The sequence below is a fragment of the Pagrus pagrus genome (genome assembly GCF_965226575.1).
Source record: "Pagrus pagrus genome assembly, chromosome: 11".
Taxonomy (NCBI): Eukaryota; Metazoa; Chordata; class Actinopteri; order Spariformes; family Sparidae; genus Pagrus; species Pagrus pagrus.
Genome location: NC_140195.1, coordinates 18,901,070 through 19,177,501, shown reverse-complemented (window position 1 = coordinate 19,177,501; position 276,432 = coordinate 18,901,070). Strand labels below are relative to the sequence as shown.

The 276,432-nt window shown below is 40.8% G+C and overlaps 4 protein-coding genes across 22 annotated transcripts; 2 read left to right on the top strand and 2 right to left on the bottom strand.

Annotated features, from left to right (window-relative positions):
• Positions 1 to 11,426: 11,426 nt before the first annotated feature.
• Positions 11,427 to 16,400, top strand: masp2 (MBL associated serine protease 2; the record flags this gene model as incomplete). Its single annotated transcript, XM_084365860.1, has 6 exons — positions 11,427 to 11,434; positions 11,556 to 11,730; positions 11,818 to 11,995; positions 14,293 to 14,424; positions 15,810 to 16,006; positions 16,222 to 16,400. The coding sequence occupies 6 exons, from the start codon at positions 11,427 to 11,429 to the stop codon at positions 16,393 to 16,395; spliced, it is 864 nt and encodes a 287-aa protein (XP_084221986.1). The 3' UTR covers positions 16,396 to 16,400.
• A 2,314-nt stretch (positions 16,401 to 18,714) lies between these two features.
• Positions 18,715 to 26,341, bottom strand: dffa (DNA fragmentation factor, alpha polypeptide). The gene is made up of 6 exons (XM_084367149.1): positions 26,131 to 26,341; positions 24,759 to 24,917; positions 24,505 to 24,659; positions 23,733 to 23,937; positions 22,521 to 22,648; positions 18,715 to 21,846 (listed from the first exon to the last, which is right to left on the bottom strand). Exons 1-6 carry the CDS (start codon positions 26,222 to 26,224, stop codon positions 21,619 to 21,621), a joined length of 969 nt encoding a protein of 322 aa, XP_084223275.1. The 5' UTR covers positions 26,225 to 26,341; the 3' UTR covers positions 18,715 to 21,618.
• A 3,640-nt stretch (positions 26,342 to 29,981) lies between these two features.
• Positions 29,982 to 83,266, top strand: pex14 (peroxisomal biogenesis factor 14). 2 transcript variants are annotated; one of them, XM_084365583.1, is made up of 10 exons: positions 29,982 to 30,061; positions 31,726 to 31,770; positions 51,999 to 52,083; positions 60,006 to 60,131; positions 63,517 to 63,602; positions 65,569 to 65,671; positions 70,074 to 70,171; positions 77,826 to 77,917; positions 81,042 to 81,418; positions 82,871 to 83,266. In XM_084365583.1, exons 1-10 carry the CDS (start codon positions 30,026 to 30,028, stop codon positions 82,888 to 82,890), a joined length of 1,068 nt encoding a protein of 355 aa, XP_084221709.1. In that variant the 5' UTR covers positions 29,982 to 30,025; the 3' UTR covers positions 82,891 to 83,266. The 2 variants fall into 2 exon arrangements, with proteins under 2 accessions (XP_084221709.1, XP_084221708.1); XM_084365582.1 differs by having other exon boundaries at positions 81,042 to 81,489.
• Positions 83,267 to 100,618: 17,352 nt separating this feature from the next.
• On the bottom strand, positions 100,619 to 269,378 carry casz1 (castor zinc finger 1). 18 transcript variants are annotated; one of them, XM_084366700.1, is made up of 24 exons: positions 268,573 to 269,378; positions 266,877 to 266,933; positions 235,898 to 235,983; positions 208,856 to 208,917; positions 204,428 to 204,522; positions 193,589 to 193,636; positions 132,848 to 133,399; positions 126,270 to 127,170; positions 124,112 to 124,177; positions 121,395 to 121,491; positions 118,676 to 118,840; positions 116,877 to 117,049; positions 115,516 to 116,378; positions 111,505 to 111,637; positions 111,023 to 111,086; positions 109,893 to 110,056; positions 109,494 to 109,616; positions 109,090 to 109,410; positions 108,783 to 108,981; positions 107,795 to 107,966; positions 106,101 to 106,249; positions 104,843 to 105,074; positions 103,685 to 104,035; positions 100,619 to 102,928 (listed from the first exon to the last, which is right to left on the bottom strand). In XM_084366700.1, exons 7-24 carry the CDS (start codon positions 133,353 to 133,355, stop codon positions 101,655 to 101,657), a joined length of 5,955 nt encoding a protein of 1,984 aa, XP_084222826.1. In that variant the 5' UTR covers positions 133,356 to 133,399; positions 193,589 to 193,636; positions 204,428 to 204,522; positions 208,856 to 208,917; positions 235,898 to 235,983; positions 266,877 to 266,933; positions 268,573 to 269,378; the 3' UTR covers positions 100,619 to 101,654. The 18 variants fall into 18 exon arrangements, with proteins under 18 accessions (XP_084222826.1, XP_084222825.1, XP_084222827.1 ...); XM_084366699.1 differs by lacking the exon at positions 204,428 to 204,522; XM_084366701.1 differs by lacking the exon at positions 208,856 to 208,917.
• Between the last annotated feature and the right edge of the window lie 7,054 nt (positions 269,379 to 276,432).

Here is a 276,432-nt window from a genome sequence, read left to right as displayed (position 1 = left end):
GCGACTCTGGACACAGCGCCTGCAGCAGCCTTATTCATCTCTGTCAGCCGGGCTCAATTTGTTTAGTGGTGACATTTTAGATGGGCTGTATCCACAGCACTGAACAAATGCAGCATGGTTGACTAGCTGAGGCATTTTGAAGTAAAATAAATATAAAAATAACCATTTTAAAAAATGGTCCAGGGAAAGCGCACACCCAGTAGGAGTAATAGACCTGTCTCTGTGAGTATCCAGTAGGTTTGCATCACTCTGTTCAGACATCATTAGTGCCCTTTCAGAAGTGGCTCTCCTCTCCTCAATTGAAAATATTTTTATGAATTCACGTCTACCCGCTGCTTATCAGTCGCTGCCTCATATTTATTAGAACAGATATTTTTGCATAAAGAGTTGTGGGTGTTGACAGTTAAACCCACAACCATGTTTCCGATTCAATAAATTCTGCTTTTAAAAAGTTTCATAAAGAGCTTCATCATCAGGAATTGGGAGTCTCTGACTGTGAATGATGCCGGCTGCAACTGAGAACAGCATTGTAGCACACACAACACACAGGTTCAAGTATCTCTGATGTGTTTCTCTCAAAGAGTTCTCCTGTTTGGGAGCACCGATGGGAATGGAGAGATTGTTTTCCCCAGCAGGGCCTAATGATGCCTGATGGCTTATTCAGCTGCCCAGTGCCAGCGCTAAAAGCTGATCATTATAGGGCCCTCTGCTCTTTCAGTGCTAAAGCCGTGGCTCTGAAAATGAGCTGTCACCAGAATGAGGAAGGGATGCAACACGCCGGTCACTATAGTGACCCTGTTCACTTGCATGCCACTACTTTGGGAGGCTGGGCAGGTCTGCGGTGTGAAAGCAAAACACAGGGTTTCGAGGATTTAGTTAATGATGACCTTAAAGTGTCGTAGAAAGCAAACCGCAGGTTACATTTATCGTAGTGAAGAGTAGAAATCCTATCAGTTTAATGTGAGATGTCTTAAACTAGGGCTCATTAGTGTGCTTGCACTACCTCTCGAGAGTTTTAGTCTTCACGGTTTAATTAGAAATGGAGAAAAATAAAAGGCTACAAAAGTTTTGACTCAATTATCCCCAATGACTATGTCGAAACATGAGGAAGAGTCTGCCATGCTAGCAGCTCTGTGAAGTTCTACTGGGCACAGTGGCCCGTTGAGCTAAAAGCTAACATCAGCATGCACTCACATTGACAATGCTAATATGTTGATGCGAAGGTACAATGCTTACTGTTGTCTCCATCTTAAATTTGAGTTTTGGCATACTAACATTTGCTAATTTGATTGAATTGAATGATTTGTGGGGTAAGCGACCAATTACAGGTCGCTCTTTATGTCAGCCACTGGTTAGCTGAAGTTTGTTTGCAAGCCACAATAACATTAACCAGTGTTTGCAGAAGCATATGCAGCAATGTAGAGTTCATTAGCTGGCAAGGTGACGGAGCTCCTCCCTCGAAACTGCTCTTGAGAAAATGTAATGTTTATTTAGTCCACTCCTCAGTTGCTATCAGATTTTAGCCCCTGAATGATTAAAACTTTACGGCTACCCGTCCGATAGCCGATAGCTGCTAGCCGCTAGCGTGGCTAACAGGAAATTAAGTTGAAGATGTTGTGGCATTATTTGAAAAATGACAACCCTATTAAAAAAGACTGGCCCAAAGATCTGTTATTTTGGCATTTTTGCTTTAAGGCAATCAACAAGCAGACAGGAAATGTGAGGGGGGAAAGAGGGAGATGATGTGTCACAGAGATTAAAGCAGGGACAGCAGGTACGACTATGACACCATGACACTCTGGCCTAAGATTATCTTTTTTCTCCAAAGGGACCCAGTCTTATCTTTCCTGTTGACCAAAATACAAGCTTCTCATCTGAAACTGCAAATGAACCTGAAATTGCTCAGAAAGTTATGTTCAGATATTTCAGGTAAAGGAAAGGTGGATGTATCCCTTGTTGTTGTTGTTGTTGTGGGGTTGCAGGGTTGGTTGGCAGCTAACTGAACCACTGTGAGGCATATTAAGGCGGGACCCAACCAAACTTACAAACACATTGTTTTGTGTCTTTAAAGGTGCAATGTGTAAGAATTTTATTTATCTACAGTATGTGAAGTAATATAAATGTTTTGACGTTATTACATCTATGTGTTGTGTTGCAGAAATATCTACTAAGGTTAGCATGCTAACCAACTAGCCCTGGTCTGTTTCTGTCCAAAGCTACTGTGCTAGCGATGTAAACACCAACAATACCCTGGTTCCAGAGCTCATAGCATTTTATTTTATTTACCTCAGTATTTTATTTTATTTTATTTTACTTTATAACTACTTAAGCATTTGATAGTACTTTATTGTTTCTTATTGTATTTGCCCTTGTATTTTGATTGTATTTGTACTTGAATGTACCCGCTGCTATGATAACCTAATTTCCCCTCTGGGATTTATAAAGTTATCTATCTATCTATAGTCCACACCACTAGCTGCACAGCTAACTGAGCTAACTAGCTAACAGCATTTAGCGGCTACTCTAAAGATATAGTTTCCCCTCTCTGTTTTGGTTATTAATTCACCAATAAGCCTATTTTTACAAATTGTTTTCACATTATTATATTATATAAAATTATATGTTTACAATGATATAAGCTAATGAAGGGGACAACTCCCATCATTTCTGCATATGGGAGGGCCATTTAACATTTGCAAAACCGACAAAAACAATTGGATCGGTTCATATCCTTCATTGCATTCGAACACTGTATCTCTGCAGTTTGTACAGTGTCAGACATTAAATGTTACCTGAAAAAGTTACATATAAAATACATATTCTCCTCTAAATGTTTTAACCACAACAACTGGATTATAATTTAGTTAAGCAGTGGAGCAGAGGCATTGCAGTATGGAGGTGGTCGTACTATTGGTGACAATATAAAACATGCAAAGAATAATTGTTTTGTGCTTCAGTGACCTCACGAACGACTCAGAACTGACAACTAATCTCATCGCTTTATCTGTTCTGTCCTGAATGTGATGTCAAAGCAAATTGTTGTTGTCTATATGCCTTGAGAAGACCTCAAGTCTAAAGACTAAATTCCACTGGGGTTATTACTGCCCCAGAAAAGTACTTTTCATCATATGATTTATGTTCTGCAGTATAATGAGAGAAGCTTATTGGAAGATGGAAATTAATGAAGCGTCTGTCTATAGCTTTTTGTCGCACAGCTGTTTCTGTATAACTTCTGTCGCCTCTATCAGTGATCTATTGTGATCCATTGTGATCAAGTGGTGAGAGTTACGTCACAGGTCATTAGTTTAGTTTTTACGCTGAGGGTCAGACTCATGACCTGGACCCACTTGTGGTGATAGTGTCATTAGAAGAATAGGGCAGCAGGGAGGGAAGAAAGCAGCACAAGATGATATCGACTGTCTTGTTCAAACACTGTAGAGTCCTGTGCGATGTGAACAATATAGGTCTCTAATCACAAGGATGACACTCCTGTGATTATCTACCAGAACTGTCCTTGTTTGGCTCAGCCTTTGCACCCATAATAGATTTGTTGCCACAGCAGCAGATGAGGATCTCGAGTAATGTTATTTTCTCCCAGTATGTAGTGCTTCTTATGACTATTTTCGGGACAATTGGGCCCTTGTGGAATGGCAATACAGCTGATTGCAGTTGCTCTAACAACACGAAATCCCCTTATGTCAAATGGCCTGGGTGCGATGCAGATACAAAGAAGAGAAAGAAAAAAAGTGATCTGAACCATTGAGATCCTAAATGTTACCACAGCATTATGGGCGACAGTGACGATTTTCATTTATTAATGGCATGTAAAGTTCCTCGCTGCTGCCGACGAGAGAGTCGTGCCATTACTCATATTGGAAATCCATGTTTAATGTTCAGGCTGACCATCATTTTTCATAAGCCCAACAGACCCGAAAATGTTTAATCAATTATACATGAAACAACCCCTCAATTAATATCCCTACTGGAGTTTTTGAGTCATGGCCTGTCAGCACTATTATATCATTTCATACCAGTGATGTGGGTATGTTCATGATGAGTCCATATATTATGATACTGATCACTTGCAGGTTTACTAAGAACTACTAAGAAAGAAATAATTTTTTTCTTGGAGGCATTTTCTGACGTATAAAAGTCATGTTGAGTGTTTTGTAATTCAGTAGTTTTGTAAAAGAGAGCTATTTGAAATGTAATAAAGGATAAAGCGCGGCGGCATTGAGGCACCATAATGAAGGAAGGGATTCAGGGACGAGGGCAGCACCTGTGTGCCATTTCTCATCATTGCTCGTTCCCACCGATGTCACTGGATGCTTTACTGCCTCATGGCAGTCCGCTGAATTGCTAACGCTGGGGCCTGTTTGAATTAGCAAGGAAATGACTGCATTTGTTATCTGTGAAAAAGAGCCATGCCGGACCAAATTGGAAGAGTAATGGGTGTGACGTCAGGAGTGAAATCCAGCACAAAAAGGCTCAACATCAATTCATCAGGAGCCATTCTTGATCATTAGCATCGGGGGAGGCTGGGAACAATGAATTATATACTGAACATGTGGGCTTGGTGTTAGGGACACTTGTAATGTTCCTTAAGTGAAACAAATAAACCTTTTTTATTTTTACATTTTTGTTTAAAATTTCAAAAATATCTTCTCCCCAGTATATCTATTTTTATTTCAGGTGTATTAGGGCAGGATTTCTGTGATTTCTGGTTGATTAATGAACAAAAAGGCAATTTAACTTGCAAAAAGTAAGCCTGATATATTCAAGTATGACATATTTTCCAGGCAGTGACATTAAATGTCGTTAGCGCTGGGATGGCTGATATGCACTGATGCTTTCTACAGTAGATGTGGTATAGGCATTGTTCGATCGACATGTTGTTGCAGCAGTGGCTGTGATGCGTGTATTGTGTATTGGCCACAGCTTTGCCCTTTTGATGATCCGTTATGCCTTAATTATCAACTATTCAACTTTACATAGCCTAAAATCTTATATGTGATATGACTGTCTCTTTTCAACACTAAATAAGGCCTTTGATTAATAGAAGTGTTGGTTGGTCTGTCTTGGTTTGCATGCGACTGATACAAGCAGAACAACTTCAAACCGGCCCCATTTCCTTGTGTATTCTCTTTGAACAGCACCTATACAGTAGCATTTATTCCTGCCATTAATTTACATGTACATACATTCTTAAATTCCCACTTTTACTTGACGTACTTCTACATGCCATTTTCTCTGAAGCAACCCCTAAAGGAAGCTCGTGGTGGATGACGAACATGCAGGAAATTTAAGCCGGTGTTTTGCAAGAAATCACTTGGAGACATTTCCAGGTGTATTTTTGTTTCATGCAATTTAATGCATTCTCTGTGCCCACGCGCAATGTGCGGAAACAATGGCAATGTTAATGGAAACATTAAACTGAGCCTGCTGCTCCCCGCAGAACAAAGAAAAATGTTAATATATATTGACGGCATTCAATCAATTCTGTTTCTTTCTCATGAACATCTGGCCTCGAGCCTCGAGTCAGAGTGAGTCCACAGAACAGCCAGAAGCAACAATATGTGAAACAGCTTCCTCTGTTCTGTGGATTAAATGCGGATGTTCCTGCCAGTAACATTTGAAAGCCGTACATCTAATCAGACACTGACGAATCAGTGAATGAGTATTTCACACTAAGAGACAGCATGGCCTTTTAAACCATCTGTTATTTGCAGCAGGTAGTGAGCTGTGGAAGCCTAAACTCTATCGTTCCTGCAACACTACAGCAGACGAGCAAATTACAGTGGGTAAACTCCACATTGTTCCTCTGTGTTCAGCTCAAGTGACACATCCCCACTTATTCAAGTCCTTAATTACAGTTTACAGCATGTGGGTGGTTGAGACGACTGAGGCTGCAGCCGGTGGAAAGGAGAAAGAGGATGACAGTGAGGATGAAGACGCAGAGGGATGTCATAGTGAGGGTAAATACACTTACAAAGTGTTCAAGCGTGGCTGGGAGTATAATTTGTTTTCAGGCACAAGATGTTCAGAAAGATACAGCAGAGAGATGAGTAAATAGTGCAAAACGAGGAAAAGAAGGAACCTTCACCTCTGTGCCTGCTTCCAGCAACTGATATGATCCGAAGATCTCTTTTTCTGCATCTCCATCTCTGCCTTTTGTTGACTCTGCGGACACAGTCACCGTTCCTTCGTCTTTTTCGATTGATCTCAGGTGGCCTCTCTTTTATTTAATGACTGGCTGACTTCCTATGAGGAAGCACTTCATTACTGCACGGTACAGCAAGCAAGTGAAACAGCGCTGCGAGGACAGCATCTGTCTTGCGCACATGGACTTTCAAGATTTGATCACGCTGAAATCAAAATGGCCTGTGCCTTGTGTCGCCGCACGTTTCAAGCGCATGTTCAGCTCCGTGTGTGTGAGCAAATTATCCACGGTACATGCACAGACTGAGCTTAGCCAATGTCTTGCAAATGTGCTTTGCTGATGACGCACGTGTGCAATACTTGACCTAATATTCATATGCATCCTGAAACCTTTGTAATGGATGCTTGTGCTTAGACGATGGCTTGATTTGAGTCACATATAAGCTTTTCAGGTCACTTGGAAAACGTCTTCATGAAGCTTGTCATGTTGCGAGGCTTATCTGCTCAGGTTAAAACTAACAAACTGCAGTCAAGGATCTTTTAGTGCATTCCAGATTTAGTCCTCATCATTTTTTATGTGCCCAGCACTTCTTTTTCCATTGCCGTAGAAAAATCTAATGGTTGATGTTATTGTCATAGTCAGTGAGGGGTGTTAGCTCTAATGATTATTTTGAGACTATAGTTTTGTTCATTTTCTAACTGAATTGGATGTAACCCGTCTGAAACAGCATTGTTTTCAGTGGAATGTGACAAAATAAATTAACCTTTTTTTTAATGAATCTAAATATAAGATTATCTCAGTTAGATTTAAGCGCTTGAGATTAGATGGTTTTGTCTTAATATACTAGTGCTTAAAATAAGTCTTCCAGCCTCTGGAAGACAGACGTGTCCCTTGTATCGAGTTCAGAATAACTCAAATGAAGAAACAATTGCTTATCAAGACAAGGCAAGTGACATTTACGTGAATTAGGTCAAAGGATCTTCCCTTGAAAGCACTAGCTGATCTATTTAAACTTAAAGGAGCAATACGTAAGAATTTGTCACCTTGAATTCATACTCACAACAAATAGCATATAGTGGTGGTGGCTTTGTTCCAATATTTGATATCATTTTCTTTTTGTTTTAAAATGATTTGGTTGCGTCGGATTGTTTAGTGTCAGTCCTGAAGCCTGAAGATGTCTACAAATTAAAATAAAAAAACGAAACTCGAAATCGTCTCTTGAATTGATGGCATCACCGGGTCACGACTTTTAGAGTCAGTTCTTTCACAGTGAATTACTGAACAGATTATTTAAATGAAGGCCGTTCAGCTGTGAATCAGGCAAAGTCCATTATTCACCGTGTAAAGAGCAGCTGCAGGTTTCATCCTCAGATGACATCATCACTTCAGTCGGCCTGTCTCTCTGACGCTCGGCCTAAAGAGAGAATCAGAACTAAAATGCACAATATTACAGAAAAATTATTATTCTATTCTTGCGTTATAACGTTTTTTTTTTTAATATGGATTATTACAAGTACCTCAAACATTTCACTTCTGCTGTGCATTCAGACTTTACATTTAACCTTTCATGTGTTAATTGTGCTATCCTCACTTTGGTTTCCATCTGCATTATTGAATTCTGCCCCCAGTTCACGGCTATTATCAATAAAAGGAAAGGTTTTTCACACCCTAAGGTATGACCTTACAGTGTGAACAGTAGGAGCCGAAGGTGCGAGAGGTATGACCTTAGGGTGTGAAAAGGTTGGCCGCTACAGAGAGCATCCAATGGAAAAGCAGCTGTTGTGAGTAGCTGTAGGCCTTTTAGAGGGACGCAGGGTTTGTTTTTTTTAGAGCATGCAGTCATTCACACTCCAAAAAAATCTTTTGTGTCTACTCAATAAAACAAACAAGCAGTAGATTATGAAGGATCGGCTGTCTTGCAGTTTCTAATAAGTACAGCTGTGGCATTTCACCGCCAGTCTCTGCAATGACATTTAGAAAGTAAAGTTACGGTCAACCTTATCAGATCACTTTAAGGGAAATCCAGCTTTTGCAGTGAATGCATTTAATGCACCATTCAGTCTTTTTGTGACAAACTATATTTTGTGTAGCCAGAAAGCCTTTAACAAATTGTCTTCTTGAAAATGGGATTGATGGACCATTTGTGATCCATCATACCTCAAAACAAAGATTAATTTTGTTACAACAACAGTTTAACATTCTTCTACAAAACGTGTAAATCTTCACATGTGAAGCCATGAGTGACAACCAATCAGGTTGGACCTTTTTCATGACTCTTATGCTGTGTTCCAATCAAATTCAGAGGTCAGATTTTCCTAGACAAAACTTCCAATTTTCTAACTCAAATCGTTCCATTGGACTACACCAAAACTTCATGAAAGACTTGGCTTACCGTGACAAAATGATGTCTTTTTTGCAAGCGTACGCAAAATTGTGTGACGTCAGACAACTGCTCCCTTCCATTGTACTTTTTCGAGTAGGAGTTGGAAAATTTTTGATTTCTGATTTGTTCGGAGCGCAGCTTAGTATTTCTGCGTTTTATTATCTGGTTTTGGAAGGCTAACAATGTCTAGTATGCTGTTCCACCCAGTTTGGTATAGTGGTATAATGATAAGAGTTAAGCGATAGAAGCTGTCATGCATTTTAACGTGCCATTCGATGTTGCCAACTAATTTTCTACAGATTAGGAAAATGGAGATTTCCTTATCATTAGGGTTTATTTACTTGAGGCTCAATATGCTTGGTTTAAAGTTTTGCTTAGGACTAGTTGATTGTGTTTACTGGTGGTAACAGTATTCAATATATCTCAGAGAAAACAATTTAATGCTTCATCCCCGGCTAGATGTCATCGGCTATTCAACATACTAAGCCAGAAAATGTAAAGGTTATAAAGAATCAGTTCCTTAGACTTCCTTCAGATGGTCCTTCAAGCCAGATATTGAGGGTTGCCAAAGTGAAGATGTTGTCTTGCGATCAGCATAATCAAAATAACGATCCGTCCGAGAAGCACAGTCTAAGTTTGGGGCAGTGATCACACACTCCCCATTATGACACCAGTGAATCAGATGATGAGGGCCCTTCAGTTTCCAGAGCACCCATGAGCCAGTGTTGCGAGATCTCCTGAGGGAAACAAGCAACCATCTCTACGATACACTGTTATACAGCAGGAGTGTAATGCTGCTTTTCAGAACCTGGTGCCGACATTACCCACCGTGCAACTTCGCCACTGAGTGACATCACTGAAGGCAATTTATCAGATTGAAAGCAGCTTCCTCTTGAGTCACAAAAGGCTTTATACTACTTTTTTTTAACCCCAAGACCTGTAAAAACACTTTAATGTGCAAAATTTAACTGCGCTAATAAGTAATGCATTATTTTAAAAAGCATATCAGTAATAAAATACAAAGATGACGAAAGGTACTTATGAAACAATAAGACATCAATAAGTATAATACAACATACAAATGTAGTTGTATATGTAAGGAGCATGTTATTGCATTTGATTTCACCTTAAATAAAAGATAACACATGAACATCTAAAGAACCATTTGTGGCCCCTGGTTAAAGAAACAGGGCTAAAAGGTGAGAACAGACTGTGATTCCCTTTGTCTATATTCTTTCATGAGGGACTTGTTACAAAGAGTAACATTGCTCTTGAAACCACAAAGAAAGAGTTTGTCAGGAAGTCACCGGGGGGGTGATGCAGCTTCTTGTAGGGTAAGCCAAGGTGGAAAAATGTTAGGATCCTTCTCTATTTCCGCCTGTAAGATCCCACTGAGTTCTCTGTAAATAAATGCCCAGAAGCTTGAAATAAATTTAGACTGCCATACGCAACAGAAATGAGACGCTGGGTCTGAATGACGAACAGGGCATAAGTGCCCCTTTAAGTATTAATTGTTTATTTATGATGAAGTTACATTTTGCAGGAATGCTTTGTTTAGTGTCGACGGGTATTATTTCTGTCGGTGCGTCAAAGCCTGAGTGGCACCTGGATGATAACCAGGAGGAGAACATCTGCCAGTACTCTCCACTGTGGCTCAACATCCCATCAGCTTACAATCAGGAGACAAGGAAAAGGTCATGGCACCATTTAAAAAGAGCACCATCACAGAGTTCATCTGGAATGGGAAATAAACGTTGATGTTTATGTGGATAATTATTATAATTCACTTCAAATACTAGCCATTAGTGCTTTAGCGTGAGGGAAAATGGGGGTTGGCTATACAAGCTTACATAACTGATGCCGACTGAAAGCCTCCATCACTTCTGAATAACATCAATATCTACACAGGCAGCATGAATACAAGTCCTGTATTCTAAAAGCATTAACAATCAAGTCAGGCTTTAAAGCATCTGGCACAGTGCAGACATGTAAAAATAAAAAATGAAAAAACATGACGCAGTCTGGTTTCACTCACTGGGAAACTGTTGTTAATGTACCACTGACTGTTTTTGTCCCTAATACAGTAATTATGGTAAATGGACTGCACTTACATGGTGCTTTTCTCCCTGACAAAGCGCTTAACAATTTGTCTCTCATTCACACAACTATGGCAACGGAGCTGCCATTCAGTTTTTAAGTGTCCTGCCCACGGATACTTCGACATGCTGACAGGAGGAGCCAGGGATCGAACCGTGATTAGTGGACTTTTGTTGAGGCGCAAACAAAAAGCCTGGGCTGGTAAATGTTGTAGATATAGTGTATTCAGGCTTTCATTTGACAGCTTTACTGCTCAGAATTCATGAAAGTGTGACGCAGGTGATAGGTGATCTCCATTTTTAGAAATATATTTTAGTGTAACATTAATTTTTATATTATTATAATGTTTAGAATTCTTTAAATCAATACATCTTACCAATCAAAGGTGGCAAAAACTACAGATAATTGTTCTAAATGTAGTTATTGGGCAACCCAGTAATGTACTGTGTGTCCTTCTTCCTGTGTTCCTGTGTTTTGGGGTCAATTTTATGCAAGTAGTAGTAGTAAACTATCATTTCCCACTTGTAAAAGCGGATTTGAGGAGAAAAAGCAAAAGGAAAATTAGTTTAACAGAGTAAGAATGAGTATAAATTATTCTGACATGCATCAGTCTGATAGATTTCTGTGACCGAGGGAGGTGGGGAATGATGACAAACGGATCATGTGCCTGTCTCACTTTGTTTACCTAAATGTCGACCAGCCGGCCATCCGGGTTCATTTACCCTCAGATCACCGAGAGTGAATCGTTCCAAAACACGCCAAATATCCGGGGACTGTTAAGCCAACATGAGCAGGTGAGTGTCAGTTAGCATTTATTTCTGCTAAATAATCCTTGAAACTGCTGCCATGACACCTCATTTTGCCCAGTGGGTGCTGTGTGTTTGTCCTGTTTTCTCTCCTCCATGTCTCGCTGAGTGTGGAAATGACAGGACTCTATGGCAGCTTCACCTCCCCCAACTTCCCCCAGCCATACTCTGACAACCAGCACATAGCGTGGAACATCAGTGTCCCAGATGGCCACAGGGTCAAACTCTACTTCAGCCACTTCAGCATGGAGCCCTCAAACCAGTGTGAATATGATTACATCCAGGTACATGCTGGAGAAACTCCAACTCCCATGATCTGCACTTGAGTCTGTAGCTTGCTCACTAAAAAGCATCTGACCTTGTCAAACCAGGTTTTTGCAGAGGGGAATGAAACCTTGCGGTTCTGCGGCCAGGAAGAGAAGAACCATGAAAGCACCCCGAGGAACACGGTCATCCTGTCAGCTGGGAACCTCATGTCAGTGGTCTTTAGGAGTGACTACTCTAACGAGGGCCGATTCACAGGCTTCCAAGCATTTTACACCTCAGAAGGTGATGCAGAATAGTGACATTCGCTGCCAGAAGGCAGATACATTTTTTGGTGGATGTAATTACACAGTGCAATGTGTCACGGAGTTTCTAGAGAATAATAGCAGAATTATATTATTGCAGACAAAAATACAGTGACAAAAACAATGGCACAAATTGGAAAGTGCAACAAAGGCTACTAGACACTAAATGCACATAAAACAGCCTCTCTGAATGTAATAACACAATCTGCAGTTTAAATAGTAGCTTGACAGATGCTTTTTTTCATTTTCCTCACCAGAATGTGGTTTAATTACAAACCCTCTTGTTTTATCTTGCTGTCACCTCTGGGATTCAAGTGTTGACTCTAAAGTTGAAAAACAGACTGTCTGCAATTTTAGTTTTTAAGCAATTAATACTTTTCCCATTTAACTCCATGTTTTAAAGCTCCCATATGGGGCATCTGCTAGAAAATGTTACAATGTTCAAAAACACATTATTTGTCTCATATTTTCCATTGCTGCAGCTCTTCTATTCACCCTCTGTCTGAACGGTCCGTTTGAGTGCCTGTCTCTGTAGGGGCCTGCCCCAAAAAAGGCCAGTCTGCTCTGATTGGTCAGCTCCCACAGACCTGAGCAAGCACCCCGCACCGTGTTTCCGCATCAGGTCTGCTGGTGTTTTTGCAACCTGGGCTGCACCGGAGGCATTACTGAGGGGGATGACTGTACAGTTGTGACATCACAACGTTACAGAAGTTCTGATGGCTCGTTTAAAGGCTCAGTTTCTGAATATGAGCTGTGTGCAGTTCTCTGTTACTTAAGCATTTTAATAGTAGCCCTGTTCAAACAGGGACTTCGCATTATGTCCACAGCGAAGGCTCGCCAAGTCTCCGCCTTTGTTTGTACACACAGAACCAAGCAGCTCTGGCGTAAAACCGCACCAGTGTGTCAATTCTTACAGCACGCCGGCGATGCGGATCCAAAAGAGGCGTGACGGTACACGTCATGATGATGATGTCTGTGTGGTCCACCTGTTAATCTAAACACGTACCCGCTGACTGTTTATAATCAAATGGATGCAGGTATAATGTGTTGTGATTTAGATCCTGACCCACCATGCATCCTGGAAAGTTACGTTTTCTGCTCTAAATTACATCATTATATAATCACCATGAGTAAACAGGACGCTGTCTGACTCAGGAGGGCTGACTGTTGCGGTGATTTTTTTTCAGTAACTACAACAACACAATAGTGGAAGGAGACAAACACATTGTGAGTTAAAGTTTTTTGCCGGGGACAGACGCTGTTTTTCAGGCAGAAATGTGACAAAGAGTCGGTAGGACAGACAGGATGACAGACACTTATTCACATATAACTGCTGTATTTTTTTCCTCATGTAAGTTTCCAATGACACTACCAGTTACCACATTACTGTTATTTGGTCCTGTAACGTTGCTTTGCGGGTCATTTCTCTTTTATTTGATGAGTGAAGGATCTGTTTAGTTGTCAGACTGTGAACACAGATGACAGCTCGCCTCTGCTGCGGCTCTGATACTACCTCCGGAGGCACATCAGAGCCGCAGCGAAACTTTCTCCTCTCTCCTCATCTGAAAGTTTCACACAGAGGACAATGCGGAGAATCAGCGCATGATTCCCGCACTCAAAGGGCAGTGTGAATGGGGCTACTGGCACAGTCATATAACACCATGCTAATTGGACATAACGATCACACCTCAGAGCCGGCTCCAGCAGCTGTTCTTTCCACACCTATTAATTGTTTATCTTCTACCAACTGATGTCATTGGCAGCATTTTTGTGTGAGCAAGGGTTAAAGGCAGAATGAAGGCCACTAGAAGTGTGTGGAGATGTCTGCATCTGCAGAGACCCTGCCCTCTGCCTGTATATTCTTATTTTGCTGTGTCTGAGACGTTTCTGGGCATCAACCTTTGGGCAGTGGGTGCAGCCGCCAGCAAAGGGTGTGAGGAAGGGATAAAAATGAAATGGTGCCGGATCATAAGCACGCATCTGTTGGTGTCTCTGAGCCTGGGAGGAGGGGCCAACTGTGAAAGTTGTGTTTACAAACCGCAACTGACAAATCCCACTAATGCTGCCTTGAAGGTGCACCAGACTAAGCTAGTGTCTGTGCTGACATCATCGTATATGGGTGACATACACGCTCCAGAAAGATGCAAAAAATAAAAATAACCAAACATTATCTGACATTTAGGAAGACGTTCGTACAAAGATTAGCACTCACTTTCCCATTTAACGTATGTTCATGTATGGAAAAATACATTTTTTTTGTTTTTCTCTCTTCAATAGACATCAACGAGTGTCAGTCCAAGTTAGACGGAGAGAGAGCGTGTGATCATTTTTGCCACAATTACATCGGTGGATATTACTGCACGTGCAGACAAGGATACCTTCTCCATGACAACAACAGATCCTGCACAGGTAAGAGCCGAGAGGCATGTTCATCTGAGCTCAAGTAAAGTGAGTCCAAAGCTGGATAGGGATGTGAGGTGCAGTGTTAAGAGCTTGGCAGAGAGCGCTTAACTGTATATTGATCTCTGTAAATAAGGTATATGGTGTTTCTCAGGCTAAATACTCTGTTGGTCAGCTCTTTATAGACAGACACTGCAGATATTGATGGCAGTAAAGCAAATCAATTTTCATTAGTGCTCACTGACTTCTGTTTGATGTATTCAATGTATTGTAATTCCACAGCATCAAATCACGGCCAAATCTTTCAGTTCAATTCGTCAAAGCAGCTAATTTTTTGATGAAAATCAGCTCAGTTTGCTGCATTGTAAACTTGTAACTACACCCAGTTACTGGAAGAGGGGAAAAAAAGCCATTTGTGTTCCAACATGTTCTCAATATTTCACAGGGGCGCAGAACAAATCTTCAAAAAACTATTTTCTGACATTTCACACAGGGCACACAGTTGATATTTTTCGAGATTGGATTTTTTTTCCATCACAGCTCCCTCTGCTACCTAATTCAAGATCTAAAAGGCACACTGATGCATAAAGTAGTTGATCTCTGCCGGCTGGAGTAAGGCTGGGTTAATTACAGTAGATTCCTAAGGGAAATGCAACTTCAAAATGACATTAAAAATTGATACCTGTGAGCAGCACTAATAGTGTACTGACACTGCGTAATTAATCACAATTACCAGTTGATGTGCCTCGAATTATTATTCCTTGCCAGAGGAAAAAAGGGTGACAAAACAAATCATGCAATGAATAGGCCAAAATGATTATCTGCCTACAGATTGTACTAATTATATGAATTACAGCAACTCAGCCTCTTTTGTGAAATTCATTTGTTTTTGTCTGCAACATCTGCCGGGGCAGTAATGCAAACTTAAATGAATCCCATCATTTATGATGCCGGGAAATGTCTCAGTTGACGTGAAAAATGTTTTCTATTGATCAAACACCTTTTCATTCAGCTTAGAGACAAACTGGACAACATATCTTAAAAAACACCCGTGTTTAAAGGTGCACTTTGTAGTTTTGGGGAAAAAATTTAAATCAGAAGAGAAAGATCTTCATTGACTGGTATTTATGCCGAAACAAACTAAATAACCCTCTTTGTTTTCATGACTGAATAAACAAACCTTTCTAGCTTCAAACAGGGTTCTGGGGACCTTATTTTCCTCTGAGAACAACTTGTTTACTCAGTTATGGAAAAGATAAATAGTTTTGAGTTTGCATTATTACCTCATTAATGATATAAATATTATTAGATATTCATATTCATATCCTGAGTTTGCATTTCTTCTCCCAAACTACAGAGTGCCCCTTTAATGAGTGTGTGAGTCTTGCCTACAGTGCCATGCATCAGCCAGGTGTTAACGTCCCTGTCGGGGAATCTGACCAGTCCGGACTACCCGAATCCCTACCCACCCATGAGTCAGTGTGAGCACACCATCCGTCTGCCGGAGGGATCCAGAATAATCCTGGAGTTCCAGGAACCCTTCGACATAGAGGGGCACCCAGAAGTGCCGTGTCCGTACGACATGTTGAAGGTTAGTCACGTGACTGACACACACAGGAAGGTGAATAAGCAATGTATTCATCCTCATGCTTGTGGAGGCAGTGTGTTTACTGACTTGTCCTCCTTGGGTGATATACTGTATGGCCATGCCGTTTCCTGCACATTTAAGTTTGTCTGGACGTAAATCAGTCAGGCGTTTAATGAATCAACATCTCTGTTTCTTAATTGATGTTTCCCTTTTACAAGATTTCAACAGCTGGACAAGAGTACGGACCCTACTGCGGATCGATACCACCAGGCAGCATTGACACAGGAAGTTACCAAGTGCATGTCACGTTCCGATCTGATGCTAGTGGGAAAAACAAGGGATGGAAGATCAACTACACCAGTACCAAGGCTGAATCCCTCACTTTGAGTTAAAGCAACATGATGTAGAAATTGGCATTTTGTGCAATTTTGTGCAACACCACTGTCGTAAATACAAATCCTAGGTCTGTAACAATTTGTCAGAAGTAATGTAGGTGCTAACTACAAACAAAACTCATTATGTCATAACAGTGTTGTGTATGTACAGTGTATGTAACGCTGTGATCCTACCCTCTCACTGAAGTTACATAGTGCAGTAATAAGTGATGGGGGGCAGAGTGGCTGAGACAGAGACACCATTCACCCTGTTACAAGACACTGAACCATCAACATGATTTTGAAGCTGTTATTTTAAGGTAAAAAACTTACATAATGTTGCTTTAAGACTGATGGCCTGTTGACATAAACAATGTAGTTGTAATCATAGACTGAATATTTTACACAGTTTTACATTGTGGCAAGTTAAAGGTGCACTATGTAGTTTGGGGGGGACTGAATAAACTGAATAAACAAAATGACCTTAAAGGAACAACAACATTGCATACTGTTTTACTTTGTTTATATTTGGCGGACCCTGCCACCTTTTTAGCTTCAAACAGTGTTCTGGGGACTTTATTTTCCAGTTCGTTTATTCAGTTTTGGAAAAAATAAATATTTCTGAGTTTTAATTACTTCTCCAAAACTACATAGTGCCCCTTTAACACAACCTTATTTTTTGTGACACAAGTGCCAGAAAGATACTCTCAATGTTATTGATTAATTTCTAATTTAATAATCATTGTTTTATTTCTTTGCTGTTAGCGAGATGCTACTATGATCTGACCAGCCTAATCCTCTTTTAACAACTCTTGTATTGGGTGTTTTACTGTTTTGTTACTTGTGCAAATAAATGAAGACTAAAAGACCCTTTTCCATTTTGAGTTTTTTTTTTTAAATTCATTATACTGTAAATATTCTGTGACCATAACATACAACCTGAAGCCATATGTGAAGCATTTTAATTAAAAAAGAAATCTTCAAAGAACTGTAACTGAATGCAAACCGTTCTTCTCTTTTCTCGTTAAAGACAGAAACACATTTAAATGTTCTGGGAGAAATAAATTAATTCCATAAAGTACTCTGGAAGTCAGTCAGTCTGGCCTAAGAAGCGGTGAATGCTAGTCGTTTAACCTTCATACATAATGCAGCTTGTTCTCAGCAATCCCAGCTCCACTACTCTATCAAAACAGTCATTACAGGGTTCTTCAGTCCCATGAAATTGCCTCTCATTTGACACGTTTGCATTCACTCGCTAGCGTTTCCCCCATCATTGCTGCACAAGTGGGGTAAAAGAGCACGCCTGACTGTGTGGATGTGAGCAAGAAGCACACTTGTGTTGATTTATTTTAACTTTTTTTTTCTTTCTTCTTTTTTCTATAACGTCATTATGTTAACTTTAACTGAACCGCTATGCTGCTACGTACTATATACTCTGAAGGCCACTACAACTACAAGCAAGGCAAGATATTGTAGGTACTGACCCGTACATCACCTTGGCATTTGCAACCCAACAGCGTCAGAAGGTCTTTGGTGATATTCCCAGCATGAAATGCCCAGACAGTCCTCAGGGCAGCTGGGTGCTTACAGAGCAGACCTGCAGTTGTTACCTGTAGTGCTGGTAACTCATAATCCAATCCACCAAGACAGTGTCACACATGATTGCACAATTGATTGCTCCTCTATACCTCACTCACTTCTCACTGTTCAGCCTAGTTGGAGCTAATTCCACAGGAATTACGCACACCATGAAACCCATTAACCAACAGTTGGAAAATATCTGACAGCAGCATGCAGCCAATAGGCTTACAGCTGATATACCCATCACTATTTTGTTGCTAACCCTGCATCCCGTGCATGAACCCGTGCAGGTGTAGAGAGAGAGATATAAAGGAGGTTCACTGTGTCAGAAAATGTTTCGTTATTGTTAATAGTAATAAAACTACTGAATGGATTTTGGTTTCAGGTGCAGATCCTGATATGGGGACGGATCCAGGATTTTCTTCTCACTTACTTTAACATTGTGACATTTTTATTAATTTCTCAGGAAATAAATCATGGACCTTGATAATAAAAATGTCTTCTTTTTTGGTGGCTGGTATCTATGAATGAGTACAAAAGGAGACTGTCGGGCCTTGGTGGAGGTATGCACTCTTTTTTAGGGATATTTACATTTTATCAGAAATAAAGTCTTGTCTCGACACAAAACACTCAGCTTTCGATGCAGTCTTCAGATCAAGTAAGAATACAAATTGTGTCGCTGAGTCATATTTGTCAGTACATAATTATGAATACACTAAATCTTCATTGATAGAAAGCAGTGGAGCAACAGCTCTGTCAAAGGTTTGAGGGTTAGTTTATTATTATTTTCTTTTAAATCCCTCGTACCACCATTCAACAGGTTTAGAAAATGCACCTTAAAACACAAACAGTACAGTCATATAAAACTTTGTAAAAAAAAACCTTTGTAACATTTGTTATTTAAATGAAAAAGGTGCAACATGCAAGGCTTTTAGTGGAGAGAAAGTTTAAAAATTAACAAACTATTAACAGGATGTGATTAACATTTGTCTGTGTTTTGTGTTGCAGAGAAGTTAGCATGCTAACCAGCTAACTCTGTCCCATTCCGATCCAAAGCTCCTTTGCTAGCAGTGTAAACACCAACACTTCCCAAGCTCCCAGCCCGGACCGTTAGCTGCATGGCTAACAGAGCTTACGAGCAGTTAAAGGTTACCCTGCCCCACATTGTTGTCAACTATGAATTCGACAGGTTTGACTGGTTCAATTCTTAAATATTGCACCTTTAAATATAAAATGTGAATGTGTTGGGAAACTCACAACAATTCTTAGAGGGTTATAAAACAGCAGTGACAGCTTACTTTGAGTGAAACCATGTGACGTGCTGAGGCTCAAGCTCTGTGACGGACACAGAGACAATACTGAGTATAGCAGATCTTGAAGACCACTTTCTCTCTCTCTGTATCTGATACTTAAGTACAACAATACAAAAAGATGATCCTTCTGAAAATTCAAATCCACCATCATTTGTGTTCATTGTTCGAGAGAGAGATGAGCTGACAGGCATGATGAAAGCTCTCTTCCAACTGACCTATGAGTCACACAGACCTGCACACATCGTCTTACATCACACAGCCACCCCACTGATACATAATTTCAATAATAGTGTATAAAAGATGGTTTTAAAGAAGCTCTTATTCAGAAATTCTACGCAACTTACGGACAAAGCTATGTCATTCTCAGCCATATGGTCGTCCATAATGTGTTCAGTGAGGCAGTGATCTTGTCTTATCTTGTATCTTATCTGACTGACGGACTGAGCGATCTGTCTGACTTTTTATTAGAATGATAAATTAGTCCATATATGCCATTCAAACAGATTTACTCATGCAAACTTAGCTTTTACACAAATCTATTTGGTCAATGTCAGCATTTCCATATATTTCAGAAAGACTTCTATCTGCACTAAATGTCACTCTGATCTAGTGCTGTACAAGTTACTTTGGCATTGTGGCTTAAGTGGACATTCTCATCATATTTACATTGTTTTTACAAAGTCTATTTTTCCCTGTATTTATTCCCTAAATGATCACTCACCAATCAATGATGACATTTCACACCAAGGTGCACATACATGAAGACGGGGGTACAAAATATACAAGAAAATGCCACATTAAGGCAAGTGCATATCTATAAAAATGTTCATGTTCACTATAGGGAAACCTGTTCGCTAGATATTTATGTGTTTTCATCCCAAGTTAGAAGACACAAGACATTAAGAGACAACTAATGGACCGTAAAAAGGTAAAAATGTCACATGAAATTCAAGATATAAAAGAAAATGCTGAGATGTTTATTTACTAAATGATGGAATGTATGAATTGTACAGTATAAATAAAATAAAAAAATGTAAAAAAAAAATAAAAAAATATGGCACTGTAGTGGCTACGTGACATTTTTGAATGCTTTTTGCAAGAGTTGCGAAGATAACAGGCAAGAGGAGGTTTGGAGTCAGAACATCAACCTGTTTGCCAGCTGGCTGAAATAAAATAAACTCATAAAAAGATCCCCCATACTCAAAATGTAAACGTAATTTTAGTGACAGCACATGTAAATTATTTTCAACCAACACAGGATAATGTTTTTTGTCACTCACCACAGGCTGGAGGTCCACAGTGTTTCTGTGGCTCGTCCACATTTGTTACCTACATTTATAAAACACACATCTTCTGTCTTAATTTGCAGTGTTTAAGGGGGAGCAGAATGTAAACAATAAGACTGGGAAGATGATTCAACAGTAACAGTTTATAAAAAAAAAAAAACCTAAAGCAATAATTACAGATTTGGGGAAATATGATTATTTGCCTCCTTGACAAGCATATCAGAGACGATTGTTACCGCTCTTAAATCTGTCCACTAAATATGAAGCTGAACCCAGCAGTGCAGTGCAGTTCCAAAGACTGGAAACAGGTGGAAACGACTCGCCTGGCTCCGTCCAAAGGTAACAAAACCTGCCTACTAGCACCCCTAAAGCCCATTAGTTCATATGTTAGTTAACAAACATCGCATTTGTTTGATAATCCATAAAATAACGTTTAAAAATGACATGATGCTGTTTTACTGGGGGGCTTTCTTTTGGTCGGGTACAGTGACTTCCTCGAGTCTTGTGATCACAATGAGGTTGCCAGGCAACCAGTAGAGATTACAGGAAGATATGAGGTGTTAATTAGTGAGTTAACGAGATTTTGGAGGATGGAATTCGTAACCTCCAGACAGAGCCAGGGGAACCATTTACATCTGTGTCCAGTTTTTATGCAAAGCTAAGCTAGCGTGCTCCAGCCTTTTATTCACGCAACTAAAGGCGAGAAAGTCAATAAAAACATTTTCAAAAATATTGAACTGTTGCTTTAAGCTTCACCTGAATGTTGTTTTCACAGCACAGCACTCATCAAAATAGGGAGCCAATAAAAACTTGATGCCAGTGGTTAATGCAAACATGTCTTTGATAAACATGACTTGTGCAAATCACTCTGCTTCCTCTGGAGGCAAAAGCATTCAAGTGGTTTGCAACTTTTACAAAATGCTGCGACCGTCAACATCATTAACATTCATGGATTCCGGCATTGTGGATATTATCCGTACCACAGGATAAATCCCACGCGGACTGACCCTGAGGCAGGTAGTGTGAATTCTTATCAGTCTCTGCTCAGGTGAAGCCTCGGCCTAGTTGCTGCCTTGGGCTGGTGTTTCTACACCTTGCTCCTCCGCGTTCTTCTCACTGGACTGCTGGCTGCTGTCCAGCTCTGTGTTGCTCCTGATGGACTGCAAGGCCTGAACCAGCTGGATACGTCTGGTCAGCTCGGCTTCGCAGGCCTGCAGCAGCGCCGACGTCCTCGTTGTGTCCCAGCCAAGCACCTGCTCCATAGTCTCCAGCCCTCTGCTCACTACCAACTAAACAAACACGGGAAGTCATATGTGAAACTTGTGAGACTATCCTTAGTCAAGTTTATATAATAAGCTAATAATTACTTTATTACATAGACAAGTGCCTCTAATATTTTCATCTCCTTGTTAATAGAAGTAAGAGTAAACAAAATCTTACACTTGCATTCTAGTCAGTGCCCTTTGGATTATATAACAGAACTGTGTCACTAATAAGTGGATGTGTTGTTCTGGGACTTGCAATTTTGTGTAATTGCTTCATCAATTTTACAGCTGCTTATTAGGCTTGATAGCGTATGTTGCAGCACAAGCCTTGAGTTAGAAGGAACAACATAAGAATATAATGAGATATTTCAAGGTGCATTTAGGTGTCACATTTTTGTGACATTTGAATGCAAGTTGGTTTTTCAATCTACTGTATAAATCTGTTAGGACTGAATCCTCTGAGGCATTCAAATATAAAAGTCAAATTTGAGGAATTTTTAGGGCTGAAACGAACAAACTTTTTTCATTGTGGATTAATCGCTCAAAATTCTTCATGATTACGTAGTTGTTTAGTCTTAAAAAAAGTCAACGAATTGTGAAAGATGCTCATTACTATTTTCCAGAGCTCAAAGTGACATCTTCAAATTGCATCTTTTTTCATCTGTGGAAGTTTTGAATCAGCGGTGTATGTGAACTACCTGCAGATCCTCAGTGGACAGTCTGGTCTCTGGGCTTGATTTGCCTTTCAGGACCATCAGCGTCCTAGACATGAATCCAGATGCAGAGTCCTCTTCTATCCCGTCAGGCACGTCCATGTCTCCGGCCCCTGATGCATTAAAACAGGATCTCTTTCAGGATCATTTGTTGTGTAAGGTTATATTTCTAATAAATCACTACAAGAGGGATTATTCAGCAGAGACAATGGTTCCACCTAGTGACCAAAAGGCACAAGCACAGCTCTCTCTCTATAAACACTTTGTAGCAAAAGAAGGAATAGATGGACTACTTGTGTGTTGGCACTGATATGCTTAAAAACAATAACATGTTAAGAAAAAATCTATTATTGTGTTCATCGAGTGCATTTTTTTTTTATTTAAAAAGCTTTTTTTTCAGGTTGAATTATTCCTGTTTGATGTGGATATGAACTAAAAGATACGGACATGGATTTATTGAAATATTGATCTATTGAATACAAACTTAAAGACAAATACAGTACAGTATATAAAGACATTCATCAAGAAATGTTTTCAGATTTCTTCCTTCCTGTATGGCTACACAGTCACACGATTATAGTCATTATTTTGATGGATGTTGTATCCTTATTGATCACAGCTATTTATGAAATTGTATGTAGGATAGAGGAAGATATATGAGCGCCTTTGGCATTTTAAGAGTTATAGATAAATATTATAATTATTATTAAATAACAGCAAACATTCTACATAAAAAATACACTTTACATTATAATTAAAACATAATTTCAGTCTTAAAAAACCTAAACAATACAATCAAGTCAAAGAAAAGTGGTTATCACAAAAAAACAGACCATCGCAGCAAAAGTCATGAGCCAGATACCAATGCCAGATATTACATAGCATTTTTTATGTTATAAAACAGGCTCTTGAGGGCTGCTTGAGACTTTCTAATGAACACACTGTTTGCTCTTCACAGAACGCTGTAATAGATTTTACTAAAGAACTAATATTGCTGTGAAATACAGTTTCTGTAGAGTTTATTTAAACCAACGGAAACACACAAATGAAAAGGTAGCAAATTATCACATAGTTTCTATTGTGTTAGGAAGCCGCAGAATAGACCATGAAACCAAACTATGAAAGGGTAAGCTATGAATGAGACGTCCTACATCTTTATTTAGGATAACTGTTTTTCAAATTGACACACAGTCCTACCTCCCTGGCTGGGCTGGCTTGGCTCTTCCTGCTGTCCGTCTTCTTTCTCCACAGCTTTGAGGTAGAGCTGGAGCAGCTCCTTGGACTGCCTCTCCTCCTCTCGTCGGTCCAAAACCCTCTGCAGTGTCTCCTGGAGGTCCACTGCCTTCTTCTCTTGGAAGCCCAGTGCAAAGGCCAGCTCAAGACACGGTGCATCCACTAAGTCCTGGAGTAGGTGACACAAATCAGACTGAAGCAATAATATAATATAACTGAGTAGAGTAACAAGATTGATGTGGTGCTTTTACGTCACAGCAAAGACACATAATGAAATAAAAGAAGGAAGGAATGAGGCTGAGAGACTCAAACAGTGAGGCTAAAAGTAGAGCAAATAAGACCTGTTCAAAAACACTGTTTTTACTGACTGATTCACGTTTTGCTTTTTATGGTCTATGGTGGCCTCAAACACAAAAAATAAAATAAATTAGGTTTTTAAAGTGCACAAGTCATGCAGATGAGTGACATATACTACACTGTGAACCTCACCAACTAAAGGGGGAAAGATAAGAGGAAGTTACATATTTTAAGGACAAGGCTGGTGTTACTCTCTCAGTACATTCTGACCTCCATACCCTGTCTGTGAGACTATGACCCAACCCCATTTGTTCTTACTGATGACGTCCTTCAACAGGACAAAACAGAACGGAAACTGTTTTTTAAGTAAGAAGTACAATTTCCTTCTCATCAGTGTATGACAGCAAACACTGTTGGTATAGAAGAATATTCCTGGTACCTGTAAATCTGCCTCAGACATGAGGATGATGCTGGCAAGGTCCTGCTTCAGCTGCTGAGCCAGGTCCACCCAGGGTGGTTCAGCACCGGAAGCGTCAACAGAATCAGTCTCAAGCATCACTGAATCCCGGGCCATCCAGGCTGTGCCACCATCCACTACAATGAAAAGTATATAAGTACCGAAACACGCGGCTGTGCACTTTATGAATCAGTCTGGACTGTCGATAAATCTGAGACGGAAGTAAACATGCTTACTCCTGCGAAGTGGAGACCATGCCTCTTTTTCATGCAACAGCATGAACTTTGTGTTTAAGGGTAAACACAAAAAGTAGGCCTGATCCTCGACTATCGTCCCATCATCCTCAAGGACCACTGTGACAGGCTCACTGGGGCTGAACCCGAGAAACTCACATCCTGTGGGGCAAACAGAGAAACAACAGACTTAACAGATCTTATGTAAATATCCTTAAATAAGAATGCCACAGACAACTTTGATACTCTAAAGTATTTTTACTATATACTTAATAGCAAAACAATCAGAAAAACAAGTCCGGAGATAGCAAACAAGCAAAATACTTCAGGCAGAAATAACTCACACAGAACCGGATCTTCAGCCGATTCAAGCAAATACCAATGACTCCTGAACACACAAGCCAATCCATTTAAACTGTCACCTCCTCTTCCATCACAGCTGCTCACATTTGTCACACAGTACACTGCTGTTGAGTGATTGTGCTGCTTACTCCCTCAGCCAGCCTAACCTTAGGCTTTCCTTTTAAAATAAAGTGTGTTTTAAGTCAATGATAGATCTACATTTCCGTGATGTGTCAGGTGGACTTGCCTCTGGTGGGTCTGGATGCAGTCCTCACTGAATGCAACGATATTTTATTTATTTTATTTTGTGAATTCAAAATGTGAAGCATCCTGCCGAGCAGATCCATACATGCCAAATACAAATGAAAGACCAAGTGCAATGCATTACTCAACATCATTCGATGCCAGTGCGGCACACTTTGTTGTAATTTATAACTTTATATAAGGGTCAGAATGGCAGTTTTTCAAATGTTACCTGCAGTTACAGGACTTTATCATCATCAAAAATATATCTATATTTCCGAGATGTAGAAAAACACAAGCACATCTCATCGACAGAGACCCTGGAGAGTAAAATGATCTTGGGCAACGCCTGCTGACTAGCATCCCAGGAATGAGCAGCAGCACTGGTGGGCTGACTTTTCATGTTCAGCTCCTGCAAGTTTGAACACGATGATGACAGACAGAGGTGCTGCAGATAGCTCAGTGGTGATCATGACAGATAAGTTAGCTAAAAACCATGCAGCATATTCATATAGCATATAATGTGATGTTAGAGGCTGACAAGAGTGCTGATGATCCAATACCATAACTTTGTGTTTCACTTTCACATTACAAAGCAACATTGGCGCATTAATAAACACAGACCAATGTAAACTAAAGTTAGAGGGACTAAGACCACACACGACTAGGTTGTGTGATACTATTGTATACTATTGTATCATACGCAGTGTTTATTAGACTATGAGCCTTACATGTATACAGTCGCGTCTCTGACAGGTTCACAAGTTAAAGTCAAACTCTGACAACTCACCTTTTACCTTCAGCTCATCTAAGGAGGGAACAACCACCCCGTATGACTTCTGTCGTGTGAAGTTGCACACCTTACACGGTTTACGATCTGTCATTCTAGTCTTTATGTGGAGAAAACAACTGTTCTTTCTTCTTTTATCTTAAAACTACTAAGTACTGACAGTAGTGCTCGCCTCTTATCTCGTCTTCAGCAGTTTCCAACACGGAAACAACCGCCGAGGCTTCTTCTTCGTCTGTTTTGAGGTGTTAACGGCAGCGGGCTTCGTTAATGTCGCAACACCGCCATCTTGTGGATCTACTTAACTCCTACAGCTTCCGGTTCTTAATTCTAGCTTTAATCAATTTAGCATTAAATAAAATTGTATGGCTGTCATGGACATAAGGGATGTTATTATTTTATGTCTTATCATTAATGTTATTATTATTTTATTTATTTATTCAAAAAGAACAGTGACAGACTCAAAGCTTTACCATTTTACTTACTTGTACAAAATAAAAACCCACCTTTACACAAAGCATATCAAGTGCTTATGAAATGGAAATGCAGTAATAATGAATTTGAATTTGAATTCTGTGGCAAGGAAGTACAACTGTAGAAGCAGTGATATATGTTACATGTTCAGTAAAACCCTGCATAGCCAGTATTTACTCCCTTATTACTCTAAAAATGTGCACTTTTATATCCTGCCTTGATTTGAAGAAATCTGCCAACCACACAGGGATTACAGGCTGCATCACAGTTGGACTAACCTCCTTTTGTGCACGTCCTACAAGTTGAGACAGGAGAAATGCCACGTTTATACAGAACACTGCTCCGAGTCAACTACTGGAAGAATTGGAGATTTCATGGAGGAAAAAATTCAAGTTTTCAGGAGGTGCAGCAACAAGAGACTTGCAAGTAATTGACCTAGGCCTAGATTACAGCTCATCCGCCAAGTATGGTTTTGGATGCAAATCCATGAATTAATCTCCCACAGTGTCTCATACATAATGTCAGCCCCCCAGTCAAACCCCAAAAGTCATCTCTTCACATTTATAACGTTTTTACACTTATCTAAAATATCTTAAATGGTGTTTTTTCTATGATAATATACTCATAAGAGCCAAAATGTCTCACTAAATGATGTCCACACAGTTGTAAATGAGTATTTTCTCTAATCTTCTCTAATCGATTATTATTGATTGTTTTTAATGGAGTTAAGTAAGTTTCATTTACACATAAGTTTCATGTACCATTCATTTCATCTGTTTACATACAGCATGTGTTCATATGTGTTAATGTTAATAAAGGCAATCCATATGTCTATATTTGATGGTTTAATGTATCTATCTCAGGTTTCCTTATAGGAACAATAACCGCCTCTTTTCAACCTTGTGGTATTCTTCCTCCTCCCACACTTTATTATGCAGTACTAATAATTCATTCAATCCATGTGCACTTAAATGTTTTAGCATTACATGGCATATTTCATCCCTACTTCTTATGCTCTCCTGGGGTCCTGTTCCACAATACTTGTATAATGTGCCTTTTCCTAATTGTCTTCCTCACTATTACCTGAGCTTTTGTTCTGTGTCACATATTGAAAATGATTCATTCTTTTCATTAGTTTAAATTTCTGTTTCTCACAGCTTCTTTACACTCACTGCCCCATCATGATCTTGCCTTTCCTCTTTATTTTGCTTTTATTCTCAGGCTGAGGGTTTTAGTGATGGTCCTCAGTGCAGCTGTTCTAAAACCGTCTTATTTAATTATCAAGGGTTTCTGTGGTCATATTACCATTAATCTGCTTCAGACATTTATCACTCTCTTCTTTAAACTTCTCCCAGTTAACTTTCCGAAACACTTATTTTCGACCTCTGCCCACTCCAGTCACAGTCCTGTTACATACCGGATCAGTAATGATGTTGTTTCCTGTATTAACATCTATCATTGTGTTATTACCATCCATAAGTACCATAAGTACACTAAATTCCTCTCATTTCAGCAATCTATTACCTGATCATTGCATCAGTTTTCTCACTCAACCACAATGTGTTTTGTGCACTGAAGTCCTGACATCACACAATGTTTGCCCTACTTTGAACCTCGATTTCTTTGTAGCTTTCTACAAAGGTGAGAATAATTCACAACCACTAATTCCTTCCTTTCAACACACACTTCCTAAAGCGGCCTAAAGGTTAGAGAAGTGAGCTTGTGAGCGGTATGTTGCCAGTTCAAATCCCGGACTGGCAGGAGAAATCTGGGTGGGACAGCACTTGCCCTTCTCTCTTTACCACCACTGATGCCCCTGAGCAAGGCCCTTAACCCCGACTGCTCCAGTGGAGCTGCTCAGTGGTGAGCTTCCAGGTGTGTGTGTGTGTGTAACTGTGTGAATGAAAGAGAGAACACTGCTCCCAGTGAGCCCTCCCTGAATAAATAAAGGTAAAAAACAAACAAAACAAAACCCAATACACTGAATTCACCCTCCTACTGCCTATAAATTGTTTAAAATCTGGTCCATCGGCTATGAAAGCTATTGCATTCTGTGGAAGTACTGCAGTATGAAGATTGTATCTAAAATCAACCAACATATAAGATTGAATCTTACTTCCTGCCATTTTAAACCCATCATAACAAGATCAAGAAAAGATGTTATTTTTACCCTTTGAAAGCTAAAAGGTGCCACTGCCGAGCTAAAAAGCATCCTGTCTAAAGTCATGACTGCACATAAAGGCTGCATATAAGGTCTTTTCAAATCAATTTGGGATCTTGGGGCTGCCAGAGACTTTTAACATTTTAAAATAAGTTCCCATCTTCAAAACTTCCCCCACGTTTCCATCAGCATGAGGGTGAGTAGATGACTGAGTTTTCATTTGTCCTTTAAGTCCTATTACATCTCTCAGAAAGTCCACCTCTTTAAATGTGTCACTTGGTGGCAGTAATGAAAGTAAATGTTCCTTTAAAAGTCACTGCAGTTTATATTGGGATACAGTATATCAGTCATGCTGGCCTTGACTGACAGATTTGTCTTGGCGCAGTCAGACTGTGAGACCACGCTGGATTATCAAATGGATTATTGTCTCCAGGGCCCGATAATCTTCAGGGCTCCCGAACAATCCACTGACAACTGATAGCCCCAGTTTATTCTGTTGTTTTGATTAATTACAAATTTGAGGAGGAAAATGCACCACAAAACACATTCAAATAAAAATAATAAATGAAAAGGCTTATTATTATTATTTTATGTTTTGTTAATTGTCTTCATATTTCGACATTTATATATTATTCTATTTATTTATCTTTTTATCTCCACTTTTTTATTAATTTGCTTGTTTTTTTAATCATAAAGACTTTTTATCAAACCACTTGTTAATGTACTTTCATGTTTCTTGTACACACTAGGGGCTCTAAGCAAAATCTAATCAAACTCTGCTGTGTTAACTGTACTTAAAGGTGCACTACGCAGCTTTGGGGAATACATTTTAATTGTAAGAGAAAGATCAACATTGGCTGTTTTTTTTTTTATCCATTAAGAAACTAAATAACAAACTCTTCGTTTTCATGACTGAATGAACTGAATAAACAAACTCCTAGCACAATTTCATACAGTTGTACTTTGTTCACATGTGGCGGACCCTGCCACCTTTCAAGCTTCAAACAGTGTTCTGGGGACCTTATTTGCTGCTGAGAGCAGCTTTTTTATTCAGTTATGGAAAAAGTAAATATTTCTGAGTTTGTATCACTCCCTCATTAATACTGTAAATATTAATTCCGAGTCTGAATTTCTTCTCCAAAAGGACAAAGTCCCCTTTAATGAGTCAAACTGTCCCCTCCTGTGGCACTGTTCCTGTCCCTCAGGAAAAGTAATCGAGCGCTGCTCAGTCGAGCAGCCTCTTAGCAAACAAGGGATAGGAAGATGGCATCCACCGACCAACCTGATCCACCGACACAGGTCTACATTTATGCAACTGAGACATTTACCTCCCGGTGTCCACATGCGACAGCGAACTCGTACGACGTGCTTAGATGTCGTGACCCTTGAATGCCATCATTTTCGTTAGTTACTTTTTAAAAAAAAAAGCTTAGCTAGCGAGGGTTAGCATGCTTGCTAGTTAGCATGCTAGCTAGCTCGTTTCAGAAGTTGCCTCTCGGACATACTTGTGTTGACAAGTGGGACGCGAGAGGACAAGCTGATGTTCTTGTGCTTCTCACTGTTGACAAAACTTATGTGGCTTTCTTACCGAGTCGGCTAAAGTTAGCTTTTTGTTTTTTTTTAACTTCAAGCAAATGTGCGCCCTTCTGTCTGACAGTGTAGCCTTGTAATGTGCAGTAAGAGATAAAATGTGAAAGGTCACTGTTAGCCAAACAAGCCTGGTGGTGTGTACTCGGCTCTTTGCTAACAGTCTTTGCTCGTCACTGTCAAGCATGAATCATTTCGAGAAAACACATGTTAAAGAAAGTTGTGGCTCATACATCTCGCAGGGGATAGATTTGCACTTTGCTGCTACATTTGCAATACTTTTAATTTCGTTATCAGCAAGCATACAAACCATTATGTTATCCAGGACTGAATTGTTGATAACTGAATCCTTCAAAGGTTGACTTAATGTTGACTAAACCCAAGCAGAAAAGAAAATTAAGTAAGGAACTGGATTCATGCTTGTCATGCATGCTAACACTTACAAAACAGTACTTAGTAATACTAGTAGTACTTCCTTAATAATGAATCAACAAGTGCATGAGCTACAGATATCCATCCAAAATATCTAGATCCTTTAATGCACATGTATTCAGATTATGTATTGCTGTTTCCTTAACTACTCACCAGCATTCAACTAAGCAGAAGAGGGCTAAACAAATGCAATGCAAATGGATGATTTTTAATTGTTTTCTCCCACTTGCACGACCAGATTTTAGGTGCAATCATAAAATTATCAATTACTTTTTAACATTATTCGAATGACAGAGATGTTATTGTCCAGACTGACAATTTTGAAGGTTTGAGGCTTTAAGAGCTGCAACGACTAATCAATTAATCGATTGATCGACTATTTTGATAATCCATTAATCGGTTCAGTAATTTGTCCAGTAAAATGTCCATTATTCCAGCATTTTTCACAATTTTCTGGTATTTTATATAAAAAATTAAACAATTAATTGTGAAAATAATCAGCGGATTGATTGATATTAAAAAAATAATCCCTAGTTGCAGCCCTTTCGAGTAAATATAATAATAATAGCAGCTCCCATGCTCAGATGAGGGCTTGAAAACTGTCTCTATTGTTTTCTTTTCTACTTAATCGATGGTGATATGTTGTGTTTTCTTTCTTGTGACAAATATACTTATTGTAAGTCGCTTTGGACAAAAGCGTCTGCTAAATGCCCTAAATGTAAATGTAAATATGATGGAAAAATGTCTATGTTTTAAACTTATTTCACTCGTTCTTTGCTTATTCCAGTAGCATTAGCATGTGAGATTGATAGATAGAAATACATTTATAAAGATAGATGTGCTGATTTGCTCACTGTAACTTTCTTAACAGTGCTGTATTACAGCCACAAACCTGTGTCCTCCACTAGATGGCGCTCTAACACAAGTGTTGTTTATCTTCCCAGCCTGGACCTGGAGATGATCCAGTAGCTCCCCCCAGAGAAGCACTGGTAAGGATTCAGTATTTAACACAAATTACATGACTGATGAGGTAATATGGACTAGAATAAAAACATGAATATGAGTAATGCCTGTTTGATGTAAGTGCATTTTAGATAGATGTAGCAGGTTTGATTAAATGATAGTCAATTTTAATTTTATCTTTTATAACATGATAATTTTTAATTATTGATAAATGCCACATGGCATGATTCTCAGCCGTGTACTATTAATGCCATAGAATATGTAAGTTTAAGCACTTAAGCCGCTGTTTCACAGGTCAGTCCCTCTGACTGTGTGCTAACCACTGAAATCAGCTGCATAGTTGAGAAACATTAAGCGCGTGTTTTTTTATGATGTGATGACTTAAAGAAATTTGTTTTCATCCTTCCGTCAACAAACTACTTTTCCGTGGCTAATCAGATGATATTACACATTCCCCAGCAAGATCAAGTGTTAAAGGCTTCCAATTAGCAGCCAGTCACTTTAGCGCCACACTGATGTCTGAGTCCATAATGAGAGTGTACTTTATGTTCCCTTTCTTTGGAGAGTAAAAAGCATGTAGAAAGGGCTATTTTTGCAGTCACAATGGTGCTTTAATCATGTTTAGCATGAAACGTTTGACACGTACTTTTGTGGTCTTAAGTTTATCCCATTGTTTTTCAGTCTGGGTTGTGTCACACAACTGGGTCAAGGAAGATTTGAGCTGGTTTGCCAATAATAAGTCGTCAGCAATAGAAAATAAGAATATACTGTTTAAACAGACTTTTGCCAACTATTGACTATGTCTAAGTACAAAGACATGCCTGCAATCCTCCCTGTGGCCATAAAAAGCAAACAAATGTTTCTTTATTCATTTTTGAAGATGTAGTTGAAAGTAAATTCCCCTTCAACTCAGTGTTTGTAGAATAGAGTTGTCCGGAAAAATGGCTCAGAGAAAAGTTGAAAAACAATGTTTTCTTGGGAACAATATTGGCATGAGTGTAAACTGAAATATTAGCTTCGGCCCAAAAGGAAGGTTTCTGCCAACAGACGCCAAGGCGATGCTTTAATTATGCACACGCAACGCAAAGCAATGAATTAGTAGTTTTCTTATTTTGTCCATTGAATGTGTATATTTTGATGAACAATTTATGTCTGCATGTGCAAGTGGTCCATCACGATAAGAGCAGGCGTAATACTAGATGAAAAGCAACAAACATTCTTGCATATTGAAAATGTTAAATCCTGTTTCCAGGATAGTTGAAATGTCTGCTTGTGCTTCAGCTCATAAACGTCTTCACCCGCAGCCATTTTCTTGTGAGAGCCTGATCAGTAATGCGTTTGTACAACTCTCAACAGAGATGATCCTTAGCTACTTCCATCATCAACTTCGGCAAAAAACAATTTGTTTGCTTCTTTTTTTACCACTTGCCTAAACGGGCTAGATTTACTAGCCCGATGTGGCATTTTGCTCGTCCCTGGTCCTCGGGCAATCCTTATTGTTTAGCCCTGAGTGTGCCATGCAACCCATAATCCTCATAAGTTGTCCGAGTTATGAATACATGCAAGGCCAGCAACATTTAATGACAATAAACATCAGCTGTTTTTCAATAATGTGTGAAGGATGCTCGGCCCAAGTGATGACAGCGATTATAGCCCGGACTGTCTTATCGCTAAGTGGGATGGAATACATCACAGGTACATTCGCTGTCCTTGTATGGACCCAGCATCCAGGTTGGAGAAGTGCTGTATTGTTCAGTCTACATGTCTCAATGTCATTCACCACCATTCACTCTTCATCCTCCCCCCATCATCCCTTCATGCCAAGGCTAATTTAATCCTGGGGTTATTGATTGTGGGAGCATTCTCCCAGGCTTTCTTTCAATTTACTTCAATTTCATCATCCCAGTGCGCTTCAAGACTGCCTCCTCAAAAAGGGAAGAAATTCTTGTTATGAGGGTCCTGATTCGAGACTGGTTGACAAGTCTCCCCCACCACCTCCACCCTCACTTCCAACCCCTTTTCTCCGTTCTCTTTTTGATGAGCTGCTCTTTCCCAGTTAAGTGGATTATTACAGTAGGGATAATTCTTGTCACATGGCATTATTTGGATGAGGTGAATAATTGAAATTTGTGTCTGAAAGGATTTTATCTGGATGAGAGGAAAGGGAGTGCTGGCAGGGTTGGGAGGGGAGAGAGAGAGAGAGAGCGCACACGTTTGTATAACATTTATGTGCACATGTGCATGTCAGACAAGCTAGTGTGTCAGGCCGGGGACACCAGTCATGTTAACAGGTTCTGACTCACCTCGCCCAGATCAGCAGGCCCTGGCACACTGCACGGCGTGGGCTCTCCTCTGTGGCAAGAGGGCCCAGCTCAGGGGCCAGAGCCACAGCCTCTGCCACAATCCAGGCCAGAGGGGCAGGTCTGGACCTGCAGAGAGAGAGAGAGAAGGGTGGGAGAGACTGTGTGAGTGTGTGTTCCATAGTTCACTGGTATACCAGTCGCTGCCAGCCGCTGCTGTTGCCTCTGGCACTGCTCTTTGCTCGCTCTCACCCCGTCTCCATCTATAGCCCACACCCCCTCCTCTCCCACCTACCACTCATCGCTGCCATGGCCATTACCCCTGCCAGCCTCTTGCCGGTGTCTCCCTGGTCTTTGTGCTCTCTCCCTGCCGTCACACTCTGTGCTCACCGCCCGTCTCCTCCAATCACTCCGTCCTCATTGCCTTCAAATCCACCCAAACACTTCACAACAGTAATTACATGTGTGCAAACCACTTTGATCACATGATAAGAGAATAGGGTCAGATGGACATAGATATGATGTTATATGATAAGTCATTTATATTATATATTATATTTTTATTATTGGACTGTTTGTCCACAATATCTATATATAAAGAAACATCATAAATAAAAAATCTAATATTTTATATGTGTATATATATATCGCTAAATTATATTCTCATCAACTTTATTTTGGATTAAAAAAGATATGAAATAACAATCACTCATAACAAAGTATCTTTACATTGTCCAAATGGAAATTAAGGCTGCAACTAAGAATTATTTTAATTATTGATGAATCTGTTGGTTATTTTCTTGAGTAACAGATAAATTATGTCAGACAAGAATTTAAAATGTCTGGAGTCTTCAAATTCCTCGTTGTATCCAAATACGTTATTTTTACTATCATATATGAATAATTGAATATTAAAATAGTTGCAAATTATTTTTAGCTACTAGCCAAACCCCAGATAAATTAATTAGCTGTTGCAGCTCTAGTGGATAACCGTTGGGATTTTTTTTTTTTCCCCACAATTTGCAAAATCAAAATGCTGATATCTTAACTTATCTGTTGCCTGGAGTCAGTTAGTCCTTGATTGTGTTTTTAAACATCCAGCACAGAAAAGAGCTAGCTGCAAGGGTTAGGCCAACAGAAATCAACCATTGAACCCCTCCACCATCTGAACTTTGTCAGGTTGTCGAGGGGTCAACATCGACATCAACATTAAAACTTTAGAATTATTGTTAAATCTACCTGTTGTGAGCCTGGTTTAGTAAATTAGGGGGTGAGTTTTTATTTGTATTGCTTAAATGAGGATCAAGACGTACCCTCACAGCTAACTCTCCCGTTCTCTCCTAGAAACCTAATTTTCAAAAAGGTAGCCCTACAATGAATGTGATGCAAGGTGTTTTACCGTCATCACTTATCAGTATCCGCTCACATGCACTGGGCTGCCTGCCTCTTTTTTAAAAATCCACTAGTGTATTCTGCAGTTACATCACTATGACTAGTTATTAAAATGTTTTTTTATAATCAGATGATCTGCCTAATGAGGTGGTTTAAGCACAGGGAGGAAAAGTAATCAGAGACTGGGTGAGAAGGTGAGAGGGATGGGCTGTGAATAGACTCAAATGTGCAAAAATTAGAAATAGTAAATTATGTTATCCAACGCTAATAAATGCTGCCACTCACTGCAAAACTTTTAGTTGCGACTGTAGGGATTTATGGCGATTTTCATGCTGAATTTCCATTATCGGGATCATCGTGAATCGGAATAATCGGGAATATCCTCACATTAGTGACTTGAATAAGCTTTATTTTTAGTTGCCTCAGGGGGGAAGCCCGCATCTTTCTGGTCATTCCAAAATCCTAAAAATACCCCAAATCTACCATGTATTTATCCTTTACATATGCAGGGAGACTTTATGATTTATGATCATCTTTTAAATAGTTTTTCACTTAAAAGGATGTTCACTAAAAAAAGATGCTGCAAGGTTAAGTGATTCCAGTATGTTTTAGTTCTGATTGTCTGAGTAATACTGTAAATTGCAGTTACTTTAGCCAGGATAATAGTTGATAATGAGATGTTCATATCATCCCATGGCTTGTTGCAGTGTGTGTATATGAAGGGTGGTGTGGGCGTGCAGCGGGTCTACAGGAGAGTTGACCCCTTCGTTAAATAGGATTCTTATTCTTATGGGTTTCCCTGGTAGAATTAGGCCTAGCCCTTTACTCTCAGATGAAAAAGCATGTGTTTGTGTGTGGGGATGCAACATACAGCACGCCGTGTTCACCGAGTGTGTGTGTATGTGTTTAGGTTTGGGGGTTTTAGTACAGCAGAGGGAGGGTGGTAATGGGAGGGGAAAAAGAATTGTAAGAAGAACATCCCCGGTCTCACAGCAACTTCAAAAGCTCCCCTTCCCCAGGATATTAAGCGACTGTGATGAAAAATTTAGCAAGCGTTAAATAAGCCGCTTTGAAGTGATCTGTTTTGGCTCAGCAGTCTCCAAATTTCCGTAGCCCCTCTGCAATAGCCATCATACTATAGAGAGGGGGGGGGGCAGAGTGTAAAGTGTAGGAGTTGTGGGGGACCTGGCAGGTTGGCAGAGGATGAGGTGCCAACAGTAATCGGTCCAGCCACCGACATGAAGGCACTACCGCTGCTGCTACTGTCCTCTTTTGTCTTTCTCAGGCTCTTTTTCTCCTCGTTTCACCTCTCACTCCCTGCCGGATCTTCTGCTGAGCCCCGCGAGTCTCAGGCAGACAGATGTTCCTCATATGTTCTCTCTAAAAAGAGATTTTTTTTTTTCACTTATGCGTGGGAGTAACGCAAATGTAACACAGTGGTGATACCAGGAAGTCAGAGGTTACTCTCGGGTCTTGACTCAGTTATTTTTTGTCCTTTATGACTTTCCATATGGGACATGTGTTTGTGGAAAGATATGTCCTTTTAACACCGGTCTATCCTCTATGTGCGAGTCTTCACTGGATTATATGACTTGCACAATTTTCAATAAAAGAATCAGAGGCTACAATAGATTTTAAGTGATTTGAACCTTTTTACATCTCCCCCACCATAAAGCAAAAATAACAAGAAGCTAATCTCTTATCTGATAATTCATATTTCAATTCATTTCACATTCATCACTTTTAAAACCATTATTTTAATTTTTGAGGACTTCAGGTTTCAACATGCTCCAAATTAATTATTGGGGCAGAATAAGAAATGGGAGCCGGTAATGAGTCTGGTATGGTAACTCCATTCTGTCAAGAAACTAGGCTACCATTTAGTTAGTCAGGGGAACCTTCTCTGAGATTTTCCTTTTTTCCTCTTTGCTCATTACTTTAATTGTAATTGTAATCCTTTATTGGAGCTGTCTGCAGTAAAGGAGAGTTATGGTCCGAGTGGGGGCGCGAGCCATGGAGATATTTCATGATTATTGGAGAAGACGGTCACTAGGTGGCAGCCACTAGTTCGGCCTCGCTGTAATTACTGGGTGGGAAGTGATGGGGAGAAACTGTACGTGTGTGTGTGCGCGCATGCAAGGGTGTGTGAAGAGAGATTTCTCAGATTCTAACACGCTCCTTGAAAGAGAAAAGTCGAATAAATCTGATCACCTGCCATTTCACAGTCAATAGATTCAGCATCCTGTCACGTTGACTGTAAACATGCTGCATGCTCGACAGAAGCACAGAACAAAGGCATGAGTGTAAGGCATCTGTCTTCATACTTTCATGTTTGATTTCAAATAAGTAAACTTGTTTTTTTTAATGTTACCTGAGAACTATACTTCACAATGTGAGCTAATGCAGAGTGGTGACTTGTGTTCAGTTTCCTATGGCCATAGTTTGAGATGCAAAACATGTACACACCAGTTTGTTTCAGTGGTCGTGGTGAAGTTTTCTCTTTGAATAGCATAAAATCTCAATTCTCTGTTTCTCAGCACAACACTCATTGTGCATCATGCGCTGTTTGTTTCGGTGGTTAATGATACAGGAAGGGCCCTCCGTTTTATTGTTGCTGTGTTGCACTTTTTCCCCTCCTCGCCCAACCCCGGCAGCGAGCCTCCTTAGAGGACTCTGTATGAATTCTCACTGTCATGTCCAAGGACGAGTGGCGCAGGGTCAGCTAATTGCTTTTATGATTATGATTTCACGTCAGATTTATCGTGCATGCTCGGAGCACATCTTCCAGGTCCTGCCGACGTTGCTGGCTCAGATGGGGAAAATGAGTTTACAGCTTCTGGCTGTGACTTCTTGTTTAAGTGCAGGTCACACTTTTTGACTCATTAGAGTTGAACGCAGGGGGGTGAATCACACAGGCTTTTCCTGTAAAAGCCTCTGTTTTCTATGTCAGTAAGCCTGCTTGTTTTTCTCGTGTTTGGCCACAAAAGAGCATTTCTTTACTTTGTCTTCCACATGTGCGGAAGTTTGGAGGTCATGAGTGAGGAATGACACAGACAAGGATTTTTGGTTTTTCTGTCGTTTGAACTTTTTACGAGCCATAAATCTCTCGTCTTCGTTTCTGTTCACAGATGAAATCATTACGCTTATTCCCCTCATAGGATGCCAGAATTATCAGTCGACAGCTTTTTGATGTTGGTGACTTTTTTTTCTGACGGTTCCTCCCTCCTCTTTGAAAATGATGAGCACAGATGAGTCCAACCCATTTTATAAATTTTATTTATTTTGTGGTTTCTGCCTCATGTGCGGAGCCGGACCAGATCTTCACTGCCAACCCCGACAATGGCGCTTTTATCTTGGATTTTGATGAGCTCATTGAAGATCCTTTAATTCACTGTAAAGTTCAGAGTAAATGAAGAAGAAGCTGCTGTCTCTTTATGTCAATAATACACATATTTTATGTAGATAGAGTTTCATGTCGTGACCCATGGCTCTTGATTTGTTGCAGTAATTTGACCTGGCTCTGACCTTCCTGGCTGGGCCGCAGTGTGACTAGTGACAGATGCAGCCTGGGAATATGGTTTGGATAGTTTTCCAATGCTCAGAGGAATGTTAAAGCTAGTTTTACGCAAAGTTCATTTTGGAGACACATGTAAAGTCTGTGATTAAGCCAAAATCAATAAACTTTAATGAATACTTAGGACTAAACTTGTAGGGTTTTTCGTCTCAGCGAGTATATTAATGTAAACAGCATGGTAACAGAGCTGTAATTTCCTATTCTCCCACAATTTAGTGAACTGTCACAATATGTTTACTTAAGAAATGATAGAAATACGACACCAGTTTAATTACAGCGTAGTCATTTTGCCTCAATATACTTGGGAAAGTGGGCTTATTGAGCTGAGCTTCCTTTATCCTCTCTATTCTGCTTTGTAATTACTTCAGCTTGATTTATCGTCTTTTCTTTGTGTTTATGGTTGTAAACTGCTCGAGTGAGTAACTTGGTCTGAGAGTGGCTTGTCTCCTCGCAGCGAGGCTGGAAATCTCCCGATGAATCTGAGATGTCTCCGCTGTCAAGACTGCTCACATCGCTCTCAGCCTCCAATGTCACTTTCAAGGCATAATTACACAAGTTGTGTTGATTAGTATGAGAAGCAATTACGCCGGCTTTCCGCCGCAAATGGAGAATGTGATGGCTCTTGATTGACAGGAAGCATCCTGGCTTTAATAAGTAAATGACTATGGTAATTCAGGTACTGAGACCCTTTGATTTGTCAGCATCTTTCTCATTTTTGTGATGTCCTCTGATTTTAATGAACATGAATTTGATTGAATCCCCCTTCATTTCTCCCTGTCCCTGCTTCCATCTGTCCGTCTGTCTCCTCTCTGACCAGCAAGTGCTCTCACGAGGGAGCCATATGCTTTCAGAGCTATCCTCAGCAATCTTGCTGCCGATGCTGAATTATTTCTCTCTGAATGAATCCAGTGTGTAAAAATGAAAAAAAAGACAGAGAGAAATGAACAACATGCAATTTTGGCACACTGTTCAAAATGCTTTTCAGCACATAGTGCCTTCACAAGTGTGGAAATCAGAGGAAAAATTATTTGTAATTGACACTTTGGGGAACATTTTTTTCTCTTTTTATCTGGCTTCCCAGTAAGTTATTAGCTGTTAATTTGTCGGCAAGCTCCCCTACAGCGCCAGATATTTGTTCAAATGCAGGGATCCCCTCAGTGCATTTGTAACTACACTTCTGAAAATGCTGCCCTGTCTAATTATGTAATATAATACTGCCTTTTAGGCAAGTTTCTTTTAATTGAATAATATTAGCTGTAGCTAAGTGTAAGCTATTGGAACAGCAGTGCTTAAAATAGCCCTCTATATTGTATTAGACACACAGTGGTCTTCTGTACAATGCAGCTAAGATAGGGTCTGCAGTTTGCACATTTTATGAATACACCGGTCTTATAGCTCTAAAGCTTTTACACTAAGTTCTGTGTATTTTTAGATATTTGAATTAGAGCCAAACATTTAAATAATGCTGAAATTTGATTGGCCCAGCCCACAGTCTCATATTTCTTTTCTTTGTTAACCACACTTGGCCTAATCAAGTAATTCCCTGTTTGTCTTAGTAACCCCCTATAGAGTCATACATGCATAAATATAATAAAATAATTTGCTCTTGCACTCCCTAGCCCGGCTGTAATTTATATGGATTGAATGAGTGCTGCATTGTGGAAAAGCACGAGTGGACCAAATGCTCGTTTGTCACCTCTAATAAATGTTGGAATGTAAATTATGAAGTTATGCTTCAGATGTAAATGCACTTTATTCCAGTCCTTTAATGTAAACAGCCCACTCCAATACATTACGGGTGGGGGTGGGAGGGCAGAGGGGGATTTGACTTGGAATTTTGACTGTTTTCACAATCAATAATAAACACAAAAGAGCCGAGATGGGGAACATTATAACATATCTGAAGTCGGGTTCATAAATTATTGCATGAAAGCAGGCTTGTACACCAAAAATGTAAATACATTAATGTTATTAATAATGTAGTGACTAATAGTTCTATCAAGACTGTAATAGCAGTTTAATGGAATATGACAGCAAGAATGTATTACACTTCTTACATTTAGACGGGACCTCACATGACATTTATCAGGGATTTTCTGAAACAATTTTTTTGATTATTTTGTTAAGTTAATTGCTTCATTCTCCCCCCCCCCCAACGTCTTCTCTGGGAGAGGGGCAAAAAAAAAACTGGTAATGGATATTAATTAATATGTGTCAGTTTTCGGGGTTTGATTAAAAATAATGAAAGCAAAATGCTAATGGGATTTCAGAGTTTCTCTGTGTGTGGCGCCCTGAGATTGTGGCTTTATCAGGGGAATCTGAAAAACAGATAGTGGGCTACTCTCTAGACTAAAATGAAAGTGGCAGAATACAGAAAATGAGATAAATTATCTTAAAACCCTGCAAAAATAGAGCACTTAAGTGAGAATATTGCACTCCAATTAGCCTAACTTTAGATGTGTGATACAGTGGTTCGCTGACAGTAAAGTTTCCAATGCGTTATTATGAAAAGTTGAGCCCGGCTTACAATTCATCTGTTCTTCTCAGAATGACGTTATCCTCACCTGCAGCTGAAGAGTTTGATTTCTGAGCGAAACAAACACTTGAATCATTTCTGACAAGTTGCTGTCTTGGCAAGTTGTTTTTTCGGGCTGCTGTGATGTGTTTCTAATATATGGTTGTTTGCCAGAAAGAGGATATATGGTCTTGTTTCTCAGAAAGGTTACACAGCCTGTAGGTGTTTTTTCAGGTGTTTTTTTGGCCTTTCATTTAAATTAGATGTTCCTCATGCCTCTTTTAAAATTGAGCTTCACTTCACTTGGCACTGATTACAGCGGGGATGTCAATGCTTCATCTATAGTCCACTACAGTCAGCATGGAGAAACCTCTGCCAAGACTTCTTTGTGTCTGCATGCAGTCTTCAGCAGAAAGAGGACTTTTAAAAGCTATCATTAAGGTGGGGCACAAGTGTAGACCAGCAGTGAAACAGAGCCTGGCACAGTAAAAAAGCAACCGTAGCCACTGGCACAACTGACAATTATCCAACACCTGGACTGGCTCTCCTCCCTGGTATGTGCGTCAAGGCTGTCTACTTTGTGTTAATGCAGTGATTAACAGGAAGATTGCGTTTGTTTTCCTGTGCAGCTCTCTTGGCACCCAGTCTTTGCTTTCTGTTTGATTAAAACAGTAGATGGATGGATGCATTGTGGCTCTGTCGTGAACTTTAAAAGAAAGGGTGAGAATGAGATGATCGAAACAGAATAAACTGAGGAGGAGTCCAGGCCTTTTTATTGTGGAATCTGGGATTTTAAGCGAGGTATTGGTGGCCTGCAGTCCTGTGGAAAGAGCCAACCCTCTTTGGTTGCCCCCAAATATGACTCTGTGTCAGATTAGTGTGTCTCCCCTTATAACTCCCTGTTCTTTCCCTGTTATTTACTGTCACTACGTGACTCGCCTTCTGTCCGTCCCTCCTCACATCTACAGGACTACGTCATGGTTTTCTCCCCCTCCGTACTGCGTGGAAAGTAGTTTTAGGTATCATGGGGACGAGAAAAGGGGAAGTGAAGGGGCTTCGTCAAACAGCCCGTACTTCTGAAATGCAGAGAGTGGCATTGTCATGTGTTTTCTGTGTCAAGGTCGACAGAAAATGTCAGAACAGGTGCGCGTCTGCTGCTGAGCTGCTTGCCAACTCAGCCCCTTTGCTGTAACACGCCACCCCGTGTGACATTATAGTGGTTCACTGTGGGTTGTCTCCTCTCCTCTCTCTTTCGGTTGAGCGGGGTAAAACATGTATTTTTCCCCGTCACAATGTGAGTTCATGTAGATTTCACTTGGGTGTCGACGCCTAAACTTTGACCACTGGCTGCTGCTGTGTAGGAGTGTTGTGCAACGTTTTCTTTTTCCTTTTTGTTGTTCGATCTAAAGACATAACCTTGATCAGGAGGAAGTCTGTTTCTTTAGATCAATTATTGGTCATGGCCTTCTTGGAAGCCCTGTATAAAAGGGACATCAAATACATTTTTATAAACTTAAATGTACGAACTTTGTACGTGTTTTAAGGCACATGGAAGGGACAGGTGTGCTGATTTACATCACTGTCACCTCAGTCTTTTACAGTCAGGCAAACATGTTGCAAAACCTGAAAATTCTTTCTTCTTCTCAGAAGAGGTGGATTATGTTTAGGTGTGGCATTTATAAACTAAATGTCACACATGCTTTTGTCTTTTTATGACATTATAACCGATGAAATCTCCAGTGTGTAGCCTCACTGGTTCAGAAAGGTTGAAACGAAGAATTATTATCCGATCTGACCAGCTGTCGTGTTTGTATCCTCTCTGGCAGCGGACTAAATGAGAAGAAAGAGAACTGCTACTTCTGTGACCCTGATGAGTGTTGTTTTCTGACGCTGTCAGCACCACACTCTTTTTCTGCTTATCCTGCGCTCGAGGTTAAATTCTTACTGGCAGTTAGAAGCCTCCAGAAATGGAGAATTAGCCAACATTTTTCTTTGTCACTTAGTGTGATCAGGAACAGACTCTGCCTGCTCTCTTTCACAAAACCAAAAACGGAGGTCTGCTGCCTTAAGTTTCCTCCCTCATTTGATGGTGATTTCTGTCCGACTTATCTGCCGCGGTGGATGTGTGGCCCATTGTCTTGGCAAGTGTGTCTAAATGTTTCTGACAGGTCTCAGTGAAAGACAGGCCGCAAGGGTAAACTGCCAGGCTTTTCCTCCCCCCCTTTTGACTCCACTTGTACCTCGCCTGGCCAGTAGATGGCGATGTTAATCTTCTCTGGCTCCGTTCCTGTCCGGCCGCGTCTCCCTCAATACCATCCTCTCTTCTCCTCCTCTCTGTGGCACTCGCTGAGGAAAAGAGGGGTCTCACCCCGTGTGGAGGGTCATGCCACCAATTCCTGGCCCCCTTTGAAGACCATGAAATTGCTGATCCAAGACGCACGATTAGTGCATTCAGCCTATTGACTGGAGAAGGGTTGACGCGCGATTATAATGTCACTGGAATGTCACAATCTGTCTGGTTGTCTTTGTGAGCATACTCTCATCCAGCGGCACAGTGTACCCAAGAAGGAATAATTTGATCAATAAAAGGACACCTCTCTCTCTATTGTCGCTGGCCTCTCTATTCTAGTTTTATTAGTCAATTTGGCAGGCCGGCAGCAGGACTGCACACAAAACCGATGCCAACTCGCTGCATCCTCACCCTGGCTCAGTGCTTTATTTGCCTATCGCAGTGGTTCACTTCAAGTTACTTTGCTGTGTGTGTATTGTAGGGTGTGTGTGTGTTTGGGTGGTTGCTGCCTCAGTGAGAGGAGCAGTTTGGATCAACAGAGGAGGATAGGCTTGTCACTGTAAGTTGCTCGTGACGGAGGGCGGCTCTTCTCCTGACACCACAACACAACTTCTGTGGTGTGTCGCTTGGACACAAGCTTCACGTTGTTTGCTGCTGGTGCCGCTCGCGTTTTGCCTCAATCAACTAATTGAATGTGAAAGGCTTGCGGGCCTTGATGATATGAAGGACAACACACACACACAGCAGTGGCAGTTTTAAGAAAAGCCTTTGTGTTTTGTTTGTGTGACTGCAGCTGGTTGCTTCTGCCATTTCTGTTCACAGAAGAAATTTGATTCATGCAGATCGGTTTATTGTGTCTAAAAACTTTTATTTTAAAATGTAAATTTGTGACAAGTTTTCATTGACCTCAGCACAGATTTTGATCCTTCGATCCTTTGTATTCAATAATCTTATATGATAAAATGATATCAAATGTCCAAACAATGATGGATTAAGTTTTTTCACATATTTTATGTCTCTATTTTGAACAAAACTTTAGGTGACACGTGTATAAAACACTTTATAATCTCATTTTTAGGAGATGTTCTCACTTACTAATTGTAGCTGCTTGCCTCAAAAAGCTGTCACACTCACCTCATTGCAGTTTTTGTTCAATTCAGATATATACATATGCCATTTTTATGTCAAGAAAATTAAAGTCAGCAAGTAAAGATCAGTGACCAAAGTTTATATACAGTTTTATATTTTTGTAAATCTATAAATATTTTTGATGTCCAATTTTCCACAAAACCTTTCATATGTAGCCGAATTACAGCCACATTTTTGTAGCACATTCCTCTGGTCTAAAGTTGCACTGTGAGCACTCTTGGTTTAAGTAACGCTCACTGAAGAGCACATGGAGCCGCTTGTCACAGAATGTCATCACTGACTGTAAAAGAAAGGAAAAAAAGAAAAAGAAAAAAGCTTCGAATTACAGGAAAGAGGCACTGCATTAAAGAACAAAGGAGATCGATGGCAGTACATTAAATTTTATGCGAATGAAAAAAAAATCAACTAATTAAAATTGATTACTCCTGCTTTGTAAATGTGTTTCTGAATTAAATTATTGTATGAAAACATTTTGACCAATCGAGGAGCTGAGGAAGTATCCATTACTGGATTGCAGCTGAGAAGGGGCTGGACTGTTTTGTGGTGGCTAAGTAGTTTGTTGTGCTTCGCTGCGACTCCCCCTCTTGCACCCCCCACTGCTAAAGTGCCATGGGTTAATCTGTGATGACCCTCATCTCTCAGAGCAGCTCCGGACTCATGGTTTGGGCCTTTTACCTGAATTAAAAGGAATTTGCGGGCTATATAAGTATTTTTGTCCAAAGTGGGTGAAAGTGAGGTGTCACTGACGGAGTCGCCGCTCTTTAGTCATCGGGGGCTCTCGGGGCTCTCAGGGCCCCGCTGGGGACGCCCTTATCTAAACAGTCATCTGTCTCGCTAGTTAAGCAAGGGCAACCCCAGGCAGCACGACTGACAGTTACACATTAAGAAATGTCAGACTTGGCTTTAAACCGTATCTCTCAAGCTAGTTTTGAATTGGCTGCATGCCACATGTTTCTCTTCAGGTTTAGATCTCGCAAGAATAAAAGAAATACTTCACTTTGTTGTTGCTTAGTCTTATTTTTAAAACTCTCTGCTGCTCCACTGTTTCTTCATGCTTCACTAAAGAGTCTTTGTTATTGTTTTTTTTAATCCCGTTTATACAGATCATGAAAGAGGTCTGAGGATGATTTTTTTTTTTTAACTGCAACCTGTAAAATCACACTTGTTGTTCCTGTTTTTAATTTTCATACCATAACTTAAATTTACAATATGAAGGGCATGGAGAATATTGGATCATAAAATATGCGGCCACAGTTTTGAAACATAAATTTACACCATAGTAAAAATCACTTTCTGTATCTCCAGAAGAGAATGAGGGAATGAAAAGGGCAACTTTCTTTTTCCTTGATGGCCTTAGTGTAACTCCCAAGGCTGCATTATCTGTATTTATCTGTACTCTGCACAGTTTTTACAGTTTGATTGTGTCCGCTCTGCATCAAATGTGCCTCAGCCGCTCGTGTTTCTTACCGCTGAACCGACTCAACTTTTCCATGTTTGTGATGACAGAGCTCTGATAGGGAAATGCTGCTGAATGGAAAGTTTGGGTTGTACATGCAGTGGTCTTGAAAAAAAAGCTCGATTTCCGTCCAACAACACCACCCCACCCCCCACCCCCCCTTTACAAAACTTGCATAATGCGCTTTTGATGTCATGATTGTAGCCTTGCCCATGGCTCTGAAACTGACACTGATACAGTGCTGTGTGTTATTTTTAAACCTTTGCAAAGAAAATGTCAATGAAGTTTTCCATGACCCCCTTTTCATCTATTGAAATGTTGACTCTGACCTTTAAATTTCGAAAGTTACGATCATTCGATAAAGATTGACCGTATTTAGAGAGAATAAGACAGAAAACAAACACGCTGTGTTTACTCTTAGATGCTGTAAAAGTAGGTTTAAACAAGCTCATAGTTTGACAGGAGAAGAAGAAAAAAGCCATTTCACCAGTACCCTATCAGATTTTACTGCTGCTGAAGTTTCGGTAGTGGTTGTTCATTGAATTTTCTCACTTTGTCGCTTCTCTGAAAAGCACTGCCCTAAAGAGAAGAAGGCAACACACAAAAACGTTCTTTTGGTACAGTCACTGTCAGAACAGTTCAGCTCCAGCAGTGCGAGTGTGGACGTGGAGGTTAGCTAAATGATCGGGTCTGCACTTCACTTCCTGATGTCTCTCAGGGTCAATAATTCCCCATAGGTCCTCCCATGAGACCCTGCTTCCTCCACTAAAGGTCACATTAAGGTGGGAAAGATGTCACAATTAGAAGGGCATTTAAAGCTGCTCTTTTAAAAAGATTAAAAAGCACATCAAGCAGGCAGGCAACTAAAGGCACCACAATAATTGCATTAAAACTTCATTCCTTTCTGGCAAGGGGCTCTGGTATCAGAAAGGTATTGGGTTAAGTCATTTAAGACAGCCGCCCCTGATAGCAAAGCATCCATGAAAGCACCAAATTAATATAGAGCTTCATTTTTCGCCGTCTCTCACTTTCTCTCGCTTTTGGCCCTCCAAACGTGTGTTTGGGGGGGAAATTTGAGACTGGCTTAACACAATTTTTGTTCATGTCTATCAGTCTGTTATTATATCAGGGGCACTTCTCCACAAATGTACAGGCCGGGGCAATTTGGAATGAATTGATTCACACTGAGACTGAATCCTATACTTGCTAATGATTTCCTTTTAGCCCCTCCATTGCAACCCCCCCACCCAAGTTGTAGTTCCATCATGCCCTCTGAATGTCTTCATTGTTGCAGACAAAAAACATATACCTTTTTCTGGATTAAAGGAAAGAAATTGATAAGCGCATGGCAATTTATTTTCTGTTAATTAATTGAAAAGTGATGTGACTTCTACTTTTGAATTATCTTTTTAGACAGAGTTTTGACCTTAAAATTAAGTTGAGGTAAAGCCTGGGCTGGTAAGATGTGAAGTATTTTAATCAAAATATCTCAGTAGATCAGTAGATTCGGAAGTTCTCAGAGATAAACAACATGCAACAAACATTTAACACGGGGAAGCCACAGCTGCAAACAACGCATTTTTACCTAACAGTTTCGGTTCAGAGTAATTGTTACTAAAGTGGTGGTTTGGGTTGGCCCAAATAATTAAAACTGAAAACAAGTGCCTTGAATCATGATATCTTTTCATCTGTTGTGGTTTAAATGTTGTTCTCTAATGCATTTCAAATACTGAAACTTACTGTTACTTCAAAAACTGAAACCAGCACAGGGAAACGATTATAAGCCATATAGTGCGTTGACATTTCTGTACAGTGAGTCGGTATAGAATTTCCCAACCGCACGAGTCCTGGAACCCCATAATGCACCTGCAAAATATCTATAGGTCTTACCGTATATTATAGTTAAGTGTTGTTACTAGTTTGAGCAAAAATATACAACTGGTTACATGGATTGCTTCAGGCGTCCAACCATGCGGTTCGAACGTAATTGGATTTCGTCCTCATTTCTCACAATTCAAGGTATCACAGTTGTAATTTTTCGACAAGTGCAGTGCAAAGTCTTGTCCAATTCAAACTCAATAACACTGCTGTAATCTTGTCCGTTCATCAACTTCACTCTCTTTAAGTGTGTTGGTTAATGTCATCTCTTCCTATGATTGAGTTTTCGCCTCTTTTTCGGCTTTACCTGACACTCTATTGGTTATCTGGTTTGTAAAGATTATTGCTCTTAACATGGAGCACTTTGGTGCATTAGCAGTCAAAGCTTTACTTGAGCTTTACATTAGAGTCTAATTGTTGTTTTAACCAAAAATGATTCACTAGTTTGCCAAAAGGAAGGAAATTCACCTCATTTCTTTTTTAAGTTATTTATGCTGCCAACCCAAATGTGCCTCTTACTGTTATCCATCTTTACCCCCTTAAAAGCCCGGTTGTGTGCTACCCAACACTATAACTGGGATGATCCATAAGTCAATAACAAGACAAGACTGAAACCTGCACAATGTGGTTATAATTGATTGAGATGTCTGGGTGGAACTTGTGCAAAGCATCTATGTCATCTGCTAAGAAGTGCACTTTTCCTCTCCCTGAAGATCTACCACTACAGTTTTAACCAAATGGACATTTGCCTCATTAGTGTGCCGCTGAGCTAGCTGCGGTCCTTCCTAAGATGTCATACTTAGGCCTATTAACATTGACACAATTTCCTCGTCCATGTTGTGCTATTGAAATTTTGAGGCAATGTAAACAAGGTTTGCTTGTTCAGCATATTCTCCCTTCTATTAGATCATTACCTCTCACAGGGCCAACATCACTCTGTTATTTACTGGAATAAATATTTGAATATTAGATTTTAGTGTGTTTATTATCTCTGGTTGCTGCTTTTACCACAAGTAGTTTTGTTGGCTTACTTGAACGGTAAGAGGTTTGCCAAGAGCAGGATGATTTTGTCTTGTTATCAAAGGGGTATTTTCTGTGTGTTTTGACTGTATCTTTTGGCCCAGAACATCAGTTGGGGGTTCACCATGCAAATGGTTTAATCTGCTTGTCACAATGAAGGTTCCGGGTGACTGACTTTAATAAGCCCTCAGCATATAGAGATACAGGCAATTCCATACCCCTTGCATAACCCGTATGTACATCAAGGTCATGGTAGTTCACAGTGCAACCGTAGATTAGTGTCTAAATAAATTGTGGCAGCATCTCTTGGGATGAATCTGGCACATTTTGATAAAATTCACTATTGAGGTTTCAATATTGCATTCATTGTATAATTCTGCAGCAAGTCTTTGGATGCTGCATGAATTTTTATATGTGTACTTGATTTAATAAGAGAGTTATTAAAGCTACTACAAGGAACTTTGATTTTTTTTGTTGATTCTGGGGATTTGAACTATGAGAACGGGGAAACAAACTTAACTTTGTTTTAGTGCTGCACTGTACCACCAGACTATAGAGCAGCTTCTCCCCAGGCTGTGAGATGCTTCAGTTCATCCTCAGCACTCCACCATTAAAAGTAGTTTTCATTTTATGACTTATCCAACATGGATAAGTCTGATTCTGACCTGGTAATAGGCATTCATAATAACTATGATAATTATACAGAAATAGAGAGCCAAAGTCACGACCCTTCCGGTGGACCACCATGGGATCTTATTTTGGAAAAAATATGTATGGTAGTGAATGAAGAGGGACAAATAATTTTTGGATCCCACTTGAATTGTGCCTTGAACTACACAAATAATGTCATTTTTCAAGAAAGTCGTAGTTTGTCATAATACAAGATTAGAAAGACTACCGAGCCAGCAGACTTGTTTGTTAAGTTGTCTTGTTGAACGCTCACCAAAACCGATAAGTGAAACCTTGTAGAGCCGATCCTGTATATTAGCTTGCTCACAAAACTGACAAATTCTCCTTTTCACATAACTGCAGTTGTCAATATAGCCAGATTTATTGTGATTTTCATCTTTTAGTACCTTTTCTGTGCCAAGGTGACAGCCATGTTGGTGACATATGTTGAGCGAGTTGATATAGTTCACTGAGCAGTTTAACACAAAACTGACTGGAAACTTTCTTGGTTGGAAAATATTTGAAATAGGCAAACTTCATATGTGGTGTTTTTTAAGCAAAAAATCAAAATACTAATGTGTATAATAATAACACTAATACAAACTAAATAACTCCTCTGTGACAATAAACTGAATATGTTTGGGTTGTGGACAAAACAAGACTTTGGAAGTCATCTTGTGCTTTGGGAAACACTGATTGACATTTTTCACCATTTTCTGACGTTTTACAGACCAAACAATCAATTAATCGATAAGATAATGGAGTAATCAATAGTGAAAATAAGTATTAGTTGCAGCTGTAATTCTAACATTATTTTCAGTAAAAAGGAAAATTGTGATAAATAATTATCATTCCTACTAACGATTATATGGCAATTGTAATACCTGTCTAATCACAATGTGGGTTTTTTTGACTGTGTGAAGACCTCAAAAAGTTCCTTAAAGTTGCCTGTGCCATGATTCTCTACTGTACTGTGTGTTTGTCACAGAAATCTAGCTCTTCACACAGCTTCCCTGCCACACCTACCCCTTGGACAAGTTTAAACTGCAATTCTTTTGGATTGAAACGGGTTCATAGTATATGCAATGCATTACCCAAAACGAATTACCACTGGCAGGGCGCTCAATCACTTTGTATCTTTCAACACTAAGAGAAAAGAAGAGTAATCAAAACCTTTCAACCTATTAGAGGGATGACTTTTACAATTGAATCACGGGGACCACAGGTGCGATAATAAGTCATCTAAACCTCCCCTCCAGTGTGTTTCCCCTTTCTCTGTGTTCTTACATATTTATCTATTTTAGGAGGCGCCACTTCACGGCGCCCACTTTGAATTTATGTTTTAATGCCATTTGAGGAAGATTTTTTTTCTCCCACCGATTCTTGGAAATGCATACTGGGGTGGAAAATTAAGGTGCATCTCGAAGGAAAACATAATAGAATCGATGAACGCTGTGCACTTAAAACTACTGATGTTCTGATGCTATTTAACGTTCTAGTGCATTAACGTTTCAAGTCATTACAACATTCAGGCTGGGTGATTTGATCATGGCAGGTTTTTAACTGGAAGAATTACAGAAGTTTTCAGCCTAGGATTCTCAAGTTATTAGATACAAATGATCACCTCTGCATTAAGTATAGATTTTCTTCCACTGCGCACTTAAGAATGGAAGTTTGTCTTTAAGAGGGTAATAGCAAATTAAGCTCCATACTCCATTTGTCCAGCACTCTTGATGGGCTAATTTTATAACTGCTGATTTGGTCATTCCCCACATTTAGCTGGAAAGTGGTCAGGTGGTCTTTCCTTTTCACTGCTGGGTGTGGGGGCTTAGAAGCAACTATCAAATGGAATCCGTTTATCTTTTTTTCTTATTTATAACGAACCTTTTTTCTAAAAGAAGGTCTAGACTGTTGTTTGTACTGTTGAAAGCATCGCTATCCTGCAGACCTTATCTTCTTCCTCTCACATTATCTCATTGTGAGGAATTAAACCACATTTGTCTCTTCCCAGATTACCACTGCTGTAAAATTTCTCCAGAACCCAAAAGTGCGTCAGAGTCCATTGGCCACCAGAAAAGCCTTCTTGAAGAAAAAAGGTGAGAGATATTCGATTTGCTCTTGATTTATGTTGAATACAGTGCAGGAAGCCTTGAAAAATACAATATGTATCTGTCAGAAAATCGTATTAACATCATAATCCATATGTGTTTATTTACAAAATGTTGTTGGCCAGAGATGCACCCGCTGTCTTTCTTTTTTTTAATTTATTTATTTTTTTATAAGATTGGTCTATTAAGGTCAAAGGTCGTGGCTGTAGCTCTTTGCCCTGGGGGGGTCTAACAGGGGTCGATTTAGCTTCAGAGTGCATGATTCAGGCCCTGTGAATAAATGACACACCAGTTGGGATGCTCCTTTGGGTTCAGGAAAATTAATATTGACAAACTCCCTCTGCATTTTCAATGGAATTATCAATATTGCCTTCCAGCATTTTAACCCTTTTACTTAATTTAACTGTTATCGTAAATTTGAGGCATGACACGGGGAGGCTTTCGAAAGCAGGGACGGTGTAAATGTTTGCTGGCTCTTCAGTTTCTTTGCAATTCATTGAGATTATTTCTGACACATGGTAGAATATTGTTTGTGCAATAAAACTTGCAAAAAGCTTTATTACTCTGAACTCATTTAAGTCGGTTCAATATAATGCGGCGGTGGAAATGTGCAGTGTTACGCCATGTGTTTCTTAGAGTCGGACTAAGCAATGGCAATATGCACAGAGAGAGAAAGTATGTAGCTTTACCTCAGATAAAATCTTTGTGGTGAATATTTTTATTTTAGTTCTTGGAAAAAACAGTTTTATACTTCGGGGACTGTACCTCTGCATTGCTGGGGGACTTTGCCTGCAGCATTAGAGTAGCCAAAGAGTGAAAAGTGAGCCTAAAAGCTCCATGACAGGGGAAGGTAACCTGAAACCAAATCCATGGTTGCCGGCTGCTACTACACACATCTCATGTGGCTCTAATGACTCTTGATATATTTTGAAATTTCTTTCTCATTGTGTCTCATTATTGACAACTAAGGCATGTTTATAATCTACTGTTGGTTCTCTCAAATGTAATCAGGCCTCATCAATACCAAAATGATGTCATACTACGCCACAGTTTCTTCTTACTTTCTGCTTCGTTGTAAACTCCGCAGCTCCGCTATCCAAAATGGTTTTGCTCTTACTGCACTTTAAGTCCATGAAATATGTATGACGCTTTAATGCAGATTTATTTTGGAAAGTCAGTTCCACTGTAGATCTAAACAAGAATCCTCGATTTGCATAAGGGCATTGATCTCAGGGAGAGAGAGGGTAAAGATGAGAGAAAATAGAGCAATGAAACACTAAGCACAAAGTATGTTTGAGTAGCACTCTGAAGTACTCATAGGGTAGCTCTTGACTTGTATTGTATAGTCATACAACAGTGAACCTGAGATCCTTTAAATTTATACTCAAGCTTTCATTTTCATGTGTTGTTTCAGGTAAGTGCTTTACTATAACCCTGTACTTTTTCTTTCTTTTTCACGTCAACACACTAATTTCAATCCTAGAGCAGCAGCATTTGTACATTTTGATGTTACAGGAAATTGTGTCAAGAAAAGGTTTAATAGTAATTATCTAACCTAGTGTCATTTAGAAACTAAACTAAGTTGAAAAGCAGGAATATAAATCAAATTTCTTGAAAAGATAAGTTATGAGTCACATTCGTATCTTTATATCAGTGTTTCTTATATAACTAAGCCTTTTCTTTTAAATGACAAGTACATTTAAATCAATTTTCCCAGCCCTTATTTGTGGCGTTGCAATGCAGGACATTATGAGTTTTACTTTTCCGCTACTTGCCTTCAGAGTAAAATCTACAAATGAAGCATCATTACAAAATCCTGATTCATGTTCTCAAAGATATACATTAAACATAATTGTGTTTTCTATGTTGACATGAGTTTCACTTTGAAGTGACCACTTTTTGACTCATTTTATATTGTATTTAGAAAAAGTGAATTTCCCATTCATTCACTCCATTACTGTTTCAGAAATTCCTCATAGAAAGAGTTTTTAGCCTGGAAACAAGTCAGATAACTACAAGATGAATTCAAAATTCAAAGCAAAAAAGACATTTAAAAGAAAGAAAAAATAATAAAAAATTGGAAAATGGAAGAAAAAATTTACATAATTATTTAAAGGGTGGATGACTTCCAATTGAGTGATTTCAAATTTTACAAACCGGTTTGATATACAGTTAGGCCTAAAACCTGACCGGATCATAAATACCAAATTTCACAGCTAGATGTTGTACAAGACTCAGCCGCTCTGAAGTGGAACATTATTAGAGCCCCTGAATGAGAGTGTAGCAGCACTGCAGTCCATCAGGGCAACTGCAACACATTGTGTTTTCCTACCCAACCCTACTTACAACTCACAAACGCTAGTACATGGCCCGACTTGTAGTGATTCTAACCCCTTTGGGCACTTTTCCTCATCTCCAAAAAAAACGCAGCATGTCAGAACAGTTTCTCGTTGGTAAACATAACGTAAACGATCCAATCATAGTGTTCCAGCGTTAGTAGTAAATCACTAGCGAATATGACTTTCATGGGTGCGGTAAATATTGCCATTCAGAGATGTTGCTGTTACTCTTTAGGTTTGGGGGCAGTGTGGTACTTCTCCATGACATTGGATATAAAACATGTTTTTCTAAAAAACAAGATTGATATCATACTCTTTTGTGGCTTTGACTAGTGTTGTCACGATACTGGAATTTCTAACTTTGATACAATACCTTGAAAAATATTGACATTCAATACCATGTTTGATAACACGGGGAAAAATTCATATAATATTGAGAGCATAAAATCTTAGATTTTTATTGAAACATAGAACAAAGCTTGGGTTCTGTGTTCAGCACAACAGCATTTAAGGTAGTATACTTCTGACCACAGTCATAAGAGGGAGAGGAGGCAGGCCTATGTGGACACTGCAGTGCTGTGGGTGTCGACTTGCTATCAAAGAGGATACGGAGTGAGAAAGTGCATCTGGTATCAGTATCAATACTGTGGAAAATAAGTTGTGAAACCGTTTCAAATATTCAGCATCAATTTTTCGATATTTCAATATTTTTTCATTAAAAAAAAAGTTATGATGCAGCAATAATCAGCATTGTAGCCATCTGAATCGCAATTGAATTGTGAGGGGCCTTATTACTGCTGATTGGTTGCTTGTTTTTCTGTCCTGAGCCATAGTAGATGTTTGAATAAACATAGCAGTGGGCTAAAACTCACTGCTCCCCTGTTTCTGTACTCTGCATGTATTGTCCTCTCAACCTTTTGACCTAGAAACTCAATCATCCTTCTCCTCCCACAGTCACCACAGCAAATGTGCCAGTCTTAATTTCTAATACAGTTTAATGTCATATTTATGTAAATACTTCTGGATTTTACTCTATATTAACAGCCAGAAATGTCAAAGCACACATAAAATGAAACAATACCATCTCCCGGTAGAGTGGAATTTAAATTGGATTCCTCTTGCTGCCAGTACTTACGCCGGACAGCTGATGAAGGGGAAAATAGGACCCACTTTGATTGCATGTTGCGGAATCTTTACACAATAATCTCGCTCGTGCATATTATTTCCCTGCACATTTGTGCCCTAATCTGTGCTGAAGGATGTCTCTCTGGGAACATCTCCTTTTTTCCAAAGAGATCCTAATAGTGTGGTTTATTTCAATATTCATTGAAAAATATAATTTTCTGTTTTCCTTCAACTGTCAATTTCAGGGTATGAATTGGCAATTATGTAGTCCAATACTTCTAGCTGCCCCTCTTGAGTCCTTGTTGAATAAACTGACTGAAATATTGAAACTTTGTCACTTAAATGTAGTATAAATCTAGATTTAAACCCAGGGATGGTTTTATTTTTTGTTTCTTCTGCAGGGTAGTGGGAAAATGAATTGCATTTAAAGCCATCTTGAAGCAATTTTGCTTGACTTGTTCCTTGCCAAGATCAAGTAAATTTTATTGTGTTTGACTGAAATATAATGTGCTCATCTAGTGAATTGTGCCATCTATGTCCTCTACAATTAACAGATGTAACGACTAAAAAGTGTTGGGCCCCATTTTGGCGCCGCCATTTAGCCCAGACAATTAGCAGTTACACACATAATTACCAAAAAAAAAAATCAAATTCTCAGGACAAAGTCAACAACATTTTCCAGCTTTCAACATGTCACTTTGACCGTGGCCCCTAAACTGACATCACTCAAGCGCTGTTGGATTACCAGACTAAGTGCAGTTTGTCTGGGAATGTAAAACCCAGAGCGAACACATACACTGTGGCATCACAGGTAAATACAGCACGTGAAACAGGCACAGTACATTCTCTGTCAGTGAGACATAAATGATGGCTTGACTTATTTCTTTTTTATACCGTCCCAGTTGTTATTGAGTTGAATAAATAATGCTAATAGATTTCACCCTGAGTGGAGGGCCAGTGATCGAGGGTCACAGGGAACACAGGTAGGCTGTTGGTCTATTACCATACCTGCTATGAAGGTAAGGGTAAGGTTCATCATCCCAGATATTAATAGGATGCTGTTTGTAAGTGGGGTTATGTGGCTCACCTCTCGGACAAAAATGACAATGACCAAGGCCTGCATAGAAGGTAAAGGGATTGATGTGGTTATAAATTACTCCACGGCGCCACCTAGCCTAGGCCTTGCCTACTTTGTCATCAGTACAAGGCGATAAAGCAGGGAAATGAGAGCAGAGTCCCCCTTTTTAATACATAAATGAATACTCTATGAGAGTGGTCATTATTTAGGGCATGCTATTTTCAAGCAGTTACACCGGACCAAATGACATGTAGAATCTCCCTCCACCGACGCAGCATGAAAAGCAGGTTGAAGTTGCACCCGACTTCTTAATAACCCATTGACCCCCATCTATTTATGACCCCTGTCATGCATTTCTTTTTTCTAAATATCATATTCAAAATGTAAGTAACTTTCACTCAAGGGCAGCTTCATAATTCAGGCCTTGGGAGGACGGTGAAAAAGGCATTCACCTTTTACCACCCAAAATATTTTAGTAAGCAATATTTATAATTGGCTGTCCGGCCTAGGTGCTGACCCATAAAGTCCAGAAGTGCCAGAATTGGAGAAATGGATTTAATGTAAGAGCCTTGCTGCCTCTTTGCCCTTAAAAAATACCCAGAGAATATGAGCCAGTGAAAATAGAGCTGTAAATAACCTGACGAGCAATGGGTTTTCCTTTAAATAAATACCGATCAGGTTTATGTTGAAAGACAATAGAAAACGTAGCCCAGATATGCAGTTTACAGTATTTATAGCTGTAATATCGAGGTGCCAGCACCGTAATTTCATGCCCCAATGAGAATGGCAAGGTCAAAGCAAATGCTTTGGCTGAGCATCTGCTAATACGGTGACTCATAAACAGGCACTGCGTGTATCAGGTGCACCAAATAATACAGTATAATGAAATACAGAATAGCTTTCCATTATTGTTCTTTTTTATGGTGTCGTCATTAGGTGTAATTTATGTCTTAAAAAATTCATCTCCCCACAGGTCGATCTGAAATGGAGGTCCAGGGGTCATTCCACAGGTTTTGGAACCCGTAATAAATTTCACAATCCCTTTTTTGTCTTTTCCTTTTATATGTAAAACTCACTTTCACCTTGTTCCCTTTTCTTTTGGATCTAAGGGCTCTTTCATTTGCTGTTGTCTTCACCTCGACAATAAACAGATCAGAGCGTACAACACAACTTAGTAAGCTCTAATTTGACTAGAAAACAGCTTTATGAATCTATTTTATTTTGACGCAGGGTAAAAAACCTTTCATTTGCTGCATAAACAACATCAAAGACGAGAACAGCCATTAAGATGTACATACATTAAGCTCCATAGCAGCCTAAATGTGGATTATTTAAAAAGACTTTTCAAGGTGAAAGGAGAAAACCTGAAGCATTTTTATTTCTTCTCATTCGGTGAAACTGAGATCCTAGCATGTCTCACTCAATAGTCTGCCACCATGTAGTCTGCTGTGGTCAGATGAATCAGGAGTCCAGGGACACATTATTGCTTATTTGACAGTGTAGTCTGACTGCACAAACTCAGCACATGGCGCTCACCACTTCCTGGCACTCAGGACCTGCTGTAGACTACTGGCCGGCCAATATTTGCCTTCAATTATTCAACAATTTTCATGGCCATTTGAAGTCCCCAGAGCATTTAAATAGGTGACGGAAGGGACCTCCTCTTGGCGTTAGCTGTGTGGTAGATTATCAACGAATTGCTTTATGCTTTAAGGCGGCTGATACAGGGATAGGTTAAAGTGGGATTTCTGAAGGTTCAACCTGCTATTCAGATCTGACTCACAATTAAGCAGCTTAAACAGATATTAAGAGGGAGAAAACATTGATTTAAAGTTTTTCTTAACACCTTAAGAGATGAAAATGTCTGGATTCCACATGGATTCTTTTCTTGTGAAGACCTCTCTGGAGGTCAGGATCAGAGATATTAGGATCTGGCTCTGTAGAGTTGCTATCAGGGCGGCAATGAACAGGTACTTTATCCATTAAACTGTACTTTTTTTTTTCTCAATTAATAGATTAGTTATTTGGTCTATAAAATGTCAGAAAATGTTGATCAGTGTTTCCCAGAGCCCCAATAAGATGTCCTAAGATGTCTTGTTTTGTCCACAACCCAAAAATATTAAGTTTACTGTCATAGGGGAGAAAAGAAACAAGAACAAAAAAAGAGAATTTTGCCCCATTTTTTCCCCCTTAAAAATGACTCGGACCACTTAATCAAAATAGTTGGCGTTTAATTTGATAGTTAAAAACTAAGCGATCAATCGTAGCAGCTCTAGTTACTATTAATGAAAACGTAGAAGCATCTCCTGAAAGACTGCAACTGAAGCCTTTCCAATTGCTCGATTTCTCTAAAAGGATGGAGGAAGCTTATTCTGAGCTTGTGTAAATTCTCTAAATCCTGAGGGAACAATGCATGTAAAAGGTTCTCTTACAGAGGGAATTTTCTGTCAGTGAGCGAGGGAAATGGCTCAAAGACATAATGGTAAAACGTTAGCGAGGGACACCCTGTTAGGCTACACTGAGCAATACTAATATGTACTTTCTCAAACATAAGGTAAAAGATGCTCATCAACACATAAGAACTAGTGTACAAACCAGTTTTAATTTTTTATCTTCAGCTTTCTCCTAATTGATTTTGTTTAATGTTTTTTTTTTTTTCTAAATGTAGCTCATTGAAAGTTGTAATTATTTTCCTTTGTTTAGACTAAGATGCTCATTAAAAGATGAGACCCACAGCAATGGCAGCATATGGCGCCTGAAATAAAATCCTTTCTTGCCACAAAAGGAGATGTTCATATTAGATTTTTTTTTCTCCTCCCTTCTGATTCTCCATCAGGGAGCCCTTTGCAATTTAATCATCACTAAAATCATTAAAAAGATCTGAAGATTAAATTATATTGGCATTTGCAAAATTATGTAATACATTTACATTACAATGAAGAAATTAAAATAATGCATTTTCGCTGTCTGGGGTGTATGAAATCTCCACATGGGAAATATAACCGGAGAAGTGGACAGACTCTTATTTTCTTTGCCTTTGGTGGCAGTTAATAGGCTCGCAGAGTTTCAGATTTCATTGTGTGAACCTTTTCACACCATCTTCCTGTGATGGATATCCCTGAAAAGAAAAACTCTCAGCGGAATTTTCTGAATTATGAAATGAAAATGCATTTTTGAGAAGAGGGGTAGGTAAAATTGAATGAAGATTTGACATACCTTCTCTAAATTGTAGTTACAGGATTTATGGGGAGCTTGGGAAGTATTTAAGCATATATTATGATAGCCAAGGAGCCATTTGGCGTTTCCCATTAATGCGCAGTCACTAAACCCCCTCCGAATGTCTTAAAAGGTGTGTGTCTTGATTGCAGGGCTGACGGACGAGGAGGTAGAATTGGCCATCCAGCGCTCTGGCAGCACAGAAGAAGTCCTGCCTCTGAGCCCTGTGGGGCCTCCACATCCACTCCATGCAACTCAGCTGGTTCCTGCACCACACAGTGAGTGCACATCTCCTTTGATACCTGCTGCATATACATGATATTAATATTTATGTGCACCGTCTCACCTGAAAAGTCAAGTCTAATTTAAAACTTTAGATCCTTGTCCGAGGTCCTCCCTCTTGTTTTTATTCATTTAAACCCACTAAACAGGATTAAATCACCAAACACAGTGATATTTACAAGTATGACAGACATGTACGCCAAACAACATTTGCCATGATTGTGAATTCAGATACAGAGAATATGACATTGCACAGCACAAGCTCATGAAGCTGATCTGTTTCAAGGGGTTCCACCCTGGCAAGACCCCACACCGCAACCTGTATCTTTATTACCTCAGGAGGTTATGAGTGCTGTCCACTGATTTACCAATGCAGAATGAAGTCCGCGTAATGCTTAACCCATATGACAATGATTCCAGATGTATTCCACCCTCATTTATTACCACACTGTCCTTGACTCCCCTGGCATCTCATGTTTTGTAATGAAAGTGATGTTGATGGGATGGCCATGTAGTTAGGGAGACTCGCGGCTCTCCGTCCATAGTGGGGGGTTTTATATCAAAACGGCTATAAGGGAGCTGCATAATGAGGTGAGAGCGGGGAGTCTTGTATGGGGGGTCATGCTGAAAAGAGGGGGCTACCTCCCTTTGATGTCCTTGTTATGGGGACGGTGCACGGGGACCCGCATCCATCTCTGTCGAAGTAATGGATACTCTGATCTCTATTTCCACGCGGTAGAAGGACAGGAAGGCCTCCACTGAACCCAATAAATTTGAGAGGAGATTGGAAAAACGGGGGATGGAGACCACAGTTCCACAGCTTAAGTGACCAAATAAAAAAAGGAAGATGGCAGAGTGGAAGTGGTGGAAGGAAAAAGGGAGAGACAGAGGAAGAATGAAAGGTCCTAACGGGGGGGAAAGGAGCACATGAAGACCCCTGGTGATGCAGTGAGGCTTGTTCAGGGTCAACCACCTATCCCAAGGACTCCCAGGCCTTTCAGAAGCACGGTATTCTGGGATAGGTGACAGTCTATCGCAGCTATAATGTTGATGAAGACCCAAATTTATGTGGTTACCATATGGATGCTGGAGGATGATTCAAAATTTTTCAATACAAAAGGTTACAGGTTCATCCCCGAATGCTGCACCAGCGATGAAACGTGCCCTTGAGTGAGGAGAATAAAACAAAATTCACCTTGAAAATATACCATATAGTCCAACATGACAGCGGGTCTCTCATTTTATTTGCATGTCAAATCACACAAGCGGTAAAGCACAAGATCAATCTGTTTTACTTACTTCAAGCCAGTAAACATGTACCACATAAGCCATTAGGTGAAATCAGACCTGTAATAGAATATCAATGGTGTACTTTAGCGGCCTAGCCTCTAATAATTTCCTATTCATTTGGGCCGCATCAGAGGAAATAAAAGAAAAACTCATACAGTGTATTTCCTCCAGAGCTGTTTGTTGTTTAGTGACATTTTCAGTTGAATGCCTCTCTTATGTGGGGAATTTCCACTTTGACAGACAGTTGGCCTACCCAGATGACAGCTTGCACAATGACACACTTTCACATTATCTGTCACTCAGCAAGACAGTCAACTTCTAGACACACACACACACACACACAAACACACACACACACACACACACACACACACACACACACACACACACTCTTGCCTTTTCAGTTGTATAAAGGTTTATACACACACTGTATTAGGCCCCACCCCAAAATAAATGGAAGACAATAGTGTGTTTTCTGGAAGAGCAGGATAGAGACAAAGCTCTTTTGCTATGTAGACTTTATAGACCTTTTGCGTCAGCAGATGAAGAAATAGATTAAATGCTTATAACGTGTACATTATACACATGAGGTAATGCAGTGCTGAGTTTTTGATGTGTTTTGTATGTCTATGAATCTGGACATCAAATGAATTTCAGTGTAAACTGACTTTAAAGTCATATTGTATTATCCCTATCTGCATTTAAATTATTCAACCATGCAACAAGTATTTAACACTGACAAAGAAATCTTTGATTGGGCTACACGACACACACAAGTTTCAATTAGGGTCGGGCAATCTGATGAAAATGCCGACCATCTACTTTTCAGGCGCATCATAGAGATTGCAGTATTTGATTTCATCTTATTTCACTTTCTATATTTTGCATAACATCATTGACCCCATTCACAGGGCAGTTCATTTTCCGCTGACATCAGCGGGAAGCTTGGTTGCTGGGATAATATTATGCATGTCGTATAAACGTAGGGAATCTGAGAAGTTGTTGTCATTTCATCACTTACCAGTTGAGTAGAAACCAATCAAATCCAATGTTATTGGACAATGGAAATCTGGAGGGAAATTGGGCCATATTTGATAGCCCATTTGCTATAGTTAGCATTCAACAACTTCCGAGCTAACATTGCCATTTGATTACTTTCACTTCCAGGCTTAAATAAATGTGTCCAATATATGGGTTCATATTTTAGAACTAATTTATGTCTTTCCTAGCTTATTGCATAACACTATCAAACAGTATTGTTAGCTAGGAAGTGGTTGAATGCTAATGTTAGCTGTTGTTTCATTCATTCATTCATTCATTCATTCATTCAGTCTTTTCAGTCGCTGACCAATCTGAAAGCAGTGAAATTACAGAGATTTGTCAGATTCCCTACATTTCTACAACTTGCAATCTGGAACTCAGCAGTACCACAGCTGAGCCTCCCATCCCTGAGCGTGATTTCAGAGGAAAATGGCCGCTGTGTGAATATTGTCAATTGACTAACAGATCAGCCTTTTTTGAACATACAAATAATATGATGTTGCTAATAAGATAGCTATGCTGATGGGATGAATTATTTTATATGGCTATTCCTTGGGTGCCACATTGTAAATAATGCAACGTAAGTTATAGGTAGCCGCTTGGCAGATGAGGAGCAATCTTTAATGCAATATTGTGCTTTAATGGTGCAAATTTATAAAAAAAAACAAAAAAACTCAAAGTCTATTTAAAGACTGGCTATACAGGGCATTTCAGAATAAATCGCAATTTCGATCTTGGATTGTAATTGCGTTTAAATAGATTTTTATATTTTTTGGCCAGATCGCCCACCCCTAGTTTCAAGACCCAGTTCATTTATTCCCATGAATTTATCTAATGAATGGAAAACAATGGCTGCCTGGCTTGGTAGGAAAAGTTCTATGAGACACTGGTAAATTTTTTTAAGTTTCATGTCACAGTTTATTCACATATACTTAGTATGCCAGTGCTAGAGGCAGCATCTTGAGAAAGCTTCTGAGCCACATTAAACTTTGAGTGAAACAGTCTTCAAATGTGTTGTACTATGTTTAAGCAATGTGTCTCCCTCTCCAGGTCCAACGGGCTACAGATGGAGAGACTACGGTGCCCTCACCATCATTATGGTGGGCATCGCCTTTGGCTTTCATCAACTTTACAAAGTAAGTCACACCCCGTTTCACCTGCCGTCGTGACCATGTTTCCTCACCGACTTTGTTTTCACAGTTAATGCTTCTCTAAAATTAGTTATATATACTATACTTTGCATCCTAAGGTCTGTCTGTACTGCCTCTCCCTGATATTACATTTAAATTGGTGGGCTTAGCAAGTACATCAGTTTATGATGAATTACGGTGCTAGAATAGAAGGCGCCTCTGCAGTATGTAACATCACTCTGGTCTTGTTATTAAACCTACCCTGCTTTACGTCAAAGCATGATCTCATTTGAACCCCTTCTTTTTAACTTTCCCTTCCCTCCTCCTCTCAGATATATATTTTTTGCCTTTAAAAAATATAGTTGCTAACACAGCACACAACCATTTTTTTGATGTCCCACCTTCTAAAAATAATCACCCTGGTTTTTATCGGGCTTAGCAGCCCTTGAACATGAGCTCATGAGGCCCCTTGTCCCCGGTGACATTAATCCCATAGTGGTTGTTAGTAGTAGTCTGAGTGGCATGTGGAAGCCATTACTCTCGTTTTAGAGGAGGACAGGAGCTCGAGCAGTAGCTCTTGGCCTAGATGACAGGCTGTTCTCCTCTGTGTGTCCACGAGAGAGAAAGGGTACATATCATGTACATGCATATGCCTACCTGACTCTGTCCGCCTTACGTAATGCTGCACATGCACATTCAGGGTCTTCTGTCCCTTATTCCTCTGTCCCTGCGCTCCTCCACTTACCACAACACACACTGTACCAGTCCACTGTTTCCTCCATGCAGCAGGGTTTGCCAGCCACTGGTCGTCTGGGAGGTGGGATTCCCTGGCGGGACGGCACAGGTTGCTGTCATGTCACTGGAGCGTAGCGCCAGTCGCACCATATGTCCAGGCTTCTGCCCATACTTTATTTATGTTATGGTGCACCTTGTAAACACCACACTCCCAGCAACCCACTTATTAATTACCACGTGTTGACACTCATTTAATCTTTTTCTCTAAAAAGTGTTTATTACTTGCGCTGGTGTGGCGGCCTGCCACCTGAGCTGGAGAGAAAACCCGGCTCAGGCAGCAGAGAGCTGCAAACCGGCTGCGAGCGATTAAGTGATCTTTATTCAGTCTTAAAATAAAAAAAAATAAAACATTTATGATTTTGAATGCAGTTCAGTGGGGCCCTCCAGGGTCACACAGACATTGATTTTATTTGGAGAGCTTGGCTCTACACACATATGTAAAGGATCCAGAGAGACGCTTAGCAAGCTGAACAGCTGCTCATCTGGTTAACACTCACGCTAAAGAACAAACATCCTCATTTGGCTGTCAGACATACATATCATTTTGGTAGAGTTCTGTTTATTCAGTGGCAGAGAAACGATAAACAACATGACAGACATTGTTTTTGGTTTTTTGGAAGACTATTTTCAGTGTTCACCACCATGTTTTTCTCTAGGCCTGTCTCTTACTTTTACTGTCTCTTTCTGGGTTTCATTCATTTATATTGTTGGTAATGTGTTTTTAAGCATGTGGATTGTAGAAACTTTCATAAAAGAGCAGTCTGATTTTTTAAGTTTTACAAATGACTTGTTTAGTGTATAAATTGTCAGAAAATTGTGAAGAAATTCTCATAACCGAAGGTTATATATTAAATATTTAATTTACAATGTTGTAAAAGGGAGAAAAGCTGCAAATCTAGAACCATATTTGACATTCATGCTTTAAAAATGACTAATTGATTATCAGACATATTGATTAATTTTCTACTCTATATGTATGCACATACCTGTTTCAGTTGTATGGACGCTGCAGAATTACATGCACGTAATCATGCCGTTTAGACAATGAGGCACTTGTCCAATAAAACAATGCTTTTGACCCTCCAATGCCAAGTCTAGGTGGCCCTGTCTCTTCCTCATCTTTCTGCCCCTTCCCACCAGAGAGAAGTGTAATATTGTGCCATGCTTTTAATTGCAGAAATACATCCTTCCCCTCATTATGGGCAGCCGAGAGGACAAGAAGCATCTGCAGAGGATGGAGAGCAACATTGCGGCAATGAGTGGCACGCTGACACAGACAGGTGAAGATTAATATCTTCATCACTTTCTCCCTCCTTAACATTTTCCCTCATTTATCTGTCGCCAAAATCGGGGGGCCCCGCACGTTTTTAACAAATGACGCCGCTGTCATTTCGCTTTAATTTGAAATTGCTTGTTTACTGTCAGGCTCGGGCTCAATTAATTACGTTTCGCTGAAAAGCTCTTAACCTCGGAATATTAATGAGGAGTTGGGAAATGACAACTTTTCTTCCCCCCGCCCATCCTCTCTCACTCCCCCCCCCCTTCCATCCGTCTCTCCCCCTGCACCAACCTCACCCCCATCCAAACCTCCACCGCCATCATCATCATCCACCCTCTTCCCCGTAGGTGGCGAGAAAGTTCATTTTAATTTTCTGTGCGTGTATGTGTATTTGCGCGCGTGAGCCTGCAGGATGTGCGTGCGGCATGGCACTGTGTGGCGTCTGGGCTCAGCACTGGCCCTAGTGTGATTAAGTGCACGGTGACAGGTGCGGCTCCCATGTTGGACAGGTGAGGAATCTCAACCTGGCTGTCAGGCATGGAGAGAGAGAGAGAAGCAAGGAGAGAGATGCTTTCCTAGCTCTTTGTCAGTATAATTAAAAATCCAGGGAGGCGTAAATGAGAGAGGCAGTCTGAGAAAGTTTGGTCTCGTTAGCAGTAGTGTTGAACTGGAGTGTGTTTTCACCTGAAAGGTACCAATCCCTATTAGAGATACGAGGCTTGGCAGAAATGTGCGTGGAAGATACTCAAAAATGCCTCAAAATTATGATTATGATAAATTATGATCTGCATTTAATGTCTAAAATCTTGACTAGACCTTTTTTATATATTTTGTTCTTATGTTTTCTACCAATGTTAAATATTATATATGTTTTATTCAAGGTAACGGTGCGTTTCACTTGGTCGCCTGTCAGAGAGAGTCAGTGAGGAAGGAAGTCTGCGAACGGGACTAAATCTTCCAACATAACCTCGTCTTTGAACATTTCTTCCCGAGTCACGTAGCTAGATTTCCATCAGCAAGGGTTGTTGTTTAACATTGGAGAGAACATCTCCCATGATCCCGCGCTACTTGCAAGTTTTTTTGTTTTGGTTGAGAGGCCTCTAGTGGCAGAAAAATACTGCCTGTGTGTTTAATTAATTAATCGCAGTTTGGTTAAGTTTAGGCACTAAAACTACTCAGTTAAGTTTAAGAAAAGATCGTGGTTTTGGCTAAAGTAAGTATGTTAATTACATAAGTAATTAAGTTGGGTGGTGGATATGTGGGTGAGGCACCAGACTCACACAAGAAGCTGTGGTTCGGTTCCTGTGTGGAGCCAAGTTTTGTTTTTTTTAACCCAAACCATCATTTCTTTGTCCCATGATTGTCACAGGAAATGGAAATACCAGAACCTGCATTGCGATCATTTGCATACTAATTAGGTGGAGCTAATGTGTCATGGCCACAACCATAGCTCCAACTTTGATGAAATTGTAGAGCTTTAGTGGCCAGTTTTAACAATTTTCTTTTAAATAGGAATTTTTGAATCAAAATGTGTATTTTAATCAAATGAACTTCCCTGTGTGCACTGTAAAAAACACCAGGAGTTCTTTATGCTGAAATAGTGTGTAACTTAAGCCAGTAGCTCTTTTCTGTATGCAAAAATGAGTTTGTGTAATTTCCAGGTTAGCTAAAAAAAAACTGAATGAGTAACCCTATCGGTGTCATATCAGGCTTTTGAGCTGTAAATAGAGAAAGAGACGCCCAAACAAATGTTTCCTTCTCAGGCTTCGTTCTAACTTGCGTCATGAATTCGACAGTGTCAGTTTAAATACAAGCATCCTTTTGTTGGATTGTCCCTTCATCACCAAATGAAAACAAATTAAGTGTTGAATTTACAGCGGCTGACACAGAGTAGATGAAAATACGGTTGTTATCATTCAATCCAGTCACACCCATTGCTATTGTTTTCTGGCAGGGTAAGGTAGGTGGAGGGCAGCTACTGTGTCAGATCGCGTGCGAGGTGTGCCACCCTCAATCTGATTAACAAATATATGCTCTTTTATGGTCATTTTTCTCCCAACTATGCAAACACATTTCCTCTGGCTATTTCACTGCCCATTCTTGCTCTACTTATCGCTTTTTGGAGATTTGCCAACTCCCAAGCCCTGCTTTGTTTGTCGGTGAGGACAGGGTTTCACAGTAAGAGTCCTCCTGTGTTTTTCTGCGACTAGGTGAGACTACAGTGGAAAAAAAAAAACATGGGTCTTTTCTTCAGCCAGTGTGGGGAACTAATTTGCTATGACTGCAGTAGCCAAGCTGCTATTGTAGTTAATGACTGTTGTAGTTAACAGTTGGGGAGAGGGGTTGCAATTACACTGAGAGTTTTCTCCCTCTGCTTTCCCTTTTGTCTTCCTCTCCCTCTCGCTCCCTCTCTTCTCGCTGCACTGAGTAATAGCGACCGACTGCCTCGCCGCTGCCAATTGCTTGAACCCCCTTTTGTTAAAGTTCATGTATTTCTCTAGTGCCGGGCGCAATGAGGTGATGTATCCTTTTGAATGGGGACCACATTAGTCTCTCTCACCAGCCCCAGCTCGAGAGTAGGGGCCTTGACTCCCATTATGATTTGCCTACAACTTCACACAGACAATTAATGAATGGATCTTGGAACTACTTCAGCGCGCCCAGGCTGTAATGGAATTGTGCGGCTGTTTGGGCACTCTTTGTCGGTGGGAGCCATATTGGTGACCAGCTGGCCATTAAAGACAGAGACAGGCTTGGACATATGTAGTGTACATTATATCGAGGTATTTACTGAATAATTTACTGAATACACAATGTGCACCCTCCTCACAGCAGCTGCAAGCCTCACACATCTTTTCTCTGACACACACACACACACACACACACACACACACACACACACACACACACACACACACACACAGCCTCCTTCTGATTCATGCCTGGCCAAAGTCATTGACTTCATTATTCTTGGCTTCATATCTGTGATAACTGGGGATATGAAGTTATGCATTTTTGTCAAGTGTCTGAACCGTACAAAGGAGTCAACTTTGTGGAGAGACATGAAAAGAAGTGGACCGTTTGGCTGAAGTAGCCGAAAAAGCGGTGCCAGTGGTAATTCAGGAGGCACAGCATTACCGGCTGGCAGACTGACCCACACATCTGGATAAGCTGTTTTGTGGCGAGGTGGAATCAGAGACTAATAGGGCAGCTCTTGGTTTAGCGTGCACACCCTGTCACAGTAACACCTTTTTTTAAGCAGCGATGGCCGCTGTATTTTAGTTTTATTGCCGTCTTCAGAAAGCCTGGTCATACTCTGGAGCACAAATTCAAACTGTTTGCACAATGGTCTTTGGCCTCAACTGACGATCCTGCTCAAACTCGCATCCCGTAGGATTCTGCAAGCATGAAAAGATCAGACGTTTCAGCACCCCACCCATATTGATACAACTCCACCCATTTAAACACAGGTGTCGCTACAAGATATTAGCTTCTTTGAAAGATCAAATATTGTGTCTGTGTTGGTTTTTCAAAAGAAACGCAGCCTCCGAGCCGGGCTCTGTCTTTTGTCCCGGCCTGGGTTAATGTGAGAGGAGCGTTCTTTACATCCCGTCCAGCCGGCTGCAGCTCAGGCTTTTAACCATTGGCCTGACAACCTCAGCAGTGGACCGCCACAATATCTGTTGATGTTAATCCTATTAGGCTTGATTTAACACTTTACACGCCCATGATTTATATGAATGTTTATTGGTTTTCTGTAATATAATCAGCTCGGGGAAACTTAATGCATTGTTTGGTAATACACGCGTGACTGGAAGCAGGGGGCAACAAACTGTGCCCGGTGTTATTTGAAATCATACACCCTCGTCCAACACCAACACTTGAACTAATTCAATCTTCAAAGTCAATGGAAAAAGAACAATATTTATTAGGATTAGGGGGGACATTTTGTCTGGCAGCCTCCTCCCAAATGAGAGCCTTGTTTTTTCCTTTGTTGATCGTTTGAGGATTTAAGATGCATTAGAAGGCAGTGTCTGGGTGGATAATGGAAGGTTAGAGACTGTTATTTGATTTAAGTTCAGGCACTAGAGATTAATATCTCCATCCTATGTGCGCACCCCTCCCTCCCCTTCGCACCCTCTACCCCCAGCGCCTCGGACCAAAAAGCTGCGACTAAAGTTACCGGGTATTAGCTTTGATTACAATTCTTAGAGGACGGCTTTGATCAGTGACACAAGTTGAGTCTCATCAGTTCTCTCATCGTCGCTGGAAAGAAAATGTTCAGTTTTGAGGCACCAAAACAACCTTATCACACAATCTGACTTCCCTCTTCCTTTCTCTCTTTTTTTTTGGTTTGAAGTGTGCTACAATTTTACCGTCTGTTATTCTGCTTGTTTCCACAGTCAGCCAGCTGCAGCAGACCCTGGTCTCCGTCCAGGAGCTCCTGATCCAGCAGCAGCAGAGGATCCAGGAACTCTCTCAGGAACTGGCTACAGCAGAGGTAGATACAACCTCATCAACAGCTCAGCACCCTTCACTTACGAACGCAAACAGTTCTTAGTTTGCAGGAGTATAAGTGATGACAGTTTAACATCTGAGATTCCACTCGTAGACCTGTCATGATAATTACGATATTGATTTATCATAAACATCTTATCTTACTTATCCTATAGACTTTTTAAAAAACTATTTTTGTTTTTTGTGCCTTTTATTATGTGAAAGGACAGTTTAAGATTATGACAGGGAAGGGCGGAGAGATAGGGGATGACATGCAGCAAAGGGCTGCAGGCTGGAATCGAACCCAGGCCACTGCTAAGGACTATCAATATATGTACATCATCACGATCAATTTTGCTGACCTCGATAGTGGCCGTTGTGTTTTCACATGCAGGTTTTTTTAGCAGCGCCACAGAGTCCGTTTTATTTATTGTTTTGGTAGTGTGGCTTTATTTTATTAATGTTTTTTTGTATTTAGGTCATTTTATTCAGTGTATTTATTTATTCGGTGACATAAAATGGTCTTAATATGACAGCACTTATATTTATGACATTTTATTGACCAAACTAATCGATTTATCGAGAAAATGATCAACAGATTAATTGACAGTCAAAATAAGTGATATAAAAAAAACCAAGATATAATAATAAAAGCTCAGATGACAAAGGTCCATTGCAGTTACAGTGTTATAAGCACGGTACAAACAGGGGTAGCCACTGTGACATTGGAAAAGTGTAGATATGGAGTCCATATCTTGATGAACGGTCCCTTTTTAAGTGTGAAGCAGAGAGGTCAAGTATACCAAAGTAAAACACTTTGTTTATCTTATGCCAGTTTGCTTTGGTGGTCGGTTCGTCATTTATCCAAGACATAAAGATTTTCTTCCTCGCAGCATATGCAAGGATATCGTAGTCTGCCAGAGCTAGCACCAACAATTGCATCTTGACTGGGATGATTGATGTTTCTGAGGAAAGCTAGACAGGTAGTAACTCTGAAATTAAACATAAAGATGCGGGTTGAAATCTCCAGATTGATGAGGACAGAGAAAAGGCTTATCGAGGCCTCTGTGTGCTAAAATCTCTGAGTCATAACTAGCTAAGACGGACAGTCTTATTATACTGTATATCATCAGAACACAAGCTGCAAAAAAGTATGGTGCATCTCATCATGGGACCATAATCTTTAACCATATTGTCGTTCCTCCTCGCCTTGATTTTTATAGACAGTGTTCATAATCTACTCAGAATTGTAAGTGTTTAGGTGAATCCGACTGAGGGATTGTTCTAAAAACTTATGTGCGGGGATGAAATGTTGCTTGCTTTTTATAACGGCACTCGTAAATCGCTTTATGATCTCTGGGCTCTAAAAAAGTGCCTTGGAAGAGACAATCTTAGACAATGTTTTATGTCCACAGCTTGTTAAGCACATGGGTGTTTCACTGTAGCATCTGGATATCGCAGGAAAACATATGCGGACACAGCTGCTTCGGCACAAACGAGGAAGAAAAATATGAATCTCTTCCCTGGACGAGGTTCATCAAAAACTCACGAGTCATAGCTCTTTCTGTGCCGTTTCAAGTTCTCAGCCACACAGTCTCTGTGAGCGATGTCGAAAGCAAATCAGCATGAGTACATCGGAGAAGTGATCTGATGCGACCCCATGCTGGTCTGAAACAGAACTATCTAAAGTTTTCTGTCATGCAAGCTTTGTAGGCTCACTTTATACAATAAGTTCTCTTCCATATAGAAGGACAAGGGATGTTTTTTTCTTTTCATTCGTCATCTCCAAATCACAGATTGGATTAAAAAGTGTCTGCTTCATTTGCTATGAGTGCCTTGTTGGACAGCGGTAGTGTATAAAAAGTATAATTCACATCAAAACACCCATTAAACAAATCATAAACTCTGCTTTATAGCTATAGTGTTGATCTTAAATTTTCCCTGCGAGGCGGCACAAGGCCTTCTGTTGTCTCAGGCCATGGGGGAAATTGGGAAATTGTTTTCAGGTCCGGGATGTTTGATGAGAAACACATGTTGGTGCTGGCGAGCTACTTATCATTCACCGTTTGCGGCTTTCGGGGGTTTGCCTCACCACGGCGCTCAACGTGCGCCACGCTTAGCAATTATACCTCTCAACGCGGAAATGTGCCTTTAACCCGAAACACATGGAGACTTCTGTTTCCTCAGCTGCTAAGTAAACATTTCTCGTAGTTTGGAAACCGCTCAATTGCGGAGTGCGCTTGTGTCCCTAAACTGGGGACCTCATTATGGAAGTGAGTTTAGACGAACTGACTCATGTCCCCGCACGCACGCACGCACGCACGCACGCACGCACACAGACACACACCCACGCACGCATACACATACGCACACTCACACGCAGAGCACACGCTGATGCTGCACATTTCCAGACTTCAGAGCCTGAGACAGTTCCTCTCTTTTTCACTGTTTTTTCAGTTACCATCACTCTTAAAAGATGTGTTTTATATGTCATGGCTGTATTCTACCACCAGTGTTAAAGATAGATTTGCCTCAGGATGATTCACCCCTGACGTTGAACAGCCAAGTCTATTTCTGCTCCATTATCATTACAAATCTGCCTGTTAACTGTGTTTGTCCTGCTGTCTCAACTCACTGATCGTTCTCTTTATTAGTGGATACTACATAGAAGATTAGACACCGCCTCCTTGCATGCTTGCGAGACGAACCGCCAGTGGGAAAGTGCATAAATAGAGTGAAATCAATTGCACTGTAGCAGTGTTTCCACTCAAAAACACTCCTCTGGGGACTTCCTTTTGAAACTAATTCCATCATAAATATACATGTGTTACAAGAAAACACACTGTCTGCTGGCGGAGTAACTGTGAATTAATTTGCCTTCAGACACTCTTAAACAAGGCTTGTTAAAGATCTTATCTTGTTGCTAATGGTCCACAGGCATTTATCTTCATTTAGCCAGATGCGTTGCCGTCCTTGGGTGCTGCTAGAGTTGATAGTCTTTTTTTTCTTTCCTTGTAATATATATTTCTCTTTTTTTCTTGAAGCACTTGGTTAACCAGCAGAAAAAGGCCGACCCCTATGGCACCCAGGCACCCACCCGAGACATATTAGTTACAAGGCTTTTAAACCAGTTAGAGGGAATTTTTATATGTACAGTATTTACACAGTAAGAGGCATATCCAGCCAGCACAGTTGTGGTTGATAATGTAATAGTTGGCTTCTCTCTCTCTTGAGTTGAGTTATTTTGGTTTTGGTTGGTTGGCTCACTTTGTTTGTTGGTTGTTTGTTCATGCATGATGCTTTTTGCAATGTGCAATGCCAAATTGAGAATTATGGTCTCCACTGTTGAGGCCACACAGAGCCCTTAGAGCTCTGCACCTGCACACCAGGAAGTGTGATAGAAGTCAAACAGCAGACGAAAGAGCAGAGAGATGCACACTCAAGTCTGTGATTCACTTTTGCACTTGCACTGCTTTCTTCAGGGTAAAATTGTCAGCATGTAGTTTGTAGGTGAAACATAGAATAATAAATAGTTTGTAAAGAGGTCATACACGTACATTGCCTCTTAACATGTCTATGTCGACATCCCTGGAAACAGCAAATACAAAATGGATGCATACATTTATATTAAGTCTATTAGAGAATACAAAATGCATTCTAGTCACATATGCAGGTGCAATATTTAAAGGAACAGTCCACCCTAAAATCAGAAATTCACATTTTATCTCTTACCTGCTGTTCATTCATCTTGATTGATTATTGGAGATATTGGTCTTCTCTCAAATATAAATGTGCCAAAAAAGTACATTTGAAAAACACCCCTTTTCTTCCTTCCATGGTTGGTGGGTGTAGTTCAGTAGAAAGAAAATAGTTCCTTCATGAAACTGCTTATAGCAAGGTTCTTTGGATTATCTGGACTAAGCAAGATTTTTAAATGCAAGCACTACATATAAGAGAAAAATATGTATTTTTGATTTTGGGTTGAACTGTCCCTTTAAGGTTCAGAAAAAAATAAAAGATTTTTGTTAGGAATATTCAGTAAGTGTTAGATTAAGTTGTAAATATAAAGAATAACACAATAGACATTTGCTTGCAAGCAAAAACAAAATGGTAAGTATAAAATAATAGTAAGAACTAGAATGGCACTGCCTACTAATGACATACCTCCGCCAAGGCCCAACAGACCCCTTTAATTCAGTCAAGCTTAATTCACTATCAGATTCGATAGCCCTGCATCAGTCTTTATTTTAAACCACCCAAAACTCCTTAACCATAATCTAAGATCACCATACCTAGGAACCCACATCACATTGTACTCGCTCATAGACACCAGCCACCAAAATATGGCTGAGTTTTTTCCATCAAGATTCATGTGTTATTCCCTGAGAAATTCATGAAAATGTAAAAAAAAACAAAAACGGCCCATTTCTCAATGTTACAGAAAGTGAGAAAAATTTATCTTTTATCTGGATCAGCACCAAAGTTAATGAGGTCTATTCTGGGCCGAGACCCAACCACCAACGGACACAGGTGAAAACATAACGACCTTGGCTGAGGTAATAATATAAATAATATCAAATTCTGCAAGTCAAACATAAAGTGACTCTGCACTGTCGAGCTACAGTAAATATCCACAGACCTGGAAGTATCTTCAGGATAATGCTTTTGTAATCAAAGCTACTAAATCATCACAGAAGTTAAATATTTTGATCAGCAGTTTGGTAAAACATCACATCGTACACACTCATGCGGTCTATTGGATATGTGTCAGCACTTCAGGTGGGGCTTTTAAAGTCAGCGGTGTTTCTTTCAATCTCTCCGGTCACTGATACCCCTCCACTCAGCCTCCGCCCTGGCAGCTAGTGCACTTAACACAAGATTCTTACACACTGTGTGTGTACACACACTCACATAATGTATCTCAAAGCTGAAATTCAGTCCTGGCCCAACATTTAATTAGGTTTCTTCAGACTTAATAAGACATATGTCAGTGGTAGTGTTGTGTGACAAGTCTTGATGTGAGATATTATACGGCGCTGCTCTGTAGCTAATGCACATAATGTATGTAGCTGCTGGTTAACAATTCTGCTCTAAAGCTTTTATTTCTCCTGTTAAGTGATAGAAGTGTATCGGAAACGTCACATTTCAGTTATTTGGAGCAATTTGCATTTCTGAAGTTAATTCTGTGCTTGGAAGTCTTTTAGCTCAGCCCATGCAGCAATTAATTTTTTTCAGTGTAAAATGAGAGAGAAGCAGAATCCAGCCTTATTATACGGGTGCCTTGGGGAGGCGAGGGATTAAGATGGTTCTAATGAGGTGACGGCTGTAATAAGAGTGTCTTCAGCCGGCCTCCAATGCACCACCTCTAAAACACGGCTCCTTATCAGAGAGGTTTAGGAGTCGATAAGTGCCAAAAAAGAAAAAAACCTCCTTCCCCTCCTCGCCTCCTTTTCTGTCTCCCTTCACTTCTCCTCCTCTGCCTCCCTCCTTCCACTGTAAATGAGTCTGATCCCTTTCAGATGTGATTCAATTAATTTCTCTTAGATTTAATTACAAGCGAAAGAGTCCAAGTTATCCCTCTCCCCTCGATAGGGGGTCCACGTTTTCTAACAAGCTTCCTCTGGTGAGTCAGGAGAGTCTTAATTACGGTTTTTACTTTTCTTTTATCCCACTTTTTTCCCTTGTCTTCTCTCTCTCCTCCCTCTGGTCTCATCAGTCTATCCTCCTGTTTCTCGCCCATGTTTGTGCTTCTTATTCAGGAATGGACTGTGAATGGGGAGCAATTAGGTACATCACTGGTTTCCCACCTTTCCTTAAAGCTAACCAATGCCTTCCCATGATGCCTCGTCACAGGTTGGATTTGTCTATGGGGAGTTTAGCCAATGATCTTATCATTTGAATTACTCTGAATGCCCTGAGGAGGAGCAACTCCCCAGTATTTTATGATTTCAGAAAAGCCATAAAAATAAATATCATTCTGTGTAGCATAAATGTTTTTTCTTCCTCTTTCCTATCTTGTTAATCATATCACAACCATTCAGATGTCCATGTTAGTCGTATACCATCTCAAATATCATGTTTTCTTTAGTCTGACTCATCTTATGTTGACTGTGTTGGTATAAGCCTGCCATTTTCCAGCGTTTTCAGTGGGCATTCTCATCCCTTTCGCTATTTGCATGCTCCTGTTTTTAAAATGTCAGATCTGAGCTAACAACCTGCATGCTGAAAATGGCTAGTTACCCCAACCTGGTCACTACTGTGAATAAAACTAATACGTAAAGTTGTAAAAGAAGTGGATAATCTCATCTTTTGCCTGGCTGACATATTGTTTTGACGAGTGACAAGTGTATGGGTACAGTCACACATGTGATGTTTTCTCTTGGAGTTCAACTTTGCTGAGCTTGTATGCAAATTTGACATCAGCAGGAGATGGTCACACCTGAATTCGAGCATGTGTGACCGTACTCACTGGTTACAGTGGATGCCTTCACAGCCAATAGGAGTGTCTGATACAGAAGCTTGGCTTTGAGCTTTTCTCTGCACCCAAATGAGAGCCACGCATTACTTTTAAAGCTCAAAGCAGAGAAGAGAAGTTGGTTAAAGTTTTTTGTCGTGGCAGAAAAAAATATAAAGATATGAGGAGAATGAAAAATAATACAGCTGACGGTCTATTTGAGGTTTCTTTATGATTCAGGACAGGAACTGTCATCGTGCTTATCACGTTTGGCAAAAAAAACAATATTATGGTTTTTAATAAAATAAGTAAAAGTTCAAGTTCTGTTTTTTCTTGTTTTATTGGCTTATATCCCCCATTATAGTGTAGAGAAGTCTTTATTGAGTGATATACACATTTAGCTGAGGTTGTGCTGATTCTGGGGATGTATAAAACGCAATGCTACTGTAAAATATTCCCAACAAGCTCCCAATGTGTGTCTAAGGTTTTCATTCATTTTGCAGAGACAGTTTACAGTTGAGTTTTATCATTACATTTGACTGTTGCCATGCAATGTTTTTTCTCTCTGTGCCTTTATCAAAACTCATCATTTTATAGCTCCCTCTGTCAAAGTCCTGCCTATCCCTAAAAAAGTGCTGCACGGACAGATTTTTGGCATCAATTTGCCATTCAAATACCAGTGTGTGCGATAACACACGCCTTTGATAAAAGACAAAAAGAACAAAACAAACTGCTAAGCTATGGTCTGCCTTCATGAATGTGGCCATTGTTCAAGATAAAGTCATTATCCAAAACACTGGACACTGGCCTAATCTGTTCTAGATAGTATGGAAAATTATGTAAAAACAGCATGATTCCCACTCACGGGCTTTCTGAGCACTCGAGGCCATAAAGGTGACTGTAGTGGGGATTGTTTGTCCTCCTTTCTGTCATCACCAGCAGCAGGCAGTTGTGAGGTTGTTATGGTGACAGATGACCTGACTACATAAAAACGTGTGGCTTTGAGCATTTGCATTTGCCATATTTGTTTATCTTGTAAGCTGTGTCTAAAACAAGGCTTTTTTTTCATTTCATATTGTTGAGACAGAGTTGTAGAAAGGTATACATTGACTTTGTGCTGCGACCCTGCATGTGACCTGAACGGTGCCTCTCTGTGTGCATGTCTGCAACAGTTATGTGTGTCTCACTTGTGGTTTTCCTATAGGCTTCGTCTTCAACCAGCCGCATCCTGGACAACCAAACAGTCGGAGAGCTGAAGGCTGAGATCGTCTCTTTGAAGGGCTTACTGCTCAGCAGGTAACAAAGTCACCAGACCCCCGTCACATGAAACAGGGCAGGTGTGTGTGCGTGCTTGTGTGTGTGTGTGTGTGTGTTTAATGGCAGACCACTCACTGCTTTCATGCACTTTCCTGGATGCAGTCCATTTAAACCATTTGGAAGTGTTTAACAGGAAAGTGCCACCAAATTGATAGTTAATTTACCTGTCTGCATATTTCACAACGAAAATAAAAACATTGTTTTGACAGTTTGAGACACAAATAAAGATTTGTATCATAATAATAAATGTCTCAAAAGAACAAAACAAGACAAGCTGCCAGTAGCCTTTGTATCTTATCATGTATATTGAGCGTAAAGGTTGATTTCTGACATTGGAAACAGTCATTTGACAAATCTTACAGGAGAGCTACAGGTGTAATGCCTTTTTGTTTTCTCCTTTCCTTCAGTGTTTTATAGACAGTATGTTCTTGTGCATGTAAAAGATCTCGAAAGTTAAAAAGGTTAAAGTCCGCACCAACAGAAGCTCCTCTCTCCCACAGAAAACACTGCTCCTGAAACGCCTCGTCAGCAGTCCAGCCTTTAATCCTGTGACTTTGTGACATCACACTACGTCACCATGTCACGTATTTGTATAATTTATGCCTAGTGGCTAGTTTGGCACATAAGAATTGATTTAGCTCAGCTGCTCTGTTGTTGTTAGCGGTGTTGGCTCAGGCATGTGTTAGCCGACCAATCAGAGCAGACTGGGTATTCAGGAGCCGGGCCTTAAAGAGACAGGAGCTTAAATAGTGTTTCAGACAGAGGGGGAGTACAGCACTGGAAAATATATGAGAAAACTGAAACCTTTTCTTGTAGTTACCCAGAATAAAATGATCAACCTGAAAATGAGCATAACATGTCCCCTTTATCTCCTGACACCTGCTCAAAGACAAAAAAAATACATATATAGTTGAAAAATGTAAGCCTTTTGGCAAAATTGACTTTTTTGCATGAAAAATGGCACATGGGAAGAGTTCTCTTTTTTAATTTTGTGGACGGGGGATACACATGGGCAGAAACATTGCACTTCAGATAAGGTCCTGCTTGACCTCATGTTTGTAATGAAACTGTTTTTCAGCTGCTGTAACTTCAAATCAGGCCCAGACTGGCTGTTAGGGGGCCTGGAAAGCTGATTGGCCTAGAGCGTCAGGCCAGTGTTAAAAATACTAAAGAAAATGTGTTGATCAAAGCGAAAACAACAGCTATAGTCATTCAGAAACCCCCACCTGCTTCAAACCTGATGCAATGATCTATGCCTGTTGCATACACATCAACATACACATCCACACTGCATGGAGTGCAAATGGTCGAGCAGTAGGGAAAAAAATCTGGACAGCGCAAGAAAAAAGAAAAAAAGGAAAGGTGGAGCTGGGATAGATTGCATTAAAAGGAGAAAAGCCCTGAAGCAAAGTGCATCTAAATGCTCCAAAATGACAAATGTTCAGAAGCAAGGGACATGGGGAAACAAAACATATTAGCAGGGTCTCTCTCAGCACGCCGTAATATCACAACTGCCCTTCCCGAGTTGATTCTGTGTTTAAAAGAATTAATAATCATACAGAAAGCAGAGAAATACATATTTATATGCTCTTTATTTTGTCACATGGAAGGGATCCAGTTACTCAGAGCTTCATGATGATCAGTAGAGGTCCGGTCAGAGCTCTGAGGAAATGCCAGCTGCAAAACAAACACTCCACAAGTGGACAAAAATAATATATATATATATTCTTGAAGCAAAGTGAGCGTAACTACTTTTGCTTCGTCTGGCCCAGCAGCTGCCGCGACACACTGACAGCGGTTCGGCCTAGTTCGCAGAGTTTGCAGGCCTTGAATATAACCGAGTGAACTCCCATCTGCTCAGAAAGACTGTGAGATGTGGTTAACAGCTCTGAGAAAAGCTACAAAGTTGACCTTGAGTTAAGATTTATTATTTAAGTACATAAATGGTTTCTGGAGTTCTGAGTTTAGATCTCAGAAACAACAACCAGAATACGTATTCTTTGCATACCCACTTCTATAGTGCAGCACTGATGGCCCGAACGTTTGTTTGTGGATGAATAAATAAAATAAAAGAACATATATTGTCACATTTCTCATCCAAACTAGCACACTTACAGCATCATTATTGATCTTAAATATGTTTATTCTCACAGCCACTACAAGTTGTCATACAATCCCAATTACTTTCAATCACTTTATGAGAAACAAATACACAAGAATATAGAAACACATACCAGAGAAATCAGCTGTTTCCTGGTCAATCATAGATGCTTTTGTCAATCATTTTATTTGTTGTCGGGGTAAAATCTGATGTTAATACTGCTGTCATGTACTGCTAGACGTTCCCTTCATTTCTCTCCAGCTTTGTTCCTCAATCTAGTCAGGCACAGCCCAGCTCAGTCAGGCCCATTAGCATGCATGATTATGTATCAGTGTCTATAATGAAGCCTGAAGTAAGAGTGTACATCAGAAAAGCGGGCGAGGAGGAAAATTGCCTCAGAACTGTGTAGTTGAGCATGTTTTGTTCCTCTCGTACATTCTAATCAGTAATAATCCCTTTGTCATTTGCTTTCTTGACTCCTTCCTGACTCTCACAATGAGTTTTCTGGCAAAGGCTTGAATCACAAAATAAAGACTCTGAATCACCATCTGTCTCCAAACGTGCTCTCTTCCTGTTCAAATGATCCAAATCATCTCCAAACTGTTCTCTTTTTTTTAACCACCAAGAAGTGCTGATCCCATTACGATTCAACGTTGTCTTTTTGATCTTAAAAGCTGCAGTGGATGTAATTAAAAAAATCTTAGAGCTGCTTTACCAGGTGTGATGAACATCTGGCTGTTTGGGGGGGAAAAAGCCATTTTCTCTGTTGTAATTATGAGGATTACGTAGCATGCTTTGTGTGCGGCTGCATGCTAAAAAAGAAACCAGTGTTGAGGACGTGTTCTCATTCAGCACCTGACTTGGAAAGCTATGTATAGGTTTGTGGTTGCAGTATGTCCAATTATGGCTGATTACATCGTGGGAAAGCTCTTTTCACACGTTTTGATCACAGTGAGGTTGATGATGAGATTGTGATCAGGCCTCATTTTCTCTCCCCCACAGGAAACAATTCCCCTCCACTCCCACGATTCCTAAGATCCCCTCGTGGCAGATTCCCCTGAAGCCGCCATCGGCACCCAGCTCGCCGTCCATCAACAGCAGCAGCGACATCTCTCCTGTCAGTAACGAGTCAGTCAACTCCTCCCCTGTTAAAGATGGACACCACAGCCCCCAGGATGCTCTGGGAGGGCCTGATGGAGCTCATGGTATCAACGGCGACGCCAGCCCTGTGGACCTCGTCACAACGCTGCCCCTGAAGGATCAGGTCCGCATGGAGGTGCAGGGGGAGGAGGAGAAAAAGGAGGAAGAAGAGGATGATGTCAGTCACGAAGAGGAGGAGGAGGAGGATGGGCTAAGCATGCAGACAGAGGATCGGCGAGGTGGGGATGGACAGATTAACGAACAGGTGGACAAACTGAGGCGGCCCGAGGGTGCCAGCAATGAGAGCGAGGTGGATTAGACGACAGTAGACAGCACAAAAACACTCTCCAAACACAGCTTCTCATCTCTGCTGACGGCTTTGTTTCATTCTGCTCCTCTCTGCTCGCTCTCACTCTGTTTGTTATGTTTTTAAAATCCGTCCTCACTGTCTCTTTCCACTTGTTTATGTAACATGTTAATCTTGAGCAAAATGAGGAGTAGGCGTGGGCGTGAGAAGACGCAAAACTGACAGATATTGGAGTGTGTAGTTGACACACAGCTTACCTCGATCCACTAGTCATCATGCAAACTAAATGACTGCACGGCGAGCCGAGTACCATGTTGTGACGTTTCTTTGAAAGGAGAAGTGACGTGCAGGAGTCAAATCAGAATGACTTTAAAAGGCTTTCTGCAGTACTAACCGTATGTGACTTACTGCTTTTAATTTTCATGATTTGATCAGATAATTCACAGCTTTGCCTTGGTGCCCTTGTAACTGTACTAAAGCTCTCACGCAGACCAAAGAGGCAGTGCTGCACACACTATCTCTCCTGTATAGTGCAGCTGTAGGTCAGGAGTCATATGTTGCTGCTTCAGTCTCAAAGTTACCGTGAGCTTCCAGAGAAGCATTAGCAGAGTTTGTCTCCCTGTTGATGGCAATAGGAGAGGACAAGCTCTTCCAGGGCCGGAGCTTTTAGCCTCTTTTATGTGTCCTTTCGCATTGGTGTCAGTCTGTCAATAATTCACAAGGCCAGCAGGGTGGCATTTGGGTGAAATAAAAGCCCTGAAATTCGAGATTAGAATGTGATGACGGGCTTTGTTCCGCGCCGGTGTCAGAGTGCTCATACGCTCAAAGGAGGGGGAAGATAAATGTTTTTTACCCCCTTTTTCACTGAGGGCTGAATTGTGCATCTTTTTTTTTTTTGGGAGTGTGTTTGTGCGTGGCAGGCGAGGAAAAAAAAAACCAGGCTGTCTGCTGAGCTGTATCTGTGTCTCCAGCAGGGCAGCTGATTTGGTTTGTGAAGTATGTTAATAATCAAATGATCAACAAATAACAGATGTATTAGTTCATGCAGCTTGAAATGTCAAGGAGGCTAAAAGCGGAAATCTAATACAGAAAGCCCAGTTGCATTGTATTATTTTCCGTGACAAACCCTCCGGTCCAAATTATGTAGGGCCTCCTAGAGTGAGTAATCTTTACAGAAAACGGCGCCAATATTTTGTAATTAAGCTGCAGTAAGACAACGAGGGCTGCCACAGATGGAAGTTGCAGAACTCGTATCGCTTTCTTTTTTCTCTCTTCTCAGTGTGGAGGTGGATTGGGGGAAGTTAAGAAAAAAAATTGCCCCATGATTGAAAAGGAAAGTAATAAATGAATACCTGACTTATTGAATTACTCACTCTGTCTCCAGCTAACAAGAAGAGTCCATGAGTGAGAAGAAGGGATATCAGCTGTCGTGCCGTTTCCACCTCCATCACATGGCCTTCATTAGGAACACAGAGAAGGTAGAGGCACATTTCTGTGTGACGCCGGTCCTAACCTGCAGATTATGTTTAGTTATTTGAGTTGGTGTTAAAAGTGTTGAATGATGAGGAAGTAACATTGCAGTATGCTGTAAAAATATATATTTTTTTGATTGATTGGAAATGAATTTGTATGGATGAATGAGATTGTTTAAAGGAGTACAGAATCAAGAGGTGTAACTTCTGCTTCTTAGCCACTGTAGTCTCAGTGATTGGTCCGCTCTGTAACCTGCTGATTACTGTCCAAAAGTGTACATAAGTGTAATAAATTTGGTTTATCTCAAGTAGAATCTCTGTTATATTCATTTAAAACCAACAGGACACAAAAGACTACTGTATGCCACTATCAAAGGACAGAAATAGTATGACCGGGATCTCCATGTTTAGAGTTTACATTTCTTGTATTCAGTTGCTGTTTTACATCAGTGCAACATTTATTTAAATGTTTTTTTTTCCCTTTATATATATTTTTAACATGCTTGACTCTAAATCATACTTGAGTTAAATTGTGTTTCCATCCATCCTCTTAACATTAAAAGAAAGACAAGTGCACAAACAAAAAATCAAAACACACAGAAGTTGTCCTCTGAGTGCAGTGTGCAGTTTTTGTCTTCGTTTTTAATCCCTTTGATATGTTTGTGTGAATGCGGTTGTGTGCCTGTAACACTCATATCTAGTAACATTTTATTTTGTCTGTTTGGTAATAATAAAATCAAACTATGGGAACTTTTGTTGTAACATCAGTGCTGTTTTACCACCCGAAGGCCTGTGAATTCTTCATTTAAAAGTCAAAGTGTCTGATTAATCATTGTGGTTCCTGAGCCTTCCGTTTTTTTAATGCCACATCTCTAAACCAGCTGCAAAGTACCTGTAAGACCAGCTACACATGAGAATACTACAGTTCTTGTGTGTATACTGTGTGTAGAATCATGAATCATCCTTTACTGAGTTTTCAGAAAGCATGATGGGGCAGGGACTTTCAGCTTTTCTCCAGCTTTCTCTCTGGAAATGAGTAAGTGACATAGTTTTACATTGTATGTGTGAAGATTTGTTTATTTCTGTAGGCGGATTGTCAATCTTCTGGTTTCTGTCGTGGGAGTGTTTCCTTTTAAAACAGGGTTTCCTATTCGATGTAGACACTGATCGATACACTGAAGGTGTTGCCATGTTATGCTTACATTATTTTTTTTAAAGCTTCATTTTTTTCTGCCTCGGTGCAGAAAAACTAAGGCAGAGTGAGACAGACAGAGAGAATGTACAATAGTTGCAGAGACCAGAGGTAAGCTACGATTGTCACCACAGTGTTTCTACTTCCTGTGAGGTTGTAATGCTCTAACCAAAATACAGATTTGCTAAATAGATGCAAAATGTAGAAAGTGCTTTGCTAAGCTTAAATTTTGTCCCCAGTAGTAGGGCAGACAGTGTCACAGTTGGCCTGAGGTGGTGCTAGAGAACCTCAGGCCTAAATCTGAGGTTGCTTAAATCAGTGTTGATTTTAAGGACGTCTCTGAGTCACTTTGTCAGGCTGATCTTTACATCGTCACACTTTCAGAAGTCGAAGCTATTTTTTGTCATTCTCGGAAGACATGCTAAACATACTTAAAGCAAAAAGCTTTACGTGTAGGTGAGTTATAGCAGCGCTGCAAATGGTTCAGTGTAGTAACGTATCAAAGTGGCTAACTTTTATAAGATGTAACTTTTACAGACATTACATAAATATATAGCTATAGCCATGATGGTAGGGAGGCATGATTGTACAATTCTGGGCCGATACAGATAATTTGTTTAATATAATGATCTGGCCGATAGCCGATGCCAATATTTTTATTTTGTTTTTGTTGTTATTTATTCCCCGTTTTGTGTCAGGGAAACAAAGAAATCTTTATTATAAAAAATGACTTAACAGTTTTAAAGTAAATCTTCCTTACATTGTCTTTTTATGAGCACAAATTTAATCATGAAACAACCTTTAATCATTTGCCAATAGGCCAATAGCAAGGTACATATTGTCTGATACGGCCTTAAAATAATATCACAATATTTTTAGGCCATATCACAATATACAATATATACCACAATATTTTAAAATCTTCTCAGAAACACTTAAATGCTGGGTGACAAAATCAAATGTAACTATAATATTTTGACCAAGAAGGCTGACCTTCAATATCGATAGTGCAACCAATTTGTCAGAATGACTTTTGGTACTTTCACAAAATACTAACACAATGAGATTTTTGATGAATACACATCAGTAATGTGGATATAATAACTAAGCGAGTAAATGACATCACTTTACTGTAATGCCGCCTTTAAAACCAGGAAAAGACAACAATTACGCCCTATCACGATATAAAAGATATTCATAATCTAAGACCGTATATCGGCTCATATCACTATAACAAATTTTTTTTTCACTCTTTCACTTTACTTGTCAAAACGGTACCTTCATTACCCAGAATGCAACTCAACTGCTGATCGTTCAGCTGGAGATTCAAGTGTGTTAAGCAAGAATGTTTGTTGAGCTCAGTCTTCTCTTACATGAGCTATATTCTGATTGGTTGCTGCTTAAGATTTAGTCATGATGCTACATGCAGGGAGTGCACTCTATGAGATATTAGTTCATGAGGATCCCCATTAGCCGTGACGTCAGCTGGTCTTCCTGCAGTCTGAAATGTAGAGATCCATACCAGATACAATCACAGCTGTGGACAGTTTGTCTCCTCTTTTATAAAGTGAATATGTCCGACCTCATGTTCCATATTTAGTGGCAAAATGTGAAGCGAAGAAACCATCCGCAGAATCTCAGCTTTTTTTATTGTAATTAAAATCTGAACATAAATCGGTGGCTGCTGCTCGCACTGGTTGGGTTGCTGATAACTCCACAAGGTCCCCGGCATTGACAGCACAGCTCAAATCACACTCCCACAATTTGTTCCCTTAATATGCAATTCTCTAGCATCTTGTCAATACGGGGGCCCTCCATAGATCCTCAACCTAAAAAAAAAAAAGCTGGACTGAAAAGGCCCATTTTTCCTCATCCGGGGCATTCTGAATATTGCCGTGCATTATCAAGTGTATGAATTTAATTTATCAAGGTCTAAATGATCAATAGCGTTTCACATATTGATGAGGTGTATAAACTTCTCTGAGGTTCGATACCACATCCCTTTGTAATCCATTAACCTCTCCCTGGAGTTCAGGCCAACCTTAGATTTATAGGGACCCACTATAATAAATCCACTTGTACATCATTTAGTGTCTTGGGGGATTTGCAGTGCATTCCTGTCCAGAAAGCACCATCTATCCTACCCTCATATTCTCATCTACATTTTAAAAGTCCTAACAACATCCTCCACAGTCTGCATACCCTTTCGGAAACCTTGTGCCCTGCGTAAGCACACTTCCAGGGGTAAAGCTGGTGTGTTAGCCAGTAACCAGCGCCTCTCAGTGTGGTAGTGCAGTGAGGGATTGTTTGTCCAAAGCAACACCTTGGTTTTGACACCATTTGGCTCCCCGGTTGGGAGCCTTAACCTCATCAATCTTGCTGCTAAACGGAGAGCACTCAATAGGGTGGTGTATCGACGCGCTCTGAACTCCATTGTTCACTGGAACTGAGCACTCAGCAGGTTAGAGGGCTGAGTGTCTCCTTGGATCAATGCAAGGGTTGTTAGCCCATCGCAGCCAGTCAGAGGGCTAACATGACTCTGTCTGCACCGTACACACATCATCTCTACTCATTTAAAACTCCTTCTTGAGTCCTTGAGAGTTGATCCCAGTCCAGCTTTTGCTTGCAGGATAGTTCAACATCCTAGCAGCAGCATTTGTCCAGTTCTTGAAGCATGACGCTCCACCCAACATGGCAGCCAGTCATCTCTCTCCAGGGGGAAGTGTCCTGTAAAAAAATTTGCATAGGAAAGGTCGCGGACAATGCAGGAAGAGGAGGCCTGAGGAAGAAATGCGTCTCCTTCCTCTTCCCTGTGAGATAAGATACATGTGGCATGCAGCTGGGAGCAATCTGATGTAATACTTGATGTGTGACAAGGCCTGTGGAAGTCCACCGGTTGCTTTGCCCCTCTGGAAATATCCTTTTACTCCTCGGGATTCCACGTTTGGACTGATGCTATCACCATCTGCTGTGAAAATCTGTTAACCTTCTTTCAAGATGCTCTCCTACCATTTAAATTCTCCTGTATTTTCTGTACTTTTGGTCTTGAGCGTGGCTGCGAGGAACAAAATCCTCAGTTGGTCCATCACTTTGGTTTCCGACTGATTTATCTCTACAACTATTGGATGGATTGACATTAAATGTTGTACAGACATTCTTGGTGCCCCGAGGATGAATTTCAGACTTTATACCTAGTGTCACTATCAAGTAAACATCTTTCATCTATTAGAGAAATATCTCAATACCTAATGGATGTTGTCCCATGGTTCCTAGATGATGTATCCTTGTCACTTTGGTGATCTCCCGACTTTTCCTCCTGCGCCACCATGAGGTCGACATTCATGGTCTTGAGTGAAATGTCTTGACAACTATTAAGATTAGATTTGGTACAAACATTCATAGCCCCCTTGGGATGAACATCTCATCTAGCTCAAAATGCCAATGACGAAGCCAACTTCAGGTAAGCTTTTGTGTTAGGTGCGAATTAGCAAATGAATTAGCATGCTAACACACAAAACCAAGGTGGTGACCACAGTAAACATTCAGCTAAATAGCAGCATTTAAATGTTGACATTGTCATTTTGAGCATGTTAGCCTGCTGTTACCATTAAGCTCAAACCACCAATGTCACCACAGATTTGCTTGCAGGTAGGCTAGTTAGCATGTAGGCTAGTGAAGACTCTCATGCTAGCAGGTAAGCTAGTAAAGACGTATGCTAACAGGTAGGTTACACTGTAGACATGTAAATGTTCACACTACGACTGACAAACTTACAAAATGGCCACGTGTGGTGAGCCACATTGTCATCAAGTCGCTGTTGAAAGTTGCGGCGGTCATGTGCGTCATGCAGCAACAAGTGTTCAGCACAAGTTTGTAGCCTCCTATCGCCGGCTTCCTTTAAGAATGACTTATGGCCTGAAGCTTTGTCACTGGTAGTTTGAACACACCGTCAGTCTTGAGGAAAATATTCATATTTTTATTCTACGTAGGCTTGTACTTCAGTGGGTTAGCAGGGCTAACCTTTTTCTGACTGATGCTTTTCCTCAAGAGCTTTCAGCAGTGAAAGTAAGGAAGCACGGGTCACCTCCAAAAGCTCTCAGCTGCTGTCTCTCTAAAAGCAGCTTACCAGTTCTGAGCAGCCGCTGAACACTGGCTCCTTCCTGGTGAAAATGAGAACATTTGACAAGCCAAGGTCACCAGGGGGCTTTGCCTGTATAAGGCTTCAATCGCAGGGCCCAGCGAACACTGCAAAGTCATAAAGCACTTTGTCATCACTCGCTATATAAACTCTCAACAATCAAGTGGGATCACATTCCCTCCCTCCCACCCTCCCACTCTGTGTGGCCTGTGTCACTTGATTTTCTCCTGGCGCTGTTTCAAATCCAAATGGAGTGTGTGGATACTGGAGGGCTGTCATGTGGAAGGCTGTGGGGCCTCTTTTGAACCTGAAGGAAAGCTCTACTCACCTTGTTGGCAGGTAAAGGAAGGCACTGGTGAGGAGCAGTGAAGGGAAGGGAAGGCAGCGGCACGCTGTAAAAAACAGAGAGGTGGGTTCTGGCTGGCAGTATTTATGAATGGTCCAATAATGAGCCATCAGTTGCGTGGTGGCCATGAGAACACGAAGGGAGACAAAAGGCAGAAAAAAAACGAATGCCCTTGTCCTGTGCTGGTGGAGAGCAGCGACGCCGTTGCGAAGAGATTGGATTATTCAAGGGAAGGCCTGTCAGCCTGCTGAGGCACTGCGGCTGCAGGCAGCGCAGGGGCAACAGGTGCGGCGCTCGCCAGCGTTTGTGCAAATTAGACTAATCACAGGGCCTGACTGTGGAACACCTGAAGCATGCTCATGACCAGGCGGGCAGGAGAGGGGGGTAACGGGGAAGAAAAGAAGAAGAAAATAAAGGAGTACAGAGGGTCCAACAGCTGTCTTCTTCATGGCTTTTTGTATCCACGACGGGCCTCACGTTCTGTACGCATAGCTTTTCACCTCGGGACAACATTTCTCATAGAATGTGTACATAAACAAGTCCACAGGCATGTTAGCGACTGTGAGACTGCACAGAGACGCAGATTACAAGGGCAAACATGTAAAAAAAAATCATCACCAGCATGTAAATAAATACCAGTTTTCATGTTATGAGCATTAATATCTACCAGAATTAGCATGCTATCTAGCTAGTCCCAGCCCGGTCCTGGTCCAAAGCCCTTGGTTCTCAGCTCCCAGTGTAAACAATAATATACTCTTTGTCCTTGAGCTCCCAGTCTGCTAATACCGCTAACTGAGCTAACCAGCTAATGGCAGCTACAGTTAGCAGCAGTTAGCTGTTGAGTATGAATTTGACAGGTGGCTAATGCTAATGCCAGTTTTTATGAATCCAGCTGCCTCGCAAGTAAAGGAGCTAACATGTCGTACAAGATCGAATTCCACAAAACCGATTAAATTCGCAAAGTTTCATAACTAAAAGCAGCAAAAATGGTAATCGGTTTCGAATAGTCTTACAGCAGTGCAGCTAGCCTAGTTTCCCCCACCATAAGCACACGTCTGTGGAGAAGGGGAAGGCCGTACATTCACCGACCTTGTCCTCCAAAATTGGCATGGATTGTCACAGCGAAATACAAGCCACATTTTCATGCCCTTAGTGAGGAGGAGAGCGAGTGAAAAAAAATAATCCCAAAATCCCTCAGTGGACACCCAATGTCTTGTTTTGGAGGGTCTGCGGCACTCACAGGATTCTTCTGGTAACAGAAGCTCACAGTGAATGATGGACGTTTTCTAATATTAGCATCAGCAGAATCTTCCCAACCTTTGCTTCTTCCATGCTACAAATATCACATTGCTGATGTATTCCATATTAAATTACTGAGTTTTAACTGAGCGGGGCTGTGCAGTGTCTGTTATCAACAACCATAATGTGGAAGATTAGCACACACATGATGCCCACCTGTTGCTCAGCTCTGTTTTACGAAGGTCACAGCTGTGATACTGAAACCGGTCTTTTTAAAGGCGCTCGTGATGTTCATGAGGGCGTGGGGCTGGTGTTGTTCAGGAGTCATTCAACAGAAATAACGCTGATTGTAACGCTTTAATTTTAAATGTAAACTGTGTGACCAACCAGAGGCCATACTCAAAACTTTAACCTACTTAAGGGCTTCACCACATGCTTGTCTTTCAAATGCCACAGTTGTCACATTTCTGTTCAGCCCACGCAATGTCAAGTTTATCTTTCTTCCCACCCAGCCTCTGCCGACCGCGTCAGGGCAGTGACATTAATATCTTTTGCTTTATATTCATATCAAAACTAGCTTAAGAATCCTTTTTAAGGTCACAGGACATTTTTTACTTGGATTCTCTTTAAAATCAGTATGAGTAAGATATTATTGTTTGACCAAAGCTAACTAGACCAACGTGGGTTTTGGGAATGATTCACCTCCTGCACAGTTAAAGCTGAATTAGTGTCTGCAAAACTCAGCATGGAACAAAAATGACTGAAAACTTGAGGTGGTCTTTTTCCTGAGTTTGAGAATGATGTGTTGATTTTTTTTTTTTTAAGCATTCAGGATGAAATTTTATGAAATTTAAAGTAAAAACTATCCAGTGCAAGGCAAGTGTGTTGATATAATGGACAGAAGTACATAAAAAACAGTCCGTGCATGCAGTTAATTTATAGATGCTGAGAATATCAGGAAGTGAATTAAAGGAAAAGTTCCCCCAAAAAATGCAAATTTAGACTCACCTGATTCTGATCATGTGAGATGTGAAGTTTCACAGTCCACAAAACATTTCTGGAGCTTTACAGCGAAACAGTGTTGCATTATTCTCCTAAACAACTGACGTAGATGGGGACTTGTTTTAAACATAAAAAAAACAACTGAAAGACAAAAAAAAATGGCTCCATACAGCTCACCTGATGTAATCCAAGTCTCTGGAAGCCTAGAGATCCCAAATTGATTTGAAAAGACATCATTTACACCTTTTATACGTCAAAGTCTTCCCTGTAGCTGCTAAGCTAAAAGCGTTAGCTTGCAACCTGTCTGAAGTGGGTGCATGGCCTCGAATTCAAACAGCTTTTCATATCAATTTTGGATCTCAGGGCTTCCGTAGTATTTTTTTGGTACTTTTTTTTTAAAGTCCCCATCTGCCTCAGTTGTTCAGGAGAATAATGCAGCGTTGTTTCGCTGTAAAGCTCCAGAAATATTTTGTGAAACTTCACCCGACTTTCCATCAGCATGAGGGTGAGCAGATAATGACTGTGTTTCCATTTTTGGATGAACTTATCCTATGAGGCTGCCAAATATCTTGACCACAAGTCAACAACAACAAGCTGAATTATGATTTGTACAGCTGAGCTGATTATGTTTGATTTGAAAACTTAAACCTTTTCTTCTTTAAGTCAGTAGCTGTTCTGCTCTCTGATGAGTCAGCATAACAGCTCTGACCTGTTCCCACGTGTAAAAAAGAAACTTTTCTGTTTTGGTTCCACATTTGTGACCAAAACTTCATCTTTTTTTTTTTATGTGACCTGTAACTGTTCCTCGTCGAAAGTCATAAATTAACCGAGTGACATTTCCTGCATCCTGCGGCCGTTTCTTCATGTAAATGAGATCAGATGTGTGCATGAGGAATTTATTAAAGCAGATTACTAACAGGTGTGTGTGTGTGTGTGTGTGTGTGTGTTTGTGTTTGTGTTTGTGTTTGTGTGTGTGCGAGAGAGAGAGAGAGAGTCGAGCAGTAAATACCAACTTCCCTGTATGTGTAAACAGGCAAAACCCCTTTAACGTGCTTCGGGAGGAAATCATCGTTTTCTTTCACAGAAATTACAGCTGAAAGCCTCCCGCAGCATTAACATAAGAGTGAGTCATACAGCGCCGCTGCCAGAGTCAAACGGTTTTACAGCTCTGTCAAACGCTGTCCGTTGTGTGTTCCAGCCATCATCGCAGAGCAGAAACACCATGTTGGACCATTCCAGCTTATTGTCAGCCAATATGCCAGGCTTTTTCCCTGAAAGAAAACGATCCCATTCCCCTCGGACTCACGTCAAATTAAGCAAATTTACAGCTTAGCACTTAAGAATTCTCCGTTTGCCAAGAAAGCAGCAGCGGGCCTCACTTGCCAGTTTAGCGGCGCTGCACTGTGGCAATTGAAGTGGAATGAGAATTACTTCTGAGAGAGCGCCGGGCCATTAGATTTTTCTTCTTTCTTTTTTTTTTTTTGCTCCGAGCTCTCTCCTTTTGGATAAGACTTATAAAGTGATGAAACACTCCCACTCAACTCCGGAGACCTCCGGTCCAATTCTGAAACGAAGGGTAATGGCAGCGTGGCGACGAGCCAGCCCGGATCAACCGTTTTATGCACTTGTTTCTGGTCGCTGTCTGCTACTAGTTGTTTGTTCTGCTGGCAAAGTCGTGTTTAACTCTGGGGATGAGTAATCTGTGGCAATGGGCAAACTTGAGGCAAAGTAAAACAAATAGAACACAATGTTTGGTATTTCTTCGTAAACATTTATGTAACAGGGCTGACAGGAGGCTCATTTTTCACAAGCTGTTTAAAGGGCCTCAACGCTAATCTTTCCACTGGATTCTGTTTGTGTTTGTAAGACGACAACTGTGTGTTTACCAAATAACATCTCCCGTGTAACATTACACTCACTGCCCGCCTCCCCCCCCTGTGAAAATGTGTTCACCTCAAACACAGCTCACAGAAATACAGGAACTGTTTCTTTCACACTCAGCACAGTAATCACTCACTTTTTGACTCAACAACTTCCCATTCAGAATCAAACATCCATCAACATTTTAAAAAAAGGTGTTAAGTACCTGATGTATTGTCTCATCTAGAGGACTTCTAGTCAAGTGTGTTGAAATAATGAATTTTCATTTTCAGGAAACTTCATCTAAAGGTCAAACTCATAATCTGAAGTGCTGAAGTGTCTCTCAAGAAAAGCCTCGGCCTCGGGGAAACCTACGACAGCTTCACGTCTGTGATAACATCTCTTAAAATAAATATTAGTTTTTACTGGTTTCTCATGAACCACGATGAGCATCGCTGACCTCAAAACACACCCCGACCTCTGCCGAGATGAAAACAGAAACAATACGAAGAATGACGCTTTATCAAAGAAAAAAAATATGATGTGGGTCATAACCATAAAGATCTGATCAGCAGTTTCCGGACGTTCGCTCGACTTCTTCCCTGTGTGAACTGGCCGCAGTCGAATCCAGTTTTTCAGGTTTTTGAAGTTAATAACCACACCGCCACCGCTGCCGCCGCTTGTTTGTTTTCACCAACTGAATGTTCCAGCAAAACTGTGAGAAGAATGCTTTTGTTATCTTAATGTCGTAAGCGAAAGAAAATGTGTTGAAAGACAAAGATTTGCAGATACACCACCCGCTAAAGAATGTGAGGTGTGTTTATGGAAAAAAGGAGAGAGAGCGAGAGAAAAAAAAAAAAGAAGTAACCCAGCCAGAAAACGAAGCATACAGGTGTTGCACAAGAGAGGAATATATGATTGAAAACCTGCTGAGCGTATACAGAAGTCGGTCTGCGCTTTATGAGGCACAGGATCTTTAAAAGATAATTATATATTTGTGTATTCGGAGGGAGGATGAAGTCAATACTCGTCTGACCAGGCGCTGGTTGCTATGTTGAAAAGCTTGACAACAACCTAGTTCTCCGAGTGTGGTTGGATTTAAATGTGGAAAATATAAAACGGATGGAAATCTCTTGTTTTTTGCAGATCTTTGTAGACCAGCTCTGGTGTTTGATGTTTGAAACTATCTCATGTTACAACTCAGACTTTCCTAGAAACAGTTTTAATAGACGTGGAAATTCTTATTTGGTTACTGTAACTGTTTAATGTTCTCAAAGTTACACTCTTTCCTGCGTTGTTGCTGAGGATAAATCCTTCTTGTAATAATTGCTTTGTTATTTGGTAACCACATGAAGCAACACAGGGCACCTTGCCTGAAGCTGAATGTCTGCTAAGAGTCCTGAGATCACTACGTACACCGCACTTTGAAAGATGCCAACACCGTCGCAGACCGCAGTCACACACGTTGGGGAAGAACAGCAGCATATCTAAACAGAGCCACATAAGGCAAAGCCGCATGTTCCTATGGCCCTGCATCCAATAAGGTCTTGTTAATGGTAAATTGGATGAGTGTGTGTCCAATTCTCCATTTCCTCTGAGGTGTCTCAGCAGCAACAGCTGCTACCAATGGCAAAGCAGCTTTTTTCACACAGCCCCCTTTTCTGCCGTGTGACCGAGGTCTTTCCAAAATAAGCCCATACACATGCAAAAATAGATAAATGAACATCTATTGCAAAGGGCACGGGATTTAAAGAGAGGGGCAACTGTGGCAGAGTGCTGAGAGAGACGAGGGAAACATCTCATCCAAAAATGTAAACTATAAATGGGCCAATGAAGCAGTAAAATGAGCAATGCGGCCATGTCATATCCTCGTGATACATGATATACTGTGTACCTGTGGGGCCTATCAGCACCCAGCCAGACTGTGTCTGATGATAAAGATGTGATACGCGAGACGGCAGGTCATTCATTTTATGTAAAAGGCTTTTCTACTTGTGGCCACAGCCTCATTTTCTGCGGTGTTGAGCTGGGCAGCTTCAGGGTTTCGTTATAAAAACTTCTCTCTCCACATTTGGGGTAAAAATAATCTCACTGGATGAGTAAAACATCAACTGGTGGAGCCAATAAGAGCTCTGACTTACTGACTGCAGAAGTGCCACAGTTCTGAGAGTATTTCATGATTTTACATAATTTCTCATTACTTTGTTCATCGTGCAAGTCAAGAAATGTGATTGCAGACGTGGTTGTGTAAGGATTTAAAATACATAAATGTAACCTGATAATAGAGCCGAGCACCTAGCCTTAATTTAGGCCTAAATACCTTGAAGAGTGGACTGGCTGACAAAAGCTGTCTTTATTTAGCTGTTAGTTGTTTTTACAGGTCGAAAACAGTTTCTACAGTAACTGATTTGACATTAGCTTCTGTTAGCTCTGGTTTTCTCATAATCCGGCTTTCTAAAAAGCTGAAACATGGGTTTTGTGGAAACAGGCCAAATGTGAGTCCGCTTTTGAAAAACAGTAACGATTATGTTTTAACCTCTCAACAATTATTTTCCAGTTCTTATGATGATTTAGGCAATGTTGTTGAACGCTAACAAATGATTTTTGTCTTACCTTTTCTTTTGTCAAAGAAGACAGATGAAAGCTATCGTGTTACAAACACTGGCTAGCAGGTTCAGCTAGCCACATTAGCTGGAAGCAGCACCAGCTATGGTAAGCTAGGCAGTGAGTGTGCTAACCATAGATTTTTAATAGAACTTGATACTGGACCCAAAGATTGGGCCTATTCAGTCCAATGAGGACTGACCAAGTTACTGTTGCTAGGTTGGACAAGCTTGACAACAAGAAACATGGCAACCTGACTATTGCTGGTGACATTAGGCTAAATCCTCAATCGCGTTAGCTAACCGTTATACCTTAGCTAGCGTTTTGCTTACATTAGCTAACCTGAGATGCGACTATATACAATATGATGTGTCCATGAAGATCGTAGCATCAACATAATATGTCACATTGTAATGTTACCTTTGAACAAACGTAGATGTCTTTGGTGATAGCATTGATGTTACTGATGGTGACTTTTCACTCCAATCCACTCTTTTTCTTTTCAGCATAGATGAATGTCGCACAACACGTAAGTTCAACACAAACAGGAAAATCTTTGGCTGCAATACCACATATGGCCACTGGACAAATTAGAAGCTAGGCTGAGTGGTGCCTCCGTGTGCAGGTGCAAATGATATATTCAAGGTGCTCGCTAGCTGAAAAAATTCATTCTGTTGTCATTCATTTTTTAAAAAGGTTTATTTGTTGGCCACTTGGGGGAGAAGAATCAAGTTACACTAACACATTATCACCTTTTAAGTTGATACAGAAGACTTGTTATCAAACTCTTTCCTATTTACACAGAAGACACAGAGCAACATTAGCTTTTATTAGAGTAAGTCCAATATTCACTTTTTTTTTTGGCACTCTTATCGTCTTCAACTCAAAATATCTGTCTCTTTAGCTGCTAAATGCTCCACTGTGTTCACCAGCTAGTTGCTAACTCATGTGTATCTGTTGTTTGTACAGTGAGTCTGCCTGCTAGTTCCACATATTTCTTTTAATTACATTCACATTTTCCACTCAGGTCTGACAAACTCCACCCAGTTATTACTGAAAACTCTGCTACAATCTATCATCCCTCCTATAAAATGCTAAAATCATGTGTCAGGATGCATCTACAGGACTGAGGGGGAGACAGGCAGTTTGACAAACTGGTGAACAGTCTGTTTTATTGAGAGGTGTGTGCCTGGAGGCAGTTTTTGCAGCACGTCTTGGACTAAACTGAACTGTGTTATCAACATCACATCTGACTGAAGTATCTGTGTCTCAGGCCTGAACAAAGACGCTGAAGATGCTCCGTCATGTTGGCAGCCATCACACTGTAAAGTACATACAGTCCAAACACACTCAGCCAATCAGAGCCCGTGTCCCCGGCTGACTGTTCTGATCATCGGGAGCAGCTTTGTTTGTTTTCTGCCGATATCACACCTCAAATCACAATATAGTGATAATGACCGCACACATTATTACCTTTTTCTGTTGGCCTCATGTACAGCCCACTGCTCCTGAAAAGCGGATGTAATCTTCATCCATCTTTGGTTGAATATCCACTATTTATGTAAACACTTTATTACAGTGCTCGTCTTAATGTCTCCACACTCTTTAAAGCCCAGTTCTGTTTATGTGATTGATGTTTTTGCCCATTATATATCGTCATGTTTTTAGTTTTTCTCATCTCATCTGATATATTTTTCATTTGGTATTATATTGTGAGTGTACTGATATTTTTGAAATATGCAAATGCTCGTTATCTTAAAAATGTAAATTGCCTTTTTTTAGCGTTCATCGATGCTTCAGTTCCATTATAGTGTGTGAATGTCGTTCAATTTGTCTTTATTCCTGTGGATCCTTGTACTCTTTGTTGTAGCAGTGACCGACTGTACACACAGGTATTATTATAGTTTCATCTCATCTTATGTGATCACACTCTCTGGCACATTTTTCTCCCGGAGCCTTTCCAGCTCTCCCTCTCTGGCTATTACTGCAGGATTCGGGAAGAGGCAGGCGGCGAGTCCTGGGCAGGCAAATCTTCATAAATCCTTCCACAGTGGCTACCCTCTTCAGACTCCACTGTACAATATCTGTCTTCATCTAGGAGTGCACAGGCCCAGCCACCTGCTTTTCCTCTGTTCACCCCCTCCCTCCACGCTTTGTGAACTTAATAAAAGCTGCCATTAAGCAGCGCTTCATCTGTTTGGGCCCTAATCTGCCTTATAGGCATCATGTGACCACATATGCAGTGCACACCTGTCGTGTGTGTTCCCAGCCTCGACTGTCGCCTCTCCACACTCTCACTCAACCTGTTCCTGGCACATCAACCGACAGTTGTCAGTGATGCATGCATACCCACCACCCTCATAAAATACGCACCACTCGGAGGTGTTTTGTGAAAAGGTGGAAGGAAGTGTCGCACTCTTCTTTGACATTGAAAAAGACATCTGAAAACAGGCCTAAAGTCGTTCAGTACGTTTTTATTTCACTGAGTGAAAAGCTCAATCTTTGCATAAGACATGCAGAAACAGAAGAAAAACATAAATATAGCACAATGAAGATGAACAGCACTGTATCCAAGTGGAAATAAGCAATACGACAAGAATGAATAGTAGTGCTGAGGGCAACAAATTCAAGTAGAGACTTTTTAAAAAATTGCTTCATTGTCTACTTTCATATAAAATGTCTCATGAATCTCGCCAAATTGAACGCTAACGGGAGATGGCTTTTAGTCCAAAAGTGCAATATATTTTACAAAGTCTAAAATGTTGCTCTGTGTATCCACTACGCTGCAGTAAGCAGGCGGCTTTCATATTACATTTTTCCAGCAGTGGAAATACATCTCAGTTTATTTCCCCACCACTTTTTTATACCATCCTTTTTACTCTGTTAATTAAAACAGTAAAATGATCTGTCGTTTCGGCAGCAGCCTATGCAGGATTTGGAGGTCGTTTCCGTCTGGTTTTTGTGTAATATAATTTTCATGTTTATTCTTTTTTTTCTGCTAGATTATATACAGGATGCCAGCTGGCTGACAGATGGTGATGCCTTTACCCGTGTTTTTTTTTTTCTTCTTTTTTTTTTTTTTATTAAAAAAAAAAAAAAAACATCACAAGGAAGAGAAGGAGGAAGGACAGGAACAGCTGTAGACGAGGGGACAGACAGAACCAGCGCACTGGCCACTGGGTGACATGAGGGAGTGGGAGGAGAACCCAGCACATGGCTCAAGGCAAAAAAAAAAAAAAGGGAAAACTGAACTAAAAAAAAATAAATGTGCCCTGCTAACACTGAACAAGACACAGAGAGCCATCTTGTTAGCAGTAGCAGGCCTCTAAATCTCCCTAATGGTCCTCGGCTCTGATCTTGTTCTCGCACCAGAATGTCAAAGCATGAACAACGGGCGACCCCAGCAACAAATATTGTTGATTCCTCTACCTGCATGAATGCAGATGTTTTTTGTTTTTTTTTTGTTGTTGTTTTCTTCAAATTCTGTGACAAAAAAGTGCCCCAGTTGGATATATAGCGGAACAAAGCAGGGAAAAGACGCACAAGGTCATGAAATATGAATCGAAGCTCTGAGCAGCTGGGACGGAGCCACAGGTCTGTGTTCTTACAGCCGTGGCCTATCTGTCTCTCTCAGGGGGAGACACGCACACACACACTCACACACACACTCATTCACACACACACACTTCAGTAGTGTCACTGACAGATACAAAAAGAGACAGAGAGGTCGCTGCTGTGACCTTTTGCCCTGCTGTCCTCCAGCAGCACCTTTCCCCTCCACACGGGACCGCAGGCTGAAGCACTATCAAGCACTACATGTGTATTGTTATAATAATTATAGTTTCTTTATTTTCAACTTTTTACAAATCCTCCTATTTTACACCCTCTGTCACACACACACACACACACACACACACACACACACACACACACACACACACACACACACACATAAACTGAATTCAAGTGCACAACGTCTCCCAGCCCCTACAGTTATCTCAGCAAATGATGGGAAAACAAAACAAATGTCGCCTCTGCGTTGTCCCGGGAGACAGTTCAGTCTGAGAACGAGGCAGGCCCACAGCAAAGCAAATATAAACCAAGAATCTCGATTAATGAGGAAACAAAAATAAAATAAAACACCAAAGCACACACATAGAAAAATGACAATGAATAAAACGAGTTGTTAAATAAAACAGAAACATTGATGAATGAATTCAAATCAGTGTATTTTAGTTTGAGCTTCTGACATAGTTTGGAAAAAGAAATAAAATATACTGCATCATATCGTATCATAACGGAATCTGCCAATGCTACAGTATGAACAACTTTTTCCAAAAGATCTGGGGTAATTAAAAAAGGTCACGCACACAAGCAAACTATGATGAGGCTATTTGAATTTTTAACTTTTTATTATTCATTTCTCCTTTTAACGGTTTTCTTTTTAAAGGAAGCTGTTCATCAAAGAGCATTTTGTTCATATATAGTTATTTTTTTACAGAGGAAAATACTGTACAACCTTTTTTTTTCTTCTCAAAACAATATCTGGAGGAATATCATCTACACACATTATTTTCCCTATATTGTGATCATTTATTTCCAATGCCAAGCTCAGGAGATAACTCATGATCAGTGTGTCAACTTCTTGGTCGTACATATTCGCTCAATATAAACCAGAGGGTGGCTTTGACAGATTTATAATTTAGTACTACAGTAAGTGAGCATTGCCATGAACTTCTTCAGAATTAATTTAAAAAAAAATCACAGTCCGTATTAGTGTTTCTTATCAGGGCACCAGTTTTTTCTGGTGCGCCCATTTGCTTTTTTTTTTCAAACTGTCCAATCACAGAAGCAAAATAAAAACCAGTCTTTAAATAAATCACAGAACGACAGTTCTTTGTCACACTAACATCTATTTGTGCATTAAAGCAAAAGTGAACTAAAACAACATCTTTAAAGCAAATTCCCTGTTAAAAGATATATATCATTTTTTTTTCAGACGGTAAAAATGAACCTAAAAAGTGCAATAACACCCTAAAAATTTCTCATTGGAAGGTCACATAAATATTAAATAAAAACCGTTACAACAGGAGCTCAACCACAGCCATAGTGAATGGAAAACAAAATGCCGTTGAGACATTTTCGGTCTGTATATTTTCAACATAAAACACACTCCCTGACGCTTCCTCTGTCATCCCCCCTCGCTGCATCTGAGTGACTCATCGTTTCCTCTGGTCAGTCTGACCCCCCCTCCCCCCCCCACACACACACACCTCCCGCTCCTCCTCCTCAACCGGACTCGTCGGCCGTTAATCACGACCTCGCCTTGCTTACAGATCGATATGCTTCTGACTAACAACACAACAAAACGACATTGTAATGCAAAGATGCAAATGGTAACAAAAATATCTTTAAATATGCTTATGAGTTATCTATCATCATCATCATCATCGTTTATCATCATGGTCAGCTAATATAAAAGTGCACTATCCACACACAAACTTGATTCCTCCGCAGGGGGGGTTAAATTACAAGGGCTGAGCTTGGTTTTTGGTGCTAGTCGAACATTTTCTAGCAGAATGTCAGAGAGAACTGTTGAGACTGCAGCTGAGGCTGACCGCACGTTTACTGGTCAGTTCCACATGTTGTTGAGAACAAAGAAAAACATCTGAGAGAGGTGGAACGAGCACAATGTAGCTCCCCTGTCTCTCAGTGTCTAGTAATAATATTAATTAATAATAATAATATTAATACAGAAAAAAAGATCAAATGTTTGAACACATCCTGTTTCCCCTTAGTGATTCACATCCCTTTTTTTTCTGTGTCTCCTCGGCCCTGCAGTTCATGTTGCCTGAGCCGGCAATTTCCTTTTTGTATATCATCGTTCACACACACACTTACATATATAGTTATATAGAGAGATTTGTTTTTGTTTTTCTGACGTTTTGTTTTTTTATCCACACACAAAAAAGTGAAAAAAATAAAAATAAATTAAAGTCAAACATGCACGCACACACAAAAAGACTGATGTGTAGTAAAATGCTTTACATTGCTGCCCCGCGTGTAAAACAGGGCCTAATTCTGTGTGTCTCCGTTCATATTTTCTTAATGCATAATTGAATTAATAATGTTGGTCATCTTGTAAACATCATAATAAATCATTTTGGGCCGTCATTTTCTCCACGCTGTTGTTGTTTTTTTGTTGTCATCTGAAGTCTCTAAACATGATAAATGACGCCCCTTTTCATTTTTGTTTGTTCAAAGTACACAGAGTTTTTCTTCAGTTCCTACAGTCACTCGCAGTTCTCTTTCTTTTCATGGGTCAACGTCTTGCTTTTCCAGTTGGGAAGTATCAGTGTGGTTAACGGAAGCATCAAAACTCTCGCCATTGTCCTTTTCCCCGTATGGCTCCGCCGTTGAATCATCATTCGAGTCAGTGTTGAGATCCTCCTCTGCCTCCTCCTCTTCCTCCTCCTCCTCTTCTTCCTCCTCCTCAGCGTGCGCCTCCTCCTCTGGCGACAGGTCGTCTTCGGCCTCTCCGGATGTTCCCGTGGTGTCGTCCTGAGGTGCCTGCAGACCCAGCGGGGGCGTGGCGTTGTGGCCAGGCCGCGCTGCCTCGTGGTGCATCTTCTTGCTGAGGTCCAGTGAGTCGCTGAGACCCAGACCGGCTGCGTTCTTCAGGAAGAACAGGGAGCTGCTGGTGTCGGTGCTCAGGTTGAGGGAGCTGTCCAGGCTGAGGGAGGATGGCGGGTACGGGTGGTTGTACTCAGATGCGATGTGGCCTGTTGCGTAGAGCAAAGAGCGAGCGCTGCTGTTGATGGTGTGGGACAACCCGTGGAGGACTCCAGGTGAGGAAGTAGAAAGACTCATGGAGACTGGAGGGATTGCAGACACACTTCCTCCCAGGTGGTGCACTGCTTCTTGTTGGGGCGACACAGACGGCAGCTCGCCACGCTCCTGCTTCTCATGCTTTCTCTTGTGGGAGTCCATCTGGGACATGCCCACCACCGTGTGCTTGCACTCAGGGAAGGTGCAGTGGAAGTGCGAGCACTTGAGCTTATATTTGCAGTCGGGAACCTCACAATCGACACTGGAGCTGAACTGGCAGAAGCCGGCGGCACTGATCACATCTTGCTTGCCGTGGTGCTTGCGGTGGGCCGTCACCTTGGTGCTGTCGGTGCAGCGGAAGCCGCAGCGCAGACAGTGGAAGTGGGTGCTGTTGCCTGAAAACTGGCAGTCAGTGAAGTTGCAGCTGAGGGAGGATTTGAAGCGCTTGAAGTCGTCCAGGACCAGGTTGTCCACGCGGTCGTGGTGCTGCGCATGCTTGTACATGTGGGTGCGGCCGCAGAACTTGTAGCCGCAGTTCTCACGTGTGCAGTGGTAGTGGGTCACCTTCAGAGAAAACTGGCAGCCCGAGTCCTTGCAGTTCTCGTAGAGGTCGTAGCGGCGGAAGCCCTCCAGCATCATGCCCTCATCCAGCATCTTACGTGATGAGGCGGTCTTGCGGCGCTTGCCGTACGGTGACATGTCCTCGATGATCCAGAAGCGCTTCTTTGAACCCGTGGCTGTGGGAATGGAGATGGTGTTTCCTGAAAGAAAGGAAGGAAGCACATTAAAGAACAATCAGTCGATTCACAAAGTAAAACCCACAAACTACAAGCAAATTACACTGCGCGACCGCCTTACTTTAAACTCTAATGTGCAACCTTACTCAGCCAAAAGTGGTTCACAGCTGAGTAAGCATAGAGAGCCACACAGTTTTTTATTCCTAATTCCCAGAATGATTAAAGGAGGGGGAAAATGATAGATTGACTTTGGAACATGACACTTTTACAGGGTGTCTCCAGCCTCCAAACAGAGGCGGAGCTGTGGGTCTTAACCGACCCTCTTATCTCCATGTTGTTTTATGAGGGGCACCCACCTTTTGCAACACCCTGGGGTCACTGCTAATGATGTGATCCCTGTTCTGCAAGACAGGAAGCAGTGGGCCTCGATAAAACTTGAGGCGTGATTAAAATAAGAGGCTGCTGATGCAGCCTTGTTAATGGAAGCTAAACAAGGCCCAGGCTTCATACTACAGGTGCCAAATTTACTGCTCTATCTCTAAATCCTCGCGATGCTAAAAGTGAACTCACACGCAATGGTGTAAGAGATTAATACACATTTGTTCTGTCACTGTACCCAGTCAGTAAAGTAAGCATGCACATTTCATCAGTTTTAAACAAATGTTGCATGCTGGAAAGCCACTTTTATTTTCTTCTACAGAGAAAGTTGAATCACACAGTTCAGTTAAATCCTACACAGGACTGACAGCTGCAGTGTTGGTTTGCGCCGGGGATAAGTACCTGCAGCATCCTGAACTATAGGGACGTCATTTTTAACCGGAGACGGAGTGGCAATGATGGGGCTGAAAGCTGGTGTGTTGGTTGGCATGACAACACTCCGAGTGGCTCCCAGAGAGGCGCTGAGCAGAGAGTATGACAGACAGGATGGAGAGAGGAGGTATGGGAGTGAGGGGAGAGGAGGTCGAAGGAGAGCAGGAGAAAGGGATGGGGCCTGGGACTGGAGGCCAGGCTGAGGAGCGGAGGGAGGAGGTGGTGGTGGAGGAGGAGGAGGGGAAGAAGGAGGTGCATATTGGGTAGCGCTAGTGTCAGCAGGGGTGGTAGGAGCAGAAGTGGTGGCGGGGTAGCCTTGTCCTGGAGAGACAGGTTGACCAGAGAGGGTGAAGGACAGACAAGAGGGGAAGAAACACACAGACCGGCACACACACACACAAAAACAAGGGCCAAATCACACGCGCACACACACACACACACACACACACACACACGCACACACAGAGGGATGGGAGGTAAAAAGGGAAAGATAAAAGATAAGAGAATGATACAAAATGAGGCCCATTCAAGACAAGTAACCCAAACACCAGCCAAAAACAACAATGATGAGAGTAGTGGATAATACTGGCAACACGTGGAGAAATGTGAAAATCACAGGCAGGCTCAGATTTAGAAAAAAGCAGGAGGAGAACCCATTTATTCAGTAAGTTTGAGGGGAAAGAGGCTGCTTCTCCTTTCCTGTCCTATCCACCCCACTAAAAGTGCTAAAGTAGACATAAAGCCACAGGGATGATCTCTGGCCAAAGGAAAATGTAATAAGCTACACACAGTGCAATAACTCAAACTACTGATGTACAAAATGGATGTTTTATGAGGATGACCAGGCAAACTGCAAAAGATCTTGTCCTCGACTCAGAACATAAGAATACAGCATTGTCATCAGCCTCGTATAATATGACTGATGTCTCATTGTTCTATTGATCAAACTACTAAATCATGAAATACATGATTGAAGAATGTATGAAATGACAAGTTGCTGGTTTTCTGAGTAAGGTAGATGAGTGACGCATGATGAACGATGCTGAATGTCACTTGTATTGCACTATTCACCTGTTAGACTGAACTGTATTAAAAGCTCTTCATGCTGTCACTTTGTCTTATTCTCACCTGCTGGAGAGCCATCGTTGCCTACAGGTGTGCTGGTGCAGCTCCGGTCCTGGTTGGAGGACTCAGAGGAGAGGCCCAGGGGGCTGCCCCCTCCTCCCATGTAGTCCATGTAATCATCAGTCTCCTCCATCATGCTGGAGGAGAAGCTGGAGTTGATACCAGCCTGGTTGGCTAAAGGCCCAGACATCATACCCTGCTGCATCTCATCTGCCCTCTGACCGAGTGGCATCCCCTGGGAAACACAACAATCATCATTGTAAAGGGACATAGAAACAAACCAACATCCGTTGATATAGCGTGTCATTAATGCAGGTGTTGTCACTTGGCGTTTGACCAAGAATTTCTCAAAACCTCTGAAGTATTTTGAAAGAATGAAACCCGCACGTCATAATGCGAAGCAAAAAAAGAACAAACAGAACTAGAAAATCCACATGTTGAAATTCATGTTCAGTACAGGACGTACTTTGGAGGTTAAGGTGGGAAACGGAAAACACCCCAGAGTGAAAAATCCATCCAAAGAATGTCATGAGTGATTTGTCATTGACTGGTATGACAGGATATGAACGGTACTGTTTTTTTTACACAACACCGAATGAACTCATTACTCTTTTACTTGAATATGACTCACAGAGCACGTAGCACGATTTAAAGAAACACCCAAACTACTGTAGGTACATAGTGTAAGTCACAATTACTTTGCATTTTAACATTTAATAAGTAGGCCTCAGAATTTATAATAAAAAACTTAAAATGAAAGTAAATATCTGTTCTCAAAAATACATTGTGCAGTGAAAGACTTAGGGTTAGTAGCGTCTTTTTTATCTTCTCATTTTTTAATTTCACTTTCTATAACCAGAAGATTTCCTCCGCAGTGCTTCTTGGAAGACAACCTTTTTTTAAATCATCTTTTTGCAGCAGAAACCACACTACAATGATCTATGTCGGTGAAAACATAACATTTGGGTGAAAATCCATTTAAATATTTCTGTTTCTTTTTAAACATTTGGGTATTTTTCTGGCAAGAACTGACAAAAACAAAATCACTGAGCCTTAAAAATAGAAAATTAGAGTCAAACATCTACGCTGCATAAATAGCCTGTTTTATCTCTCAGTAAAACGGTGTGCAGCTTTGCCGGAATATGTTTCATTAAAACATTCAACACCTGTTTTACCTCACTGCGGTGTTCCGCACGTATTTTCACATAATTACCCTTTCCATAATGACACGTGTTAGATGTCACCATTTGTGTGTTTGTACCTGCGATGGGACTCTGTCAAAGTTCTTCCCCAGCATCCGCCTCATGTGTTTGCGTGCATGTGAGGTCATCTGGTGCTTGAGCAGGAAGGAGAACTGGCAACCCGCGCGGATGCAGTGGAAGTGGCTGTTGACTTGGTTATACTTACAACCTGCGAAAAGAAACCAGTAACAGTTGTAAACTCTCCGTTCGCAGATTAATTTGCCTCTGAGAGCAGCGACTGCAATGAACGCAATATCATCAGTGAGACGGTGTTGTGATTAGATCAAACACAAAGTGAAATATTTTTAGGTTTTTTTAATTTCATGATATAGCTCTGACAAAAGAGAGATCGGGTTTCAAAGTGTTTCAGAGTGTACATGTAGGAGGAATATTAGATCACTTCAGTGTCACACTGAGCAAGTCAAGGCTTCTGTGCACCGAACCTGTGGAGCTCTTTTATTACACTGACATGCTTTATTCAATTAGGAATTTACATAAATAAATTCTCATTTTCTGTGGGCCAATAATGCACACACCCCTGCAAACCAAAGTAAATATACAATTATTACCATATTAAATTCATTTTTCAAAGTATCTCCATTGTCATTTTTTCCTTTTGTTCTCCATTGTACTGCTGTCTGCTTCATATTCTTCTGTTCTTTTCTCCTGTTTTAACCAGTCTGCCTCTAATTGCTTTATGATTTCAAATTAAATGAATGTTCCGTTTTGTGTCTGTTAATCAAATACCATTATATAAAAGCAGGCAGAAATAATTGAAAGAGTAACATGCTGGGCAGGTGCTTGCATGTCAGTAACCATGGCACCCAGTTTAAGAGCACAACACGTCTGTGTCATCAAATAGCTTTTGCACACACAACGTTTTAAACACGCAAAGTTGAGCAAATAACAGTAACCCCGTGACACGGAGGGCCCTTTGTGAGACAGAAACCAGGTAACATCATCAGCGGTGTTCAGTTTAATGTCGCTGCCATGGATACTGGCAACCCATCAATTCTTTATGACTCGAGAGCTACCGATGGTAATCCTTTCTGTTCCCCCCCCCCCAGCCCGAACAATACAGTTGGCAGATCAGGCTGGGGACAAAAAACAGCTGTTTAGGGCCTGTTTTTGTTTGCTTTGTTTCTGCGTTCTGAAAAGCTTGTGTAACCGCCTGAAAAAAACAGATCACTTTTAATTCATTTCTGTGTGATGGCAGCGGTGGCTGTGAGGCGCAGCTTCAGAACACAAACAGGCTAAACCAGACAAGCCGGATAATTAACAAACACAAACCTAATTGCTCATTTCTGACAGGGGCAAAAGGAAGAAGAAAACAACCTGGATGTGATTGCCCCCTTTGACGTTATTGCTCATATAGTACAGGCAAGACTACCTTTGGGACTTGAGGTGCCATTGTGAATATGCAAAACACAGCAACAAAACCTATGAGGCAGACTTGTTTCATGCCTCTTAAACAACTCAAACGGCACGACAGTGTGTTTGCCAACACTGGTCTCTCTCCCTTTGTAAACACGGAGAATATCCTCTTGCAACAGCAACTGAAAATCAATCCACATCTTTCTCAATTTAACACCTTTAATCCACACTTCTCTCCTCGTAAAATATCAAAAGCTGAGTGTTAAGACGTGTGGGATGATGAAGAGGCAAAGACAAAAAGGTAAAAAACTTAGACAGGATCAGAAGTATTTTTCCTTACCCAGCCTTCCACACTCCTCCCTCTTGGTGAAATATTTGAAGCCGTTGGCGGCACGGCGCTCCGCCTTCTCGTGCTTCTTGACGTGCCACGGCAGCTTAGTGGTGATGTTGGTGACAAAGTAGCAGCCGGGCCGCAGACAGTGATAGTGGCCCCTCATTCTGAACTCGCAGTGCTGCAAGAGAGGCACATAATTTCCAATTTCATGAGTCAAACGTGGTGAATGTTTGAAAGCCAAAGGAGCTGATTAACAATATTTGATGTTTCTTTGTGAGCAAAGTTAAAGTGAACGCTAAACAAAAACATAATCAACACCTCACAGTGTTTTCCTTTCTGGTCATTTGGAACATCCCACATTTCTAAGTATGATAGCTTTTTTTTCTGAGGCTTCCCACAAACACCCCTCCTTTCTAACATGTCTGTACACCACCATCTGTTTGTGATGCTCAGATCCCAAAGGACTGGGCCAAATAAGATCTGCTCAGTTCAGGAGATGGAGACTAAAGGGAGGAGGGGAGGAGGTGGAGGGAGGAGGAGGGAGACGGGGGGACTTTTTGTGAGAGGGGTGATTTTCGACACATTAATGAATTCATTTAAACGGTTTTCCAAATACGGGCTCATGAGAGCAGGCAGGGGCTGCCATTTAGGTTTCATTTGCGAAGCATTCCCCTGATTTTTGCCCTATTCCAGACAGCCTTGTTTACTGTGCAAGTGACAATGATTTATTGGGTAATATCAGCTAAATTGGCCTTTTCTGAGAGGAGAATGCGGCAGTCAAAATGACATCATTGACATATAAACAGGCATTACTGGGGTGAGTCGACTGTCTTTTTCAGCAGAGATGGAAGACGGGGAGCAGCGGTTGTGAAAGCCTTGAGTCAAATAACCTCAAACACTGGTCTAATAGATAGCATACTTCATGCTTAGAAAACTCTGGGGGATGACAGTAGGTGATTCAGCTCCTGGCTGAGTTGTCAAGCTGCACACTCACCTGGTTGGGACAGAGACACTGGAGAGAGTAGTAGGAGAACTGGTCACGGATGTTGACCAGGTTGTTGCTGGGGTTGATGTGGTCCAAACAGTGGGACTCTGCCTTGCCAGACGTCTTGCACACATACTTGCAATTCCCAAACAAGCAGTGGAAGTGGAACTTGTTTGAGTACTTACAGTCAGTAGCCAAACAGGGATCACTGGATGAATAAAAATGGAAAACACAGTTTAATAAAAACTTGGTCCAAAGAGGAAAATAAAAACATTCTAATGTGATGTAATAAGACACAAATAAATGTCTCTCTTACTTTTCCTGGAACTGCAGGAAACCAGGTTTGACTTGTGGCTTAGCGTTCTCCAGAGAGGTGGTGGCCAGAGGGGAGTTGGCCGGCAGGTTGGGCATCGAGGCCGACATCTGAGGGATGCTGCCAGTCAGCTGCTTCCAGGCCAGCAGGGAGGGAGGAGGGGAGCTGTAGCCACCGGAGGAGGTGAGGTGTGCCACATCCATAGAGGGATTGTTGGCCATAGAGACGGGGGCAGCAGGCTGCAGCGGGTTCCCCTCACCAGAGTCCTTGCCCTCACCAAACTGAGGCTCCGACTTCACTTTCATGGTGGCTCGCAGGTGGAAGCTGAAAAACAAGATGGAAGCTCATTTTTAGAGAAACCAAACAATTTTTTTTTATTTTTGATAATGATCCAGTTTTACACTCACTTTGCATGTTTTATGGCCCCATCCACAGTGCTGAAGAGTGCACCACAGTCCTCTACCAGGCAGTGAAAGTGCACTTTCTGAAGGAAGTCACACTGTGCCTCACAGAAGTCATCCGTGTCAAACCTTAACATAGATAACAAAAGCGGTTCTCAGATAAACAACACATGCTAAGAGGACAACCGGTTTAACTGACGGTAAACGTTGTACATCCGCTGTACTGTAAGTCATCACAAATTCCTGCATGACCAGATTCTTTATGTTTCAGGGGGTTTCCAGTCATACAGTATGTGAGGAATTGGATTTACAGAGAAAGGCCTTCCATTTACAGTACATTTAAACTCTCTGACTGTTTTCTCACTATCAAAATGAAATGAGTCAAGTGTGCTGCGTGTTTCATACCTGCGGAGGTATGTCCTCCAGATCTCAGTGGGTTTTTCTGGCGTGGGCCTCTTCAGGACTCGGTTCAGATACTGTGCTGCCTCTGCAGCGTTGCTGCCCTGGCCTGCCTCCAGCTCTGTCTTCAGGTTCATGGCGTTGAACAGGGCAGGGTTCACCTGTGACATCTACAAAACACATAGCACGTAAACAACCAGCTGCTTGGTTAGCTGAGCATACGTAAGTTGGGCACTTGCATATGTTAGTGAGAGTGTGAGAGTTAACACACACACACACAAATGTTTTGGCGAGGCTAAAAAGCGCAGCCAGATTTACAAACATCCAGGCTTTTGCTTGAGTGCAGGCCAAGCGCGTTTGCCAAGCGCCCTCTGGGAGTAACTGTTAACCCTTTTATGTGATGTGGTGGCTTGAATCAAACCCCCAAAAGCTGACATGACACGAGGAGCTGTTGGACAACAGGTCTTAGAGCTCCTCCACTGTCTGGGTTTAATGACTGCTTTGAGGAGAACAACTCTGAAGTTAAGCTCTCCTGTGGAGAGGTTAAAAAAGACAACACGTGTCGAGGGAGGGAGGAGGTTTTGATCAGTTGGCGAGGGTAGAAAAAATGGAGGCTGATCTGTCATTACACCATCAATGTGATGGAAACCACCTAGCACATTTTTATCAATCAGATAAGATGTATGATTAAGACAATGTCCATTTTAATCTTCACAAAAAATACCGCACGTTTAAATTTCCATACACTAACATTTAGCGTGGTAAAAAATGAGCGCGAGCGCCTTCGTGCTTTTTTTCTCCTCTGACTTTTTAATCAAATAATTTACCAACTCTATAAATAAATGTAGAGAGGCGGGGGAAGAAAAAGTATAAAGGAGGAGAAAAAATGGACGGTGAGTTCAAAACAGCTCATCAAAAAACAAACATCTCTATATATCTGGCATGGCACCCAGCTACTGCTTCATTATATTAATTTGTGAGAGGTGCAGTGAAAATTACACTGTATGAAAAATGGCTGGAAAATTTAAATGATACAAACTCATCTTATTAGCGGTGAAACATTAAAAAACAAACAGGCCCCTCCGTGTCCCGCTAATTTGTCTTTGGATGAAAGGCGTTTGATGGATGGATCTTACCTTATTCATAAGCGAGGATAAAAGAGATGTATTCCCTGGTACAGGGTGTCCGTTTGATTCATTACTGGAACAAGGAAAATGAACAATGTTTAGTCAAGATTTGCATGAGAACAGTAAATATTACTATTTATCACACAAGGTGTGCCTGTATAATGAAGAAGAAAAATGCTGTCTTCTTAAGAAATAAGATCTACAGTGAGTTGGAGGGAAAATTGGAGCTGAAGGTTTATATAAACATCCCTCTCTCAAAAAACAGGGAGTAATATGTTGTGGATTTTATAATTGTATGCACATGTAATGAGATATTTTTGATAAATAATTGTGAATATAACCCTGGCTGCCAAGAATGTAGAAATCATCAATCAATCTGAGAAACCTTATTTATGTGTTGATTTATTTTGTGAATACATTATGTGAATTTACTACAAGAACCAACATTTTCCATATAGAATTAACCCTCTGTGCTCCATGCAGCTGTGTACCTGTGGTCTTTTTTGCTCAGGTCCAGGCTGTGTTCCTGCGTGGAGTCTTGGGAGGCCCCAGAAGTGGCATCCACTGGCTCCTGCTTCACTTGAACCAGATTGAACTGGCTGGCTGAAGCCGGCTGCCCGTTCCCTGAGGATGAAGACAGAGACGCAGAGGAGAGAAGAGACAACAAAGTTATTGTTGGTCAGCATTATTATCCTATGACGAGATCCAATCTGACTTCTGTCCTGGCCCGAAAAGAATACTCCGAGTGATAATTATTGCGAAATTATGTCAGGCCGTCAAGCCTTTTAAATGGTGATTGAGAGGCGGGAGATATGAGGGAAAAAGACTCCTTTTTCTGCAGCACTTGTCACAACTCATTTGCCAGGCTGCCTCTTAACTGGTCATTAAGTGAGATGCTAATGCTGAGGGAAAGTGGCAGTCTCAGATTGGCCACCCCTCCCCCCTCCCCCCTACTCCCTTCCCACCTTCCCAGGCTCATCGTTGGCCTGACAACGGACGGCAGCCAATGCCACTGAGCATACCCACAAGGAACAGGGGTGCTATGTCGGTCAGATTGGAGCTGACAGCCAATCAGATTGGTTCAAATAGCATGACCTCTCGATCACATTCTCCTCCAAATAGGTATTCAGTGGATGCTGTGAGCGAGGACAGGAGCGCTTAAATGAAATAAATAAAGACGAGGGGATGACGTGGGGGAAAAATGCTGACAGGAAGGTGAATTCTGCCCTGCTCCCCCATCCCCAAGGGATTGAAATATTAATTTGTCCTGGGGCTACAGAGAGAAAGCAGGGCTTTTGGTAGACAATAAGTGGTGTTTTATTTTTAAAAAAATATGTGAGTGGGAGGGGTGACCCCTGTGTACCCTCTCAGACACTGTAAGACTGGAGAGCACCAGCGGCCATGATTGGTTTGGTGAGGAATCTGTTGTTTAGAAATAGAGACTGGTGCTGAGGGATAGTGACAGGCAAGGTCATGGGCAACCAAGTGTGTGCCCTTGGCCCTCAGCCTGGTGAGGCCCCTCTCCTTTTTCTTGCTGGGGAGAAAACAAGACGAGCCTACGTAAGGGGGAAACCGAGCAGAGTTCCCCCTGCTACAAGATGACCCAGAGACATATCAGGCAGAATAGGAGTGGAAAAGCCAGTCTTGGGCCTTGTCAGCTGAAAGCTAGGAGATGAGGAAGTGTCAGTGTCAGTTCAGTTTGACAATGGCTGAGGTTGGAGGGGCTGGAGGTGGGGTGGGGCTAAAGGAAAACAGCAGTCAAACAATTTTGCGTCTGGTTTGAGGTCGCTGAATGCTAACCAAGTCTCTGTCTTCCCCTCCCCCCCGACTTGATAAGAGTACACCCAAAATTAACTAGCCAGACACATCCTGCCTTGTCATTGACAATTAAATCAACACTCAGACCAAATGAGAGCACATTATATCAAGAGCATCCACTCATATATGTACATCTACATATGATCATCAGGCAGATTAAAGCATTCCTTTACTATATCAGAGGATAAATTGACGGTTTAAGGTGGATTATACAGCTAAAGTCTCTTATTCTGCTGCACATCATGCAGTTATAATTTTCTATCTACTTCCCAAAGAAGGAGAACAAATGAGTTTGACTCAAAGCAGCTTCTTTCTGGAAATTATCCAGGAATAATGTAGCACCATGTAATTACTCCGGATAAGATACAGAGCTTGTGAAAGATCATTTGTACTGTGTGTCTAATTAGTAAACCCTTCAGATGCTCGAATCTCTGGGAAAAAACACTTAGGGGTAAATTAGAGCGGAACATTAATAAAAAAAAAAAAGAAAGAATACTGAGAAAATGCTGAAAGCAGAAACAGGAAAAAAGCACAATTCACCACAACAGAGGTGCAGTTTCACAACCCCAATGAAAAAATAAACACTGCGAAAAATAGCCACAAACACTGTGACTTTTTTCACACCTTTTCGACAGAGAAGCACAAACCACTTCCTCCTCTTTTTAGCCCCAAATGTCCTGTTCACACATTTTATGAAGCAAATATGAGAAACAAAACTGCAGCTACCCCTCCATCCTGTATGTGCACAGAACTTTTGACGATAAAGTGTGGGCTTGAGATCGGGGAGCTTTGTTATCCGGCAGAGAGATCTGAGATGCAGCCTCTCAGTGAGACAAACCAGAGGGGTGGTGAAGGCACCATCTGTGGAGGCCCCACCCTCAGTGGGGGCCTTCCCAGTGTGTAGACTACCTGCTGGAAGCCCAGAGGTGGAGCTCAGCCTGACAGCCTGGGCTCAGCTCGGCTCCCCGGAGCAGCTGCCCCAGCTCTCTCCCAGGGCCTGTCCTGCTCCGGGAACACCACCAGGAATTGTAATCCTTCCCAGTCCCAACATCCGGAGATGCTCCCCCTAGCAGCCCCATTTACAATCCGCACCCCACCTGCTCAGGCTCAGCACAGGAGGCCCCGCTGCTACTGAATGCAAGACTGTGCTCTGCAGTGCATTATCAATTTAATGCTTTAACTTCATTTTCATTTTTCAGAAGCTTTGTTTAGAGCAATATGATAAACAAAGACAAGGCAATTACCTCCAAAATTTATGTGAATTGTGTTTATGCTAAACAGATATTGACATGTTTTCGTGGGAACAGAAGGTTTCTAGAAATTCAAAAAGTGTGTCTTTGTTGATGCATGCAAGTGTGTCGGAGTTCTTGTATCAGCGAAAAAAAAAAGCCTCTTTCTCAGCTCTGGTGCATTGAGTCATTTCTGCCTGAGTGATTTCTGTTTTTTATCAGTTTGCATAGAGGATACGGAAAAAGAAAAAAAAACAACATTTTTTGTTCTCGCAATTTCTGAACTTAATTTCATTCCACCTCCATTTGCTTGGAACGGGCGCAGACATAGATAAGAGACCAATGATGAGGAAACATGTTCGACACAAGCCCCAGGAGCCCCCACTCTGAACATCATAAGAGACTTTTACAGGCTCTACTCTCCCCTGTCAGCGCATTTATCTCCAAATGGATTGTGGGTATCTAACAAACGATCAACACAATAACAAGCCCAGAGCAGAGGACTATGCCTCCGGTATGTCCCTTTAAGCCTGAAAGCAGCAGTTTTTCTGCCTTTTCTCTCCACTGTGGGATAGTGATAGAAATGACCTTTGAGTGCACTTTCTCTTCTCTGGCAGTAGTGGAGTGTCCACGCACAGAAAAGAGGATGTGGCTTTTACTATACATGCAGTATATTCTCTTTGGACTCTGACTTAGCTCAAAGGTTATTGTTTGTCATATATTTCAATACTTCTGTCTCTAAACAGAGTAGCAAGCAAAGTTAACCTTTACAGTTGATTATTACCAATTTATTATTGTTTGTAACTTGCAATAATTTAAAATAAAGTGTGTTAAACTGGTTCAGTTATAGCATTAATCAAGAGGGAAGGGAATTATTAAGACAGGGTTTCTGCAGGTTCATTTCAATAGGCTTCAACTAGGCACTACATGTGCTGTTCAAGCCAGTTCTTGCTGAACTTCCACCTACCCATATGAAATGAAAGTAACACAAACAGAATCGCATTTAATTTATCATACACACACATTGACTGATTAGTGGTTATTGGTTTCATGTTGGTTTGGTTTTGTAGTTTTGTTACAGGGTGATCAATGCACATTTTTCCCAAAACACATCTAAATGTTAGACTGAAGTTAATGCAACTTTATAAAAGTAACTTCATAATACAATCAATCTAAAGACCTGTCAAAATTGCATTTAAGGTATTTTAAGGCCTAAAATTCTGATAAAATTCGGACATTAAATCCTTTTTAACGACCCACGTAAACCCTGTAACAGGCCTGTCTTATTAATGTTTTCTTTTTAGTTACTTTTAGATTAATAGACATCAAAATGCTTGTTTTATCTGACCACCAGTGCAACACATAAACGTATTAAATGGAGGTTTTAGTTTTACCCTTTGCCCTTTGTATCCACACAAATAATGCACTTTGAAGACAATTTGTGAAGTGACTGACCTATATCTGGGTTGTTGGAAGGCTTCAGGGCAGCAGCTGCCAGTCTGGCCATCATGGGTGATATCAGACCTTTGCTTGCCGAGATCTTCTCCATGATGGAGGAGGTGGCAAAGGAGGTTGGGGTGGACGCCATGGCTCCGTCTGCCCCTGCTGTGGAGCAACCTTGGGTCAGTGAGTCGGTGGGCATGGAGTGGGCCCCAGAAGATACGGCTGATATCAGGCTAGCGGCTGGCGGAGGTGGATGTAGAGGCAGCCTAGGCATGAGGGGGAAGAATGGGTTGGAAGCGAGAGCGCTGTTGGAAAGAGCCAGGGCCACCGGCATGTTGCTGGGCAGGGCCTGGGACAGCAGGCTGGACATACGCTGGCCTGCACTGGACAGTGAGGGTGCAGATTTGAGGGTGTGGCCTGATGGAGAAGAGGAGACAGCTGTGGTGGGCGTGGCCAACAGGTGCGGTACAGTGTTGGACTGCTGGGTTGTCGGCGAGGCACTCAGGCTGGAGTTCTTGCTGCTGATGGTCGAGAAGTCCATCAGGTCATCATTGCTCGATTCCTCTGGCTCATCCTTCGGCGCCAGGAAAGCGGAGGAGAGGCCCATGACACCGGAGGAGCGGATGTGCCGGCGCTCGTGTTTGCGCTTGTGGGAGGTCATCTGGCTGGTGGAGGTAAAGGTGAAGCCGCAGCCTGAGCGGATGCAGTGGAAGTGATTGGTGGCTTTGCTGTACACGCAGCCCTCGTACTTGCACTCCTCATATTTATAGAACTTCTTGAAGCCATCTTTGGCATAGGCATCATCCTTGATGTGGTAGCTCTTGTGCTTCTCAATGTCACACTTGTTCTTGAAGGTGAATGTGCAGCCTGGGCGCCTGGAAAAACAATGGAAAATAAAGGGGAAACATGATTAGCTACGATGTTCTGTTACAAAGCTGCTGGGAGTCATTGAGAGGGTCCACATGATTCAAATACTTCACAATGGAGGAATGATAACTGAGGCGGTTCAGTAACACAGCAGCAGCTCATTGACACGTTGCCACCTGCAACCTTTGCCAGAGGGATACATTCCAGGGAGGGAGTCTGAATCAACTGAGTGATTCTCTATACCCATTGATAATAGTCGGGGTGCATGCTCTTCAAAATAAGAGCGTGATGCAAACTTATTAAACAAAATGCTCTTCAATAAAAGTGTTTTTTAAATATTCTACTTAATTTTATAAACTTATTTTTTCTTTCTTTTTCTATTTTCTTCTAAATGTGATTGTAAAATAAAATACCAATGTTGCAGCCCAAGAAATGGGGGAGTTGTGATGTCACACTGTTTATACATGTAAAAAAAACATTAAAAACACTACATTAAGCGTGTTCACCTGCAGTGGAAGTGTGTAGTCTTCTGCCCGTAGAACTGACAACCGACTGTGCCACAGTCCTCAGTTGCACGAAATCTCTGGAAGCCATCGTTGATCAGCTGGGCGTTCTTTTTATGGAAGTTTTCATGGGTCATGACATCTGAGGTGCTGGTGTACACCTTGCTGCAGCCCACCTGCAAAGCAGAGGCGAAGCATGGCAATCAAAAAACAAGATCCGGGCCCACAGCAGACACAAGAGTTTCAGTTTGCAAGAATGGTTTGAAAAAAGCTAAAACACCGTGCTTTAAAAAGATGTGATACTATACAAGCTGTACAGACAACAGCTCAGTGTGGTTAAGAAGATGCTAGTGGCCTAGAAATGAGTGGAAGAATGTTGTTTTCACACGTTCACAATTTAATTTGTGGTGATGCGCACCAGAGCGACACAAGTTTCAAGTCAAACGCTCGAATTGGAAACAATCATGTCATTGCGACGAATGGAAAATAAGAAAAAAAGTGAGTGAAAGAGGCAGTGGTCACAGCAGGCAGCTGAAACTAGAGTACCTTCCTGGCAAAGCTGCCTTTTAGAAAATGAAAATCATATTTGAAGGGTGACGATGCAGTCACCACAAACTTACTGTAACTCTGAGAACAAATTTTAAAGTTGGAGGGGGCAGAGGAAAGCAGACAGGAGAAAGATGACTGTCTTGGTCTTTAGTTTAAAACGTTCTGGTACTCAGGAGTCCTCAGAGCCAACAGAGGGGGAAAAAACAGGTAATGTTTGAATTAAAAGCAGCAATTGTATATCATCGCTGGCACTTTTCACCCGTACAAACCGGGCAACTTCTCCATATTGAGTCAAACAATGAAAAAAATGCCACTCTGTTTTTTTCCCCCCTAAATCAAGAGAGCCCATGCCAACATCTGCAGGTTCTCAGGGACTGTTAAAACAAGGGCTGAAATGTCCTAATAACAATTACGCCGTTAGAGGGGTTTAAAAAAGAATATATCTCAAGCCATCCTCCGCTGTGCTGCTGCCCTGCTGGCGAGAAAGCTCTCAGCACAATGACATGTTGAAAATAAGCAGATGTAAAAAAATTAAACAAATCCAGAAGGGGGAATTATCTTCAACTGGCTGCTTGGTACTAAAAGATGAAAAATGTGTAGTTTATATAAACACCTTACTGAATTTTATCCATGCCAATTAAGGAGCGAGAGAGTGAAGAGGTGGGGAAAAGCACCAGCAACCTCACGTGTATTTGCCCTTTTACAATTTTCTTTTATTTACTTTAAGACACATAGCAAACTGCTCTGTAAAGACACTTGGTGCAAATGAAAAGATAGTCTCTGATTCCAGGCCACAGATGTAGTCGTGTATGTCCTGAAGTCGTGTATGTCTTATAAGTGGCCTGATCTGTACATTATCTCTATCACAATGCAAATTTTTTTACCTGCTATATGTTGTTTAATACTGTCCTGAAATGATGCCATTGCTACAAAAAGTTGTTTAAGGCTCTTATTGGACACAGAACCAGGCTTTAGGCTCCATATGGACTGTGTGTGATCCAATTTACTGACAATTGTTTTGTGGCCCTGGAAAGTAAATTGAATGATGAATTATGCATTTATCTCAAACATTATTATTTTTTATCAGCATTAGTGAGTGTGTGTTATTTGTACTGTATGTGATAAACACATGTGGCTGTATTTGCTGATATGTTTTCTGTTATCGTGTGTGTGCATGTCTACTGTACACCTTTGTGGGTTTATTGTGGGTACGTGTGTAGGCAGAGGAAGAGGTGTGAGTCTGCGTAGTGTACCTGCATGCAGTGGTAATGGGTGCTTTTTCCATTGAGGTGGCAGCCATGGTAGTAGACACTGCAGTCGTCCAGAGGGCTGAAGCGCATGAAGCCATGCTGCAGGGAGTTGTCCCTCTTCTTGTGCATGTTGTAGTGCCTGATTACATCCTGCTTACTGGTAAACCTCTGCAAAAAGGGGAGGGGGAAAAATAAACGGCAACAGGTTGGTGTTTATTTAAACCAGTCACAGAATCTGCAACAAGTCACTTTATCTCTGTGGAAGCAGCAGCTGCAACATGCAGGAGCCAATTGGCAGTTGAGCAAGGCTGTGCACACTGCAATAGAGAGGGCCAGGATGCCTTTAAAGATGACGAGTTCTGTGGTTATTGATTTACTTTGCATATCTCAAATTTGTGTCCTATCCAAATGCAGCACCAAAGGCTCTGGGACTTTCTGAGCTCAGGAGAAGCTTCCACATGGAATGTGAAGTATGTTCCCCATACACCGACTGTCTCTGCATTATGTTTTCTCTTCCACCAAAATGTATTTTTTTAATTAAGATAAATCAATTGACATGCAAGATCACAGTTCTGATGTTTCTTGCTCTGGAAAAATTATGTTCCATGCAGATGGTTTCTCAGACGTGCACAGGGGAAAACAGAAGACAACAGAAACAAACAAACAAACAAGCCAACCAAAAAACGTTTTCCCTTTCAATTCGCTGAGATATGATTCCAGTTTTAATTAAAGCATTAACACTCGCTTTTGGTGAAGGCTGCGCCTGTAACGATGAGTGAATATGCTAAGAGAACCGCCTTCTAAAATTACAAAATAATTAAATAAATAAATAAAATCCCTCCCACTCCGAGGAATAGGGAAGGGGAAACAGAAAAGTCACTCCACAGAGACCTGCAGCAACCAAATCTGCTGTAATTGGGCTTAAGCTGATGTTACAGAAACTGTAACGGGAGAAGCGCAAATCAATGAGACAGTTCTGTCTTCAATCCATATTTATCTCCAGTTGAGGGAAAAACATCAGAAAGGACTATTCTAAAAAGCAACTAATTGCTGTACAAAGTAGGGTAATTGCTTTGTGTCATGTGTTCCACTTGCGCACAAGTAAAAATCTAAGATCTCACGCAGCTGTTCATTCCCTTGCTCTTGGCCTGTTTCCCAATGCATATTTCTGAGATGTTTGACTCCTGTAGGAGCAAACACTTCATTGGGATTTTTAATCTAATTGATGGCGGATTAGAATTCATCATTTTTTGAATCATTTTCCGGAAAAATCTGGAGCTCAGATCTGGGGTTTCTGGTATCCAATGGTTAATTACGACCGAAAGATAAGTTGAACTGCGGTCATGGTACATTCGATCCATCAAGCTGTCCAAAATAGGCCACGGAGAGAGCTGACTGGGAAAAAGATCTCATTTTCAGTTGAGTGGTGATGAAGGTTGGAAGCCACTTGCTACATTTATTTTAGGATTCCCACTAGTGTGGCAAGATGCACACTCTCCCTCATGTACAAGCCCATGAAAGGAGAATGTTAAGACTCAGCCAATCGCCCAGAGGCTGGCAGTGGGATAATATTCCAGGAGAGTGTGTCATGTAACATTTCATGAGTTATCGCTTCGAAAGGGGCTGCTCATCACTGCCTGCTTGTTTTTTTCAGGGTATTGACATCCCCGAGAGCTGGCTTCCAGAGCATATCTGTGTTTCCATGCAACGCAAAAGCAACAGAGAAATGTGGACCTGACCATGGAAATTGCCATGATAACCTGAACTAACACTCTAAATAATGACATGAAATGATTTTCCTTTGTATTCCTCCAAGAATGTGTCCCATCAGACTGTGAAGTGGGATTCAGGCAGAAAATGAAAGCTTGGATCTGTAAATGCTTTTCACCACATAAACAATATTTATCGAGCGGTAATCTCTCTTGATCAGGAGCAGACAAAGGAGATTACAGCTGAAGATGGCTTAATTCAGAAAATTGTTAGCAAAAGGAAGGAAAACACACAGAGCTCTAGCTGCGCATGGATTTTTGACATCTTTGACAAATCTTCCTGTGTTTGTCTAACTCTCTCAGGCCATATGCTACAGCAAACACAAGGCCTGTCTTATGATCTGCTCTGTGTTTTTTCTTCCTGTGCCATACATGACAACTCCTGGGACCAGGACAAGATTAATAACGTGAAGGGGGATTAAAGGCAGGCCCCCAGTCACTGGCAGATGTCTTTAGAAAAAGAGAACACATAAATAAAAAAGAGGCATATTTCAAGCATATTTACAATTAACCCTTGTGATAAAAGGCCAACTGTCAAAGACCAACTGTGCCGGGAAGACGCCTGCAAACTGAACGGATGTAAACACCCATAGCCTGTTCTGGAAACCAAAGGCCAACAAACTTTTCATCTAAGTACACTTTGGCAGGGTGTGACTACAAAAAGACAACACAATACACTGTTTGTCTTTCCTAGGATCGCCTCTTTGTTGTGTCCTGACGAAAAAGATGCTCAGCTTTAGTAACCTAACCTAACCTTAAAGAAACAATAACACTTAAGTGCTGACAAGTTTAACAAGTGAAGGTGGCACTTGAAAATTACCTTTGTCTTAATTTTCTTATTGTGCGAGAATATGACCTGTGAGGCACCTCGGTTTTACTAAAGTTTGCAGGAAACAGGAGAAAATGTAGAATTTGTATTTGGATGGTGCTCAAAAAAGTGATAAAATACTCACGCTCACCTGGTAGTTACACTCAGGGTCCATGCAGTGGTAATGCTCTCTGTACTGGTAGGCACAGTGCACGTGTCCACAGTGTTGACTTCCAGAGAACCTGAAAACCCAGTTGGTAGGAAACATTTCAACAGAGCGGTGAATTAAAACGACATGGGAACACATCAGAGCTTATCGCATACAGAACAGTCACAGGGATGAAAAAGCTGAATGATAAGAAGCTGGGAAAGATAACATTATCAACAGCAAATCAAGAATGATTAGTGAAGAAATTATTTGGAATACCACGAACGGCACAAAATGAAGGTGCTTTCAAAGGCATTATGCTCATCTCACCTTCAAAGTAACGCAGCTCACACCCTCAGACTGACTTCTGCTTTCCACACTGCTGCAACAATTTACCCGTCTGTCACACCAATTTCAGCCAAATTAGCTCCATTTATTTCCAAAGCAGCCGTAAGAGACACTTATTACACTGAAACCCTTTCCCTCGACACGCATACACACACCCACTCAAGGATCGGGAACCCCGTGACTGCTATATTTCTTGACGCTGTGAAAACCCTTGTCAAATCAATGCACAGTTCTTTCAGGTTAACCACAGTTTTCCTCCGTGAGGAAAAGGGTCAAGTATCTTGAGATGTAGGAACAACTCTGTCTACTTTTCCTCCCAAACCCTTTCACTCTCTCATCTGGAATCCAAAAAACAAATTTTAGTCTGGTGCTAGTTTTAAAAAAAAGGCTGCTGCTTGCTACAGTGTACAGCCACTTTTACGGTGGTGATTATAAGCCTGACGATGATGACTGTTAAAATCCTCCAATTACCACTGAAAACACACAAATAAACATTTGCACTGCTGCTGCCAAGAACTCCATCTGCTAGCGCAGAGGAGAGGGGGAAAAGGGGGCTAAGTAATATTTTTTCCATCTCTCTTTCGGTTTTTTCCTTGTTAGGATTATCCCAGAGCTGCATTTACAGATCACTTTGCTGAGTTCATTAAGCTAATTGAACGGCATATCCACTACTCTTTTTAAGTTGGCTGCTTGAGTGTGCGTGTGTGTGTCTGTGTGTGTGTGTGTGTGTGTGTGTGTTTGGAAATGGTGATGGAGGTAGAGGGGCTTTGGGAAGGTTTGATGGCTCTTTTAGAGAAGACAAAACCAGAAGACCGACTGCGTGCATGCACACAATAAAGCTGACATATGTCCCAACCATTAGGGTTTTCTATACTCTTTTTTCACATATATACACACACATTTACACTTATGAACACACAAAGCCCCCCGATCCCCTGGAGACTGTGGCCCACCCCTCTGCTCATTGCCCAGCTGTATCACTTTGCCTCTGGACAATTCCCACTTGCCGCGTCAGGGGGCCTAATGGGCCGCTGCTATTCAGCAGCAGATTAAATATTAATATCGCCACGATACAGAGATTGCAGCGCATCTCCAGTTACAATAGAGATACACAGATCAAAGTGCCGAGGCAATAGTGGGTGCATGAAAGCATTTAAAGAGTGAAAACTGCAACTAAACAGTACGAGGGAAGCTCTTTAAAACATCAAACTATAGTCTGGTGAGGAGATGAAGAACTTTTTTTTCTCTTTTCACAAGGATTGAACATGAACATGTTCACAAAGCGGGTTTTTAGTATTAGTGTGCACTCATTAGCCCCAGCTCCAAAGAGGACCCTCCCCCGCTTCTACCTCCCCTCTCGGTGCTACATTTGCCCTTTTTATGAGCCCTCCTTTTCCATTTTTTTTCCTCCCTCCTCTTCTATCCTTTCTCTTTTTTTCCCAACCCCAACACGGAAATTGAAACTGTATCTGGGCTTATCTGCAGCCTCCCCGTGCATCAACTGCCGAGATGTTTAGACAAATTTTATGCATTATGCAGCGCAAATATCAAAACAGTTCTTGGCAGTGCCAGCAGAAGCCTCATTAAAAATTCCTTAATTAAATCTTCTTGCAAAATGTAATCAGTCCAAGGAAGGGGTTTTGTGTGCATGTGTATGTGTGCGCAGAAGAGGACGCGTGTGTATGTGTGTGTGTGTCTGTCAGTGCCAAGGCTTTGATTTGTGCCCTTCATGTTATGGCTTGGAGAAGTAATCATTAACGCCAAAGCCACTTTGGCTTTTCAAATGCTGTTTTTCTCTCTTTTTAAATGGAATAAACAAACAAGTGATAATCACCTTTCTAGTGTCGGCTCAAAATGAATCCAGAATGGGAGACATTGTTCTGTGTCCATTGAAACCCAAGACACCTCCCGTCCCCTGATGCTTTTGTCTTTGTTGGTGTGAATGACAGACTTTTTAGATCAGTCAGTTCCTCGTGTGTTCAACAATAAAGGGCAAGACTCGAGAAAAACCTGGCCGAGGCTTATATCCTCTCTGTGTCAGTTATCAGCTAACAGTACACAGTTGCACAGAATTATGCTCTCCTCAATGTTTTAGTGCTATACACACCACAAGTATTTATTCAACCAGTTACAGTAAGCTACCATCAAACCATTTCGCTTTCATTACCCCTCATCCCTCGACTTCCCCTCAGCACATAAATTTCAGTCTTTTCTTAATCAATTTACTGCACACAGAACACTTTCATACCCATCTACGATCTAGTTACATCACTGAATAAAACACACAGCATCAGAGGATAAAAAAAAGGTTCGCTCTGTTTTGGGTATATTTTTTCATTGGGAAGCACATTGAGGGATTTGCATACCTGGCAATATATTTCTGGTAGAGGTTGATGTCATCGCTGGCGGGTTTATCTGGTGGCAGGCCATTCCTAATGCAACAGCAAACACAAAAGGGACAGGATTAATGGTGAGGTTGGGCTGCCTGTTGTTAATAAAAACAAACTGACACAATATTTACTTACAAGCCGCTCCCAAACTTTGGACTATCAATATACATTTTCTTGTGGCACAACAGCGTTTTCATGTGCCGTATGAATCAGGGATAGAAGGCGCACACTTTGATGCATGGGCTCCCAACCAATGAAAGGCAAAATGCAGGAGCAAAGGGACATTAATCTTTTATGGGGGTATTTTGGAGAGTGCTCATATGCAAAACTGGATAATGGGGATGTGGAAGAAAAGCTCTGAAAAGGTCTTTTCTGATAATCTCTAAGGGCCTTGGCTCTAATACTGATGTCAAGTTGTCTCCAATCAGTCTGGACTCAGTTCCAACAAAGATGTAAGACAACACTGCAGCTTCAACTGCATATAGATCAAGCTAATCGACTTAGTACCAGCTTCAAGTCAGATTCAGTTCAAAAAAAGGGAAATCAAGAGGATCTTCATATAACTACATGACAGAGGCATGCTGAGGGATGCTGTGTACTTTGTGCCACCTGTGATGTGAAGCAGGTAGCGGTAGCGTCTGTAGAATGACAGTTATAATACAGTATTGGTTCTGCTTGCTCCCTTTCAGAGATGGCATTTAGCTCCATGTGAGCAGTTCCACACGGGGGATGACCTGAGGTTAATCTGGCCCAGAGGGGAGGATGCACTGCCAGACATTCTCCCGAGCACCCCCTCACCTCCCTGTATACAAGCACCAGACTGGGTCAGTTAGCCAAGCTTGTAGCACCACTGAGCCCCAACCTGACAAAGGCCAAAGCCTGAGGGAGAGGTGCCTGAGGGCTCTTGAACAGTGTCTTTGATAGGTCTTGACTAACTAGAGACAAGGTCAAAACCAATCAAACAGACTCTGGGAGCTGTTTCCTACTGGTAGTGCACACGACTGTAGGCTAGCTCCCCAAACCCCTCGTTTGCTTCCTTTAAAGTGCACTCGTCAGGCAGTGCAGATTCGGCCCCTGTGACTCGCCGGGAGGTTAGTCATGGCTCCAAAGTAATTAAAGGGAGAGTTGTTACACCCTAGCCAAACGAAAGAAGTCAGTCACTTTGCGATGACTGTGCTAAATCAGTCTCCACGGAGTGCTACAGCAAGTAAACACTTCATGTGCCTTCGCAACTCATCATGTCGTGGATCTATTGGGCGCTGTGCGCTATTTCACACTACATTCCTGTTGGCTGCTGTGGAGGTAGCAATTACCTTTGCGTTAGGCTAACTGACTCACAGTAGCAGTTAAGTGTATGTGAGCTTCACATTAGCTCCAAGGTGTTCCACTGGAGTCTTTTTAATCTACCAGTAAACTTTAAAGCAAAATTTTAATGACAAGTTATGCAATTTATTAGCTCATTTTCATGATGTATGCATTGATGTAGTGTAAATAACTAATGCGGTAACACACAATATTATTGTCAATAAGCACAAATCATATAGTTATCAAAAAGAGAGGGATTTCTCTTATAATCAAGTTCTGTATAAGCTATTACCTTATTTTCAAGGGCCAAGAAAGATATGTTTTCTGCACCATGTGTGGCTTTTCATTCTGTTTCTTTGAACATATCGAAATATACTCAAGTGATTTCCATTACATTTAGTGAGAAGTTTGGCCATGGACAACGGAATAACTAATTTGTTTTGGTGCGTGTAATACTTCAATCAATAATACTTCAATCCTGCTGAACTGAAATGTATAAACGTTTAGTTTTTCTTGATTCTCTGATCAAAGACATATTTTTTATAAAGGCCACGCCCATTTTTGGCTGCACCATTTTGAATTCTGCATAGCACTTCCAGTATTTCACAGCTCCACCTTAAAAACCAAACACAATCTGCACCAAATCTAAGAAAATCTAACATACGTTTAACTCTAAAATCTGATGTACTTTCTCCTTCCTGTGTAACTATAACCACGGGATAAATTGAGTGAACTGCTTTTAAGTTTACACAATTCCTTTTGGTATAAAACTAATATAAATCTATCTGTTTTTGTATTTTGTTGCAGATTAAAAACTTGGAAGACTTACTTAACAGAGGAAACAGTGCCCGTGGTGATGGAGTCAGTCTTGGAAAAGCTGGACTTCAGGTAGTCAGAGGTGTTGAAGCTTAAGTGTCCCGCCTGGTCCATTGTGAGCCCTGGAGCGATGCTGGCCCCAGCTGCGCCTACGGTGGGGACACCAGGAGCTCCCGGGTTCCCTGGTGCTGTTGCGAGGACATTGGGCATCAGTGAGGCCTCAGGAGTCCCTGGCATTAGCTTCTGAATTGTTCTGATGTCATACTTCGAAGGGCGGCCAACTTTGCCAGTCTTAAAGGCGATGGCACCGCCCATGTCAGGGTTGCCCTCACCAGGCTTGAAGAGGTGCAGAAACTTGACGTTTTCCAAGTCGTATTTGGAGGGTCGCTTGTAAGCATTACCATTCTGCTGCTGTAGACTTTCACCCATCTTCAGCTTTTGTATAAAGAAGTCGTACTTGGAGGCTCGAGATGCCATGTTCTGCATGTGAGAGGGATTTGGTGGCTGGGAAGTGCCCAGCTGAGGTCCTCCTGGTGGTTTGTGGTCCAGGCTGGAAGGGTAGATCTGTGCCTCGGCCCCTGGGAGGCATGCAGAGGTCTGGAGCATGGTAGCGCTCTTTTCTTGGGCCAGTTTTGAGTTGAGGTCGTCTGGTTTGGGTGGGGAAGCATGCATGGGCCAAGGTAAGGTCTCACCGGCTTTTAGCTTGCGAATGTACTCTTCGTACTTGGAGAAGCGGGCACGCCGTGAGGCCTCCTCACTGCTGAGGGATGAGGGGTCTGAGGTAGCGGCTTTGAGCTTCTCAAAGCTGATCTTCTTGGTCAGCTCATCCCTTACCTGCTGGTCGTCATAACCGAACATTCCCAAAAATTCATTCATGGTGTTGGCTGCATAGTCTCGCAGGGCAGATGCTTCTCCTGCAAAGAGAAAAAGAATGGGTGAGCTTCTGTGCAAGATGCTTTCAGATTTTTCTATTCAGAGCTGCTACCAGCTGAAAACGTATTGCGTTCAGAGTCCCTCTCTGGTGGTGTCTGGCATTGCTGTAACTCTTTACTTAAAACAACATATGTTAGTATAATTGTTGAGCAGTGAAATTGAACCCAACTTAACCTGAGGTTCAAGACGTGTTAATCAGTGGCCAAACTCACCCACTGAGTCTACCAAATGGCTCTCTCTCATTACATGTTGACTGATGCTTGCTTGACCAGTGTTACACTGTCACCAATGCTTTGGTAGCTGAATTTGGCAATATAGACTATATTTGACAATTTATTTCATTGAATACATTAGATACAAATGAACTAATCTGGCAAAGTAGTTTGTTTTACAAGTGGAGAATATGCTTTATCCAATTAATTTTTGTCCAATGCTGTCTCGCTTAACATTTTAGGCAAATATGCTGTTACGTTACGGCTAGATTATTATTATATCCATATTCCTGAAAAGAAAAATATATATATGTGTATAATTGATTTGATTATGTTGTTCTTGTTATTTCAGAGCTGCAGTAAATTTAACAACAGGAAAAGTGATTCTGCACTGCAAGCTACAACAGCCTCCGTACATGTCTGTGTACAAGTGTCTACAAACAAGCAGTCTGAGGCATTGCTCTTCCTGTTTTGGTTGCACTTTAAGTCGGTCCTGCAGAATTTGCGGGTGATTGTGCTAAAAGACACACTGAACAAACAAACTATTCTGATTTTTGATTTTGATTATGTTATACTGTCATAACAATAGTAATTCTTTAAATCAGAGAATAACTTTCAAAATAAATTAAACATTCTGCATCTAAAAGTGTGGCATTTTAGTGACCACATTAAGAGACCTTATGTGAGAAAAAAATATACAGGGGAGGCTCTAGAAAAAAAACTGCTGATACAACTTCTTGGAATGAATAAAACTATCAGCACATTTCCCCACAAAAAATGTTTACATGATGACTAATGCTAGACAATCACAGAAAATTAAAATGACAGAATTTTAACTATCTGAGAAATTATTACATGTTAAATGCAACTCATAAAATCTCCCATTAATCTTGTTGAAAATAAGATGATTATTGTGTCACCTTCAAGAGTGAAAAGAACAAATCCTTCCCTCCTTTCCTCTTTTTACACATTTGTGAACTGAAACATCACTTTCATTTTAAGAGTCCATTAAATTGGACAACTTCCCCAAGGACATAGGCGAAATATAGTCAATGTATAGTTTAATTGCATTATGTGGAGATTAATTCTGGCCCATTAACTTTCATCCAGGTTAGTGCAAGGGGTCAGAGAGTGGGGGAAAGGGAAAAATGATGGGGCCTGAAAGCAGTGGAGGGAAAAAGTTCTGCATAAAGAAGAAGAGCGTGGAAAGAGAGGAAAAAGGTTCAGAGAGAGAGTGTGTGAGAGAGGAACAATAGACTTGTGAGGCAGCTTCTCAAGCAGTTTTAGTGTGCTGAGCTCCAAAAATCTCCTGTTGTGTCGGTCTGCATGTTAGGCAGGATACCAGAACACAGACATGCCAGTAATGCAGCAGATGATAATTTCACCTGGGTCATGTAAAAGCTTTGGCCCTCTTGACTCGTCCTTGGCACCGCTACAGGACCAGGGTCCAAAACCTTTTTTTAAAAATTAGTTTTATTGCTTTTTACACCGTCAGAGCACAGATGGGCTGGCGAGAGGTAACACCACCTACCACCCGGGTAATTAATACACAAATATTTCAGCTCTTGTCTCAGATTTCTCAGTTATTGCTAAATCAGTCGCTGTGCCCTGCCTTTCACATCTCCTGCGCAGCATGTAAAATAATCCCTAAATTTCCATTCACTGTGTTGGGGTTGCTCCTCCGTGCAGTGGATTGGTATGAAAGAGTATCTGGTGGATCGAAAGGGCATGAAAAATTTAAGAGAAATAGATCAGGTATTTGAGAGGAAATACCTGCGTGTTTGCTACAGATCGTTTTATCAAATCTACCACGTTTTCACATGTACTGAAACCACAGAGTAACACATACAAGTAGCTACTGCTGGGTACAGAACAGCTGAACTTACTCTACACTGATGTCTCTGTTGTTCCTTAAGCTGTTCATCTGATAATAGTATATGTCATGAAAGATCACTTGAAAGACATTTGAACACGCCACTTCAAAGTGCAACTTGCCAGAACATTCTTCTCATTTGATTTAGGTGTTGATAAGCTTGGTACTTGGTTGGATTTTATTGCTACTGTATTTATAAGGGCGTCTCAGGTCACAGCATATCATATAGCTCTAAAGTTAGGCCAGACCTGCCCAGTCAGAAAGTGCAACTACACTTTACTGTGTGAGGAATGATATCTACAAAGAGCAAAGGTAAAGGTAAAATAAACACTCATTTCTAAACTGTCACCGTTGATTATGTATCGACTGTAAATAACTTCATTGCGAATGCCTGTCGTATTGCAGTAGGTATTAAATTAAAGAAAATACCTGTAATTTCTGTTGGTCAGTTGGGTCAATTGCTAATTATTGCAGAGAGACTAGTGGTTTGTGTCATGGGAGCATGCCTTTTCCATATTCTATTTGCTGAGGGTATTATCATCACCTTCTCCAAAAATTAGTCGAGTCTCTTTATTCATCAGCAGAGCCGTGTGACGAGCTATCAACGAAAGGCAAATGATTGGACTTGAAAGGATTATGACTGGGACTGACAGGAGATAACCTTTCTAAAACACCATGTAAATGAGTTTTCTACTCAAGCCCTATCTGCCTGCCTCTTAATGATGCAATGTGACACCATGTGGGAAACTATGTATGGGTGCATGGGTTAAGGTGAGATTGGCCCCACCACTAATGCTACCGCACACGCATTTAAAAAGAAATAAATAAACCTCCTTTTTCTCTTCTGTTCGGTAACGCAGTTGACAAGTCCCTCTGCACTCACTCTGGTGTCACGGGAAAATCTACAAAGAAGTGGTGCCTAATCTTGACACTTCAGGCAAGCAAAATCCAACACACGACAGACACCGGCCTCGTCTATATTTGAGGCAATTAGGCCACATTTTCCCTCCCAGATATGATAACAGATGGGTATTATATCTCTTTTGGCTGACCAAACATGGCCATCAGTGTGGCATAGCTTCCCTGCTCACAGGAATGAGAGGCAGAGGTGTCGCTGATGATAAAGGTGCATGCTAGTGGCTATATATGGACTAACCCGCGTTTGAATACCCTCTAAAGGATGTCAGTTTTGAACCACTCAAGCACAATGTAAACGATTTGGTGAAAAATATTTTTTTAATAACATGCAGTGTTTTTCAGCCGGGGAGTTCAGTCGGGGAAAGTTTTGAGTAGTGGGATTCTTTTATATGGAACAATCATTTAAATGGAAATTTAAAAAGCAATTTGTGTTCATGTTAGTGAATTAGTTTAAGTGTGTTTTGTTTAAATGGACAGTGGTATCCTAATGAAGAGTTGCTTTGAATAAATGACATTATGTGCATTTGTTCGGACTAATCTGACACACACAAAACTGTACGGAGCTTCAAACTTGCTCGCTGTTTGGTTAGTTAATTAACAGGCAGTAAATAGAGAGTGCTTTGAAACAGCTTGGAATGAACAATAACCTTTTACAGTGAACCCAGAATTGCAAATGGAAGTCATGGTCAAGCCTGTTTGATCCATCGCTATGAGCATCTCTGTCATTGCTTTCATAGTTTTTTTTATTCATTGGTTTTTTCCATTGACTGGCTTATGAGGGCTCTAATGCGACATCTAAATTATCTAGGAAAAGTATTCTGGGGTTTTGCACTGATAGGAAATCCGCACGATGCCTCAATGTGAGGAGTTAAATGTTTTGAAGGTCGCAGTTTCTCTCATTGATCTTGCAATGTTTGTTAATTACATTGTCACTGATGTTATGAGAGATAATTAAGCCACTATGTTTATATGCATAATTACGTGCACTCCGCATCAGCCTTTGAAAGACAGCGGCGAGAGAGAGAGAGAGAGAGAGAGAGAGAGAGAGGGAGGAAAAAAATGTTTTAATTGTGAGCTGAGCAGAAACGTGGCAATATAGATGCCCTAGTTACAATCAACAAAGAGCAACTCTGAAAAAAAAAAAAAATAAACACTCTAAAGACAAGATTTGCAACTGATGCAGTGTGCTCTCCCCGCAGTCTTCAAACACTTTGGCTTTGTTGTGAGATGTAAAGTAGTGAGGCAACCAGTGAAGGGAAAGGTGTAGGCCTGCTACACAACAGTAATACATATTTACAGACAGGCTTTTTTACGGCCATGAAATAAACACAAAATGACTAATTAAAACCACAAAGCCTTTTTCATTTGCCTCTGAAATGAAACCTGCTTCATTTTCTGAGAAGCCCCTGCCCCCAATTCTGTATGTGGCCAGAGCTACTGCCGTGCACTTAGTGAAAACAAAAAGAAATGTAGACAAAAAGAGCATGTGTACATGACTCTGAGGTAGATACCTAAACCTAGATGAAAGACCAAAAAACTGTTAAACTGAGGTGAGCAAGCACAAAACAAAACTTGTTTTTGTACCGCAACAACCGGTCTCGCCTGCAAATTGCTGTTTTTTTTCTCTGGGTGTCTGTGAACAAGGCTTTATCTATTCATATAACCGAGCTCTGTTTTTTTACCCCTTTTTACAGCTCTGTTTTAACTTCTGCTACACAAAGGCCACTCTCTCATATAGTGCATATGCGTCTAGTTTCAAGGGTCACAGAGTATATAACCGTAAAAGGTACTTTCTTAAAAGATTGTTTGTGCTGTTGACACACACTATTGCTACTTCAGAATGACTGTTGGAAGTCTCTGCCAGCTTTATCTATTTGATAATCAGTGAATTATACCTAGGGAACATCATGTCATGATTAAACAGGGGTTATTATGAGTCATTTACAAGAGCATATAGCATTAAGGAATATATTAAAACATGCCCATGTCTGCTAACAATAAAAACATGAGGCCCCTGTTGTTTGTGAAAGATAATAACATACTTGACTGTGATATGGCATTGCAATATAACTTCCCTGTTTCTGACTGTATCTGACAATTCATCTCTTGGATTTGACAACTGTGAAAAAAACCCAGAACTCCTCCACGGCAAGACTACAACTCCATGTAATAGAGGAGCTTGAAGCAGTGGCTAAGTTTAGTGAGCTTAGGGAAAATCAAAGACTCAATATGTAATCCTGGGTGTAATATGAAGCTTAGCCTGGTCCTGCCATGCGCTCTTGGCCCACAGCTGCTGAGAGAGTGCATAAACGGCCTTACGTTGTAAGCCTACTCCATTTATGAATTTACAGTGAACCACACACTGACAAGTTCCTGTTTTCCCCTCTGGCCTGCCAGTTGTATCTGTCTTTAGGGTAATAATGTCACTGGCTATTCATAATGTAACTCTAGAGTGTCTCTTTCCAATAATGGGCACACTTAAGCTTATGTGGATGTGGCAATGTCACCCACTCTCTATCTGAGCCTTTGCCCTGTAATACTATGGAGTGGAATGATTTGAAGGGCAAAGGTAGCGTTGGTTTAAGATGTATGAAAAGGGTTGAGTTTAAATCAGAGTGTGGCACACTGATTGGAGGACACAGAGTCAAAATGTACCTGGAGAGGCGAAAGGTGCTTGGCGACTCTGGGCCTCGCTGGGTGGCATGTAGGTGTCATCTTTTGAAGCCTTGTCTTCAGGTTCTTTCTTGTCATGGAAACTGCCATCCTGAGCCCCCGCCGCAGGCTCGGCCTCCTCTTCGTCATCACTGCAACCTTTGGGCTGGACCATGTACACACCCTCTGGAGGGCCGTCTTCGTCAGTGCTGACTTTGAGTTCATGCTCCTGCTCATCGTCAGGAGCTGGCGGCTCATCGCCGTACTCGCCGTTGACCCACTTCTCGATGGCCTCGCGTCTCTTCTGGTCTTCCTCTAGGCTCTGACTTAGGTTCAGGCTCTCGGGGAAGTTGGTCTCATTGTCATCGTAGTGGGAACTGCCACGCTCGCTGTTGTCTGCTACACTCTGGTCTCCCTCTGCATTCTGGGAGCTGCTGTCGAACACCACCTGGCGGCTCAGCTTGGCACAGATAGCGTTGAGTTTTAGGCCACCTTTCCTTTTGGCGGCCATCTTGGATTTTCCTGAGGTCGTTTCAGTGCATAAACTCCTTTCAGCTGATGGAAACAAAAACAGAAAAAAAAGATATGCGATTACTTAAACTTCAAATACCACATTGTCTGTGTCGCAGTTTAACAAAACATAACTCCACTTTTCACCCAATAAGCAGGTGTTTTAAATGCGTGCCCGGCAGGCTTTCATGACGACCAGAAACAAAGTTTGAACCAGCTTTTTACATGTCATCAACTTGCACTGATTTTAGACATCGCAATGGAAAAACGAGTGATGGCTGCTATTAATAACTTCCAAAAGCACTTAACAATAACGGCACAAGACTGGAAGGACACACAGAGATACTGTACATATCTTTCTAAGTCACACCTCTTCGGCCAGCTCAGAGTTTAACACAGTGGTGGAAAAAAAAAGGAAAGAAAAAAAAACACAGGCAGCTGAAAATCACTGGCAGATAGGTATCAGACCCCCTACGGTACTACAAGCAGCAAAGACACGGCTACATAATCCTTCACATGACAGCGCTATAGAGACACTGTGAAATGTTATCTTCACTCTCACCTCAAGAGGCTGTGGTCCTGCCACTGAGTGGGGGGCTGCTCAGCATTAAAGCTGTCAGGATGTGGAGTGAATGCGCTGAGCACTTTTGGGCTTTTTGGAGCCGTGTTCTCATGTTGGCTATTCAGTGGGATTAGACTCAATATCTGTTTCTGTGGAGGTTGGTGGTTTCACTTTATTAAAGCAAAAATAATAAGCCGTGTACATAAGCTCTTTCTACCCTCTGCTGTCTTTAACTGTTGATCTAACCAAGACAGCAACATGGACACATCAGGCAAAACATGTTGTAGTTGTTGTGTTTTACATATCTTTGCTTAACAAGACATGCTGCACAGTCTCAACATTTTTTTCCCCTCAGCGCGGCCTCTCTGAACAATAGACCATGATAGAGTGTGCTTTGGGGCAGGAATGGGTGGCATTATTTCAACCCAAGTGGGGCTATCTTTATAACATGTCCTCTGATGAGGCAGGAACAGCTGCCTGTGGCATTCCATATCCAGAGCTGCCTTTTTAGGGCAGAAAATGCACTCTGGTACCTTTCACTTTATTTCCAGAGCCACCAAAGTTCACCCTCCAACAGTAATTTTCCAGACTCAAAATCAAGGCCAGATCTTTATCAAGTTGTAAATAACTTTCAAAAAGCGAGCAGGAGGTGACCGTGAGTAACACGGTATTTATGATATTAAAAAAAAGCAGTGGAATCGCCAGGGATCAGACGAGCATTTTAACTTGTATTCTGTTTTTATTTTACAGCTTTGTCAGTTGAGGCTCTGTGAAAACAGTTAGAGAGCAGATATATTTCTTCTGCGTGTGTGAAGTCGTATTGAATCTTAACTGAGCCACACTGTGGTTAAGATAATACACCATACTGAGCGACGGACATACCATTTCAGCAGACAAAAAATTTGATATCAGACGTAACAAAGTTCTATCTTAAAGACCCAATTCGCTCTCTGTAACAATGAGTGCGAGCCACTTCATTTTCCCTCAGCCATAAAGCCAAGCACAATCATGTGTGAGCCATTGCCAGCATTATGTAAATCACATCGGTGCGACATAAAATCCTGTTTTCATTTTCTTTTGCAAAGCTGTGGAATCATTAGAGGATATACAATTTGAAGGAGTTTACAGATCACCCCGTCACCAGCAGACAATGCACCCCCGTGCTCGCCACACATGCTTTCTCAGTTACTGTATTTACATTGCCGACTTCCTCCCTGAAACAATGACTTCAGGAATTATGTAGTTTTGAGTGGGCCGTATATCAGCGGCACATTACTGTACAATTTAGTGTTGGACAATTGCAGGCGGGGGTGAAAGGGTCACCTTTCAGGAGACAGCAATTTTAGAAAAAAAGGAATCAGCTGGAAAAACTATTAGGAAGTGGAAGACATAAATTTTCAAGTTTTTTTTTTTTTTTTTTCAGAAAGGAAGATTGAGGTCATTTGGGTGTTGCAGTGAAGGTCATTTTTTCTGTTTACTGCGTTCAGTATTTCATGCTTTAACTACCGATTTCCTTTGCATCGCAATCTCAGGCTCCTTGTAGGAAATGACCCCTACACAGTTGTTTCTTTCCATTAGTGAGTATTTATGTATGATTTTCTGTTAACAATGCAGAGCGTGAGTAGAGGACCAAGTGCTACTGGTTGAGTATCTAAGCAGACCTCTAACTGAATAATCAGACATATTCATTGTTTTCTTTTTAAAGGTAGGGCGTGATTTAAAACAAATTTATTATTGTGAGTCTCCTGTGAGGAAGAACATGCTATGGTTCAATGGTTTATGGAAGCTGTCTAAACTATTATTTATGCTGAGGGTTTCTGTCCACAGCAGCTTTTTGCCATTGCTTACAATAGGGATTGCTATGGTAACACTAAGCTGTTTACCTCAAGTCGTTTGTGTGCATGATAGCGTACAATGAGATAAAATCTGCGGGGACCTACATGAAAGAACAACTTTTCCCTCTGGGACCTACTCCCCCACCTCCCTGAGAGTCCAGTAAGCATTCTGCCTTATTAATGAATATCAGAAAGAAAAACAACACTGTCACATGCATTGGACATTATTTACAGTCTGTTTTAGCCTGGTGTGCTAATTGTCAAGGAGGAGACACCTCAGTAAGCACTGGGAGCTGGAAAAAAAATAGACAGGTCTGAATTTGAACAGCTGAAACTAATTTTTCCAACTGCTTATGTTAACTGTGACACTATTTTTACTGGAAACAGTGCAGGGCCGCAAAGGAGCGCCATTTACTGTCTGTATAAGGCCAAAACCTGAGGAAAAAGTCAAGAAACTATTTTGAATACATTTGGGAGAGGTCAGCTTCTTTTTCATCTTCAGTCAAAAATAAGTGCATCAAAGTTCTTTCGGGTCCTGTTTCTTCTCAGCGCCGGATGACACAGCTTGTGTTCAAGTCTAGCCCTCCGCACTTACTTTTCCACAGCTCTAAGCCCCACAGGTCTTGTTGGTTTTTGATGCAGAGTCTCTGTTTGTGTGCCAGAATGATATCATGCCCAATCAAGTGGTGTTTCAAATCCTAATAACGCTGTTGGAAGTGCATTATTTGTGTGAACGTGCACAGACTGTAATCAAGGCTGCTACGGGTAAAGGATGTGGGAGTTAACAATGGCTGTGAGTGGCAGGGTCACGCCTTTACCTCTCTCTGACATACAAGAAGAGGCAGCTTATGTCCAAAATGCAGGCGTAATCATCTCATGGAAGATGTAAAGTCACATATACAACATATAGAAAATTGAATAACTTGACTTTATTGTTCATTCAAAGTGCAGAGCTGCACCATAAACATACCGACTCCCTGCAGTGTTGTCAGTTTGTATGGAGCGAGCACACAGGAGGGTCTGTATATAAGCAGGGTGGATATTACCTGTTTAAACTGAAGCTTATGTCTTCACCTAATCAAACACAGGTACAGGGCTTGTTGTAGATTCCTGCTGAGTTCCAACATGACTGACACAGGGACAAACCCCCCGCAATATCAGGAGTTAATTAATACAAACAGGGTCTGGGAGATGTCTGTTTAGCTCAGGATTATTTTACAATATGCAACGGAGAGTTGCTGTAGCTCTTTAAAAAAGCCCAGTTATAACTTTATGAACCTTTGGCAGATTAATCGACAAGGCTGCAGCTCCCTGCGCGTAGCTCACTGAACCTTTTGTGTCTCTGGCTCTCAAGGGAGATGTATGTGTGAGAGAGAGAGTGTCTGCATGTGTGTTTCAGAAAAATCACTGAGCCACACAGGCAAACATACACAGACACACTTGAAAATTACCATGTTTTTATTTTTGTAAATTTACGGCTTGCAGGAAGAGAATGTTTTCCTCTTCTCCCTCTCCCCCCTGCATGGTAGAGAGGCTGCGGCAGCCGCAAGGAAGTCAAGCGGAAAGCCACTGATGGACAACTACGCCACGACACCCAGACCCCAGCATCTGGCCCCTCTCTCATTTTTATTACACAAGAATAACAATAAGCAGGTCGCCGACCCCGCCGTGAGATTTTGCCACAGTTTTCCAACAGTCGGTGCAGCCGATGCTGAGAAATTTCCATTTTTCCGCATGCATATTTAATTGAGTTTTGTCCCAGTGGTGCGGAAATGATTTGTTTTTTGCTCTCTGTTCACTTGACTCCTCTTCGGAGTCGCTAACCCTGATTAAGACGTTCCCGTTAATTTCCCAGCGCACACCTTTTTTTTGTGCATTAATGGTTCTGATCGTCTAATTAAAACTTCTCAGCTCGGCTGCTGATCACCGCTCGTTGTGCCTCTGACCTGAAGTTTTAATTGCCGCATCAGAAGCGATAATAATAATTTTGAGGTTCTGATGATTAAAAACAATGCCACTGCCAACTAGTTGATAGATGGGGGTTTAGGGGTGGGTACATCTGAGGAGAAGTTTATGTAGAGAAGGGATTTAGAAAGCGTGCTGTAAAAGCGGGTATACACTTCCAAGGAGCAAGAAGGGAGGGGTGGGTACTATTGTAGGTGATCACTGAGGAGAAGGGGGTGGCAGAGCATATGGAAATCTCCCAGCTCTCGTGTCCCTCAGAGTCGTACTGAAGAAACAGGTTTGGCTGGGACTGGGACTTAGCTCTCCCCACCTCAAATCTAAATCTGCCACTAACCTATCCACTTTGGAGCTCTACTCACTTGGCAGGTTTGCCAGGTTTGGGAACGGAGAGAACAAGAGACAGAGAGAGCACGAGAGAAAGAGTGATAAAGGCACATAAAAGATGACGACAGTCCAATACCGTCTGCTTATTTTCATAAAAAGATAATAGCGCAGTAGGCGCGGTACAAAAGGCACATTGTTCATAAAGTGACTGAATGGAAAAAAGGAACCTACAGTGACTGTTGTCTCTGCCATAAAACATGATACTGATGAGATAGGTAGATTACTGTCAAAACAGGAGAAGTGAGTTGTTTGTGATCTTCTTTTAAACTGTACTTTCACACTGTACTTTACAAATCACTCACACTGCAGTAATGGTAGGAAATGATTCGGGCGTGAAGAGAAAGGGAGAGACTGTGCACCCGGTAAACTGCCACCAGCACCAATCTGTCACATTTTGTTCTTTTTTTAACCACTAATAGATTTTTTAGGTTCCACTACAGGATCAATGTTTGGCTGCAAAACACACTGTACAGTACACACACACAGGGACATACAGTCAGGAGGTAGCTGTCTTCTCTTCTCTGCCCTCTACCCTCCCCCCTGTCCCTCTCTCTCACAAATGTATTTTATTATTAATCAGTTGGTTGCACATCTGCCTGCTTGTTGTTTTTTTCTCTATCAATAAAGCACTTATTGCTTTTAGTCTAGAATGTGACCTTGCACATTGTGTGCTGTCTTTCTGGGGGTGCTGACCTTGAAGGACCCGTTTGGACTACTACACTGCAGCTCAGTCCACGGGCTGTTATCAAACACAAGCCCTCAGCCAAGTGCCACGCTCTCGTCACACCGCCGCAAAAACACAAAGAAGACGCTGCAGGACAAAGACAGACGCAAACGGCCCCTGTAACACACAAACACACACACACACACACTGACTGCACGGGACAATGGCTGAAGAAAACAATGTATATTTCAAGTGCAGACGGAAGAGGAAAGACGTTGAACTTGAGGGCAATCAGGCAGGAAAGTTGAAATCTGAGGACAAATACGCCCTCCAGCTTCATCACAAACAGGGTAATTATGGTGTTTTCCAGAACAGAGGACAAGCAGCCTAAAATGGTCTTAGGGAGAAAAAAAAAACAATCTGACATGAGTGACAAGAACCATTCTGACAGCCACGTACTAAAACAGCCAACTTTTATTGAGTTTGCTGCTTAGGGTAATTCATGGGACACACGGCTAACTTGTTAAAATTGTACATCAAATCTGGACTCACAGCTGGCACCAGATGATGACTTAATTTAGAAGTGTTTGTGTTGCGGGAGGTGAAAAAAATAACTTTGCTTTAAAAATAAACAATCGCACTCAGTCTCATGCTTACACCGACTGAAACAAGGGAAATTTATTCTTGCAGCTTTATTGTGACGCTCAGCTCCCATGTTCAGTTTCAAGACACCACAAGTGCAATTTGATAAGCCAACCGCCATGGTAAATGAGCAGACGACCCTGTGTCCCTCCCTCATGGTTGCTGCGCTCGGCGCGGCAGCAAGGCGGTGTGGGTAGTACAGTGGAGAAGGGGCTCAGCGGTGCACCTCTCAAGGGCCCTTGAGCTAATATCTGTACAGATTAACTGCTTCAGTTGTATTTTGGTCACGGGGATCTCTCTTCGCCTTTGTGGCTTGTTGGGAGGGAGAAGGGGAGATGTGTGGGAGTGTGTGTATTGTGCTCAAATGTGTGTGTCAGTAACACACTTTCTTCTACTGCGAAGTGAACGGCCTGCTCGCCTAAGAGGTCAGGAGCCGCCAGACTGGTGTGTGTCACTCCATGTCATTATCTTTGGGGCCATATTTAATTTAGCAGAATCTGGAGCTGCTGAGTAAGTCATCCCCATCCTTTTACCATCACCTACCCCCTCTATCTCTCCACAGGACACGCACACACAAACACACACAGTGTCAATCCTCCAGGGTAAACTCAGCACACGCCGCTCCATTAGTTATCAATTAAGTCTGGAAATCTCCACCTGGCTGACACACACACACGAAGCCAACACACATACGTAGCACCCTTCTCAACAGGAAGTTGAGGAGAGCGTGCCTTATTTGACTACGAGTGTGGGTGAGAGAGTGTGTTTGTGTGTCCGTGCGGGTGGCACTTTTGTCCATGAGGTTAACCTTGATATGAGGCCCTGTCAGGCCAGATAATGTCAATCAATGACAAGCCCTCACAGATAACCCCTAATGTGAAGCCTAAAAAGCAAAGCTGTTTAGATCTTTAGACATGCCCCCTTTCACCAGCATATGAATTGCATTACAAGGAAATGAGCTGTGGCATTTCTTTAATAAGACTCTTAAGACATTTTGACAGCATATAAGGCACTCTGCCGTTAAAAAAAATTAAATAAAGCCCCCGCTGACAAAGCCTCCTCACACAAGGCAGCGCTCTGATGGGCAGATCCAAGTCCCTGTTAAGCGGAGGAGAGGAAAAGACATGAAGGGAGGGGGGAAAAAGGAAAAAGAAGGGTGGACCTTTCCCTTCTTTTTTCTCCGGCTCCCGGGGACTTCTTAATTGATTTCCAAGGTTACGTTTCAAATTTGTTTTTCAGATACGGGGGCCTTGTGAATGAGAGTGCGAGTCAATGTTTTTCAAGCAATTTCCCTAAATTCGGCCTAGTTTGGAATGTTTGCATCAGATCTCACTGACCTCCTTCCCACTCTTACCTCCTCCCTCTGTCGTTGCTCTTTTTCTCCTCTCTCTCTCTCCTTGAAAAGAAAGAAGGAGGTGACATTTACCCCAAAAAAAGCATGTATTTCCAGACAGGATGCCTGCGCTGACAACATCGATCCCTGGCTACCATTAAAACATTTGCTCTGCCTGACAGACTTTTCCTCTTTTGGACTTTATATGTGGTAGAATGAATCACAGGTGCCCGTTAAAATGTCATCCCGGGCAGGTTCTCTACCTGTCCAAAAATGACCCGTCGCTCGCTTAAAACTGGAGGCTTTTTCAAACACTTTCACACATTCAATGTTCAATGTGTTCTTCTAATGAAACACAATTAAATTTTGATCAAAACACTTTCTTTGTAGGGCTAAGAGAGGAAGTGATGAGAACGAGCCTTCCTGCTCCCGGGATTTGCATTTTTTACACCCTGTGGCTGTAACTCGGCTGCCAAAACTTTAGTTATACTTTTCTGATAAGCAGGATGAACACGACACTGGGGTTGAAATGATACATGATTTTTTTAAAGGTTGTGTGTGTCTGTGTGCAGAATACACTGGACACACATATGTTAAGTGGATGTACCCGATATAAAGTGTGTGTGTGTGCGTTGCTTGTAGACAGCAGAGCATTGTGGTGTGTGCTCTCCTTCTGCTCCGCTCTGTCTAGTGGCTGCAGGTCACGTCACTTGCGCTGAGACACACACTGTTAAATACGTGCACTGGCATTTCTACACTATCAGGAAAAACTGATCCACAGTGAGGACAAACACAGGAGTGTGTCAGTGACAGCACTAAAACAGTGTGCTTTACCAAAAAGTTCAATCTCAAGTGGAGGCGGAACTAGACGTGGCAGATTTCAGCTAAAACAGGAACATTCTTGTTTCTGGGAGTTCAGTAGATGGAGGAATGTGCTGTGACTGAATTTGAAGGTGCGATAAAACAACACTCACAATAAGGGAGAAAAAAAAAGAAAAAAAAAAAAAGAAAAATGACTGTGAAACGATGAAACAAGCAAAGCTGCTTTACAGGAAAAAAGAATGCTGTCTATTTTGGGTCTCAGTGTACAAAAGGAAGTGCTGCTAAGTTGACTCAAACAAATAAATTTGCTTTTGATAAAACCACAGCAACTACTTTTGCATTCTACACCAAACCCACTTTGTTTCCTGCATCTTTATCTTCATGACTTGCCACATTTGTGAGAAGCCGCTCACTAAATTGTCAAGCACAAACAACTGAAGGTTTTCAAACAGTGCAGCGTTGGCGGCTTAAAATGTAATTTTATTTGCAAAGTGACAGGTTAAAGTAAAGCCTCAGAAGTGAACATGTAGTGCTTGCCGCTGTATCCAGCTGCCCGTTTTACATTTCTCCAACATTAATATTCCTCTTATTATTATTTTAAAGTGAAAACGGATACTCTGTTGAAGTGCAAATCTGATGAATTACGGGAGCAGATTGCTGCTATTAATTATTAAAACCTATTTTATAAATATTCAGGTCTGTCATGCATCTAATAATGAACGCTTTAGAGGAGGTTACTTCCCGTGCGCATCCTAATGTGTCAGAAATATCACTTTTAATCACGCTCGTGTCAGCGAGTGCTGGGTTTGAACCTGCCGAAAAAATCTAGCAAATCAAGGAAACTCAGCTGGCCCACTACTGTGCTCATCACAGCTCTTCCGTTCCTGCTGTTTCGCATGATCCGGGTTCTTCTCCTGCCCCGTCTAAAAAGGTGGTGAACACCTCACAGCTCCCCGCTGCACTCTTACTGTGGTAATTTGAATGGAGAATAATGCATCGGCAGCACTCTACCCTTCTGGACACACCTAGTCCCAGCGCTACTGCTGCCATATGCTGTGTTGATACATATTCATAACACTTTCTTGTGTGTTGAGCGTTGGTGTGCAATGAGGCTTAAATGAGTGTCTCACAACTTCAAATAGGAAGAGGAAAAAAGAAAAGAAAAAGCCTGGCACAAAGAAAGTTGGACTGCTCTTCCCCTTTTTCCGCTTTCCTCTTTTCTTCCTCTCTCCTCTGAAGAAAGCAGACAAGTTTGGGTGCTGATAGGTGATCCCAGTGCTTCATGAGGGTGAGCGAGAGGCTGTGGAGTTTCAGGATTGTCTTCAAGAAGCTGCGCGAGGCGCCAACTGTCAACGTGGTTGGATAATCTGTGCTGTCAGGTGGGCCCGACGGTCTCACTGGTAGGGTGAGAGTCAATGGCACTCTACCACGACCTTCGTACACCTCGGCAGTATATACATATGCTGCACAGAGCATACACACAACCTGATAGAGACACACACACATTGTGAAGCACTCTAAGATTAACGCTGTCAGAGCTGCAATGATACCCCTTCATTATCTGCACACGGGGCCTCCTTCGTGCGCTTGCTTGCCTCACTGTCCTCTCCACTGCTTCTCTATGGAGGTAGTAATTACTAAAGCTAACATTTCTCGCTCTCTGCGCCTCCAACTTCCCTCCACTTCCCAATTATTTCATTCTCTTTTTGCAGTGCAGTTTCAAGTGCCTTGCCAGCCTTTTGCCAACTGGTGACACAGTTGAAGGTTTGCCAATGTTGATGGCAGCACCAGTGTGAGTCACTGTGCATGTGTGAGTGCTGTATTATGAGATTATTTGGTGCCCAGCTGATGTGCAATAAATGCACAGTGTGTTAGCCCCGATTCAGATCAGTCCTTTGGGTCAAACACTCTTTGTTGGAGAGATGCTTGATGTACCACTGCAGTATCTGTTGTACTATACATTGTTGGTTTAACAGGCTGGGATCAGAGAGATGCTCCCTCTGGCATGGCATTTTTCATTACCAACAATGCTCTTACTCTTTGGCTTTCTTCTTCCTCTCCCACTGGAACTATGGCTTTATCAAAGGTGATAGCTTGCTCAGGCGCATTTTCTCAAACGTCTTCTTCAGCCAGCCATTTCCCAAGCCGCTCTCGGGTAAACGTCACTCATAAAAACCAGGGAAGATTTGATGGTGAGATCAAAAAGAGAGGAAGGACAGCAAGGAGAGCTGGGAGATGGGGGGAAAAAGAGGAAAGATACCCTCCTCCCCCATCCGACACCAACGAGTGCTCAGGGTAATTCCTCCGAGCGGGGCCTGTGTTTTCAGACGCAAATACAACAAAACGCCGGGTGCTGCCACGAGACATCAAAATGGGCGATTTTGACTTCAGAGGGTCTTCAGATGCTTGAGGAGTTGAGAGAACAGAAGGTACCAGCAGGCTGTTAACAACCAATACGGGAACCACGCCAGAAAGACAGTCTCCTCCCAAAATGCCAATCGGCACCAGATCAGTAAAGGCTTCCACCATACTGTAATACCCCACCTGAGCACTTTCATCTGCTCAAAGTGAAATAGCTTTAAAGTTTATCAGCTGCTGTGTGTCTGTTATTTATGGTACTGTCGGAATAACACGCTAAAAGGTAAAAATTCCACAGGTAGGTGTCATAAAGGCCGAACGACAAAAACAAATGAAACAAAGACTTTCCTAAGAAGACTGAAGGCTTCAACAGGTGCCTTGAAAGCAGGAATTTTATGTAATTTGGCTTACAGAAAAATTTTCATCAGCGAATCAAAGACTTGCTTCGCTCTGTCGAGACCTGAGTTGTGTTGTGACACGCTGAGAGGGATGTCCGCATTTTCTCCAGTGTTGTTCTCGCTCATTCTTGGAGCATTAGGCTCACTCTAAATAGCCTCAAGGAGATTAGGCTGGCTCATATTCAAATGCACATTTCTTCTAAAACCCACTCCACGAGTGGGCCAAGGAGATCAGTGCAGGAGTTGGGTGAGACGGTAGTCAGAGAAGATTCTGTCATGTATAAATCAGCTGAGAGGAGGCAAAAGAGACAGAGAGGAAGAGTGGGAGAGAAAGGCTGAGGTAAAAGACAAACAAGTGTTGGCTCTGCTATATGAGTTTAGTTAGCTAGAGAGTTAGTGCATGAGTTATGGCTAGCGAAGGGCTGAGGGACGCTGTATTTATGAGGGGACTGAGTGAGTGTTAAATCCCTGGTAAGAAATAAAGTCGTCCCTGAACGAACAGGGGAAACATTTCACTCAGTCTAAGAGGTGCCTTGAAAAAAATTGAAAGCCATCCCTCTTCCAGGGGAAGCACTATTCCGTATTCCCCAAAATTGCTTTATTCCTTAAAAATGCTATAGATCAAATCCAAGTGGATTGACTCTCATATTTGAATAGAGAGGAGGATTCTCCGTGTGCATAATATCAAGGGAGTTCATGAGCCAAGGAAAGGGAACGAATCTGATTCTTCTAAAATTGCATGCGGATTTTCTGAGGGATCTTTGGCTAAAGGGGGGCTGCCAAAACACACAGTGCACTTGTTGCAGTGCAAAGGTTCATCCAAGAGAAGTTTTCCACTGTGGTTTACCCAGGAAAAAGTAATTTTTCAATTCAAATATTTTAATTTAGCTATCTTAATGAAAGTCAATATCAATCCTTCCATCTATCCATCTAAATGCACATATAACATATTTCCTATAAATTCATTTTTCCTTGCAAAAAAAAACTTGCAATGTTGAATGGAGTCAAGAAACAAGCCAGAAACAAAGGAGGGCACATGGCCAAAGGAAAAGGAAAAGCTTCACATTGCACTTTGTGCACATCCAACTCTAACTCAGACCTCTCTCCAAACCCTGCAGTGGTAATAACAATTATTACTTAAAAAGGATATATTTTTGCATTAACTTAAAAGGCTATATCTTTTTCTTCCCCTCCAGCCTGTGCGGCCTCACTTACCCTAAGTATCTTCATAAATCACCAGTTACTGTTAACATGTACTCCACAATTCAGTCATCAATCTCCTACCAGGTCAGAGTGAAAACAGAGGGGGAAATGTCTGCTTAGTAAAATGTCTCTCTCGTGAATGCTGCTACCACCACCCACTACTCACACACACACACACACACACACACGCACACAGACACAGAGCAGTAGCACAGACACACACCAGTTAAATAACAAACACACGCGCCCGGCACACAGCAACCAAAGCAGTCCTATGGGACACGGGAGCGGTTGCCAGATCACCACGGTAAAGCAAGCCAAATTCAATTCTGAATTCACCTTTCACTCGGGAAGCTGGTTCCATTTGTTATAAAAACAAATAAACAGCAAGCGTGAAGTTAAAGCCGGCCAACTTCTTCCTCCTTTTTTCTTTTCTTTTTTTCTTCCTCTAGGCCTCAACAAGAAATATCAGGCCCGGGCTGTAGCAGTAGACTGTCTGAGAGGCAGACACCCACAGGGCTGCATGTAAATCTGTGTTTATGTTCACAGACACAGTATTTATTTAACCAAAAGGAGAAAATCTAATTGTGCACGAGGAGGATTATTCCTCTCAGTACTGTGTCTCCACGAGGGAGAAAAGGACTCTTTAGCGTTGTTCAACAGACACTGTTTACATCAGCAGAGTGGAAAATCCCTGCGATGACAAACCTCTCCATCACAACATCTGTATCTAAACAGCCGAATCAATCTCGACCAACACCGCAAATTACCTCATGTCGCATCCGAAAACATCTGCACGTGACGTTATCGGGGGGGGTTTTAGGTGCTTTTTAACTATTTCTATTTTTAGTCTGCGGAACGGTGTATTTACATCATATTTCCCTTTAAAGTCAAATAAAGTGTATTTGTGTAGCCTATGATCGCTTTAACAGTCTTAAATGGCTTTCTAATAAATAAAAAGTATTTGTAATAAAGTTAAATAATGTGTAATTAGTGGTTGGATAAAGTAGTCAGATCCGTTGCTGGTAGAAGAAGAAGAAAGAAAACCCAAATTTGAGTAAAAGTTCTGCCTTCAATTAAAAAAATAATACTTAAAAAGTAGTGTTATTTGTAAAAAGATCAAAAGTCAAAGTACTCCTAACAAATGGGCCAAGTGAAGTATTATTATAAATACAATTATTACTGGATTATTATTAACATGGAAGTAAAATTTGTGCTGCAGCTTGTCAAGTTAGAGCTCATTTAAAATAACTTAACACACTATTAGGTAGTTTAATCTGTCACTATGCATCATATTTTATAAACTGATCATGTTTTTTATTTGTATTTGTAAAATATTAATCTGTTCATAACTGGTAACTATAAATGTCAAATAAATGTATTGTCGAAACTATAATATTTCCCTCATTTCCCCATTTTCCCGAAATGAGTGAAAGTAAAAGTATAAAGAAGCAAACAATATGAAGTAAAAGTACCTAAAAATTGTACAGTGTAGTATTTGATTAAAAGTACTTAGTTGCATTCCAGCACTGAATGTCATAAACTTAACTGAAACATATACAAAGTGGAACTGAGGAGTGCTATAAGGCACAGCACAAAAAGTCAACAACAGAACTTTTGAGGAAGCAGCACACCATTAAAACTAATTAAACACACCACTGACATCCACTGCACTATAAGTACAAATATGCATCTGTAATTAAAAACTACACATTTTTTCCAGAAAGCAAACATTACACCTGCTCTGTTTCCACTCTCTCTCTCTCTCTCACACACTCACACACACACACACACACACACACACACACACACACACAGTCCCTCTCTCTCACACACACACACTTTGACACCACCCACCTCATTACTACACATGCGTGCCTGGCTCATGCCAACTGCAACTAGTAGCAGACCCGTTCACCTCGAGGTAGCACTCAACTCCTGCGAGTGTGTGTGTGTGTGTGTGTGTGTGTGTGTGTGAGGGGGGGAGAGAGAGAGAGAGAGGGTGGGGGGTGGGGGTGGGGGGGGTGAGCGAGAGGAAGGTGTGTGTGAGTCTTACCTGGCAGCAGACCGCCCTCTGCGCTCTGTCTCACCTCTCCCTCCTGCCCTGGAAGAATTCTCTCCACAAAGCAAGGCATTTTCTCCTCAACTGCTCTCTGCCAAGGCTCTGCTCTCTCTCTCTCTCCCCCTCTCCCTCTGTCTCTCTCTCCCTCCTTTCCTCTCTCCCACTCTGTCCTCCTCTCTCGCTGTCTATCTCTCCTCCCTCCTTACCCTCCCCCTCTCTCCTTCTCTCTCCACTCCCCCCCCACCCCTCCTTCCTTCTCCGAGCACAGATGTCGAGGCTGTGCGAGTTTACCCACTTTACCAGTAGGGGTCCTTCATCGCCCTTCTCCACCCCACAGTCACATGGGGGAACAAAACACACACACACACATACACACACGCGCACACACACAGGCCCCAGGAAGAGAGAGCCACTTAACGGGCGCCCTCCTGTCACTGCTACAATGAGAGCCCTGTGCCGAGCAGCACGGCTGTATGAGCTGTTCGTGTGTGTGTGTGTGTGCGCGTGTCTGTGTGTGTGTGAGAGAGAGAGACAGGTGTGAAGTGGGTGGTGTGCACAGGGAGCTGGCCCTCGGCCCTTTCCAGCCCTGTTCAGCCCTGTTCGGCTAGGCTCGGTCCTGGCTCCTGGCCCCTGAAGTGTAGTACAGTAGTGGCTCACACACACACACACACACACACACACACACACACACACGCACACACACTCACGGGTATATGAACACACAGATTGACTTACAGTGGGTCCCTTAGAGCCAGCAGCCAGAGAGAGATTGTGGGCACGCACAAGCATACACACTTTCACTCATACACAACACAGACACACGGAACAACTGCTGCTGTTTGCTACTGCTGCTGGTGACAGTGATAACATGTGCTTTGTGCCCTATGTGTGCGTGTCAGTGTGCATGTGCATGTGCACACAAACACATGCATTCATACACAAACACACAGCGGATGCCTGCCAGCTCTCATATTTCAGGTCTCCGTTTTATCCCTTTACTTTTTTTTTTTTTTTTTTTCATTTATAAAAAAGAAAACAAACAGTTTTCATTGACACTGGCATGTTAGATTTGAAGGCTCTTAGCGAGTGTACAGTGGGGAATTTCTAGTTTCTCTCCTACTTGTGGGGCACTTTTCACATTGTAATATCAGAACTGGAGACTATTAGCTGTCCTACCAAAGAATGTCAGATCTCTGTTTACCTTTGAATGTGGGCTGATTCCCCTGAGTAAAAGAAAGGACAATCTAACTATCGGTCTCAATTAGCCTGTAATTATCTTCTGTGAACAACATCATTTTAACAACCGAATTAAAGGTGGGAAAAGGCTTTTGAAAAATCAAGTAAGAATAGGAATGAAACCATTGATGAAAAGTAGATAAAAGAGTGTGTGCAAACTGAGTTTTTACACCTTTACTGTGTATTAAGCAACAAACTAATTCCAGGAAAGAGGAAGGACTAAGATTAACAATATGTGGAACTTGATCTCATATTTTTATCAAATATTGCCCAACTTTTATGATGGTTTATATTGCAGGAAATCAGCGATCCTGATCAGGATCCTATGCTATTAAAATATCAAAACAGTAATTATCAAGCCAAGCTTTGTGCGTGGACTTGTTTTTCCATTTATTGCTCCCTGGAACAGGATAAGGGTATCTGCACTCAAGACGTGACATCCCGGACCTGCTGTTAGTATCATTTGAACAGAGGGTGGATCACCTTTATTTAAGTTAAACAAAGCCTTCTAATGACACAAAAATGGTAGTCACCACTTGACAGACAAGCGTCCAACGCCCAACCAGACTGGCTCTAAACCGTTGACTAAGAGTAATAAAGAAAATAGGATGTAAAAGAGCAGGACACGGATGTTGAATAAAGCCACCAGAAAGTGTACATACTAAAAGTCGTGATAAGCTAATGAGGGCAACAGAGGCTGTGCTTTTGGTTTTGACTCTTATCACTGTTTGCATCAGTAGCAAATCTCCCTTGACAGCAAGACTGAAATCAAATACAGGTTTTTAGGCAGATGAAGGAAAGTCATTTGTATTTACAGGAAATAAGAACGATGCACTCAATCATTATTCCCTTGCTGTGCTAACTAGAACGCAGCCCCTGTATTAGATGTTGGAGGAGCGGCACAAGGACAAGTAAAACATACCTTAAATAGACTACAAATGAAGTCACTTAACACCCACTCGCTTCCCTCGCCACCCCCTGCTCTGTCTGTCTTCAACAAAAAAAGCCTGTGTTTGACTATCTCCCTCTCAGGTTCATAGTTGTCTTTTGCTTTTTAAACAGGCACCTCGCCTGTCACAGTGCAGGAACGGGCGCATTCCCCTTAAATGGCTCCTTTTGACAACTGATCTGTAAATACAGCCGGATCTGCAACTTCCCCCTTTCTCTTCTCCCTTCATGTCTTTTTGCCCTCCCTCCCTCTGCCCAAACTCCTGCCAGACCCCCCCCCCCCCACCCCCCCACACACACAGAACATGAAGGTCTCACTATGACCCCCCCACCCCACCCCAATCTCACGGAGCCACGCACACACACGACCATACACACACATTTACCCCCACATCCCCCTCCCAACTTCCCCAACTCCATTCCCCCTGCCTCTATAAAAACACAAATATGCCATAACTCAGGCAGTGCTGCCACATAGCCTCCATCTTGCCCTGTACCGGGGAGGGGGGAGGCCTCTCAGGAAGGTCACCAACAAATGGTTTTCCGATTCACTGCCCCTGAAATAATTTTGTGTATTAAAACCTGAATCTGCACTTTCTGGCCTGAAAGCTTTTCTAATTATTCCGGTGTCCTTGGGACAGACACAGATCCTTCACACGCCGGGGGAAACAAGCTATAGAGCAACCACTACAGCCACAAACACCCCTCCACCTCCACTCCCACCCTCCCTCTATCCCTCCATCTCCCCACCTCCTCTCTCTCTCTCCTCTGCTCTGCTTTCCTCTCCTCTCCCCGCTTTACAGCCACCCCCCTCCCCAATCTGTTTTCAAAGCGTGTCTGTCCTTTATTAAATTGTTTTCTTTTCCACATTATCAGTTGCCATGGAGACCTCATCTCTCGGATTATTTGAATTTCATTATATCTATTGATTTGGGAGCATTTCATCTTTTTTATTGTTTTTCTGTCAATTTTCGAAACGAATAACCATCTAATTTGCGTCAGCGCTGATTACGTTCGTCCCTCAATAGAGGTCGGCAGCTGCGCCGGGGAAACAAATCAATGGAAAAACATCATAAAACTCGAAAGTACAATCAACCAGGATATGGGTGACATTCCGTGGTTGCTGAAACGAAGTCATCAAAAAATATATACTTTTTTTCCCTGCGCCTCTGCATGTGTGGGGGTGCAGTGAGGAGGACACATATGTGTCTGGGCAGATATATTACTATATTTCAGCAGATAATATACTATGGTAAATTTCCATACTGATAACAGCCCCTCCCTGCCTGACCAAAACAAAAAAAATGCTTACTGTATCTAAATAATTTATGCAATTTTAGCATTTATATATAAATTTTTTAATAAGCTGCTTGGAGCAAAGTGGCCATTAACAAAACACACAGCTGTCCAATGGGCTAAGCCCAGCAGATCAATTGCGCTTTTTTATGACATGATAAAATGCTTTTAAAGCAATTTACACAAATATGGAAAAAATGACTTCATGGGCTTCATTTATTCATAAGGATGTATTAGAAAAAAAAAGTCTTACAAAAGCCAGACAGGAGAGATCGTCCCGGTCCTAACTGGAACGGACTTGCTGCCCTCTCCACAAGGACATAAAGTTTCATTACTGATGCACGCAGTCAAAGGCAATTTAGCAAACACAGTGTGCAAAAGAAAACATCAGCATATTGCAAGTGTTCCTGTATTAGGCGGACCTTGCATGTTGTTTTCCAATTTTGATTCATTTTTGTGGGGGCAGGGTGTTGGGTGATGGATTTTTTTTTCCTCCCCCTGCCCAGTGTCACCCTGACCCAAAGCCAAGGGGAGGTAGCCTCAGTGACAGGGACGTGTGCTTTCTGGCCCCACGAAACCGAGCCAAACCATGTGCCAGACAATGGGGCCTTGCAGCAGGACTAATGTGTACACACACCTTCAGCTGTACAGTGAAATACAGTAAATGACACCCAGACTCATTCTGTGAGAAAACAGGCCCACAAATATTTTGGTGGATCCGACCATTTAGCATCTTAGTGCAGACGCACACACACACACACATTATGCACAGGGGTATGGGTGGGGGGGTGGGGGGGGGGCAGGCAGGGCCATTTGGAGGCTAATCTTGTTTCAAAGCATCCTCTCTTCATGTGCCGACAATGTGCCTCAGCCGCTCTACAAAACGCTGCTGCTGCTGCTGCTGCTGCTGCTGAAGGCCCCATGTTTGCAACACATGTCAACATTTGACAAAGCATTACTTTTCCCCCAACAATATTCTCCTGCTCAGGCCTCTGAAATGAGGGCGCTAACAAATTAGCTTTTTATGTTTATTTGTGTGTGGGTGTGTCAGAGAAGGGGGGGGAGGGAGATCTCATTTTCTAAGGCACCAGTTCTCAACCAGAAAAAGAGAGAAAGAAAGAGAGCGACAAGAGAGAAAAGAAAGAAAGGCAGAATGTTTTAGAGTCACGATTCTTCTCCTGATTGCCCTAGCTGTCTCAGTTGTGCAAAACATGACCCTCCCCTCCCTCAGCCACGACAGAAACACGGGCGACTGGATAAACACTATTTTATGCAGTGACTAGATGAATCGTCAGACAGTAATTACAGTCTTCCTCTCGCCCCAACAAAACTCTACTGTACAGGCTCTTTCTTTGACACCAAACTGCAGTAGCACGTACTATAAAACTGCAGGTGTGTGACATGTTTGTCAATGCCTCTCCCAACTAGATAAATATAAATATTAGACCCTGTGACAACAGCGAATTGCTCTCTGCCGCCTTCAGCGATGTGTTAATAATCTGTGGCTGAAAGAGGACTTGTTGTGTGGACGGACGATGTTATCATGTGCAGTCAAACGTTGCAGGGGCTGGCTTTGTAGAGAAAGTTTGGTGATTTTTTCTGCTACCCTTGCAGATTGTGCTTTCCTCTCCTCGATGTAACAAAAATAACACGGTTGCGTCCCAAACTAAACATTCCCACACAGTGGCTGGTAGTCGAAACGGTCTCTGACACCAACAAGCGCAACACCTACAACTCAGTCCCGACGCCTGTTTAAAGAGATACAAACTTGATGACAAAATTGCTCAGCAAATTGTGCATTTGTTGTTGACACATATTGCAATTTCATAAACGAAGATCACTTCATACTTCACATCAGTTGCGAGTTGAGAGCAGTGAAACACTCTCACACACTCTTTCTCTTTCTCTTACACTGATTCATCCGGTCAGGCCGTGCCCCAAATGTGGTGCAGTAAACCATGCTGTCAATGTCCGAGCTCTAAAAAGCACAATTACAGAGGACCTCGACTGAATAATTTAAAGAGCATAATTATTGACCTCTATCCGAATTCCTCTGAAAGGTACATTAAGATATAGAAAAGCGCTGGAGGTGGAAGTGGAACTGAGGGAGTGTGTCTCCCCAGGCCTCCCTAATGCACTCTCCTGCTGTACTCTAACTTCCTGTGGACCCCTAATGTGCCCGCTGCTCGCCGGCCTGATGAAGACTACGGTTAATGAGGCCCCTGTTTCTGAAATGAAGTATCTCTGAAACCATCAACATGCATTACTATCAAGCCGCCACCCCCCGCCAAACAAACCGCATGTATATACACAAACACACCGTCACTGTCCCACACACACACACACACACACGCACATACACACCAGTCTTCAATTCCCCCCCGCCGCCGCCCCACCTTTTAGTGCCACCACGGGTTCTGCTAGGCTGGACCAGTCTGGGGGAAGGGTGGAAGTAGGGAGGTGGGGGGGGTGTTTGAGGGTTAACTGTCCCTCAGGGGGCTATCAGTGAACTGGGCAGCCGTCACTGCTGGTGTCCCTGGTTCTCAATTGACAACCAGGCTCTGACAGATTAGCAGCTAGTCAAGAGGAATCCATGGCCCTGGACACAATTAAAATAATCACTTTTCTCAAATTTGGCTGTATGTATGTGACTGTGAGTGTGAGTGGATTTGAATCAAGCATCACAAGAGTGTGTACGTGTGTGTCCGTGTGTGTGTGTGTGTGTGTCCAATGGGGGGTCGTTTCATAGCTGGCAGCAGGCTTGGGGGAGGATACAGGGAGATGAGGCCTTTTTAATTAAAAGAAAATATTTGTGTTTGCATACTATCGTGGTTGGAACCTGGGACAATTCCGAGAATTCTAGTTGTTTAACGGCTCGCTCTTTAAAGTGATTTGAGGTATTTCAGATCCTCTTTGCATACATGCATATTTAAAATTTCAATTAGGCTATACATTTTTTTAAGAAGGATTCAGAAGTTTTTCCTCCTGAGTTAAATAACCACTTTTTTCATTTAAGAACAATTCAAAGAAGAAAACTCTTTTCGGATGGACTCATTTACCAACAGAAGGGTGCTGCTGTCTCAACTAGGAAGGATAGAGGGCACTGAAATAATTAGGCGACTTCTGCAACATCCTGAATGCCAAGGACAGGTGGATTAAAGTATTAAAACAATCGCATTTCAGTCTTGAAATAGTCCTGTGCACGACTCAGCACCATGCGCATCCGTTCAAGTTCAGCTGCCAGCTCCATAACGCCACAGGAGAGGGATAGAAAAAAAAGCCCAATCCCATTAGCTACGTACATGCATCTCAGCAGACCTGCTGGAAACGTGAGCAAATCTCTGAGATGATTATCCCCCAAAGCTCTCAGATGATAATACATAATCGAACAGTACAGAAGATTTCTCTGAAATCTCATAGCCAGCGAGCACTAATTTGTGTTTCCCCGTTTGTGTGCGTTAGAATCTGGTGCTTTCCAAATGAAACAGCAGAGACTGCTCCAATCAGTCGCCTCTGCACCCGAGGAGACATTTAACTGCTGTCCTCCAATTACAGACCCGAGCTCCCTACATTAGGGGAAGGAAATTATTTAAGACAAAGGTTGAGACACGAGTTCACATTTGATTCTATTTACAGTGCAAAATTAATAAGAAAGCAGAGTGCTTCGTACTGCCGGTTCGCTCAAATATTTGGGTGAGCGATCTTCAGTTTAATCAGGGGTGTTTAACACAACTCTGTGCTTCAATTAGAGACTATAAATGATAGAATAAAAGAACTTTGACGTTCTTCTGCAAAATCTGAAAAATTCAACTTGAGTGTGAACCGCAGTCACTTTTTACTGTGAAAGAAAAGGGTTAAGGGTACTTAAATAATTTTTAAAACTCCATTAGTGAGCTCATTACTATCATGGGGATTTTATCTTATCAGAGCCAGAACCACTTTCTTTAGAGATAGCAGATTTATTTCATCAGCATCAACTGTTCAGCTCTCCAAACTAAAGCGTCCACTTACACAGATGCCTGTGAGGACAACCAAAAAAAGATAAGTGAAATATATTTCTAAATCAGTCAAAAAAAGTTATGTTTGTATAAAATAAGTGATGATGTGTGATGTTTTTAATTCACATTTAAATGTAATTATAGCGAACGGGTTACACAACCAGTGAAAAGACCCTCTTTTCTTACAATTGACAATAATTAAGGTGAGCTGTTCAATGAAATCTAAGCCTCTTAGCCCACCTCCTGCCATCTGTGGCTCCAATATTAGAGCTCGGGGAGGTTCTCTCTTTCGCCTTCTGGAAGGAACAGAGGAGAAATACAGTAAGTGCCGTCTGTACTACGAGTCAGAGTACCACGGTCAACCTGCTTTCACAGCCGCGGCGTGGAGGTGGAATGAAGCGTCTGTGACAGAAAACAAACAGGAAGCCGAACGACGAGCAAGAGAGAGAGAGAGAGAGAGAGACAGAGAGAGAGAGAGAGAAACCTGTGCCCTTCAGTCTCCCCAGTAAAGACGCTCTTAACCAGGTCTGACAGCTGACAGCTCCTTGGCAATTGGGGTCAGTTAAAGGAAAAGTAGCTCAAGTTTTGTTGGAGCTTTGGCTTCAGAGATGTTCAGGAGCCACTGCCCACCGCAGCATCAAAGGGGATTATAGGGACAGGGCCATCTGTTGCCAGAATAAGCGTGAGCCCTTTTATGTCTCTGCCTGTATGGTTGTGTGTGTGTGAGTGTGTGTGTGTGTGTGTTTATCACTGTGTATGTGTTTATTAGAGAAGGACAGCGAGAGAGAAAGACACAGAATCCCTCATGTCTCTGTACTTTTAACTTAAAGGGCAGCGGAGGAGAGGGGCGCAGCCTACACTGGGGCGGACAACTGGTTTTAATCTGGGCTGGGGACACTAAAGGTTAGAACCAGGGCAAGCAGGGCATCCCCATCACATGGTGGAGTCCCTTAAAGGTTAAATACACCCGTTAAGTATGAGGTTATAACACTTTCAGTCCATACAATCGGTGGCAATGTTAGGATTCAAGGTTTGTATTTATGTTCAGCGCTGGTTTACTAAAAACAGGATCCTACTTTAATCATGAATAGTGTGTCTTTTGTCATCCAGGCAAAACACAGAACTTCTTTTTGTTGTGGGTTTATTGGAACACAGCGCCAACCTTGTTCCCCCTTCACCTTTCTAATTTGTTTTGGGTCCTGTTCCTGGCCTCAGCCTGGGAATGTTTTCTCCTCGATAGTCTGCTACCTTTTAGCTGAGCCGCCCAGTGCTTGACCTACTGCCGACACTTATTTTCAGCACTCTAATTGTCGTTTAATCACATATCAACCTGTCACTTAAAGACCCCCTTTTTTTCAAGGGGGAACATTTGCATATGTTGTAAAACTAATTCCTATCGAAAGCTCCAGTGGCTGTGAAAGCGGGCGCTCCGTCTCTCTTTTACTTTCACACCCGTGTAGACACAGTTAAGCACAAGAGAGACGGAGAGAGTAAGACACTCACACACATGAACACACGCACAGGAACGTCTACTGTATCTCACCTTAACAGACAAAAACACACATAGGCAGACGCAATACCTGATATTCTCGATTCAGGTGGTTTTATCACATTTGTTAACAGTGTGTGGTGACACGTAACGTGTTAGAATAGGGACAGCGACAGGAGTGATTCAGAGCGCATGTACTCGTGCGAGCCAAAGCGAAGGTGACAGTGGATGTATAGTGTTATAAAGGAATCAATTAGAGTTAATAATGTATCACTCTTCCAAATGTTACATTCATTTGTTCACACTTAGATAAAGCCACTGCAAAATAGGTTGTGCTGGGTTTGCCTGGCAGACTACACTACATTTACATTATCACCCTTATACATCGAGGAGCCATGTTCCGCTTGAGTGGTGGCGGCAGAGTAGAGGGGGGGAGTGAGAATCATGTTTTTCGGGCCCAAGGAATGCCAGTCCTCTGGAGATCTCCCCCTCTAATTACAGAGCAGGGGAAAGAAAGCTCTTTGTTCCACCTTTTATTACATTAATTGATAAAATGGAGCTCGGGTGGAGCCGTCTTATAAGGGGGGAGGAGGGCTGGGGGTGAATTGAGGGGGATCCTTTGGGCAAATGAAGGTGGGTGAGAGGCTTTTGGAGCTAAGGTCCTATTTTCAGAGGACTCTTAATCCCGTTAGGGGCCCCGATGGTGGCGCAGCCCCGGCGCTCTGCTTTCCCACAGGCCCCGGCGGCTGCAGAGTTGAGGAGGGGAGTGGTGGCGGCAGGGGCAGATGATGGTGTGATGGGTGAGAGTCCCGGCAGCGTTGTCTGGGCCCAGGCCTTAATTAACTGTCTCTTCAGGGGGTACTGAGGGCCACACTGAGACCCTATGTCACAAACGCCAGCAAGCAATGAGAAGCTTTAAGAGGAAGTGGCATCTCACCCACTGTGGAACGGCAGGAAACCCTGTGGATCTTTAATATGGACCCCATACTGCTCCAAGCCATATAGATGTCGCAGGACATTAGCAGGGCAATTTTATGACTAGTTATTAGCTTAGCACAAATTGCACAGGTGGTTGATATTTTTAACAACTTCACAGCCATTAAATTGTCAGCTTATGATGAAAGTTTGTTTTATTCTGAAATCAGCACTGACTTTAAATAAGACTAAGATGTTGCTATTTTTCTAAACTAAAAGGACAATAAGTTCCATTTCTATTTGTGCAGGATTGGCCAATCTTATTTGTCAGTGGTTAAGTAGCTGTAACAGGCTTTGTCATGGCTGTAATCTGCTTCTGCTCGTTTAGGCTACCTGCAGACAACAGAGGCTGAGAAGTGCTGCTACAGCGGCCAAACGGAGTCTGAATATGTTACAGAGGCAATTAAACATGTTGGTGTGTGTGCACGCACACAACAGTGTCAGAGGTGCTAAGCCGGGCCAAACACGCCTCATTGAAATGTCCATCTTAAAGCCACCCAAGTTCCTCATCTCCCCCGCCCTCCGACAACCAAGATGCTTCAAGACTGTCAAGAGCATTTTCCACAAAGCTGAGGAGAGGGCAAGGGGAAAAAAAGGACCTGCCACTGTCACATGCATGCCTGCGCGTGCACACACACTTGCGAGGCTGTCAGGTAAATTAGATCTGAAAGCTGACAATTTCTGACCATATTTCCTTGATTATTTCGAACAAATGCACACCAGCCGCTCTAAGGAGATTAAAGTGACATAAAAGTCCCGAGTGGGAGGAGGGAGGGCAGAGAATCCAGGTCACCCCCATTTGTCCCCCTGCCTGACAGCAGCTATATCGCTATCCAATCCAATAAAAGTCCCCCCCTCCTTTTGCTTTAATTAATTTTACAGCTAGCTTGCTTAATTACTTTCAATCAAAATCCTCTTGCCATCACAAAATTAGAAATGGTTCAACTCCATTAGTCTAAATTCTTCATTTACATACACAAAGACTGTCAGCTCTTGCTAAGCAAACGGCCTCCTGCTTGATGAGATTGTTTTTTTTCACACACTCTATCACTCTCTCGCTTACACACACGCGTGCGACTGTGGTGTTAATTTTTTTGAAAGGAGAAAAGTAGCATAAAATTATTTGATCCCTTTACTTAAGACATTTTCTCCCTAATCAGGGTTCAGGTAAGCTGTGGTGCACATCATCCTGGGTAATGGAGAGTTGAGTGTGCGTCTACGACTGTCGAAATTGATTACATCCACAACTCTGTGTCAAAGGAAAACCGCTCGACCCTAAACAATGCAGCACATGATATACGCTGCATATAGGGGATAAACAGAATTACTAAGGCACTGGCCAAGATCATGTAAATTAAGCTAACTAGTTCTTCCTCAGGATTAGCTTTTATTTCAAAAGTAATAGAGGAGCTGGAGATTATCCAGTGACACGTACAGTAGCGCTCCATAAATCTGGCTACTTTGTGGCGGCTGTCACCAGTCCGACTGTGGAAACCAGCGACGTACTAACGCTGGTCGGCCGCTGTGAGCAAACCAACGGGATTTTTCAGAGGGGTGAGGGCCCATGCCCTGCCGCCTGATCACTTCAACTTGGCACACAGACATCCTCTCCATCACACACACTGCCTGAGGCCTACACATCATCAAGAATTAAGGACATGCAGATAGGGTTTGTGCATTGACCAAAGTGAAAACCCAGGCACACAAGCACACCACTGCATGTGCGTGCACACACATACACTTCACACACACTACTAGTGCCATAATTAGGTCCCGAGATGAGGGCATTAAACTAGTATAATGCACTCACTGCTGCAGTACACTACCGCAAAATATATCGACACTAAACCTACACGCTCATCAGTGACACCCTCCTATCGCTTCTTTTATTTCCTTATTCACATGCATGCTCCCGAGCAGGCCCTGCGCTAAACCACACAACACAACAGCCTTTGATCTGCTGTGTTCAGATCATCTTACAGCCGCTGCCCTTTCATAAAGGTGGAGTTGTGGGGAGAAAAAAGAACACCTTGAAAAGAAAAAAGAGGCGAGGGAGGTTTGTAGCATTTCTCAACATTGTGACACAGTCTGGAAACGCTTACAAAATAATCCCCAACAAGTAACCAAGGTGCAGGAAAAAAAAGAAAAAAAATCCCTTATGGGCTGCCGGACTGACTACAATGCAGGTCTGACCTGGCCCCTTTACTCTGCATCTGCAATCACCGGTTTCCTTTGCCCTCTTTAACCAGTCCCCATTAACACTGTTAATTATCCAAATCCATCATTCTTGGGGTAAATGAAGACTGCCTCTTTAATTCAATTTAATAGGATCATTTTCCAACTCACGTTCACTTTAGCCCCAGCTGCCCGCCCACTTGTCCCCCACTGTGTCTCCCCCCTACTGTATCTTGACTCCCTTGGCTGTATCTTCTATGGTCTGGCTCTCTCCCATTGGTGGAAGGGGAGGGTGATGAGGGCTAAGGCTTGATGGCAGCGATGGGCTGACACACTGTTGATCTCTCATGTCTTGTCTTGGCTCGGCTGGTGGCAAGCAGCAGTTCTGGGTTCCCAGTCTGCTGTGCACACTGCCTGCCTGCCGCACACACACACACACACACACACACACACACACACACACGGACTCACAGTACCAGCCATGCTCACCGGGGCTTAGCTAATCCTGTCACATCAGGCCACGTTGGCTGAGTTGAGGCCTTTAGCAGCAACCCCCGCCCCCCCACCTCCATGCACCTCCACACTTTGCCACCACTCCTTCACTGACTCCTCTCACTCACTTTCTCTCTGTCTCTTACTCCTTTGTTCATTTCACAAGGTCATGGGTGGCCGACTACAGCACGCGAGTGGTGAGACGGGACAGCTGACGAATCCCTGTGTGTTCCAGTCGTGCCCGTAGACCTCATCTTATGGCTAACAAGTAAATACTGCGTTATGGAAAACATACGAAATAAATACATAAAGAATTGCACATTTACTGCAACTTTATAGCATGTTTTTGTAAAGTTGCATTTAAGTCTCCAAAGTGATTGTATATTTTTCTCTGTTTTCTCTATTTTAAAGAAAAACCTTTAAGAGGTCATTTTAATTATTACTGTTACTGTAAGAGGCTGGAATGCATCCACCGCTATGAAGGCACGACACCAAAATATGTTTATAAAATACACAGGTGTCATTTTGTTTTTTCTCGCCTGTAGCGTGTCATAGTGGTATCAGTATCAAAACACATTTTCCATGCAACATACTCTGGGTGTGGGAACTGGACACTCGTGCCCTTTAATCTGACTTTCAATCTATAAAAGTACAGCTATATCAAGACTGACTTAGGCCCTGTTTTATATGCCTTCTGAGATTTTCCTTACACAGAACTTTCCATGCTGAAGCCGTTGAGATTTTTCCATAAGTTCAACTACAATTACAAATCACAGAAAAATTAAATACAGGAAATAAAAACTTTATTCTGAATGATTAAATACTTTTAATAAAAACAGCCATGAGTGCACAGTACTGCGTCACAATCCAGTCATTTAAATTCTCTTAAGAATGTGCTAAATATTGGCTTTCCTTATCCCATTATTCAGTGTGAGGGTTAATTTGCCCCCATTTCCACAGTGCCCCCCCTCCCATCCCCCACGACTAAACTCACTCAAACCCACACATGCACACGCACACAGCGCTCCCTTTAAATTTTTCCCAGACTTTCATTGTTTAGCCATTTGAGACAGACTCTGGGAGAGTTTCAAATGATTTTAGCCATGATTTAATTTGGTTGGTTAAAGGGTGATGTCAGCACAAAGGGAGACGAGCCTCTAAATCCACTACATTCACCCAAAATGCCCAGATGAGATAATCATTGGTGACGTCTACGAAAACACTTATTATATTTGCCCATCGCCTGGCTGAAGCTGTTAAAACTCATCAGCGTTATTCCCATTTTTTTTTCTCTGGGAAAGAGAAAAAAAGAATTAGCTCAACTTATAGTCAACTGTCACCCCTTTTAAAGAGACAGTGCTACATTGTTGAGGCTGTGAGTTTATAAATGGAAAAAGACAGGGCAGAGGGCTATCGGGTGTCTATTCAATACTCATTTTGTTTGCACCCAATACTAATTAAATAAAACACGCACAACTTTATAATTGGTTTTACAGAGATCAACAGTTTCAAAGAAGTTGGAAAAGTAGTGCCAACTGTGGTTATACATATAATACATTCTTTATTAGTAAGTAGTAATCACAGGCTATTCTTACATGCTAGAAACTGTGAATGAGCACTGCTTGTCCCTTTGCTTGTCCACACTATCTAAAAGGGCTTGGGGCTGACAAGGCAGCAAAGGAGATAAGAAATGGATCAACGTGAGCCTTTCTCATAGCTTAATTTATTTTAAATCCAAGCCCTATTTACACACTGCACACCGGCAGGCCTTGTCAGCTCCAACTAGCATTGAGATATTTAAAACCATTAATGCTGTACAGCGGCAGCCTGAGCGTGTATGACACAAGCTGTCGCTGTGTGAAACAAAGCCAGATCTCTAACTGCCACAGCTTCCACTTTTGAACACAGCACGGCTACAAAAACGGTAGCCGTGCAGACATTACAATAACACAACTGCCAGACCTTTCAAATTTAAGAAAAGGGTAAAAAATTAAATAAAATACAATGGCGATAAATAAAGAAAAAGAGTGCTGTATTTCTCATGCAGTGAATGCACAGGCCAGATGCAGTGTATCTTTAGTACAGGGGCTAGCCCCATAGAGGCAGGGGTCAGGATATGAAACACACAGGCTATCCGCCTCCCGACAGGATATCCTCGTGGATCAGCAGCAGTAGCCATGTTGACCCGCCCCGTTATTAAAGAGGCTAATCTGTTCAACATGTCAATGTTAGCACTTTTAGCTGCGATTAATAAAAGAAGACCCCAAGAGTGCTGCGTGTGCTTTTTCAGTGCCCCAGGTTGTTTTCATTTGGTTTGTATTTTTAGTGGTTTTCGCTGTTTGGTAATTCAACAGACCTCTTTTCCCCTATTAGCATAAACAGTGTAAATTATTAACTTTGTTAAAAGAATTATAATCAGCCCTGAATCCTAAGCTCTGTAGAAGCTTTGTGTGTTTTTTCCCTTTCTGCCACTGGCAAAGAGGCACTATGGCATTGCAGATATCATTAAAGCAAATGTAACTTTATATTTTATAGATACGGAACAATGTGCATGTGATGCCTGACTTTGTGGCCATTTATGTGATGCTTAAAATGTATGGCCCAGTGGCTTTCACAGGCTGGTAGTAATAGAACTGCTCTCTAACAGACTTGCTTTCTAAGTGCCTGGTGCTGTGTCTTAATTTGTAATCTAGTCAAACCAATTGTCCGCTAGCTAAAAAGGTCACCGAGACAATAGACTACACAGCCTCCCGCAATGTAGAGAAAGCCCAGGGTGTCTTTTGTAGCTTTTTAACCAAAGATGTAATTAAGACACCTTCATCTTCAGGGGTGAGAAGGGCACCAACAAGAGTCTGCTGGAAACACAAGAGGAACTTCACATTACTGGAAACAGAAGAGAGACGCACACTAAGGCAGAGCATTTGGTTAGAGGTGAAAAGCACCTGTCTCCGCAGCAAAATGTCACAGCTGAGGACATTTTCTAAGTTTACCTGCTCGTGCAGTCATTGTGTGATTTTATACATTGTGACCAACGACTGCGGCGAAGAAAGCTTGTTGGGAAAAACTGAGTGATGCAAAGCAACACAGGAGAGGCAGAGGGGGGGACTTAAAGGACGTGATTTATCTGGGCTTGATTGCGTGTTAATCGAGGTTACGTGTATTAAGTGGAATCTAATTGGAACAGACACTGGCAGTCTGACAGATCGACATGATGCAGATGGATTGAGGGGGGGGGAGAAAGGGGGAGTGAGGGAGACAGGGAAAGAAAGAGGGGATGGTAGAGAGAAGGGTAGTGCAGTCGAGGAGAAGCAGAACAGAGGCAAGTGAAACGCTTCTTTCTGCTACTGTACGTGGCCAAATAGAAAGAGTTTTGTGACGCCAAACTTTAAAATAAACCAACAGAGCTTTTTAAGCAGTTGAATAATGAAAAAGAGAAGTCTGTGGTTCAGCTCGTCTCACGTGCGCCTCATGATTGGCGGCTGATGAGACATGTAACCCTTCTAGAGGAGGACACACACGGGCGAGATTGTGAGTGACAGGGCACAGCACTGGAGTTCGCCCTCCCCCTCCAGTTGCCACAAACAGTCATTTCTTCTTTATTGGAAATGAGAGGAAAAAAAAACACCCCTCTAAAAACACATGAGGTAAAGAGGCCGAGTGACAGCTGCTGGAACATTCTCACCTCGATGAGGGGACGAGCAAGTGTTCGACTGGTCCTTCTGACTCTCTACTCCTCCTGACAGGCGACAACTGTTTCGAAGGCCCTGTCCTCTCCCCAAATCTGAGGCATTTAGCTAGTGGGCTGAATGACCCTTTCAAATGTTACAGACCGTAAAAGATGACCACCTGTTAAGGCCAGGCAACTGCTAACTCATAACTAATACACCACGGACTCTATGGACAAATAGGGAGCTCAAGAAAACGGTTTCAAAGCAGAAATTAAGATTTGACGTTGAAGATATGGTGTCGCATGGACATAATTTCTGTTGTAGCTTTGGCTCTGAATTGGTCAGTGTTGCTATAATTGGTAACGGGGGGGATACAAAGTGTGAGTGACATGAATGGCCTCAAAGCAGTGAATAGCCCAGGAGCAAAAATGACTGTCACAGTGCCATTATCTAAATCTAGGTTAAAAATACAGTGGTTCCCAACGAAAGGGTCACTTCTACTGATGGCCGGCCAAAATGAAGGGTGGCAACAGCAAACAAATGTTCAAAAGGTACTTAAAAATGAGTGACAAAATAAGTACAAAGAGCAGCAGAGAGAAGCAAAGAAAGAAGTAAAAAAGAAAGGGATAAAAACTATGGGCATAATTTAGATGTGGTTTGCAGGATACTACAGCACTTGAAACTTCACCCATCAACATAAAATGCCCAAATTGTTCCCGACATAATCCCGTCATAGCGCAGAGACAGAGGAGTTGCTTCGGTCATCCGTTGATTTGATCCATTATGACTGTTACACTAATGGCATTAATAAGGGCAAAATTGCTATTTTGAAACGCAGAATTTTTCATCCTCTTCATTTGGCCAACCTTATCGCCTTTCTCCTCTTCCTACACCACTGTGTGTGTGTGCATGTGTGTGTGTGTGTGTGTGTGTGTGGTTGTATTTGAGTGTGTCTGTGCCCCCACCATGTAATGGTTATAAGGTCATCTCTATTTTCCAGGCTTGGTGTACAATGTCGTCGGATTGCAACATTTTGCACGGTTTAAAAACAACAACATGAGCTTTGAAATTTGACTCCCTGCTATTTTCGATAGATTGACTACTATGTTGTAGTCACCAGCTGGCCCTGATAAAAAGTCCCAACCTCATTTAGCACTGCTTCAGAACATTTTAAACCTTTTGTATATTCATTCAGCTTTGAAACTGAAAATTGTTTTTTTTAAAAGATGTTACTTAAAATCCAGGTAATAAATATGTGTGTCCTTATCCTGTTTAATTTACTCTGAACTCACACTACACTGACACTGAATGTGTCTGCAAGTTTCCTGTATGTTTGTGTGAGTATACGTGTGTGTATGTTGAGCCCTCATCAGCCTCTAACATTGAGAGGAATGACACTGTGTGATCAAGGACATGAATTGCTCATTGATTTTTAGGGGCCAGCTTAACTATCCATTCCAATTGATTTTTAGCTTTGCTGGGTGTGCGAGTTATGGCAGTTTTAATGTATCATCTGTATGTGTACTCATCACCCACTGCATCAGGATTTACAATAGTCTGTGGAAAATGCATACACAACACTGTGTGCAAAAGTGAGACAGGGACTTTCCTTTTCTGCTCTTTTTCTATTATATAATCCATGAAGTGGAAAAAACAGGTGAAAAGAAATCACCTTTTTTATACCTTACCCATTATCTGCCTCTGAACCTGGTAAATGATCTATTGGCAATAACATTGTCTTTTATCTTGATACAGTCATGGAAAATAAAACCAAAGCGTGTGAATGACCTGTAACTCCCTTTAATGCTAACCAGTGTTGTTTAGAGCATGCATTTCAACGTGCAGTATCATGTAGCCACGCTAACCAGAAAAGAGTAGAAATTTCAAGAGGGCTCAGGCCCCCGTGCAGCACAAACAGACATACCACGGCTTTGCCACAAACATTCACCATGGGGGAAAAAGCAGATACGTTTGAGACTCTTTCAAGACTTAGTTTCAGATCAAACAGTTATCTTTTCACATTTAGGAGAATGTCGCCATCATAACTCATGTTACCCATCAATTAACAATTCATACAAACTATTAATAATCAATGGTTTGATGATGTAAGAGACAAAGTCAGAGCAATGTGATCCAAAAGGCGGTCTAAAGTCATCTGTCAGGTAGAAAGTCATTAAAATAGGGGCTCGTTTTCCTGCGCCAAGCTTAGGTTTCACTGAGGCAGGGATACATTTCTATTCTTCAGCAAAAGACTGCGCTCTCATATGATATCATCTCTTTCAGAACATTACTCTCAATGGCTTGTCTTTTTTGTCTTTTGTGTTTTTCTCCAATTTAAATGGCCCCTTTTTTTCAAAATGGTTTGGGTGAAGCGGTCCTCTATGTGAGGTAACTGCCTTTTGTTCAGTGAAAAGGACTGCATAAAGCACACTTTACTCTATCCTTTAAAAAAACAAGTCTGCTTAATTAATGTTTTACAAGTGCTGCTGTATTCTTAGTAAAAAAAAAAGCCTCTATCAAAGCCGGCAGGTTCAGATTACGTACGCTAATTGAAATTCTGAATTTCTAAGCCAACTTCTTTTTTTTCCCTGCTCCCGCTCTTTCTCCCTGCGCACACAATAAAGCCTAGTGTTTTGTAGTCCACAAATGACATCAAATCATCTAAGTAATATGGGCTTTTCTTTTTTTCCTGTATTCTCATGTTCTGCTAGTGGGTTCATGAGACAGCTTAATAAAGCAGTAAATGCTTGGGGAAGCCTGAGAGCCTATTGTGTGTGTGTGTGTGTGTGTGTGTGTGTGTGTGTGTGTGTGTGTGTGTGTGTGTGTGTGTGTGTGTGTGCGCGCGCGCACGTGTGTGCACGTATGTGCTCGTGTTTTACCTCCACCAGGGACCTCAAAGCAGAAGGCAAAGCCTGGTTCCATACTTGAGCAGATTTTCCCAAAGAATAAAGCAGGAATAAAGGCAATGAACAAAGGAGAATGACTAATACCTAAACCAAAGCCAAAACTAAGACACTTATCTCATGGGTTGACATTGATAGAGTCCATATTAATGCAGTCTGAGCTAAATGAATACAGCATAATTTACAGGTTGTACATGCGTTAGGAGCTGGAGGAAGGCAGGCTGTGTGAACAGCTGCAGGTGTGGAAGCAACGAGGCCGAGTTTGGACAACCATCACAGACACCACACTGCACAATAGAGGAAACACAGGTTTCTACGCTCTGGTGGCAATGATCTGAGACGTAGTGGGAGATTGGATCAACTAGGATATGGAAAGAAATCGTTTTTAGCTCGGCTTCTAGTCTGCGCATACTCGCTTGTTTGTTTTCTAGGGGAAGGTTTCAACCTTTCCTACCGTCATTGTTTATCTGGCAAGGTAGCTGTAGCGGGCAATTACATAAATTACAGAGTTTAAAAAAATGTCATCCCTGATAACCTTTGTTCTGAGTTAATCATTGCAGGGAAAGAAAACTGCTTCTCTTCTCTTCTCTTTTATATTTACCCAAACTCCCTCCTTTCAATGGGGTATTATTTTATTGGCTTGTTTTGCAAGCGTTATAACTTTGCATTCTTCTCTCAAGGTCAGTTTCTAGTGTGTCACGAGGAGTATTTACACATGGGGCTTTTTCAGGTCAGTTCCATTGTATTTACATCAAATAATTTTTGATAAGGGATGTAAAAGGCCTATAAACCCAACATCATAAACGGGAGGTGTAGTTGAAATAAGGACAAAAGATCAACGGCTGAATTTTTCCTTATCTTAGACACGTTGATATTTTTCAGTCAACTCTCGTCACCTCCTCCCCCCTCCCTTGCTTTTCTCCCTCCCTCTCACACGGAGCTGAGTAGAAGCGCGGACTTGTTAGATTTAGTCCAATGGCTTCCCAGTGCGGCCAGCAAGCAAGCTCTTGTTTCATAGAGAAGTACCTCCCCTGTTATCTCCCCAGCACTATAATCACTTAACAAAGACTTGGGCATTTGCACAAATTAAAACATCAATAATGCATAAGTGCTTTTCAGTTTTGAGCAGTAGCGTCCCTGTATTGGGATGAAATACCCCGTCTACCAGTGGAAAAACTCTGCTTGCCATCTTCTGTCCCACAAACGACTTAAAGAAGCCACGGCTCTGCTTTGAGCAACAACCCTCCTTCCTTTAAAGTTGAGGCTAAAGCTGTGGTGAACATTTGGGATCTGTCTTGGTAACGGGACAAAATGGCTGGGCTGAGTGGGATGCGGAAGTTGTTTTAAAGCAAGAGGCGGTAAGTGGTGGTGGTGCATCAATGCAAACAGGCAACACCCTTGAGTGGCGCAGCGTGGCATCCTTCCATAAACAACACCACCGCCGTGTCCCCGACATTTATGATTTGTGGTCAGAATGGCAACACAGGCCTGATTCCAGTCCAAGTCTGCATGTTTGCCCTATCGTTACATGGCTAAATCTGCCCGACCTAGTCTCTTATTTTCCCAGATGAAAACACCAGACGGTTCATATGGTTGTCAGAGAGCTTTGCTTAAAACAAGTCATATGAGAACATTACACTCGGAGAAGGAAGGGAAGGGCGGAGGAATCATGGGAACGAAACTTAGTGACACTTTGAGACCAGGACGCTGTTCAGGCTACTGTTTAATTTAGGAAAAAAAAAACCTCCTTTATATTTATTACTGCAGATGTGAATATGAACTGTGTTGCGCTGACTATGGAGGCTGGAGGAGTTAAGTATTATTATTGGACTAGTAAATCCATGACCAGTCCTGTTCCAACACCAATAGAGGACAAGCCATTCCATACAGATGGCCTCAAGGACAATTAGCAGTAATGATTGGTTGCCACATAAATGAGGGAAATTCTATTTGCTACTGCACTTGCTGATGATCACACACCAAATGCCTATGACAATAATATGGATGGCTGCTTTAAACTTAAAGGTTACTTATAAATGGTGCTTAAATATACAGAACACTGGAAAAGAACATTTCTAAAGTCTCATTATTTAAGGAATACAAAATAAGATAAGGTAGAACTTGAAATGTTGTACAAACACCCCATTATCATGAAGAATAAAGAGATGAGACAAACAGCATAGTGATCTAAAATATTATCTCTTCAATCATATCCTTTTTCCCCAGATATCTTCATTTCCCCCTCCCTTCTCTGTCAGTTAGTCTGGCAAACAATCCCCTTGTTAGCAAACTGTTAAGACAGCCGCTTGGTACACAAATTGCGCTCGACCAAGCGAATTTGTTTTGCAAGGGTGACCTGTTTAATCATCTCATTTTCTTTGGCGGACATTTATTCATCTGGTTTCCACGGTTACAGAGAACATTAAGGGGCTACAGTAATAAGGCTGGAGAGTCAAACAGGTAATAAAAAAATTAACGCCATTTTCCAGCAGCCGAGGACAGTGGGTGAAATGAATCAAGGGAGAGGGGAGAGAAGCAGCGGGGGGAGGCAGGGGCTGGGGTGTGTGTGGGGTGGGGGGGCTCCAATATTGTCCAAACAATAAGGCTTAGCGGTTATTTTACTCTGTAGATCAGCTGGTGCTGTTATGGACATGACACTTTGGGCACAGAGCAGGAGAGATAAAGCTTTTAAAGTGGCCCTGCTCCTTTTTTATTGTCATTTAGCGATTACATATCAGAACAATTAAAAGTTGGCCTGACATATCTATTAACTTTGCTCTCTTTTTTTATTTCTCTTGTGCTTCAGAAGGACGATAATTTGCACTCCTGGCAATGCAACGTGTCAATAACATACAAGGGATGGCATGACATTTAGATGCCCTGGTGAGAAATGTTTCATAGTCCTCCCAAGTTGAATCATGTTTTCTAATATTGTCATTTGAACAACTGAGCAACAGCAGACGCAAAACAAGAAAAATAATGTTGGAGAGTATAGTTTGTCTCTCTCAAACTACTCGAAACATTGACCTGCACACCAACTGAGAGAGTCCAACTTCTTGCCAAATATAGAAAATTCCAGCACAATAGGGGGAACAGGTGCTGAGGGCCCATAGAAAGTGACGAAGCCAAAGAGCTGGGTTGCTGCTGAATGCCAAATAAGGCAGTGAGACACGTCGCACCAAGGCACAAAACAACCTATGATCACCGATTCCCCCACAAACTGTCTTCTACACAATATTTCCCTGCGTTCAGACTACATTCAGAGCTGTTTTCCACTTTAATAATAGCTGAACAAGAGAAAACAGGCAACAAATTTTACGCATTACTCATTTCTCCACTCCTTCCAAAAGTATTTCTAATTGACAGCAGGGCTTTGGCACTCCTAAAATACGCACAAACGTTCTCAACCCAACCCTTAATCATTTAAATCGTCTGGTTTAACCTGTATTTGGGCATTTTACAACTCTGCCAACACCTGTCCCCCACCCCGTGAAAAACAAACCAAATTGAATTCTTTCTTTGTCTGCTGTCGTGTTGCTTGTATATACGTTGTTCCGGGGAGTGGGGGCTCCGGTGTGACTGAGGTCGGAGAGGGAGGCACAACTGATGGCAGACAACGGCTCTCAGGAGAGGGAGGGGAAAAAGAGATGTCAGCCGACCCGGCCTCACACACACACGCGCACGCACGCATAAACACACACAGAATCGTAGGGTACGTACTCTAACATCAAACACACACCGCTCGCGTGTCACGAGGAGCGCTCTCCCCTCCTCACCCCTGACTGAGCCAGGAACCCAGAGAAACAAACTCCCGTCATACATGCGGGGTGAAATCCCCAAAAGGGGGATAGAGAATGGACAGCAGCGAGAGAAGAAAAAGGCTAAGCTGTGGCTATGGGACTGCCAACTGTTCTGCTAACAGCCTCTTAACAGGTGTGGGCTCTAGAACCATGTAATCCTATCAAGTTACCAAGTAAAAAAAAAAAAAAAGAAAGAAATCCGGCAAACTGCAAACTCCTGGGCTCTCTTCTCCCCTCTCTCCCCCTGTCTTCTCTATCTTTCTCACTCTCTTTCTGTCTCTGCTGGCAGTGACAGAAATGAACAGCTGGGCTTCAGATTTATCATGTACAGACAGTAATTATTGCTGGTGCTGCCTGCTACTGACCCAAGTGAATAGAATTTCACATGAAAAAACACACGGCAGAAGGGGGAACCTGAAGTCGAGGGGTGCCGGGTTGGGGGACTGTGTGGAAGATGTGTGTGTGACACAGAAGAGAGAGGAGGGCAGTGTTTAAACGTCACCACGTTCCTGTTTGCAGTCAATTACGGACGAGGACAGGGGTATTGGCTCTGTAACTCGGCAGAGCAAACATTTTCTCGCTTGCAGTGGAGGTGACAGAAAAAAGAGGTTCTGTGTTTGTTTGTGTTGATTATTTTTTTTCTTTCCTCCTATCAAAAAATAAAGCCGGTGACAGTACACTGAATTCCTGTCAAAGAAAACGGTGACAGAGAAGTGAAACTCAAAGCGAGAAAACAGATTTGCTCCTCATCTTTTTTTTGCCTTACATATATGACTAACTAACCTCACAAACAATTATTGATTAAAAAACAAGGCAGACTCACTGATGTTGGACCACACAAAGTGTTTCCGTCATTTTATCAACCCAGCCTGACCCCACCTGATGTGTTTGTTCCAGAGATAAGAGGGTCAGGAGATATACTATCAATTTATTACCCGTTGTCAATCACTGTCCTTGTCATTAAATAGTTAACCCCGCGTCTGCTGCTTCCTTTTCTTCTACTCAGTTATATGAAAGTTGCAGTCTGTCACATTCCATAGCCACTAACCTACAGTACGGACTGGTTCACACCTTAAAGACCCCCTGCCACATTTAAAAGGATTAGTCACCACATTTTGTGCCGGCTTAATCTCTCTTTCAGCTGGCCTAATAAGTGTGCTTCGATAAGCGAAGCATGCAAATTCATTCATGGCCAGTGGAGACCACGCTTTCAGACAAACGCGCCAAAGTCTTCCACTCTGCTAATTACCTCTTCATTTTCCCCTTTTCCCTTCTTATATAGCATATCAACGACTAGAGATTATTCTTCTCCCTTACTTTGCATGAAATTATAATTTCATATGTAAGATTAAGAAATCGAGACGGGAAAAAAAAAAGTTGCCGGAAGCTTCTCCTCTTGACTCTGCACAGAAGAATACATGACACGGCATATTCAGCTGTGAGATTAAAAGCAGGATTTCTTTTCGGCTGGTTACGCCGAGACAAATGAGTAAGATTATGGGGGGAAAAAAGACATTTTTTCCAGAAAATAATGCATGATTAAACTTTTTTTCCCCCTAATTAATGTTATAATTTATAATTCACTGCCATCCTTTTTGAGATAGTTTAATTAAACAGGACAATTCACCATTTCCATTTCCCTTAATTTTAGGAGAGCAGTTTAACAAACATGCATTATCTTTGATAATAAAAAACTTGGCCTGTTATATTTTAGATAATAAAGGCAATGAAGACCCAAGGTGCAACCTGTTTATCATTCTGGAATATTTCTTCACTGAGTATTAATTAGGCCATTACTCCAGATTGGTGACGGGGAGCTTTGAGGTTTTAATTAGGTGCTGGCCACTGCATGAGTGCACAGGATTGAAGAAAGGGGGTGGTGATGCCACTTGCCTTGCTCCTGGCCCATATCAAGTAGCCCTGAACACTTTGGCTACTGCGGCAAGATGCATGGCAGCCCACGTGCATCTGGAGTTTATTTGATCGTTTGATCTCTAATGTTTCCTCTTTCTACCGGTAAAAAAAAAAAGGGCCAGTTGGTGTGATTTGGGTATTAAAAGACGGGGGTTAAGGTAATTATGGTGTTGGGTGGCTTGTGTCTGATGACTGGGCACATGCTCAATCAGGACTCAGCTGTCCCTCTCTTTCTGTCTACCCCCCCAATACACACATACACACACACACGCGCATACACACAGGCACACGCGCACACACACACACCTCCCTCCCCTTGTCTGCTGTCTATGTTCCCCCTTCTCTCCCCCTGCCACTCTGCTAAAACCAGGCATAACAGACACAGCCTCGCGCAACATCAATCAAATACTGAGAGCGGACCATAAAACTACACAAACATATACGCTGCCATTAACTACTGTATTTGACACTTATTTAATAGTTTTTTCTCTGATGTAGGTGTGAAATCAGAAAACTAAATTTAAAGACCGAAAGGGAATTAATTTAGACGTAGGATTTAAAGCAACAATGAATTGGTGAGGTGCGGTTTTTAAATATACATTTAAATTACAATGCGATAAATTTGTTTTTGACTTTTTTAAAAATAACAGAACATAGCAAAATAAAATATGAATATAGGCATTTTTGCTTTAAACACGTAATTCCAACTTACCCAAGAGAGGGATGTAAATTGTGTCAGTTTATTCTATTGCATATGTAAGAGGTAACAAAAATCACATATTTTGATATCATTTGTAAACGGTATTTAAAAAATAAATCTTGAGAATGTGAGTGTTTTTCCTCGGTTGACAAGGCGATACTAATCACCTCGTTGCTGAGAAGCACTCTTCCCTGACAAGGCTCCTTAGAATACAAGGATCCCCCAGGAGAAATCGGCATGAAAGAGGTTAAAGACAATGACTCGCATTTTTTTTCCTCCAAATGTCTCCCTGTTAAATTTATTTCAAAACTCTGTTAATCTGCTGTACACAACATTCCCATTAGCATAGCCCAGCCCCCTAATAAAAATTCCGGCTAGTTTAATTAAAAAATGTAAATTTACTGTCATCCAAGGAGCAGCAGAAATAGGAGTGCAACAGCATATTTTATTGCTTAAGACATCAAATTGATTCAGGTTATTGCCAAATTGTGATAAAAGGTTATTGAGGGCCTTCAGAACTGGGCTTGTTTTTCTCCCTCATTTCATCCTGGTTTTGTGGAAGGCCGTAAAAGATGGAGAGGGCCACAAAGGGTTAATGAGACAACTCAGTGAGGGAGAAGGTAATCAACATTATGACTCATAAGAGGGTAGAAAAACATTTTCCGAGCTGACGAAAAGTTTGAAATTAGGGTGTGTCACAATAACAGTTGTACTTGTTTGTTGTTATTTCAAACTATAATACAGGACACCTTAAATAACATCCCATAATAAGCAAGCCCTCATGTATGTCTGAAACCCTGTGGTCACAGTGGTCTACTATACAGTCTGTCAGAGTTTTTGTTAATTAAAATCATCATATTTAGATTTTATTTTCATTTTTCAGGAAGGCTGCCATATACATTATTAAGGGGCACTAGAGCTTATGTAGTGTCAGGAGTGCTGAACGGCAAGAAAAATAAATAACTGTAAGAGGACAGAGAGTACCAGAGAGAGTACATAACTGGCAAAAAAAACCTATTAAAAATAACAGCCTGGAGCAAAACATGCTTGAATTAAGTTGGAATTACAGAATTTTTTTTCAAAAAATATAAAAGACAAAAAAAGAAAAGAATAATTCTGGATATGAATATTTTCCTGTTCATCCTTTCTGCTATTTAAAACACTGATACTATTTTAAAAGTAACTCCCTCTTCAAAAATATCTCTACAACCTTTGCTAAATATTTATACACTGAGTTTAAAATAATGCGGTACAAAAATAAGGCAGATAAGATTTATCAGAGTCTATGAAAAGTTATCATTTAGTTATTGAGCAGTAATATTTATGTATGGTGCAAATAATGAAATACAGAGACTATTATACAAACACACACACACACACACACACACACACACACACACGTATATATGAAGGGAAGTCACTACTCAGAGCATGCAAACAGAGAACGCACACGTACATACAGTACACGCAAAACAGAAAGAACTAAATGTGAACATGGCAGAGGACTTATTTTAAAACACACACAAAACCCCCTATTTCAAGTAAAGTGGTGAGGAGAGTGAGGCTCATAAGTGTAAGGTGTAATCCAGTTACAACAGGACAAGTTTACCCTCCTAAAAGTACGCACCGAATGACTGTTGTTAACCTGACAGTTACAGGTCTGAGACTGTTTTAAATTATCTGCCCCACAGGTGCATTTGCACAAAAATGCTGATCAATGAGAACAATCTTAATAAATATTTTAAATTAATGTGGGTTTTTTGCTACATTTGACCTAAAATTGAATGCATTTAATATTATCACAATGTTTACATTTTACTGTCACTTACACCAATGCACTGTATATACACTAATTAGAAGTACCTGGAAAGGTGTTCTTTGCTCTGCTCATGTTCCCTTTACATGTGTGACAACATAAGCAACACAACAGTTTGTTTGCTTTGTCCCCTTGGCAACAAACCCTTAGGCCATTCAGTGTACCCTAATGGCATCGGCAGTGCCTCTGTGGGTAAAACCAATACCTGTATTTCTACAGTACCACATGCTGGCTTATTCAAAAACATGTAATTAAATGAAAGAACTAAACAAGCAGGACAACACGAATGAAGAAGAAAAAATAAGCCTGTCAGGGAGTTGTGTTGCTCTCATGTCCTGTAAGAGAAATACACTCTGACAAGAGAAAATGAAACTGGCTTTGAGAACTTTCTTCACATGTGTGCTGCATTTAACACAGCGTCATGAGTCGTAAGCTGGTAAAACGGGCAATCATATTTGATATTGCAGTCACCTTTGGGCACTGTCAAAGAGCTATAAATAAGGGTGTCGCAACACTTGGGTATACGTACGCGCTGGCACATAGTTTAATCATGAACAACTTCCCCTCAGTGTATTTAGTCCGAGATAAAGGCACACCTTTAACTGTCAGCTAATAAAACATATCTGGCAAAGACTGAAAAAGAAGAAGAGTACTCACCATATTCAGGGAAGTCGAAGTTAAATCCTCTCAGACATGTAACTTTCATAATATTACTCAACTCTGTTAGAAAGTCATTCGAATGTTGGTTGGTGGAGGGGGGAAATAAAGCGGAAAAGTAACTAGATAAAAAAAAGGCTTCCTTCAATCATGCACTAAACTCCTTGACATGTAATCTGTCAATAGTTTGTTGCTGAGATAATGCCGGCTGCCACGAGCGGATTTGATTGGCAGCTTAGGGTCTGGCCCCTCCTTCCTGTGGTTTGACGGGGGGTAGGTGAAAGAATATGGAGCCTCCCCCTTCTCTGCTCTCTCTCTGTGTCGCTCTCTCTCTGCCTCTCGTGCGCTGCCTCTCTCGCTCTCTCTCTCTCACTCTCTGCTTTGCCCCCATACACACACACACGCACAGACCAAGCTGTTGGTGATGTTGTCTGAATAGGCTGATAGGAAATTATGGCAGAGGAACCAGAGCAGTTTTTTTCTCCCTCCCTCAGTGGGCTGGCCTTTTCCATCTTTGTGGTCTTCTAGCCTTTCAACTCTCTTGGGGTGGAGCCTCCACTGCCTCTATTCAAATGAGGGGAGCACAACACTTTAAAAAAAAAAGGTTTTGGGGAGGAAGAGATTACACGTTTATTAAAATATATTATACGTTTATTACACGCAAGTATTTGAGGCTTTTAGACTAATTATTTTAATTGAATACATTGTTACTATTTGTAAAAGCTTTTTTTTTATTCATTATATATTAAATTCTTGTTTTATATAAAGTATAACCAGTCACTGAATGTCGCACATTAAATGGACGCAGTTATGTCAAGTAGATTTCAAACTGAGGTAAGATAAAAATGCCTGTCTGCTTATGTCTCTTGGCGGGTTTTTATTATATTTGACAAAAATATTACTGAGCTTAAAGCAAATAACTCTTTCACAAAAAAGAGATCCTCTCTATGTCAGTGCCGTGTAGAACACTTTCTTTGCCTCTCTCCCTCAGAGCACTCTCTTTCTCCTTCCCTCCCTGTGATAAGCTATCAGTTTTCATTGTAATTTCAGGTGAAATGATAAACGACAGCCGTTACCAGGTGACAATGAATACTTTATAAGACAAACCCCTTATTTGCCTGGCAGTTTCTTCCGCAGTGGCATGCAAAGTGCCTCTGGACCATTTGTACACAATGTCCATATACTGTAAACAAGACTGAATGTCAAGAATGAGGAATTTACAAAGTGACAGAAAATTACAAAAAAACTGTGTGAACTTCGAAAGGACACTGGATATTCCTGTTTCTCACAGTGGTTTTATTTTACGTAAAGGTGGTGTATAACTAACATTTACTGGTTATAGAAAAGAGGAAATGAATAACTTTATGGCTGTGAACTATAATGCAATGATACACGCTCCTGGCTTCAGTTCCTGAGTGCTGACAGCGGAGTCCAAAGTATGTACATAAAACAGGTTTAGGTTGATTTTGAAACGATGATGACTCATCCTGGTTAATAACAGGAGAAAAAAAACCTTTGTCTCGTTCTTCCTCACCCACATAAAGGAAAATGTCCTTAAAAGAGTTTCTATCAAAAGGTTCCACCCTTGATCTCACAGTGTACTGTAAACATCACTTCAGTTTTTGTTAGCCATGATAAAAAATATAATAGTTTCACATGACCTGATTTGGCACCCGGACTTCTTTTTTTGGTGTTGCAAAGGTGTTGGTTGAACTCTTTTGTCAAATATCAGTCCTGTTCTTCATTAATCACATATTGTACAAACAAACACATTTTGTTGGTGAATTAGTGAGACCTGGTACGGTCTGACGCCCATGTGGATCATCACTGAACAAACTTTGAGCTAAATACTCCCTGACCACAGTGAAAACATGATTATAAATCTCTCTCATTGGCTGTGATATTGTGCTAAAGATATGATATAGTGTCAGTTAAGCTACAATATAATGGTCACATACATGTATTGAGGTTACTGGTGTGACGATGTATAACATTTCAAAAGTGGTGAGCTCTTGTGAGAAGCTTAATACCAACCCCACTGTGATAAAGAAACAGTACCTGTAGTTCATTTGAATTTCATGCTTTACAAAAACTTTAAAATTAAACTGTGTTTAGTTTTTTGTTGTTTTTGTTGTTGTTTCTTTGGTCTTTGGTTCTTATTCACATATCCATATACTATTCAATTCATATGTAGGGCTATATAAAAGAATGCAGAGATGTTTATTTACTAAACAATGGACTGTATGAATTTTGTGGTAAACACAAAAAGTTTAAAAAACACTAAAATGTATATTTCTAGCGGGTTTACATGATTGTGACTGCAAACAAGATATGAAAACATCTGCCTGGCTGTGACTCTGTGATGCTTGGCTCCCCATAGGTACATCATGTCAACAGAGAGGAAAACAAAAACTTTTACAGTATCTTCAAACTTGATATTGGGGACATTTCAGTTTGCAGGGTGGATGCTATTCATGTCCACGGGAGGGAGGGTTTGTCGTCCATGCATTACAGCCCTCTGGCCCTCGAACTGCCATCTTTGGGGGCGAAACCATTACTTTTCAAAAGGAGCTGTGGGGCTTTTCGTTTGATGTGGTCTGAGGGTATTGTATGGTGCATGCGGGAGAATGTTGAGGGCAAGGTGGATTGTGTATGCGAGTGAGTATGCGTGTGCGCGCCGCCGTGCGTGTGACATGGCAGGGGTACATCAGTCAAAGGGCCGCCGGGCCAGACGTTTGGCTGCCCCTGACAGTGCACTCCAGGAGGGGCTGGTCTGGTGAAGGGCCCACTCCGAGTCCTCCATTCCCCAGGACAAAAGCTAGGGCCCAGTTGATAGATGTGAATTCAGTGGCTTTTGTGCCCAAAGCCCAGAGACATGCCGAGTGAGAAATCTGACCTTTGCCGAGAGTCAGATTGTGTTTTTGAACCCCTCTTGCTGTCTCTGGCAGGTCGGGGCAAAGAGTGAGCAAGCGAATGAGAGGCAAAGGAGTGGGTGCGAGATGGCGTGGGGTGGAGGTCTGTCCTGACTGGTGGAGTGTACAGGTGGGTGGGGGTGGGGGGTTTACACAGGAGGAGCGGCATGAAGCACTTCTGCTGCATCTAACTTTGAACACAACAAATTAAAATAGTTTGTGTTTTCCAGCAGACAACGGATCAAGTTTATTTTTGATATTCACTGTCATGTTGTTGTCAAATTGGCAGGAAATTGAACGTGTAAAAGCTTAATTCTGAAGCAGGGGCTTTTAAAGTGGGATTCAACAAGAGTTCACCCCAGTGTTATTCGAGGTTGTCTGTGATGTGAGATATTATTCCCTCTCACGTCTGTTTATATTGCATTATATATTTATTTTTAAGCAGAGAAGGAGCTGAATATTAAACTTACACACAAACACAGCCAGAACAATGATGACGGCTATACACCACTTCTTGATGATCATCATTTGCATTACTCATGACAATGATTCTTCAGAATCTCATTTGATTTTCATAATTGCTGTATAGCTGTATATACAGCTACATACATACCCTCATACACAAAATCATGGCAAAATCTCATTATAGGTGCGCACTTGAAAGAAATTAACATAGAGTTCGTATGAGGTATACGGTATATTCGTGTGTCAACATGCTGCAATGTCTTTCTTATGTTTGTGCACTGTTTATGATATTACATGAATTATGATATATCATGTTGCTTGGCAGCAGTGTGCTGAGAGCAGAGATTTTGCAGATAGAAAAGGCCTATGTTTTTGAGTCATACATTTTTCTTGACACTGCTTTCATCCCCCGGCCGTAATCATCATATCTCCCCCATTGCTCTCCCGGATGCAGACATCCATAATGCAATCTTCCTAATTTTGATCCCTCGCAATCTGGTTTTTAAAAGGGAGGGGAAAAAAGGGACATATTTCTGAAGGCTTGCTCCGTAATCATTTTAGACAGATAGCCTTTCCCATCGCAGATGAGCAAATATTTGTAAACCAGCTATCTAATGGAAAATTAGAGTGAAATTAGAGTGAAATTCATGACAGTGAAATCCGATTATCTGTAATTCTATTATGCCATCTTAGCCCACACAGCATATTTTTGTAGAGTTTTTTCCATAAATACCTATGCCAGGGGTCCTGCTAATCAAATAAAGCTGAAATTCATCTTCCCATTAAATTCAATTAGCTGCAATTTCTAAAGCCTAACAAAGATTTTAATTACTAAATTATAAAATTCTCCCTAGCCAAATTGGGGAGAGAAAAAGTGCATACCCTGCTTCTGAAAAACAAACCCATGAAAGGAAATTGTTGATCAAAAAAGATATCCAGGGGAAAATAACATTAGGGAGAGCACTGGGGCCTTTATTCTGCGAGCCTGGGTGGGGAGTGACGTGTGCCAAGCGTTAGGCTCCTGGGCCGGAGGAAATGAACTTAGCCGAGGTTCTCTCTGTCTCTAAATGTCTGCCCTCAGAGTTATTATGCTATAATTGACTAATTGACACCTTAATTTCATTTATGGGGCTCCTGTGTTCATAAAGCAACCTCTGGGTGGGGCAGTGGTCTTGAGCGGAAGCAAGGAAGTCAACATCCAGGACAACAGGTAGGGCCTGAGGCCTTCAGTTCTGTCCTCGGCAGATGACGATTATGCATTTGATAATGAAATGGTCAGGAAGAACATACTGACTTAGCAGAGGCTTAAGGAGCATCTTACTCATATGTTTAAATCCCTCTGATGAATGCTGATGGGTAATAATCATGCATGTCCAGTCGCACAATCTGGCACTGCAGACACAAATGACCTCCTTCAGGGTCAAAGGGGTTTATTTTTGGCGAGTAAGGTTCTTACACTAACAAATAGGGATTCAAGCATTGTTTTTGGCTGCTTTAACTTCTCAGGTGCCTGCGGGTGAATTCTGTGTGGTTGTATCTCTGTTTCATTTGGGAGTTTAACCATTGCTGGTAATGTTTGGTGGAGAGCACACTGCTAATAGGACAGCTCTGGGGTCTCAGGTCAGCCACCAGGTCCATTTCCCAGCCACCCCCTGCTCCTCACCAGTGGGCCGCTAAAATAACAGCTCAGCACCCTCTGCAGACTACAAAGCTCCATCTGAAAAGGCACCTGCTGCTGTTATTCACTTTAGCCCCTTTGGCAGCTCACTCTGTCTGTTTAAAGGACACGTAGAAGAGAAAGACTGACTGGGAAATGATGAATTATTTAAGTATGATGTCTAATTGTTTCAAGGCAGACATCTTGTTTCTGGAAGGTAAAGGCTTGGGGGTGGGGGTGGGTGTACATGTGCGGGGAGGAATCTTTGTGAAGAGGTCTGTCTACTGCGTAATGCAGGCAGTCTCGTACTTGAAGTGGCTGGGTAAATATGACCAAACTGAAACTTTAATCTGCTTTTTCCACACCCAAGCTGGCTGGGTATTAAAGATAATCTTTTTTGTGTGTCATATGGTGGGAGATATAGATGGAGCTAATTTTTTAGAGACAAATCTGATATTTGTCAACTGGTTGAAAAAAACCAGGGGATTTTCTCCTAATCCTCCCTTGGATGTGAAGGCGCGTTAACAGCAAAATGCAGATGGTGTTCTGTGCAAGGAGAGTACCCAGCACTCAGCGCAGTGCATACGGAAAGACGCAGCTAGCCTCGCTAGGGCTCAACACAACCTGCAGATAGCGAACTCCCCCCCACATTCAATTAACGAGTCACTTGTGAAAGCAGAGGCATAAGAGTTTATTCTAAAGCGCAAACTTTGCAAAATGCATTTCTTGGTTGTTTTTACTTTTTGTTTCCTTGCTGACATAACATCCTTACTTCTAGGCTGTGTTCATCAAATATTCAGTTGCAACTCAATTCCAATAAGGAAAAGAAAACAAATTATAAATAAAATGGAGGCATAAATCTTTCAGGATCCTAATTCTAACTTTCCCTTGGAGTGTTTCTGTCTTTATTTTGTCACATTAAGCAGTTTTGCTTTCCGTTCCCACTGCTAGGCGTGGCTGATTTTACACTGGTGGAAAGAGCCCTTTATTCTTCTGCTCTCTTGTTTTGGAACACTGCATTTTGTGGTGTCACTTCTTTTATGCACAATTATCACTTGTGTAACTTCTGGTTTTGTTTTTATGAGCGACAGAACAATAAAACGTATGTGATGTTCTTTTTTTGGTTGCAGTGGGACTGTTGTAAGGAAGCCTGCACGTCACCCTGTCAAGCATAGCTGTAGTATGACTACAACCAATCACCACAGTGATGCGAAGCTGCCCTGACCGCTTTATCCTATCCAGTATTTTGTGAGGATACTTTCTCTGGTAATTTTAGCACCAGAATGCAACATGGCAGAGCTCTTTGGATGCATTCCTAAACCACTTTGAAGCTCTGCATTACATTTGACATTGTATTGATAGTCATAATGTGGCCTTTCAAAGACATTAGGTCAAATGTATTCAGTACCACATCCTAGCTTCAAAAAGAGGAAACAACTCCGAAAACATATGTGAGATGAACATGCGGTGTATGTATTGAAATACGGTAGACTGTATTATTGTGTAGATGGGCTTAAGGGGGAGTACTTCTAAACCAATTATTGAATATATAGCTAGTAAGGTTGACAGTATGGGACAGAGCAGATTAATGTCAAGAGGACAGGGAAGACGCTGACAGCATAAAATCTAGAATAGTTGCAGAGGGATAAACTGTAAAACCTGCCAACTCCAGACAAACTTATCTGCCTTCACTCACACAGTATATCTCATATAGTCACTTGGTTGTTTTTGTCATTTCTATATGTTCTACTCCAAGCAATTGAAGCAGAAAATAAATCAGAATGACATGTATTTACAGAATTTTTAAATATCAAAATAAAATACCACAAATCCCTTACAGATCCAGATTGGATTTTATCAAGTTGCAGTGTGTCCTTTTCTGCATTTAAGTGGTAATAGCATTAAGAAAGACTCAATTGAAATGCAACAGGCGAGGAAGCTATATTAGTCTGCAGCGTGTATATTTGTTCTGCACAAGATAGAGCTGACTTCTATTGATCAGTCCTGTGATAGAAAAAAAAGTTGACATTATATGCACTATGAAATTCAGCATTTTTTTAACCTTCAGCAATGCTTGTCATTCGCTTGTAAAATAAATATATAAATATACACAAGGAGGAAGAGAAGGGAAGGGGAAAAAAAAATCACTAAAGCTCTTTTGCTGTAATTGGCTGAATAGCAAGGGCAGCAGAAAATTTACAGGCAGACAACAGTGTGAAGGGGACTCGGTCACAGTGCAAAACTAAGCCCTCAGCACCAGCAAGGGAGTAAGCAAGCCAGAGCAGCGAGTGAGCGTCGAGGTGCCTGTCTGGCATATCTTAACCAGCATGAGGCACTTGTCTCTCCCTAGCTTTTGCGGTAAGCTGCAGATCACAGTCCATTTTCTGGACAAGTTAAGTAAATAACCCAAGCAAGCATGCATAAGACAGTGACAGGGAAAGAGAAATCCCCCAAAGTCACAGTGGTGACACTCTACTAAATCCAATCAAACTGAGGAGGGAGAGGGAGAGAGACATAGAGAGAGGGAAGGAAGGAGGGAGGAAGATATCCTCTTTGCTGCCTGTGTGTGTGTCCAACAGCATTGATGCAATAACACCTCATTCAGTGTTTAGCCCTTCTCAAAGGACAGGCAGGGATAACACTTTAAACCCTGTGGCTTTATCTCCTGCAGATTTTCCATAAAATGCCAAGCCAGGGAGCCGGGGCCATGTGACTACCATGTAGGTCAGGGCAGATGGGGGGTAGAAAGTGTGGGAGGTGAAGGGAGAGAGACAGAGTGGGGGAGGATGGGAGTTTTCTAATGGAACTGTTGAAAATAGCAAGCAGTAACCAGATTAGATCAATTAAGATTCTGTCTGTATCTGTTGCTGACTACAGCAAGCCTAAGAACTCAATCGTAAACACAGACACAGTTATCAGAAAGAAAATGTCCACACACAATACCCACTTTTGGTTAAATGTAAAGTTTTTGTGATTGAGAAAAGTTAAGGTATGTCAAGCCAATTCTATTGTTGTGTCTGGAAATTGTTGCCTCATTTTGCAAATACTGCATGCATATATTTTGTGGGTTTTTTTTGTTGTTTGTTAATATTCAATTAATACTTTAAAAGATAAGCAACAGAATGCAACATGGTGAATACATTTATATGTTGGCTTGGTCAACTCACGGAATATCTGCATGTCAGTCAAACAAATAAAACCTAAAAATAAAAGATGCTCTCTGTGTCAAAGTTCCTGAGTAACATATCTCTATTGTCAGTTCTGATATGGCTACAGTACATGCCTTGTGGATCCGCCAACTACACAGCTAACACCATCTTTGACAACATGGTAAAGCAGGTGTTAGCCTAAATGTCAAATTCCTCAAATGGGCACTAATTTCTGGTGGGGCAGCTGAGCAGCTTGTCTTGTAGTTTAAAGTAAAACGCATCCCTCCATATGACCTACGTAAGGAAACAAGACCATGAGCTAGGAGATTGGCCATTTCTTTATGTTTATTATAGTTATTCTAAATGCCTGTGCTGAGGATGAACTGAGTCTCAGCGCCTGAGGTGAGAAGTCTGTTCTGTAGTCTAAGATATGACACAAAAACAAACTTTGTTTAACCATGGTCGTCAGTTTTCAATCTTAATAGACACAATACTTCATCGCTGGGTTTAAAAGTAAAATAGTGTTAAAAATGTGTTGCCTCTTTCTTTCACTTGCTCCAAAACAAATGCACAAGCTCGCCAGATCAAGAGCTTTACAACAGGAGGCGGTAGTGTTCATATCGCTTTTGTCCACAGGGGCCGCCAGAATCAACAAAAATTAAAGTTCATTGTAGCAGCTTCAAGTCATAACTTTCTCCACCTTATGATAGTCAATAATTAGACAGCTTTGTGGGGCCAATGAACTATGATATGTATCCTAAGTCTTACAATTTATCTACGGGTAAAGTATACCTCTGTGCACCGAGGCGGTGATAATGGAAATTAATAGTGATCACTGAACATAACTAGATCTGTTATGTAATCTCTGCATACCACTCAACTCACCTTTCACAACCTTGGCAAAACACCTAATTTACAGTATGATATGCAATTATTTTGTGGGCACTGTATATGGCGATGGATGTGTGAGAACCAATGATTTGGAGAAAACAAATGCTTGTGCATATCAAACCTACCTGTAAATAGGTAAATCCTGACCTTCTAGCTACAGTCCACAAATTCAATGCACTCCATATCTAGCCTCCAGATCTGGGTTTGTATGAAAGCATTTTCTGGTGACCTGGTTGATCATTATCCATGACATTTTCAGAGTACTGAGATATGTCAATATTCTGAAGCTGAATGAGCTTGTATAATTGAACTAAGGGCCCTTAGTTTCCATATGCTGAAGGCACAGCTTCCCAGTGGAATACCAGTGACGCTTGATGGAATACAAAAGATGGACAGGATTAGGCTTTGTGCTGTTGACCGACCTTGACCTATATTTTGACCCACATCCTCACTCAATCACATGATTCTATTCTGATCAATAAAACTCAGGTGTATGTGCCAAAAGATGAACCCAAATAGTGACTGTGCCTCCCTCTGAAAATCTACATTTTCTATTAGTCCTGAGCACCACTGGCTAGCTTTGTATAACCTGGCCTCAATCAAACTCGAAGGCACCATCCCTGTGAAAACAGTATTGATCAAAACTAGCATCTATCCATGCATAAGAGCTTGTTTCAATTGATTTTTCCTCTTTGAGCTGAAAAATATGATAGAGTTGATATGAATTACAGGGTGTTTTGCTTCAATTCATCAACGCAATCCAGATAATATTTGCTGTTGCCAGGGAAACAAGATAACAGATTTTGTCTGTTTTTCAACAATCAATTACTTTAATGCACTTACGTAAGTGTTTACAGACAAACACACGACAGTCTGTAGAAGTCACCAATACTGTAACTAGGTGGTTTATAGCAGAAATATACAGCGTATGTGGCTGTAAGTGGGGGCTCGTTCCATTGCAAATAAACTATATCTTAGCTTTCCACTGCAGGGGTAACAAAACTAGCATGTTGTCAGGCTACATGGTGGTCTTTTCTGATACAATATAAAACAGAACTATAATTCTGTAATCAGCACTAACATATATCAGTTGTTCAGCTAAAGTTGCAGCCCACTTGTATCCCTCCAAACTATCCCAGTTGTCACGTTATGCTCAAAGATTTGCTGTCTCTAATTCCCAAGCTCAAGGCTGATCAGTGTTATTCCAGTGACAGTTCCCCTAAAGCCTTCTGACATTAAGCCTTTATAAGACAGTTATTGGTGTTACATTGGTCTTGCAACATAAACTGTTTTTTACACCTTTACCGTAATGTTTAAATAAAAGAGCTACAGCAACAGATTAGACTCAATAGGCCAACGTTCTACCTCCTGCCTTGTTAACAGGCTATTATGGTACTGTTATCCTTGGAGTGTCTTCTGTAGATTTTGGGCTTGGGGCCTTAATATTATTGATGTAGCGGTGGTGCTGTGTTATAAAATAAACTTGTAATGCTTGTTTCACTGTCCCTGCCCAAATCTCCATTCATATCATCCTGGGCTAATAAGACAGATAATAATAAACCAGTATGAGCGGACTTATGCTCGGGCAAAGACTCTTAAGAGAACAGGGGGAAATCAACTTACACTTCCCCCCAAACTTAAACAGGCGATTGCAAAGGAGGTAAAGAGATTTAAGTACGTGCCACGGTAAATCGAGGGCTTACCTTGCAACTGAAGGTCGTCTATCCTGAACCCTCAACTTAAAACTATCTGCAGTTAACAAATAAAATTACCTTAAAGTCATATTCCACTTTAATAAATATTCGCATTTTAATGTGCCATCACTTGTAATTACAAATACAAAATGAATTATTAAAAAGTATGGCAATACATACAAACTTTTAAGTCAGAGGTAGTGGGATAAAAAGAGTAGGAATTGAGATATTGCCACAAATAGACAAACTACAATAGGCACAGAAATAATATATGTAATAAACATGTCACTGCTTCAGTCTCAGTCTGACTGACCATGTGCAGATTAACATGATGTGTGTGTGATATTTTGTGAGCAAATGTTACACGATATGTGCTATACTGTTAGTGATTAGGTTGGGTAACCAGTATACTTTACATTATCGTGAGTAAAATAAAATATAAACTTTATACCATATTTTTTAAGAATATTGGTGACTATGGGTTATTTTTAGTAATACCAGCAGTGGGGCTGTAGACATGGCAATGTTGGTTTGTTGGTCGCTCCGTCAATTTGGATCACAAATAACACCATCATCATCGTCTCCACACCTATTTGACAGATTGCTATTAAATCTGGAACAGACATCCATTCATTTATAGGATAAATCCTAATTACTGTGATGACACTGTTAATGTGCATCTTGGTTCATCAACAGGTCAAGATCTTCTACATACAGTAGACTGGCACAAGATTTTGCACAGACATGCATGGTTTCCAGAGGATGAATCCTAATGACTTTGCTGATCTTCTCACGGGTCTCTAGCGCCACCATGAGGTTAACATGTGGTTTTGAAAAGTCTCAACAACTATTAGATGACTATTAGCTATTAAATTGGTGGACATTTTTGGCCCCGCAGGATACATTGTTTGAGGAGCTTACTACTTTCTAAATAGACATTGCCTGGTGGCTGTGGTGCTTGCAGCTTGGCTTGTCACCTAGGATGTCAGTGTTGATTGGTGAGAGCATGGTGCGGAATCACATTATTGGAATCACTAATGACTTCTTGTTTTTGGTTGAGGCACTTGAGATCTTGAAGGGACAACAGGAACCTTTATGTGCATTGCATCTTCCTTGTAAAGCTCTCTGTGGTCGGATATAAAAAAAAAGCAGTACCGCCGTTATTTAACTTACCTTACAAATGCTCATAATACAGTCTCAGACATCAAAGTAGGTCATTCCAGCAATAGGTAATGATTGGAACATGGATCGACTTGTCAAGAGAACTCGGCAGCTTTTTTCACCACCATGCCCATATCGCCTCAAACACTACACCATCTGCCAGTTAATCTCATGCTCAATTTTACCCACTGGAAAGAGGCTAAGGCTCCGTCCATACATCCACTGGTACCCCGAAAATGTCCACACATTACTCGAACCTGTATGTGTGAATGCAAACATCCGAATCAGTTGGCCTGGACATCAAACAGACTTTAACCCTTGAACAAAGTCCATGAAATGTTGGATTGAGCCCATGTGTTGCGCAAGTCATTCTCCAGAGAATTCACAGCGAGCCAATGGGCATGTTACTGACGTTAATGACGATGGACCGAGTGTAGCTGCTTCCTATTCTTTTCATATGACTGTATATTGTTTTCCACTCTTTCATTGCTGTGGCGGATACGTCCAAAAACACATAGTATTGATACCAATGTATTAACAGTCACCTCCTCTTGCATGCTATACTCAGGTGCCACCACTCGCCTAAACCAGTTTCCAGTAGGTAAGAACTTACAATCTCCTGTTGTGTGATACATGTTTAAAACTGCAACTCCGGACAATGTCCAAACCTGATTCTCTGGAGTTCATATGTGAAAACGGCTTCAGAAATACTAATAATGAAATACTCTTTTACTTATTGAAGCACCTGACTCCCACTTGACAAGCCAACAGAATAACATCATCTGCAAAAAGCAGAGATCCAATCATGTCATCAACAAACACAATGCTCAACTGATCTGGCAGTATGATCTTGGTGAAGAACAAGAATACAGACATAGATCTTACTTTGACCCCGAGGGACACGGTCATAAGTCTTTAAGTCCATGAAACACATGTGGACTTGATGGACAAAAATGGCAAAAGCTGGACTAGGAATCTGCAATGCTTGGATCATTATAAGGCAACACCCTTCAGTTCCATTTTTTTAACAAAGGGATCCACCACATCTTCTGAGAACAGTCCGGGCTAGGCCAAGGTGTTTTGCTGCAACAAGAAAAGATGCTACAGTACACTTTGCACTCAATTACTGTCCTGCTTGAATGAATTACCAAACATGCAGTCACATAGAAGAACCCCCCATTGTCCGAGAAAAACTTCAAAACACCAACACTCAATAAGGAATTCATTACTATTCCAGCACAGAGTGCAAACAAAAAAAAAAAACAGACTTAAACCAGTGTCCAGGACTTTGGTTTGATAGCTAGTGATGTGCAGCCCAACTAAAACGAGGTAGTACTGCTGGTTGTGGCCATGTTGCTATAACTATGTTAAGTTGTCATTGTGCATGCTGGCTAATTTTGTGGCATAGCATACTACCATTTAGCCAAAGTGTGTAAATCATAGCTAGTATTCATTATTGTGAGATATAAACCAGTGGGAACGAGATTTTTGGACATTTCTTTTATTATTACACATGAATTAGTCAACTTTTCTGAAATTGTGTAATGCAATTTGTGGCGTTTTTGAGATAAACTGTTACAATGTTTAAAAATTGCTGGGCTAACTGTTTAACTAATTATGTAATTAATTTTACTGAATATTTGAAAGATTATAATCATCATAAAAACACAGGCTCAGATAACCAGAAATATTACAATTTTCTCCAAGAATTTTGAATGGTAGATATCCAGTCCAGTCAAAAATGAAAAACATGTGAGACCAATCATGTACGTGCATGTCAGTCAATTTCATAAAGATAAGACAATCGCAGACATTTTAATTTAGTTTCCCAACAAAGGACACATTAAAAGCAGCTCTCCTGACTTCTGTAACAGATGAAAGAAAACATACATCACTTATTGACAAAGTTTCTTAAAGCTCAACAGTCCTACCCTATCCAGGTCTTTGGACTGAAAATAATATGATGCTCCATCTTTCAAAGATGTACTTTTCCTAAAGCATTGTTGATTGCCCTGTGTCCATTACTTGGAAGGATTATGATAATATTCCACATTGTGCTCGGCGTGATGCACAGGAAATTCAATACTCAAAAGGTTAATGCAATCAATTAGGATGACAAAGGAGTAAAGTAAAACCCTCCTGCTCGTGGAAAAAAGAGACAGGAGAAGAGAGGGGGGAGAAAAGGTATTGAAAGCTTGAATGAATCCACAGAGAGAAAAGAGGCACTTGAAACGACAGAAAAATGGCATTTATTCAACGTGTATCGTCCAAGGCCGACCAAATGAAACACACACTAAGTGTACACACAAAGAAAAAAAGAGCTCTTAGATAGTGAATTGCATCATTCAGCACTCAACCAGTCGTAATTGAACAATACAGGAGCAATATTTTTGTTTGAAGGTAATCAGATACCTCAGCCAAGGAAAAAGTGCCCAGTACTAGAGGCTTGAACATCGATTCATAATTCTCATAATGTTCTATGGACTTTTTCCCCCGTTCCGAGTCAAGTTTTGTCTGAGCGCTCCATTCCCATGTGCATTGTTGCATGGGCTGAATATTAACAGCACGACAATTGTGTATGGGAGCGATATCTTTTGTTATTTAGATAGATGTTACAATGCTATACAACACAAAGGAGTCTCATCATTGCAGATAAATGGATAAACTTGGATGGCGGTATTGAGCTCTACAACCATTGTAATAATCCATATTACCTTTTCAGGCTCAGTCTGTCAAAATGGTGATGTATTAATCACATTTCAGCAATCCTCAGTGGCTAATGATAATGTTATGAGAGTCTGGTGGCAATATTTCGCTAACGTCTGCAACGCCTATTTTCTGCCGATAAGTTGTGCAAGGAGAAAAGCTTAAAACCTTGTAATCCACTTAGGTAAGGCAGTAGACTTACCTACTTCTGCAAACACACAACCTCATAAATCTACTGCACCTTCACATTCTTAAGGACTGCCGAGCTTGAAAAAAATACAACAGGTTCTTCATCCCTCTTTGTTAGTACCAAATGCAGACATGTTTCACATTTCAAACCATTGCACAAGTCAAAGAATTGTGCATGCACAGGCCCTAACAGATCTGCATGTATCTCTTCCTAAGTCTCATTCAAACTTGCAATAGCAAATAACTTCAAAATACAGGACCTCGGCATAGTCTCCAACTTAATATAATTCATAACAAATCTCAAGCAAGTAAGCCATTTGAGTTATTGTTCCTGAGTGGAGTGTTATGAATAAGAAAAAAAACAACAAAGAAAGTATCGGACTTAAACATTGATTTTTCTGCCAAGCACTTTGAAATGCTGCCTTTTCACTTCCATTCAGCTCTACTATGAAGAAATAAAGAGGTATGAGGACAACAAGCACAAAAGCTAGGGTTAGGCGGTAACCAAGGCTTTATGTTTTGACCGTAAGAATTCCACTTTTTCCAGGGACACAACTGCTGTAATTTGACCTACATCACATTTTTCTGTTTGGGCATTTCGGGTCCAGCAGCCACGTCACAGAAACAATGGGCCAAAATGGGCTTTGAAGTCAGCCCTGAATGAAAGCGGAGGGGCTGACACATGAAATGCCCTCACAGCTGGGCTGCCCCCAGTCAAAAGAAAAACAAATACTTTGAATGAGAGGGGGACACGCCGCTCCTGTCTGAGCTTCCTAAGGCCCTGAGCCACCACCGGGAGGTGGGCTTTCACGATATGCCCGTAATGATGGATGGATTGGGAGGAAAGTCTATTCACATGGAGATGTTACATCATAAATATTTACACAGGGCTGCCGTTTCCATGTAGCCTTTGCTTGTTTTGACACACTGGAAAAATTTAAAAGGACAAAAAGTGTAGGAGAGAAAAGTGCAGGAAATGGGAAGACAGCTTCTCGTTTTTGTTATTATACTATATTGAGTGATACAATAATACTAAATTGAGTTTCTTGAGTTGCTGCTCTTTTTTCTCAGTGAGACAAATTATCTTTCCTAAGGCAAACTCTGGGCTTTATTTACCTTTATCCATGACTGAATGAACTGCTGTTTATTAGAGGATCATTGCCCTCCTACACACAAACCTTGGAAAGCCAACAAGACACTAAACAAAGTGAGACTGAACTTATTAAATTATAAATCATTATCCAAACCGATTTTCTTATCTTACATGAAGAACTTCAAGTGGAAAAGAGCCTTGACAGAGCTTAACTATAAAACACATATTGCCCATTTTTAGCAAACCACCACTTTACTAAAAATCAGTCTGATCTTTCACTGAGACCAAAGAGAAGTAAAGGGAGACACCATTGTTGTTGGTAAGCAGCCCTACAAATTTCTGCTCAGTGAGCTCAATTAAAAGCCTTGAAGCCCCCTGAGATTGTCCCTGGAACCAATGAAAACAAATTTGGCAGTTTAATTTTCTTCCCACTGTCTAAGAGAGGGACTCCGCTCTGGGAGTGTTCTGTAGTCTGTGGGAGCCAAAAGGAGAGGGGGGATGTCATGCCAGCCCCGTGTTAGAGCCAGTTGGCCTTTATGATTAGTTGCATTAACATATATCAAAAGCCAATTAAACTAACTGTACTCAGTTATGTTGTTGTTATGTGGTTTGTTATTCTGCGTAGTCGGCACTACAGTTGACTCATACTTAACTTTGCTTCACGGGACTTCCAGAGCACTCTGTTTAAAGATGTCCAAGCATCCTGCCGTGAGGGGCGGTTGTGGCTGCACAGAATCTGATCTGCAGATGCGGTAAATTATTATATCTATTAAACTAATAGGATAGTGTGGATATTGTGGATAGTGTCATCATCGAGTTGTAGGGAGGTACACTGGGCATGTATCTGGGGCTCTGATTGATGCAAGGAGTGTGTCTTCTCTCTGGTGTGTGAGTGACACCACCAGAAACAAAGGAGTGTGGTGTAGCCCTCCGCCTCAATTCACGGCCATGCCACCCCCCGGTGATAGTGAGGGTCTCTGGTTTGACATGAGACAGCCCACGGTGTCACTTCTGAATGTTTAGATCCCTCTTGACTAGGAGGCCAGGGGCAAGGGCTGTTGTATGCATCCTCATGACAGACTCCCACATCAGCATTGTGCTCATACCAGCTAACATCATTAGCACAGAAGGTTTCATCTCAGGGAGAGAGAGGGAAAAAAAAGCAACCCAGTTTCTTCAAGTCACAAGTCATTAGTGTCCTCTCGAGAGTCAAATTGTACAGAGGCAGATTTTTTATCAGCAACAAAAGGTTTTATACTCTTGTTAATTTGGTGGATGTCATCTGTACTTAGATGTCTGTGTCTAATGTCTGCTGCAGTAATAAATGCCATATAGTGGAAAAATTATATTATTTTGTCAAGATGACAATGTGGGATGTTGCCACAACAAGATCTAGACATAAAGCAGACATAAAAGAATATCAAATTATAATTAACGGAGCAGCGTAACAAGACAGATAACCGAATATGACATACATGCTGGCACATTTATGAGAAATTATGGTGTTAAAATAAATGTATTTATTAATGCCAGTGAAAAGCTTATATAATTGAAAATTACAGATGATCATTTGTGTTGTTCTGTGTTCATTAATGTATTTTTGGATTTTAAGTGTCCACTGCTCAACAACGGTTTATGTCTGGAACGTAAAAAAATTACATTTCTTATATGTCAAAGTTTTGAGTCATCACAGCCTGGCAGGGCTTCTAATGCACAGTTAGGGGTGCATTTTATACTGTATAGATGCCCTCATAGCGCGGAAGAGAGAGAGAAAGAGAAGGAGAGGGAGAGAAGCCCTCTTTGGAAAACAGATACATCAGTGTGCCTGTATAGTGTACGACATTGCTGTGAGTTAATCAGTTGGAAAATAAAACGGTGGGATTCTAATAAGTCATTTGTCAATTTTTACAACCCCCAGACACATTGATCCATGGGGATTAATGAAGATGCCTGATATTGTTGTAGATATGAACAGGGGAGATGGTGGGGACAGTAATCAGTCATGTTGGGGATTTGTCCTACCTCGTTTTCTCTTCCTGGGGAGTCACTCCATACGGGGGCTCACTTCATCTGAGAAGGAGAGCAAAGGAGAAACATTAAAAACCAAGACGCTGATTATTCCCACGTTTCTGAATGCACATACGTGTTCTCGAGAAATCCATACATTTACCTAGCTCATCTCATCTACAGTGGTTGACATAATGTAACATGCTTCAAGATGATGCAAAAGGAAAATGTGTACTTTTGTTCACTCCTGTCCTTTTGATATATTGTATAAAAATGCACATACGCAGGCCCCATTTCACAGCTGGGGGAAAGGGGTTGGTGACTAAGGGAGGGGCAATAGTGAAAATATAGTTTGGAAAGCCCATTTAAGAATTGGAGGAGTAATAGTACAGAGTACAGTTAACTATGTCTTTACTTATGAGCAGAAATCCAAAAATTTGATTTTGTTGGAAATAAGTGATACAGTAGTAGCTTTCTGATTCTTAGGTGAGACTGACTCAACACAGTTTTATGGAATAAAAAATAAAACCCTTTCCAACGGGAAAAGAAAAGAAAAATGACATGACAACACTGCTTAGATAAAGAACAAACGTGAAGGGTCAAAGTAGGTAACAGGAGTGAAACATTGTTCTGGCTCCATATTCATACTGTGCTAAAATTATACACATGGTTAAAATATAAAGTTGACAATTACAACCGTCTTTCTCTTATATGCAGAAAAGTGCAGTGTCTTCTATGACATTCATTAACCCAGACATAGAGTTACTTCAGGACAGAAACTGACTTTGGCAGGACCAGTTGAGTCACTCTTAAATCCTCTCAAAAGTTTCCTAACCTTGAGAGCCCATGCATCCCCGAAAAAGTAATAATAATTCTAACCTGATCTTCCTACTTATTTTATATCTCCCCTCAGCAACCTAACTTCTTCTCGGCAACAGTGCAGTTATTAATTCATGAGGCACTAATTAGTTCTTTGTTTAATTTTGTGTTAAACAGACTGACCGGAATGATAACGACTCGCGCTGTAGCGCTTCGGTCCCATGCCACTCCTGTTTGCTACAACAAGGGAGCATCGTGCGACTAGCATGATGAACCCAATTCCCTTCTAAGTTGCACTTCATTAAGTCAAAATGTGACAAGGAGCTTAGAGGAAGAACTGGCAGATCTGATCATACATAACAATGCAGGCCCAGTAAGTTTGAGGGAGGTGGGGGGCTGCTGGTGCGGGAGGTGGTGTGGGGGGGTGGGGTGTAGTGGATTCCAGCATGCATGTTGATAATTTTCTATTTTTAACCCTTGGGGGCCGTCTTTCATTTTCCTTTAATTGTTTTTGTTCAGAGCTGCAGTGTCCTCTTTTTAAATTGCAGCTCCTATCAACTCCCCTGATCAACCCCCTGTGCAACATTGCAGGCAGACAAGTAAACAACAGGGTTGCCCTTTACCATGATGTAGTGCAGATGCTCCAGTAAAACCAGTGACACTTTTATCATGCCACATACACAAATACTGCATATGCAAATATTCAAAAGGAATTGTTACATGACATGTCAGAGGTGCAGCAGTGACGATCAAAAAGAACTCGAAAATAATCTTTTTGGCCTTGCAAGTAGAAAAACCTGCTCAGTGAAAACTGAAGTAACCGCTCAAATGCTCATTCATAACGTGAGAATGTTTTAACGTGGTTTCATCTGCCCATATTTTACATACCATCTTCAAAATGTTTTTTAGATACAGATACAGATACCATGAGACTCCCAGAGATGTATTATTACCCACAGAGCTGCTGCCAAGTTTTCTGTGTGGAGACTTATAATTAATTGTCCCCAAAAAGTTCAGTGTTCTCTCAGTAACCCCTCCCATAGATACTCAGGTATGACACGCAAGAATATACAGTTCTTTCACTTGAAACAATGCCTTGAATCTCAAGAGCAGCCCAGCACACACTAGGTAAACCCTTCAATAAAATACAATCATTGACTGCGTACATGTGCCAGATAGCACTTTCGTTCGCAAACCGAGGGATTTTCTTTTTTTTCCGCTGCAAATCAACAGCTGACAAGCTCCGCTAAGATGTTTAGCCTCTCCAAGTATCTTCCCACTGGCTGAAGATATGATAAAATCAAAAAGCAGACAAGTAATTACACTGTATAATAGGCAAGATTGGCATTTTCAAAATCATTTTCATGTGGATGGAAATGACATTGCATAGACTATTCTGTATTCACTGGTGCAGATAAATAAACAAGGCATGGAGAAGAAGGGGGGCATACAGAACGCACAGTACAATGGCAAGCAGGTCAGTAATTAGAAACTCTGTTTGCACAGTAATAATTTTAATATATTCATCAGGAAACAGAGCATGCCTAGCATGATAAAATCCCATCAAGGAACATATCCCGACTGCCTTAACCTTTTAAACAGGCTGGCAGCACATTGTTGAGAACCTGAAAGAACTAAATAAACAAATAAATGCATACGTACACAGAAGTTATAATAACACGCAGCTACACCCATCCTTATATTTTGAAATTTCAACATAACCAGCTGTCATTATGTCTTGACAGGGATACACAACCCTCTTCTTATGCTGAAATTTTAAAATCAGTCCCTGCAACTGAATGTGCTTCTGACCTCCTTTATCCAAGTGTGAACAGGTTAAAGCCCTCCAACATTAAAACATGTTCAGCTCTGATTGCGTGAGCGTAAAGAGCAACACATGTGTGTAACCTTGTTTGTTATTGAAGGTGGCAGTGATGATGCTATGGAAATTATTGCAAATTGCATAAAGGACTCCTGACACGCAAAAACCTTGACCTCTCAATGCCATTTCCCAAAGACAGAAGAATGCGTAATTGTGAGAGGAATTCAAGGTGGAGCCCAAAGGTAATCACTATGAAAATTTTTACAGAAGTGAAAATAGCTCAAAGCCATTCATGTGTGAAATATATGGCTGCATGCATGCATGCATATTTTAATGCGATAAACACGCAAACAAGACCTGCATACAGTAAAGTTCTGTTAAACTTAGAGTAAGTAAACAAGTTAAGCTGACACAACACAGAGGAGTGTCTCAATTATTACAAATTTAAATAACAGGAACACACAAACAGGCACTCAACTGAACAGAACAGCTTAAAATAATAACCCTCTTTGCCGTAATGACTGCCAATCTATTGTTTAAGTTTCCTGGTTTCATTTCCCACACATAAACTGAGAAACTTACAAGTTTACGTGACCTCATTCTACATGAAACAACCTCTAATTACATGAAGTGGAAGCCGCAACAAGAATACACTTCTCACTGAATAGGTCTGTACTTTGTGTCTTCTAGTCCGTGTGTCGGTCTGACTTTCTGAACACACTGCAGAGTGAGAAGCTGACCATTTACTCATGCATATTTGACAGCACCTAGTAGGCCCCTTTTTATGCTGTCACTTCTGGCTCCTATTCTTCCCTTCCCCTAGGAGAGGACAGAGTCGGGGGCTCGAGGGCAGCTACCTCCACAGTCCCGCTGTCCCCTCCTCGCCTAATTTTTGTTGTCCAGCCCTTTGAAACCTCAATCTCATGCAGAACCAAAGAATGGTGATCCATGTGCAACAAGTGCCAGTGCCATGGAAACCCCCGTTTTCCCCCCAAAATATTCCTTTTTATCCCTTTTGAAGACCTGTCACCGGGCAGAGCAGGCATCACACGACCCCAGGCCAAGCCATGACAAAGCCTATTTTCTGCCTGCTTCTTGATTGATTAAAAAAGACTTTTTAGTAAAACCATGTTAAAGGACACAAAAAGTGACACACAGAAGAAAGGGCCCTAGGGGATGGCCCAATCAGACGGGTTCCCCGGTAATATCTCAAAGAAAAAGGAACAATATCATAATCGCCACAAAGGAAGGATCAGGGCAAGCATGAAACGTGACAACAATAGTGATTACGATAATGATAGGAAAAGTTTTGGATTTGGAAGGCACTGTAGGTTACATCAAACTAGAGCTGCAACAATTAGTTGATTAATCGATTAGTCGATCAAAAGAAAACTACTTTTATAATCAACTGATTGTTCCAGTCATTGTTCAAGCAAAAAGCCAAACATTTGCTGGTTCCAGCTTCTTAAATGTAAGGGTTTGTTGCTTTTCAATTGTCATTTATGAAAGCAAATGAAGAGTCTTTGGGTTTCTGATTGTCGGTTGGACTAAAGAAGCACTGAGACACGTGCTTTGGCCTCTGGAAAAATGGGAAGAGCATTTTTTACAATTTGTTTTGGACATTTTATAGACTGAATGATTAATCAATTAATTATCAAAATAAAGGGCAGACTAATCGATGATGAAAATAATTGTTAGATGTAGCCTTACATTTAACTACATACAGTACAACTGTATTACTTCACATAAAATGTGTACTTTTTTCATCACTGTAAAACTTTGTTTTCAGACAAAAGGACAACTTGGTGTGCTTCTGGAAATTTTATAAGTCATTAAAAATTGTGTGAACCTAAACATACTGACTTGTCTTCTGAGTAACGACGCTGCCCAGCCGATTCAAATGGCAGCACATTATCTCAGCATATTCACTCTATAGTGTATCTCAGGATGTTTACAAATGCTTTTTGCATTATGTTTCTGCCACCCGTGAGAAAAATTATACATGTAGTGTTGTGGTTCATGTGTGATACGGGATCAATATTCTATGCATCGGACATTTTACTCCCCCGGTTGACCTAAGTGACGGACCTTTTAAAACTGAGAGAGACCAGCTCAGCTGCTCTGCACGGCAACAAAGGGAGACCACATTATTAATTTATCTCAAAGCACAGGTCGATATGAGAGGCCTATTGCTTACATGTTTTCTTTTTTGTTGGCAGTTTTTGTTTCTTATACAGTTGCTTCAAATATCTGGTCTCTTTCTGTGACGTGATAGCTGAAGTCAAACAGGATAGAATAGTTGTGTTAGGGGAAAATTGCTCTGTAAGATGATGTATTGTAGTTAAATAAAAACAGATATTTCACCAGCATTAAAAAAAGAAAGCAGCTTCTGTCTCTTTGTTTCTGTGCGGAGATGTGGAGGAGATATTTACCAAGACGATAGGGAGGGGTGGGGGCTGTAGAGAGGAGGAGAGGCATTAGAAGCGTCCACACATGAGCAATTAGTATTCCAGATCCTGATGGTTCTAAACACAAAAAGGCCTCACCAAATCCCCACGGCGGAGGTGTCAGACGGAAAATGACGAAAATCTGCTCCTTGACAGGGAGTCATTTATATTTTAGCTTCGTTCCATTATCTTAACGAATCCATCATCAGCCAATGCAATATTAACAGCAGAAAATCAACTCATTAGATCCAGGGGGATTTAATCAAGATTGCAATCATGTATGCGGTTCCTGGAGAGTTGGCTTCTTCTTTTTTTTTTCTTTTTGGTCCTTTCCACGTAATTGCCGCATCTCAGATCTTAATAAATTATTCTCGATCTGAGATTGATGCCTTTTTTTTCCCTGCCTCTCACGCCATGCACTCACTGTCTCCAACTATAATATTTACCATAAACATTATTATGTCATGGGCACACAGTTTAAAATGGCCTTTAGCTAACTCGCAGAAGTAATTGGCTTCTCCATTTCTCTCTCGTTTCCTTGCTAATTGCCCAGTGATATTGCTAACAGTTCCCTCACAAAGAAAGAAAAGGCCTTTTTTGCACAGGCTGGGATATGTTGCTAGGAGTTTTCCACCTTTATATGTGAATGTAGAAAGAATATCTTGTGTTTGATACTGCTTAACAAGACAAGCAAGCAGATGAAAGAACATTCCACTTTTGATATGTAAAACTTTATGTGAAACCCTGGCTTCAGAGAGAAAATAGAAAGAGCTCAAATTTCAGGTGGGGATATTTTAGTCTTGTTTCTCAGAAAAACGCTTAGCGGAAAAGGAGCTGCAGCAGATAGATAACCGCCAGAGTTGTTATTTTTCAAAGTCGACTCTGGATGTTTTACCAGACAAGAGAACAAAGGCTCTGCCCTACCCTGTAACTTTGTACATTTACTTGTGTATGCATTTCCACAGATACTTAACATTTATTATTAACACCTAGTTTAATATAATAAAAATATAACTAAGCTCACCATGTTTGCATAAAAACAAGACTTTGGAGATTACAATCACTGCAGTGTTTCAGAGAACATACACTGTGTCAGGTGATTTCTAGCAGATTCATATTGTGTTGGAATGATTGCAAAAATTTCCAGAATTTACTGAGAAACCCCACCCTCTCAAGTCAGAACAACAACTCGGAAACTTGGCAAAAATTTTAGAACACGACTTGCCGACTTATATAGAATCATGTCAGACGAATAATATAATGCTCATATGTATCTTACAACCTGCCTCTGATTGTAATGTTAGTTGCTGTGATTTGTTAGAACAATTATTTATCATCATTTACTCTGATAACAAGTCAGGTAAAGCAATATTCTAGTGCAGCAACAGGTCTGGGACAAAATATAAAATTTTAAACTTCAAACAGCTTTGAAGACATTGTTTAAATGCAATGAAATTCACAACTGATGCTCATGAACACAGCTAAGTCTGAAGAACAACTTCCCAGCACGGGAAATGGAATATTGCTACCGATACATCTTAATATTACTGATGTGGACAGTACACACAACATAAACAAAGCAAACAGAACTAACTATCTACACATGTGAAGAGGGATAACAAACGTGTAACATCTACATCACATGACATCGCTAAGGGGGCAAACAGGTCATCAGCTTGCAGCCAAAAATTTATACATATTACATATTGTTTTACTGTTTTTCATGACTATACTGATTCATATTTGACTGTTTCTACACTTGTAAAAACTGTTAAGGATAATCTTGTTGAATTATATTAGTGATAGAAACAGCTTTAGTTACTAGTTACTTTGAAGATTCAGCTAATTCAGCGTTGATAGGCTATTAGTTGTGACGTGACATTGAGTGAGACTACAGAGTGGTGACTACACTTCCGATAATCTGAAAAATGTTGAATATCTTTCCCTAATAAGCGATAAACATTAACTGTGTCCTTCTTAAACCACATCAGGTTGTGAGCAGCTAACTGTCCATAGACCGGACAACCATCTCGCTATCATATTAAAAAAAATCACAGATCTACAACTGTTGTTAGTTTTCTCACTTGAAACGGTTATGAAATCAATGTCTATGAACATGAACAACTTGCCTTGAAACCAGAAAACCAACACTCTTATCAAATCATCTCAGCAAACAGCCTCGAGCTGCTTCATTATCAGTAAATAAGAGACGTCGTGCAAACTCAAGTGTCCCTAAATTATCAGTTTCATATCTGATGTGGAGATTCAACATGGGAAAATGTTTCCTTGACTGTAAAAAAAAAATCTTTGGGATTGTGGAGTAATCATGTGCTGTTGACAGTTTTCTACAATTTTTTTCTAACACAGCCCAAATATAGCAGATACAACATTAACCCCATTAACTCTCACTAGCGCACACTGTACTTTGTAAGAAGGTCTTACAACAGTGTGATATGACACGTGCTGATGCCTTCGTTTCACTAATTTATCAATGGCGCAGGGAAAATATGGTCAAAACTAAAAAGAAAAGCAATCACAAACCCCAAAAACAAACATCATCATTGTCAATTAAGTGAAAATTGTTTAGTTATTTTGTGTGCTTTTCTATCGATTGGACATAGTAAGCTCACCATTCTCTGCACCTATCTCTCATTTAAGTGGCAACAGGGCTTCTTCCCCTCACAGACAGGATTAACTCCTAACGTGTTCAACATGATCCAAAAGTGTAAAAACTGTCAAAGAGACCTTTAATCTGCCGATGGAACAAAGCCTTTTGTACAAGGACTAACCTGACCTTGTCACTGTGAGTTTAACTTGCTGTCTGTTAGGCAATATAAAGCCCTAGCCAGCCCTTCTCCTCCGCTCCCTCCCTTCTAAATCGTCTTCCCTCCCTCACCACCTCCGCCTCTCTCCCTATGCACAGAATTGGGGGTGTAGCAGCTACAGCACCAAATGCTGTGTTAATCCCTGTTTCTCTGAGATGGCCAATAGTAAATCCGAGCCCTCTGTAAACCAATCTCAGAGTTTTTTATCTTGATTTATTAGATTACGAGTCCCGGGTCCCTGAGCCCATGCTACACATACTAATCCTAATCGGAATAGACAAGTATTAGCCCAGTTCAAGGGGAGCTAAACAGCAGCGGTGGCCAACTTTCAGTAAGAGGGAAACTACAAGCTTAGAGGCTTGATAGGGCTTTTTATCCGTTTTCCTTTTTTCTCCACTTACATTAGTAGAATGAGTGTGTAATTAAATACATAAATCCTGACACACAAACCCTCAAAAGGCCTAAAACCACTGAACCCCGTCCAGTTTGGCTTTCTTTTCCCTGCACAATGAAGTTACTGAGCCAAGCCCAATCATTTGTATTTTCTCAGATTTTTAACAGTGAGCAAGGCAAACATGAAAGTCCCATTGAAAACAACTGCAAGAATTAATTTTACATCTCAGTGAATTCAAGGCAGTGTTGTCAAATTATAAGCAACAGGGCTACGTAACTAATTTCCCTTGGTCCAGAGAGTGTTAAAAAAAAAGCAATAAATCACTTTTCATCTGTGATAATAAATCGCATATAATTAAAAAGGTGTCTCTACTCTGTTTGCCTTCTGTGGGCAAACAGAGGCCACCAAAACGTCAGAACTGGTCACATTATTGTTACAAACCTTAAACCAAAATGAAAGGATAGTCTCCAGCATATTGTAAATTGCTGGTCTCGCACCGCTTTTAACCAGTTCAGCCAATGCGGATGGCAACTGGGTTAGGCTGGATGGAGTCCATGTGACACATGAGGCCAGGGCTGGGGAACATTAAGAAGTGTCTGCTCGTACACTAATGCTGGTGGCAGCTGTTAGTCTGCCAAAAACTGCAGCAGCAGCAGCAAGGATATCCTGAAATACTATTGAAAACCACTAAACCTCCTCCTCGCTGATGTAAAGCTATACAGCTGCTCGGCGCCAGCACAATCACTGATCAATCTGGGAAAGTTAAAAATGGAGCCAGGATTGTGGACTAATTCTGCTGCTTTTCAGCTTGGAAGGTCGGATCTCTGGTTTTCAAGAGGGATGTTGAGATTTAACAGCACAGAGTATTTTTGCTGTATTTTATAAGGTTTGCACAGCAGCCACGGCAGACGCAGGATACACTTGTGCATTTGTGTCTGCGTACTGTAAATGCGTATGTCTGGTCATGTATTTCTGTCCCTGCATGAGTACATTTTCCTGGCATCTCCACAGCGCAGAGGTTGCCCCTGCCCGCTGCCCTCGGGGGTGACAGGGGAGCTAAGGGAGATGTGACAGCCATGTCTGCTCCCTGTATGTGTTTGTTTGCCCCTGAAAATGAGACACCGGTTTCACTCCAGCCCCCTGGGCATGTTTAGCTCTGCCTCTACCGCATCGCCTTCATCTGATACAAAGTGGAAGTCCACCCGATAATAATATGCATGTCCACTGGTGGGGTGAAAGTGGATACATGTACAGTTCAGAGCATGAAAAAAAGTTGATTGATTTAACACTTTTCAAACCTACACTGAAGATTAAAGAGGTTGAAGAATTATTTTTCCACATGTTATTTGGTACTGCAACTCATTAAACTATATATGCACAAAAATATTGTTGAGTCATTGATATCTGCCGATCTTTAAAATGAAATAGCAGCTTTGGCCCAAAATGAACATCTCAGCCAATAAGTTGATGCTTGTATGCAAGTATTTTTTATTTTTTGCCCGGTGCCCCAATATGTTTTATCCACTACAGAAGAGACTTGATGTTCACTGCAAATGGGTGAAAAAATATGTCCATCAGTAAAGGCATCGTCAGCTGACTGAATTGAGTTGGGAAATATTGGCAAAAATCCAATATCGTCCATCCCTACATAGTACAATAAATTGAGTCAGAACAACAAAGCATATTTCGTAGTAATGTCACCATAAAAAGCCTAATACAGCATGTAAGGTATTATGTGATGAAAAAAAGAAAAACTATGATCCAGTGCTTTCGTATGCCAAATAAAAGTGAGGAATGGATTTCCTTTGCTCTTGTGTTTTGTCCTTAGACCTAAGTGTCACCAAGTGTACTTTGCAAGGAATATTCATTTCCTTAGGAAGGCCTCGTCAGCCTTGTGACCCAATCCATATCCATTCTGTCCTGTCTGCCCTCTCTAGTCCCTGCCTCTTTTCTGTAAGTGGCAGATATTTCACCTGCCTATCAGTTTCCCTTTAAACGTGCTGGTATATGCAGGAAAGGCGCCCATATAGGGTCACTGAGTGTCCTCTATGAGGCCCTCTTTGAAGCTACTATCTTGCTGGCTCTACCTCCCCCCTTTCGTCTATCACTCAAATTACAGTGTGTAGAGGTCGCTGCTAGAAATGGGTTTAACAGAGCTGATTAACTTTGATCTAGTTTTACATATTATTGGGATGGAAAATGTACAAGTCTTGGGTTGCTCATGACTTAAAAAGCGAATCATAAATTTAGGCCTCTCTAATTTATATTTACAACAGGGAAATAGTAGCCTTCGTTAATTTTTCTTCAGTGCCTGGAACCACGCCTGGAAGATGTTCGTCAATGTAGTGCATGCTCGACTAGACTGTATTTGCAAGAGTACGTTTGTGTATGCAGCCCAGAGCGAAACCCAGTTTACTACCAAATAATGGGAATCAGATCATTTCCATGCAGAAATGTGCAGCGGGAAGGAAAGCAGCTGCTTCAATGTGAGGAAGGTAGGAGGAGGTTAAAAGGAGTCAATGGAGGCTAAAGAGACAGCAGGTCTACCGATGACAGAAAGAGTGGCCAGGGACTGCAGTTCAGGACTTCTGGAAACCACATCAAACAGACTATGGAGCGCTGCCAAGACGAACACACACCAACTGTTGCAAAAAAAAAGGAGGGGAGAGGAAGAGAGGGAAAGGGGGAGGGGAGGGGGGCAAATGGAAAAAAGGAAGGTTTAGTAACAAAATAGAAATGTATGTTAGAGGATCAGAGGGGCCTTTTGGCTGACTGACAGAGAGTGAGACAAAGAAAAAGAGAACTTGAGAAACTGGTGCTTACAGGAAAAACCCATTGATCTCCAATATTATTGGATCCAGTATCATCATTATTTTCTGACAACTGCTACTAACTTACATGAATGTGCTTTCTCTCAGTTTTCCTCACCTACTGCATCTACCAGTTTCCAAGATCGCTTTTTAACAACCCTCCAAGAACAGGTGTGAACTTGTGAGCTGCTTTACGTCAAAAGTAGGGTATGAGCATATAAAAACAGGCAGCTTATAGGAATGTAATTCAAGTTTATAATTCAAAGCTCCACAAAGACAGACAATGTGCGTACATAGGGGTTTATGATTTAATCTACTTTTATATATACATATATATATATATATATATCAATAAATATGATCTTTTTTCCTTTGCACACAAAAATAGTAAGTACAACATTGGCACTAGTGATAAAGCTAGATATGTATCTCTTCTCCAGTTTATATCATTTATAAATGTTTGGGGTTTTGGACAGTTTGGGACAGTTTTGGTGGGTTAAATTTACAGGGCTGTGATTCCACTACTTTCAGTCTCGTAATGTCCCAGTCTGGCGTAGAGCGCACCACATAGGCCCCAAGATGGCACAAAAGTAAAGATGTACCTCTCCACAAATGCAGAAACCCAGTTAAAAACTGGCCATATAATTGAGTGGGAGGCCTGCTCGGGATCAAATCCTTGTTGCTGGGATACTGCTGCTGATTGGTTGGCCTGCTCAGATGGGAGTGTCTTGTCCAGTGATAATGAAACATCAGACAGTCTCCTCACGAACACTGCTTGTAACACAACCTTACATTGTAGTGGCTTTTTAACGGGCAACAAATAATATTTCTGCGAGTATGCGAGTTAGAACTACATACAGCTAGCCTTGTAGTTGTCTTGAAAGGCCTGAGGATGAAAGCCTGTTGTCTTACATGAAGACTGAGGGTCTGGTTGTCTTTGACAATACAGCTGAAATGATCAGTTAATTGATTTGTTGACTGATGAAAAACTAATCAGTTTTTTTAAAACTATTTTGATGATAAACATTCACAACATAGAGCTTCTCAATTGCTAAGTATCTGAAGCTTTTCTTTGTCATACAGTATGTGTTGAACATGTCTACGTTTTGCACTGAGGTCTGGATTAAATAAACAATTTGTTCAGGGAAATTGAATTTGACAAAAAAGTAGTAACTCAGTAAATCTATCGTTGATAAAAATAATCGTTAAGTTATAGCTCAGACTACACTTTATCATGGTTATTCCAGGACTGTGGTAACGTCGACCACTGCATTTGTGTTGTCTCTATGCTTGTTTCTGTACAGACAACAATAGAGCAATTCATTGTGAGCCCTCTGTTTTGGCTGAGGCTCCTACATATTTCTGCCAACTCGTACCCAGGAACAAATAGAATAATGACACAGAAAGCAAAACAAAGAATTAACTAATTTACAATGCGTTGGCCTCATATTTTGACACAATGCCATCTAAGCTAATTTGAGATTGATATGGAAATACTGAGGTATTATAAATATTCTACATGATTTTCTTTAAAAAGAGATAAAACTTGACTTACAACTACAGTCAGTTTTTCTGCAGCGTGTCTTGAAACCCGGCCCCACAGCCTGCAGTCAGGCCCCATTCTCAGGCCTATCAGGAAGCAGCCACTTGTTCAGAGGAGCACCTGACTAATACCCACTATAATGTCACTTCTATATTTGTATCCTGCTAATCTGCTCTCAGGCTCCAATCTTTTCCACTTTCTTGCAAATTTATCACTAGACTGAAAGACCGGTGCCAGATCCTAAGTGCCTCACCCTTTTAAATTAAATAGTGGCATTTGTGATAAAGCCACTAAATTCCTTATCTAACTGCCCCGAAGAGTCTTTCAAGGCAAAGTGTCACTTTTCCTAAACTGGAGCACTTGTGACGCCATACACCCCACCCTATCCGACTGCCTCACACACAGGCACACATACACACACCCACAGACTGTCAGTTTTCTTGTCCTTTTCAAGGACAGAATCAGGTCAAAAATAGAACAAAACACAAGTGAGGCATAAAAAGTTTGTGTGGTTTTCATTCACAGTTTAAGTTAACTTGTTTCTGTATTAACAGTTCTGTAGCTATCTATTATATGAATAGAGAGCAATTTCAAACCATAATATCCTGATTTAAGAGAGAGATTTGTGGAGGAATACTGTGCTTCACGACCAATTACATGTGAAGTTATTCAATTACTCAGACAGGTGATGTGTTTCTATAAGCCTGAGGCAATGACATAAGATGTCTGTGTGTGTCTAACACATTGTGAGCCTCACATCATTTTACTTTATCTAATACAGCCTCAAGTGTGTGAAACCTTTTTTAATGGTTCTCAAAACACAGTCCAACAACACTATCTTAGGTTATGCTGTCCTCTGCCTCAACTCAAAGGAACATTGTCCTGTCAATAAATTTTTTGCTCACTTCCTTCTCATTGTGGATTCATGACCTAATAAGGTACTGTCTGAATTCTGTGGTTATTTTGAGTTTGTGTGATAATGCTCACTCTAACTTTGTCCCTCTTTAGAGATTCTAACAGGAGGCGAGCCAGGAATCTTCAGAGAATGGCAGTTTGATCAGATAAAAGAGAGCGCTTAAGGACTGAAATACTACCACTACAACATTTACAACCACTTCTACGAATATCGCTCATTATATAAGCTGTATACATACCATAATGCACCTTGCTTCAGTCTGTGTATGACTAATTTAACAATAGATTCAATTAATTATGTTCTAACCTTTATTTACACATACTGTTCATGTAAAAGCACATTTCCACATATAGTTAGAAGCACAACTAGTACTAAAACAGTTCCTGTCAAACACAAACTGGAAAAAAACATATTGGGTGTGTTGATTTTTGTCATTGCCACTGCTTTTGTCTTCATGTATTCATGTGTTTTGGCCTTTTCTTCAGTTTCTAATCTGTTTTTGATATGGTGAGATGTGACTTCCTACCCCAGCGTGTTCCATTGTTTTCCTGCATTTTTAGAGGAATGAGGTTAAAACAAACTGTTCCGATGTAGAAGGTCAAACAACATTGTTATGAAACTAAGAAAATGAGACTAAAGGTAACAGCATGAGACCAACAGGGTATTCCTGTTCCCGAGCAAGGCCCCCGTAAACACCACTCTGTTGATCTATAATTAAGAGGAAAAATCTTCACTTTGGCACTGCGGGCTCCTTGCAGTGATACTTCCTCTTAATCTCAGTCTCTTGTGTTTATTTATCAGTTTTCACATTTGTACGCTCAAGGACTCCTTGATTATTTAGACAAGACACAGGAGTATTTCCTGGGCCAACAGTGTGAAATCTCTGATGCAGGGATCCAAGCAGGCAGTTTGCTTAATGCTTGACCCTTGACCTCTCCTGGGTAATAATGCCTCCATATCTATCCTCACACACGTAGCAGCACAGTACAATCACATATTCAGGAGCCTTGAGAGGTTTCACAAAGCCGTGAGAAACACCGTTGAATAGACGAGGCGTGTTGGAAAAAGTTTCTGCACTGTTAGCTCTAATGTCAAGAACTCTTTGAAAACTGATCCAACATGTTTAATTTATCAAAATATTCCATTTATACTATGAAAATATGTTGAATCCAACCTGCGAGAAGTTTGAAACATTTATACATTTCCCATGTCCCAGTCCCTGACCTTTGTAAAATGTTTTGCCCTGACTTCCCTTCTCTTCTGAGAGAGCAAAAGGAAATCAACATTTAGCACTTTAAGCAGCGATTCCAGAGATCCAGATTGCCCTCTGGTTAACATCTCTGGCATTTTCCATTTTCTTCCGTTTTTTCCACGCATTCACCCTCTCAGCTGTTGCTTCCTTTAGTCATACTTATTTCACACAATTCATAAAATCTGCCGCAAAGTCATGAAAGCAGCAACTGCAAGCTGAGAACTGCTTGCAAAAATAAAGGGCTCTCAGAATAGATAAATAAAATCTCTGTTATCCAGCTGCCCTCCCTAAATCACTCCCAACCCCTTCAACAAGTGGTCACAAGCCGGGGCAAAGCAGACTCTTTCAATAGCACATGACAACCACAAAAGAGGATTCTTTTAGATTCCAAAACTGATTGCTCAAGTTTTACAAGTAAAAACTGGGCTGAATTTGTATCTTTGAACATAATTACAGTATGTCCTTGTATCATCCTTCCTGTTGGTGAAGTAACCGCTCACTGCCCTGCATACATTCCTGGGAATTAAAAGAAAAACATTCTCAAAGAGGGGAAGTGGGAGGTTTTGTCAAGCTTATTTTCAGTCAATATTTCAGGACTTCAGCTTTTCTGGGAGAGGAAACAGACTGGGAGCACACATAAGCACCAAGTCAGACATTCCCCATATTTCACATATTCATCACAGTATGGGGGTTCACATGTGGAAGGAAGTTTCAATAAACCAAGAGGTTAAGCACTGTAAAAATCTGCTTGTTTTCGTTTTCATGTTTTGTTGAGTGAGACTGAATCCCACAACTACACGGCCTGCCAAAGTGATTAAGTTTTTACTGTGTTGGCACTACTGCCTCAGTTTCTGCAGAGCAGTCCCAAACACTTCATCTCTGAAGGCCCGAACATACAATCGCAGCCACAGCGCACGAGCGAGCATAAGTTGCCAGAGTTACTTAACATGTGCTGCTATGAGCCTGCCAGATTTTCAACCAGCTGCTAATATTGGAGCATTTTAGCGTATTTGGAGTTTGATCAAATAAGATCAGAACAGCCCCAGCAGTTAGTTTGCATTCAAATGCCTTTCAAATAAGATATGAATTATGGTACAATTGAGGTGATAACATTGTTACGCTCTATCAGTCTTTCAACAAAACAAATACGGATAACATTTTCTTTAGAAAGGCTTCTCAAATGCAACTTATATGGCTTAAAAAGTGAATAAAGACTTTTACCAAAACATATTTCTTCCATGTAACATTGTCATCCAAAAAAAGGCAAAATAGTCCACTGTTGTTAAGGTGTTTGGGACCAAGCACACAGTACATACAGAAGCCACTGTACACACAGTGGTCCCTTTGCTTTCATGCAGCTAAGAGCGCAGTGGTCAGACTCACCGAGACAATAAATCCACAGCCAGCCCAGGGATGGTCTCTGAAATCCCTACAATCAGGCTGCAGATAAATGGTATTTTGTGCTGACTGCATTGTCTCCTGCCTCTATTCTGGTAATCTAATGTGTGCAACATGCTCTTGGTCACCTTGACTTTGGTTGCCATAGTGCTCAACACAAACATATCCCCACCCAGAAATACACCAAATAAGGCTTGGGGGAAAAATCTCATAATCAGACGGCACAGAGGGAGAGGCAGATATAACCTTAAATATATTGTAAACAGGTCAAAGCTATTCCAGTGTGTACATATACGAGAGGTTACTGGTGACACACACGCACGCAGTCTGGCTAATTAGTATACAACAATAATTGTCCTAAGCTCAGCTATTGTTGACTCAAAGAAAATGATAATTGCATGGGCATCAACAGAAAATAAATTGAAGTTCTTTAGAATAGAGAGGTCTTTCAGGACAAGTCTGTTTGTACTGAAAATGACCTTTAAACACCTTCCTCCAACACAGAGGAATCAGGCTACAAGAAGGCAGCCGTCCTGTCTAGCTGTCGACCCCGGCAGATGTGAGTTCTGAAGAGTTCAAAAGAATTCTGCATGGGGGCACCGCCATTTACATAATCCTCCAGATATATTCCCCTGCAACCTAATCAAATTATTCACAAGTCTAGCCCCTAACTATGTAGACCCCGCGATACACAGCCTTTCCATTAACCAGCCTGTGAGCCTTAATCGTATCGAACCAACCAATGTGACTTTTCCCTTTAGAATGGCCGACAGACGCGGCAAACAAAGAATGGTAGTGTCTGACACGCAAAGATTTCAGACAAACAACATCTTTCCCCCCTTGTCCACTTTGTTTGGCATTTCTTATTGTCCTGGGATTTTACTTAGTTTTGAAGAACAGAGCGCACTAAAGAGAAAGAGAATTTTATCACTGGAAGTACACAATCTTAAGACAATAGGACATTATGTTCAAATGATGCTTTCAAGGGAAGTTGGCTGTTGTAGTAATTAGCAGAGCAGAGTTGGAGCTATTGAGAATAACTTTGAAAGACAACTGCAGATGACACAAGGGATTGCGATAATCATGGGGTTGGGTTCCCTCAGGGCCTAATCCGAAAAGAAGATAAACAAAACTGCTGATTCAAATACAAGTATGATTTATGCAATAACAGAATTTCCAAGCTTGAAAATATGGCATTTTTATGATTTGTAAAATTGCTGATGAGTAATGTGTGTAATTTGCATTTATTTCCAGGTTGTGTAATTCAAAAGTTGTCTATTTTACTCCACAAATAAAGCTTTATTTCTGCTACTGCTACTTTTTTAACATTTCTCAAGAAATTGTCAATGTTATTGCGTCAAAGTGTTAAAAATACTGTGTATAAAACACAAATAACTTCCTTACAATAAGCATTTGATTGCACTGCGTTGTTTCAGTCTGACATCAACATCATCTCATTGTTAATCAGCCTGTTGTTGCTTTGTGTTCAATCTGCTGCTGGGGGGGTAAAGGGTTAATGCATCAGCCAAAGTTTACATCCCATATGCGGTCAATTTTCAATGACTTCTTTTCCCACATTGAAATAAACTATTTTATGTCTCCAAATATGCAGATCATTTTGCTTAATGAAAGATGCTTGACGTCTCAGATCCAATTAATATGCAAATGCAAGTGAGGATTTATTTGTGACATTCTGTATGGGTGAGAGAAAACAAAAAGGCTTCTTAACAGTAACACTAATTGCTGTGACTGATTGTCACATATCATCATTCACTCTGAATCTTCTAAATACCAAAATTCAGATAAAATATCTCACACGCAGACATGGTTAGATGTATTTATTTTTGTTTGTTTATTAGTTTGGTTTGTTGCTGTACAGTGCATCATGTCTTTTCTTGGCATGATGCCATCAGTGAAACCCGCTACAGTTTGTCTTGAAAGGTGGATAAAGAAATCCCATCTTTTGCTGTAGTTCAATTTAACGCACATACTGCAGTTGGTTGCAGTATGTTCAAGTGGTTCATCAGATATCTTAGGTGCGTCATACATTGGCGTATTTAATGTATTAAATCTATGAAATTGTGTAAACACTCAGGCTACATATAGTTCCTTCTTCTGATTACCCATTACTGCTTTTTAAAACAATCCCATGAAAAGGCTGCACTAGCGCAGTTGTAATGCCCACATTAAGTGTCACATATACACATTTTATGGCTTTCACATGTCCTATCTGTATTTTAACTCATCAAAAAGCCAGACTAATGCAATTCGTCTTCGACGTGAAAAACCTTCAATCAGTGATGTATTTATCACTGTAAAATAAAATCAATAATGTAACTCTACTATTAAAATCCTTTAATGGATGAAGCAATATACTTAGCTGTTTGCATCATCCTCAAGCTTTAATGCCCAAGGCACTATAGAGAATAAGGCTTACATATCAAGAACCGTAAAGCGTGACTGACACATATTGTGACATATCACTTCAACATGCACTATATATTGAACTGACTTAATTGTCTTAGGCAAGATTTAAAAAGAGTGATCACGGCTCCAGCACTTCATAATGCATGGTATGTGAAAACAATTTCCTCTACAATGCTAGAATGCCAAAAACTGACAGAAATTCAGTGTTGTAATACTGAGTTTAAGGTAGGTTAGTATTTAACCTTCAGTGAAAGGAATAGTCAGTGCTTCTGTCTGCACACGACAGCACATGTACCACATTTTCCCCATTGGACAACCTTTAGCCACTTTATATAGCATTGAGCGGAGCAATGATTTAGTGCACCCCAATCGAGAAACACTTCCGGGGTTGTAAAAACAACAATCAGCCTCTTTGGATTAAAAGGCCATATGTCCTTTAACAACAACCAAAAAAAAGATGCTGACTAGCAGTAGGGTGGGCAAAATAAAATGATCCACTGACATCGTCTCTAATGCTTTTAATCTTCTTGTGATATCTTTATAGCTTTTAACCTTGCTTTGTAAGGCAGACAAATCTCCCTGCTTGGCTCAATGTTAGCTCAAAGAACAGCATTTGGATCCGGATTTGGAAGTGTCTAAGGAGTTGTTTTGCCATGGATATGAAACTGTCAAGATTCTGATTTACAAAGTGTAACTGCAATATCTTTGCATTACATGTTATCGATGCCAGACCTGATGGAAACTGCAAGCGCATAGTTTCCTATGAATTTACTGTGAAGTTCATCAGAGATACACTGGCTCCGTGGAAAGGCATACTTAAGTCTCCCTACTTGCTCAAAATCATTAAACAAGCAGTCGGGTTGGTAATTGGTGTTTTGACTGCAATGGCTCACAATAGTAATTTCTACAAAACGAGTATTCACATTGACATCTGTGATATTTGCTGTATCTTGTGGTCTTGGACAGAATTTGAAACAAATTCTATTCAAAAGTTTAGTTGTTACTGATATACACATAGAACAAAACATATAAAGACATACGTCACTTTTTCATACCATTACAATTTCCGTGGAAAACCATATTTAAGATGTAGCTTTAACAACCTGCTACAGTTTGATAAGAATAACATTTATCCACAAAGAAAGAAGACTGAATGGATAAAATATCATGACATTGTGTGTGATCATTTTCAAGAAGTAATTTTGTTTGTTTAGGATTCTCACTTTTGATGGCTATTGTAATTAATTAAATCAGGTCGATCACCCCTGAATCAGTTTAGGTTGCTAGGGCACAAAACACCTGACTCACATCTGGTGACAATGAAGGAAGCTTGTCAAGTTTCCAGTGTGTTAGTGTCACATGATAAGGGTTATTTATGGAGTCAGGTTTTTAATCAATATTCAGTTTTTTTGTTTGTTTGTTTTTGTTTGCTTTTTGATCCAAAATATCCAAGAGTGTAACATCAGCTTTTGTTGCATTCCAGCTTCAAGGAAGTGTCGAAGTATCAGGGTTCAGGTTTCTTACGCTTCTGAATCAGGGGAAGTAAAATTAGATACTCAGACCAACATGTCAGCAAAATGACTACTGCACAGGACATGTGCAACACTAGATAGGCCAAACATATTCATACCCAAAGCTTAACAAGACTCCACAAAGTCTTGAGCAAACGTATTGCTTGTGTCTGAATCTGTCAGTGTTTGTGTGTGTACTTGATGTCTGTTTGCATGCCGACCTAGCCTCAGATTGTTGTTTGAGGATGTAATTGCTCTGCTCCTCTCCTCCTCGGAGTGGCCCAGGATGGATCTGCGCGGGCTGTTTAGCAGTCAATGGCCGGTGCAGATTGTAAACAGATCTCCCATGAATTGCGGGTTTAGCGGTTTTGTGAGTCTCCAAACAAGGTTCTACCGATAACGCCATTCTCTCCCTGACAAAATCAGCCACTTTGCTGCAAGGGTGTGATTTGAGAGGTGCCAGTCAGCGTGATTGACAGTATTAATCCCCCACAGGAGCAAATAGGAGGAGAAAACAAACCATGCCCTTATAGAAAACATGTCCCTGTTTAAATCCTACTTTGGGTAAATATTTCACCTATCTAACTGCACAGCCAAGAACAGCAGAGGTTATTAAGAACAAAGGCTGCATAATTGACCAAATTAATGTTTAAAAAAAGACACACTTGCTGTCTTGGCATAAATGACAACCACATCTAGGACACACACACACACACACACACACACACACACACACACACACACACACACACACACACACAATGCTCTATGAGAAAAAGATGACATCTTTTACATTATATACATGCAACCAAATGTAGAGCTGTCATAGACAAACTGTACACAACTCATAATGAGAGGTATATCTATGCATACATGTAGATTTTACCTCTTATAAACATAAAGGCTGACACGGTAATTGCTAGTGATGCCATTACTTTCCATTTGCTTTCTAAATTCATCCTTGATTTGTGTGCTGCCATCCTGATTAAGACCTGAGACAGTTGCACAGCTCTGACATACAAAGCACACTGTGACTTTTAAATTAAACATTAAGCTCCGCTGGCCAGTAGGAAAGCAAGTCATCAAGCATTAAGCACACATATTAATTTTCAAAGAACAGGCGGTAATGGGAACATCTTGCAGACAGTGGTGCTAACTTACCTGAAGCTGACAGGGCATCCATATTTAATACAACACTTAATCAAGGCAAGCCAAAATTCCTGTTTTCTAGACATCTTAAAGATGCATACACCTTTTTATACAAAATGTACAGTTTCACTGAATGAAATATTTGACATGATGTCACGCGCCACTCCATGTCTAAAGACATAACCACTGACAGAGTATTTCAATTTCATGGGGAACAGTGTGGTAGCTGTGATAAGGCTGATGACACAACCAAGACAAACACTGCAGATTTATGGAAACTCTACGGTGCGATTCAGTTTCCATCGTCAGTTTGACAAGAGAAAAGTACAAAAAGAAAATTTCAACATAGAAAATTGGAATTACACACTGAATTCTTGTCCCTTTGATACTAAACTATTTGATGCTATTTGGATTGTTTCCAATTTCATAATTATATTTCAGTAATTAAAAAGAGTATCTTTACAAAAGCCAAAGTGGTGGAGGGTTATAGTGCTTATAACTAATGCTATGACTGACAATAAACAAACAAAATCTATTCCTTTCTGTTAATTATTCAATTAAGCCAATGATTAACTCAGTGAAACTCCAACTAAAACCCTCACAAACAGCTTTAATTGTTTGCACTGTCTGACCAACAGCTAACATCGTAAACTTAAACTTAGATAAATTTCCTAAATTGGTAAATTCATGTCAATATGAAACAGAGAAAAGATAGCCTCTTATCTTGAAACTGTAATGCGCAAACATTTGATTATTTAGCGTGACTAAGCATTACCAATAGTTACGTTTTCTATCAATTATTCAACCAATTCTTGCACAGCTACTACAAATTATATCACTATAACAACCTACTGTAGTTCATACTTGTGTATTGTGCTATCAAAGATTAAACAGACAATAAAGCTGAAATTATACTTTCTCCATCTACAAAGCGGCCTGGGGTCACTTGATGTAAATTGCATCAACAGACTGTGTGCACAAGGCTCTACATAGACTATCCGCATGCAGCCTAAAATTTATGGCTGCGCAGGTTATAAGCACTGATATACACATGTGAACATGTCCACCTCTACAGACACCCAATGCAGTATACACAGAACCGCGTGCTAAGTGGTAAGTGACACAACTGTGAAACTGTGAATACAAACTTCACAATAATGATTACTTGAGGTTAAAAATCTGCACAATTAATCAATAACAACAATATGTTTCTTCCAAAAGCAAAAATGTTACTGTAAGCTGAATGCTTGCCCATGCAGCTCATGTCCAAGAGACTTTAAGGATAGCCACCTAATGATAGAGGTATCCTATTAAACACATACAGTAGTTGCACAATTCCAGTGATCAGTGGGAACCCAGCTGGTACAGAAGCACGTGTTTTATCATTTTTTTTCCGTACAAATGATGTGAAAATGGCCCATTATGGCAAGGAACAAAGAGGATAGGCCCCATGTTAGAGCCAACCCCTCATTGATGCCCTGGTGACTCGGCCAGCCACTCTCCCAAGGCCTACTCCTTGATTAAATGCATAATCCACTACTCCCCATCCCCAATGATTTAGTGTGCCTTTAAATCAGCTTGCGCACACATAAAAACCTCAAATAAAAATCACCAAGAAAAACCATTGCACTCTAACTGTTCTATTAAAATGATACCCGGCCCAGCCTTTCTTCTCTGCAATACCGTTTATTCCACATGAATGCATATCTTCATTTTTTTCATAGGTATGCATATAAAATATTTAAAGTTTAAAATGTCACCGTTGAAACATCAAATGCGAGAGTCTCTCATTAATCAGCAAGGATGGAGGTTCTCTTTTAAGGTTATAACCCTTTGAAAGAGCAAAAATTACATTTTTGACCTTGAAGATGAGACAAACTCATAAACGTAGAAATAATTTGCAGTTTAAAGGGGAAAGAGATATCGGTTACCTCAGCCAGCAGTGCTCTGGGTTGTCGGGGGGAGACCAAACAAGTCTCATTTTCATATTTACATCCAAGCTGTTGAGATTAATTTGAAATCACATTAAGAAAAAAAAGAAACAAAACTCAGAGAAAACATCAAAAGGGGCAACTGTCAAACTTTCAAATCCATGGGGCCCTAGCTATCTCCCAACGTGTGGAACGCAGACTTTTTTCTTACAGTTTTATTAAATGGTGCATGACATTTTCATTACTCAAGGAAATTAAATTGACTAATTTTCTTACAAGCCCTGTACGTCTGCTATTTTAGGGAGGTGCACAGAAGAGAGCAATTGTTTCAACACCTACACAAAAGAAATGCAAACGTGGCTGTGCTCTCAGAAGAAAAGTGATTTCAAAGCCTTATACTGTAGGACATTTGTTCTTTAATGAGGGAATTTAGGTCTAGATCTTTTTCTTAAAAGTGGCTTTTGATCCTATGCCTAAGTGCTGATTCCTGTTTGTTCACACCAATAGAACAACATAAACATTCATACACAGGATTTACAATAAAAACTATAACCTCCTCCATTCTACAATAGTTTGGAGCATCTGAAACTGATCATGGCAAAAAGATGTTGTTTTTACATATACATTTTACCAATGACGTTTAACAGAGACAGCAGGATCTCATGAGACTGAAAGCTCATAATCCAAAATAGAAAGCAGTTATTTAGTGACAAACTTCAAAGATTTTTCAGCTTTAGTTGTGTCATTAATCTTAGGAAAACTTAAGATGACAGTCCAACATTTCTCTTCCATATGCTCTTGCATATGAGTCCTAACACATACACGTCTTCCAAAAAGCATCTTGATGCACTAAAGCACAATTAGAAATATGGTCCACATGAGTAAAAGAAAAAAAGAGTGAAGCTTTGCTCAGATGCTGTGAGGACAACTGAGGAAAATATGGAGTCAGCCAGGACCTCGACATTGCCCCTCCTCTGGAGATGAAAAGGCTGATTACCTTCACCTCTCAGGGGTGTAAGCCACATGGCTGACAACATCATTGGAAAATAGACTACTGAGCTCCTTTGGGCCCTATAACCGCTTACATTTAATGTGGGGGGAAAATTCACACTAAAAAGGAGGTGACACCAGAGCCATACTCTCATACTGTTGAATACATGATGAGGGAAACCACTTATTTCTTGTTGTTGGTTGTGAAGCAGTAATGGGTGAAAAAGGATAAGAAAATAAAAAATAAAAAAAACACTGTGGGAAATGAACTGGCCGGCGTTGTGGGAGTTAAAAAGAATAGTATGAATAACGCAGATGGCCCTCAGTTACTAATGACAACCTGCCTCCCCGTTCCACAGTGTCTCTGGATGAGTTCCCTATATAGAAACAAAGTAATATATCACATGCTAGAGGATTTCTGTAATATTTTTGTGTAGCCGCTTTTGTTGACTCACAATTCAATTTACAACTCCTACAGTGCACTGGAATTACCTGCGTAATGTACCTCTGATAGCCTCATTTAAAAGGACTTTTGTTCAATTCTGAACACAACAGTTGCTTCTCAGAAATGCAAAGTCAATGCAAAAAAGTTGATGAGAAAAAGTTGAAGCAAAAAAGCAATCTGAACCAAATTAGTAATTATTTTTAAGTCCTCCACAGTGTATCAGTGACAAATTCTGAGTGCCACTGCATAAAAAATAGCAGTTCCAAAATGATATCCCACTAATCCTTTGATGAATAAGCTGGAACCCTCTGTATGACCTCTGTGTTCGTCAACAGCAACCACAATTTACTGGCTGCCTGAACTCTATTTCAAAGGTTACTGAATTAACTTAAAATTACTTACAATGCCATTAAAATGCTGAGCTCTTTTGTTGTGGCTGTAAATTAATTTAAAACCTCAGCGATTTGAAATATTCTGAGACATGTCAAGCAGGGGGGGGTGAAAAGAAAGGCAGAAGTGGGGCTTTCTCAATGCTTTTGGCTTGGCAAATGCTCGTCTTGAATGATGAGAAAAAGAAATTGGGCTTAACTAGAAACATATGGTATTCCACTGGAGAGGAAGCCTTCGTAAGAGGATCATGGCTGTGTAATAAACGGAGACAGGAAAAGGGCACGTGTGGCGGTTTGGGTGGATGAGGAGTTTTTCTAAGGCGAGATGGAGCCAACGTCTTTTTTGAAAGAAGTAGTGGCGGCTCACTGAACCTCTCTTGATCAGGGCACTGAAAGCCAAAGTAGCAACAGACACAGACAGATGAATACACACACATGCTTGCATAGAAAACCAATGGAGTGACAAAAGTAAGTTTCTCACTATGCCATATTTCTTACTTGCCCCTTATGTCTGTAATTAACATTATCAGACTGGCTGCCCTTGTTGTACCCTGTGTAATTTTGTAATTATAATTAGGATTTTTTGATCTTGTCTTTATGCTGTTCTTGATATGATTGCTGGAAGGAAATGTGTCTAACTTTAATAACTGCAACTTCTGATAAAGCATCATACTGAGCCTTTTTTGTAGCGTGTATGTTGAGAAGCTTTAATCCTACAAATGATTTTTAAGTAAACAAAGTGTTTGACAGTTTCTCACATTAGATTTTCTTTTAATATTATCTCATAAGAATCATGAAACACTATATAACATGGTATTTACAACAAACTTTAATAGGTAAGGCAGTAACCAGGATAATTTTTGGGCTTTTAAAATGCTGGTGTCTAGTTTGTATGTACTCTGCACTGGGGCATATGTCTGTGCTGTAATCATAACAACAATCTTTTACAGATTGCCCATAATTAGAAAAGCTCCTCTCCAAACCAGCTCCATGTTAAGAGCATGATTGCAGCCAAATTGAGCAGTAATTTGTACGATGTGGACGTGGGTGCTGTGTGAGGGGAGAAGTCTGATGGTTTAATGCCACTTTTATCTGGCCTGGTTAGCCCGCCTCACTCAATCTACACACACGGACCTTTGGATCAGACTGGGAAAAGAGCTTCTGTGTTGCATCATGGTGAAACAGACATCAAGCTGATTTAAAAAAAGGGGGGGAAAAGGCTGAACCGGTATACAAATTTTCTGTCCTCAGTAACCCCAGGAGACCCATCATGGATGCTAATGGAATCACTTGCCCTGCTATTATACAAAAACCTAAACATCACCTGGCTTTCTGTGTGTGAAGAACAGATGCACTCATTACTATTCCACAAAGCTTATCAAGGCCATGCTACTGAGAGGTCCAATAAAGACTGTCCTGTTACTGTACCACAGACACAGCATTTATTCTCTGATGTGATGTTTAAACTTACTAATGTCTTTCTGAACCTAGACAAGAACTGTGCAACTTTATTCTGACCTCTGATACAGTTAGATACCATCTTTTCTGAGTGGCTCATTAGAAAGGACACTGCATAAAGATTTCTTCAAGTAATTCCTGTTTCTCAAATAATTAATTTGTTTTAAGTTAAGACTAATATTTTCCAGCACATCTCATAGGGAAAACATTTTTTTTTATTCAACTATTGTTATGCATCGGTAAACCTCCTTGTGTATGTGAGCTTGTCGGGCATATATAAATAAATCATCAGGTTAAATGGCAGGAATTTCCTGATAGTTTTTGTGGCCTTAAAAGCTTCTCAATACCATAATTTGACGATGTTTTCAGCTGGTTTTGTACATTTGTGGTTGGGGTTGGGGGAAAAAAATGTTTTTTAGATGCATCGTTGTTGAGGCATCAAGATGCATTGATATTCTTTTAAATTGCATCATAGCCCTCTGAATCAGAATTGGATGAAATCATGAGGTGCCTAGAGATTCTCACTCCTATTTGTGGTGCTACCCTGCATTTTGGCTACATAACTTTGCTAATTAGAGCTTTTTCTCAACTTTATCATTTTTAAAGAGAGCATGGCTCTTATTTTTTTGTTGCAAGTACAATGTCCTTGCCTTTTTGGATAATCTTAAATCACCACTTTTCCTTTTAACACTTTTTCCACATCCACAGTTTTCCCCCCAGACTTGTAGTCTTCAGCACCAACCAATGCTGGCTCAAGTGACATCACTTTTTTTTCCAGAGCGAGACTTCCCCTTGAGCAAGGCTTTTGTTTCTGGTAAGAAAAATGATCTTATCATTTAACAAAAAGGTCTACCTCCGTAGGAATCTGCAATTTCTGTAACACTGTCAGACACTTAGAATAACAACCTCAGCCTGTCAGTGACAAAAACAAGTGTCTTTAGTGGACATAACTCTGACGGTCAGAGTTGCCTCAAAAGGAATACAATGAAGGCATTGCAGCCGTGCCGCAGCTGCCAGCTATTAGGCGATTTACTGGACTGCTTCCAAAACTTTTGGTAAGAATGAATCATTTACACACCAAAACATGTAAATATGGGGCCCAGGTTAAAAAAATCCCCTTTAATGACACACATTAAATAACTTCATTTAAAACTACAAAGTTCTTAGTGAAACGTCAGCAAATAATAAAACTAAGAAGCCCTTTAACAGAGTGTAAAGACTGGGCAGTTGCAAGGCTGTATCAGCAAAGGTATGACAGAATGTCTCTTTCACCCAACATAATTACTGCTGCCAATCCAGAGTGATTTTATAATTCCAAAATCCTGACACTTCACAAAGACTCTATAATTGCATTAGGATGGCCTTTCACACTTCAAAGGTCTATTAATTATTTTTTTCCTGGGACCTTTCCTGAAATGTATCTCTTTTTTTCCTGAAAGCCACCTCATAAGAAGATGTGGAATTTTTCATGAAAACATGAAAAATGTCCACTCGAGATGACAGCCTACTCTCCTCTTTTTTCTGCCCTCAAAAACATCCCAGAATAGAGCAATGATGTGGTGCTAAATACACAGTGAAGCTTAAAGAATTTCAGAAATGGATTGAGAGAGGACAGTTTCAAGCCCAAGAGGCAGATTCAAGAGGGGCGAAGGTCAAAACAATAACTTTCAACTGCAGTATGTAACCTCACAAGCAGGAGTGAAAAACAGATTTGCTTGGCACCAGCTTTAGGTGCCTTTCACTGACAATAATCCTAAATGTAAATCTACTCAAAGGCACACTTTCTTTATAATATATTAGTTAAAGGTTGGCAGGTCAAATTCAGTCACAATGCTTGCCAAAGTTCTTGAAGTTGTGACATACCACTGAAGATTTTTGGCTCAGATAAGTTCCTTGGCCAAAAAAGTCTTCTCATCACTCTGGAGCATCACTACTGATCAGAACTGATTGTTTCAGAAAAACAAACGAGGTACATACACTCAATGGACATTATGGATCACTTCACATTTTATAACATGTTGTCAGAGTCACGGGTGCATATGAGTCAGAACGCACCATTGAGAAAACACAACACAGACAGGCAGGGGCTCAAGCTGAGGCAGATAGTGCTGCTTGCACCTTAGCTGTACAGCTGGCTAGTGGCTAGCCAACAGTGGAAACACTGCATGCCTCGATGATAGAAACAACAGCTGTGGGAAAGCAACAACAACAAAAGCACACTTGTGTTACCTGTGCTCTAATTTCTTACCAATGCCAACTGAATCACTATGCTGCAAACAAGTCTTGCTGGACAGTTTTTGTTAAATTTGTTGCTAACAAAGGCATAATACTCAAAGAAAATAAACTGGCCTGGTGTGACGGTTTCCAATGGAGAGCTTTACATTATGGTTGTGGCTCATGTAGTGTTGGACCTGCAAAACTAATTCTTTGCAAAAAGGGATAACAAGTTCTCTTTCAATAGAAATAGCAATGCAGTGGTTATAGTTTTAATACCAGCAGCACAGACTGGATGGCCACATAATTAGTGGCAAGACTGTTCTTAAGACATTAATTTATGAGGTGTATCACATATCTTCTCATGTGTCAGGTATTATGTTTCAAACGTTACCGTCAGTTATTTGTTTTGAATAATGAGAACTGGCTCAACAAACTACACTCCAGAGAACCATCTCATAAAATGTCTGAGATGGCAAATAAAAAACTTCATCTTGTTTTCCTAAGGCAGGTGCAACAGGTGTGAATCCTTGCCTTAAAATCAACAGATCAAATACAACCACTCAACCATAACGTAATATAATGCTGCGCGTGCAAACACAGTCTCCCAGTCCTTTACAAAGTAAACTCCAGTGTTTATCTCTAGACTGAATCTGTTTGCCTCTCAGAGTAAAAGGCTCTCTTGTCATGACTTGACCATTTTAGCTCCTGTGGCAACAGTACATAAATGTCACATCATTCGCCCCGGGTAATAAATAAAAACTGAAATATTGTTTTATCCCTGCTTTTGTGAACTGAGAGTAGTAGTTAAGTGATCGTCATTGACTGTTAAAAGCTTTATTTTGCACGTTCAGACATGTGGTCGTATTCGTCAACAGTGTAATGCAAATTCTCTTTTCTGATGAATTTTATCCTTCAGGTGTTTATGAACAACTTACAGCACAGGATCCATTCACACAACTGGAAGACTAATGACATCATTCTGAAATAAAGTTCGTTAGCATATTGCTTTCTAGCCAAGTGACAGCTTCAGATCTGCTCACTTAAGAAAATTGATGAGATCCACTGCCAAAATGGTGCCCTTGACAGACATTGAAATGATGGCAAGCGTTAAGTTTTATGCGATGTAGTTGACTCCAACATAACCAGACGACAAGCTCTGATCAACTAGTCAACCCATATGGCATCCACAGAAACGGCTGGCATCTTTTTCTCTCTCATATACAAAGACACTCCAGTTTTAAATGTAGCCTCTCTGCATCTTAAAGCAAGAGTATTGTGGTAAAACTTGGTTGCCCATATACTCCCAATAATAGGGCTGGCTAAATCTAACTAAACCGTTAGATAAGGAGATACCCCTTGATTCCTCTGGGCACGTCTTTGTTACCATGCGTGTGCAATGCCGTTTTGTTCTGTCCTCCACGCGACCTCATATTCCACTGGGAGCCTTGCAGGAGCGGAGCATCGGGCCTGCCTGATGTTGCCTTGCTCAGATTGCGTTTATTTCCTCATTTCGTCTTGATTTTCGTGCCTAAACTGTGGTTGAGTAGGCTACCGAGTTAATCGTTTCATTATTAGTCTGTTTTAAGTGTGTTCATTGTCAATATTTCCAACTTTGTTGTGCTGTCAATGCCAAAAACTGGTACATTACTTAATCACTATGCATCCTGCAAAGAGCTATGTTTAAAACGAAAAACTGTATTTTAAATATGTCGTCAATTTCTTTCACTTGCTTTTAAAACAAATGCACATTAGCCAAATCACTATCTTTAGACACGGGGCAGTGGTGCTTATAGATGTGAAAATATTTTAAGCCCGTGTTAACCACAGACCTTATTTCAGGCATTTAACCGAAAACCCACTCAAAAACCCCTAGACTTTGAGACGAGGGAACCAGAAATGCAAAAAGGCTAACTTGTTTTCAGGTTTAAGGACTCGTTCCTGCAGCACTCTATACTCCCAAGAAGCATCACAAACACAAAAAGAACTCTAACAGAGAAAACACTTGTTTATTTGGTTCAAAACTTCGGCTGCCTGATTGCTTTAGATACACAAGTGCCACACATTTGAGACTCAAGAGGAAGAGGGAGTGGCAAAACAGTATTTAAACAAACAGACAAACATTAAATATTTCTGGAAGATGCTAAAATCCCTGCAGAGCACCAAAAGCATGGGGCTTAAAGATTTACTGCAGTCCTCTTATCTGTCATTACTGACGAGTGAGAAAGAGAGGCAGACATATTCTACTTTTTGCATTTCTGTTCTGATCCCAGTCCAACTCTATTAAACATTTGTGTTTCAGAGGATGCGTCAACTTCATTCTCAGAGCACTGCTTGGATTTGAAAAAAAAAAGAAAGAGGAAAACTCTCTCAGAAATTAAGTTCTTTAAGACCATCTTTCCCCTCTTCTGTTCTTAATAAGAGATCTGTTTCTTTTTGTTGTTTTTTTCCCATAAAGCTGTGCAATGTATGAAAGCCCTGGAATGAAAGCCAGTACAATAGCATTATGGAACAAAGGCAGGAAGGAGATTGAGGGGAAAAACAGGGGGAAAATGGCATCATCTCTAAACTTAATGAAACAGCATCCTTTCATTTTTTCTAGTAATTATAATAAAGATGGAAAAACATAATAAACGTCTCCCTGCCCCCACCTGCTAACAGTAATTATAATAGACTCAACAATAAATGGTAAAGCAGCACAGAGCTGCATCTTGGGAATTCTCAGGAGTCTGTGGATTAGCTTGAAAAGCCTGAATGATTAAAATACACTAATTAAAATTTTGTGTTCCTTGGTAACTCGTCTTCCAGGGCCCCTTGTGCTGGCAAAATGGGAATAAATGCGACAAAAGCAAATACTCTTTTGGACCTGAATAAATAAACAAGTCTAATCAACTTAGTGTTATTTCAGAGCGAGTTACATAAAAACTTCCTTGATGACCTTCCCTCACACTCGTACTTTGCATCCACCAGGACAATAGCAAGAATATTTCGACCATGTTGTTCTAATCAAGCAAGACTTGCCAGACATACCAGACAGGTTAGATGTCCTATTACACTGCTTGTGATTAGGCAGTTCAGCCTCATTGTGACTTCTAATTGTTATTTGGACAAAGTTTGACATCAGTGGACAAATGACTTTGTTAGTTGCTTTCTGTCTTAGAAAGACATTCAAGCCATGTCACAAGAAACCATCTACATAATGCAAAATATGTTACACATGACTGTTTGAGGTGATGAAATACATTGTACATTTCAAGAGTTTCTACACAATGCCTCGTGTTTACAATAGGTGTGATCCATAAGGCAAGTGCAAGCTTGTTTTAAACTGTGAGGTGGAGTTAATCTATAGTTAAAAGATCAGACAGGGTGGGATCAAAGCACTCGAGGTTGCAGTTACAATCAAATAGCTGCCATGTAATCTACACGGGAACCAATATGACTCCTTTTGCATTTGTTAGGTAATTCTCTAAAGCAGGCAAAGTTATATCAGTTTTTACCTTGTGAGGAACAGGCTTTTTAAAGCCTGCCTCCACTGTGGCTCTCCCCATGCCCCCCCTCTACAGACAGCATACACTGAATCCTCTTACATTATGCTGTCTTTGCAAATAATGTCAAACTGTTGTTTAAAGTCAGCAGGGACAATATCACGATATGAAAAAGAAATTCCCCACCTTACTGTCGTCTCCCTCTCTTTTGTGCAACTGTAGCACCACTGAAAATCAAATAGACACAAGGCAAAGAATGTATTGACCACTGATTTTGAGGGAGCCAGTGGGTGTCAAATAATAAATCAACTCTTCAATATTGTAGAAAAGACAATAACACACACATACACATTAATGTAGAAAAGCATTGTTGCATCTGGCTGTAAGGGCTGCTCTCTGTAATAACAGTAAAGAAGACATCATGGCTCTGGATCTGTCAGTCAGTGAGGGCTTTGGCTGTTATGAACCCTGTCTGGTCACTGAGACTTGGCCCCTTCCTGCCAGGGCGTCAAAATAGAGCTGTGTTCAAAAACGTTGTAATCCCTGCCGGTATTACCGACGAGGCTAAAAAGATTCAAAAAGCCTGCTTACAAATTTAATTACCTTTGCAGTTAACCAGAGCTTAGCAGCCAATGACCTGATATTTCCACTGAAGACTAGCTAAGGGGGGATGGATTGGAGACGGACGCGCCGAGTGGGCCACAGAGACTGGCAAGCGTGGCAATCCAGGGCGGCTCAGAGGCATCCGGTGGGCATACTCAGTGCCAGCCAGGGCAACAACAGCACACATGTGGCCCTATCTTCTGCTGGAGTGCAAATTAGATACAGTTGATTAAAATATTGAGTCATTTCACAGTCACTGTTGGGGGAATAAAAGGAGTGCAAGTACTGAAAATATGCCGTGGTGTGTGTGAGCGGGTTTGTATGTATGAGACAGAAAGTGAGAGAGGAAAGGGAGGGAGCTCTCTTAAATTCCAACAATGCACACATTTCTCATTTATATAGATTCCCTTTGACAAATATGCCCTTTCCCAAAGGACAACTTTGAAACACCTCTACTTGCAATAGCAGAGAATTTCTCAGCAATCAATCAGTTCACAACAAAATAACAAGTGTTGGGAAAAGCAGCATGCAGCGTTGTATACTTGTGTTCACGAGCAGCATGTTCTGCAGGCACCCGAATAGCCATGTCTCCCCACCCCCCTGTTTTTTTGGGGGAAAAAATTCAAGTTCATTGTTCGCCATAAAAAGTGAATATCACTTGTGGTATAAAAACTTCTGCCTCGCTGCAATATAACAAAAGAAAATTAACACTTTGGGGTTGCCCTGGTAACCTAATTGCATCACAACACTGCACACAGGAGCCAAAGTAACTGAATTTTGATGAAAAGGCGGTGATAATTTACGGCATTGAGAAATTAGTTGCCGTGGCGACGCGTTAATTACATCTCAAATTAACAATGCAAGTGTAGTGAAATTAAATATAAATCATATTTTCTGCATAAATTACAGGGGTTGATTAGTGCGGGCGCCAGGAGAGAGAGGTTGAGATTCCAAGGGCCTGTCACATCCCCCTCCCTCCCTCCTTCTCTCTCTCCCTCTCTCCCTCTCTCTCTCTCCATCTTTCCCTCCTCCTATTCCTCAATGCCAGCCCCCACCCCATCCTGACTGGCTCCTTTAAAGACAGGGACTGGATTACACCAGAGGACACAACTCAACCTGAGCATGTTTGCATTTTTACAATAAATTAATCAATGCAGGGTGAGTATGGCTGGCCTGGCATATTGGTGGATTTGCATGTTTGTGTGTTACGTGTGTCGGCAAACATTTCTGCTTTTGTCAGAACATGTGTTTGCAGACATATGTGCACATTTGGTAGATAGCTCTGTGTGTATATGTGGCAATTGGAATGGTGAGATTTAGATTTGGTAGAAGGGGGATTATTGTATGTGTGTGTGTGCGTGTGTGTGTGTGTGTTTGCTTTGGGGGGGGGGGTTCAGTTAGGCAATTCAGCACTTTGAATCCATTTTAAACTCCCTACACTCACATGAGAGGAACTTTCACCAACTCTGATGCATCTCTGTTAAGTGCTGCATAATGCATTTATAAGTGCCACGTAAAAATCTATTATCGGTCACACCCAGTCTTATTAACACAATGCTCAGTGCACACTAATGATCGAATTTTAATTATTGAAATCCAAGCCTTTCAAACTTCAAAGGTATGCAAGGTGTACTGTATGTTTAGAACAGAGCACATCTACAGTTTCCTCCATCTACAGTGTCAGTTTCGGATGTGCGTGTGTGTATGTGAAGGAGTATGTGCGTCTGTGGGTGTTAAACTGTTTATCTGAGGTTTGTGTAGGTCTAGGAAAGACAGAAGAAGGGAGACAGAAAGCACAGCAGAGAGGGAAAGTGAGTCTCTCCTCCCCACGATTCCTCATGTGGCCCAACTTCCCTTTAAGCATCACAAACAAGCCTCAGGAGTGATGTCAAGGAGGGAGGGAAGGAGGGTGGTGGGGGTTGGGGTGCTGAGCTGAGAGAGAAAGCTGAGCGCAAACACAACAGCAACAGGAACCAACTTGAGCCATCTAAATTATTCATACACCAGATGGATACGTTTCCCCAGGATTTCACACTAAAACGCAGCTATTCAGCTTCCCCAAGCGTTACTCTGTCTATTCAATGGACGGCGCCAGGAATCAAGATAACTATCACTTTAGCTAAATCGTTTCATGTCTGATTCATATCAACTTTGAAGAGTGGAAGCCCCTCGACACCGTGATCTCACGTTTGTTCTATTCCACAGGCACAAAGAAGGGGGAACATGTTCTCTTTCCTCTATCTTCAAAGACGTAGGCACTGCTATGACCTTGTCTGAAGGATATTATACAAATCAGAGGGTCCTTAGAGACGCGTGTCATGTATATCACTGACTACACCTCACCCGCGTGATGTGAGCTTGTAGGCAGCCCAAAGGTGCCGGGATTGAAAAAAAACACATGTTTATTATACTGTTAATCTACAATGTTTTTTTGTTTTTTTTTTATAACCGCGACATAACATCTAAAACTTCAATGATTCTTTCAAACATAAGAAGTTTACTTGGAAAAGTAATTGAAAGCCACTTATGTTTTCTTTATTTCATTTTTTTTCCTGTGTCAAAGAAAAGTCAAAGCAGTAAAAAGACAAATATAATACAAAAAGAATGAATAAAAACTGTGATGATTTGTGCAAACTTTACCCTATTAAGACACCAGCACCTCAGATAATATCCTAATGTAGACAGTATAGTCATTCTTACTTTTATCTTGGTGTGGGGATACTTTTCCATTCATGACTTAAGAAACATTGAGGTTTACAAGGCTGTTAACTTATTGCCCAAACAGCCATTGCTTAACACAGTTTTTTACATTTAACTGTCTTTAATTGTTGAGGACAATTATGTGTGACTATTTAACAAAAGAAAATATTTATACGTTTTTGTGTTGTTTTACAAAAAAATGCTGCTTGCAATCGGTTAGCTCCCTCAGCTTTAGGTTTTGTCCAAAAACTAAGTTCATTCATGTACTGTAACCATGACATAAAGCATAATGGGATAGATGGATGTTGATAGTTTAATGACCTAGCTTGCCAATGGAAGGATTATCTTTCTGTACACTCCCATGAGAAAAATTCCTTCTTTCACAACACATGCTTAAATTCAGAGATGCTGTATTTATAACAAGTTGATGAAGCTAACAGTGTCAAGATTTAATATATGAAAACAATCAAACAGCCATTCATAAAGAAGATCTCTGGCCTCTGTCAATTAGAGGTTCAGCTTTGACGTGTAACACATTTATTCAAAAACATAAATATTATGTCCACAGTGTTTCTCCAGCGACAGCTATTAGTGGGCAGCAAACTAATCACAAATACCTGCCAACTAATCCACCCCCACAATAATTACTATGTGGTATGTGGCATTGCACTCTCCCCACCCCCCTGTCAACAAATTCAACTTTTAATGCAAACTGTCCTGCCTCATTTCATAGAAAGTAACTTCCTGTGCTGGTACAAGAAGGTTGAGATGACCTCAGTCCCTGGGGTGCTCCTCTGCCGTACTCATCCATTTGTGGATGAAGATGATGACTTTTAAAAGGACAAGACATCATTAAGAGAATAAGTAGCCTTTCCAGTGGTCTTTTTGCACCACCCCCCCTCTGGAAGTAATTCCGATGCATTTATACAGAACTGAAAGTGCTTGAGACTGGGAGGGGCTGCAGTTTAATGGTCCAATAATGTCTTAGCCAAAGCATAGTTGTCCTCCCAAGATGGTACAAAAAAGTAACACACTGAGACTGAGCAGTTTGACGATTTAAGAGGCAGTTAAGGAGGAGTGATTAAAAAAGGGATGCTCTGCAAGTGCGTATATTCAGTAAAATGCAGCTCTATATACAGTAAGGTGATGCAATATAATACTGTCCACACGAACGAATGAATTCCATCAAAATACCAGATGTCAATAGGTGATGCTGAAACCAGAGATTGTCAAATGACATTTATTTAAGTGGCATATCTTATACTGTGGATAGATATGGGAGAGAAAAGAGAAAAGGTCAATAAAAACAAGTCAGAGACCTCAGTATCAAGCTGTAAAGGATGCCTTTGTCATCTGTCCTCATTTGTCTTTCTCCTTCCTTCCCTCTCACCTTTCAGGTTACTGTCACTCGCAAAGTGCTAAAAGTCTGGCAAATACAGCAGGCCTCCGAGGCATCTCAGCATCCATCATACCATGCTCATGCCAAAGGCAGATGAGCTGCAGGTGTGGCCCACCCAGCACCACACAGGCCATATCAAAAAACCTGCCAAGAAATTGGCACTTATAGTCTTGAAATTTCCAATCGATGAGCCAAATAAAATATGTTTCATGTGTAGTAAATTTCTCCTAAATGTCACGTAACCTACTGTATGGAAAAAGGCAAGACCTTCCCAACAAGTTTAAATAAACCCTGCAGGATAATGCTGGCTCTCCTGGGGGAACCAAAAGCTGATGGCTTTGAAACAGGAGGGAGGGTATTTTCAGCGGGGCTGCGCAGCATGAGAGATCCTGTATGTCTCACAGCTGAGCTTGTTTTATTGAAAGGTTGTTTGAAAGGCCCTGAACCCAAGTCATCAGTGGTCATGTTTGTTTGGCTTAAAGAGGAGCAACATTCAAAAGCTTCACCAAAAAGAACAGTTCAAATAGTCAGAGTAGAGGAATGAAAATGAGATGGGTTAGTGCCCACAGCAGCTTGGACACATATGCAGGGAAGATTTGTCGAAATTAATAAAATGGCCTCAATATTGCTTCAATTACAGCCTCCAACAAATGTGCACAGCACAAGCATAGCTTAACTGCACTGTGCAAATAAGTGGCAAAACCAGAGCTGTTATCAGGTAATGGAGTCAGAGGAAGGGAAAGGGCCTCTGTGAACTTGACACTCCCATTAGGCCCCTACTGGAAAGTGCAGTATTTGATCAGGAGATGGGAATTGAGCAAAAATGAACTGAAACTAGATCCCACATGACTTATTTTCCTGTCGGCTCTCAGCTTTAGGTGTCACTCAGACTTAATAAAGCTCTCCGATTTTCATTTTATCACAGAAAATAGACTGAGCAAAAATAAAATCAGTCGGTTTTGCCTTAATGGAGCAAAGTAATGGCGAGGTGAAACTGACACAACACACTTTGTCCATAGTAATACTATCAAAATGAAAGCATATTCACTTCTGGAGTTTTCCAGGAATCAATTCAAACTGAATATTGGCCTTTTTCACAGCCTTTATTTCATAATGGTTCCAACAAATACAGCACTCTGGCAATAGACTGTCACCTCGGGTGATACCAACACAGCTATTTCACCCTATAGAGTTACAGTATTCTCTAGCCCACACTGAGCCTCCTCCACCAACCTATAACTCTTATTTTATTTCCGCACTTTATACATTAGAGGTACATTACATCCATCCCAGTAGATAGGATGAGTCCACTTTTACACCCAGGTGTTACATTGCAAGGTTAGGTCATTTGGATGGCTATGACCTTTGATGGCTCCGTCTTCAATGAAAATGATCTGGTGATCTCCGCATTGACATGCACACAGATGCCCTTGTGCTGTACATTCACACTATGGTGATAAGGCCAGAGCAATTCACGAGGGAGACATTATGGAAATATTCATTTGGGAATTACGAATTCTAATTAGAACGCAAGACCATATTTCCCAGTCTTTGGTATGACAGGGATTGCATGGTTTCCCAGTGATGGGGCAAAAAAAGAAGATTTCCTGCATAGTATGTTTATGATCCCAGGCTTCTTAAGAGAATGCTTTCCTTTTAAAGATGTAATTAGATCAAGTAAAGTGAGAGGAAAATTCACCATCGAGTCCCAAGTGTTCTGGTATGCGATTAATTATTCTGAGGAAGACAGATGTAAAATTGTGTATGCCCATCAGCGCTAAGACTTTCTGAAGATTTATCATTCATGTAAATCATGAATAAAATATTTCCTTGTTGAGAGAAAATGCTACATCTGTTTGGTGTGTCATTTACTCGCCGACTGCAAGAAAGTATGCAAACAAATCTGACCTATTAAAGCTGGTTTTCAGCACAGAATGGACATACAATGTGAATTTGACAAGTGGGGTGATTAGCATTTAATTGCATACAATAACTTCGGAGAGATTAAGACTTTACAAGGATATATTGTTTCACTTTTACAACTTAATACACTTAAAAACTATCAGCAATGCTGTATAAGGTTAAAAATAACATCATAGAGCTAAATTCCTTCCTTCCAATAGCAAATAAATTAACTGTATGTCATGCATATGAAGCACATGTGTGCTTCTGTTTTCCCCAGATGTATGAATAAATAAGTAAAAACAGTCAAGCGAGTGTTAGAGTGTCATGGGGATCACGGACGAGGCAATGGTGGTGGCGGAGGTCGAGCCACAAGCCACCGAAACGGTGGCGTCTCCAATCGCCCCTGGCGACCATCACGTTGCCATGCTCCGGAACAGACAGGCCTGCTCGCACAACAGATGGAACTAATGATGCGAAACAAAAGAGATCATTTCGCCGTGGTCCTCTAGGAAGCCACAAAGAGAGGCTTGGAAGTTTGAATGATGGGACCAGGGGACTTGCATGGGGTTAGATATGGAGGTGGCTCAGATGAATAGAAAAGAAAGCCTTTGATGTTTCTTACAGAAACACCAGCACATTAAAATAGGCAAGAACAAAAAATAAGAGAAATGGTAATCAACCTTAAGTTCTGCTGAGGATCCCCACTAGAGTTGGGGTTGTCACTGGTTAAATGGACTTGGAGGTTCCTGAAAAATTTACAGTTGCATGCTGGTCATCAGATCTCTGTGGTAAAATTCTCAGGCATAAAAAATATTGACCGAGACAGAACTATCTCCTCGGTTCACAGCCAAACATGTTTAATAACTCTATCTACCAATTTGTTAAACTAAATAACTAAGTAACTAAATACCGTACTTACAGTAAATTATTCACTACTATTGTTGGATCATCTCATCGTTTCAGTTTGATAACTACGCCTTACTATATCCCACAGAATCATTAGCTATGAAAAAGATGATTTAAATGCCAAAGTTTAAGGCAAATTTATACAAGACTTTAAAATTAAAACAGTCTGGTGAGCACAGTTGTAAGGCTACGTATGTGCACCACTGTTTTTTTACAGTCTTGAATAACAGTTGTAAACAAACTGCTGTGTCCTGAACTGACAAAAACAAATCAAATTTGAGCGGAGGACATTTGCATATCCTGGGGGACAGGATTAGATTTAGAGGTCATCTCTTACGAGCCAGTCCTCAGCAGACGCCAATGTAATGTTTCTATGTCAAGTACATTCAATTGCAGCATATGTGAGCCCAGTCTGTTTTCCAAGTCAGACAGTCAGAGTGAGGGAGCACAGCTCTTTAAATACACTATGTGAACTGAGAGAAGCCAAACACCTTGGGATGGGATTTAACCAGGATGGAGCGGAGTGGAGCCCAATCCATGCCCATCCACACATGGAAGGGATCACTGGGAAAAGTTCAGCTCCGACACTGACACAAACAGCGGAGCAAGGCCTGTATTAGAGTCAGGTTAGCAAAGATAACACTATCAGCCTGATCCCCATGGGTACCAAATGCCGGGCCTTGCTGGCAAATAAAGCTACAGTGTCTTGACTCCTTGGCACATTAGCTCTGATTACAATGACCTTCATTATATCAGCTACCCTTATTACAACACGTAGAAGGCGTCTCTCCCCTGGGCAAAGCACAGTGGGGGAAAGAGTAAAGGAAAGCGGTGAGATTCACGAGTAAGGCTTGGGCTGTGAAAAACAGTCCTAAGACCTGTACTGTAATGTACAGTTAGCACCTGTAAAAACACTCAAAATTGCTGACTTGTCACTTGAAGACGGTTGTGGACGTTTTTTTGATTTATCTATCTCTGTTTGTTTTGAATAAAACAAAACTTAACAGTGTTCTGGGACCACTCAGATGTACCAAAATATGAGCATTTGTTCGGAACTTTTCTAAACAAGTTTTAAGAGATGCAGATTGTTCTTTAGTTAACAGTAATAAAGTTGTAATAGTTGTTTTAAAATTGTAGTAGAATTAAATAATATGTTATTTAGCACAAAAACTCCACATTGTCTGTACTGCAGCAAATATAACCCTACTATAACTTTAATGTCATTTTGATCCATAGTTCCTTAAACTAGCATATCCAGAAAGAACCACAAATATTTTGATTTAATACAATTTTTATGGATTTCATTACAAAATAACATGCTTGACTATTCAAGGATTCCATATACTATGCGCACAGATGAGCCCTGTTTAATATGTAACAATGTTGTTAACCTCAATTTCCTTCCCAGCCGGCCCCTCCACAGGCCACATTGTTAGCTTGAGCGAGCTCTTGGCAAACGTTTCCGCCGTGGTGGTAGCTCTCATTCAGTCTGACCACCCTGCAGGCAGGGGGATTCTCTCCCACAGCTCTGCTCATCCCTCCTTCAGGCCCCTGCTGCGCATCTCACCCTCCCTCTTTGCTGGCAGGTGACTCAAAATAACAGACGTTGCCCTGAGAGAGCCGCTTCATCGCATTCACTTAGCACTGCCAACACACCCCAATACGGGATGAGCTGAACTGTGGGGGTTCTGTGGACCATCCCTACAGCCAGCAGGAGGGCGTTATGTTTGTTTTTGTACTGAGATACAGAGGGTGGGAGGAAGAGGGGGGTTTGCAAATCAGCTTGTTTTGGATTAAGAACAAATCAAGAGATTTTAAGAATTAGGAGATGCACCCCAAGAGCAAGTTGAAAGCAAGAGCACCTGTAGGAGGCACAGGATAACAACAAGAGAGTGACACACAGTATCACTCCAGGCCTCTCATTCACATATTTGTCAAAGTATAGTTCCTGAGGAAGAATAGAGGACACAATAGCAATATAGCCAAGAGTGTACTTAACAGAATCAGAGTTTAAGCCATGTTGATCCCCAATGACAGTATGTTAAAAAAAGCAAATAAAATTGTAACTTAATTATAGATTTATAATGAGCCACTGCACCACTGCCAAAAACAAGTCCCATACCAAGGCAAACAGGCACCTGTCGAATGCTCCTTGCTCGTGGGTTTTCATAGCTTAATTAATCTAGGCCTTGGGGTATCATGACTCGTGCGTGCTGCTTGTGTGCATGTTTGAGACAATTAAGTTGTTCCTCGAAACAGAGGTGCAAATTCAACATGGAGCAGAGACACCAATACTGCACATTACAAGCCACATTTTGTGTTTTTTTGTGAGAGTAAAGTCAATGATCCAATAATTTGTTTCCCACAGACGGAACAGAAAATTAATGAAAACTGTGTTTTCATACAACTGAATTACAAATCGCTTAGCTTGATCTCTCATTGATGGCAAATTAGTCCAGCCCCAATTTATACCTCAAATGTTTTTTACCCATCACTTCCCTTAGTAACCTAATGCATGTTATTTTATTTACAACAAATATTGGTATACTGTGTGCAAAGAGACACAAATACAAGTTTAGGACTCACCTTCCTGTTGAATAATCTGCACTGAAGCTGAATCCACTGAGGAGTTATCGCCTCTGGCTGATGCTCACTCTACTGCCATCTGATTTCTGTAGATAAACATAAAACAGCTGTTTCCCATCATATGAAGTTTCTTTGAAATGATCTTGTGAGGACAATTTTCTATGTTTAAAAGCAAACTTTCAGGTGCAAATAGACTGATGTAAAAAAAGGTTAAAGTCTGACAGGGGAAAGCCAGTTTTTCAGCCAGGTGTGACCAAGGGCGCATCTCACATTTTTGGCCGCAGCTGGTTAAAAGCAGAAGAAGAAAGGGGGGCTTGTTCTATGAAGGTCAAGCAAATGAAACATGTCTTCCTTAAAGGTGCTTTTGGCGGCATTTTTTGTTTCTCAAAATTGAAAAGAATGCTCCCATAAACCCAATTCTGCCTATCGACAAGTGAAGTTAAAGAAAAGCTGTAAAAATCAAATGGAATAGTGCTTCTGTGTTATTTAAAAAAAATAAATAGTAGTAGTTTTTTTTACTCTAAAAAATGGACGAGCACAGTGTTTGTATGTTTATTGAGAAATCTTAATGAATGGGTAATGACTTATTGATGAAAAATACAAAAGAAATAATTGGTGACCAAAATGAATTAGGACAAAAGTATGAAATTCTTATGACTGCTAATTACCAGTTTGAATGAGCCTGATAACTAAAGAGAAAAGTATTAAATGCAATAACTATTACTATTGCTAATTACATTTCCAATTATGTCACTAATGAGAACGGCTTAATTATCAGCACAATGGATAAATAAGAGTTTTGCTTTCTACCGTTTGTGATGGAGGTGGTGATGTGGTAACGACATCAAGGGCGAGTCCTCTGACCAAACAAGATAAAACTGTAAACTCTTGCACTAGTACAGTCTCCTACAATATTGATAATGTCAATTGCATGTACAACAATATATATATTCAATCAGGCTCCTTGCCCTGTGTGAAACTGAATCTGTTATCAAACAAAGTTATCATTGGGCAGTCATTGGGTCTCCTAAGAGCTGCCTTTATTATTCAGTGCAAATCTGAATCAAATCTTGGGGTACACCAATGTAGCAAAAATGATGAACCTTCAGGTAACTTATCGAGGCAAGTCAACTTATGGGCCTCATTCCAAGGAGGGCAACATGTTTCAGCGAACAAAAATATGAACTGATGAGCTTTTCATTGGAAAAACAAAGCATATTTACAACATACCAGAGACTTAAAGCAGAGCTAATGTGCTACTGCAGGTTGGAAGAGAGTTTAATATTTGGCAGTTTGGCAGAGGCCCGACACATATCTGTACTTATTGCTTGCTTTGGACAGTATTTGATGCACTGATCTGTCTAGTGCATCTGAAACTTTAAACTGGTTCATAAACTGAAGTGCTAGAGAAACACTATAAGACACTATCACAACACCCCTTCTCGCTGACTCCAAACCAGCCCACCTGGAGCCCCACGCTGCATTTCCTCGGATAGTCTCAAAATGCTGTTGGTATTTCTCGTATTCCTTTAGGGCGTTGCTCTACCTTTAGGAGAGCGGAAGTGTTGCAGAGGACCGTGTCTGAGTGCCAAGTAAAGGCACGATGGATTAGAGTCATATCTTCCACATGGCTGCTTCTAATCCTACCATCTGAGGTAAACACACGACCAGGTGAGGCAACACGCCTGTCTGAGACACCTCTGGAACACTGAGGGATCTCTTCCTCAACACAGCACAGCTACTTCCTACTTGCACGGAACTTGTTCACAGTGGGTTCCAATAACTGGGACATTATTCTTTTTTTCTGATTCACGTAAGAAAGTACTAATTCAGTGTATTCTTTAAAACGCTTTTCATATAGGAAGATAATTCCAGCAAAAACTCTCTGCGAGGAGGGGGGGATTTTTCATTACCAGTCAGAGCAACAAAGTTTGGAAATCTGTAATAAACAGAAGAGCTGGGTGGTTGATGTGATGAGTAATAGTTTGCTCAACACACCTTGATCTTAAAGAACAGTACATCCAATATCCATTGTTTGAGTTAATACATTTCTCAGTGCAGTTCAGTTCAGACACACAGCAGCAAAAGCCCCCAAAAACCCATTTCATTTTGACAAAAAGTTGTGAACATTTTGCCTTCTGCCCAAATAATCCATCCACCTGACAGGTGTGGTATATCAAGATGCTGATTAAACAGCATGATTATTGCACAGGTGTGCCTGGCATAATAAAAGGCTAACACACATTTAAACACATTTGTGAACAAAATTAAAGAGAAAAAAGCCTTTTGTTTGCATTAAAAAAACAGTCTTAGATCTTTTATTTCAACTCATGAAAAATTGAAGCAAAAACAAAAGCGGTGTATATATCTGTTCAGTGTTTATACTGCATGCTTACGCTTTTCTTGCTTTACACGCAATCTGTTCTCAGATCAGAACTTGAACATCTGGTTCACCTCTTTGTGTTTTTCATGTGTTCAAAAAGTGAGCAATAAGGTGATACTTCTGTGTGTGTCTGTGTGTGTGTGTGTGTGTGTGTGTGTGTGTGTGTGTGTGTGTGTGTGTGTGTGTGTGTGTGTGTGTGTGTGTGTGTCACTGCCAAGGAATGTTGCCAACTTTAGTTTCAAAGTCTCTCCCTCTCACCTCAGAGGCAGGACGAGAGGAAGAACAAAAAACAAACAAGACAGGAACATTCAATGCATGTTTAAGATGGGCCTGATATTTTTAAAATATCTACCTCATTACGCAAAAACAGGTTTTGATATGTTATGGCATGACTGTTTTTTTCAATACATTTTTCATACATGACTTCATAGCTTGAAAAAATGTACACACCCATGGGACAGGTCGTTGAGGTAAAAACAAAAGCTTCAGGAGGATGGGTATTTCACAAGTAAATGGGGTACAGTATGTACTTTCTGGTATTTGCCTTAAACTGTTTATTTTTCATCACTCTTTCTGTGATAGGAAAGCACACATTAGTAGGCAATGCTACAAAAAAAACAAATTCAGTTCTAACTAAAGTTGTACACAACTTAATACATACAAGATTTATCAAGGTAGTAAAGTAAATAAAGTTGAATGAATACATATGAAAAAATCTACTTCTTTGTTTACAAATCAGTTTGACATGTATATTATTTCCCTGTAAAGTTAAAACAGTTGTTTTTACAAGGTGAAAATGTCCCACAATCCCCTTAAAAAACAATGTTTAAATAAAAACAAGGTACACTTAAGTACTCAGTAATACTATAAACACAACCTAGAGCCAAGCCACTTCTGGAAGCTTTGTCAGAACATGTGAATGAGGGAAGGTTCTGAAAACTGCATATTTTGATTTTAGTGATAAAACAGCAATCACAGGAACTGAAATGTGTTAACTGTTCAGTGACTGTGGTGAAGCTGATCAGGTTAAAAAACCAAAAAACTCTCATTAAAAACCAGTTCATCTCTCAGGGAAACTTTGCTTAAAAAACAAGGTATTTACAAAATGTTGAAAGTTTTCTATCAATGTTATAAAGAGACAGATAAAGTGTTTGCCTCAGTCTGGCTGTGTATCAACAGTCAGTGGCTTTTATGGTGGTCCGCAGAGTGTAATTTATTGTTTCAAAGAGGTCAATCAGTATACAAGGACATACTGAAGATATGGTAAAAAGTTATGATAATGGTTTATGAAAACAAACTTAAATCCACCAAAATAAAAACAAACTATACGTTTTGAGAGCAATGCAAAACTGCTCATACTGTGAAGCAAGTGCATGACAAAAAGAGAAAATCTGAACCTGAATGGTGAGATTTTCTGAGGTTATGTTACCGACAGTTGCCCTTGGGCAGAGTATGAGATAAATATAACGTACAATATACACACACCTTTGTCACGCTATGTGACTTGTGCAAAAAGGCATCCAGGTTCATCATCCCTTTTCCTATAAAAATGTGCAGCTGGCCCCCCTTACTTTTTTTCCTGTTTCATTTTTTTTTTTTGTCTTTGCTGACAGAAAAATAGCTGCGTTTGAACATTGTTACGAATACTGATGCTGTTTACACCAGTTTTAAGTATAGGTTTCTTTCAAGATCACAAAATGGGATTTTGCATGTGTTTTCAAGGTTATTACAATGTGGATATAGACACTTCATGTCCCTCACATTATCACTCCACATATTACCGTTTCATTCATGCTTTTATAAATTATTTCAAAGCCTTCCAACCACTGTTGGCTTTCCGCTCTGAAATAAAATCCAGCTGCCTCTTTCAGAGATTGTGTGGCTGTGTGTGCGTCTGTGTGAGATGACAGAAGAAAAGAAGAATTTTCTTTCTATACTCTCAGGGCATTTAGTGCAAATCAGGACAAATTGTTTCTGTGTTAGATCTACATGTTAGTTTGTTTAAATTTCACTCAGACCTCGCTGACTGGTGTCGCCTGTTAACTTTTGGCTGCTCACGCTACTGTGTTGGAATTTGGAGCCCAAGTTTTAATGGCTTGACTTTATGTTTCTGAGAGTGTCACTGAAGTCCTAGATTATAGTAGCATTAGGATATTAGGAAACACCACTTTTCACATGGGCTACAAAACTTCTTTGTAAAGAAGAAAAGCTTGAATCCATGTGGACAACTATGGATTCCAATCTAGACATGGTTTTAAGGTTAAAATAAAAATAGTAAATGTACTAGTCTACATCTTAACAGTGATCATTCATCTTGTTGTTCTGGGAACTCTTGTAACTGATATGAATACAAACTGACCACCGCTGCATTACCAATGAGGATTACAATTTTTACAGCGACTTTTCAAGCCTACAGAAGGTGGGGTTATTAAAGATAGATGTGGGGTGGAGTATCAAGTGGATCTAGGTTCCCAGCCAATTTTAAAATGCTATTCTAAACTTGTGTCATTGACTAAACAACAGGGACTGTCATTTTTGTATTCTGCCTCGCTCCACCTGTTCCATGTTTCATTTGAGGGTATCATCATAACCACATCGCCAAGAAAAACTACGTACATTCATTTGGCCAGCCTCAGATTTGGCTCTTTGCCTTCGTAAGGCAAAATTTACAGAATATTTATAAACTATATGATAGCAGTCCTTCCATTTGGCATCAGAATGACTCCAGATTAATCTCCTTCTTAAATACAATAAATCTCATTCAACGTCTGAATGAAGACAGTGTTCTTATGTGGCTGGACAAACCAGACTTCTCGGGGAGATTTCTCCAGGGTTCGTATGAGTTGCTCTAATTCCATCTTCATAGAACACTGAAATATAACTAGCCATAGTCATGTTTGTTTGCCTTAGAGAGATCTTTTAGGACCGAAAGCACTGGGTATGATTAGTAGTGGTAAAGCATATAGAAGCAGTTTAGAAATTTCATCAAGTACACCCAATCAACAGATTGGGTGGTGCTTGAATTGGTGTGACTGTTGAGTCCTACCAATTTAAAGAGATTGTGTGAGTGTTGAGTGAGCACCAAGTGTGGACATGTTGATTATGTATGCTAGGAGTGGTTCAGTCTTTTATTGGAAAATTTACACCCGTGCAGTGATTTATATAAATCAGTAGTGCCCACAAAGCAGTAAAACTCTAATTGTTTCTTCCATTTTGAAAGTCTAGCGTCCATTAAGGATGCAGTGAGTAATAAAAAGGACTTTTAATCAATCCTCTCTTGTTGATGAGTTGATGTGTGAATGGGCTATCCTACCTGACAGTGCTACCATATGTTGATTTCTTTTTCTAATAGCCAACAAAGAGATAGAGGGAGCTTATTTTCCTGTAGGTGGATGTATTTACGATATAACTTGCAAAAAAAAATTCTAAAGAAAGGGTGATTTATCTGAATTGTTTATGGTCTTTTGATCTGTTTTCTTATCTGACTAAACACTTGCTGAATGAGGACATTTTCCTCGCTTTGCTGTAGTTTAACACTTTGTAATCATTCACTGAAAAATACTGTACACAGCGATTCTGATGTTCAATATGATCCAAACCCCAATAAATAAGCCAAATGAATACAACCTCTCTTGTCTTTTCAATACTAATAACTTTCATAATATGATAAAACAGTGTGCAATGTACAGCAAGTGCAGTAGCATGTCATGTTACTCCCTTTTGCCCACACTGCAGTCTCTGGAGTGACCCTTTCATTGTCAGATTAGACTGGCCGACCCTCCTCGACCGGCTGGCATGGCCACAGTAAATCCTGGAGACTGCTCATGCTAGGGACCTCGGGTAATTAATAAAATCCCCATTACATGCCTTGTGCCCGTTGTTTGCTATTTCAACACCCCATTTGTGCCACGATTACAGTCATTATCAGTCACCGCCATTAATTCTCTACCCGATGCCAGAACTGCATACTAATAAATTGGGCTCTAAAATTTTTTTACCTTTCAAGGAGTTGGTGTTGGAGCTGCGCCAGGAAGTGCCACTCCAGATTAGGAGTCATCTGGTGACTCGGAAAGAGCCCTTTCAATAGAAGGCTGCTGCATCTTTGGAGATAGTTCAAATTTCCCCTTTGATTATTTTCCTTTCCCCTCGAAAATGAATCTTTATTAAGCTTAAATCCTGAATAAAATGAAATTAGCAGACTGCAAAACATTGCTTTCTTTTCTGACTCTATTCCCTTGTGCATGCATGCAAATTATAATGCTTATTTATGTAAATGAGGTGTCGTCTTTAATTAGTTTTGCTTGAGGGCATTAAAATACATGTATTCTTTCCCCAAAAATGATTTGTTTTGTTGCTCTGTTCAGTTTAAGTTCAAAATGAATGATTATGCTGACTAAAAAGGTTTATTAACTCTCTGATTTTCTTTTTTCTTCTTCCTCTTTTGGAGAATTATCTTCTCCTCCCACTTCCCGGGAAGAGTGTATTCTCTGTGAAATCGAAAAGCCTCTCCAGGCTTTAGTCTGAGCACTACTCTGACAAGCACTTGTTAAGGTCCCAGGTTGAAACCACATGGTAGAAATGCACTTCCACTTATCAAACCTGAAAGCTTTCCTCTTCAGCAATTCTGTCTATACGTACTGTATGTGTTTGCCTATATGACTGTTTGTATGTATAATGATACATTATTGAGCAGGAGATTGGTTCAACTGTTGTACTTTTACATTCATATATGTATCATAATCTGCTGTTTAACCACTGGAAAGAACATTGTGCTCCAATCATGTGTTAATTCTGTTTGCATTGTGTTCATACATCACAGACATATACACTTAGAACATAACCCATCTTGAGAGCGAGAGCTGTGTTATTAATCAAATGTTAATATCAATGTAAATTCAGACAGCCTGTCAGCTACGCCGGCCCAGCTCAAAACTGAAGTGAGCATGACCTGTTAAATGACTTTCTGCCTGATTTGGGTCTTATTTTAATATTTGTTTAAAAGGATTTGCAGTGTTACAATAAATCTTCCACTATGCCCTGTTTTTATGCATTTACTGTTGATTTACAGTCCTTTGTTGAGTGGCTATCGAACAGAAAACTGCTTTATGTCATTGTGGAAGGTGTTGGGTCAACTTCTGTTAGAAGCAGCGACTCACTGTGTCACGCAGTATTTCAAACCACTTCAGGTTGAAAGTGACCAACTGCGGCTCCGGTTATTGTTCAATATCATATCAGTATTCAGCATCCCTTCGACTGCTCAGATGAGCTGAAGTGGCAAGTTAAGATGCCCCCTCCCCAGCCTGAGAGCATGATTTATGGAAAGGAAGCTAAAACCATTATAGCATTTTTATTATTATTGTTCTTTCAAGGCTAATGCAACAATAGATTTTTGCATGATTGATGTGTTACACTAAACATTAGCGGATTACATTAACTTTGCATAGAACAGCTAAATGACATAAGATTACTTATTGTTATTTTTCTTCCACATGATCATACTGTAAACACTGTACATATAGTATTTCTTGGCATATATTGATTACTCTATCCATACAGTATATACACACCAGGTAAACAGTGTATGTTTATGCCAACCGTCTGATACGGCTTTAGTTGTCTGCTTTCAACACTGCTTATTCGTGAAAAAACTATATACGGCTCTTTTATAGAAACCAGAGAATACTCAGATGTAAGAAGCTGGAATCAGAACATGTTTACTGTTTTTCATTTTAAAAAAATGACTCAAACTGATTGATTATAAAAAATAGTTGGTGATTATATTAATAGATGACAACTTATTGATTAAAAGTTCAAGCCCTATATGGCAGTGCTTTAGAGATTAAACGAATGTAAGTGACTTTGATAATCTCTCATCTGCCCCCTTCATTCTGCAAATTATTAAAACTCTGGGCTCTTGTGGAAAGGAATATGGCAGCAATATGCTGATACTTCAATCAGCTGGGAGGAAATTCCACATGTAATAAGGAGGAATCACTGCTCTCTGTCTTGCAGTTCCTACCACGAGCTTCAGCTGTCAGAGCATACAGAAAGTTCTCTTTCATGGCATCTGCGATAGACAAACTCTGCAGACCACATCAAACGTCTCACATGATTCCTCGCACATCAAGCACATGCACAGGCATGGTCCAAACCCCTACTCTGCCTTTCATATGATGTCTTTTCAATTCATCATTTACTGTAATAATGTCTTTTTTCAGTATATCCATTTAAAAACAGGAAATATAGCCACAAAACTAATGACCTTGTGGTGGGCTACTGCTGTACGTTTAGTAGTGAGTAAATTCATTGAGAGAAACACAAAACAGTCAAATTCCTTGCATATGTTTACGTGCTTGGCTATTAAAGCTGATTCTGATAGAACATGAAGTTGTAGCCATGACAGTAGATGAGGATGTTCCTGCAAAGAAAACACAAATCTAAGAAGTGGATGCTTACTCGTCTTCAACCCGAAAGCAGAAGCAAATTTAGTGTCACCAATTCAGTATCCCACGTAATTTGCCTCTGTTCCCAAGTTTTGGGTTTAAATAATGGTTGTAGTTGTGTTTTTGCAACATTACAATGACACAGTGAAGTTGACCTTTGAAGTTATGAAAAATGTTGAAAAAGTCATCACTTCAACGATTTATCCTATTCTACATTTGTGTGAAATTTTGCCGTAATAGGTACATGAATTCTTGAGTTGTGGCCAAAAAATTGTTTTGTAAGGTCACAATGATCTTTGACCTTTGACCACCAAATTCTAATCAGCTCATCCTTGAGTTCAAGTGGACATTTGTGCCAAATTTGGGAAAAATCCCCTAAAGCATTCCTAAGTTATCATGTTCATAAGAACGGGAGAGACAACCTAAAAACATAATGCCTCTGGCCACAGCTCTCAACAGCACTGAGGCATAAAAGCAGGTACGCAACTTGAAAAGAAAATTGATCCAAAGGGTTTAGATCAAAACATCCTTCAACATTATCAGTGTTTTGAGCTGATTCATGACAAGGTTTCTGCTCAGTCCTGTCTCACGTCTAGTGTCTCTGGCTAAGACCTTGAATTTGCCATCATTGTGGTCCGTTTATACAAACAACTCTCCATGGTCCAACTGTCAGGAAAGCACAACATTACTGAATTTTATTGCATAAAGTCAGAAGAGATAATCATACAGAGCTATTCAAGTTTGCAGGAAACACTGTCCTGTAACAGTGCTAAAAGACTGATAAGTTTTTGATTCAGTCTTGAATCAAAGTCAAGCAGAGCCAAGAGAGATCTTCCACTAAAATGTTGACACATACTTTGGGTGCCTTTTACAGCCATTTGTGCCCATGTGTTCATCATGTCCAGGCCATACAGGCAATGATGGGCATCCAGCCAACTGATTCTTCCCCCAAAGTGCTAATTTGTGCCACTCTAGTGTGCACAGCGCTATAATTACCTGAAAACGTAAACTGGAAGCTATGCCTGACAAAGACAAGAAACTGTAATAAAATTGAGCTTTTGGTTGCTCAGTTGTGGTGAGTCTTGTAAGACATATTAATGGGATTTTTAAAGGATATGGCACTTTTCCATTTGTCTTGTGGAAAAATCTTGGGCAAAACACCTGGCGCGCTAAGTGTCTGCAGTCTGAACACTGAAGAGCAGCTAGCAGTCATGGTGTTCTTTTGTAAAGCACTGTCACATCTAAAACACTTTCTATTAACTATGCACTGCAGCTTTATACCAGACTTGTCATTTCTTGATTGCCATTATGTGGCAACTTCATAAATTACCGAAGTCGGAGTCAAGTGAATTACCTCAAACAATAAAATAGGCGTCTGTTTAAAAACATATCATTCAAATCAGTGAGCTCTTGCTCCCCCGCTGTGCCATGCAGCGCTGTTTAATGCATAAAAATGTGTTTCCTGTGACTGAGGACTAGGCTTCAGATGTCTTTAATACAGCTGAAAGAAGGGCTAGACCAAAATCATAAGCTTTTGAGTTTTTTTAATTTAACCTACCAATGGCAGATATTTTTTGTGCCACTAGTCAGCATATTTAAATTTGCCCATTTTTATAGCTACTTTAGTTCAATATGAAGGGATCTTGTACAGCAGATGGTTTAGTATCTCACTGAGGGAAAATGAGGCAGGTTTCATTTAATGCTTTACATGTCACATCCTTTAAAGTTCCTTAAGTAACAAACTGCCAGACCATATTGGAATTAATTCACTGTCAAGCTATCAGAAATAAAATTAGCATTGATTAAAAACATACAAACATATGTACTGGTTGTGATCAGTGAAAGAGCAAGTGATTCCACAATATACTACATCAGTCAAACTGTAGTGCAAGTACTTTTCACCTATATGCAGGCTTAAAAAATGTACCCAGTTCACTTCCATCTCCTGTTTTTTTGGTCACAATAGGAACACAATAAGACACCCTTGATGTGTGACGTCCTATGAATGTAACAATGACACAGTAACGAGAACATTATGTACATGAGAGCTGATAAAGCATACTGTAATGGCCTGAAGGTGCGGCTGCATTTCTCTAAAAACTGATTTTGTTTTCTGATGACACATGCCAGTGGCATACTTTTGTATGTCTTCTGCGTCTTCTTGAACAAAGAGTACAGTATGTATGGAATGCTCATTCTAGAGCAAGCCTCTAAAAATGACTCTACTTTACGTGACATGTACATAAAAAGCCTAACTCTACAAAGTGGGCGAACCTGTTAGCCAGATTCATGTAGGCTCAATAGCTGTGTGGCACTACTGCACATGAAATCATTTCTTTCTCAGGTGTCATATCACTGAGGACTCTACCAACCTTTTTTACTTATATATACATACCCTACTTGATACAAAATCTGGACAAAATACTTCAGTCTTAATAGTTGTACAGCTCCGTATATAAGCATTTGCGACATTCTGCTTAACCAGTCACAGCTCAGGATAAAACATGATGGAAGAAAAAAAGGTGTTACAGTTGAGAAAACTGTCCCTGCAACTTGTCCGACTTCAGAAAACAGACAATTTATATGTTGGAAAACAAAATGTGTTCAAGAACACAAAACAGGACAGGCAGGTTGAACTGTTATCTACTGTAGAGATGTAATTGCTGTATTCTATAAAAGTGTTCATCAACAACAGTCGGTGCATTCCAGTGATGCATAGCAAAATCATAACTAATGCCAAGATTGTGTGTGCTGTGAGAACACGTTTCTACAGTATGTGGGTGTGCACAACTGAAAGAAAGAGAAAATTTGTTTCTTGTTTTTTTGTTTGTTATTTTTCTCCCTCCATATACAATACATGTAAAAATGTGTAAAAAATAAATGGATAAATAAATATGTTTTTGTTTTCTTGAACACTGTATTTAACCCCATGTGAATCTATTAACCTTGGTGAGCCCTTGATTCCCTCTTTGCTAACAAGTATACAGAAAATGTGAAACAAAGCGCATGAACATAACTGTTTTATTTCATTCTTCCTGGCCACAAAAAGGCAGTGCCTCAGGACTGAATGACTTATAAAAATAAAACGTTCATGAGGAATGCTTGCGCAATTAAAAGCAACAGAAGCTGTTTATTAGATAACTGATGCCACAACATGGGGGTGCGGCAACATTTATGAAGGTGCAAGGTAACAGCAGCACAAATGTGTCATAAAGAACGATAAAGATTCTCAGTCATGATGGATATCTAGAAGCACTAAATCAAATGCTAATAGACTTTCTGTTTTTGACTGAAGATGTTCCTTCACTTCCAAGTGGTTTCATCAGAACTAACACCAAAATCCCCAGGTACAGGCAGAAGCCTTGAGCCTTCAAATAACAAGTAACCACATCATTTCCATTCCAAGATTGATTTGAGAAGTTTCTATGGACATTTTGATAATTTAAATTACCATTAAAAATCTAAATTATTCCTTCAAAAGTTTAAGATTTTAAAAAATGTTGATTCTAGAAATGTTTAAAACCTATTTTCAGTCTGTATTCAGAATGATCTGAATTTAAGTGGGAAAGGTAATCAAAGTGAAATAACTTTTTTTTTTTACTTGGTCTAGGTATCACATAAGCCACAAGAATTCAAGAGAAAACAAAATGCCTGTCAGGGCGAGCATATAAGAGGCAAAGGGGGGAATCTGGCATGGCCTAAGCAAAGTCATAAAAATATTTTCCCTTTTATTTAATGTTGTCCATAATTCATTGCCAGGAAAAGCTAATCAATAGCACCTTAATGAAAACTTGAGCCATATTTTATTTTGCCGCAGAGAAGTCCCGGATCAGCATTTGTTGCCTTGTATGTGCTGGTTTTCACCCTTGGGCTGTTTGACAGATGTGCATCACATTTGCAGATACCTTAAATATTTGCTCTCTTAAACCACATTTGCTTTATCAAAACACCACAGAGAAGGAGGGAAATTTCTGATGATGACAGCAATGAAGATCCAAAAGAAGAAAAGTGATCCAAAACTATTACATATCTCAATGTTTTGTCCCAGCTATAACCTCATATTGCAACATACTGTAAACTGCCAAACTAAGTATGTACATAAATATTGACTAACACATTTTTGATGCTTTCCACAAGTCTCATAAATATACTGTACACCGCTTAGACTTGAGGTTCATATTAATGTCAAATTGAGAACAGCGTGTTGAAAGACATGCATACATTCATTAAATATTGTATATCTCTTTCAATATACTTGATTACCATAACCAAGTACATTCGAGGTCTCAGCAGTTATATGCCAGTTGTAAATAAAAAATGCAGAGAACCAAAAACATGTAAAACTAATCTTAACATTGTATCTGAGGTGCATAGAAGTAAAATCAATCATGTTTAAAAAAGCGATTATAAAAACTATACATTAATGTAATAAATATGTATTACTACTAAAGGGCTGAACAATGAATCCAAATATTAGTGAAATGGTTATATTGTCCAGTGCAATATCCAAATAGCAGGAGCTACAGTTCTCTGATAAATGTAACATGTGTTACAACGTGTCATTATAAATGTAGCATTGTGGTGCTACAGAGATGCCCCAGCATACAAATCATATTCTTCAGACTTAAAGGAGCACGCTTATTTGGTACAGACCCCATTGTGCTGCCCTATTGCTATCGTGCAGTCGTCTGTCAAAATAATCACAACGTGTTTTTTTTCCTTTTATTTTTATCACATACAATGTGGAACAGTGTAATTTGAATACGAAAATGAGAGATACAGTATGTTAAATCATGATAGGACGATGTACTTACGTGTTATGTATGTATACCGTATATGGAAACACGTTTAGTAGTATTATTAGTTGATTCGTTTTTATTCACTATAGGCATTACATTGCATAGTAAATCATTATATATGTAGCATTCCCATTATCAACAACACATACAGTGTATTTCCCATAAATAAACTTACAGTGCAAAATAGGGCTATAGTGTATGAGAATACACTTTTTTACTTTGTTACACTGAAGACTATTTGTGTAACTTAACTGTCACAGATAATCAAATCAAACTGGCATTTAAGCAAGAAGGTGTAAAAATCTGGTAACTGAGAACTGCTTGCAGACTGACTGGTGAGATGCAATGCTAATTGTTTCCAGTGATCCTTGTCAACGTACAGTATGCTCTGGTTCCAGTCAACTATCTATGAACTCAGACTACAATTACAAGGGAAAAGGTCATTTTTCATGCTCTGAAAGGCATCCTAATGAACTGGTTGCCACCTATTTAACACTTCTCTCCAGTCCACTAAAACAGACTTCCCATATCCAGTGAGAACACGCTTCAGTTTGCCGCTGAACAGGATGAGATGTTTTTGTTTTGCCATTTGTGTCAGGGGCAATGACTGCAAACCTTGAGGAAACTTGTTTAATGCCTGCATTCAGAGTAAACAGTTATTCATCAAAAAAATAATAATGTCTCAAAGGTCAGGCCATAAAATACAATATCTGCCCTCTTTCCATTGCCGAGTGCATTAGTTACTGTTAATGCCATGCAGAGCGTTTGGTTGCAAGGGGCTGCATACTGGGAGGAACTTGAGAGTATGGAGTAGTTTATGACTTAAAATGAAGAACTGATGCCATTGTCAAAACAGCAAACTATCATTTTGAAAATGGCTATCATTTTGATGATAAATGTACACCAGACTCAAGTTTTCTTTTCCATATGGAAATGCATGAGTGTATACAGAGCTGTCCAGTGGCTACACATCGTTTGCCTGTATTTGCATTGTCAGCCGGAGGTGAGAGGGTGGAGACCTGCCAAGTGTAAGGCTCTGGGCCAATGCCATGACGGCTGACAACTCGGGCAGGCCATGTGTGCAGCGTTGCATTTCTAACAGCCAAGATCCCAGATCAAGTAAATCCTAATCAGAGAGTTAGTATGCCTCTAATGTGAAAATTCATATTTCTACTCTGAGTGTTTCATGTTCAAAAGGGAGCACATGTCATTTGGCATGCCTTCATAAAACACTAGGGCTTCCATCAGTCACTGATTATTGCAATGAGGAATTAAAATCCCTAAACACAAAGGAACCAGCACCACATTGCTTTGCTTGTCAGAATTAACTAGTGAAAGTGACCTCAGCCTATACATGCTGAAGGAGGAGGAATCATATTCAATTAGTTAGATAGAAATATTCTATCAGACATGCATTCATTGTTGATTACTAAAGATACAGATGAGCATATTCAATTTTATCAAACCCAGACCCTGTCCTTACATCTTCCATATATATATCTACTAATCTAAGATTTTTGAATACTTGAGGTGACATCTATAACCACACCATACTGCTCGGTTAAGCTACTGCCAAGCTGCAGAGGGGCTGTCTAGTTTGTCAGTGAAGACTGGCTGAGGAAGGCGGTGCTGAACTGTTAGTCTTCTCCCCCTTATGGCACGCTGTGTTTACGCCGATCCCTCAGGCCATTTGTTTGCAGCACTTCCTTGCCCCACAGCACCATGCATAATGCAGGAATGAAAATGTTAACAGTGGCAAATAAAATCGGCAAGGTGCCCCCACAAATCAGGGCAGTTTAGGAGCACATTTAATCATCCATGCATTGGGGACAACGCATAGCAATTAATTGTGGCATTTCAAAGAAGATCAGGACCCCATTTTTCCAGGGCCCTTCAAGCTTCTTGTTCAGTTGCCCCATCAACTGCAGACCAACGGCAGCTGTCTCTGAGCATCTCTGTGAAACATCTCCACATTTTGGCCCAATTATGTTTATTATCTCTTTGCTCTGAAGTAGATGAGAAGAGAACTCAAGAAGAGAGTTGCGCAGAATTGCATCAACAGAGCCCACCCAGCAAAAGAAATAACAAAAAACAGGCATTGTTTGATGAGCGTCTCCGATGTATACACACAAGAAGTAATCCAGCCTAGATCTTGCATTTCTCCAGTATGCTCCAAGACAAACAAGTTACAGCACCATATGGTGGTGTCAGGAAAATAAATAATTTAGAGAAATTCATGTGCGGTGCGCAGATGAGCAACCGCAGAAATACCAACACAGGCATCCTCATACTTAACCCTTCTAATAAGAACCCTCAGCAGGAGGGCCACAAAGAGACAACCACAATATTGGGCTTTAACTGGATTGAGAACTACTTTGGAATTTCAAAGACTGGGACTGGCAACTGTCTCTGGACGTAAGGACAGGATTTCATGCAGATACAATCTGCAGTGCCTTTCAGCACTTCCTGAACACGAGACAGCCTAATCTAATGAACTGGGGGGGCAGAATCTGCTCAGGCTTTTAGCCCAGTGCCAGCGTGCCTCTTCTCACATCTGACTGCAGTCAAAAATCCACTTGTTATTTTTATTTCCACTGTATTTTCCCTGAGGTGTACTCTGCGTGGCTTGAGTCATTATTGTTCAAGTCTTTAGAGTTGGAAAAAAATACACACACGCACACACAAGCTGGTGGCAAGGTTATAGCCAGTCAGACAAGGGGGCACTCGTATTCTGCCAACCCCAGGGAAAACTCACAGAGGGCTCCAGAGAGGGAGAACAGAGATGTGCCATGTTGCTGACATGGCAGCCATCACGTCACACTAACCAGTTAGAGTGATGTGCACAGACAGCACTGAGATTTGTAGAATACTGTAGTGGCTGCTTCTAACCAAAACAGAGAGGGGCTTGTGGATTACATGACCCGCGATTGACTTCTTTATAGCTAAATATCTAAAAAGGCGCATTAAGGAACAAAGGCAGCAAGACACAAAATGATAATTAACATTAAACAAACATAACCACTGAAAGATTAAGATGTCTAGAAAGCCAGACGGATGGCTTATACCTCTGGGGCTATCTTAACACTCATGTTCATCAAAAAAAATATATATATAAATATAAATAAAGAATAAAAGGTAATATTAAATAGGATATACTTTCTAAACATAATTCTTATAAAAAAAAATGTAAAATGATCACTGGCACACTGAGGTAAAGGGGCAGCTTCTGACACATGTACAGTAAGGTAAGTCAGGTCTGCAGAGAATGTGTAAATTACGTAGATGTGTAGGTTTTTTGATAGCTCTTTTTTTGCAGTGACTACATAATAAAACCACTGAGGTAAATGCATAATCAGCATTTTTCAATATGATAGTGTTTTCTTTATATATTTTTGTGTCTTGTTATTTTGTGCCAAGTCATGAATTTCTGTTCTTTCTTTCTTTCTTTCTTTCTTTCTTTCTTTCTTTCGTCCTTTCTTTCTTTCTTTCTTGCTTTCTTGCTTTCTTCTTTCTATCCTCTTTGCGGGTGCTGGCCGACATCATCTCCGCTCTTGGAGTTAAGAGAAGAGTTAATAAAGGACATGAAGTTGAACTTAATCGTAATTGAAGTGCAATAAATTAAGAAACCACTTTAAGTCACAAAATGATAGCCTAGTCAGGAAAAAAAGTTGACTTCTGAATTTAAAAGCTGGAATGTGGCTGATGAAGGAATCTGCACATTGGCAGTGTAAAACATAAATCCTCTGGAGCACAGTCTTGTTACTCTAAATGACCCCGATTTGATGCTAAATTCCCAGCCCTAACCAGTGGAAAGGTGCACCACAAACCACAAGACTGTGTCACATCTCACACTATTTTTAGACAGTTCAGCTCCTCTTTGCAGCTTGACTTTGTAATTAAAGAGATTTGAGACTTCACATCCAATCTGTAGCATTGCCAGAGAAAACTATTGATTTTCATACATCTAAAAGTAACATAACAGACAGAATTTTGTTTCGATTTATATAAAACTGACACCATCGTTATCATGGATGGTAATACAGCAGGGCACAAGCTATCTGCTGATCAGTGTCACTGAATAGAGGCATTACAGTGTTTCTTTTTGCACAAAATTTTCTTCCCTTTCAATGGTCTTAAGAATACTCAGATTTCACCATGAACCTTGAAAACTATGTAATATAAATATGGCTTTCTGAGTTAACTACCATTTCACTTCAGACATTTATCAAAAAACAAATCTGTACAACTTCAAATCAACTGAATTCTTTGATAAACACGCTCTGTTACAGCCAGTGATATCACAAACTGTAAATAGGTACGAGAAGCTTTAAAACTTTTAAGTGCTGTTGCCATATATCGCTCTGTCTTTCAAGGACCACAGGTACAACAATATCTGCTGCTTACATTTTCATGACTTGTGAAACTGCAGGCTTTTAACATGATGCCTTCCTCTTTAATGTGCACATCAGGACAAAGCAAGCACACAGAATAAGCAAAACAAAAAAAAGATGGCCCGAGTTGCTCCACATCAATGATAAATCACTGCCACTTTTATAGCCTCTAATAAGTTGATGCAAAGCCATTTTTCTTCCTGCCCATCGTTCAAACATTTAAGGCATATTTACAAGGAACTTGTTAAAATATTTAATAATATTTAGTGGCAATTTCGGAGCAGCCTGTCACGGTGAAATTTATTGCCTTTAAGTGTTTAAAAAGGCGATGACATGAATAACAAACTGTCAAAATTTCCTAATTTGCATAGACAGGCTATAACTCCTGATACCTTGCATTAAAAAAAGAGGTTTTTAACAAAACGAGTCATAAAAGAAGCATTCAAAGTGAGTGATGGCAAAGACTCTTCCACAAAGTCGCACCACAGAGACAGCTTCCCCCCACTACAGATGCTTCCGAGATCAAGTCAGCCAATAAAAGGACATATATCCTGCTGCTTTGACTTATTTATCCTGTGTGGATGAGCTCAAGATGGAACATCTCCTATAGGCAAGCTTAATTAATTGTGATAAAAGGGCTAATTCAGAGGCTGCACAAGAAAAGTGAGCCAAACAATAATATTCCCCACAAATCATCTCTGCCCGTCAAATATTTCCTCCATAACTTTCTAATTCAAAGTCCTTCGGACGTGAGGCTTTTGTTAAGGAACCACATGGAGCCAAACAACCTCCCACACATCTCTGCCATTCTGTCCTCACTCCCGACTAAAATCATCAGATGAAATTGCAGCTGTGCAACGTTAAACTGTCTTGTCCTTTGTTTGACTCAACAAGATGGTGGCCATGTTTGATGCTGCCTCTTCCACCAGATTCAACGGTTTTCATGATAAGACTCAGTGACCTGGGCCTGCCCTGGCTGTCCTAGTCAGAAAAGGGCCCCCGTTGACACTGATTGCAAGGCTATGAGTAGTCTCTCCCCTGTGCCCTCTCAGTGCAACTCTAATTAATAGCCAATTCATCTTCTCTGATCTGAGCCAGCACATGGAGTAATATATCGTTAGTTTGGCAAGCGAGCTATTAAAGTGTAATAACCAAGTACCAGCACTCGATTTGGAAGAGTAGCACATACTTAACCATGAAGTGGAAACAATTAATTTATTGGAGGATCTCCTGTAACCAATCATTTACTAGCACTCACACTGTGATGCAGAAGCCATCTCCTGTTGTGTGTGACACAAGTCAATGACATATTTTGGGCTCCACGCCTGAAACCTCTTGCACTATGACCAGTTATGTAAGACTCTTCTAAGCACCACTGTCACACTTTCTACTCCACATAAAAAACCATTCACATGGCCATCTGCAACGTAGGAAGTTCATTACAAAAAGGAACCTGCTCATTTACAGGTTACCTTTTCACATTTACTAAGTATTTCTTCAAGGTGAAATACATTTTACTCTCAGTGCTCTAATTAGTCTAACACAGTGATGACACTTTGCCTTGGACCAGTTGTGAAAGAGATGTACTGCTAGGAGGAATTAGGATTTATGGTTCAACACCATAACTTTTTTATGAATATATGTCCAAAGAACGAGATCGAAAAGTTATTTCATATTTTATAATGGATTGCGATAAAAAACACTCTCAATAATCGTGGGGAATTTTCATTATTGGGATAATTGTGAATTGAGATAATCGTGAGTATCCTCACATGAATGACTTAAAAATGGCTAGTTCACTGACGTACAGTCCTATGTTGGTTTCTTGCTTTATTTTAACTTGCCTAAGCCTGCCAACATGAAGTCATGGCTTGCTAATTGTATCCTCCACAATAACAAAGTAAATCGGATGTGTGTGAATACTACAGATTACAAACTAAAGAAAAACAGGGAGATGAGGTTACCAACCACCATTTATTTATCCTGTCTTTATGCGAGCAGACCTTATAATTTGAGTACTTTGATTATTTATTTTTCACTAAAAAAAGATGTGTATTCTGTGATGCAATAAAAAGATATAAAATATATATATATATTGATGATTATCCATATAATGTCTTGAAACGCTATTATGGTGGACAGGGAAATCTTGACATGAAATTTTCATATCATCCCATGCCAAATCTAAAGTTACAAAAAACTTAAATATAACTGTGAAAAAAACCTAGAGGGTAAAATACAGCAAACCAGCTTCAGGACATTCAGCCAAACTTATTTAACTTGCTGAACACTGACATGATTACGTGAGTAAAAGCAGCAGCTTTGACATGCAATCAATCAATCAACACAACTCAATAAAAGGCATAACTGGGTGTGGGGATAAGTTATAGAGAAAGGGATTAGCACGTTAAGCAAAGTCACGAAGTGGTTTGACAATGAAGTGGAGTAGGTGATTCTAAAGAAAATATTTTATTGTTGAGTCTATACCAACAACAAATACCAACAACGCAATGTCTCTGACTATCAACCATCTTTCTCCAGAATCACCTACTCCACCTTCAATATCCAATCAAAGCCACCTCTGAAACGATACAATATTAACAGTTTTCAAAGTTAAGTCAATAAGTACCAATTCACAAAATCATCTATAAAACTTCACCTGTTGCTGAGGACGAAAAATGACAATTTGACTGTCTCGTCCTGTACAACGATACTATTACTACAACTAAAGATGGCAAATCAAAAGTAAAGAAACAGAAGGGAGGCCTGATGGCAAGAGCGCCAAACCAAGTAATTCTTATTTACTTGGAATTCACAATTTAGAGCTTTGTAAACAGCAGGTGAAGGACTTTGTCAAAGCAGTCATGTATTGAAGTGCCTTGAAATAAGACAACTACTGCATAAGGAACCGCCGTAGACACACACGTACAATATCATTTACAGTACGCAGAGACATCTAATCGTGGTCCAAAAGCGTAGCCAACATCATCAACAACAAGTTCATTGCTTGCAAACAAGGAAACTGTGAAAATTAAAAAATAATATACTCTACACAGTATGATTCACACCACCAAATACAACTAATTTTTATTTGTCTTATCTCAAACAATTACGGTAGACAGTTACTTAGAAAAACAACCCACTGTGTCTGCTTCCTCATTCATGCACCTTAGAACAATGAAGCCTTCCCTCAAACTTTGATAATTGGAGGAAATAAATGAAAATACATAAGACTCACTCTTGTGCTTTTGGCCTGCCACTAAAGCAAAACCTTTAAAACCCATTATTCTTTTTGCAAGAACTAATGACGTTTTTTGTCTCTTCAGCTTAACACACTAATTGACAGTTTTTTTGGAGGATAGCCCAGATGGAAAAATAAGTACCCCCTTAAAGACCCAACTCCCTTGCTCATTCCCCTAGCTTTAAGTCCCTTATTAATTAAACTTTCACCAAGTCAGGAATTTTTATTAAAAAGATAAAGTCTGCTGTACCGTAAAAAAGAGCTAGCCTATTGTCTCTGAAGCTAAAATTTTATTTCTATAAATAAAAGAGACTTTTTAATACCATCATTTGCAGCAGAGGGACTGGGACCAAAGGATCCACACAGTCCAGTAATTAGAGGGAGATTTTCATCCCAACTACTCTAAAATTGGTCAGCTTTAACCAATACCCTTTGCTCCAACTGAATAAATACTCTAAGACTGTTCATTTTAGCATCATGGGATATTATTTCCTGTACGACAAACAGAGGCAGCATCATCATGCTCAGAGAGACTGAAGTGTAAATATGTGTTTTGCCATTGCTGTGTGTCTAGCCATACATCTCAGACATCCTGGCACACTGTTGTTCAGAGGGGAAATAAAGCTACAGCCAAATATTGACTGCAGTTTTATGATCAGTCACCCACTTGATCAATCAAATCCCTCTTGTGTCATTAACTTTGCAACAATATTTGTCATTCAGCATCATAAGACAGGGACTGTGTTGCTCCAATTAGGATGCCTTCCCTTTTCTGTTGCTTTTCGCAAAAGGCAAAAAATCTATTTTGTGCTTTTTAATAAAATAATAAAATAAAGATGTAGATTTGTAGATTACAGATGAGTTTTGTAAATATACAAATTAAAGGCATTTTACACAATTCTAATGCAGCGTTATTAGAAATGGACTTCATATTACTGCAGTTCTCAGACAATTAAAATACATATTCCATACAATTATTCATTTCATAATTGAAACTATTGGTCAATAAAAAGGCAATTTGAGGGAGTTCATGATAATAATCCATCCTTTACAAAAATAAACATGGTTAGTCGAACTCAAAGGGTAATATTATAAAAACAGAAAAGATAATTGAAATGTTGTTTCATTTATACTCTTATGGTTTTTTGAGAAACATGTCCTATAAAAACGTCTAAAAAGAAATGTTTCTTTTTTTGTTTGTTTTTTCTCATCAAACGTACAGATAAATGCTTCAGTGATGAGCATCATATACTGCAAGGCAGAGCTGCTATGGAGCTTCATAGTTCTCTAAATGTATTCAGCTGCTTTCAACCACAAATCTAAAGTGAAAACAGGGAAACTGCCTTGGGGGATCATTGTAAAAGATCTCAAGGGACTTTTGTCTGGATGTGGATATCTGTACAGAAGGTGAAGGAGGTTAACATTACATCTACTCATGTGTAACCTGCAGTGTGCAGGTCAAAACCATTGTCATGTCAGTCTGTTATGATGCTTAGATGAAGGCAACCCTTAACCAGAGGACAGATACATGCAGCGTTAAGGTGCGTTAAGTTGCCAGAAAAGTAATGCATCATCCAAGGAGGATCATTATGCCACTTCCACTGTCACTGCTGTACAGCCAGCAAATCACAGCCAATTAAGAACCCTTTAAACTTACAAGTCAAGCATCACTTGTTGTGCTGTCCATAATGGAGTTTTATGGATATGAAGCCGTTCTGATGGCTGTATTGGTCTTGTGATGAATGTTAAACTTTACGGGAAATGTGGCTTGCATAAGAATGGTGTTAAAAACTAGATCACTTGGTGCGTTCACTTTTCAGGGAGACTAAGTGAGAGGATAAAAGAGGCTTTGGGAGCTGCACGTTTGATCTAATTCTATCATTTCATGAGAATCACACTTTCTACTTATTCTAAGAGATAAACAATTCAGGCCAATTTCCCAAATTTTTTGTGTCAGTTTTCTGTTTTCTGCTAACGAGATGTCACTAATATGTACTGGAATGCTGTGTGAATAGACAATTTGATGGGCCACGAAGAACTTAATGATGTATACCAAATGTGGGGGGACAGCTTCTAAGCGCAGATTTTTGTAGACAAACATAGCTGTTGACAACATTTTCCACCCAGTTTGCCTTTTCTGTCAGGCTGAAAGTCTAAAATTAAGAACAAAATGTTTCCAAGGTACCCGAACTGTTAACAAATCATGTCTTATTAGCATTTTGCCTCAACTGGTCAAATTGTAAGGACACATTATGAAAAAAATGCCACTTAGCAAGAGGGAAATCATAATTAAAAGAAAAACAGAATTCCTGCATGCATGCATTTGGAGAAAACAAGTCTGACTGTACCTGAGTTCATTTTAACTAATTAAAAAAAAACATAAATCAAACATTGAATGTTGGCTATTTACATAAATGCAGCCTCCTATTGTGATGTGAATTTTGTTGTATTGTTCCCCCCTGCACATAGCAGCTTATTCGAGCTTAATTTGTGCCACTGTGTCTTCCTGTGAGCAGACCCCAGTCATCTTTAAACGGCTCCATTTAAAATGCAATTTGATTATCTGCCAAATTGCTACCAAGTCTTCCCTCTGCAGCTTGGGGATGGGGGGTAAAAATTTTAATTAGCATTTGTGCATAAAAGAGAGGTCTTTGTTGCATTTTGAACACGGCATCCCGGAATGACCACCACTTTCAAAGAGTCATCACCCAAACGATTTCAAACTAATAGATCCAAAGGGAGAGGAGCAGTCCTGGCACGGAGGGGTGGTGGGAATCACAGAGGTCTTCAGTGGCACTGAAAAAAAACCCACAGGACCTGGCATGTTTAAATAATCCAAAACTTTTCTTTAATCATAGTTTAGAAAATTGGCTGGGACCTTCAGCAGGAGACAGCTGCTCTGCCCCATAGCCATTTAATGAGATTCACTGAGGGTTTCCCTTAAAATATTTACGCTGTCCCATGGCACAGCAATATTGTCCTAGAATGGGGAGATAAGAGCCAAGGAGGTGTGTTCAAGTTCTCCTAATCAATTTGCTAATTACTGGAGCAGCTATAGGAGAGGAGAGAGGAGTCCCTTCTGGCAAGCTGTATTCTAATAAACGCTGAAAAATTTATTTACTCCCTTAGCCAAGAGGAATTCTGAAGTGGGATTACAGCAGAGAGCTGATTGAGACAGAGCTGTGTTGTGGCTGAGGTCGTAGTCAAAGGAGCAAGGAGAGGTCTCCAAACATAAAAGGATCTCTCAGGACCTGCACCTTTGCATCTGCTCAGGGAACGGAGATGGCAGACTCTTCCAGACTTGGCACAAAAAGACCTGACTGCCAAAGCTACATATCAACAAATATTAATGAGACTTCTGGTTCTTGCATAATAAAACAGGTTATTGTGGGAGTTAACGCATATGTATGCAGTACACACATCGCATAACTGACTCCAGACAAAAAAAGAAAAAAAATGCATGTTAAAATGTATGTGTAGGTTTCCTGAGATAAGACAAGACAATCACTTTAATACTTATCATAGGGGGATATCATGAGAGCTATGGGATGGTATCCTATCCGGAGCAGAGGGCAGGAGGCCCAGACATTATTCCAGACGTTAGGGTTTTGTGTTTGAAGCTACCCTTTTGCCCTTTGCCACAGTCTGACCCTCCTTCCCAACCTCTGGGACTGAGGGCAACCCTGGACCTGTCAGAGGACACAGCCCACATCTTCTTCAGGGTTAGGAGCAAAATCTGCTCCACCTCTTCAATGCCACTTTATCTATAAGCCAGCTTCCGTCTCCAAGGCCTGTAGCCAATAGCATGTTGCCTGGATCAAGGCAGTTCAAAGGTCAGTATAAACTGAGAGCTTGAGGGCATTACCAGAAGCTAATCACGAGCCACTATGGCAGAAGTACAGTGAAGTGTTGAGCAAGTTAGACCTTGGAGGTATAATGGGGCCTTCTGGTGACCGATATCATCTGCCACCAGCAAAACAACCACAATGGTTATTAATGTTATTCATTATTATGTATTCAGATTTAATAATTCTGCTCTATACTGACTGATAGCAGTTCAGAGACTTCTTATTTTCTATTTTTGTTTAAACAACTCAATCTTACCAGTTCCTTGTATTGGGTTTGGGTAGGATAGAGGGGGGCCGAAAACAAAAACATTTTTCCAGACTGCATAAATTATCACCCAAATTAAACTACCTTATTATTATAAAATATCTTGCTATTTGCATTCATTACTATTGCAATACTAATGAATTCTGACTCAATTAATATTGTGTGATTCAAACCATAAAAGTGTAAAAAGGCAATAAATTACTCAAAACCCTGCTGGTTTTGTTTAACTTTGGGCTATGCCTATTTGGAGAATTTACAAACACTTTTAATCAGATAATAAGAATAACTCCCTCATGACCTTTGTGCTTGCCCTGATGCTAAACACAGAAAAAGGAAAACAAAAGCACAGACTTATTAGTATTTGCGGTCAATTTCCATGTCACACTATTCATTTCTCAAATCAACTTGTTTCCCTAACTCCAACAGTCTCTCCAGCAGTCCCTCCAGTGTAACTGAGCGCATGGATCTGAGCACAATCCCACCGAGAATTGAGGCAAAAACAAAAACACAAAAAAACCTGTTGCTGTGACATTTTGTTCCCTCTCACCTCAACGCACGCCAGTCACAATGGACCGGTGTGTGGGGGATCTGTGTTCAGATCACCATGGTGATGGCTCTCTGCCTCCCAAGGCTCCCTGGAGGGGGTTGGAGGGTTGGTGGTGGAGGGGAGGGGAGGGGGGCAGTAGTGGAGCAGCTTGCCAACCAAGTCTTAACCAAAAGGCAGTGAGGAGAACTATGAAGAAGAGATGTTCCTAAAAGCCATGAGAAACATGGCAATGTTTTCAGCCCAGTCAGAGTAAAGTCCAGTGCAACCTCTAAAATCATCATACAACAGATCAGAGCAACTGACACCACAGCAATCAAAAGAGGTTGACATGTTGCTGTGAAAGCCTTTCACTCCTTAACCTTTAAAAGGGCAAAAAATAGAACAAAATGGTACAGGTTCATGAGCGAAGGTCTGAGAACATCTGTCTCTGGGTAAATCATCCCTAGATGACAGAAAGGAACAGAGATGGCATTACACTGAGCAAGACAAAAGGGCACCCCCACTCTACACCATCAGCTCCAATTTCATTTGCTTATTTGACTGTTGTCCCCTTCTTGGACAATTAAGCAAACATATTCCCAAGAGGATCTACATCATCAGGATTCAAATACATCAGCAATATAAAGCTGGACACTAGGCCAGGAAACACATTTTCTTCTGACAGTCAATTTGGTTGGTGGGTCCCAATTTAAAAACTACATCTTATATTTTAGCAACCAATTTATCTGTGGGAAAATTAAAATTTTCTGGTAACATGCAATAACAACTTTTCCAGAGGGTGAAAATATTTGAGACATAGTTTGCCACCTCACTAGAGACTTAGACTAAAGATAATAACCGTTTGCTAAAATTATCTTGAATTGTAAAATGTTTTATTGCAACAATGGTACAACTTCATGCTCAAGTTTTATATCGTTTTGTATGGTAGGAAATCTTCTGAAAAAACATTTATATCATGTGACTGGGATTCTGGTCAAACTAGAGTCTATAAAGCTGTTTAGAGTAATGTCTGGCACATAGTTGTCAGGAAACCCTGTGGTACACTACAGTGGTCGGTGTAAAAAACATTTCCCATAAGAATCGCAATTCTTATCTTCTACAATTCTGAATCAATTTGCAGATTCCAAAAATCAATTTTTGTACTCCTGAACATTATGCTGACGGAAAGAAAAACACACACAGACTCCTACCATGTGGACACAGTGCAGCACCCAGACAATGTACAGTGCGCACACGTCAGAGTTATCTAGTAGTTCCTCAATGAAGTGTTTGCGCTCAGTTTGAATTTAATAACTTCATAATTAACTTTGCCGAGAGGAGCACCAAACTCCAGCGTGAACAAATGAGCTGGCTAAGCTGCACTCACCACACCGCTTTACAAAACTTCCAGCCAACTCTGACAGGGACAATAAAAAGGCTTGATCTATAGTCTGTTTAATTTTGAAGACCTGTGCCTGTACACAGGGTTGGGCAATATGACGATATGTAACATGCAAAGGTAGAAATGTATCCACCATTAGCAATTTGTAATACCATTTTCACCACGGGAGCTATTCCTAATTGTTAGGGGGAGGCTATGTAGCATTTCAGGGCTGAATTCTCTGGGGGTGCACCTATATATTAGCCAAACATCGGTTTTGTCAAATAATTGCCTTGTTATCGGCCCATTGGCCAATAACTTGACATTCACTGATGGCAGGGGCCGATGTTGATCTATTGTGTCACATCAATGTTGCATTGCCATATTCATATGCTATTGGCTTGTGACATCCCTGCCATCAGTTTGCAATGTACTAAGTACTAAAAGCATCTTATCATTGGATGCGTAGCTGTATAGCAGGCTAAAAAGACTTTTGTTACTTAAAAAAAGAAAATAATCTACTTCATGTGAAAGGTTATAATAAAGATTTGTTTCATACATTTGTATGATCCCATTTGTGCTCAAATAAGTAAGCAGATAGTGTAATGAAGGGCTGAATGATAACAGTACAGTTATTTATTATAGTGATTTATTTGTAACAACAAAAACAAAACAAAAATCTGTATTTGTACGGACTACCAGCCAAATTATATTTTAAACAGCTAGCCAGAAAACAGGACATGTTTTTTTCACTTATTTAATTGTGAATCAATTTTAAAATCAAGAATCAATTCTGAATTCAACTGTAACAACAAGATTTGGACTTTAACATCAAATCATGAGATTCCTAAAGATTCCAACCCCTAATTAATGCTATTAATAAAAGAGCAAACATATTCTTGAAGAGTTACATTGAGGACTAAAATGTGCTTCGGAAATAAAACGTTTTTCATGTTTTTGTTCTGACTGTTTTATATACTCTGCTTGTAGGACAGGGCAGAATTTTTATCATATTTTTAGTAGTCTACAGGATATCATAGCTGCTTAGACTGTAATGTGTACATTTTAAAACATCCACTGACTGTACTAATTACTGGAAGTATAAAAGTCACCTGCTACTGTGATTTCACTCACTGTGGCCTAAGATTAATGTGCCAAACATGTCTCACATCTGATTTGATTAATGAACAGGAATACTGTAATGTAACTAACACTGTAGAATGCATTGAGTGATACAACACTGGACTCTAAGCTTAGTAAGGTATAAATACATACTGCATTGGATTTCCATTAAAGCAACATGGTTGATCAACCACTACAAGTGGCTGGCAATTTGTCAAATGAGTTAATTGGTCACCAGTTCATCCAATTCATCTTAATGCTTGTTTTTGGACCACACCCAAAGAACAGTGAATTAGGCATGCTCTGCAGCCAACAGTTACTTTGAGTACAAGACCGAATCCCTTGTGGTGAATGGTGCCAAAGTCAAAACTGCCCTATTTAGATTTTTAATCAACCCTTGTGCTCTTCACCTGTCTATTCTTAGTCCCTCTTCTGACTCATTACTGCCTACACCAGGTCCTATGGACAAATACAACTGTTTTTAGTCTGATGCAGAGCTGTTTACTCACTAAATGCCAGGTGGTGCAGGCACTGAAAATCTACAGGCTGGGGGAAAGGGCCTAACCTTTATACAGTGTCTAAACGCCCTCACTTTCTCCTTGAACATCTATCCTTAACTGTGCTCCTCTGGTCCCCTCCCTGTCCCAAAGTGGCCAGCTGGGAACGGTGCACATGTGCTGACGTCCCTACTAACCTTGGCCAGTGTAAGGATTACCGTGCATTTACACTCAATGCTCCTTCTTTCCTTAAGACTTATTAAGAATGATAATGAGCTCGGAAAGGGGCAGCATGTCCCTTTCTCAACTCTGTGAAAGCTCTTCTCTGTCGTTCTCGCTGTGTTCACTTGTCTTACTCCTCTCTCTATTCTTCCTCTCCACCTTTTCTGCAGTCTCTCCCTCTCTCTCCTCAGTCCATGCCCCCCTCTCTTTCTCTCTCTCTCTCTCTCTCTCTCTCTCCAGCGTATTGAAAGGACCCAGGACAAATTACCAAAAAGGCCATTTTCATCTATGAACTGCAGGATTTAATCGATACTTATTTCATGCCTTCAAAATCAACCCTATATTACTGTTGTCTGTGTGATTTGTTTATTTTGCTCTGGAATATTCCTTCAGTGGAAGGGGGGAAATGCACGGGATGCAATTCACCTTGAACCTCCATTATATTGGATTTCTCTACTGGCTGATCAAGCATGCAAAAAGGACATTTCCTTAGCACTAAAATAAAAACAATAATGATGATTAAAAAAACATGTGTGCTATTTGTGCTGGTATAACAGGACGTGTTGAAGGCAGTATATTTTTACAAGGCAAAACACTATGGTTGTGGTAGTGTAAATTTGTATACAAAATCATTACACCGAGGGCAATTGATAAAGCTTATGCGCTGGGAAACAAAAGTAATGGCTCCTGAAGCCTGTCAAATGCCGCCTGGGATTACTGACGCTTATTTGACATCAAAGACCTGAGGTCCACAGCCAAGGTCAAACAGAAGAGGAATACACATGGGTTTAATTCTACACACCCCTTGACAGATGCAGATGGGTACTTATGAGACATGAGGCATTTCACTGACTGATAGGGCTGCAGGAAATAAGAACGTTGGAGGCATCGCACACTGATTAACCAATGAGATTTTCCACTAGTAGAGTGAACCAGGAGCACAGCACTACAGGCAACACTTCAAGTGCCATTTTAGAGAGACACAATCAAAAGACCTAGAGGACCACAACCATAAACACTAAACAAAGCACACAAGCCAAATTATAATTAAAACAGCACAAATGAACAAATAACATCTCTGCTTTCTCAGCTCAGGAGATTTACCCAGCTCTACTTTCACCTATGGTGAAACTAAGAAAGAGGGAAGGCAGAGAGCGAGCGAAAGAGAGGTAGAGAAAGAAGGGCAGTATGTTTGACAGATGGATATTGCAGTGTCTCATCAATGCTGAAGAGAGATGAGAACCTGCACCACAAGTCTGACAGTGAAGGCTGGCTGGTGTCCAGCTGGAGATGGACCTCCGGACAGCAGACACATGTTCCAGAGATACACTCAGGGAGCACACAGGATGAAGAGCTGGAAACTGCATCAACTGATCACTTTACACCTCTCTTTGGACAGACTGTATGAAAGTGAAGGAAACAAAAACACCCCAGCAATGTACTGAGGTGACCTATTGTACCCCGTAGTGTCACCTGCTGTTGGTTATTATTTTTAGTGACCTCATAGCAAAGAAACGCCACTAATGTAAACTTACCTTTAGTCTGGCTAACGCTTGCTATTCAAATCACATAAAAAGGAAGCTGATTTCATGTCTAAACATGTGTTTTTAAGCTCGTCTGTTTAAGTGTCAAGTGTGTGCTTGCTTTGCATGCATGAATACATCTGCAACAGTTAGGCTGCACAGCTGCTGCATTATGAGGGTATTATGGAAAATACCTCAAAAGCACACACTGTGCACAGAACGCATCTATTTACATTATAAAATTATTTAATCTATGACTGATTTGTATGACAAAGAAACCAAAGCACATGAAAAGGACATCAAACCTGTAAAATTGAAAGAAAAACTTTTATGTTTACCTTTTGTTGTACTAGCAGTGGCATTTTTAATATAGAAGATGGCTTTCCATGAATGATCTGTTTAACCAAAGACAGGAGAGAGGGAGAGGGAAAAAAAGGATAATTAATTACTTTTGTGAGCTATTGCACGGGAGAGACAATAAACCTGCCTGGTCGCCATGGATATGACATATTTGCTCTGAAAACAACACAATAATTAGCAAAGGAGAAAGATCCGGCGAGAATATGAGAACTCCGGGCTTAAAGTGCCAGTGATCTATTCCTGTCCTCATCTTCATCCCTGACAATAATAACAAACACAGTGGCAAGCACACAGCACAGACGTTTATAAACGCACAAGACATGAAACAGTGACCCTTCACAAAAGCATGTTAAATTAAATCTCACATCATAGTGGTGTTTTGTAGCGATCACAGCTAACCAAACAGGCAGAATATGAACAGAGTTTTTGAACAGAGTCTACAGTAGGTGGAAGTCAGAAAACCTGCCTTACAGCCACTAAGAGCAGGAACTGCAGAAAATACATATTTACCATAGCAAATAGCAACGTGTGTGTGTGTGTGTGTGTGTGTGTGTGTGTGTGTAGTGTCAGAGAGGTGTATAACCTGCCAATAGTCGACACAACATTTTGAATAAATGGTAAGGTTTTCCACACAGTTTAATGATGGTATAATATTTGTTATGATATGTTTGTATAGCATTTTTGCACAATAGCTTGTTAAAGCTTTTTTTCTTTTTAAAAAAAAATAATAATAACAATTGGTAGAGAATCTGTTATGGATACATTTAGCATGTGACACCACAGGCCCAATTGACCGAGTATACATGTAAGATATACAAACAAATATTTTCAAAAGTCATTTACAATCTCTAACAGCAGAACTTCCGCATTTCAGGCTTAGAATATTGATTGCATTTATAGTAGTTCCTCTATTTTCGGTAAATGATACTAAATGAGGGCTACTACCTGTTTAGTGGCAACTAAAGGAGTTTCACTAAGTTTTTCTGGTCAAAAGCCGGGGACGATGGGCGCTAAAGTCGCACCCAAAAGTCGCTCAATTGTGTCGCTTTTGCTGTTTTGGAGAAGTGTCAGCGGGCAGTAATAACCTTTAGCCTACTGTAGGTCAGACCTCCTGAATAAATAATAAAACACCTTATATCATCCATGTTTTCACGTTGTCGCTTATGTGTTTTATATTGCGGAGATATCTGAGCTCGCCTTGACAGAGCAAAAAGTACGAACTGAGAGGGAAAGTTTACACCTATCTGTCTCAACTTTGCAACGGGACTGGCGTCTGTTCGCCTGGGGCTTTACACCCGGTCTCTGACGGCTCTGATTTTGGCTTATTGTGTGAATTATCAAAGTTTTAGCAAAGACCGGTCCTCTCGTCCGCATTGTCAAAGGTACAGTAGGCTCCCTAACAGACTGTGAGAGTCGCTCCGGACCTGCTGCTGTCGGCGCTGCTGCCGCCGCTGCATCGAGGCGGGGAGTCACACCGTGTTTACCGACAAGTCCTCACATCAAGTCTCTATCCTCTACTGTCATTTCTTAACTGCTTAAAACTGCTGAATAACGCCAGTTTTCAGTGTCACCGCTGAAGCGACGGACACTTTGGCGTCGCTTTCTGCGGAGGATGATATGTTTGGAAATGAGATGAGCGTGCACAGTAGTTGAGAGAAAAAGGAAAAGTCTTACCTGTGGTACTTCGCTGTCTTTCGCTGACTTCCAACTAAAGGGACGTGTGTGTTTACGGTTGATAGCGTGGGAGCCTTCATTATTAAAGTTGCCACATTTTTTTTTTTCAGTTTTTCGGGTTTTATTGTAGCATTTTCTAATTTCTTACAGGGCGAGTCGCCCGGAAGATCTGCCCTGGAGACCGGCTCCAAGTGGGAAGAGGAGTCCTTAATTGAATTTCTCGGTTAGCAGGTGTTGCTTGGAAAACCTGGACTGGAGTTCACTTGTGTGCCCCATCTCAGTTGACAGCTCGTCAAAACAGTCTTTTACTAACTTTTATTTATGTAACTGTATTCTAGGTGTATTCATTTGCAAAGTTAAGCAAAGCCAGATTTTATATATTATATATATTTATTATATACCACCATTAATCACTTGTTAAGTAAATAAAGCTAGGAGTGTGCATAAAAAACACTGCACTGTTTTATAAATATTATGCCGGTGAGAAATATGGACACTTGCCACAGCAGCATTAACTGAATATATCACTATAGGACAAACACAAACACAGTAATTTCTTCAACTGTCTATTTGTAGCCTTGGCTAACCTGTTAGCAAGTAACCGCCTCAGCTAGCTTACAGTTTAGATAGCACCGGGCATCCAAAAGTCTCGTATTTCTGCCCACCTGCTGTATGATACTCATGTCCACTTTTTCCCGACGGTTCGCGGTGGTTCTGCATGTCAACTCAAGGGAAAACAATGTTGATTTGGCAGGCTAAATGTTTATTGTTGTTATGTTTAAATCAGTTATTCTGCCGTTACTCGGTCACTGCGCATTTCGGGTAATGGCTGCCCAGGTGCGAAGCCCCGCCCCTTTTCCTGTGCAGCCTCTGTCCATCCAGCAGCTGGGTTTTCTATCATCACCGTCACTGTGTCTTTCTCACAACCTGGAAACATCACTGGGTTTTCTGTACATACACTTGTTACTATGGTAGATTGTAAAATATGATGAATCATTTTAACCCAATAAAATTTCTTACCTGCTGTCATGGCCTCATGGGAGTTGTAGTTTTTAAATATCTTTACATACATATAAATATATCTAGTCCTAAATCTAGGGCCGTCACGATATCAGATTTTCACAACACGATTATCATGGCCAAACGAATTCCTGTTAACGATAATATCAGACAATATTATCATGTGAGCGACCGAGCGACACAATATACCGGTGTGTATCTATCGCGAGTCTCGCTGATCTTGTCTGGCGTGGCTTCCGTAGTGCAAACGCTGTGAGGGAGACTCGCGTGAACGCGGGAGTGTGCCTCCAAGCAAATATAGTATAGTGACTGTTTAGGCTGAAAAAATTTACTAAATGACGTTGTTTCGAGTAAACTCTGGATGTCACCACTTCAGGACACTTGGATTGCAGTGGACGAGCAGTATGGAGGAATATTACAAAGTTTTTGTGTAGTTTTATCGACCTTTTCGTCTCGGACGCCATTAACGCTCGTTGATCGTTAATGGCCATTAACGCTCATCAGCATGAGGGTGAGTCGATAATGACTGAATTTCGTTCTAGAGTGAACTATTCCTTTAAGTGAATTATTTGGTAGAAAAAGTCAAAAGCAGCTATAGGCAGTGCACTGTCCACAGATAGCTGGATACATGTTAGCTGCACTTTAAACAATTTCACATGAACCGTGGATCCCCATTTACTGTCTATAAGAAGCATAACTGCAGGCATAATGCAATGGCTGTGATTTAGGGGGCCTACTACAGAAAGCATAAATATTCATGTGACCCAAACTGCAATAATGCTTTAATAATGCCAAGTGTGTTGGATTACGTGGGGGGAAGTCTCTCCTTATAGCTCTGTTTTGGTCTCCACCAGCTCCTGAGGGAAATAGCAGCTAAATGCGCCACATTGTGCACCAGCTCGTCACTAACCCTGTCTGTCTGCTGCTTGGTGATGGGCACAACTGGGGGCTGGAAATAGAGCTAGTGAGAACGGTGAGACTGAATCAAAACAGTGAAGTTAAAAGCTGTAGTACAATGAGCTGAAAGGTGCTAAAATGCTCCAAACTGAGAGGAGCTGCACTGACCCACAGTTATGATTCTCTGTGGGTTCATTATTACAAGTGACCCCTTTCACAGTAGACATAGTCATTTGATCCATCGTTAATATAAAAATATTAATTAGTGCAGCTTTAAAAATGTAATTAACAATTAGTTATTTGCACCTATCATGATCATTTTAGTGGCATACTTATGCATTGTTTCTAAAATCTAAAACATATTGTCTATAAGGCTTTCACTTCTTTATGTGTGGTGGCTTCAGTTTCACAATTAGTCAACCGCTATTCACAGTGTTCTCCAGTATCCTTTTAAAGTTTACCTTCCTATTGCCAGAACCCTAATGTCACCTCCCATCTTTGTTTTCCGTCTCCCTCATCTTTCCTGCCACCTACCATACATCAATAATTTACTGTAAAATATTCTGAGCATGAGACTCCTTGAAGGTATCCCAGGAGCAAAGCCCATAGGAATAGTGGGGCTGTGATAATGTATTTTAAACTTGAACGTTCCTTATCTAAATTCTGCAGTCTTCTGAACTATTGACAAACAGATTATTGCCAATTAGCAGTTTTGTGATGTGTCCTGTTGTACATAATAAAGAATCGAGAGGATCGATAGCAAAGTCAACTAACAAGGTAGATAGTGCTTTAATCTCTTCCATGTGTGGTTAAGGATTCAAGGCTTGTGACCTGCTGCTTCGTATACCTCTGATACATTTAGGATATTTGCTAATTGATTTGTCATATTGTAATCACATTGCCATCCTATATAAATTTTGTGTGCCCAAAAATACAGAAATTCAAATTTAAGGTGTAGTATTTCACAAAAGAGCTTTACCTCATGCCTTTTTAAGGAGATTAAAGGTTTCAAATGGCATTTTGACTTGAATGGGTTGCATTTAACGCCTGCAACTATTAGATTTGAATAAATTCAGCATGAAAAGTCTGTTTAATAAATATTATAGGGCTAGTTCACAGTTCAGACCCACCTTTTATCATTTCTTATCATCATATTCACACCAATTCTTCTACTGCTTAAAACACTGACATGTTGACTCATGCAAAAACATAAATTCTCTGTATATTATTAAAAATGTCAGTGGTAAATTTAAAAAAGCACACCTTATGTGGCATAAATCTGCATGTCATTGTATATATTTTATGCCCAGGAACCTGGAATGTGTTATATATGCTACATTCTTAAGCAAACCCCCCACGGTCACTGCAGAGGTCCAAGCATCCCATCCATCAGTGGGTTCCTCCTGATGTTGCAATACTGTGATACAGAATAATAAAGAAGTAAGAAAGACCAGAAAATCAATAGATTATTCTGCAGATCACTTGATTCAGTAATGATCCAGTCCATTTATCGCCAGCCGTTGATTCATAAGGCCTGCTCTCAAGGGCGTACCCACCCCACCTCTGCCCTGCTGACTCCTTTGCCATTGATACTACTAATTATAAAACATTAAAAGCTAATCACAAGGCAGTCCAAGGTTAGAAAAGACATACAGTTTGGTTAAACTAAAGGGTTCATTTCATCATGAGAGAATCAAAGCTAATATATAGCTGTGCTTGACTGATGCAGTCAGATTTATACAGAAGTTTATAATAGCATTAGGTATATTTAAATCAAAAGGATATAATAGAAATATTCTGGATAAAACATAAGGAACTGATTATACTGTTAATTAGGTCTGTTGCTTAAAGGAACACTCCTTTTTGAGAAGTGTATATTAATATAGCCTATAAATAGACTGTATATATAGATTGGAAAATAGTCAAATTAGAAGGACAATATCAGTTTCAGTACAGACTGTGAGGGTAAAACTAGTAGCCCAGTGACATCAAAATAAAAAAAAACTTCAAGGCTGTTTTATTTATGTGATTTCTCTTGTTACCATGTAAGCTTGTCACCAATACTATCAAGATAACCCCACGTTGAGGACAGGATTTTTGAGATGTTGTGTGCGGTCATAACTCCCAGCAGCTGTTGGTCAAGAAATAGCTCCAACACGCAACTGCTCATAAAGCCAAATGCCTCGTTTTTCTATTTCTACACTTTTAAAGGGGCTCTATGTAACAAGTGGGTAGCAATGCACATGTATTTATCGCTTTTATATTGGCCGTATGTGAGCGGTTTGTAAGGTGAAGCGATTTCTTTGTGAAGGACTCTAGTCAGATTTTCCTCAACAGTCAAAGGATCTGACTTACTTACAACTCTCTCCGTTCCACTATCAGAGAGCAACAGTAGCTAGTTTAGTTTATATATATGTATATATATATATATATATATATATATACATATGCTTATTAGCAGACTTTCACATCAGAAGGTAGAGGAGAAGGAGGTGGCAACAAGTCTCCAGACGTTTTTTTGGCAACCTAAACCAGCTATATTTAATGGGAAGTGGGACCATCTCCAGACAGGTATTTTCATGATTTTTTTCTTAACCCTCACCAAGTGGTTTTTGGGCCCTAACCTAAGCAGAGCATAACAAGAGAGACACAAAAAATTCAATCTAAACAAACGTAGAGTCGTAGCTTAAAGAAACATTAATTTTGAATGTATCTGTGGTTTTGCAGAAACGTACTTAACGTTATCAGATTTATTCTAGCGACTTGGTCGCTCCAGCACAAGACACAAGTTCCACAGAGCCCCCTTTAAAAAAAGAGATTCAACATACATACAAGTTTTTTTTAGAAGGAATATTTTTTTCTTCCACTGGGGTAGCTGTTACCCCCTGCAGCTGGTCTGAACACGTCCTGGTCTGACCTTGCTGGACACCCTGAGATGAAACTGATATCGAACATGTCATCTGATTTCAGATTACACATTTACGTATATGTCAGACTGTTCCTTTAAAAGCCTTGCCAAACATCCAGTGTATTGATTTCCAACCAGTGTGGCTTAAGAGATGCCCAGGTGTGCTGTGAAAATACAAACACAAATAAATAAAGTACATTAGTACAAGGAGAGCTTTTTTAGTAGCCCAAAATGATCTGTCACTGCCACTGCTCACACTCTTGCTAGCATTTTTTGCACAGATTTTGACAACTGTAGCAGCAGCTCCAGAATTACAGTGGTTTGGAAGTACAATTTTGCAATCTATCCTTAGCTTTCAACACCTAATTAGACCAAACAAAAGCAGAAAAAGACAGTTGGCCAAGAGCTCTGTGTGTGCATGTCATACCCGCCCAAATTGTAACACCCACTGCAGTGCTACCCGCAGGTTCTTGACCAAAATACCTGTTTTAAGTTCATCAAAACAAACTCAGGTTTCACACAGTAAGTGATACTGTATTTTTGTAAGACACAAGAACAGTGGTAAACAGGGGTGTGACATTTTGTAATGTTCTAATGTGGATTCTCTTCTTTTTTCATACTTTACTTCTATCTTGAATCAAATGTACACTCTATGCATTTTGAACGTGATCTATTTTGGTGGCAAAAGTGACATTTCTATCAGTGAAGAAGACGCATGTCCTCCACAAGCCTCCGAAGCGTCCACTGGAAGGAGCCTTATCAAGGTCGACGTATTTTCAGTCACGTTGCGTGAGGGGGCCGATGAACTGGCATTCACCTTAATTAAATAAAGACATGTACAAATGTCCTTTAGCAGGTGGCTGTCTTATGGAAGTTAACGGTGGTGGCAGCTGCCTATGTATGGTAAACAGGGAGCTTTTTGAAAAGTGATGGTGGCTGGTGAGGGAGGGAGGAGGGGAAGATTGGACAGCTGTCGCCATACCCACCTCACTGTGCTGACTTAGAGCTAATGCTCGATCAAGCCTTTGTATATATTTTTCCAGTGCATTTCAACACTGTGTACACCTAGTGTTTGAGGCCGCGCAGAGACACATTTGGTGTGACAGATGTACGCAGCACATGAGCAGCAGAGGGCAAGAGCTGAAATGCCTCGGCCAGTGAGTTAGTCTTTCTGTCAAACTTCAGGGATAAACAAGAATTCCATGACCTCAGAGAAGATGGCACAGAAGATATTCTCTCGTACCATTATTTGTAATTAAACACAGTAAAAAATGTTGTTTAAAGTCTTTTGTCTTTTCATTTCAGGGCAACATGTTTTCTTCATCTGAGCTATTTACATGTTTAGGCAGGGGACAATAAGAGGTAGGTGGCTACTTCCTCAATCACTTCCAACAGGAAATTGAGGTGTGGGTCCTTCATTAAAACTGCAGTATCGCACCAATCTGAACTTTTCTTGAAACAAACTACATGTTTGGTTGTAATCCAAAAGAGTCATTGGAAATAGGTCTGTGGATTTGCTTTAATATTCATCACACGAGCCGTATTCACATGTCCAAACTGAAAACAAAATGGTCACCGCACCATATGGCGACGATAAGATGCCCAGGTAAAATCTAATTTTAATAAATTCCTAATCAGCTTGGAGGGATACTGAAACAACACAGTTAATAGAAATGTGCGGAGTCAGCAAGGTCTTTCACAGCTGTGGTCTTTAATAAGATTTGAGAGGCATACAACAACATTGCAGTCAATGTCATGTTGAGCTGCTCCCTCTGTCTGTAACTCCAGCAGAGGGAAAAAAGAACAGGCAAATACAGGAGGCAAGGGGAGGAAAATATGGTCATCTGTTTCAAAAGAGCTGAAATCTGATCTCTGGGGGGAGAGGCATAGTCGGAGGCACCGTATAGTACATATCATCTCCCTCTGATCATTCATGCTTTCTAATTACAGAAGGTGAGGAGGGCCATAATTTTATCGTATTTGTTTTGCATCACTGCAAAAATAGAAAATGAGGGCTCGCCAAGCTGCACCAATTTACTTCATTTCGACCTTGATTAAAAGAAAATTAATTGCCACATCTCTCATTATGTTGCAGGCAGCATTTGATGACGCGAATAGAAAAAAAACTCAAAAAAAATAAGATGCAAAGGCTCAGAGGGAGTGTGCGCTCGACCTGGATGTTCAGGAGACAGCACGGTCCTCTAATGATGAAAATAAACAGGCTCGCTCTCCACAAAGCCGTCTCGGGAAAATGTCGAAGATGTTACAATACTGTAATTGAAGATTCCAGATAAAGGACATTGTGAAGCTTTGATATTTTGTGTTTTGCACACTAATTCTCTGTGTTTGTACTACAGATAGTTTACACTAATCTATTATGTTTTTAGATGTAATGTAAAACGATTCATGTTTAAGAACAAATGTGTGATTTTTTTTGTATGTAACTATTACTTTTAAGACCTGGATTATGAAACAGCACAACAAGTCATTTCATGCAGTTGTTACAGAAATTTGCCCCTTGCAAATAATCACAAACCAAACTTTTAAATCCTATTTACGTCCCTGAAGCCCCTGCGGCTCCTCCCCTCACTAAGACACCATATGTCTCAGTGGATCAACTTGAGAAGTTTTCAGTAACCATGGTGTATGATTACATGAGAATTTCTCTCAGAGAAGGCCTCCAGGAGGGGTAAAATGCTAAATGCTATTTTTGAAATGAAATTCTCCTTCATGTGGCTGCACCTGTTTCCCTGGGAGAGTAAACAGAGCAGATGCCTGATAGAGTGGGCCTGCCCCTGACACACACCTAATTCTAAAATATTTATTAGCTTTTGACACTCTTTAAAGCCACAGTCTGGGACAAAGGGTACCCTGTTCCTCTTGCACTTGTTTGACTATACTTATTCCTCTCCCCTCCACGCTGTGCTGCTTCAGCTGCTTATCTGTGACTACGGTGACAGAGACATTAAATGCAACTAGCTCCAGTGCGCACTGGTGCTGACCTCACACGGGTCGACCTGACACAGACATCTTTC

Bases quoted from the DNA above. Each gene is read 5' to 3' on its own strand.
- dffa (XM_084367149.1), bottom strand. From the start codon at position 26,224: ATGACAGATCGTAAACCGTGTAAGGTGTGCAACTTCACACGACAGAAG. The intron at 24,918-26,130 runs GTGAGTTGTCAG...TTTGCCCCACAG, and splicing joins AGATGAGCTGAAGGTAAAAG to GATGTGAGTTTCTCGGGTTC. The intron at 24,660-24,758 runs GTAAGCATGTTT...TTTTCATTGTAG, and splicing joins ATGGTCTCCACTTCGCAGGA to TGGATGGTGGCACAGCCTGG.
- pex14 (XM_084365582.1), top strand. From the start codon at position 30,026: ATGGCATCCACCGACCAACCTGATCCACCGACACAG. The intron at 30,062-31,725 runs GTCTACATTTAT...TTATCTTCCCAG, and splicing joins AACCTGATCCACCGACACAG to CCTGGACCTGGAGATGATCC. The intron at 81,490-82,870 runs GTGGATTAGACG...CTCTGTCTCCAG, and splicing joins GTGCCAGCAATGAGAGCGAG to CTAACAAGAAGAGTCCATGA.
- casz1 (XM_084366685.1), bottom strand. From the start codon at position 147,655: ATGCCTTGCTTTGTGGAGAGAATTCTTCCAGGGCAGGAGGGAGAGGTG. The intron at 121,492-124,111 runs GTATGCAAATCC...CTGGGTTTTCAG, and splicing joins TACCAGAAATATATTGCCAG to GTTCTCTGGAAGTCAACACT. The intron at 117,050-118,675 runs GTACACTACGCA...TCTGCTTTGCAG, and splicing joins CCCATTACCACTGCATGCAG to GTGGGCTGCAGCAAGGTGTA.